Source organism: Ochotona curzoniae, unplaced genomic scaffold, assembly GCF_017591425.1.
Source record: "Ochotona curzoniae isolate NIBS_2020 unplaced genomic scaffold, NIBS_Ocur_1.0 contig_2294, whole genome shotgun sequence".
NCBI lineage: Eukaryota > Metazoa > Chordata > Mammalia > Lagomorpha > Ochotonidae > Ochotona > Ochotona curzoniae.
The window spans coordinates 375224-655566 of record NW_024465405.1 but is presented as its reverse complement, the minus strand read 5'-3'; the positions used below and the strand labels follow the sequence as shown (position 1 = coordinate 655566).

General features: G+C 51.0%; 5 protein-coding genes across 7 annotated transcripts; 1 reads left to right on the top strand and 4 right to left on the bottom strand.

Moving 5' to 3' along the window:
* Positions 1–12309: 12309 nt before the first annotated feature.
* On the bottom strand, positions 12310–15372 carry B3GNT7 (UDP-GlcNAc:betaGal beta-1,3-N-acetylglucosaminyltransferase 7). The gene is made up of 2 exons (XM_040972456.1): positions 15168–15372; positions 12310–13691 (listed from the first exon to the last, which is right to left on the bottom strand). The coding sequence occupies exons 1-2, from the start codon at positions 15176–15178 to the stop codon at positions 12497–12499; spliced, it is 1206 nt and encodes a 401-aa protein (XP_040828390.1). The 5' UTR covers positions 15179–15372; the 3' UTR covers positions 12310–12496.
* Positions 15373–57294: 41922 nt separating this feature from the next.
* Positions 57295–163541, bottom strand: ARMC9 (armadillo repeat containing 9). The gene is made up of 21 exons (XM_040972285.1): positions 163485–163541; positions 159628–159714; positions 157022–157144; positions 154880–155050; positions 152971–153126; positions 148729–148821; positions 144674–144698; positions 139376–139533; positions 132979–133077; positions 126504–126538; positions 123194–123305; positions 122583–122675; positions 117364–117454; positions 116459–116582; positions 111230–111369; positions 110989–111065; positions 107768–107842; positions 96227–96317; positions 94632–94687; positions 64739–64843; positions 57295–57466 (listed from the first exon to the last, which is right to left on the bottom strand). The coding sequence occupies exons 2-21, from the start codon at positions 159676–159678 to the stop codon at positions 57347–57349; spliced, it is 1995 nt and encodes a 664-aa protein (XP_040828219.1). The 5' UTR covers positions 159679–159714; positions 163485–163541; the 3' UTR covers positions 57295–57346.
* Positions 163542–177570: 14029 nt separating this feature from the next.
* On the bottom strand, positions 177571–253093 carry PSMD1 (proteasome 26S subunit, non-ATPase 1). Of its 2 annotated transcripts, none has more exons than XM_040972282.1 (25): positions 252962–253093; positions 247891–247934; positions 246270–246343; positions 245918–246087; positions 242652–242857; positions 240901–241044; positions 238221–238447; positions 236911–236971; positions 235042–235173; positions 234392–234480; positions 233669–233747; positions 233109–233282; positions 230250–230361; positions 228976–229172; positions 228077–228172; positions 227223–227287; positions 198728–198842; positions 197260–197376; positions 190530–190632; positions 188352–188521; positions 185997–186089; positions 183762–183848; positions 183063–183209; positions 179731–179885; positions 177571–177792 (listed from the first exon to the last, which is right to left on the bottom strand). In XM_040972282.1, exons 1-24 carry the CDS (start codon positions 252975–252977, stop codon positions 179739–179741), a joined length of 2865 nt encoding a protein of 954 aa, XP_040828216.1. In that variant the 5' UTR covers positions 252978–253093; the 3' UTR covers positions 177571–177792; positions 179731–179738. The 2 variants fall into 2 exon arrangements, with proteins under 2 accessions (XP_040828216.1, XP_040828217.1); XM_040972283.1 differs by having other exon boundaries at positions 235042–235170; positions 252962–253090.
* HTR2B (5-hydroxytryptamine receptor 2B) lies at positions 209470–223027 on the top strand. Its single transcript, XM_040972284.1, has 3 exons — positions 209470–209818; positions 217806–218006; positions 222058–223027. The coding sequence occupies exons 1-3, from the start codon at positions 209470–209472 to the stop codon at positions 222945–222947; spliced, it is 1440 nt and encodes a 479-aa protein (XP_040828218.1). The 3' UTR covers positions 222948–223027.
* Positions 253094–260437: 7344 nt separating the features above from the next.
* Positions 260438–268075, bottom strand: CUNH2orf72 (chromosome unknown C2orf72 homolog). 2 transcript variants are annotated; one of them, XM_040972455.1, is made up of 4 exons: positions 267484–268075; positions 265520–265522; positions 264771–264881; positions 260438–260984 (listed from the first exon to the last, which is right to left on the bottom strand). In XM_040972455.1, the coding sequence occupies exons 1-4, from the start codon at positions 268073–268075 to the stop codon at positions 260806–260808; spliced, it is 885 nt and encodes a 294-aa protein (XP_040828389.1). In that variant the 3' UTR covers positions 260438–260805. The 2 variants fall into 2 exon arrangements, with proteins under 2 accessions (XP_040828389.1, XP_040828388.1); XM_040972454.1 differs by lacking the exon at positions 265520–265522.
* Between the last annotated feature and the right edge of the window lie 12268 nt (positions 268076–280343).

Genomic DNA, 280343 nt, shown 5'->3' with positions numbered 1-280343 from the left:
AGTGTCACACTCAGAATTGGACCACTGGATATCCTCCCAGCTCAGAACACCTGCATCTCTGCCTCTTTTTTTAAAAAAAAAAAAATGTACTTATTTTTATTGGAAAGGCAGATTTACAGAGAGAGAAGGAAAGACAGAGAGAAAGGTCTTTCATCCTGAGTCACTCCCCAAATGGCTGCAACAGCCAGAGGTGAGCTAATCTGAAACCAGGGACCAGGAGTTTCTCTGGGTCTCCCATGTGACAGGTGCAGGGTCCCAAGGCTTTAGGCTACTTTCCCAGGTCACAGGCAGGGAGCTGGAAGGGAAGTGGAACAGCCGAGATACGAACTGGTGCCCTTATGGGACACCAACACTACAGGTGGAGGATTAGCTTGCTGCCACACTGAGCCAGCCTCTTTTTTTTTTTCTTTTTAAAGCAGGCATTGTGGCATAATAGGATGAGCCACCATCTTTAATGCCACCGGTGCAATAAGTTCCGGCTGTTCCATTTCTCATCCAGCTCCCTGTTAATGGTCTGGGAAAGCAGTGGAGGATGACTCACTTTTTTTTTTTTTTGTAACCTACTGCCTCCCAGAGGGTGTTTTAGCAGGAGGCAGTAGAGCCAGGTGCACAGGCAGGCACTTCAGCCTGTGTGACAAAAGCCCGGCCCTTCATCCGAGAGCTGTTTGTCACAAGAAAGTTGGGCAGGCCTGCAGGTGGTAAAGCTGCCCAGGGGTGGGGCACCCTGCATGGAGTTGGCGGGGGGCTCAGGCTGTGTGTGTGTGTGAGCATGTGTGGGGTTGTGTGTGCAACCCAACAGGAGCACACCCTGACAGCCAGCCAGCACCAGCAATCCCAGCGTGATCGGCTGGATGTTGGGAAGAGCTGGGGTGGGCAATAGCCTTGTGTGGAGCAGGAAGAGGGGCAGGGGTCTGGCCCTGCAGCCAAGGTGCCCCTGTCCCGCCTCAGGTCCACCTCTCTGCTCCTGACTTCAGCTTCCTGCCTGGGAGGCAGCCGAAGGTGGCTGAGTGATGGGGAACCCTGGGTGATGTCCCCCGCTCCTGACTTGAGCCCAGCCCCCACCGTGGAGGGTGTGTGAGAGATCTCTCCCTGACTCTGTCTCGTAGACAGAATCTGACTGGCAATGGGGGGGCAAAGGGTTGGCTGGGGTGTCCTGGCTCGTCCTCACACTCAGGGGGAGGGTATTTCTGAAGACAGGGTCTGGAGCAATGTTGGGGCTCTTCCCGCCCCCCCTCCCGACATTCCTTCCTTCCTGATCCAGGAGGTGCAGCGGAAGGAGCCCGACAACCGAGACACTGAAGCACCCCCGGCCAGATGAGGGCCGACAGCAGATGCCATTATGATGCGGCGCCTCATGGCCCCCGGCCTGCCGGAGGGAGACACTGCAGGGAGTGGGGTGACCCGCTGCGGCATGGTGGCCCAGCCCCACAGCCCTTCCTAGCAACATGGAGGGAGCCTGCTCCTGGCTCCCCACACAGCATCTTCTCCAGTGTCCCAAGTGGACTGCAGGGACGCAAGCACTTGGGCCACCTCTGCTGCTGTCCCAGGCGCATCACCAGGCAGCTGGAGTGGGAAGTGCCACCGAAGCAGCTGGGACTCGGTCTGGGACAGTGGTGTTGAGAGCAGCAGGCTTACCACACTGTACCTCCACACCAGACCCCACAAATGGGTCTGGACCTGAGACTCCACCCCTGCTAGCTTAGCTAACCGGGGTGTCAGCCTGAGACCAGACACATTTTGTCCAGTCACATTCAAAATGTCTGGATAGGGCCTAGTGTGGTAGCCTAGTGGCTAAATCCTTGCCTTGCAATTACAGGGATCCTGTACAAGTGCCGTTTTGTATCCTGGCAGCCCCACTTCCCATCCAGCTCCCTGCTTGTGGCCTGGGAAAGCAGTAGAAGATGGCCCAAAGCCATGGGACCCTGCACCCATGTGGGAGACCTGGAGGAAGCTCCTGGCTCCTGGCTTCAGATCAGCTCAGCTCTGGCCATTGTGGCCACTTGGGGAGTGAATTAGTGGATGGAAGATCTTCATCTATGCCTCTGTTTCTCTCTGTGTATCTGACTTGCCAATAAAAAATGAATAAATCTTAAAAAACAAACAAACAAAAAACAAAGAGCTGAAACCTCGTAGGCAGCAGGCAGCCTGCTGGGCTGGAATTCCTGGTTTGCCTCCCAGCCCCTCTCCTTCCCCTAGCCCCCTGCCAGCACACACCTGCCCATGGTTCCTGCGGAGACCCGGCCGGAGTTCCTGGCTTTCAGCTCCAGCCATGCCCAGCCCTGGCTCTTGCAAGCATTTGGGAGTAAACTAGGGGCTGGGAAATGCTTCTGTCTGCTTGCCTCTCAAAGAAGAGAACTTTGATTTTTACAGTTTTATATTTAATCTGCATTAATTATACCAGCTTAGTAACTGCACTTGCCTTTTCCCCATCTTACATTTGAAGATGTGTTTATTTACTTTTAAATTTTATTTATTCATTTTTTAATTATTTTTTAAAATTTTATCTTTGATAGTGTTAACACAGTTGAGGGCCACATGCCCACGTGGGCCTCTGATTGGGGTGGGGCCCTGCTTCTCCTGTGGCCGCGGGGCGGGAGGGGCGGCGCTCCTGTTGGCAAACTGTGTCAGCACTGGAGAAGAGCCCTTAGATGATGCTTAGGGACCTCTGTGTGCGCTGAGGGCTTCCCTAGACTCCTTTCCAGGCAGCCTGCAGCCCCTGTTCCCCGGGGGCCGGGATGGCACCCCCTCCCGCAGATCCCAGCCTTTCCTAAAGGCGGGGGAGTAACTGCCGGCACTCTGGTATAGTTAACACACATTTGGGATTAAGCAGGCCCTGAGTGCCTGCCAGCTCTTGGCTGCTTTTCTCCCAGCAGTGTAACACTTGCCTAGGTACCAGACAACCTAGGCAACACTGGGGTGGAGATTATCTATTTACTCTTCTAATTTTAGCGTATTCTAATCTTACTGGCCGAAGTGAGCACTGTATTTAGAGTGACACAGAGATGAAGAGAAAAGCCAGTGAGAGGAAGGAGATCTTCCATCCGCTTGTTCATCCGGGTCTCCCAGAGGAGCGGCAGGGGCCCAGTGACTTGAGTCATCTTCCACTGCTTTCCCAGACTCATCAGCAAAGAGCCAGAGCAGCTAGGACTCGGAGATGCCAGTGCTGCAGGGGCTGGATTCACCGGCTGCACTCAGCACTGCTCTCGTGTCTTCTGCTTGGCCTATATGTGTCAACCACCTTATGGGGCCCGGTGCAACGGCTCAGGAGTTAAATCCTCACCTTGCACAAACTGGGATCCCAAGTGCTCCACTTCGCACCCAGCTCCCTGCTTGTGGCCTGGGAAAGCAGTAGAGGATGACCCAAAGCTTTGGGACCCTGAACCCGCGTGGGAGACTCGAAACAAGCTCCTGGCTCCTGACTTTGAATCAGCTCAGCTCCGGTTGTTGCAGCTACTCAGGAAGTGAATCACTGTAAATCAGCTTTTAGATGTATTTATTAATTTTTTTAACATTTATTTTTATTGCAAAGTCAGAGATACAGAGAGGAGGAGAGACAGAGAGGAAGATCTTCCGTCCGATGATTCACTCCCCAAGTGACCACAATGGCCTGTGCTGCGCCTATCTGAAGCCAGGAACTTCCTCAAGGTCTCCCACATAGGTGCAGGGTCCCAAGGCTTTGGGCTGTCCTCGACTGCTTTCCCAGGCCACAAGCAGGGAGCTGGATGGGAAGTGGAGCTGCCGGGATTAGAACTGACGCCCATTCGGATCCTGGGGTGTTCAAGATGAGGACTTTAGCCACTAGGCAACAGCGCCGGGCCCTATTTATTAATTCTTGTGCTTTCAAATTCAGCTGTCCTCCTGCCACTCCTTTTCCTGGTTTGCTTTAGTCTGCTGGAAAGCTTTTTGGCCAAGGTGTTGGGCTGCGGTATCAGTTCCCTTATCTGTAGCTTGTTCTTACAATGGAGAACAGCAGAAGGCGGCCACACTTCACAGTGACGTCAATGGGCATTACCCCTTCAGTGTGATTATGAGGTGCCCCAGGGATGTGCGAACAATCAGCCATTATCATTTTTGTTTTCTCTCGGACTTAGGGCTTAGGGAAGAGAGCAGGCAGGATTGTTGTCCTGTTGTTGTTGGTTTACTTTTGTGGGCAGTTTCTGGCTCTCTGTGTCATGGGCATGGAGTTTGGGTTGCCCAATCTCTGCCCTGGAGACACGCGGTCTCTAAGGATCTTTCTTTCAAGAGTTGCTGGGGTAAACACGACCACTCATGCTGCGTGCGACACGGAGTCAGGCGCACAGCGGAGCCCGCTCACCACAGCAGCCTCAGGATGTTGCTGTCTTTATTTCTGCCAGTTCAATGTATCCCAGGGGGCAGGCTTATGGCATAGTGCATAAAACTGCTGCCTGTGGCACTGGCATTTCCTATGTGCTCTGGTTCAAATCCCGCTGCCCACATCAATCCAGCTCCCTGCTAATGAGGTTGGGAAAACAGCCCAAGGGCTTGGATCTTGCACGCACAGGAGAGACCTGGATGAAGCTCCTGACTCGGGTTCATCCTGGCCCAGCTTTGGCCACCGTGACCTTCTGGGGACTGAACCAGCAGATAGAAGATCTCTCTCTCTTTTTACAATTTATTTGCTTTTCTTGGAAAGTCAGATATATAGAGAGAAGGAGTGACAGAGAGGAAGATCTTCCATCCATTGATTCACTCCCCAAGTGGCAGCAATGGTTGGAGCTGAGCCGATCCGAAGCCAGGAGCTTCTTCCGGGTCTCCTGCATGGGTGCAGGGTCCCAAAGCTTTGGGCCTTCCTTGCAACTACTTTCCCAGGCAAGAAACAGGGAGCTGGGTGGGAAGTGGAGTAGCCGGGTTTAGAACCAGAACCCATAGGATCCCAGGACATGGAAGATGAGGACTTTAGCCACTAGGCTATCACGTCAGGCCCAGAATATCTCTTATTCTGTCTTTTTGTCTCTTCCCTCGCTCTTTCTACAACTGCACCTTTCAAGTTAGAAATTGTCTAGTGGTGGCACTGGCACCATGGCTCAACTAGCTAATTCTCTAACTGCAAGTGCCTGCATACCATATGGGCACTGGTTTGTGCCCTGGCTGCCCCACTTCCCATCCAGCTCCCTGCTTGTGGCCTGGGAAAGCAGCAGAGCATGGGACCCTGTATCCATGTGAGACCCGGAAGAAGATCCTGGCTCCTGGCTTTGTCAGCTCCTGCCATTGTGGTCCTTTGCGGAGTGATCCAGTGGATGGAAAATCTTTTTTTTATCTCCCCTTCTTTGTAAATCTGTCTTTCTAATAAAAATAATCCTCTCCTTGAGCATGATGGGATCCCATATAGACGCTACTTCATGTCTCAGCGGCCCCGCTTCCCATCCAGCTCCCCGCCTGTGGCCGAGAGCAGTGGAGGATTGTCCAAAGCTTTGGGACCCTGCACTAATGTGGGAGACCTGGAAGAGGCTCCTGGCTTCAGATCGGCTCAGCTCTAACTATTGTGGTTACTTGGGGCATGAAGATCTTTCTCTGTATTGCATTCTTTGCGTAAAACCTGCCTTTCTGATTAAAAAAAAAGAATCTCTAAACAAACAAATGAATGAAAATAATTCTTTTTAAAAAGTATTTATTTTTTTTATTGGAAATACAGATATACAGAGAGGAGGAGAAACAGAGAGGAGGATGGTTCACTCCCCAGGCGGCTGCAATGGCTGGAGCTGTGCTGATCTGAAACCAGGAGACAGGAACTTCTGGGTCTCCCATGCAGGTACAGGGTCTCAAGGCTTTGGGCCGTCCTCGCCTGCTTTCCCAGGCCACAAGCAGGGAGCTGGACGGGAAGTAGAGCTGCCGGTATTAGAATCAGTGCCCCCATATGGGATCCTTGCGCGTTCAAAGCGAGGGCTTTAGCCACTACACTATCACACCTGGCCCATAAAAATAATTCTTAAAAAAGGTTCTAGAAATGTCTAGTGTGGTATGGCTACATTGTGTGTGGCCAAGACTTCCACTCCTGTTTCTGGTGACATCTCCCTGTTTTTCTTCTAAGGTTCATATTTTAAGGGCAGGGAGATAGCGAAAAGAGGAAGACAGCGGAAAAGGGAGAGAGAGAGAGAAACTCTGATAGTTCACACCCCAAACACCCGCAAAGGCCGGAGCTGGGCCAGTTTGATAGCCAGAGCTGGGAACTCAACCCAGGCCCCAGAACCCCGAGTAGCTGAGCAGAGCCGCTGCCTCGGGGCTCATCAGGAGCCAGCAGAAGCAGCTCCTGGGTGGGGGTCGCTGGAGCCTGAGCGCCACACAGCGGCCTGTCCCCTACGGGTCTGCGATGCTCTTTCTTCTGCACCCACACCCTCAGGTCCGCACCTCTGCAGGCAGGGAGGCCGGTGCCAGGGCTGGGCAGGGTCTCGGCACCCACCTCCTCTCCAAGGCATCTGTCACAGGCAGGACTCAGAATCCAGTGCTCGCCAGCCGGGCAGCCCCTGGTGTGGCACTGGGTGGGCCAGAGGGTTTCTGGGTCCATTCTGGATCCCACCAGCCCTGAAGGCAGTTCTCCTGGGGATCCCATTCCCGGGAGATCAGCTGTTGCTCACTCCCAACCCCGGGAACCCCCACCTCGCGCTCAGCCACGTTGGTAGAGATGCCCGTGCCATCTGTCCACGGGAGGAGGCCGACGGCGGCCCACCTAGCAGGGCTCTCTGGGCGCACAGGTGGAGCCAGTCGCACACTGCCTAGAAGCTGCTCAGATCGGCGGCCTTCGGTGTCTCTGCTCCAGGCCGTCGGCGGGAGGCGCTCCTGGCCCGTCGCCGCAGCGATCCCCGGGCCGAGCCCTCCTCCAGCTCCGCGCAGGTCCGCCCCTCACCTCGGCTCCTCCCGCCTCTGCCCGCCGCCCAGAGCTCGGATCCGCGGTCTCCACGTCGCGACGTGACCCCACGAGCCCCTCTCTGCAGGCTCTGGTGGCCTCCCCCGCCCCGCGCCTGCACACACGGGACTCAGTCCCGGCCCAGGCCGGTGCCACCAGGGCTGGCGGAGGCGAGCAGGCCCCGGGCCGCTGCTTCCCCGGCTAGGGCCTCTTCGCTGCCCAGCATGGGCGGAGGCAGGGATTCCGGGCATTCCTGTTGGATCCGGTCTTTTTGGGGACAAGACAGTGCCAGGTGACCGGGGAGCGATCACCTGCGTGGCTGGGTGCCTGGTCTACTGGATGCGTCTCGGCTGGTTGGCATCCGCCTCCTCCCTCGCTGTTGCAGGTGTAACACGCGGGGTTGGTTCGGAACCCGCTATTCCCCTAGAGCTGTGGGCGGGGGGGGGGGGGGGGGAGGCGAACGTGGGCGCTAGGGAAGGGTGCTGAGCCCCCTCCCCGAAGGGCTGAGTTTCAGGTCCAAAAATGGAGCCTGGAATGAAAAAAAAAAAAAAAACAGTTTTGGTGCAATTATTTTATTGTTTCTATTTTTGCGGAATTTATATAGATTAGGGGAATGTTTTAAAAAGTTTGGGAAGGATGGAAAGCGCGGCAGAAACAGCGCGAATTTCAGCAACGTGCACCAAAAGCCAGCTCCTGGAAGTACCCTGTCTTGTATCCCAAGCTCTGCACAAGCAGTTGCTGAAAGGTGAACTGGGTGGGGGTGGGGGGTTACTGTGTTGCAGACGGAAGAATGACCCTGTTTGAGAGGCTTGGTCATGTCTCCCCAGGCTGAGGCAGCCGCCTTCTTGAGGAACCTTCTGGAAGCACCAGGTTATATGGCAGGCAGGAATTGAGTTGCGAATGGAGGCAAACTGGTTTTTCCACAGCCCAGAGGGGGAAGTCACCCTAAGCTGTTCCTGGCAACGTTTGGGATGACATGTCCCCCAAGTGAGGCCTCCCAAGATGTGTTTCAGGGGGACCCCCTTACTCCCAAGGTGATCCATGGGGTGGCTCTCAGGAGACCCTTCCCTTACAGCTAGCCTTAAACCCCAACAGTCACCCCCTACCTTCCCACCATCTAGAAACACTGGAGAAGGGGGCCACCCACACATACATACACCCCAGCCCTGCCGTGCTCCCAGAACAGGGCTCCCTGTGGTCCCTTGGTCTGACCCAGGCACCAGCAGCTCGGCCCAGTATGGTCAGCATGCCCCGCAAACCCCTCAGAGCCCCTTTCCAGTCCACGGCGGCAGCTGCCTGCCGGTGCCGCGGTCCGTGAAGGTGTCAGGCCCAAGCCCGAGTGTGCTGGAGGGGAACCGTGCTCTCAAGGCTTACTTTCATGCAGATGTGTTTTTGCAAATTTTCACTTTCTACACACGCAAAGGCTCGGAACTACTTAGTCACCTGTGACACTGCCAATGTCTTGGGGTGACCCCCACCAGATGCCACCCCAGGGGGACGGAAAGAGGGCGGCTCCTTGTCCAGAAAAGCCCTGATGCTCAGCTTAGGTTGTGTTGGGCGCTTCAGGATTCCCCCTGAGATAAAGGACCTGGTTTGGGGGTACCTCAAAAAAGTGGGGTCACTGAAGCCTAAAAATGGCCATGTCCCCGGGGACTGGTCAGCTGCCTTCCTAGGGGTGTGCTTTCCTGTGGGGATGGAAACTTCTGACGGTTTCTTCTATTTGACTTTGAAATTGATCTGGACCAAAGATTAGCTGTGAACATCACGTGAATTATTGGTCTTTTCCTCTTGGAAGTTGATGCTAATTACTTTTTGTCTTCAGTTTTTTTATGAATACTTTATTCATTACAAAGGTAGAGTGAGGGATCTTCCAGGCCTTGGTTTATTCCTCCTCGTAGCTGCCAATGGCCAGGTCTGCACTAGGCTGGAGCCAGGGACCTCACTGGTGTCTCCCACAGGGGCAGTAAGAGCCCATGACCTCAGCTGCTGGGCAGCCAGGACTGGAGCTAGAGGTCCAAGCTAGGCTGCTCAACCTTCTGGGCCAGCACACTGCCCCAGGTGAGCCGTTTTTTAATGTGTGATGAAATAAGGATTTCATAGATTTGTGGTACCTGTGGTGGGTGCAGTGGCACAGCCTGTTAAGACTCCATCTCCCACCAGCTTCCTGCTGACGCATCCTGGGGGTAACAGGTGGTTCAAGTGCCTGGGTTCCTGCCCACTTTGGAGACCAGGATGGAGTTGCTGGCTCCTGGCTTGGACCTGGCCCAGCCTCAGGCTGCTGCCATTTGAGGAGTGGACCAACAGACACATGACTTCTCTCTTGTTTGGTCTGGGACCTTTGATTTTGCCCACCCCTAAACAGCCCAAGGCAAACAGGACTCCAAGCGCCAGACAATGCATCGGGCCTGGCTGCGCTCGCACCGCTATGCAAGACGCATTTTGCTCACAATCCAAAATACCACATTGCCACTCACTCATTGGGCATCACAATGCTGTTTCTACTTGCCGGGGGTCTGGGAGCAAAGCCACAAACATGCATGGCCTTGTGAAGCCACTTCTCAGGAGGCAAGGACGTGGTGTTGCGTGTTGGGGGGAGGGGGTTAGGAGTTCAAATCCTGCCTTGTCACACAATAGCTGTGGGATCCTTCCCAGGGGACCTCCAGTCCTTTCTTTGCCAGCGCACTCCAGGGCACCCCCTCCCGTTTTCGCCTCGGCCTAGGTGCGCGGATCACCTAGCAACAGCCTTGCATTGTGGAGCCGGGGGTTCTTTGAGTGGTCTCCTTTAGTTATGCAAATGAAGCCGGGTAGGCGCCCACTGCCCTGGGGGCCGAGCGGTAAGTCGACTTTTCGGGGCCTGACAAAGGCTGTCCCTTCCCGGCGCGGCCTCTCGGAATGCCGAGCCGGTTTGCAAATGAAACTCGGCAGCCTTCGCCGAGGGATCCTTCCCCATCCCACGACCCCCTCCTCAAAGTCAGGCCCTGATAGAAATCTACTCTCACGGAGGCCCAGGGAAATGGCTGCAGTAGCACAGGAAGGCCTGGAGTGGCCTTGTGAGGTTCCCCCAGGTCATGGGGAACTGTGGGACCCAGCGGGGCCCTAGATGCGGCGGCGCTTTGGGGAGCACCCAGACACACCCTGGGGGCGTGAAACAGCGCCACTCTGTGGACAGCAGGGGAACAGTTACAGGTGTCAGATTTTCCTTAGCTGGGGGAACCCTCCCCCCCGCCCATTCCCCAAAGGTGAGCTGAATTTCCTGTAAGGAAAGGGGGCATCTGAGACACTTGAATGAATGAGTGATTTAAAAGATAACAGGTTCTGTGTCCTGGTTAAAAGTTGTGCCAATGATACATAGTCAAGTGCTGACCCCAGCACCAGGCAAATCCAACGCACTGCCACTGGGGCTGGGACTCAGAAAATACCACCTGCCGTGTGCCACTATGGGGTTGCCAGGGCTTGGAGCTCGCTCTCCTTCAAGCATCATAAAAACCAGAATCCCTCTCCCTCCAAGCCAACCACAAACCCTGCAAAGGTCACCCTCTCCTTTCTCCCCTTAGGGCCCTGACCCTCATTCCAGTGGGGTCCAGCCCTGCGCCCTGGGGAAACAATGTGACAGAGGCCAAGAATGTGGCCAGGCAGGCCTGGCCAGCTCCCCCTCAGAAGGTACCCTACGGGCCCCACCCCCATCCCGGCCTTGGGGTGTTATGCCGACTCTTCTCATCAAATAGACTTTTTATGCTTTTCTCTGTTAATCTCTGATGTTATTAGAGTGTGGCCCTGACCTTTAGCTCAACCCTTATGCCAACAAGACTAGGGATGTCCACATCTTCCAGAAGGTTCCTGTGTCTGCTTCCCTAAATGACAAGCAATCAACCTTGCAAAGGGCTGTCATTAGAGAGGGCCAGGGTGGGGCGGGGGTTGGGGACCCAGGTCACTGTCCAGCCAGGATCCTTCTGGGCTGTTGTACGTGGCCTCCACCACTGGCTAGTGCCCATCCTCCTGGGAGCTGCCACAGCCCTGCAGGACCAGGCTGGCGCCGTGGCACTGCCCCCATCTGCCCACTGTGAAGGCTGGCTTCTCATGCCTCCCTCAACCCAGGCCTGGGGCCCAGGGTAGCAGGCAAAGCCTCCACTTAGGACTCCCAGCTGCTGGGACATCCGGAGTGAACCTGAGGAGGCGGGGTCAGGGACCCCCTCCTGCTCCTAGGCCCTTGGCTTGCTAGATGGGCACTCCCTTCCTCAAGCCACCTGGCTAACGTCTCAGAACGAGGGTTCTGCCAATTGCAGAGGCAGTAGAAAGAAAAGGTGGAGGGCAGTGGAGCAAACAGCTTTCCTGGGCTCAGATCCAGGCCCCCGCATCCTGTGGAATGTCCTCCAATCTGGGCACAAGCTGCCACCTGTTTATTCCACCTGCTCCACAGCCCTTGGCAGATAGACACCTCCACCAGGAAGCCCACCAGCACCTGAAACACATACCTTGCCCTCCACCCACACCAGGGGCAGCGCAGTAGCTGCCCACGGGACACCTGCAATGGGCAGGTGCCACAGCCTGGCCCCACCCTCACCCCAGGGCTCTCCTCCTTGCTGTGCGCCCCCAGCTGCTCCCAGCAAAGAGGTAGCCTTGTCCTCACACCTGTCCGGCGAGCCTGGCACCAGGAAGTGCCGCCTTAGGAAGAAGCCAGTCTCATTTTATTGAGAAAATAGAGACGACCGATCCCTCCATCTCTACCAGGTGACTCCAACGTGAGGTAGGGGCCCCGTACCCTCGGTACCCACCCCAGAACCCAGTGCCTCTTTCCTGGGCCCTGGGGAAGCAGGGGTGCACCTGGGCTGAGAGGGGAGAGAGCAGGAAGGGGGATGAGGGTAGGAAAGGGGTCCACTGCCTCCTGAGGCCTGGAGCCTTCTCCCTCCATATTCTTCATAAATAAACTTCACAGTAGCAGAGAGCATCCACTTCCAGGGACCAAACCAGAGGGCTGAGACGGGGAGGGCGGGGAGATGGTGGGCAGGAGTCTGCTGGTCAGCCCAGGCTGGGGCTGCAGCTGACACCCAGAGTCGGTGCTGAGTGCTGAGGTAGTGAGAGCGGCGGACACGAGCCGACATGGGAGTGCAGGTCGTGGCCCTCCCCTATTCCCCCCTGCCCACTCCCCCCCCCCCCCCCAGGGAGCCCAGAGCCTTGGGCTGCAGGGGGCGGGGCCCTGTGAGCCTGCACAGGGTGGATATTCTCCAGCAGGGGCCATGTGGGGGCCCTGGGGGGGGGGGAGACTGAGGCACTGCAGAGACTGCTCCCCATGAAGACCCACCAGGGCGGGGCCTGGCCACACCCAGCTCCCTGAGCACGGGGCTTCCTTCAGAGGCCTCCAGGGCCACCTACCAGGTCCCCACCAGATCAGAGGCACCCCCCCACCCAGTCCCTCCAAGGGACTTCCAGTTCCAACGGCTCCAGCCGTTCCTGGAAAAGACAAACACAGCGGTCCCCTTCTTCCCACCGCAGCTACCTGCACCCCCTCCCCACCACCACCACACCCAGCAGCAGCACTTTCACCACCTCCCGGCAAGGGACTGAAGGCTACGCCGGGCACTGAACGGCAATCCTGGAGGCTTGGTGGCGGTGGCAGCGGGCTGGGGGCAGCATGGCTCAGAGAACCTGCAGCTTGCGGGAGCAGGTGAGGTTGCCGTGCACCAGCCCCCACATGGCCAGCAGCTCAGCGGGCAGCAGCTTGTGCACTACCAGCATGGAGCGGAAGAAGCACGGCTCCCTGTTCATGCGGCTGTTGCGGTTCCGGGAGATGCCGAAGGTCTTGAAGCCCTCGTGGGCCACAGGCTGCACGCCCAGCACCTCCAGGCACATGCCCAGGAAGACGTCGTCAATGGGGTAGAGGTCCAGGGTGTCGCAGGCGCGGTGCAGGCGCCGGGCCAGGCTGCCGGCCATGAGGAAGCCCCCTCCGCCGGCGTAGGGCGGGTAGCTGGGCTTGGGGTACAGCACCAAGGGGATGTAGTACTTGTTGTCCTTCCTGCGGATGGGCCGGGCGTGTTGCAGGACGTCCCCCACAAAGAGGTTCTCCTGCGGCCGCCGGTCAGCCAGGAACTCCAGCAGGTTGGTGGGGTTGACAAAGACGTCGTCGTCGCCCTTGAAGATGAAGGGCACGTGGGGGCAGTAGATGTCCAGCCACTTGAGGAAGTGGATCTCCTTAAGGGTCAGGTTGAAGAAGCTGTCGAGGAAGTCCCACTGCAGAATGTCGCCGTACAGGCGGTCCTCGTAGGCCAGCAGCTGCTGGTAGTGGGTGCGTTCCTCCTGTTTGGACGCTGTGCCCAGCAGGAAGAGGGTGCGCACGGCGCCCCGGCCCCCACCCACCGACTCCCGCTCCAGGCCCCAGGTCTGGCGGATGGCCTCGCGACGGTCATGCTGCGTGATGATGGACTTGACCACCACCAGCAGGTACACGTCACCCTGGCACTTCTCTGGGTGGTTCAGCAGGATAGGGAAGTAGCGGCAGTGTGAATAGGTCAGGAACTGCTGGAAGTGCGGCTCCAGGCCCTGGAACCAGGACTGGTGTGTCAGGTTGGTGTTGGCAGAGCAGTTGTTAGTGGTCACGTCCCAAGTCTGGGGTCCCCGAAAGGCTGCTGCCGTGGGGGCGGTTGCATCTTCTGGGCTCTTCCAGAAGCTGTTGGGGTTCACCAGGTTTTCGCTCACTTTCTGGACCTTCGGTGGCACTAGGGAGGGCAGGGGGTGCTCCTGGAGGAACTCGCTGGGTGCCAGGCTGCGTTGGAACACCGTCACGGCCACCAGCAGCGCCAGTGCCAGGCACACACTCCTGTACAGGGTTCTCTTCCTAAGAGACAGGTGCCAAGAGGAGGAGAGCGGATGAGCCTCCGGGACCCCTCCTGTGCCCTGGCCCCCAATGGACACATCTCCCAGAGCCCTGGTCCAGTGGGATGGGGTGGGGTGTCCTGCCTCCTCTGCCATGCTGACCTCCAGGCAAGCAGGCTCCCAGGGTTCCAGCAGCAGCAGACATATCCTCAGGGGATCGTGTCCCCTTAGGTGACGGTGGGGGCTCTGGAAGGCTTCCATCTATCTGCCCATGCAAGCCTAGGAGTGGTGGGCAGGGCATCATGCGGTCATTCTGTCCCTGGGTCCCCGGCAGGAGCAGAGGGGACCCCTGTCTGCAGCCCTGGAGCTCAGCAACTGCAGGTGTGTGGGCCCTTACTTGAGGCAAGAAGAATCCTTAACCCTTCGACCCAAGACAGTAGCCCTCAAAGTGGCCAGACCTGGAGACAGACTGGGTGACACCCACTATCCTCACATCTCCTCACTTCATCATCTCTGCTCCCCTAAACAGCCTCTCGGAGAATACGAGGTCCCCCAACCCTGCTACCCTGGGAAGGGATACAGCAAGCTCCCTGGGGACCAGGGGTTGCATGGTAGTGGTGCCCAGGTAACTGGGTTCCCCATACCCATTTCAGAAACATAAGTCTGGGCTGGGGAGGGCAGGTCACACCAAGCCGCAAGCCCCTGTCCCCAGGACCCTGCCTCCTGAGCCCCTGTCTTCCCTGTGTGGACTTGAAGAGTGGTGGGAAACAGCCAGCAGCAAGGTAGGCTGACACCAAGGGACAGGAAAGGCAAGTAGTGCGTGGGGATGCGTGGCGTGGCCCCAAGGTTGGCGGGCCGCAGGTCCAAGGGTACAGAAGGCTGGGGCCCGCAGGATGAATCTTCCCTCCAGGTTTCTTGGGCTTGGGGTGGGAGAAAGACCTGGGTCACCTAAGGTACGGGGCTGCGGTGGCTGGCCCGAGCCCGACTCTTCCGGATCCCGTCTACCAACCTTGGGGCAGAGAAGTCCCCAGTTGGTGGGGCCGGGACGGGAGGAGGGAAGGAGGCGCAGTGGAGAGAGGTGCGGGGAGACCCCTGCGCTCCCGGTGCGCCCCACCTGCAAAGCTCAAACCTCCGGCAGCAGGCAAGCCCAGGAGCCTGGCTCGGGAGGGGAGGCCAGGGACTGAGGGCGCCGGGGCGGACGCCAGGGCGCCAGGGGTGAGCGCCCTGCGGCAGGGTCGCGGGGTGGCCCGGACGCAGGAGCCCTGCGGGGTGGTGGGGGAAGATATCTGAGTCCGGACACTCAGTTGCCGGCAAGACTTCGAGTCCCAGGCGCTGGGGTCGAGCAAAGGGTGTCTGGGGCCCCGGAGTTGGGGAGCTGGGTGCGCGCCCCTCGCCACCCCTGCCGCCCACCCTCTAATCCAGGCACCGCTGCCCCGCCAGGACATCTCCCATCCCAGGTCTCCGGCGTCCCTACTTGTTCCCAGCACCCCCGACTCACCACAGAGACATGGCGGCCCGGCCGGGCGGCGGAGAGGGGCGCGCGGGTCGCAGCTCTGGGCGCCGCTGCTGGGACGGCGCGGCCGGGCAGCCAGGCAGGCGGGCTGGCGGGCTGGCGGGGGTGGAGACCGGGCCGCGCCCCCGCCGAGACTTTCCTCTTCCCGGCGGCGGGAGGAGGGGCCGCAGGGGCGGCGGCCCAGGTGCGTTAACCCCTTCGGCGCCCCCGGGTCCTCGCCACTGACCGCGAGTCGGGAGGCGCCGAGGCTCACCAGGGGGCCCCTGAAAAGCTGGCGGGGCACGGGGACCCGAGCAGGGGCGCGGGTCGGACCTGAGCGCGAACAAGAATCCCCCTTGCCCTGGATGCGCCGGGGTCGCTGCGCGCACGTACGCACGGGCGGGGCCCGGCCGGCCGACCGCCCTCCGCGCCCCCAGCGGTGCCCCAGGAGGGATCCTTCTCTCGCTATCCCGGTGCGGACTTTTTCTTGGGTTCTACTTCCTTCTACCCTGGGCCCCGGGACCTGTTATCCCGGGCTGGCCAGAGAGGAAGTGTTGGGCAAACCCTCTGCCACCGCTCATCCCTTCCCCCTCCCCAGCCCAGGGAAGGCGGCCGATTTGCTCGGTCCAGTCCCCCTCAGTTTCATCAGCTAAAACTTTCAGCTCTTGTTGGGGTGGGGGAACAGGCAAATCTGGGTGATGTGGGTGGCCCAGAGAGCTGACTTCCAGCGGCAGACGCCTCTGCTGGCGCTGGGGGACCGCTCTGGTTCCACATTAGGGCCCCATTGCTGAGCACAGCCTGTGGCATCGAGTGGACACAATATGTGCCGGCCTGTATGGGCGCCAAACTGCCATATACGAGGACGTAGATAACTGCGGCCCCATTTAAATCTTTCTCCTGCCATGCACAGGACGTGGACCATAGCCTGCAAGGGGTGCTGCCTGGCCCTGGGGCTAAGCCCTGGGCCCCAGGTTCAGGAGTGAAGGGAGGTGCTGGCTTGTCCAGGGCCATGCAGGGAGTCTGTGATCAAGCGTTTTCAAGGACCACCCCTGAAACCCTCACCCCACGCTACTGTCTGGGGAGGGGGAACAGAAACTGAGCCTGCTGCGAAATTTTCCGGACTGTTGTGAGCCCCAAGCAGGGAATGTGAAGGGCCTTCCAGGCACAATTCCAGAAGGAGCACCCTGGGGCCAGCACCCTTTGGAACAGAGTTGGGGGAGGCCTGCCTGCAGCCCAAACCCTACAGCTCCTGTCTCACCACCTCCCAGCTCTACTGGTCCCTGGGACTGCCCTGTCCCTGCATCCTAGCATGGTGCCACGCTGTCCGCCTGGCCTGGCCGCAGCACTGACCTCTCTCAGCCCAGTTCAGTACCTGAGATGTCCTCCTGGATGCCGGGATGCGACACAGCTGTCTAGCAGGAAGAGGTCGGGGTTGGGCCAGGGCAATGAACTTCCGGGCCCCTACTTGGGGCAGGTGCTTGGCCCCTGGAGACGTCGGTTTCCTGCGGCTGGTGGAGCAGGCCCTCTATCTCCACAACTGGCAGCTGTCAACAACATGGTGAATATTTGGCCCACCAGGCCTCCTCCCAGGAGCTCAGGGGTCAAACAGGTGGACATGACCAAGGTCAGTGGGACATTTGCTGGTGGGGCTGTCAGCTAGGAGGAGCTCTCATCATGGAATCATTTGACCTGCACATACGGGGACTCCCTGAGTAGGGATGTGCGTGATGGGTTAACACAGGAACCCCTGAGGGTGGGGTGCAGGTGGGCAGCTCTGGTTAGTTTCCAGGCACCCCTGCAGGCCCCTTGGCCCCTCCCTACCGGGAAACACAGGATCTTCCAGCCTTCACCCCGCCCCGCCTCCAGCCATCTAATCTGGCTAAAACAGCTTGCAAGTTCCACCCCTGAGGGTTCAGGCTGGCAGATTCCAGGGGACACACTGGGCCTGAGAAAGGGCCCTGGAGCCTTTGAGATAGGGACCAGGCACAGCATGACCTAGCAGTGCTGGAAGTGGGGGTAGGAGGGGGTGGGCTCCAGGCTGCTCCCTGGAAGGAAGGCTTAATAAGAACCCCAAGAAATGTCCCCTTTCCTCCCCCCCTCACTTCACTTGCTTGGAATCACACCCCTCCATCCCAGATAGCAGGTATGGGGGGTGCGGAGACAGGTGACCAGCCTGCAGGTACCCTGTGCCAGAAGCTTGGCTGACCACGTGGGGACCGGCTTGGGCAAGAGGGAACCCCCTAAGAGCCAACGAGAAGCTGGGGGCCGCTCTGACACAGCACGCTGCGGCTGTAGCCCTGGTTGGGTCTGAGAGCCCATGGATCCATCCACCTGACTCAGCATGGGAAACACTCTGACCCAGGTCTGTTCTCACAGCCAGCCCTTCCAGTGGGGCTGTCTCCACTGGCAGCACAGTCGGAAATCTCTAGAAGAACACATTGAGGTGCCTAGCAATCCTGTAGCCTCGAACTTTCTTGTCTCCCTGCTACAATGCTCTGACTGGGGATTAGCTGGTGTGGTCCCCATATTCTCGGATTCACCTTGAGGAAGCAAGCCTGCTCTGTGCTTTGGGCTGGAGATGTCCTGAGTCTGAGACCCAGCTCTCCTAAGACTGCACCTGATGACCAGGGATGGGGCCTCAGTGCCTTCCTGCCCTGGGGATGGCCAGGACCCACAGTGGAGGGGCCCCAGGGCTGCCGGGGGCTGCCGTACAAATTGGCATGGGGGACACCCACTAGCAAGTTCAGCCCCTGACTGACAGGCATCCCCATGGAGTAAGAAGAGGGGTGGGCGGAGGAGGAGGAGGAAGCCAGAAACTGGGTGGCAGTGGGGAGGGGGTGTGTAGCGCCTCCTGCTCCAGGGAAGCACTGGGCCACACGAAAGCCCAGATGGCAAATAGCTTGAGCTGCAAAGAGGAGGAAGTCCTGAAGCGGGGGCATCAGCTCATGTCAGCGTGCCTGGCTGGAGGCCCAGCTGCTTTGCTTCTGAGCCATCTTCCAGCGCATGCAGATAGTAAAGGATAGTAGCAGACCAGGCCCTTGGGGACCCGCAATGTGCCTGGCTCAGCATCGCTGTTGTAGGCTTTGAGGAACCAGCAGGTGGAAGATCCTTCTCCCTATCTGTCTCATCCTGTCTCCTTTCAAATAATAGCAACTGCAAATACCACCACAAGGGAAACATCTGGAGCCTAGAGGATGCCTGCTTCCAGGGTTCCCTGGAAGTGGTGGTGATGGGGAGGGAGGGGGAATGCCTGATTTTCTATCACCTTGGTCAGTTTTGGGTCAGGTCCAGATGCCAGGGCCCTTCCTGTGAGCCTGAGAGAGGAGGGCAGAATGGGGAAGCAGCTGAGAGGAAATTGAGGCCGAAGAGGGACGCGATGGGGAAGTGGAACCTCCAGACAAAGCAGGCAACAGCTGGAGAAGTGGACAGAGGGGGGACGGCAAGCACGGCTGAGTCTAGGCTGTGGCTCAGGGCAGCCATGACCCAGGGCTGGTACCTCTGGCCAAGACAGCATGGTCCCATATACCTATACTGGTTTTCCTAAGGCCCGCAGCTTCCTCCCACAAGGAGTGGTGCTGTGTATATGGGGGGGGGGGGTGGGGTGTAGACGTGCTGATGGTTCCAGGCACTTGTCACACCGTGGTCAGGACTCCAGTGGAAAGAGACTTTTTCCTCAGTCTCCACATGGAAGAATGTAGAATGTAGGGAGGAGTTTCGCTTGGTGCCCTGGGTCTTTGGCTGTGTGGGCAACCCCATGGGAGCATGCCTGGTGGGGAGGTGAAGGGGCAGGTCCCTTCAAGGCAAGTCCCATCCTGGAGAGTATTCAGGGGCCACAGAGAGATCCCCTGCTTCCTCCCCTGCACCTGATGCCAAGTCCTAAGGACTCAAGTCATTTTCCAAACCAAACCCCTCACCCCCAGGGGCCCGGGATCCAGGGAGAAGGAAGGGGTGGTGCCCCGAGAAAGTGACTCCCGGCTTCCCGGCAAAACTTTCTCTCGCTGGGGTGTGTGGTCACGGCTGCTTCCAGGGCTGGGTGGCCCAACTGGTCCCTTCCCTGTGCTGGGGACAGCCGCAGCCAACCCTAGTTTTGTGGGTGTGGAAGAATGTTAAGGAGAAAGGAACCAGGTAGCCAGAGAGGCCAAAATTCAAAGTGCCAGGACTTGACCATGGACAGGGATGCCGGGCAGCCTGAAAAGCCCAGAGGAGAGCTCCAGGGTGGGACAGCACCCATGTCCCCCGAGGGGTGCCCTGGATACTGCGGCCAGCACAAGTAGCAGGAGGTGCAACCACAGACACTGCACGCTCATACCCTCACACTGCACATACATGCATTCTATCCATACACACCCATCCAGACATGCATTGCACATAGCCTCTCACACACCTGCACATGTGTACATACATACACAGACACACACACACCACAGCCTCTCTCTGTTGGGAGCCTCCTTCCACCAGCTCATCCGCTATCAGGGAGGCCCTACGAGGCTGGCCCTGGGGAACAAGGAGAGGCTGAGGTCCCTTTGGGTGACCACCCTCTCTGCTGCACGCTCTGGGCACTGCCCCCTGGCCCTCAGCACTGCCACCTCTGTATGTTGCCCAGCCCTGGCCTGCTCGTACTTAAAGGACTTGCTCCGAGTCAGTCCTCTTCCAAATATGCCTCCAGGCCCGCTCTTTGCCTCTCCCTGTCCTTCCTCCACCTGCCTCCATGCTGGGAACCCCAGAGGTGGGGGCAGGGCCAAGTTTTCCTGCTGTCCTAGGGGGCTGCGAAGGACTGAGTGGCTAGCATAGGCAGGCTGAAGGAGCCTGGTAGAGGTGGGAGTGGGTCTTGTCACGACTGTCCACTCTAAGGTGACTCCATCCGACACAGCACATGCTTGCTGACTCCTGCTGGCAGCACTGGTACCCGGGTGGGAGCAGGGCCCTGGCCTTGGCCAGCTGAGCCCAGGCTGCCCGGCCCGCCCCACCCCAGGCCACCGTGAGTCACATCCCTGCCAGCCGGGCAGCAGGCCTGGGACACAGCTGCCTTTCAGGCCCTGGGCCTCGAACACTGGCTCCGTTTTCCCTGCCGGCGCCTCCCCCTCCCGCTCAGAGGCCGCTCATGGAGGCCTCCTTCCTCTTCCCAGCACAGGGCTCCCTGTCTCTCGTCACCCGGCTCCCATCCAAGCCAGCCTTGAATGGCTGTGTTCTCAGGGCTCCCAGACGGGCCAGGTGCATGCTGGGCGGCCCTGCTCCCATCGCGGCTGCTAGAGGCCCCGTGCCTGTGGCCCAGCCACCAGGTCTACGGAGGGACCCGTAAACCCACAGAAGCTCCCTGCCAGAGAAGGGCAGGAGGGCACCCAGGCCAATGGAGCCCCACATCCATTCTGGGTTTTGTTTTTAGAGATTTATATGTTTATTTGAAAGAATTAGAGCTCTAACTTCCAAGAAGTTTTCTTTCCAAGTGGCTACAATGGCCAGGGCTAAGCCAGGCCAAAGCCGGGAATTTCATCTGTTTCTCTTGTAGGTGCAGGGACCCAAGCACTTGGGCCAACTTCTACTGCTTTCCCAGGCACATCAGTAGGGAGCTGGATGGCAAGTGAAGCAGCCAGGACTTGAATCAGTGCCTTTATGGGATTCCAGAGTTACAAATGGCAGCTTTATTCACTATCCCACAGCGCTGACACCCACCTCTTCCTCATGGCACTGACGTCATTCCTCAGTGTAGGGTTGGCCTCGGGAGCAGGTTGGGCCAGGCACTTTGTAAAGCATCATGTCCCAGTAACATCTGACTTCTGAGCAAAGGGCCAATTCTTTCCTGGAGACTTTGAATGTGGGACTGGTCTGAGGTCTTTGGGCCTTGGGGGAGAATGACTGCAAATGCATTGGGGAGGGGTGGCCATGCACATCCCAGTGCCTTAAAGCAAGGTGGAAAGCCCAGCAGAGGGACTTGGCTTCTGAGCAGCCTCAATCCTGGCTCCTGCAGCCCTTGGCGGGGCGATGCCTCTGTTTCCAAGGGGATCTACCCTGCAGTGCCAGAACCCCAGCCCACTGCTGGGAGGACAGCATTGGCAACTGCAGTCACGTTCCCAGACCTTGAACTAGGGAGCTTGTGCTCTGACTGTCTCTGTCTGTTTTTGGAACATGGGCATCCACATGGGGTCCAGAGAGCCCACAGGGAGGCAGCAGGGGCCTGAGGTAACCCTGGCTGCTAGCAGCTCAGACCTGCAGCCCCAGGATGCCGGATCCTGTGAGCAGCCCCCTGAGCCCCAAAATGCCCTACCTGATCTCCAGGACAGGGCCCATCTGGCCGACAAATGGATATCTTAAAATATTTTTGTTCGCTTTCATTTTGTTCGAAAGGCAGAGAAAGAGTGAGCCACCAACTGTTGGTTTACTCGCTGGATACCTACAACAGCTGAGAGCAAGCCAGGCCAAGAACAAGACCCTGGGCCTCTATCCGGGCCTCCACATATGTGACAGGGATTCCGTGGTGTGTTAGCAGGAAGCTGGGATTGGATGCCGAGGAACTGAACTCATGCCCTGATGTGGGATGCAGGCAGCCCAAGCAGCATCTTAACTGCCGTAGTAAGTGTATACTGTTTAATTTACTTTTTAAAGCGTTTATTTATTTATTTATTTATTTATTTATTTTTGGAAATGCAGATTTACAGAGAGAAGGAAAGACAGAAAGATCTTCCATCTTCTGATATACTCCCCAAGTAGCTGCAATGGCTGGAGCTGAGCCAATCTGAAGCCAAGAGCCAGGAGCTTCTTTTGGGTCTCCTATGCAGGTGCAGGGAACCAAGACTTTGGGCCGTCCTCTGCTGCTTTCCCGGGCCACAAGCAGGGAGCTGGATGGGAAGTGGAACTGCCTGGATTCGAATCAGCCCCCATATGGGGTCCTGGCAGTTGCAAGGTGAGTATTAGGCTTCTGAGTCATCATGCTAATATTCTATAAAAGGCTCATTTACTTACTTGAAAGGCAGAGTTAGAGAACGCAGGGAGGGGCAGGAAGATCCAGACAGAGATCTTCCACTTGCTGGTTCACTTTCCAGATGGCTGCAATGGCCAGAGTTGGGCTGGTCTGAAGCCAGGAGCCAGAATCTTCTTCTGGATCTTCTACCAGGGAATTGGATTGGAAGTGGAGTAGCTGGAACACAAACTGGTGCCCATATGTGACCCCAGTGCTTGCAAGGTGAGGATTTAGCCATTGAGCCATAGCATGGATTCACAGCCCCCAGGTTTTTGTGACTAAAGATCCTTGGCAGATGCTGTGGTTATTCTCTTTCTCCTTCACTATCCCCCCCAAAATTGCCCACCTTTGCAGCTGCCCAGTGCCTTGGGAGCCATTTTCCCTGGTTACCACTGCCTAGGACTGTGGATGGTGGCAGCTCGGGTGGAAGGGGTGAAGGTGGGGTGTCAGGTCAGTGGGGGCTTAGAGCCTCCAATGGGCTGGGATTGAGTTTGTTCTTCCAGAGTGCTCAGCTCTGCCTTCTCTGTGGACTGGGTCCCTCGCTCCACCCTAACAAGTATGAGTTTACTAGGGACAGAGCCAGCAGCCTGGAAGCCGTGTTTGAGAACATTCTACTGTGGCTTGGCAAAGCTTGTCAAGGTTGGCAGGGTCAAAAGATGGAAGACTGGGGCGGGTGCTGGGTGTGGCCGTGCAGATGCGACTCGGACCGCAGCATCCCACACTGGAGTGCCTGGTCAGTGCCCTGGCTGTTTGACTTCCGATCCGACGCTGGCTAATGCACATCAGGAGGCAGCAAGTGGTGGCTTAATTAGTCTGGTCCCTGCTCCCGACAAGGGAGGCGTGGAATGAGGACCAGCCTCCTGACTTTGGCTGGGTGTTCAGGGGAGTGGGGCAGCAGATGGAGGATCTCTGCCTGTCTGTTTACCTCTGTCTATCTTTCAAACAAATGAGAAGAGGAAAGTCAAGACGGGAAAGAAATGTGGCATCAGCAGGGACTCCCCCTGCCACGCAGAAGAGGCAGGAAGTCCCCTGGGAGAAGTGAGTGAACCGTTCCCCAGAGCGCTGGCCGGCCGCTCACAGACAACGGAGAAGAAACCAGGAGTGAGTGGGGAGAGAAAAGAGGGATTTTTTCCCCCCATTGATGGCATCAATGACGGCACCCGGGCCCTTGCTGCCCCTCCCCACCCCAGACCTCCCCCTGCAACTCTCCCTGCTCCCCCTCACCCGTCCTGAGACCACAGGGCCACCTAGGACCCTTCGAAGCCTGCCGGAACCCCAGGTCTCAACATCTCTGGTCTCCCGCAGTCTAAGGTCAGAACTCCTGAGCCTGCTTTAACCTTCCTTGCCCTCGCTATGCTCTCACAGGGGAGGGTTGAGCAACAAGGGCACACAGGCCTGTGCCAGGTACCGGGAGGGAAGCAAATGTTTATGTCTCACCAAAGGCATGATTCATAAAAGTAAAAGCATGATAAAGTGGACTTCATCAAGAACTTCAGCTCTGAGGAAAGAACAGAACGATGAGCTTACACTGGGGTGCGAGACGGGGTGGGAAGAAATTCTTGGCAAAGCAGGTGGGTGTTATTAGAACCATGGATATGCCTATGTGAAGAGTTCCCAAATACAACAAGGAGAAAACACACCTGTGGCAAGCACAAGCCAGGTGGGCGCTGGGCACAACACCCAAGGCGCCATCAGAGGGCCGGGGTTCAAGCCCCAGGTCTGTTGCAGATTCTAGCTTCCTGCCAAGGTAGACAGAGGGAAGCTACTCAAGGATCTGAATTAAATAGACTCGGCCACACACCTTGGAGCGAGGTTTTGGCCAGTGACGGATTGCAAAGTGGCTCAGGCCTGGTGAGGTTGCTTTGCCCTGTAGGATCATGGCTGCCTTACTTTGTGAAGGTACAAGCTAAAATATTTGCCCAGCACAATCGTCCAATGAGCCACATCTCAGAGGGATCTCAGTGTGTCGACCTATGGGATGAATGTCTACTTGGCTGTACAAAGGATGTTGTGATGGGCTGAGCTCCCAGCAGATACAAAAGCACCTGTCAGGAGAGAACAACTGTCCGTCCGGAGGTGGAGTGGGCAGGAAAGAGGAGGCACCGGCTTCTGGGCGCCAAGGCGGGTGATGCGCCCCGTGCTTGTCGTGGGGCCGGCTCCGTGGCGTGCACACATCGCTCAAAGTTTACCACATTGTGCACTGGAAACACGTGGAGCTGATGGTGATCAGCCCTGTCCTGATAAAGCTGCTAAACAGAACAGCTGTGAATCCGCTGCTTGGGGCACCTGCATCGCACCTTGGAGTGGGTGTGGCTTGAGTCCCAGCTCCTCCCCTTCCCATCTAGTTTCCTGCTGATGCACACACGGGAGGAGCAGTCCTTGGGTCTTCTGTTACCCAGGTGGGAGATGTACATGGAGTTCCCAGCCCCTGTCTTTGGCCTGGTTCAGCCCTAACTGTTGTGGGCATTTAGGGAGTGAACCAACAGATGGTTCTCTGTCTTAATAAAAAACTAAACCAGCTGTGATAACAGCACCTCTCAGGGCGTCTGGCTTGGGCCTCTGCAGAGGCCGAAGGGAGGGGTGCGTAGGGGAGGTGGAGCCCGAGAACGTGGGCCCTGCTTTTTCTGGGGGCTAGCCGCCTCCCTGGCGTGCTTGGAGGCCCTGCCTGACTGTGGTCTGAGCCTTCAGCCCAGCTGCCCCTTCTGTTTCCAGTTGCTGGAGGCCTCGCTATGCTGCCTGATGCCACTTCAACACCTGCCCCTGGCATCGGACACGCTATTCGCTGTGGGGACAGCCATGAACACCAGCCATTAGGGTGGAAGACAGCAGGTAACCTGTGACAAGAGGTATGCAGGGAGCCGGGGCCGGGGATGGCTCTTAGCCACTGTGCTGATTTCATTGGCAGGTCACCTGTGTGGGTCAGCACCCGTAGGCCTCCTGGCTGCCCTCAGGGCCTTGGCTTAAGAGAACGGAAGTAAGGAAGCTTCCAGGCCAGCCCTTGAGCTAAGCTTGTTGTCACACTTAGCCGCACCCGATCAAGGGAACTCCCAACCAACAGAGGCTGGTAGCAGATGACAGCTCAGGTCCCTGTGTGCCTGCCATGAGCCTCCAGCTAACCTTACCCAGGGTGATTTCAGGAGCCAGGAGATGAACGCTAGGGGCAAGTTACTGACACAGGTGCTGAGCTGCCCTAAGGGACGCCTGCCTCTTGCGTCCCAGTGACTGGGCTGGAAGCCTGCCTCTGCTGCCTGCCTGGTAATGAGTGTGCTGGGACACAGCAGACGGGGGCAGGGCCAGTGCTGGGTCGCCTCTCTGTTTCTAGAGGTCGGACTGTAGGCGCCAGGAGGCCACACCTTCACTGCACACGCCTGCCTCCTTCTGCTAACCGGTGGGAGGAAGAAGGGTCCGAGGACAGAGCTCTTCCGATTGCAGCTTCCCCTCATGTTTCTCGAAGAATGTGGCCAATGAAGGAAGGTTTTTTGTTTTCTTTTTGGTATTCCTTTTTATTTATTTGAAAATCGGACAAAGAGAGACATAGCTCCCCTCTCATCTTTGTTTACTCCCTAAGTGCCTGCAGTAGGCAGCGCGGGGCTAGGCTGGAGCCAGGAGCTAGGATTCATTCTGTGCATCACCAGGGCTGGAACTGGCAGCAGACTCAGGACTTGAACCCTGTACTCCAGATCGGCCCAGCTCTGGCTGTTGTGGCCATCTGGGTGGTGAACCAGAGGACAGAAGATCTCTCTCTATGTCTCTTCTCTATAAACCTGCCTTTCAAATAAAACTAAATGAATCTTCACAAAAATAAAAGAAAAAAGAAATTGAGTCCTTAGACTGGGTGATTTAGGCACCCCTTGATACACCTGCACCTCACCCTGGAGTACAGGGTTCAAGTCCTGAGTCTGCTGCCAGTTCCACATGGATTCAGGTGTGCAAGGACATGGGCGTCCTCTGCTGCTTTCCAAGTGGAGCAGCCAGGACTCAAACCAGCGCTGGGATGCTGGTACTGCAGGCAGAGGCTTAACCTCTGTGTCTTCATTTGTTGTTGCCCCTGAGATCACATTGCAAGGCTAGCTTTAGGCTTATGACACAATATTCTGTTTTTTTTTTTAGGATTTATTTTTATTGGAAAGCGAGTTTCACAGAGAGGAGGAAAGTACTTCTAGCCACTGGTTCATCACTCAAGTGGCTGCAATGTCCAGAGCTGAGCTGATCCAAAGCCAGGAGCCAGGAGCTTCTTCCAGGTCTCCCACACGGGTGCAGGGTCCCAAGGCTTTGGGCCATCCTTGACTGCTTCCCTAGGCCACAAGCAGGGAGCTGGATGGGACATGAACCGGTGCCCATATGGGATCCCAGCGCATGGAAGGTGAGGACTTCAGCTGCTAGGCTACCATGCCAGGTCTAATTTTCTGATTTTGAAAGGTTGATTGATTGATCACAGAGAGAGGGTGAGCAGGAGACAGCTCTTGCATCATTTGGCTCATGCTCCCCTGGCTGTAACAGCTGGGGCTGGAGCAGGCTGATGCCAGGAGCCCAGAACTGTGTTTGAATCTCCCATGCAGGTAGCAGAGCCCAAGTACTTAGGTCACCATTCACTACCTTGCTAAGCACGATAGCAGGGAGCTGGATTAGAAATGAGGCAGTGGGGACTTGAACCAGCGCTCATATGGGATGCTAGCATTTGGAGGGGTAGCTTAATTCATCATGCCACAATGCCAACCCCACGACACCATTTTAGTTTTGAGAATTTATGCAGAGAGGGGAGCCAGAACGGGAGGAGGAGCTGAGGCCAGGAGGTTCCTCGTCCCCACTCGGCTTAGAGCCTCTGATCCTCAGCTGAGTCCCTGGTGTCCTCTTCTCCTGCTGCTGCATTAGGGCCAGTTGGAGCTGGAAGGTTAAGCATGTTGGGCATGCTTGAGGGGTGGGGTGGAGCATGCACAAGGGGTAGGGCTGAGACTGGGCCACTGTGGGGAAAGTTTCTAAGCCAGATGACCCAAGACTCAAGAGCGGGACCCAGGATCTGTCCTTAACATGGGAGCGTGACAGAGGTGTGGGGCGCCATCAGTCAGCTGTGGGACTGCTGCTATATTGGCAGAAGTCTCCTGTGGCAGGAAGGAGCTGGGACTTTCGGGGGCTGGCCTCACAAGACCAGATCGTAGAGCCTGCCATTGCCATCTCCAGGGTTCTGTAGCCTTGAGCTCTGTGGCTGTGGCTGCCTGGCTTCAGTGACCCTGCCTGGCTTCGATGTCTGACCCCCAGCGACCTCTGGGGTGAGGGTGAGGGCCAGACAGGAGTGTCCTGTGCAATGCTGCCTGCAGCTGCCAAACCTGGGATAGCGCAGGAGGCCACTGCCCCGTGGGGTGTCCCCACCGAGGCCCCCATGCATGGAGCCTTGCCTCTCTCAGTGAACACATTCAGTGGCCAAACCATACCATTTGGAGTGTCTGGTGACCAGTGCCATGCTGGGGCCAGGTTCTGTTTTTTGTTTTTTTTTTTTTAAGGTTTTGTTTTAAGCTTTTCAGACCGGCTGGTTTAGCCTTGTGCTGCTCAGGCTGGGGGACCCTCCCAGGGTGACACCAGGGCAGGGGCGGGGGACTTGTCCTTGGTCAGCTGTGTGACTTGTCCAAGGAGCTGTGACCTTGAGCTCTGTTGGTCCTGCCTGGGTCATGTCTCCACCTCTGCCCCACAGCGGGGATCCCCGGGCAGCAGGCCACATGCTTGCCTCTCCTACCTCGTCACAGTCTTGAGCTTGCACCAGCTGTGTATGGAACCCTGCACATTGTAAAGCACCAAGAAAGTGGAAACTTGGTTTAAGAATGAAGGATGAGCTTGGGGAGACTCGGTCATGCGAGGCGTGTTGACTGTGGGGAACCAGACCAGTCTCAGCTAAATGACCCATTGGTGGGCAGACCTCAGCTGGGGGGCGGGGCTGCACAGGGAGCACTGGGTTGAGAGCCAGAGGGGCGGCCCCAGCTTCAGGTGACTCTGAGAGAATGGTGGGGGCTAGGTTGTGCTCTTCAGCTGAGAACCCCCCTTTCCACCCTGCCATAGCTGGAGCTGCAAGGTCATGACTTGAATGACACCCAACTCAGTAATCATTAACAACAAGCACCGGGAAAAAATGTAGGTGATTCAAGACTCAGGATGCCGGACAGGATACAGTGGCTGGGTCCCATCTGTCATGTGTGTGCTCCTCCGGAAGGGCAGCCCCTGCTCTTCTTCAGAAGTGGACACGTGTCACGTCAACCTCGTCATCCAACATCTGGAAGGAAAGCTGGGTGTGGAGGGGGTGCAGTTCAAACTCTCCAGGGTGTGGCATGGGGTGGGGGAAGGGAGATGGACTCACACATGGTTACAGCCCAGCAGTACCCCATTTCTTTCTTTTTTAAGCATTTATTTATTTGAAAGGATTACAGAGAGAGAAAGAGAAGCACAGAGATCTTTGGTTCACTCTAAATTGCCACAGCAGTTAGGGCTGGGCCAGGCTGAAGCCAGGAGCCAAGAGCTTCTTCTGGGTCTCCTACATGAGTACCACTTGGGCCCCTCCACTGCTTTCCAGCACATGAGCCGGGAGCTGGATGAGAAGTGGAGCAGCCGGCACAGGAACCAGGGATGCTGGCACAGCAGTTGGAGGATGAGCCTACTGTCATGGTGCTGCTCTCCAGCACCAGCCCCAAATTCTGGCTGCCCAGGAACCCTAGGCACACATCAGAGGAGCCTCTTAGTTGGGGCTGGCTGAGCTCCAGGATGTGGGACAGCCTAGTTTTCAGGTGCGCTCCACTCCACCCCTTCTGTCCTGGCCTCCTCGCTTGGTTGCTGGTTCCCCTTGGTTGCTGGTCATAGCCCTGCAAGGCTCCACCCTGCCTCTCTGTTTTCCAGTGGCCTGGCTGCAGCTTCACCACCCTGCCCTTTCCAGGGGGTGCTCTGCCCTTTCCAGGCTCTACTGCATGGAGCCACTGGCCGAGGAGCTCTACCCTCCCTGCCTTGGGCCACTGCCTTGGGGAGGGACAGTGCGGCTCAGCCAGCCAGTTCTGTCCCCTACCTTGCATATGCATGCTCCTTCTGAGGAGTCCCAGAATCTCAGAATCGCTGGTTTGGCCGGAATCTGGCAGCTGACCACACCATGACCTGTGTGGACATGTTGTCTGGCCACTGCTGGAAGTCCCTGCAGCCCCCCAGCATCGCTGGGCCTTGGGTCAGCTCCCTGCTGGAGTCCCTGCTTGATATTCTCTCTGTCCCCATCTTGCTCCATCTACAGGGTCTGGACTGCTCCATGCAGGGAGGCTGGCTTTCCTCCTGTGTGCACATGCTGCTTCCCCAGCCACCCTGTCCTGCCCTGGGAGGACACGACTGGGCAAGTGGTCTGCCCTGTGGCCTGGCCAGCTTTCACCCACACCTCCACGCTTCTCCCCTGTGGCCCAGGCGCTTTCTCTTGCTCTGTCCCCAGCCTTCTGCTGATAAAGCCCAGGTCTCCTCATACACCCCCTGGGTCTGTGGACCCTCCCCCAGGTCTATGGACTCTCCCCTGGGTCTGTGGACCCTCCCCTGCCTTGTCCCTGAGGATGTTGCTGCCTGTGCTCAAGGTGCTGCTTCAGAGTGCTGCCTCATGTGGACCCCATCCTCCACTTCACCCCCGACCCGCCACCTTGGATCCAGACCATCCAGGCCCCGGAGCTCCACAGTGAACGCTCTTGTTTCCCAGGAAGTGGTGATTCATCAGTACTGATTGGCAACAAGCAGCAGCCCACACCCTGGAGCGATTGGGCAGGCACAGGGGACAGTGGGCATGTGAGCAGTGGCTGTGTGCCAGCAGGAAGGTGCCATGGGAACGCCCAAATCAACTAATCACATAATCCAGGGAGCAAAGCCCAAGGCTAGTCCAGAAGATGAGGTTCTGGAAGAGGACTGGTGCTGGGCCACCTGAGGTGCCAGGGAAGAAACGCAGGCAGGTGGTGCTGGCCACTGTGCAAGCCGCACCCCTTCCTGGCCATGCCATCCTCGGGGACATACACTGCCCTGTTCCTGACAGCTCCCCTCTACTGCGGGGTCCCTGGCCCTCCCTTCCTGCCCTACTTTGGCCAGAGGCGTGCTGGCAATCCCTAACCACTGTGCAGGGAGAACATTCTGGTCTGTAATGTTTGCCAGGTTCTTGGGTGTCAGTGCCGTGACGAGTTGCACGCAACCAAAACAGTGTCACTGATCACGGAGTTGGGACGGAAGCCAGCATTGCCACCATCCATCCGGATGTGACAGGTGCGAAGAGCTTCCAGCGCGGACCACAGCAAAGACACTGCAGAGCCAGACAGGGGACAGCCTGGTGTGTGTGCATTGTAGGTGTTACTGACTTGGGGTCTATGAGATCTAAGTTCCAGGTTTAAAATCAGCTTGTAGAATTGCCAAACAATGTAGCCGTCGGCTGCTGGCTGCTGCTCTAAACTGGTTCCCTCCCAGCTCCCTGCGAAGGCACAGTTCCCCAGTGTCTGGCCCGAGTTTGTGCCTTTAGCTTGCCTACTTCCTTCTCCCAACCTCTGACCATAATGTGCTCAGTGTCTAACCCTTGGTCTTGACCTGCGGTGGGCCACACTGACCTCTGGCTTACATGCTAAGGAAGCTGCCCTCCAGGGGAGCCTCGGGAGCTGCTCCTCTGCCAGAAGAGTGGTCCTCCTTGAAGAGCCCTGCCCCAGCCCCTCTGAGATGCACCTGCTCCCAGCGTTTTCTGGGCACTGTTGGGAGCTGACTCTAGATGGCTTTCTCTAAACAAGAACTTCTCCCACGCTCACACTCACCTGTCAGGATCAGCCCATCCCTTCATGCTCGGGGCTGGTGCTCTGGCCTGGACCACGGTCAATGGCAGAGGCCAGGAATTCTCCCTCAGAGGTGGCACATCAGCTTCCACCCCAACCCGCAGCAGTCCCGAAGCACAGTTGCTCATCCAGATCCCAACAGGGAGGGGCTGCCCCAGTGGGAAGCCCTGAGCAATTTTGTTCTGTAAAGTGAGGGAACTGGGGTGTGCCCAGCTTCCGATTGTTCCAGCGCTTCCAACAGGCCTGGCTGTGGTCACGTGATCCTGCTGTGGCCAGACAGAATTACAAGCCTGATGTTACAGATGAGAGCTAGAGATGCCAATAGCCTTTGGGCCTGGTCTCCTGGACCGAGTCGCCTTGCATGTGAACAGCCCACTCTGGCCTGTGGGAGGACATAACAGACCCAAGGCCCAAGCTGATAGCCCTCTCAGACAGGGCTGAGGCTGTGGGATGCACTCGGACCACAGGGACATCCCTGAGCCCAGCTCCGGCTGCTGTTCTCTGCTGGCACACTAATGAATGGTTCTAAGCTATACCATGTGCTATGTGTCAAAGCTAACCAGATCACTCCTTTGTATAGCTCACTGCCACAAGCCTGTGCTGTTGGGGATACTGGGAGGAACTAGGACGATGTCCCAGGTCCTGGGCCAGGATTAAGGTAAGAGGGAAAGTCATTTACTGTGGCCTCCCAGATTCAAAGGGACACCTTAGAACTCAGTAATCAAGTCAATTCCTATGTTTATGCAATATGTAAAGGACAGAGGTCAATGCTGGTATAGTGCATTAAGCTGCTGTCTACAGCGTCAGCATCAGATATGGGTACCTACATAGATCCGCTCCATTTCGGATCTGGCTCCTTGCTAATGCGCCTGGAAAAGCAGATAATATGGCCAAGCGCTTGGGTTCCTGGACCTACGTGGGAGACCTGGCTGAAGTTCCTGGCTCCTGGCTTCCACCTGGCCCAGCCACAGCCATTGTGGCCATTTGGGGAGTGAACCAGTAGATAGAAGATTCTCTGTGTCTCTCTCTACCATATCCCCCTCCCTGTAACTCTGCCTTTCAAATAAATAACATAAAGTTTACAAAATAAATATAAAGCAACAAGTTCAAACTGGCAAAGCAGGCCGAGTGCGGGCTGCTGCAGCAGACAATGTGTTCCTGGAAGGAAGGCAGATTACAGTTAGGCAAGCCAGCTAGGAGCCTGCAAGCACATTTTTTGTCTATTTATTTATTTTTTAAATTAAAGCATTTAAGTAAAAAGATTTATTTATTTTTATTGGCAAGGCAGATTTGCAGAGAGAAGGAGACACAAGGAGAAAGATCTTCCACCTACTGGTTCACTCCCCAAGTGGCTGCAATAGCTGGAGCTGAGCTGATTGAAAACCACGAGCCAGGAGCTTCTATGGGGTCTCCCACATGGGTGCAGGGGCTCAAGGCTTTGGACTGTCCTCCACTGCTTTCCCAGGCCACAAGCAGAGACCTGGATGGGAAGTGGAGCAACTGAGACACGAGCCACTGCCCATATGGGATGCTGATACTTGAAAGGGGAGAATTAGCCAGCTGAGCCATCGTACCAGGCCCGAAATGTTTGATATGGAAGTGGGCTTTTAGCCTGGCATTTACAGACACCTGAATCCCACACTGGAGAGCTGGGTTTGAATCCCAGCTGGCGGCTGATCCCTGCTGGCACACTAATGAATGGCTGTAAGCTCCGTGATTTGTTATGTGTCAGAGCTGAGTGGATCACTCCTCTGTATAAGTCACTGCAAACAGTATCTGGGTAGAAGGGATGGACAAGCAGGTTGGGTCACCCAGCCGGCGTAGACCTGGGGAAGGAGTGAGCACAGCTCATGTGGCTGGCTTCCTGCTTTGGCCTGGCCCAGCCCCAGCTGTCAGTGGGAGCAGACCAGAGGCACAGGAGCTGTCTCGGAAACTTTTCTTTAAAAAAGTTATTTTGTGTTGCATTTTTTAAAGGCACAGCTGCTCAGGCTGAGCCAGTGCTGGTGTGAGCTGGCGGCTGCCTGTGGTTCTCCGCCTCTTGCATCAAGATGGTCCCCCTGACCAGCCAGGGAGGTGTTCTCCTGGGCCAAGGCCCAGAGGCCTCGCTCAGGTTGCTTGAACACACAGCATGATGGAATCCAGATGTTGGCATCTCATTTTTCTTTTGCAAGAACTTTATTATTATTATTCAAGATTTATTTATTTTTATTGCAACATCAAATATAAAGAGGAGGAGAAGCAGAGACGAAGATCTTCCATCTACTGATTCACTCCCCAAGTGACCACAATGGCCAGGGCTAAGCCAATCCGAAGCTAGGAGCCAGGACCTTCTTCTAAGTCTCCTACACAGATGCAGGGTCCCGTGGCTTTGGGCTGTCCTCAACTGCTTTCCCAGGCCACAAGCAGGGAGCTGGATGGGAAGTGGAGCTGCTGGGATTAAAACCGGCACCTGTATGGGATCCTGGACGTTCAAGGTGAGGACTTTAGCCGCTAGGCTATTGTGCCAGGCCCTAAAAAAATTTTATTTTTTATTGGAAATTCAGATATACAGAGGGAATGAGAGACAGAGAGGATGATAATTCCCTCCCCAAGTGGCTGCAAGTGGCTGGAGCTGAGCCAACCTGAAGCCACGAGCCTGGGTCCCAAGGCCTTGGAGTGTCCTCAACTGCTTTCCCAGGCCACAAGCAGGGAGCTGGATGGGGAGCAGGGCTGTTAGGACACAAACCAGCACCCATATGGGATCCCAGTGCATGGAAGCAAGGACTTTAGCCACTAAGCTATCATGCCAGGTCAGCTTTTTTGATTTTTTAAAAGCAGAGTTCCAGAGACAGAGGGACAAACACAATCATCTTCTATCCGTTAATTCATTCCCTAGGCTGGACCAAGCTGAAGCCAGGAGTCTTGGTTTCATCAGGGTCTCTCACGTGAGTTCAGGTGCCCAAACTCTTCTGGCCACCTTCCATTGCTTTCCCATGTATATTAACAAGAAGTGGATTAGAAGTGGAACAGCTGGGACTCGAATTTCTGTGTCCTGACTGATTTGCATTGCTGAGGTTTTCTCCCCTGCAGATCTGCGTCCAGCCTCAGCAGGCTCTGGAGAACGTGTGAAGAGGCTGGGCCTGGGTGGGGAACCTCCTGGGGTGTGATGCCAAGGCCCTGGGCAGGCCAGCTGTATTTGTTTCCTCTCCTCTTCCTTCCCCCCACACCCCCAAGGAACCACCCAGGCCTCCCCTGGTGACCTCAGAGCCCTCTGACCCTGAGCTGGGCACTCCTCCTCCGACCGTGATGGCTGCCCCACCCTCTCTGCATAGCAAGCATGCTCCCATGCTCAGGCATGGGGAGGCCATGCCAACAGGTGGCACGTGAGGATGAGGCCAGGCTGTGAGCCCAGAAGGGGGCCTGGAGGTTGGCAGTCCCAGATGGCCACTTTTGTCCTCAAGAACAGGGAAGAGCTGTCATGTTTCCTGCAGATGGAGATGTGACTGGAACCTGGGGTCAGTAACCTCCTGGTGGCCCAACCTGGTGCTCACTTCCCTTGGGAGGCAGAGGGCTGACCCGCACGACCCAAGGCTGCGTCCACTCCCTGCTGGGAAGATGGAGTCAGGATATGGTAGAGGATTTTGGTTTTTTATATTTCTTCTACATGTGCATGCGTGCACACACACACATGTACACACTCACATGTGTGTACATCTGTGCAGACACACACTGGCACACACACATGCGTGTACATCTGTGCAGATGCACACGGACACACACACTCACATGCGTGTACATCTGTGCAGACGCACACTGGCACACACACTCACATGCGTGTACATCTGTGCAGACGCACACTGGCACACACACTCACTCACATACGTGTACATCTGTGCAGACGCACACTGGCACACACACTCACATGCGTGTACATCTGTGCAGATGCACACGGACACACATACTCACATACGTGTACATCTGTGCAGACACACACTGGCACACACACATGCGTGTACATCTGTGCAGACACACACTGGCACACACACTCACATGCGTGTACATCTGTGCAGACGCACACTGGCACACACACTCACATACGTGTACATCTGTGCAGACACACACTGGCACACACACTCACATACGTGTACATCTGTGCAGACACACACTCACATGCGTGTACATCTGTGCAGACACACACTGGCACACACACTCACATGCGTGTACATCTGTGCAGACACACACTGGCACACACACTCACATGCGTGTACATCTGTGCAGACACACACTGGCACACACACACTCACATACGTGTACATCTGTGCAGACGCACACTGGCACACACACATGTGTGTACATCTGTGCAGACACACACTGGCGCACACACACTCACATACGTGTACATCTGTGCAGACGCACATGGGCACACACACTCACATGCATGTATATCTGTGCAGACGCACACTGGCACACACACTCACATACGTGTACATCTGTGCAGACACACGCTGGCACACACACTCACATACGTGTACATCTGTGCAGACGCACATGGGCACACACACACTCACATGCATGTACATCTGTGCAGACACACACTGACACACACTCACATACGTGTACATCTGTGCAGACACACATGGGCACACACACACTCACATGCATGTACATCTGTGCAGACACACACTGACACACACTCACATACGTGTACATCTGTGCAGACACACGCTGGCACACACACTCACATACGTGTACATCTGTGCAGACGCACACTGGCACACACACCTGTCTGAACACTGGCTAGGTTTATGTTGTGTTACAGGTGGTTCACATGCACGTTGCCTGGGCCATGGGGACTTCTGGTGCCATACCCTCTGACCTCTGTCCTGACGGGGCCCCATGGCACACATACACACAACGCCAGTGCCAGGGCTGGTTGTCTTGCAGTGGAGCAGTTGGTCAGCATTCTTAGCCTTACCTGGCTGGCTTGGCCAGGTCTCTCCAAGTGTGCCTGGCACAAGGCTGCTGATTGCTGATCCTGCTGTCACGCAGGACAACACCTGACCTGCTGCCCCCCCAGCTCGGCAGGCCTTTGCTCACGGGAGAGTTACTGTCTTATGGAGGGAGAGGCTTGACCTCTGACCAGTGCAGCCTCACCTCGTGTTACCTACAGGAAGAGTTGGGGGAGGAGGGCCCCTCACCCCCTGCCCTGGACAACACAGCGCCCCGCCAGGAAGGGCGTGGATGTTGGGGGGCGCACTGCTGATCTCTTTTGTGCTGCCTGACATTCTTTCATCCCGACCTTTTGTTTGCCCGGAGGTTAGAAATGTCCAGCTCAGCGAGGGATGGGGGAGGGGCGGGCCGGCTGGTGACAGCTGGAGGGGACGGAGCCAAGTGTGGTCCTTACATCCTGGCCTGCCCCACGGCCCCTGCGCTCATCTGGCCAGAAGGCAGGGCTGGGCTCGCGGGCTGACACTGCAGCAGGGATATCTTGTGATGGGCTCTTGGGGACTGAGTCCTCTGCTGGTGATGGGGCAGGTGCCCCTGCACTCCCTGGTGAAGCACCACGGAGTTAATGTTTGACTTAGCAGAGCCCACTCCCCGGGTTCCTGTGTCTGTGGCAGGGGGTGGCTTGGTTGTCACTGTGGTTAACTTCTACCCTAAGTGGTGTAGCTTAGCGGCCGCCCTTCGCGGCAGGGACACTGGTGCTGGGTGCTGCAGCCTACGACCTGTGTGCAGCAGAGAGGAGCCCTCGGTGGCGGTGAGGCTCTGCTTGCTCACAGTCCTGGCTTTGTGCAGGGAGGGAGAGCTCCCCTTGTGTCTGGAATGTCGCTGAGTCATAATGTGGCTGCCCGGCATGTCCCCACAGCGGCTCCTGTGTCCCAGGACGACGCCAGAGGAAGCCATGGGCTCATCAGCCACTGCTGTGGTCATTTCCTTTTAAATTGGAAATGCAGATTTAAAGAGAAGGAGAGCACGACAAAGATCTTTCATCCACTGGTTCACTCCCCAAGTGGCCACAACAACTGGCGATGAGCTGATCAGAAGCCAGGAGCCAGGAGCCAGCAGCTTCTGCCTGGTCTCCCATGCGGGGTACAGGATCTCAAAACTTTGGGCCATCCTCCACTGCTTTCCCAGGCTACAAGCAGGAAGCTGATGGCAAGTAGAGCAGCCGGGAGACAAACCAGTGCCCATATGGGCTGCTGGTGCCACAGGGTAGAGGATTATATTGAGCCATGACACTGGTCCTATGCTGTGGTCATTTTCTCTGGGGAGAGGGGCGCAGGCATAGAAAACACCTGAGGTACGATTCCCCAGTGCGGGCAGCAGAGCGGGGCTGTGGGTTGGGCACCTGAGTCGCCCTCGCTCCCCAGGCCTCCTGGCCCTGAGTCTGTCATTTCTTGGAGCAGGACACCTCCCAGTGAGCCGCCCGTAGCCTTGGCCGATACATGTGAGAGAACAGCAGATGCGAGGACGCAGGTGAAACCCCTACGATGCCTTAGTCTACCTGTACGTCTCCACATCGCTGGGGATCAGCCACGTCTCAGGTGCCAGAATGTGATATTTTGGGGATTGAACCTCAATGTAAGCATTGGCTTGTTTATGCTTCTTGTACACCTAATGCACGTAGCTGAAAGGAAGATTTTTTTTAAAAACAGTTTTTTGCATGGGGCTAGCATTGTGGCATAGCAAGTTAAGTTTCTGTCTGTGACACTGGCATCCCATATGAGCACTAGTTTGAGTCCTGGCTGCTCTGCTTCTGATCCAGCTCTCTGCTTATGCAAGGAAAAGCAGCAGAGGACGGCCCAAGTACACCTCCCCTCCCTCCACATGGGAGACCTGGAAGAAGCTTCTGGCTTCTGGCTTCAGATCGGCCCAGTCTCAGTCACTGAAACTAGTTAGAAAGTGACTCAGCAGACTGAAGATCTCTCTCTCTCTCTCTGCCTGTCAAATGTATAAGTAAGTTTCAAAAATTAAAAGAAGAAGTGGAGGGACAAATGTTCCTCGCTGCAGCTCTACCCAAAGTTGCCCCTTCTCTTATTGTTCATGTCTCTATGCATCTACCGTGGGCCAGGTCAGGGAGTGGGGTGACAGCTGCCGTGCACGCGGACGGACACCCTGTGTCTGGGGAGCACGGCCTGAACCTAGGGCTCAGGCCGCAGGAAGGGGTCTTGGCTGAGTCGTGAACACGACGGGGTGGGGGGGATCAGGCCAGACTGGAAAAAACGAGAGGGGGGTGTGGGCAGAGAAAGTTCCAGGCAGCCTGGGGAGGAGGGCAGGGGTGTGGAGCCAGTCATCCCCTCTGCTCCTTTGCAGTCTCTTCCTCACTCAGGACCCTTGACCTTGAAAACAAGAGGCAAACGCAGCAGCCAACTCGGGGGTGAGCTGGTGCCGGAAGGCTTTGGGGCACACTGAGGGGCTGTTTCTGACAGGAGAGGTTTGGGGTCTTTCTTTTCTCTCTGTCTCTTAAGATTTATGTATTTTTAGTGAAAAGACAGATCAGATTTTCAGAGAGGGTTGACAGAAAGATCTTCCTTCTACTGGTTTGCTCCCCAAGTGGTCACAATGGCCGGAGATAAGCTGAGCCAGAGTTGGGGGCTTCTTCTAGGTCTTCTTCATGGGTGCAGCATCCCAAGGCTTTGGGCCGTCCTCTATTGCATTCCCAGGTCACTAGCAGGGAGCTGGAGGGGAAGTGGAGCAGCTGGGATATGAACTGGCACTGAGAAGGGATCTTAGCATGTACAAGGTGAGGATTTAGCTACTGAGCCATCGTGCTGGGCCCAAGTTGTTTCTCGGGGGGAGTATGAGGAATGAGTTCAGCGACGGAGTGGGGGGGCACTTGGCCTGGCCAAGCCATGGGAGAGGACCCCCTGACCAGTCCCACGGGGGAGAGAGTCCTCACCCTTGACGTCTCTCCTTCGGAGCACCCAGTTTGGGGAAGGGACTGAGAGTCAGGGAGCCCCTGAGCTGCAGACACGTGGTCCCACAGCCACCCTATGGAGCAGATGTCCGGGGTGTCAGCTGTCAGGTCAGGGAGGCCAGAGCCAGAGCCAGCCTTTTGCCCGGAGAGGGTTTCCTCACACCGGATGGCTGGGAAGGTTCTGTGAAAATCCTCCAGGGGCCAAGCCCTCCAAGGACCCCTGGACACCATCTGGGGGCTCCAATCTCCTCCAGCCCTCAAGGACATGATCCCCACTCTGCCCCTATCATGCACACCCCAGGACGTGTCCACCCAGCTTTTCCTGAACCAAGGTCCTGAGGCATGTTTGTGGTTGAATGGCCTTCCAATGCGGTGGTGACGGGACACCTGCAGCAGGCCAGCAGCTATAGGGAAGTGTCCATGGTTGGCTGGGTCCTTTGTGGGAGGCCCTTGCCATACAGAGCTGGATGCAAGGCGCCATGACACTCTCTAACCCAGTCTTGGGGTGCTTCTCTTGGCTGGCAGGGGAATCCTACGAGGCAGGTGCGGCTGTTTCTGATGTCCTGTGAGCAGTAGCCGTCCCTAGGCCTGGCGACCTCCATGGCTGCAGGAGCACAGCGCAGAGGGCCACAGGCCACCCTTGCTGGTCTACCACCTTGGCTCCCATCTGCCTCTTGGGAAAAGCAGACAGAACACAGCATCGTCTTCTTGGATCAGCACTCGGCACCTTTGCACTGGAACGTGGAGGTGCTGGTTTGCTCTGACACACAAACAGTAGCTGAGTGTCTTGGAGTTCAGTGGCTAAAGCAATCCAGTAGCTACAGAGGTGGGAACTCCCACAATGGACTGGGCAAACGGAGACTCTATGATGAACTATGTCAATCAGTGGATTCTTCAACAACCTCATCGTGCTTGGAGTGGCGAGACTGGCAGTGATTCATAACTGGTGAATTATCAAAACCACTTGAGCAAGTATCTCAGAGCATGCCCCACATGCGGGACCTGGGGTGGGTGGGAGACTGGCTGGGGCTTCTCCCTCAATATCCTCCTTTACCTCAGATACATGAAGGAAAAAATATGGAAATAATATTCTTAACCACTTTCCTCATATGTACCTTTTTACCCTAATTAACTATGTAAAGATTGTCAAAAATATAATAATAATAATAAAAAGGGAACTCCCACAATGGGTCATCTAGGAGTGGCTGATGTCTCCAGCCAAGGACATGGTCACCCAGACTACACAGGGCACTTCCATGAGGAAGCAGGTGGCAGGAGGAGATAGGTGGGTCAACAGGCAGTCAGGTAAGGTCCCTGCGAGTCTGGGAAACACCTGGCACTGGCGCTGTGGTGGTGTGAGTAAAGCTGCCATCAGCAGTGTCAGCATCTGGTACCACAACAGGGGACGGAGAACAGAATACATCGATCATCTATCCCAGCCATGTGTTGGCAGTGAAAAACTGGACAAACGGAGACTCTAAGGTGGACTATGTCAGCCAATGGATTCTGGAGAGATTTCATTGCGCTTTGAATGGCAACATTGGGAGCAATTCAGAACTGTTGAACTATGAAAACTTGAGCGGGACCCTTGGAGCATGCCCCACATCAGGGGCCTGTGTTTGCTAGGAGACTGGGTGGGGCTTCTCCCCTTTTCTCTCCCCTTACCCCAGATACAGAAAAACAACAACAACAACAAACCATGGAGGAACTGGCATGATAGCATAGCGGTTAAAGCTCTCGCCTTGAATGTGCCGGGATCCATATGGGCACTGGTTCTAACCCTGGTGGCCCTGCTTTCCATCCAGCTTCCTGCTTGTAGCCTGGGAAAGCAGTTAAGGACGGCCCAAAACTTTGGTACCCTGTACCCGTGGGGAGACCTGGAAGAGGCTCCTGGCTCCTGGCTTTGGATCAGCTCAGCTCCAGCCATTGCGGTTGCTTGGGGAGTAAACCAGCAGACAGAAGGTCTTCCTCTCTGTCTCTTCTCCTCTCTGTATATCTGCCTTTTCAATAGAAATAAATAAAAATCTTAAAAAATAATAATAATGTGGAAACAATGGTTTTATCCATTTTCCTATAAACCTTGACCCTTTGTGCTCTAATCAACAATGTAAAGATTATCAAAATAAAATAGTTACTGTACTGCCTCCAGCCTCCTGCAGGTGCAACCTGGATGACAGCAGGCTCAAGTGCCGGGGCCCTGTCACCCCATGGCAGACCCCCATGGACTTCGGTGCTCATACCTTTTGTTTTTTCAAAGATTTTATTGAACAGTCAGATGTACAGAGAGGATCTTCCATCTGTTGATTGATTGATTGATTGTTGTTGATTGATCCCCAAGTGGCTGCAACGACTGGAGCTGTGCCAATCTGAAGCTAGGAGCCTGGAACCTACATGGGTGCAGGGTCCCAAGACTTTGGGCCATCCTCAACCGCTTTCCCAGGACACAGGCAGGGAGCTGGATGGGAAGCAGGGCTGCTGAGATTAGAACTGGTGCCCATATGGTATCGCAGTGCGTTCAAGGCAAGGACTTTAGCCACTAGGCTACAGTGCTGGGCCCTGTACTCATACCTTAGACATGACTGCTCAGCCCTAGCTGTCACAGACACTGGCAGAGTGAATCAGCAGATCTAAGATCTTTGTCTCCCACTATTTGCTTTTCTCTGCCTCTTGGGTATATGAATGATTATTTTTAATTGAAAAACAGAGATAGAGAAAAATGCCACATAAACATAGCTCACCTGCTAGGCTCCAATTCGGGAAGTCACTTTGTTGTTTGATTCAGAATTATCTAGAAGTCAAAGCCTGTGGCTGTGAGTTTCAGGACACCTGCAGAGAAGGTTCTTTATAAGGTCTTACCAAGGTCACATTGCACAGATCTCAGAGATATTTTTAAAGTGCAGTACTGGGGCCACACTGTGCGGCAGCACCTTAAGCCTCTGCCTGCTGCGGCAGCATCCTGTATCAGCACCAATTCAAGTCCAGGCTCTTCCACTTCCCATCCAGCTCCCTGCTAATGTGCCTGGAAGAGCAACAGAGGATGGCCCAAGTTGTTGTGCCCCTGCACCCACGTGGGCGACTGGGAAAAGCTCCTGGCATCCACCTTGCCAAGTCCCAGCCATTGCTACCATCTGGGAAGTTTACCAGTAGATGAAACATCTCTCTCTCTCCTGTCTGTGTTCTGCAATTCAGATAAATAAATCTTTAAAAGTTCACCATGGTGGGCCCGGTGCGATAGCGTAGTGGTTAAAGTCCTCGCCTTGCATGCATCGGGATCCCATATGGGTGCCAGTTCTAATCCCGGCAGCCCTGCTTCCCATCCAGTTCCCTGCTTGTGGCCTGGGAAAGCAGTTGAGGACAGCCCAAAGCCTTGGGATCCTGCACCCATGTGGGAGACCTGGAAGAGCTCCTGGCTCCTGGCTTCAGATCAGCGTAGCTCTGACCATCGTGGCTGCTTGGGGAGTGAACCAGCAGATGGAAGATCGTCCTCTCTGTTCTCCTTCTCTCTGTATATCCGCCTTTCCAATAAGAGTAAATAAATCTTTAAAAAAAAAAGTGCACCATGGGGTCTGGCGCGGTGGTCTAGCGGTTAAAGTCCTTGCCTTGAACGTGCTGGGATCCTATATGGGTGCTGGATCTAATCCCCCAGCCCCACTGGGAAAGCAGTCAAGGATGGCCCAAAGCTTTGGGACTCTGCACCCGTGTGAGAGACAGAAGATCTTCCTCTCTGTTTCTCCTTCTTTCTCTATATCTGACTTTGCAATAAAAACAAAAAAATCTGTAAAAAAGTGCACCATGAACACTGTGCAAGATTGTGGAGCTGGTAATACCAGAGCAGACATCCTTAATGCCACTTTCCATGAACATACGGCAGTCCTCCTGGTTTGGGGGTGGTCCGGGGAGGGGCCTCTCCCACCGCTGGGCTGGGGGACTGCGGTCAGCAGTGTGTGCCTGTTCTTGTCCACCCGCACAGTGAGAGAAAACTCAGCAGTTTTCCGGAGTGCAGCCAGGGGAGCCTCTCCTTGTGGCAGCAGGTGGGAGATACCCAGGCTGCCTACCTGATTCTTTGACCACATGCAAAGATTGGTTTGTTCTCCGACTGGCTAGCATTGAAGATTGAAGTCGTGTCCCATCAGTGGGGCAGAAGCACACACTTTTGATTGGTCTATAAAGGGATGGGTGAACAACCAACCAGGGAGGCAGCTATTGAAATTATGTCCAATTGGGCAAGGAGCAAGTTATACTGCTGATGGCTGGGAGCGGAGTGGGGGCGATGGGGTTTATCTTCCACAGACCCCTGAGTCTTCATCTGTCTTTCATGATGAAGCCAGGTGCCGCGGAAGTACGCAGGAGATGTCTTCCTTTTATTTATTTGAAAGGCAGAGTTATAAAGAGGGGGGTTAATCTATCTGCTGAGTCACTGATTTCCTCTGCAGGAAGTACACTGAGCCCCCTTAGCCCTGAGAGCTGTGGGCTGTCACCCCTTCTCCTTCCCGTTTCCCACGTCTCAGGCTGCACTGAAGCCTTGGAGCTTCCCACCAGCTTTCTTTGAACAGGAGCTGAGAGGAGACAGGCGGTGAGGCGTGAGCACCTGTGTGCAGCTGCAGCCTCCTAGGGCATAGGGTTGCCTCTTACCTGTTGGTCTGCTCCAGATAGGGCTGGGCACTTTAGTTCCAGGGCCTGCTGGCCAGGCCTGTGACTTTGATATGCATGACAATCTTGTTTGATGGGAGAAATGAAAAGAAATTTCCTCAAGCCAAGATCTTGGCAACACGCTGAGGCACATTCTTGGTGTTTTCCTTTGGGAACTGGTTCCCCCTGGCCACATGGGGAAAAGCAAAGGCCCTGCTGGCCTTGCACTGGATGGGTTGCGTAGTCCCTGGCTCCCATGGGTACCTGGCCATGGGTATTCCATGGGGGCTGCCTAAGGAGGAGGGGCCTTGCTGAAGGGCTGTGTGTGCAGGTCCATGGTGTGGGGCTCTGAGGAGATCTCTGTTGGGATGTGGTTCCCAGCACGAGGCCAGCCTGAGTGGTGGGAGAGAAGACCTGTGGGGGCAGCTGGGGAGGTTGATGCGGGGTCGGGGGCAGGTTTGGAGAAGCGAGGCCGCTAGAGGGATGGCCCAGAGGATGCCAGCTTGGCTTCTGGGAGCAGGACAGTGAAAGCCAGTGTGGACCACCCGTGCCTACCGCTGCTTCTTGATGCCATGCGGGCGCCCTGGGTCTGTGGCTGGGCAAGGGTACAGAGCTGGGAGGCAATAACCTCCCTAAAGGCCCTGGCAAGTCTAGAAGAGGGCAGAAGGAAGATCTCTCAGCATTGAAGGCAACCCAGCCAGGGCTTCTCCAAAGGGAGACCCAGCAAAGCAAGAGGGTTTGCAAAGGGAGCCCAGGAGGTGCTGCTGGAGGCAGAGTGAGGGTCCCAGTCAGGCCGTGCAGAGAGGAGCAGGTGCAGGAAGTGCTGATGGGTGGGCAGCTGGAGGGGCCCTGCGACTGTGTGTGACCACTGAGGCTGTGTGCCCTGGTCTGCTGCTTTCAGCTGTCGTGCAAAATGACATAATATCAATACTGCCAGCAACAGCAGTAGCCAGTGCCACTGAGACATTTTCTTGCTCTCTCTTAAAGATTTATTTATTTTTATTGGAAAGGCAAATTTACAGAGAGAAAGAAAGACAGAGAGAAAGATCTTCCATCCGCTGGTTCACTCCCCAAATGGCTGCAAAGGCCAGAGCTGAGCCGATTAAAGGCAAGAGCCAGGAGTTTCTTCTGGGTCTCCCCTATGGATGCAGTGTCCCATGATTTTGGGCCATTTTTTATTGCTTTCCTGGGCCAGCTGCAAGTGGAGCAACCAGGACATGACTCACTGCTGATATGGGATCCGGGCACTTACAAGTGGAGGTTCAACCAGTTGAGCCATCGTTCTGGCACCAGCTGAGGCACGTTCAACTGAGACAACCTCAAAGGCCTTGGCTCCATAGGCAGTTCAGCAGTGTAAATCCTTCCAAAAGCCGTCGCCCCAGAACAGAGGGAATCCTGGCAGCTGGGTCGCTAAAGGCAGGGCGCTGTGGAAGCATGGTGTCCGGAAGGCACAGCAGGAGTCCAGGCCCAAAGCACTGGATGGCAATTGTAACTCAGAGGCGTGTGGTCAGGTCCGGAAGCGCTGTTAGAACTGGCCTAGACCCTCAGTAGAAATCGCAGCAGAAAATCTCCGTGTTGATCCCACAGCCAACGCATACACACGTGCATTCCCAGCTCTCAGATGACAAAAGCGCCACAGGCGGTGGTCGGTGGTTGAGGTGGGCGAAACCTCTGGAAGTGTTTGTAACCTAAGTGGCTGTCCCCCAGGTCCTGGCTGCTGGTGGCCCTGTGCTGAACCCTGGCTGGGCGGCATCCGACCCCAGCAGCCGGCAGATTCTACGGACACACAGATGTTTCTCATCCTGGGCTCTGACTCGATTCCTGTTGTTTTTCCTCCTGGAATGGAAATGAGAGTCTTATCCGGCCTTCTCCTAACCTTTTTCATTTCCTTTTGAAAATTAAAAAAGAAATCCTTTGCACATTTCAGATCCAAAGAATATATCTATTTTTTTGGGGGGGGCATCCAAAAATTCCTTCTGCCCTGTGCCCTCCTTCAGATGCCGCTGAGCTCGGCTGGATGCTTCCCTCCCAGTGTATTTGGAGCGGAGTTTGCTGTGGTCCTGGCTGCGCACCTGCTGACTCCTGGCTGCTAGGGATGTGAGGGGCCCAACCTCGGCCATGGCTTTGCGTGTGTCCCCATGAGGGGATCATCTGCCAGAAGCTTGGTCCCAATGGGGTCACTGGACAGGCCTTGGGCACTGCTACTTTGTCACCAGGTGGCACAGTCTTTGGCATTGATTCATGCGGTGCTCACAGAACCTGGTTAGTCTAGGGGTGTGTGGAATAGTTATGACAGTGTGATCTGCACCCCCAGCATGAGGCGTCCAATCTTGTTGGGTGATCCATCCTTGCACCCACTTATACCACCAGGCCAGCTGCTGGGCTGGGGGCTTTCAGTCTTCTGGCCTGAGCCAGCTGTCCCTCTTCTGCGACATGGTCTCCAGCCTCAGGGGATGTGTAATGGTGACCGAGAGTGGGTCTTCCTCTGAGTCCTCAGTGGCTAGCCTTCTGAGTGGAGGACCTGGAGGACAAGCCAGCACAGGGCCAGGTGTGTAGCTCACGCTATGACCCTCTTTGGCCTGGGGCTGGGGCTGCAGCTGGCTGGAACTACTGTCATTCCTGCCCTCGGGTTCTGGGACTGCACTGCACGCGCAGCATTTGTCCTGAAGAGGAGGCATGGCCCTTCCTGTGAGCGGCCCCACAGGGCCTGCAGACAGCCCCTTCTGCCTGGGGGCACAACACAGCAGCCAACCAGAGGTAGCCAGCCAGGGACTGGCAGACGGCCAGCTCCCATATAGCATCACCAGCAGGCAGTGGGAAGCTGGGCCTGGACTCCTCTGGCTCTGTGGGTGGTAGGTACTGGTGGAAACTGGGAGCTGACCCTGCCAGCCTGGGGGAGCGATAGCCAGCAAGAGTTCTGTGCGTCAATAGCCCCCTGGGTGTGTCTGGTGCTGGTGGGTAACCAGGACCCGCAGCATGCCAACCGGACAGTTGCAGGCACACTTCTTCTGGCTTCTCTTCGAGAATGGGGCACGTGAGTGGAGAGATGGATCCTATGCGATGTGTCATGGTGCCAACACCAGATCTTGGGCAAGAACAAAGATACTAACTAATGGTGCTCACAGAAGATTCCTTGGTGTTGGCAATGCTGGCTGCCAAGTTGCCAGATCCATTGATCCAGCAGACATGCATGGGGAGTCTCGCTGTGCCAGACCAGGGTTAGCCGGGAGAGGGCCATGTTGGGCAGGGTGGGAGAGGTGCAGGTGCCAGGGGTCACTGGGCAATGGGCTTCAAGCAAGGAGCACAAAGCCCTCCAACAAGGGACAGTAGCCACTTATGCGGTGCCAACCAGGAACCTGCCTCGCAGCAGGCTCTTATTTTACAATCGTTATTTGTGTGGCAGACACAAACACACATGCATGTAATTGTTATCCTCTGCTCACTCGCCAGATGTCCACACAGCTGGGGCTGGGCCAGGCCAAAGCCAGGGGTCTGGAATTCCATCCAATTCTGCCATGTGGAACTAGAACACTTGGGCCATCACCTCTTCCTTCTAGGATCACAGGAGCAGGGAGCTGGAGTCGGAGTCAGTACTTCAGCCTGGGACGTGGGTGTACCAGTCGGGGTCTAGTTCCTGAGCACAACCCCTGCACCCTCAGAAGGCAAGTCACTGGCACAGCTGGGATTCTGGGGCCTGAGGGTGCGGGCTTGCAGGAGGCCTGCAGAATGGCGCTGGTTGGGGTGTGCAGAACCTGGGGGTTCGAGCCCAGCTAGGCGGAGTGAGCCAGGGGGTTTTGCACGTGCTTGATTCAGGTGGGGAGGAGAGCCCAGCCCTAGGTTAGCATGCTGGCGTGGTGCGCTGGTGGGCCAGGCTTGGGGACCCATTTAAGAACTTGAGTTCCTAGTGGGCAAGCAGAGCTCCAGGCCAGGTGCTGCCCCGCTGGGAGACTTGGCTGGGAACCCATGCATTTCCAGGTGCAGCAACTATGGGGATATGTGGGCTGAGGACCACTGAAGGAGTATGTTGAGTTGAGCAATGACTTCTAGGGGACTTCCTCATGGACAAGGCCACTGAATTGTAGGTAAGCCAGGAGCTGAGACCAAGCAGTTTAGAGGAGGGAAGTTGGAGGACCTTTCTGGGTCAGACCCACTTATGTGTAAAACCTGAGCTGGATTAGTTAGCAATGATTACCACCACCTATCACCCACTGGTGCATACTAGAGTAGGGCTGGGGGCCCACTTGGCATGGCTAGATCACAAGTACCTGCAGTGAGTGTTGGAACAGGGTATCGATAGATAATGTTAGACTGAGCCATGACACTAACCAGCACATGAGAATACCAGGTCTGAGGACAGACTGTGGGGAATATGTTGGCTTACCCCTGCGGAACTGTAATATCCACTCATTTGCTCAAGAGGCGAGGGTAGTGAAGGGCTGAGCTAAGCACGACCATGCAACCCTCTAACACTCATGGCTACTGGAGCTGGGGGACAGGGCAGACTGGTCCAGGCTGCAGTATTCATAGGCACACCAAGAACAGGGAGTAGGGTGGGCTGGGCCACAATATCGACCAGCATACACAGGCTGAGACAGAGGGGGCAGACTATTCTGGGCAAGGTCCTAGCACATACTGGCACACGTGACATCTGTGTCTGGGAGTGGGCCTGGTAGGGGAACTTGGGAAACTCCCCTGGTAGGCTGTAACTCCTACTGGTGAGCACGTGATTCAGGCCTGGTGTTGTCAGGCTGGGCAAGGCAGCTTCACTTGTCAGTAAGTGTGTGTGTTGGTTCTGGGAGGGGTGGACCAGGTAGGGCCAGACCAAACCTTAGCAGACCACCGTGTGCAGGAGCCAGGATGGAGGGCGGGCTATTCCTGGCTAGACTATCACACCTACTGGATTGCATGAAAGCCAGGGAAGGGGGCAGTTTGTACAAGGCTAGGCACCTGCACTCACCAACAAAAGTTAGGACTGGGGGCAGACAGCACGAGGTCAGGCTGCAGCATCTGATGGCAAAGGATGGGCTAAAGGGGTGGGGTTCAGGTAAGTCTAAGGCTGTGGTTGTGGCTGGTGGTATCAGTGCCGGCCCAAGCTACCTGTTGGGGACTCGCTCTCAATCCACTGCTACTAGGCAGGGGGAGGGTCCTGGGCTTATTCCTCAGTCCTTGGTGACCATGCTGGGGACAAAGCTCCAATGGCTCTGGGCATGCTCCCCTTCCACTGTTGCTAGGCAGGGGGAGAGTCCTGGGCTTGTGGGTGGCCAGAGCACCAACCAGCACCAGGCTTCACCAGCTGGCCACCCGGTGGCGAGCTCCGGGGTCCTAGGGGTATAGAATTACTGCCCAGAGACATCCATGGATAAGGTCCTGGTGTAGGTGAGGAAAGAATCCTGAGGGACCCCCAAAAACAGGCCCACTGTATTTGTAGGTAAGCGAGGGGACTGAGACCCGGTGGTATGGAGGGGAGAGACCTGAAGATCTTTATTGTTGTGGGCTAAGGAGTTGATTAACACTCGTTAAGCTGAGCACTACAGGAAATGGGCCTGAGGCTAAAAGCACCTGGTCTAATCAGACTCATGGGCATCCTATTGTCCTGTTAAAGGACATGGGGGAAGGAGTATATAAGGAATAATAAAGGGAGGCTTCAGAGAGAGGCTTCCACCATCACTGGTCTCCTGTCTGCTTCATCCCCAGACCCTCGTGGTGTCCACGTTACTGGCTCTGCTGGCCGGAGCACTTTATGGGTCAGACTGATGCACCAGCACACATGGAAGTCCCAGGTAGGGCTTGTTAGCATGGAACATGGCTGGCCACCACAGGCCAGGACACACACAAGCTGTGGCTGGGGGCCTGTCTGACAGGGCTAGATCCCAGTACCTGACAATGAGTGTCAGATCAGGGGATGGGTCACCTTAGACTGGGCCATGATACCAACCAACACATAAGAGAATCAAGTTCGGGGTTAGAATCTGGGAGATATGTGGGCCCAACCCTATGAAACCACAAGTCCCACTGGTCACCTTGAGAGTTGGGATGGTGATAGGCTAAGCTAGGCATGACCATGGAACTCATAAATGTTCACCATTACAAGCGGGGCAAGTCCAGTTTGTAGCACCCGCATGAGCACTCTAAAACAGGGTGGGGGTGGGCCAGGCAGCACTAGCTCATACAAAGGCTGGGACGGATGGGGCAGGCCATGTTGGGTGGGGGCCAAACACCCGCTGGCATGCATGAAATCTGGATCTAGGAGTGGCCCAAGCAGGGGAACCTAGGAAACTCCCCTAGTGGGTCATAGCTCCTGCTGATGAGCACGTGGTCCAGGCCCAGGTGTTGGCAAGTGTGTGAATTGGTTTTGGAAGGGGGTAGACCAGGCAGGGCCAAGAAAACCATAGCCCACTGGCAAGTGCAGAAACCAGGAGGGAGTGCAGGTCATGCTGGGCTAGGTTGCCACACCTACTGGTTTACATGAGCCAGGGATGAGAGCAGACTGAAGAAGGCCAGGTTACAGTACCTGCCAGTATCTGTCAGTGAGAGTTGGGACTAGGGACTGGCTGCGTGAGGCCAGGCTGCAACTTCTGAAGGCAAAGGCCAAGATAGGGAAGGGGCTATGCCAAGCTGGGTCAGAGCAACCACTGGCATGCATAAGATTCGTGGCTAGGATCAGGCCTGCTTGGGGAGCTAAGGGGAACCCCAAGTTGGGTTGGGAGTCCCACTGGTGAGCACGGGGGCCAGAATAGGGGCTGTGATCTGGTCTGGACATGGATGCAGTCTCCCTTGGCATGCCTGTGGACTTGGTTTTGGGCTGTGCAAGACTGTGCTAGACTCCAGTACCCGATGGAGCTCGTGAGAATGGGGGTAGGATGGGTGTAGGATGGGCTGGGTTAGGTCTCTCTCTCTGCTAGCTATGCGTGAGCTGTATCTGGGTATGGATCAGGCTTGGCTGGGCTGTAGCATCCAACAGTAAGAACCAGAATGGGTGAGGGCATGTCATGAGGTCAGGAAAGGCCACTGTTCCTGCCAAGACAGGAGGTAGACTAGGCAGGTCTGGCCCATGGACCCACCAGTGTGTACGAGATCTGGCGTTGGGAGGGGTTCTGATGGAGGAGCTTGTCAACTCCTCTGTCGGGTCACAGTCCCTGCAGGTGAGTGTGAGAACCAAGAAAGGGAGCAGCCCAGCCCAGGTCAGGTTATGGTACCCATGGGCTTATCTTTGGCTCAGGTCTGGGGCAAGCCAGGCTGTGCCAGTTCATATCACCTGCTGGCAAATATGAGAGCCAGAATGGTGTGTGGGTCATGCTGGGTTGGGCAATACCAGCCAGTTCTCTTTAGGACCAGGAATGGCGACTGCCTGGGCTGGTTAGGCTCTAGACCCCACCAGCGTGAGCTGGAACTAGGGTGGACTGGGCTGGGCCACAGCACCCAACCAGCACATGTGAGACCTGAGGGAGAGCAGGAGAAACCAGTAGGGGGCTACAGGGAGCTGTCCTGGTGGTTCACCATTCCCACTGATGAGGGTGAGAGCTGGGACTGGGGTCAGTCCAGGCCCCGCAGGACTACAATACCTGTTGGCCTACATGTAAGCTGGATCAGGCTGAATGGACTGTACCTACTGGTACATGCATAAGCCAGAGGGGGTGAGAGTTAGTTGGGCTTTGCCACAACATCAGCTAACAGATGTTGGCACAGAGGGAAAAACCCTGTTGAGCTAAACTGCAGTACCACCTAGAGAGTGCAAGATCCAGGAGTGGGAATGAGCCCAGTAGGGAAACAGTGGGCACCTCCTCTTGGATTGCCACTCTGACTGGTGAGCATGAGAACCAGGATTGGGTTTGGCTGGGCTAAACTTAGTGGCACCCATTAGCCTATGTGTGTACTGGATAGTGGGGCTGGCTGGGTTGTTCTAGGCTTCAATGCCCATTGATATGGATAAGAGCTGAATGGGATGTGGGACAGACATATCTAGTGGGCTGTACATACTGACAAGCATGGGGACGGGACAGGAGGTAGGCCTGGTGGGGGTTATTGCAGGTCGCTCAGACTAGGCTTCATCTCCTACTGGTTTGCATGGGGTCTGAGTGTGCAGTGGGCAGGATTGGGCTGGAATGCAACACCCATTAGTTTGCACAGAAGACAGGGCTGGAGACAACAGACCCAGCAATTGCAACAGTGTGAGTGTAGGCCGATTTGGGCGATGGACTGTGCCTGACCCTGTACTGGCATGCACACAAGAATGGGGTCTGGGATCACCTTGGACGAAGTTTCTTTGGGAATCCCCCAACTGAACTGCTAGGCTCAGAGCTCCAATCATGAAAAGAATTGCAGGTTCCATGGTCTGACCGTGGAGTGCATGTGTCAGAGCTGGACTTCCTCAGTGGCTTAGACGGAGCAGTGGGCAGCATATCCAGGTGCACATGGAGGATATGGCAGTACACTGGAGCCTGCAGAGGATACTTGGTATCATAGCAGAGGATGGAGAACAGAACAAACTGATCAACTACCCCAGCAAAGAGTTGGCAGTGAATACCTGGGCAAACGGAGACTCTAAGGTGAGCTATGTCAGCCAGTGGAGTCTGAAGTGACTTCATTGTGATTGAAGTGGCAAGATTGGCAGCAATACAGAACTGTTGAACTATGCAAACCACTTGAGCAGGACCCTCAGAGCACGCCCCACATCGGGGAGCCTGGGATAGTTGGGAGGCTGGGTGTGGCTTCTCCCCTCATCTCTGCCCTGCCTCGAGATACAGGAAGGAAAGAAGGGAATGTGGAAACAATGGTCTCATCCCCCTTCCTCTAACCCTTGACCCCCTGCACCCTAATCTAATATGTAAAAATTATCAGAAATAAAATTTATGCAATTAAAAAATAAATGAATGGGCTATGCTGGGCTGGTAAGAGGTAGCCAATGTCATATACAAGATTTCTGGCTGGAGTGGCCTGGTTGGGGAGCTAAGGAGACTCCTCAGCTGGGTTGTGGTTCTCTCTGATGAGCATGGGAGCCAGAATGGGGGAAGCGAACCAGTCTGAATATTACTGCAGTGTCCCTTGGCATGGGTGTGTACTGGGTCTGGGCTGTGCAAGACTGGGCTAGCACCCACTGGTGCTCACAAGAACCAGGGTGGATGTAGGACAGGCTGGGCTAGGTCTCTGCACCTGCTGAACCACACAAGAGCTGGGTCTGGGGGTGGACCAGGCCTGGCTGGGCTGCAGCACCCAATAGTAAGAGCTGGAATGGGTGTGGGTCAGTTGGACAAGGTCACTGTTCCTGGCAGGACAGGATGTGGGCCAAGGGACCCACTGCTATGTGTGACATCTGAGTGGGAAGTGACCTGATAGAGGAGCTTTGGGAACTTTTCTGTCAGGATGTAGTCCTTGTAGGTGAGCACAAGAATCAGGGCTAGGAGCAGCCCAGTCCAGGCCAGGTTACATTATCTGCCACCTTATATGTGAGTCAGGTCTGGAGCAGGCCAGGCTGTGCCAGTTCATAGCATCCACTGGCAGATGTGAGAACTAGGTTGGGGTGCAGGACAAGCAGGGTTGGGCAGCAATACCAGCCAGTTCACATTAGGGCTGTGTGAGGCCGTAGACCCACCAGTATGAGCTGGAACTGGGGGCAGGCCAGGCCAGGCTATTACACCCACTGGCAAATGCTGAGGTGAGGCAGATCATGCCAGACCGGGCTGCGGTATCCACCAGCACATGTAATACTTGGGGGGTGAGCCCAGTAGGGGGGCAGCAGGGGATCCCCTGCTGGGCCACAACATCCCTTGGCTTGTATGTGAGCTGGGTTAGGGAGAGAGCCAGGCTGGGCTAAGCGGCTATATCCAATGGTACATACATGAGCCAGAGTAAGTGCAGGCTGGTCAGGCTTGGCTGCAGCATCAGCTGGCAAGTGAAGCGACTGGGGGCAAGTCCTGCCTAGCTAGACTGCAGAAACACCTGCAAAACGCAAGAGCCAGGGCTGGGAGTACGCCTAGTAGGTATGTTGTGGGCACCCCTATGATGAACTACAGTTCCCACTGGTGAGCATGAGAACCAGGGTTGGGAGTGGACCTGGCTGGTCAGGCAGGAGCACCCACCAGCATTAAGTGTGGGCTGGATAATGGGTCAGCTGGGCTTAGCTAGGTTGCAGCACCCACTGGTGTGTACAAAAGCCGAATGGGATGTGGGACAGGCTGGATTAGTGTGCTGCATATATCGGCATGCCCAGGAACTAGGATTACTGGGGGTTGCTCTGACTGGGTTGCAGTTTCCACTGGTGTGCCTGAGGGCTGAGTGTGAGGTGGGCAGGGTTGGGCTGGGCTGCAGCACCCACTGGTACGCATAATAATGGGGCTGGAGACAGAACTGACCCAACAACTGCAACCACCAGTATGAGTGTAGGCTGATATGGGTGATGGACTGAGCTGGACCCCACACTGGCTGGCACACACAGGAGTCAGGTCGGGGGTCACTCCTGGTGAGATTTCTTTGGGGACTTCCGAACTGAGCTGCTGGATTCAGAACTTCAACCACAGTGAAAAATCACAGGCTCTGTGGTCTGACCATGGAGTGCATGTGTCAGAACTGGGCCTCATTGGTTGCTGAAGCCTGTGCAGCAGATGGCATGCCCAGATGTACATGGGGGACATGACAGAACAGTGAGGCCTACGGAGGACATCTAGTACTATAGCAGAGGATGGAGGGCAGAACAAATTGGACAGTTCTCCCAGCCAAGCTTTGACAGAGTGCAGACTAAGGTGGACTGTATCAGCCAATGGACCTTGGAGCAATGAAATCAATAGCATCTCAGAATATCAAAACTATTTAGCAGGGCCTGGTGTGATAGCCTGGTGGCTGAATCCTCGCCTTGTACCTGCCAGGATATCACAAGGGCTGCTGGTTCATGTCCTGGCTGCTCCACTTCCCATTCAGGTCTCTGCTTATGGCCTGGGAAGTCAGGATGTTCCAATGCCTTGAAAACAAAGATAAAATAACATAATAAAATAAGAGCACTTGAGCAGAACCCTTTGAACATGCTCCACACCAGGGACCCTGAGATGACACCAAGTGGCCATACCCTATCCCCAGGCACTGATGCAGCTGGGCTTCCGTGAGTGGCCCTCTCCCCCTCTCTCCCCACTTTTCCCAGATACAGGAAGAAAAAAGGAGTTTGCAAACAGTTGTCTCATCCACTTTCCCTACTTCCTCAACTCTGTCCACCCTAATTAGTGATCCACATGGGTATACATCCTTCTGAACTATGTAAACACCATAAAAAATAAAATAAATTCATTACCAAAAATAAGGCAATTTATGAAAGTCATATCAATGCCATGACACGGACAAGGAGCGGCCCATGGACCACCCTGAGGGGGTGATGCCAGGTCCCGGTGCTCGCAGTGTCCAGGGAGTCGGAGCTCTCGGCGGTGGAGACCCTGAAAGAGGTCCCAAGCCAGACACGCCCACCCCCTGCGACAGGGTTGAGGGGGAGAGATTGAGGGGGAGGCGGTGTCCTGGAGAGCCCCGAGAGTCCCTGGAGGTGAAGGCAGGACCTCAGTTGTGATGCCCAAGGGAGATGCAGAGGTGAAGAGACGCCATCCATGCAGAAGGTGGGGGCACAGGCATTGGCAGGGGGAGGGGGTGGGACAGAGTCGCCCTTGGGGCTGTCCACACTGGGTCCGAGGCAGGGGGCTCAGAATGCAGCCATGGGGCTGCTGCAGAACCACAGTTGGCAAGGCTGGACTGGACCTGGGTGCCACGAGTGCAGGGGGAACCAGAGGACAAGTAGGGGCAGATTCCCATCCCCCACCCCCACGAGCTTCCAGAGCTGAGCACTTCAGGAGGGATGGGAAGGGGGCTGCTGCTGGCAACTGTCAGAGGAACAGGATGAGGCCAAGTCTCCTCGGGGGTCACAAGTTGCAAGAACATCTGTGACCCTGGCAGCGGGACCTTCTGGAAAACACTGTCAGCCCAGGTAGGGTAGTGAGTAGACAGGAAGAAGGGGTAGGGAGGGGCAGGAGGGGTGGCGGAAGCCACAGGTGCCAGCTGGGATGGAAAGGCCGAAGGGGAGGTGGAGGAGTGTGGTGGGCAGTGATGGTGGTGGAACGGACCTAGGGTCCATGCAGGGCTGGGTGGGGGCTGAGCCCGGCTTCTGATGACGATAGCAGCGTTGGCCAATGAGGCCAGCTTGTGGAAGGTTCAGAGTGACCTGCCCCTCCCCCATGGCCAGACACAGCCATGGGGGCATCTGGAATCTTTGCAACCATACATAAAAGCCAAACACACACTTACAAACCAGATCACTGCAAATGGCCAGCCCAGCTTCACTCTTGCCCTTCCAGAATTTGCATTTCCCCTTGGAATTGCTGTACGTGGTGAGGCTCTTTTCTTGTCACTAAATGTCCTTCAAAAATCTTCCTGATGCCATTTCGTGTGGGTCTGTTAGGATCTGGGTGATCAGCATCTTACTGCAGCTTAGTTTCAGTTCTGTAACTAACATTGCCACATGCAGCGTGTACTTGAGTCTGTGGGCATCTGATGAATTCGGAGTCAAATCCCTGAGTGGATTCACTGACCCCAAATGCTGTGCTCTACTGCCTGTACCAATATCTCACATACCTGCAGTACACAGGGTCTGCATCCCCCAAAGAGCCCTGAGCTTCTAGATTCATCTACAGCCTACAACACGGTGCGAGCGGTATGCATTGGTTAGGACAGGAGTTAGGGAACAGAGTATGCAAACTTTCTGGAGGCCAATTCAGGGGCTGGGCGTAGAACCAAAAGCTGAGGTTCAGCCTTCTGGGCTGGTCGGCCTGGCTGTCCTCCTTCTCAGTGCCATTCCATCTCGGGAACTTTTACTGCCCTGTGGTTAGCACAGTGTCCAGTGCAGAGGTGGTTTAAGTCCCAAGGAGGGGGCTGGTGAAGGCAGGTGCTTTGTCATGGAGGGAAGGGCCAGTGGCTCAGGGCAGTAAGTTTACCCCAGTCGTGGACCTCACATGGATGACCCAGCTTTGGGGAGAGCTGGCAGGAGAGGCGAGGGCTCTTTACTGTAACATGGGGTCTGCTCCTCTGTAGATCAAACATTGGTCATGGGTTTCAGAGAAAAGGGCTTGGGAAATGGTGCCGTCGAGCATCTGCCATGCTGGCAACCCATATGGGTGCTGGATGGAGTCCTGGCTGCTCTGCTTCTTATCCAGCTTCCTGCTAATGTGCATGGGAAGCAATGAAGGAAAACCCAGGTGCTTAGGCTCCCGCACCTACATGGGATACCTGGAAGTGGCTTTGAACTGGTCCAGTTCCAGCTGTTGCAGCCATTTAGGAAGTAAATCAGCAGATGGAAGCTATCTCTCGCCCTCTCTCACCTCTCTCCTGTACTTCTGCTTCTTCCAGGTCTCCCCATGAGTGCAGGGTCCCAAACACTTGGGCCATTTTCTACTATTTTCCCAGGTGCATTAGCAGGGAGCTGGATCAGAAGCAGAGAAGTGGAGACTTGAACTGGTGCCCATGTGAGATGCAGGCAGCAGCTTAACCTGCTATGTTACAATGCTGGCCCCTGTACGGCTGCTTTAAGAGTCACTTGAAGGCATCCAATATGGACTCTGAGGTCGTGAGGTGCCAGTTGTAAACAAGGGCCGGATGCTCCAGCGACAGCCCTTTCTGGGCAGGCTCCCTGCCCCTTCCAGACCTTTCCTTGCCATCACACGGGCCAGTAGCTGCCTCCTGACAGGCCCTGGGACCCCAACACTTTTCCCTGAGGGCAGAAGGTGGAAGAAGAGACCCTCTTACCCTCCAGAACCACCCCTCCACCCGCGCCACGGAGACACAGTATAGAGCCATTCGCTTTCAACAGCAGCGCTTTATTGTACAGTTTTCAATTGGTATATCCTACCACGCAGTTCATGGACTCGAGGCCTGAGGCGTGGACTCACGTGGGGCAGCCGCTCCTGTGGCCGCTGGGGGTGACGGGCCTGCGCAGGGGCTCGGCGCCACCCCACTGTCCGCCGGCTGGCCCCTTCCGCCGCACCTTGCCGGTGTGGGTCATGATCTGGTGGAGGGAGGGAGAGAGAAGAGGGGCTGAGGGACAGACTTGCGGGATCTGGCAGCCAGACAGAGGAATGTACTCCACTGGTCAACCAATCTATGGTGATAAGAGAATCTGCAAACACAGGAGGGCAGCTCCAGGCATCGATCATCCAGGCAGACGGGAATCTGGGGTGGGGGTGGGGGTGGAATGCTTGTGGGTTTACAAGTTGTACCACTCAGCAGTATGAACTAAAAAAAAAAACAAAATCAAGTCATGAGAAAAGGAAGAAAGAGTTGACTACAGTGACCTGTTACATCCCTGGAAAGACCTGGGCTTTTGAAGTTAAGAAGAGAAAGAGCCTATTTTCATCAAAAAACAAAAACAAACAAACAAAAAACCCCCAAAACCAAAAAAAAAAAAAACCCAAAAACCCAAATCCTGGATCATTTCCTTGTCTGGTGTATCGAACACCAGCCATATGACGGGCAGCCACCACCCAGGGAGGAAAAAGCAGCTGCAGCCCATGCAACAGAGGGAGGGAGAGATGTTCATGAGATATGGAACATTTCCACATCAGTTAAGCAGAAAACAAACAGGTAGCTGGGTGAAGAATGCAAACACTCGGGCTGTAAACCAGGACTTCTGATTAACAGAAGGAATACGTAACGCAGCCTTCGCTTCACTGGCGATCAGGAACCAGGGGCTGGTTCTTCAGCCACTCTGAGTGACCAAGAACTGCCCCGTCTACTGCTGGGTGAGACTGCTTACTTTTGAAAGCAAATTAAAAATACATCTCTAAAAAATTAATTTGGGAGGCAGAAATACAAAAAGAAAGGGACAGAGAGCGAGCGAGCGAGTGCCCATCCACCAGTTCGCTCCTCGAAGGTCCATGAACGGCTGGGACTGGTCCAGGGCAGTACTGGGAGCCAGGTGGGCTCTCCGGGTCTCCCGTGTGCGTGGCAGGAGCCGCTGTCACCTGCTGCTTTCCTGGGTCTGTGCTGGCTGGAGGCTGGAGCTGGGTAGTAAACCCAGGCCCTTTGGTGAAGATAACTCTTTTGGAAGGCAATGTGGGCATTTCAAGAGTCATAAAGATGTTCATGGAGTTGGTGCTGTGGCATGTAGGCAGAGCCTCTGCCTGCAGCATTGGCATCCCATATGGGCGCTGGTTCATATCCTGGCTGCTCCACTTCCCATCCAGCTTCCTGCTTATGGCCTGGGAAAGCAATAGAAGATGGTCCAAGGCTTTGGGACCCTGCACCCATGTAGGAGATGTGGAGGAAGCTCTGGGCTCCTGGCTTCAGATCGGTTTAGCTCTGGCCATTGTGGTCATTTGGGGAGTAAACAAGTGGATGGAAGATCTTTCTCTCTCTCTCTGTCTCTCCTACTCTTTCTGTAACTCTGAGTGAAATAAAAATAAAAATTTGGGCCCGGCGTGGTGGCGCAAGTGGTTAAGTCCTCGCCTTGCATGCCCGGGATCCCATATGGGTGCCGGTTCTAATCCCGGCAGCCCCGCTTCCCTTCCAGCTCCCTGCCTGTGGCCCAGGAAAGCAGTCGAGGACGACCCAAAGCTTTGGGACCCTGCACCCGCGTGGGAGACCCGGAAGAGTCTCCTGGCTTCGGATCGGCATAGCATCGGCCGTTGTGCTCACTTGGGGAGTGAATCATCGGACGGAAGATCTTCCTCTCTGTCTCTCCTGTCTGTATATCCGCCTTTCCAATAAAAAATAATAAAAATAAATCTTTAAAAAAAATAAAAATAAAAATTTAAAAAATGTTGACACCCTTGCAAGCAAATCTCAAAGAAGGCAAAATCCAGAAAAGGTTCAACACTCAATATTGTTGCTAACAAAATCATTACAGAGTCAAAGTGGAGCAAAACTCGTCTAGGAACAGACGAACCATGAAGTAAAACGCAGCATACACATTTCAGCAACACGTGGCCACTTACAAATAGGTTATGAAGAGAACTTCCCTGAAAACCTTAACCGTAAATCAGGCGATGACATTATGAACAATGCTTTGAATGATGCTAAATCTTCATTGGGAACCAGAAAGGAAATGAATGCTAAAATGCTTTTGGTGGTTTAACTTGCAGAACTAAGAATAATCCAGCTATTTCCCAAGCTTTCTATAGCATTATTTAATTAAGTTAATCAATCAAGGGGAAAAAAATAACCCCGCTTCCGGAAGGAGTCACAGGGTGGGGCTCCTGGGGCTGGAGCCTGCGGGCTGCCGACAGCCCCGTCTACTGAGTGACCTGCCAAGAGGGACCTTAACCCTAGACAGCTGGCTCCCAGCATCCAGTTCCCTGTGTCACGCTGCCCAGGCCCAGTGCCTGGCGTCTCAGCTTCCTGCCTGCCCTGCTCACTACAGGTGCTGCAAGTCCTCTGTCCATGGCTCCGCAGGGCCACTCCCGCCTCCCCATCCTCCCTGCCCTCCCACTGGACAGGACCCCATGCCTTCTGCAGCACTGAGCTTGGCGCACGGACAAAGGGACCCAGCTGTGCCCTCCCATGCCTTCCTGAGGAACAGTGAACACATCACTTCCATCAAAACCCCTGAGACCCTGGAAAACTGCCAGTTCTGCTTGCCCATGTGCCCCCCATCCCCGAAACCTGGGACCTGGAGACGGGGCCTTTCCCCTCCCCAGTAGATGTGGATGGGGTGGACGGGCCCAGGAGGCTGAGCCCGTCATCTAAAGGCAGACACCGGTGGCTGCCTGCCTCAAGTTGTGAGCAATGCTTCCGGGGGTGTGGACAGACAGGATACCTGGCGGCCACTGCTGCTCATCCAGGGAACGCAGCTTCCAGCTGGGCTCGAAGGAAGGGTCTGCCACCAGGGCACACGGCATGTTTAACTACACACACACACAAACACGCAGATACTGCAGCACATAACTCTGTATACAACTTGTCAATTTAAGCTAAAAAAAAAAAAGGAAGAAACTCTATCTCCCGTTTGAGTTCTGAGAATATGTGAATCACCAAGAAACTGTGACACGCTACGAGGTGGCACGGGTTTGTCTAACAGGGGTACAGTTGACTCATCTGTCCCTCTCTGGACACAGCGGCCATTAGCTGGAGGAGGCAGCAGCCATGGGAGGCTCTGTCCTCCAGCCCCTCTACCCTCTGAGCAGAACTGATTTTGTTGGCACAGCAGTGAGGTGGCTGAAATGCAGTCATCTTCCCAAACCCTGTGGCAGGGTGGGGCTGGGTGACTTGGCTCTGACCCGCCAGGTCATGAGGGAAAGCCAAGGACAGCACTGTAGGGGGTCAGGTCTGCCTACCCACACATTAGGACTTCTTCCTGCTTTCATCACAGATTTGTGCCAGGAGCTGCATCCATCATCATCATCATGTAATCATCTTCTTCAGTTTGAAAGGCAGACAGACATTCTCCATCTACTGGCTTATTTCTCAAATGCCAGCGGTGGCTACGCCTGAGCCAGATCCAAGCCAGGAGCCTGGAGCTCAGTCGGGTTCTCCCACGTGGGTGGCACGGACGCAGGTGTTTGGGCCATCATGTGCTGGCTCCCAGGGTGTGCTTTAACAGAAATGGGAAACACGCCTTGGGACTCGACTGAAGGCACCCCCAAAGGGAATACAGGCACCCCAGCTGGTGCTTCGTCATGGTCACCGTGCCGGATGCTGGCTCCTGCACCTGCCATCTTACAGCTGAGAGTCAAAGCATGGGAGGCACTTGCAGCCTTGCCCAAGGGCTGAGACTGAAGCTGCGGGCCGGGGAGGGCGGCAGCCCATGTATCTGCATGGCCGTATGTTCTGCTGAAGGCTGCAGAGCCTGGTGCTTTTACCTGCAGTCACTTCCTGCTGCTGTGTTCTCCTGGAACTTCCCTTGTGACCCCTTGTCTCGGGTCACTCAGTGCTGCTGTAATGGGGTGCAGTGGCTGATGGCTAGTACCTGCCTGACAGGTTGACACCAGACAGCACAGAAACGGAGTTTCAGCGCTGGCCCTACCCATCTCCTCTTGCACCATTCCAGTTAATTGAAGGCGGGAAACCAGCTTTGGCGGCTAGAGACTCCATGCGGTGCACCTGGTCCCTCCTGCCTCCTACTGGTTAATCAACTACAGAAAAACTTTGGGCTCTTGTAACTCCCTTCCTGCCTCCTGTAGAGGGAAATTTTGTACTGTGTGGCTCTCAGTCTGATTGGAGGATGAGAGCTTAAAAACCCTTGCTTTGGTGGCTTGGTGCAGCGGCTCCCGGAGTGTAGTGGAAGCTGCTGTCACCAAACGTGGCAATAAGGACTCCTAACATCCTACATTTGGGCCCAGTGTGATCTTTCTCGCACTCCACAACACTGCAAGGATACGAGGCAGTGAAGGCACTCCCAGGCTTAGTGGCAAAGTTTTTTTTTTTTAAAGACTTATTTATTTTTATTGGAAAGGTAGATACAGAGAGGAGAGGAGACAGAGAGGATCTTCCATCTGCTGGTTCACTCCCCAAACAGCCTCAACGGCCAGAGCTGAGCCAATCCGAAGCCAGGAGCCTCTTCCAGGTCTCCCACATGGGTGCAGGATCCCAAGGCTTTGGGCCGTCCTCGACTGCTTTCCCAGGACACAGACAGGGAGCTGGATAGGAAGCGGGGCCACTGGGCTAGAACCAGCGCCCATATGGGATCCCGGCACGTTTAAGGCGAGGACCCTAACCACTACGCCATCGCACTGGGCCCAATGGCAAAGTTTAACATGAGTCACTGGTCACACGGCACATAGCCAGAGGATCTGCTGGCTGTGCGGGAGAGAGGATTTCTATCCAGGTCTCCCACATGGGTGGTAAGGATCTTTGCACTGGAAGCATCACCCAGGCCTCCCTGGATGCATTAGCAGGAAGCTGGATTAGAGTGGAGGCACTGGCACCTGAGTTGGCCCTCTAACTTGGGATATACAGCAACTTGCTGCTGGTGACTTGGCAGGCCAGGCCTGTAGCTGTCGTTACAGGTAACTGCAACCCAGACACGATGCTGGGATCCCCTGGTTGTGCCTTGAGGATCTGGCCCTTCAGCACTGGAAAGGAGCTGTGCAACTCAGGGCATCACCTTGGAAGAGCTACGAAACCCAGCTACAAGCCTGGCACACATGGGTGAACAGAGGGAGGTCACCTGGCAGAAGGAAGGTCAACATCCATGGGCTCAGAGTGTGTCACGGGCATAGGTGACACATGGGGCATGACCAGTGCTGCTGCCTTCCACTCTGTCCGCAGCTTCCCCAGCTTTCTGTGGTGTTCAGACTTGTGCTAGCTTTGGTTCAGCTCAGCTCCAGTTGTTGTGGCCACTTGGGGAGTGAACCAGCAGATGGAAGGTCTTTCTCTCTAATTTCCTTCTCTCTTTAAATCTACTTTTTCCAATAAAAATTAATCTTAAAAAAAAAAAGCAGCCATGAGACATGGAGCAGTGGGCAGGGGTCACGGGGCAGACGGGACTGGAGAGCGAGTGTCCCTCTGGGATTCAGACTAGGGGAGGCAAGGTGCATAGTTCAATGGAGAGAGCAGAGCTGGCAGGCCAGGAGGGCGGCTCGGGGAGGGCCAGGAGCTGAGCACACAGCCTGTGCTCACACGGCGGGGCTTGTAAGGGGACGGGGGCAGGGGGTAGGGTCCAGTTTATCTCAGCCATGTCTCCTGCCCCTTCTCCGTCTTCTCTGCGATGGAGGGTTGGAGTTCAGTATCATTCCTCCCAAGGTTTTTGTCCTCGGTGCTAGCAGATGGGGCGCCTCCCAGGCTCCTTGCTGAGGCGTTTCCCCCAGGCTTTCTTCCTGGGAGAGCTGTGCAGGTTTTATAGTCCGATCTTATCAGAGTACCCAGTTTGGGGCTGAGCAGAGGTGAACTTTCCTTGGGGAGCAAGGAGGGCTGGGGCCACCATGAAGTGATCGGGCCTGGGGCCACCTTTGTGGTGTGAAGTCCTGGGCAGCTGCGGGCCTTCCCCTTCGGCAGGGGCTTTCCTGAGGCCCTTGGCACACACAGCTGGATTTCTCACTTCCTAACAGGAGGGGCCAGGGAAGTCTTCCCTTCTGAAGTCAGCTGTGCGGTGGGCATGTACAGCCCCAGGACACTTTGGACTTGACCTCTGCTCTCTAGGACCCCCAGGCAGCACAGGGTCTGCTATTGCAGACGGCACCCCATCGGTGGCTTTGTTCTATTGTAGCCATGGGGACAAACATGTTCACATCCGTGCTCCGTGGGAACTGACATCAAGCACGTGTGCACGTTAAGGAGTCAGAACTATGGATCACGGTGAAACGGCAGGACGCCATCAAGTCAAGGCCACCGACAGACCTCAGGCTTGGTTCGTTGTACCTCAACCACTGGCACTGCCCAGCTCTTGGAGGTGGAGCAGCCCTCACTCCAGCCTCGAGAACAGAACTGCTTGAACACTGTCAACTTCTGGGCCACAATCAAAATGCAGGTGTGGTTAAAAGAAAATCTTGTCCCAAAAGACCTTCAGCCAAGTTAGTGTGCAAGGTGCATATGAAACATATACAAGTGTTTAGACTTGTGTTTAGACTTGGCTTCCGCATACCTCATCAAATCCCAAACTTCTTCCCTGAGTTCTGACTGCAGGTGCTGAGACTGCCCTGGCCTCCCTTCTGGCTCCATCTGAGGGCATCTCAGAGTCCCCACCCTTGACCTAGTCTGTGCCCAGCTTCAGTGTGCCAGGAGCCCCCCTGAACGACCATGGCCGGTGTCCCTGTGTGCTCAGTGGCACATGGGGCTGCAGTGTGCCCCAGCACTCCTCCAGGGTCATGCCCCCTCCCCTCCAGAACCTTACACAGCAGTGCCGCCATTCATACACCAGCAGTCCCTGGCAGCTCGCAGCTGGGGGCCTCGACCCATCCTGTGCAATGCCCCTCTCTGTTCCTGCTAGCCTTGGGGTTTGACAGCATCTTCCCAGGAACCCTGCTTCCTGCCCCAGCTCCTGCCATCCTCTGCTCCCACCCACTTCGGTGGCCACCCCCGTCTGCTCCAGTGGCTTTAGCCACTACCATCTGGCTTCCTCGCCGGCAACCATCTTCCTGCTGGCAGATGAAGGGGCTGAAAGGATGAGATGCCCTATGCCCTCGGGGAGATAGGAAGAGGCCCTGGCACCTGCCTTTCTATCAGCAGCTCTTCTTGGACAGGTCGCTGGAACCACTGAGGGTCAAGGGAGCGACCCCAGACCTTGTCTCAATACGGTATGGGGGCTGTCCTCATGCTATGTGCCACATGAGTCCCTTGTTACAGGAGGTCTCCCGTGCCCACCTGCTGGTCCCCATGGCAGCATAACCCAGCCCATGGCACCTACCCCCAAGTACTCTGTGGTCAGCAGCTTCTCGCCTGAGAGTTCTCCAAGCTGGGGCTGGATCAGCTCGTCCTTGTCCAGGTCAGCTTCCATGGTGTCATGGTCCTCCTGTTGCGAAGGACACAGGAATGAAGGGCCTGGCCTACCCACCACCAGCCCTGGGCGGCTCTCCCCAGAGTGGCCACACGTCCTGGGGCCCGGCAGTCTGCCCAGCTCACCCTGGCAGGGCCAGCCGAGTCTCAGGAAGTCGGCTCTCCTGTGCCATCCCCATGAGGTGGCCAGATCCGAGAAGATGCCTGAAGATCCCTCTCGACCATGCTTGTCCAGCTGCTTCCTCTGGGGTCCAGGGACCATGTGGCTGGTCAAGCCTCCTAGTCAGCTGATAACTGTTTCATGCCTTCTCCACCTAGTCCTGGGGAATCCCTCACTGCCTGCGACACGCAGTGGCCCTTCCTGTCCCTGCTTCCCCTTCCCCCAGGTAGATGCCCACTGGATGGGCTGCCACTCATGAAACAAGCCTGAGGTGTTTCTAAGCACTGACGCAAGGTGGGTGGGCCAGGGGCCCCGGGGCCCAAGGAGCGGCAGGTGCTAACTTCCCAGACTCTCCACCCACTCTTACGCCTGGAGCTGAAGGAACTGGGCAAGTCAGTGGTGCATAGGAAGTTGCTCCCCTCCTCGGCTTGTCCCTCAAAGCTGGTGCTCCTGGCCAAAGAACCAGGGAAGGGGGAGCCCAGCACCATGGAAGAATTTTAGAAAAATCATCCACCTCCACAGAAGACACTGTGTCCCCACGCAGGAGCATGTCAGCCAGGGCCCGGGGAGCCTAACGCCCCCAGCTGGAAACCACAGAAGAGGCCAAGCAAGAAGCACTCACACGAAACCCCCATCCTCCCACTCACCTTCCCCCTGTTGGAGAGGTCACAGGAGGCCCACAGCTCACGGCCCGGAATTCCCTCTCCTGCCCTACAGCCACATGGACCTTCCCTGTTACCCTGGCCAGTCTGGTCTCAACGCTGCCCAGCCTGGGGCCGGATGTTTGCCCGCACCTGGCAGCAGTGAGAACGGATGAGATAGCTGAGACAGAAGGTTTGACAAGATAGAATCTCCTAATACCCCCAAATGTCCAGGCCTCAACAGAAATCAGTCATGACAAGAACCAGGGAGAGGTGAGACGGACAGTGAGAGACAGCCAACAGGTGCCAACGCCCACGCGAGAGAGATCGCACAGTGACCCGACGCAGGTGTTACGGCAGTCATCACAAAGCAATGCTTTGACAGCAACTGAAAAAACACAGGGTGTCGAAAGCACAGAGAAAAGAGGCAAACTGATCCCAAAGCAAACACAGAAATAATAAGGAGGAAAGCATAGTGAATGGGAAGGAAAACAACGGGGACGAGTGACTAAACAATACCCGGTTCTCTGTAACCGGAGGACTGAGACGGGCAGGGCCTCGGACAAAACCACAAAGAGAAGCTGCAAGTGACCAACCAGGCTTGGAACCGAGACAGGAGGCACTCCTACAGACCCCGCGGACAGCCCACAACTCGCAGGAAGAACTCCAGTCGCCACGGGCCTCTCCACGGGAAATCAAGCGGACACTCACTCCATCGTTCAAACACTCGCGTGAAGGACATGCCCAGGCCCACGGTTTCCCAGGAGAACTCCATCAAACTTTAACAAAAAGAAAATTAAACAAACGTCCAAAGTTGTTTTTTTTTTTTTTAAGATTTATTTTATTTTTATCGCAAAGTTAGATATACAGAGAGGAGGAAAGACAAAGAAGATCTTCATTCCGATGATTCACTCCCCAGGTAACTGTAATAGCCAGTACTGCTCCAATCTGAAGTCAGGAGCCAGGAACTTCCAGGTCTCCTGCACAGGTGCAGGGTCCCAAGGCTTTGGGCTGTCTTTGACTGCTTTCTGAGGCCACAAGCAGGGAGCTGGATGGGAAGTGGAGCTGCCGGGATTAGAACCGGTGCCCACATGGGATTCCAGTGCGTGCAAGGCGAGGACTTTAGCCACTAGACCACCGCGCCAGGCCCCAAATGTTCAAAGTTTAAAGAGGTTTACTTAATGACATGAGGAGAGTCCTCACCTGCTGGGCTGCTTCCCCGCAGATGCCCACACCATCCTTGGGCTGGGCCTGAGGTTGGAGCCAGGAGCTCCACCCGAGTCTCCCTACTAGGGGCAGGGGCCCACGTGCTGTCTCCGAGGCTCCTGTGTCAGTAGGGAGCTAGAGTCAAGGGCCGGCTGTGGCTGTTGGATCCTGGCCCGTGCACGTGGGATGCAGCAGCTTTACCCACTAGGCAAATGCTCACCATTTCCACCTGCCACTCAAACTTTTCAAGAAGTACATCAATCCAGAAAAGCAAAAAGGAAGGTTTCTGATTTGCTTTAGGACGCTGGCAGCACCCTGGTGCCAAAACCAGATGATGGTTCCAGAAAAACAAGAATTCGAAACATTCCTCAGGAACGTGGTGCCAGAGGCCTTAACGAACACAGCGATAAAGTAACAGAATTACAAGTCCCGAGGAAGCAGGACTTGCTTCAGTGAGATGTGACAGGCGCCAAATTCAAGTGCTGCTGCATTGGGTTTTTTTCCAACCCCCTTTTCCTATAAAATTGTGCAGGTTCTGAAGACCTCTGAGATTAGCAGCTTTCTGGAAAACTTGGCCGATTCTCAGCGCAGACCTAGGTCCATGTCGTCTGGGGTGCACTAAGAGGGCCCCTCAAGTTACACCACACAGGAGAGCGTGGTGAGGCCGACGCACCCACACCGCTCTGCAGGTCAACAAGGTGACCTCTGCTGACTTACTTCCACAGGGCGCATGGCTGGATCAGAGAGGGCTGTTGCTCATCGTGGTCCAGCAGCAGGAGCAGAGGACCGCTTAAAGACACAGCACAGCACTGGCTGCGGGTCGGTGGTCTGGGCACAAATGTGCTGCCAGCTGCAATGCAACAAAACCGCAGAGCTTGGGCCCCTGCACCCCCACGGGAGACCCCAAGGGAGCTGGGGTGTGAACCAGTAGATGAAAGATCTATTAACCTCTCCCCATCTCTCTTTCTGTAACTCTGTCTTTTAAATAAATAAATCAATACATTTTTTTAAAAATGAAGCTTATGAGAAAAAATAACATCAATACATCAATGTATAAAAAAGAAAGCATTTGGCAAAATGTAACACGTGTGGTGAGGAACTTTGTCAGTTTGACAGGAGTAGAGGGCTGCTTGATAGAGATCACCCACAAAAGCCGGACAGGTGGCACCCGACTCGAGGGACAGGCTGCCCACCGGGCACCAGATTAGGTTAAGGCAAGGATCTCCACTCCTGCTGCTCTGCGGAGGGACACACACACACACACACACACACACTCTCTCTCTCTCTCTCCTATCTATATACTCACTACTCACATATGGTACTGTGTACCCACAACAGCCAGGGCTGGGCCAGGCCAGGCCTGAAGTCCAGAGCTCCGCTCAAGCCCCTCATGGCTGTCCGGGACACAAGCACTGGGCTATCACCTGCTGCCTCCGGGGCACACACTGGCAGCAAGGCGCAGCGCCACGACCTGAGCCCAGGACCTTCCTCTGCCATGGGACGTAGTTGTGCCATGTGGGGCCTTAACCACGGTGCTGTGCATACAGGCCTGCCCTGAGCATGCGCTGTCAGCATAGGGGCGGAAGCGCTAATCCCATCAATGGGCAAAGAAGGAAACGCAAGGTACACAGACTAGGGAAGAAGAAACAGAATTGTCCTCATTTGTAATATATGATTGTCTATGTAAAAATCTCAAGGAATTAAAAAAAAAGTCAACCAAACTTTCTTAATCACTACTGAATGAGCTCAACAAGGCCAAAGGATAGAAGACAAACATGAAGATCAACTTCCACATCCCAGCAATGAACAGGTGCACTTGAAATTGAAAATTTCAAAAAAAAATTTAAAAAGAAAAATAGAAAAACCAAACAAACAAAAAAAGAAAGTATAACTGCCCAAAAAAGGGAAAGAAATACTTGGGTATAAATTTAACAAAATACATACAAGATCTGTATGCTGAGAAACGTTAAAATGTAAATCAACGGAGTATCATATCTTGTTCACAGACCGGAAGATCTAAGATGCAGGCCTCCCTCAGCTGATATGTGGATTTAATGCAATACCTATCAAAATCCCAGCACGGTTGTTTTGAAGCCATAAAGGATTGTTCTAAAATGTCTATAGGAACAACGTGGGAGGAGTCAGTCTACCTGATTTCAAGACTTACTATGCAACTGCAGTAACTTGGATTGCCATGCTACTGGCTGAGGAGCAGAAATAGGTCAGTGGAACAGAATAAAGAACTCTGGGGACTGGTGTGGTGGTGTAACAGGCTAATCCTCTGCCTGCAGAACTGGCATCCCACTGGTTCGAGTCTCGGGTGCTCCATTTCTTTTCTTCTTCTTTTTTAAAAAGATTTATTTCTTTTTTTTTTTGTATTGGAAAGGCAGATACACAGAGAGGAGGAGAGACAGAAAGATCTTCAGTCTGCTGGTTCCCTCCCCAAGCAGCTGCAATGCCTGGAGTTGAGCAGATCCAAAGCCAGGAGCCTCTTCCAGGTCTGCCACGCGGGTGCAGACTCCCAAGGCTTTGGGCCGTCCTCAACTGCTTTCCCAGGCCACAGGCAGGGAGCTGGATGGTAAGCAGGGCTGCTGGGATTAGAACCGGCACCCATATGGCATCTTGGAGCATTCAAGGCTAGGACTTTAGCCACTAGGCTACCATGCTGGACCCCAAGACTACTCAGTTTCAACAGAAGAAAATTTTTAGGACCCATGGCCAGGCAAAAAATTCTTTCGTTTCCTATAGATTTGTTCATTTACCTGAAAGGAAAGAGTGACATAGAGAAGGAGAGAACGATCCATCTTCCATCTTCTGGGCTACTCCCCACATGGCTGCCAAAGTGGGGGTTGGGCCAAGCCCAAGTTAAGAGCCTGGACCTCCATGAGGGTCTCCTATGTACATGGGCCATCTGCTGCTGCTTTCCCAGGTGTGTGAGCAGGGAGCAGGACTGGAGCTGGAGCACACCAGCCCTCGTGTGGGATGCCAGCATTACAAGTGGCAGCCTGACCTACGCCAGAGCACCCGGGTAAGGAGTCCCGGGAACTGCCGTCACGGCACGATCCATGAAGAGACCTGGGCGGGAGAGGGTGACAAGAGCTGTGCATACCCAGGGAGACAGTACCTGGAAGCCATACCACCTGCCTCGAATGAACACTCAAAGTCAACCTGGACCAACCTAAGCGGACACTGGGTGACAGACAGAAGAGACAGTTCCCCTAGGAGCGTCCACGCATAACAGCACTGAGAGGATGCCCCGCACTGCTGGCTGTTGGCGGGGGAGAGAAGCTAGCTCTCGCCTTGCGTCTCACACGCCTATCAAACGGCTGCAAGAAAGGCCAGGCACCCAATGCTGCTCAGAGCGGCTGGAGACACACAGCAAGGGATCTTCAAAGATTTCGCAGAAAAGGGATTGTGAAAAACCTGCACAGGGACTTCAAACCTTTTTCTTTCTTTTTTTGCGTTAAAACCAGATGCAGCTTTCACTTTGATTTTTCCCACGGGCAGGCACGCACTCTTGGAAGACAATTTGGTTGTGTTTTTACACTTGCTCTTTGCCAAAAGGCCGAGAAGCGATGGTTGTGTTTTTAAAAAAGCAAAATGGGCAGCCACAGGCAACCCAGCAATTACACTCCAGGGCAAATGTCCCAGGGCAATGAAGACCTATTGGCACACGATGTGCCGCCCATCGGATATTTATAGCAGCTTTATTCATGAAGGTCTCAAACAGAAAACAACAGGTGTCCCTTAGGAGGGAGTGTTAGGGGTGGCTGCTATCAGAGTGCTTGCGTTCACCACAGATGCCAACCTCCTGCTCATGTGCACCCCGGGAGGCAGAAAGGGCATGGCTCATGCAGCTGGATCCCTGAATTCCCACATGGGAGACTCGGGTTGGGTCCTCGGGTTGGAGCATCCTTGATCCAGAACCTTCTGTGTGGTGGTCGCCTGGCCCTTCCCTAGTGTTGCAGCTGCTTGGGGAGTGAACCAGTGGAGATGCAGCTTTTCTCTCTGGGGGGCAGGGTGGCCCATGGGGTTAAGCCACCACCCACAACATGGGCATCCCATAATGAGTGCTGGTTCATGTCCTGACTGACCCACTTCCAATCCAGTTCCCTGCTAATACGCTGGAGAAGGCAGCAGGGGAGCGTCTAAGTACTTGGGCCCCTCGAGATGAAGTTCCTGGCTTCTGGATCAGGACTGGCCCACCGTCAGCCACTGCAGCCACCTGGGGAGTGAATCAGCGGGTGCAAGATCTGTGTTTCTCCTTCTCTGTAACTTCTATCTCGCCAATAAACAATTAAATCTTAAACTTTTCCTTAGAAAAAAACACTAGTAAAACAGAAAATGGCTAAATTGTGGTGCAACTGTGCCACTGAATACTACTCCACAGTGAAAAGGAACAAGCCACTGATACACACGAATGGAGATGGTGAATCACGCTGTGAACAGAGCCAGGCCTCATGGCTCGTCATCTATGACCTCCATTCCTGAAATGAGTGGTTTCCGGGCGCAAAGGGGAAGTGAGCACGACATGAGGGATCTCTCTGATGAGAAAGAAGGTTCTGGATCAAGGATGCTCCAAAGCTAATGTGTGGCCTGAGATGGTACCCAGACTGTGGTTTTACAAGATGTTGGCACAGGATGGAACTGGGCAGAGGGTATACTGGCCTGTTTTTCTTTAAAAAGATTTTTTTTCGGACCCGACATGATAGCGTAGTGGCTTAAGTCATCACTTTGAAAGCGCCGGGATCCTCTATGGGCACCAGTTCTAAGGTTCTAATCCCGGCAGCCACGCTTCCCATCCAGCTCCCTGCCTGTGGGCTGGGAAGGCAGTCGAGTTGAGCCTTGGGATCCTGCACCCAAGTGCCACACCCGGAAGAGGCTCCTGGTTCCTGGCTTTGGATCGGGTCAGCTCCAGGTGTTGCAGCTGCTTGGGGAATGAACCATCGGACAGAAGATCTTCCTCTCTGACTCTCTTCCTCTCTATATATCTGCCTTTCCAACACAAATAAATAAATCTTACTTTTTTTCTTAATTTTTATTTGAAAGGCAGAGTGAGGGAAGGAGAGACATAGAAATCTTCTATCCACTAGCCCCACGCCCCCGTGGCTGCAATGACTCGGGTTGGGCCAGTCTGAAGTCAGAAGCCTGGAAGTTGATCTGGGTCTCCCATGCGAGTGTCAGGTGACAGCTTAACCAGCCGCACCACAATGCTGCCACTACAAGGGGATTTTCTGCCTTATTTTTAATAATCACATGTGAATGCACAAAAAGTTGTCTCTGGAAGTTTTCAACGAGAAAAACCCATGGGGTGGGCAGGTCTGAGGACCTTCTCCATCAAACGCCATGAAGTAGGCGTGGAAGGGAGACATAGCTGAGCCACGCACCTGTTCCCTAGATCTCCTGCCAGGACCTGTTGCGACCTAGTTCCATCTCTGCAGCTTTGGGGTGAGCAGGCGGGAGGGCCTGAGGGCAGGGGGCAGCGGCCAAGCGCTGCTGCAGTCTCCTGGGAGGAGCCCCAGGCCACGGGTCACCCTCTGAGATTGGTTTACCCATCCCTCCCCTGGGTTCATACCCACTTAATAGAGTGATGACTGTCATTTGCCACTCTGAACTTGCCAACAGGAAGCGAGGACTCTAATCTATATACATGAGCTTCTCGGCTGCATTTCCAACTATCTCGGGTCACTGTGGGCTTCCCGGGTGTTGGTGAGCTGGACTTAGCAGAGTCCATTTCTAGGGGAGACAAAGGCTCCAGCTCTGGCTCTGGCTTCGGCTTCAGCTCCTGGGGGATGGGAGCTGGGAGCAAAGAACCAGAAGGTAGGGGGGTGACCTCCGTGGAGGCTATGGTGAAGATGGGATTGGACTATCCTGCACGGTCTGCAGGGGCGGGAGTGAGCAGGTTCCTGCCGCACTCCGTAAGTGTGCGCTTGGTTCCTCCTTACACTGACCCGCAGGGGTCATATCCACCTCCGCAGCACTTCATGTCTTCACTCTCACCACAAGTTGGCATGGATTCCTTTGATCATACCCTTTCTCCTGGTGTGGAGACTGAGGCCGAGAAAAGTGACTCTCTATAGTGGGAGTCCAGCCTTGAGTGAGGCAGGCAGCCTGGCTTTTTAAGTTTGGGGGGGTGAGGAATACAGGCTCGTGCAGTGAAGCCCGTCTCTGAACCCGCAGGGACACACTGCCTTCCAAGGACTCGGGGTCCCTGGTGCATAGCGGCAGCTGAACTCAGCCGGGAAAGGGTTCATGTTTTTTCCTGGGGTTCCCCCGTTGCTGTCTGCTCACAGAGACTACAGGCTGATCCCATCCAGAACGCAGGCTTACGGTCACTGTCACTCTGCAGGCCCAGGGTGCATCTGTTCCCTGGCCACCCCACCCACACCGACTGACCATCCTGGATTCCAGGGATTTTTTCAAGGCCATACCCTGGGCCGACTCTGTCTGGCTGCCTGAGACTTCAACTGCTGCTCAGCTTCGGGTCAGGCTTCCCGGAATGTTCCTGTCTTGGGGATGACGCAGTATGTGTCCGCAGTGGGAGCGGTTCAGGAAGCGGACCACTTCTGAGGAGCCCAGGGCAGGGCGAGGGGCCTGGGCAGGCGGGCAGGCTCTGGTTTCACTTCTCCTACAGGGAGTGGTACCTGAGAGGCCTGGCTGGAGCGGGCAGGTGAATCACAGTTGGGGGGAAACTGGGTGACCAGTCACTCCCTTGTTGGAGGGGACATAAAATCCCCAGAAACAAAATCATCACATTCCAGCACGACCAGGAACAAGCGGTCCGTTGGTACCTGACCTCAGCCAACGCTAGCTATGGCGGGTGGTGCTAGACAATCAGGGTGGAGGTGTGACCCGCTCACATGACCACTGAGCTGTGCGGGAGTACAGCACGGAAGTGAGTTAGCGCAAGCACATATTGGCGCAAAAACAAACAAAAATCCCACAAACTCTGGAAATCCATATGTTTTTCATCATTATGCAATTTCCATGAACTTTACGAAAGCCCTGGCTCTAACAGTGCTGTCCAGGAGGCTCCGGGACGTGGGACACGGACACGGGTGAAAAGGTGCCGTGAGCACCACTGACAGCGGACAGCTCTTGGCTCGGGAAAGTTTCGTGTTCGGGCTGAGGTTCTCATTACTGCCTCAGTTTACACCTCTAGTAAGTGGGACCTCCTGGCTGCTGCTTCCCCTAGACTCACTCCTCACCAGCACAGGAAGCGTCAGACGTTCTCCGAGTTTGAAAAGCCCACATGCAAGGCGGACACATACAGGTCACTGTCAAGGTTTCTGAGACACAACTGGCTGCAGGGACAAAGATGCAGGGGTCTGGTAGGAGTCGGGAGATGTGAGGAGCCAGAGAAGCCAGCATGGAGGTTGGCACTGTGGCAGAGCGAGTCAAGTCTCTGCTTGCCGTGCTGGTATCCCAGATGGGCGTTGGTTCAAGTCCCAGCTGCTCCACTTCCTACCCGGCTGCCTATTTATGGCCTGAGAAAGCAGCAGGGGATGGAGTCAAGTCCTTGGGCCTCTGCACACACGTGAAAGATCCAGAAGAAGCCCCTGGCTCCTGGCCTCAGCCTTTGCCAATGCAGCTGCTTGGAGAGTGAATCAATAGATGCAAGATCTCTCCCTCTCTCTTTGTTTCTCTGTAACTCTGCTTGTCTAATGAATGAAAACTAAGAAACCAGCTCCTCACTGAGTGAGGCAGGAGGTGCAGGCAGAGCCCGCTGCAGACGCTGCCTGCTGACGGTGGGCACTTGCTCCCTGTTTCCAGTCTGTGACCAGTGGGTTAGAACAGCTCTGAGGACAGACACCAACTGCACGAACTGCGTGAGCCCGCAGGGGTGAGCCAGGAGCAACTCCAGGACATGGATGGCTCCGGTGCCTCCACTGGAGAACAGCAGTTAGGGTTCCACCCCTTTGAAGGCACGCAAGCAGGTTCCACGTCAAGGACACAGTATCTTGGAATCTAGTTTGTGCAGCAAGGTGGGAGGGAGGAGGTGAAGAACAAGTCAACTTGCCAAGAAGAAATGCCTCCTTAGGGTGGGTCTTAAGTGCCACTGTGGGAGGGATTTTACCCCCATCACTGGCCTTTACACATCAGGGTGGCATGCATCAGATTACCAGCCCTAGGGCTCCACAATAGCTAGCAGATTACTCCCAGGCACTGAGAAAGCCCCAGAAAAAAAATGTACCCCAGATGCCATGGATTGAATCATCCTGATCCACAGCATTGGGGTGGGGGTGGAGCAGGGAGGGGGGACACCGCTTGCCCCAGGCCCGAGATCCCTAATACTCCAAGCAAACTGGGTGTTGAGCAGCTGGCTTGAGAACAGGGCCATATGTGGAGGGGGACCCCTGATGGCACTGGGGACAGGGGTCCTGCCAGAGAGGAGGTGAGGTGAGTGGGGACAGCGGTGGCTTCATGTGGCAGAGCCTGGTAGGCCACAGTGACTGGGGCCCACAGCTCGACTTCCCAGGGGGCGGTGGGTAGGAGAGGCCTGCAGGCAGGGGCAGTTCTGACTCCTTGAGGGTTTGGGGGATGGGAGGAGGGGGTGATTTCCTCCTCCAGAACATATGTCAGGGTGGTAACCAGCCCGGTCAGTGAAATGGCATGTGTCTGAAACCAGGGATGATCTGGTACCCATGACTTCTCCAGAACTTTCTTTGGCTTGTCAACTGCTCAGCTGCATGTTCTGCTGGCTTCTGCTTTGTCTGAAGTCTAAGCAGAAACGGGGGGTGGGGTGGTGACGAAGTCACCCTGGGAAAAGCAGGGCTGATGGCTGCGTTTCCTACACATGTAGGGAGAGGATGGGAAACGAGAGAGCAGAAGTGCTGGGCCTGGAGCGAGGGCAGGAGGACACAGCAGTCCTTACAGGAGTGTATGAGGGCTCCCCCTCCACTCTGGCTCTGCAAGCCTGGCCACGTGACAGTGCTCAGGCGACAAAAGACCTAGAGACTGAGCTGGGGTGTTGCCTCTCCCCCAAGAACTGGGAAAATAGCAGGGACTTTCTTGCAGGGCAGTGACATCATCATGGAGCTGGAAAAGCCACACTCCTGATCAGCAGCTTGGCTGCATCCTGAAGCGAGCTTGAGGAACCTCACACGGCCCCGGGACTGTGCATGGCTCTGCTTGGCCCTCCACATCTGGCCCTGGCATTCTGGCCCTCCTTTTCCCCCTGGCGGAGCCTCAACTTCTCTCTCTTGTACCAGCTGTGCCCTGGCACCCCTACTCTGACCAGATCCAGCACCAGGAGCAAAGTTCGGTTTGCATGAAGCCTGCCCAGCCTCTGGGGCATCAGGCTACACTGAAAAGCAGAAGAAGTACAAGAACTGGGGTTCACCTCATTTACCTAATTCACCTGGGATACCCCCCACCAGGAGGCAAAGGCGCCAAGGTCCTCACTGGATAAAGGGGACCCTAAGGCCGGGACAGGTGGTGAGGGGGAGGTGGGATTCTGTCCTGGGATTCTGACTGCTGCTCCTTTTCCTGGGGGTTAGCGACAGCCACTCAGGGCCAGCACATGCACGCAGCAGGTGCAGGCCAGCCAAAGCTCCCTTTCTGAGGTCAGTTCCCTGTCACCTTGCACAGGGGACAAGCCATGGGGGCAGCATGCTCATCAGATGCACATGTGATCTGAGGCAAGAATTTGATCCACGAGCTCAGTGACAGCTGTTGGTCAGATGTCAGCCAGGGATGCAGAGGGCAGCCTGGCCTCACCTTCCTGGCTTTTCTAGATCAGCCCCGTTCCATGCGGCTCAGGAAGGATGCAGGGACGCTGTGTGGAAGGGCAGGGGACAGTCACTTGTGGTGTCCGTTATGGGCCGTGAGGCACATGGCATGACATCATGCTGGTTTCCCTCCAAAACTCAACGTGTGGGGTGCAGGGGGTTGATGCACACTTACATATTGAGGACACAGCACCATGATAGTCACAGAGAAGGGGAAGCCCATGGCACACAGTCCCACACTGGAGCAGGTACGGAGAGGCCAAATAGGGCAGGAGGCCCTGGTGTGATTGAATAAACCTTTAACGTGCTGAATGGGAGGGGTTGGCTGGTGAGCAATTCACATGACACGAAGCTGCTGGGTAAGATGCCAGACCATGAGCTATGGCCTTTGTCAATGCTTATGAGGCCACAGAGAGGCTGTGGTGGCATGGAAGCCCTGGGTGGTTCACATACCAACTCCAGGATGGCAGGGGTGCTGGGGAACGTGGGCCAGAGAGGAGGGGGGTCTAAGTAACTGTGTGCCTGAATGAGGCGAGCCTTGCTTCAGCAAGATGGTCTTCGTGTTGAGGAGGGTGAAGTCACTGCTTGTAACACCAACATCCTATTTCAGCTCACTGTTTTCAAGCCCAGTCTCCACACTCCCTATCCAGCCCCTTGGCGTGTGCCTGTAAATACAGCAGGGGATGGTCCAAGTGCCTGGGGCCCTGTCACCCACGTGGGAAACCTGGATGGAGCTCCTGGCTTTGGTCTAGCCCAAATCTTGCTTTCGTAGTCATTTGAGGGATTGAGCTGGATGACAGAATCAATCTCTCTCTCTCTCTCTCTCTCTCTCTCTCTCTCTCCTTTTCAAATCAACCAATCACAGAAGACAGCCTGACAGCCCAGACAGGCTGTGAAGGGAAGAGCCTGAAGGCTCAAAAGCAGGGCAGAGCAGGGAGATGAGGCTTATGTCAGGACAGGGGCCAGACAAGGAAATGAAGCCAGAACATGAGGGACTTTCAGATGCTGAGTCATGGGGTCTCGTGGCTGCCTGGAGGGCAGTGACAGCCAGAGGGAGTGAAGAACAGTCATAGGTCATGCAAGAAGGCCCAGGGGCACCCGGGAGGGATGGCCAGACCATGGATAAACCTCACTGTCTTGCTGTAGCCCATACCTGGTTCAGATGTACCTGCTGGACCCACACTGTGCAGAGGGGATGCCGGCTGGACTAGGCACTGGTATTTTGCAGTTGTTACCAACCAGCATGCTGAGGCAACCAAGGACTGCACACGGCAACCAGGTGCCCAGTGGCTGCCTCGGCCTGCAAGCTGCTGGCATCCCAGGAATGTCCACACCCGCAGTCTCACTTTCCACTGCCCATCAAGAGGGCAAATGCATGCCAACTTGATGTTACTGCCTGCCTGATCAGCCCTTCATGGCTTCACACCTTGCTCACGTCATTCCTGAGGCACTGGGCAACCTGAGGTCTTCTGCATGTCTGCCTCAGGGCCCGGACACACGTTCTTGCCTGCTCCTACCACGAGCCTTGCCCCTTGTGCCCTTCAGAGCAGCAGGCGCCATCTGCCGCGCCACGCTGCTGTTTGCTCACGCGTGTAGGGCCTTTCTCCCGATAGGATGTCTATTTGCTTACTGCCCTGGAGCCTGAGGCTTTCAGGGAATAATAACAGGTGGGGCAGGCTCTACCAGAATCAAATGGGAGACACGGTGCACACATCGGAAACCACAGTGCCAGGGCTCTGGGAGGTGACCACTGGCAGGCAACAGCCTGGGAAGGGTCCCTCATCACTGCACTGGGGAGCCACGTGGTGCTTCGGGCCTCCTTGTCTGCAGCTCCCACTTACTGAAGACACAACGGCCCAGCCCCACCTCAAGGTCAGCTCTGTGGCAAAGGGCTGCAGCAAGGTCCTTCCATTAACCCTGCAGAGATGCCAGAGACTGTACCTGCAGAGCAGGTGTCTGTCCGTGCAGCGCAGGTCGGGCCAGGCTGCTGCTTGCTGCCAGGAGTCAACCAGAGGCAGAGGCTGGGACCACTGTGGCCTAAAGTCTACATACTTTGGCTTTCAGCCGAAGGCAGGCACAGTGTAGGATCGTAAAGCATCTCTTCTCGGCAGGTTTCAATTGTGTACTAAGAGATGTGGGCATCCCGTGTGGGTGCTAGTGCCAGCTCTGGCATTAGCCTCCTTGCTAATGTGCCTGAGAAGACAGTGGACAATGGCCTCCACTCCTTGAGTCCCACTACCCACACAGGAGACTTGGAGGAAGCTCTAGGCACATGGCTTCTGCCTGGCCCAGCCCTGAATCAGCACGTTTTTCATGTAAATAAAATACATATTTATATATTTTTAAAGATTTATTTATTTTTATTGCAAAGTCAGAGCTACACAGGGAGGAGAGGCAGAGAAAAACCTTCCATCTACTGGTTTACTCTCAAAAGGCCACAACGGCTGGTTCTGCGCTGATCCAAAACCAGGAGCCAGGAGCTCTTCTGGGTCTCCCACGTGGGTGCAGGGTCCCAAGACTTTGGGCCGTCCTCGACTGCTTTCCTGGGCTACAAGCAGGGAGCTGGATGGGAAATGGAGCAGCTGGGATATGAACCAGTGCCCTCATGGGCTGCCGGTGCTACAGGTGGAGGCCCCATAAAATAAATCTTTAAACAAAAATAGTTGGTAAGGGCCTGGAGCCGTGGCCTAGCAGCTAAAGTCCTTGCCTTAAACATGCCGGGATCCCATGTGGGCTCTGGTGAGACCCGGGGAGGATCTGGGCTCCTGGCTTCAGATCAGTGCAGCATCGGCCGTTGCAGTCACTTGGGGAGTGAATCATTGGGCAAATGATCTTCCTCCCTATCTCTCCTCCTCTCTGTACATCTGACTTTGCAATAACAACAAAAATAATTGGTAAAAATAAAGATCTATTTATTTGTCTGAAAGACAGAGTGAGGTAGAAAGACACAGCCAGTAGGAATGAGGGCTTCCATTCACTGGTTCACTCCCCCAACGGCCACAAGAGTTGGGGCTGGGCCAGAACCTGCATCCGGGTTCTCGGATGACAAGAACTCAAGTACTAGAGATATTGTTTGCAGTCTCCCAGAATATACATTAACAAGCTGGACTGGACATGGAGTAGCCAGGACTCGAGTCTATGCTCTGATCATGGGACGCCAGTGTTCTGAGCAGCAACTTAACCTACATTGCACTACAGCGCCGACCTCTATGCACTTCAAAAAAAGGCCTGGTACGGTGGCTAAAGTTCTTGCCTTGAACGTGCCAGGATCCCATATGGGCACCAGTTCTAATCCTGGTGGCTCCACTTCCCATCCAGCAACCTGCTTGTGGCCTGGAAAGCAGTCGAGGACGGCCCAAAGCCTTGGGACCCTGCACCTGCATGGGAGACCTGGAGGAAGTTCCTGGCTCCTGGCTTTGGATCGGTGCAGCACTGGTCATTACAGTCACTCGAGGAGTGAATCACTGGATGAAAGATTTTCCTCTCTTCCTCTGTATATCTGACTTTCAATAAAATTAAATGAAATAAATCTTAAAAAGACAAAAAAAAAAAAAGAGAGAGAGCCTATTATTATCTACGTCAAAGGCAGGGAGGGAGAGAAAGAGCGATTGCAAGAGCCCTTCCGCCTGCACTAAGAACGCCATCCAGGTTTCCCGTGGGGTGACTGGCGGGGCTGGAGTATTGGAGCCATCACCTGCTATTTCCCAGGATGTGCAGTAGCAGGAAGCTGTACAGCAAGTGGAGCAGCGAGGATGCAAACCAGGCCCTCCCATAGGGATGCAGTGTTCCGAGCGGCAGCTTATCCTAAAACATCCATCTCTCACAAAGGTTGTGAAGACTTCTGGTAGGCATGGATTTCAAAATTCGTTACGACAAAATCATCCTATCTTTTAACTTAATTTCCCTATGAATTTTTCGACGTGCCCTAGTGGTTGGTTGTTAGTAAAAATTATAGCAATGATGATGTTGATAATGTTGTGGAAATTAGAAGCAGCACAGACCCCGGTAAGGCTAGCATGGACAAGAAGGGTTGGCTGGCCTTTTCCATCGGTTGGTAAGCTTCAGCATAAACACTCATTTTGATTGTCAGAAGTCTTCAACTTCAGGGCCAGTGGGTTCAAGCTGCTCTCGGCAAGATGGCATCCCACATGGGAACGCAGTAGGGTTCCAACCCAGTTCTCGGCTAACGTGCACCCTAGGAGGCAGCAGAGGACAGCCCAAGTTCTTGGGTCCCTGCCAGCCACATGGGGGAGACCTGGATGTCAGATTTCCCTGGACCTAGCCCTGGCTGTTGTAGATATTTGGAAAGTGAATCAAGATATCAAGATTCTTATTGCACAGTGTAGTGTCTGCATTTCCATTCCTGTTCTGTCACCAATGCCAGTCTCCTGCAGGTGCTCACCCCGGGGCGTCAACAGGTGATGGTGCAAGGACTTGGGCTCCCGTTGTCTTGTTGGCCTTGGATGGAGCTCCTGGCTCCTGGCCTGATCCTAGCCCTGGCTGTTGACAGCAACTACAGAGTGGACAAGTGGATGGGAACTCTGTTCTGTCTGTCTCTGTCTCCCAAACAGAAGGCTGTGTGGGCACGGCTGTGCCGAGGTGACCCTTGTGTGGCCCCCACTCTGCCCGTGTGGAGGTGATGTGTGCTGCCCCAATTCCTTTGAGTCTGCAGTGGCCACTTTGACCAGCAGTGCATAGCCCAAAGGAGGCCCTCGGGAGCCTTGGCCTTCAGGGGCCTGGAAGCTTCCCTCTTCGCCCTATGGGAACTGGAGAGGCCACGTGGAGGATACAGAAGCCCGTGGCCAGCCCAGCAGGGAGGCTGCCGTCCCGGGGAGACCGGCAGGGAGACTGAGCAACACAGAAGGGAGCAGGTACAGCTGCTGATGAAGCTACTGCACATTTCACAAATTTTATTCTCATTTGAAAAACAAGAGACAGAGAGGTGTAGACGGACTGACAGAGATCATTCTGCATTGTTTCACCCCCTAAGGATGTGCAACAGCCAGGACGGGGCCGGGCCAAAGTCAGGAGCCTAGAACTCAGTCTGGGTCTCCCACATGGTGGCAGGGACTCACTTGGGCTGTCCTCCACTGCCTCTCAGGGTGCGCATTAGCAGAAAGCCGGACTTGGAAGCAGAGGAGCCAGAACTCAAACAAGGCACTAAGAGCTGGCTTCATCTTTCTGCAAAAGACCCCACCCTCGGCCCTAAGCTGAGGGGGAGTGTGTTGGCCAGCAAAGGCTAACCAATACAGGCCTGAGCTGATGCGTGGGGCTGAGTCCATCACACTGATGCTTCCTCTGCAGATCCGTCAGGTACGTGGGTGGGGGAGGCTCCCCAACACAGCTGTGCTCCTTGGTGGGAGTTCCACAGGGCTTGCTCTGGGTGGGCACCTGGCCTCATCCTCTGCAGACAGAGGAACATATGCCCCACTCACAGGCTGAGAGGGAGCAGCCTGTGTGTGCCACAGGCTGCGTGGGTGATGGGACTTCTTGGGACCAACACTGCCACCACTGAACACCAACGCCTGAGACATAGAGCTGCCACCAGGAGGAACACAGGGCCACTGCCTTGGTAGTGGGAAGGAGACAGCATGCCGCGTGTTTTCCCAGTCATAGGCCCTGACCCGGATGGGAAGTGCTGCATGTCCCGACACCTGGTGATAGGAATTCAGTGGACAGACAGCCAATCTCTCCACTCGCTAAAAGCCGTCAGATGCGACGGGGCACAACCAACTTCAGTGCTTCGAAGTATTCGTCAAAGAACCACAAACGAGAAGCAGGCCTCACTTAGGATACGAACCTTGTTCGGAACACCTGTGTTGGTAGGCAAAAGCCACGCACTGCCCAGGTCCACGTTAGAGCCCACAGGTAAGAGAGTTTACCGTGCAGCTGGGGCTGACATGGGCACCCGTTGCCAGGGAGACGGGGCTTGGCCACACAGGGTTTGTGAATGCCTGGGAGGCCTGAGGTGTCTGTGGGCCGCCCCTTGTTTGGAGGCATCTGATGTCTATTTCCATGGCAACCGGAGTGGAAACCAGGGCAGCCGCCATGAGTCAGCCTCGCTGGGTCCGACACCCAGTGGCCAGGTTACAGGAGCACATGGACTCAGGAGCTGAGGAAGTATCAGGACAAAAAAAAAAAAAGCCCTAATTGGTAGACACTGGTTCCTTTATGGACTTGGCTGAGTAACGGAAAAGCCTGCAGTAACATGAACATCAGACAGACAGCTCTCTGATGCTGGGGCAAGAGGCGTGGAGAGTGGCCTGCCAGGCGAGCCAGCTGGCCAGGAGGTAGGCCGGCTGGCTGGGAGCGGGGCCGGCCAGCTGGGAAGGGGGCCGGCAGCCATGATCCATGGAGAGTGCCTGGTGTGGGCGCTCTGGACACACGCAGCCTGGGCAGGTTCAGGGGGTCTAGGAGTTTCGCAGGTAACATGTGGTGGTGACACGTCTCTGCTTGTGGCACCCACAGCTGCCCAGGGAGCCCCAGGCAGGAGCCTGTCGCTGTCAGCTGTGGCTATGGCCTCCCAAGCGCCTCCCCTCGTGACTGGTTTCAGCTCACACATGGGCTTGCCCCCAAGTGCCCAGCCAGTGGCAGGATCTCAGATCCCAGGTCTAAGATTGGCATCGCAGCCTCTCAGTTCCCACCTTCAGCCAGCTCTGACACTGCTGTGCCCCCTGAAGTTGGCAGTGGCCACAGACTCAGTCCCAACTGGCCTGGGCAACCCTCCCTGTCTCACCACTCGAGACCCTGGACAAGTTCCTTCTCCTCTGCTGCCTGGAAAACAATCCCAGCACTGCCCCATGCGCTGCCCCATGCGCTCATCTTCCTGCATCTCAGCATCTCCAGGGACACCCTCCACCTCTTCAGCAGGGAGGTGGGCTCCCCAGTGAGGCCCCTCTGCGGTGCCCATGCTCCCACCAGAGCAGAATGGGATGGGACGCAGGATGCTGACAATAAACCTGAGTGTCCAGGGGTGACACCTGTGTGTGGAGAGGGGTTGGCACACAAGGCCCATGTTTCTCAGGGAGCTGCAAATGCCCTGAGTGCTGAGCCAGGGACTTTGGCTACGACACAGCAGGTAGCACAGAGGCTACTGGCTCATTCCCGCTGCCTCAGCCTGGGACACTAACATTTACGCTCAGGGGGCCATGTGCTGATAAACTGGATCTGAAGAGAGAGCTGTGTTCTGTTGGAAAAATTAATAACATATTATTTCAAAGAAATAAGATCAGGGAGTCTGGCATTGTGGCCTAGTGGTTAAAGTCCTCGCTTTGCATGTGCTGGGATTCCATAAGGGCACCGGTTCATATCCTGGCTGCTCCACTTCCCATTCAGCTCCCTGCTTGTGGCCTGGGAAAGCAGTAGAGGATGGCCCAAGACCTTGGGACCCTGCACCCACATGGGAGACCGGAGAAAGCTCCTGGCTTCGGATTTGCTCAGCTCCAGCTGTTGCGGCCAGTTGAGCTGGGGAGTGAATCAGTAGATGAAAGATCTTCCTCTCTGTCTCTCCTTCTTCCTGTAAATCTGTCCAATAAATATAAATCTTAAAAAAAAAAAAAGGCAATAAGAGCAGTTGGGATGGATGTGGTGGCTCTACAGTGTAATCCTATACCTGCAAGTGCTGACGTCCCATATGGGCACTAGTTCATGTCCAGGTTGCTCCACTTTCCACACAGCTCTCTGCTTATGGCCTGGGAAAGTAGTAAAAGATGGCCCAAAGCCTTGGGCACCTGCACCAATGCAGCAAACCTAGATGAAGCTCCTGGCTCCTGGCTTTGGATTTGCTCAGCTCCAGCTCCATTTGGGGATTGGACCAGTGGATGGAAACTCTTTTTCTCTGTAAATTTATCTTTCCAATAAAATATATAAATATTAAAAAATTATATTCTTTTAAAGATGTACAGAGAGAAAGCGAGAAAGATCTCTCATCCAGCATCCCATATCAGAGTTCTGATAGCTCTGCTTCTGATGTAGTGCCGTGCCAGCGCCCTGGGAAAGCAGTGAGTGACGCCACATCCTCGAGCCCCTGCCACTCACCTGGGAGACCTGGGTAGAGTTCCTAGTTTTGACCTCGCCCAGCCCTGGCTGTTGCAGACATTTATTGAATGAACCAGTGGGTGAAAGATGTCTCTCTCTCCCTGTTAACCTGCCTTTCAAATAAATAATAAATCTGAAAAAATAAAATGAGTCTGGCCTGTGCAAGCCAACCACCTGAGACAGTTGCTAGGGGGTCAGTTCCCCTTCCAGTCTCTTCCTGGTCAGCTCCATTTCTGCAGCAGACTCACTGAGCATGTCAGCGGGTCCCAAGGAATGGCTGGGGGAGGTAGGAGGGCATTGTGGAGAAGTAAGGAGAGGAAAGAGAAAGACAGCCAGGCTGGTGTGCGGCAGGAGGGAGGTGCGGGAGAGCTGATGGCTGGGTCTGCTGCACAGATTCACGGGATGCAGTGGGGTAGGTTAGAGACAGCTAAGCTGGTGACGGAATGCAGTCCTTACACCAAGCCTGCCCCACGGGCCGCTGAATCTTCTGCCAAGCTAAGGTAGGCCAGGTGCGTGGGCGACTAGATGGAATGAGAGCCAGACAACACTTGAACGGCAGGTGCATCGGGCCTACAAGAACAAGACTCAGAGCAGGACCAGGGACAGGGCTGTGCCCAGGCAAGGGCAAAGGAGAGCAAGACCATCACCTGGCGCCCCAGCCCTTGACCACCCTCATTGGGCCAGGTGCCCCAAGCTCCACATTGGCTCTGGCCTGGAAGGAAAGCAGGGAACGGGATCAGAAAGGAAATAACTGGGATTCCAACCAATGCAGGATGTGGATGCCCCAAGTGGAGGCTTAATTTGCTATGCCACAATGCCTGCTCCCCTATCACTGTTCTTAAACAAAACAGATTGGAGAGGCACAGACTCACACATGGATTGAGAGAGAAAGAGAGAGGAGACAGGGGTGTTCTGCCCACCGGTTCACTCGCCGAATGGCCACCATGGCTGGGAATCTCACGGATGATCTGTCATAAACACTTGGCAACAAAGCCCAAGTGGAATATTCTATGGTGCCAGAGACCTTACTGATTTTTAGTTTACCATGGAAAGTCAAATCTGGGTCACTCCAGGTCTCCCATAGAGGTGACAAGGACCTAGCCATTGGTTCCACTGCCCAATTTCCCCTTGTCCCCACCAAGGGCCTGCCCGAGCAGAACGCTGGGCTCAGGAGGGAAGCCAAGACTCAGGTGCAGGCTCTGTGGGACATGGCATCCTCTGGGTCAGGTCAAGCACTCACTACTCCCAGTCACGGCTGGTGTCCCTTGGCCCGAGATCTTCACCCTCACTTGGAAGTCCTTGCCTTGCTCAGCCTCACCTTACCTAGGCCTCAGGCTCACAAGGCTCGGCCGTTTCCTAGCCTCCTGTCTAGTTCACCCTGACCTTATTCCTTCAGCTCTGCTCCGCTGTTGCACTGCAAGCCCACTGGCAGCCTAAACCCACCAGCAGCCATGGCTTCTTCCCGTCTCAGATTCTAAAAATGGTGTGAATTCTGCCGTTGCACACTTTCAACCCTCTGCTGAACGGTTTCTGCGAGTGACTCACATTGGGCTCCAGATAGATGGCTTTGGGTATGGAGCACAAGTAGCTGGCAGGGTCTTGAGTCGCATGTCACGGGACATTTAAAACAGACATAAAGCACTACCTGAAGCGACTCTGAAACAACAGACACGCGTTTGCAGCTGGAACAGAACATTGAGCCGTTTGGAAACCAACTCTGATCCTGCTGGCTTCTAGCCTTAATGCAGTCTTGCCCGAGATCCCAGCGTGTCCCGGAGCAGGCCAGGGGAGGAAGGGACGTGTCCTGCTTCACAGAATGAAGAACTGGTGCTGCAGAAGTTGGGTGGATTGCAAACAGAGAAATCGCCGATATGACAAAAGCTACCGTTCCCCTTTGTTTTATAGATACCAATAATCCACCTTATTGGCAACTTATGGCACATGTTATATTTGACTAGCGCAGTGGCCATTATCCTGCACTGTCGTTTTTCAGCTCAATCATTCACAGGCTTTGTACACCCAAACAGGATGTGATGAGCTAAAGTTAAAAGCCAGACCCTGAAAAACTCGTTGGCTGTAAACTTTCCACAATGGAAGCTGTGAAACCACTGGTGTTGTGTAATAGGGGTACATGGAGATCCTCCACACCACCCTTCCCTGTAAATCTATTGTGGGTCCCGCCCCCTGTACCCCCAAGGAACCCTGTGTGAGCACGTGGCCTTTCTAAGGGAAACTTGCACAGGAGTCTGGAGGGGCTGATGCAGGCGGTGGGCAAAAACAAACACCAGTGTGAGGCAGCAACAGCCTCGCCAAGCTACAGGGCGAGCTGCAGCTGGGAGTGCAGCATTAACAGAGCCTTGCCCACAGAACGAGGCCTGCGGCCCCAGCTTGCTCTCTGCCTGTATTCTCCCAGAACCAACAGTACCTAATCACCAATGATTTGTTCTGCAAATACCTGGCACCCAGCTCTCTGGCACCAACCCAACCACCTGTGTTGACCTTCGCGACTCATCCTGGAACAACCGGGCCGGCTGACATTTGCACAGACAGTACAAAGGCACTGAAGGGTAAACTCAATGTTGCCCTAGCACCAATTCGGGCTGTGTCACAGCCTCCAGCCGTCACTTATGCAGACGTGGAGACCCACACGGATGGACGGGGCGGAGTGGCAACTTGGGCTGTCCTCGCTGAAGCTGCAGGAATTTTTTTTTTAATCTCCCACTGGTGGCTCATCCTTTTGTAAATTATTTATTTGAAAGACAATGTAACAGAGAGAGAAGGAAGACACGGAGAGAGACAGAGAGAGCTATTCCATCCTCAGGTTTACTCTAAATGGCTGCAATGGCCAGGGCTAGCTGACACAAGAGGCCTGAAACACCACCCAGCTCTCCCACATGCCGGCACCTTGGCCCGTCCTCCACTGCTTTCCCAGGCACATTAGTAGGGAGCTGGACTACAAGTGGAGCAACTGGGACTCAAACCAGCACCCACATGGGGATCCTGGCACCACAGGAGGTGGTGGATTAAATTGTTGTGCCACAATGTACCATGTGACCCTTTTTTTTCTATTAGGAAAATGTTTGCTTAGTTGAAAGGCAGGACAGCATATAAATAAAAAAAACAAATAAAAGATCTTCCATCCACTGGCTCCCTTCCCAAATGGTTACAATAGCCAGGGCCAGGCCAGATGAAGCCAGGAGCCCAGAATTCTACCTGGTCTGCACGGGGGCAGTAAGGACCCAGGTCCTGGTCGGATGCAGAGGTGGGACTGGACCCCAACATGGATGTGGGGTCCCAAGCAGCAGTTCCATCTGTTGGAGTGCAAACCAGCCCCCACACTGTTTCTAAGGAACGCTATTTCTGCATGAAAGGACAACGGACAGGCTGACACCGCACGATGGAGCGCCTGTTCAAACCTCAGCTGCTCCTTCCGATCCAGAAGTACTTGATCCCAATGTACCTGGGAAGGCAGCGGAAGATGGCCCAGGTGCTGGGGCCCTGCCTGTGTGGGACACCTGGATGGACACCTGGCTTCAGCCTGGCCCTAGTCCCAGCTGCTGTGGCCATTTGGGGAATAAACCAGTGTATGAAAGAGCTTCCCCTCTTTCTCTCTCTCTCTCTGAAAGTCCGCGTTTCAAATAAATAAAAGTTGTTACGTGTGTGTGTGTTTTTAAAACAATTGACAAACTATGGTTATTCAGAGTTGGGTTTATGGCAGCAAACATTTTCTCAGAAGTTAATAAGGTAGGTCTGCTCCTTCAAGGAAAACAACCGATAGGATTTATTAGCAAGAAACTTTAACTTTTCAGAAAACAAAAAAAAGAGGGAAAACATGTGCTTGCCACAGGGAGCCTGCCAGGCCCTTCCGGGGTGAACCAGCCCGGCTGTTCCTGAGGTTAAGGAAGGAAACACGCCTTGCTTGGAATAACTGCAGAATTTGGTCAGCTAGCGTCTTCATGTCCTAGCTCATAATCACAGCAAATCACGTCCGGCTAAGAGGGCACACCGAAGCCCACAGGGGCAGGCTGCCTGCAGGGCCGGGGCTGTGACCCGCTCCTCCCCCAGAGCCAGGGGGATGCTGCTGAGGACGGGCTAAGTCTACCCTCTCGACTGGTTTTGCAATTTCAAGCTGCTTGGGGGATCAACCCAGGTCACGACAAACCAAGGAGTGTTTATGCAAGGAAAACGGCTTGAAAGAACAGAGGAGACGCAGCGTTTACACCTGCCCTTTTTCTTTACCCCCTGCACGCACCTGCAGGTGGGCAATTGCTAGAGGGAACAGAGCAGGTCCGGAGCACCCCAAGAGCAGCTGTTGGGGCTCACCCTGTCTGGTCACCCGCTGCAGGACCCCCAGCCCCACCCCTGGGCTGGAGTCTTGAGACAGGGCAGCTTGCTCAGGGTCAACAGCCTGCTTCCCGGGGCTTTGCCAATAGGTCAGAGACGCACACACAGACAGGCAGGGGTTTGGCACGGTGGTTGTGACTCCCCATTGCCCGGTGTCAGAGCCGGAGCATCTGATGCAAGTCCCTGTACCTCAGCTTCCAGCCCAGCCCCAGGGGGCTGTAGGGGTGACTCAGGCCCCTGCGCCCACATGGCAGACCTGGGTGGAGTTCCACGTTCCGGGCTGGCTCAGCCTCAGCTGTTACAGGCAGCCGGGCAGTTAACTGGTTGGAAGGGAGATCTCTGTTTTTCAAATAAAATGAAAATAACGTTTAAAAGCCCTATTTTTATTCTTATTTGAAAGGCAGAGTTACAGAGGGAAGGAGAGACAGATAGAGGTCTTCCATCCTCTGGTTCACTCCCCAAGTGACCGCAATGGCAGGAGCTGAGCCAATCTGAAGCCAGGAGCCTCTTCCAAGTCTCCCACTCGGGTGCAGGGTCCCAAGGCTTTGGGCTGTCCTCTGCTGCTTTCCCGGGCCACAGGCAGGGAGCTGGATGGGAAGCGGGGCCACTGGACTTGAACTGGCACCAACACAGGATGCTGGTGCTACGGGTGTAAGCTCAACCTATATACTACACCATGACACCAGCCCCAGAAAACAAATTTTTAGAGAAATCACGCCAAAAAATTAGGAAACAGTCTCAGACAAATGAAAGCACACATGACCAACATGTGCAGGCTGGGAAAAAGCAATCACAAACGTGTGAATTAGAAGAAAGGGGGCTGGCAGAATGGCGGAGTGGGCTAAGTGCTGCTTGGACTGCCCACATCCCATACTGGAGATCCGGTTCGAGTCCACCTTCATCTGCTTCTAATCTAGCTCCCTGCCGACGCGTCCCAGGAGCCAGTGGAGGGTGGCCTGAGTGCTTGGGCCCCTGCCACCCATGTGCGAGACTTAGTCGGGGTTCTAGGCCTTGGCCCTTAGCTCAGCTCAGCTCTTGTAGGCACTCTGCAGAATCAGTGCACGGAAGTTCTCTTTCTGCCACTCTGCTTTAAAATCAATTAATCTTACTTTAAAAAGAAGATTCTAAATCAATATAATACCTTAAGGAACCAGGGAAAGAGAAACATACTGAATCTAAAGGAAGCAGAAAGAAGGGTTAAGATAGAGATAAATGAAACAGGCCAGAAAAGCAACAGAGGAAAATCCAAGAAATTAAAAATCGGTTCTTTGAAAACACCAATAAAAATGACGATTCTTTAGGTGGACAGCCAAGAAAGAAAAAAGACTCAAATGACTAGAATCAGAATCAAAAGATGGGACATCACAACCTACACATTGTTCTAACACGTGTCTTCCAAGAATTTTCTGAAGAGCCCTTGGTGCTGTGCACAGTGCATTAAGCCACCATCTGCAGTGTCAGCATCCCCTATGGATGCTGGTCCAAGTCCTGGCTGCTCTCATTCCCAACCAGCTCCCTGCTCACATGCCTGGGAAAGCAGTAGGCCCCTGCACCCACGTGGGAGACTGGGAAGATGTTCCTGGGCTACTATGCCCGTGTGGAGAGTCTCCCCCATTTCTCCCTTCTTTGTAACTCTTTCAAATTCATAAATAATGTATCGCACTTGAACAAACTTTTAACTGGATTTTCTACCAACTTTTTCAAGTACTCTCATATGTGTGGTATTAACAGAGGCTGTGTTAGAAAGCCCATCTCGCAGGTGCTGTGTGAGCTGGCTGTCCCTACCCAGGCTCACGTGATGACCGTCTCCTTCCTCTGGAGGTCCATAGGGGCCTGGGCCCCCTCCCCGCTTGGTGAGCACCTCCGCGGCCTCATTTTGGGGCCTGGGTCTCTCCCATCACAGAACAGTCAACTGCAGTATTGCAGGCTCCCGTGAGTGGCGGTGCTGGAGGGTGCTCAGTTTGGGGGTTTGCATCCCTGTGCTGGGGGAGCCTGCAGCCTCGGAGCTCCCCCTAAGGCTCAGCCACACTTCCTCATTCCTCTTCCCCCGCTGAGGCGCTACTGTTAAGGGCGTAACTCTCCACACCTTTCTGGACACGCAGGCATGCCCGTAACTGACAGGCACGTGTTTATGTGCCTGCTGTGCCTCGGATACCGTGCGAGCTGGTTCCAGGTGGCCTATAAACGCGAGCCAGTGCTCCTAACTCTCTCCTTAAACAGTTTTTATTCTCACATATAAATGTTATGTTCAGACGAAAGCGGGTTTTACTGCGTTGGGTGAAGTCCTTACAGTTCTAGAAAAAAAGAGAAACGCAAAGACTTTGCATCCGGGAGTCCTGGGAGTGTTTCTTGGGGGGAGGCCTAGGATGCGGGAGAGCAGAGACCAGCTCCACAGGGCACAAGGCAGCTCACTGTCCCTGCCCCCTGGCCGCCAGTCCCACCTGCAAGGCCGCTGTGTCCCTGCAGCCACTTGGCAGCTGCCTCAAAACAGTGGCGTCAGCATCAGTGTTTAGGGTCTAAATATTAAATGAAAACTTTCACCTGCTAAGGGAGGTGAGGTGGGGCTCCCTCAGGGTCATCGCCTCGGGGGTGACAGCCCCACAGGCCTGGAGCCTTACTGCAGCCACAGTCCCCACTGCTTCCCTTGCCCTTCCAATTCTTAAGGGACTTTTATTTAGAGTCAACATTTGCAATTTTTTTTCTTTTTAAGATTTATTATTTATTTTACTTGAAAGTCAGAGTTACCAAGAGAGGGGGAGACAGAGAGATTTTCCATCTGCTAGTTACTTATCCAAATGGCCGCAATGGCTGGAACTGAGCTGATCTGAAGCCAGCTTCTTCTGGGTCTCTCATGTGGGTGTGGGGGTCCAAGGACTTGGGCCATCCTCAACTACCTTCCCAGGCATAAACATGGAGTTGGATGGGAAGTGGAGCAGGCGCTCACATGGGATGCTGGCATGGCAGGTGGAGGCTTAATGTGCTATGCCATCACACCAGGATCAGGATTTTTAATATATTTTATTTATTTAAAAGGCAGAGCTAGAGGAAGAGGAGGACACACACACACACAGAAAGAGAGAATTTTCCATTTGCTGGTGCACTTCCCAAATGGTCACAATGGCCAGATCTGGGCCACTCTGCAGCTGGGAGCCAGGAGCTTCTTCCAGGGACCTGAGGGACTTGGACCATCCTCTGCTGCTCTAGCAGGACATTAGCAGAGAGGTGGATCAGAAGTGGAGCAGCCAGGACTCCAACTGGCACCACATGGGATACTGGTGTAGCAGATGGAGGCTTAATGTGCTAGGCTACAACACTGGCCCCTTTCCCTTCCAATTTTAAAACAGTCATTCTGGCACTCTGCAGGGTCCTGGAGGAATCCTGGGAGGGGCTGGGGAGCCACCTGCCACCACCTGCTCAGCTGACCTCCTACGGGAGTCGCCGGGCAGCTCAGAGAACGGCCTGTCTGCTTTGGGAGCCTACAGGTTATCAGCAGTTACCCGCCATCGGCCTCCCAACCAGGAAGGTGCACGGGGCAGCAAGAAGCCCAGAATACAGAAGGCCTTTGCATTTGCTCTGTGGACCACAGAGCGAAGCATTTCCAAGGTGAAGTTCCCCACAATGGAGCCCCATCACTGCCCTCTCCCAGCCCAAATCTCAAAGGGCGAGTAGCAAAGGAGGGGACAAATTGAAGAACAAAAGGATGATCCTGAAAGAGGTAAGACTGTCCCTGCGAGGAATTCGGGGACATGGTGGCAGGTTACTGGCCTTAGTAATGACCACTGGTGTCCTGAGGGCAGGCCGCAGCCTCTGAGCGGCTCCTGCCCTGCTGGGGAGGGCGTGGGCTGTGTGTGTACGTGAGGGCAAGGGCTGGGGCCGAGTGCCTGTTTTGCGTGGCTTGTGACTTCAGAAGGATTTGTATGTCTTTAAATATGAGGGGGGAAAAACCCACAGCCCTGGTGACATGAAAATTGCATGTCCTTCACAATCTGAGTGTCCACAAATAGCTCTGTGGGTACGTGGCCGCGTCCAGCTGTCTGGGTGCCGTGGACAGCCACCCCGTGCGGGCAGGCCTGGGTGCGCCTTCTCCGCCCTGTTGGGGACAGTCGGCCGACCCCCGTTCTAAATTGAGCTATGCTGCCTTCCGCCAAAGGCGGCCTTTAGGCTGGCTCTTCCTAAAGGACCCATGCTTGCAGGTCAGGTTCCACACGCGACCGCAACAGACCACAACCACAGCCGCATGCAGGAGGTGCGAGCTGGAGTGCCCGCTACTGCCGCCTGCAGGTGAAGAAGAAAACGGCAGGCAAGGAGGCCCGGCAAGAACAGTCTGGGCCCTTCCCAGCGTGTTCCCTCCGTGGGCCTCGGAACACCTGTGCTCCCCGCCTGACACCATCACTGAGCAGCACACAGCCTTTCACCTCACTCAACAAGAGCCCTTCTTCCAGTGCCCCCTTCAGGGGTGGACGCTGCCCAGATGGCGCAGGCCAGAGCCGGGCAGAACAGGATAACCAGTGGCTGTTCTTCCGGGTCTTTCAAGGAAGAACGTGCAAGCGCTTTCACAGCATGGTCGTGGTCAGTCCTCAGCCTCTGCCATGCACCCCCTTCGCAGCTGCCCCCTGCACACGCACTGCCACACAGGTGAGCTGGGCTCTCGCAGTGGGGGAATGTACTCTAACAACGCACACAGTGGTGTGGCCAGCTTGGGCGTTGGCCAGGAGCCTGAATCACCACCATTTCCCTCCCAGAGCGACAGGGGCCAAACACCTGCCCTTGGCAGCAGCACTCCTGGTGGACACTGCCCCTACTGTCCAGGACGTCCAGCACCGTGCCGGCCCTCTGAGGTGTGGGCAGCCTGGCCCTCCTGTTAGGGTGGCTGGGCAGGCACTAGCCTGTGTGCATGAGGGCAGTGGACAACAAGAATTTGTTCAGATAATGCATCTCTGTGTGGTGGAATGGGGAAGCCAGCCCCGAGAGCGGAGCAGCCGTCACTGTTGCAGCCACGGCACCTGCCAGGCGATGCTGTAAGCTGAGTCCCAGCCCTGTCCTAGGGTCTCCCCTGCCGCCACCAAAAGGGCTACGAGGTCCAGTGACACTGTCCACATAAGGTTCCCACATCCAGACAGCCCCAGCCACAACTTCCCAGAGAGGGAGGAGGGGAGAAGAGACGGAGCCAGGCTTGTGTCCAAGAAAACCCCAGCCGGAAGCTGGAGTGCATCTCAGCCCTTTCCTGAGATGCCTGCCTGGCCGAGAAGGTGCGTGCTTGGCAGCATGCCTGCCGCTTGGCTTTCTTGTGCAAAGACAAGAAGCTCTGAGAAGCCGCCTCTATTCACGCCCCTGAGCCTGGCTTCGCCCCTCCACGCCGCTGGGCCACCCTGGCCATGACTCAGAGCGAGCTCCTAAGATTCCTGGAAGCCCTGGTGCCTCCCCTCTTGAGGCCTGGCCATGCAGACAGTGGTCCAAGTGAGACCAGTGGAGACTGAGGACTGGCCTGCACACGAGGGGAGGCCCGCAGGACCAGGGCACAGCAGCTGAATGCCCACCTTGGGGAGCAACGCTGCCCCCAGAACTTGAAGGGCAAACACAGAGAGAACCTATTCCCACTCCCTGCCCCTTCTTGCCTGATCCCTCTTGGCACAGTCTGGCAGGAGTGTCCCAAGAGGGGCCAGGAGCCAAGGGCCTCCCACTTACTTCATCATCTTCCTCTTCATCATCGTCAGATTCGAGAACGCCATCTGCCAGCTCTTCTGTAAAGAAATCAAAGAATTGGTGGTGTGCCACCAATGCAGCAGCGCCTGAACCCAGATGACCCTGAAGCCATGGAAGAGCCCTGGTCTGGGTGCAAGGGCTCAGCTAAGGAGGCGGGAACGGCCAGGCAGACAGGGTGCAGGGCAACGCCAGCCAGCATGGAAGCTCGTTTCATTTTCCTGTGATACCAGAGTGAAGCTTGCAGCCAGGCATGAAGCTGTTGTAGAAAATAAAGTTGCATTCCTCTCCCCCCTCTGAATGTGCTTTGTAAAAATGGAACAAAGGGTTGTTTGTATTTTTCCTGCCTACCAGCACATGAGATGCTCAAGCAAACCGTGGCCCGCCCAGCTGCTGCCTCTGACCAAGAGCCGTCGGCTAGCCTGGTTTGTGCATCCTGCATCCTGCGATGCTCCTCCTGGCTACAGGCTGTGATTGCCGTGGGCTTTAAAAGCTCCCCTCTTTCCAAGGCTCCAGTTTCACTTGTGCGTGGAGGGGGAGCACTGCCTGGAGGAGTTGTCCAGGCCAGGAGCCATGGGACCCCATGGGCTTCTGAGCCTGCTCTGTCGCTGGACTTTGGTCAAGCATTGTGATCTTCCATTCACATGCTGGACAGGGTGTTTGCCCTGGGACTTGGGGAGTGGACTGCAGGTATAAGAGCAGGCCACTCAGGGACCTTGGGCAGGTGGCCAAGACTTCCCTGCCAACCTCGTTCCATTGGAGGCTTCCCTGGCCTTCCTCTCCTGCTTAGTATGGGATGTGTTGCTAGGATACTGGGAGAAGGGAGACAGGAAAGGACCATAGTGTCTTCCCATGCCGCCAGTTGGCAACATGCATTTTGTGGGAGGATGATGTTTCTGCTACAGGGGTACTACAGAGACTGGCATCTGGTCCTGGGGCCATTGGGAGGGACAGGTTTTAGGAGAAATGACCATATGCCTACCATGGGACAGGCAATGGCCAGCCTCTGGCCCCCTGGCCTGACTTCCCTTGCAGTTCCCCTGCGGCTTCCCACCTCCCAAGGGACCTCCCAGGTGAGCTTCTGAGAGGTGGGAATTACATGGGAGACACCTGACTTCCTCTTCCTTTCACCTTCTTCCCCGGGGATTACTGCCAGGCTGTGAAGACAGCACATCCTGCTTGCCATCCCACACTAACCAGCAACAAAGCTCACCGCTCGCCTTGTGACCAACCCTCGTTCTGTCAACAGATGATGGCCTGAGAACTGCAGGGGTTAACCCCAGACAGGAATTCATGACCACCCGCACAAAGCAGCTAAGCTTCTTAAGGGGCTTTGATTCCCCCAGGCATGGCCCCAGACATTCTTCCCTAACCAAATCTCCATCCAAACGCACCTGTAGACTCTTGGGGCCTGTTCCCACCCCTCTCCACACTGGTCTCCTGAATAAACTTGCCCCTCACATCCGCTCTGCTCTTGCAGGTGTATGCATGGGGGGGGCGGGGCACGCCCTGGAAAAGCCCAGGGCTCTTTGCAAGAGGCTGACACAGAGACGAGGCCCAGGCTCTGGCAGGGAACTGACCGGAATTCAGCTGCTTGAGGATGAACTCCACCTGGCGGATCATCTCCGCGTGGCCCTCCTTGATGAAGCAGTGGAGGATGTCTTCCATGCCCTAGAAGGGTGACAGAGAGCGACAGGTGAACATCTCGGGGTTGGAGGGAGACCACTTCTCAATGTGAGTAGTTTTCACCTGACCTAAAAAATCATTTTCAATTGGCTAATCCTCTACCTACAGCACTGGCATCCCATATGGGTGCTGGTTCGTGTCTTGGCTGCTCCACTTCCCATCCAGCTCTCTGCCTGTGGCTTGGGAAACGAGTAGAGGGTGTCCCAAGTCCTTGGGACCATGTGGGAGACCCAGAGGAGGCTCCTGGCTTTGGATCAGCTCAGCCCTAGTACTGCAGCTGCTTGGGGAGTGAACCAGTGGATGGAAGGTCTTTCCCTCTATCTTTCCTTTTCTCTGTAAAATCTGCCTTTCCAATAAAAATAAGTCTTTCTTTCAAGGTAGGAGGGAGAAGATCTATACAGTAACAACACTGCTGTGGGCCAACAGCTGTTTCTTCAATCGAAGTGCTTACAATAAAACGGTAACAATGGGCTTAATTGTAATTACAGTGAAAACCTGCTTGTGAATTTTACTGTGTGGCATCACCTGTAGTTTTGGTAACATGCTGTGTTCTGGGAAGTGCTTTCTGTCCTAAGTTTGTACACTGTTTTCTGGCATCTGGCATCACATTGACAGTGCCTGAGCCCTTCCTGGGCCGCTTCAAGTGTGCCCTTTGAAACGTGAAACCATGTGTTTAAAAAGCAAAGAAATGAATAAAATAGAATCACCCTCAAAATAGGCTCTCTTCTATAATTTTACCAAAGGGATTATAAAGTTACTCCATCCTGCGTTATGCCCTTCATTTTCATACGTGATGCCAGAATGTTGACTGGTGGAATTCTAGGGGAACGGAGAGGTGAGACACGGTGGAGGCACAGGGTCTGCCAGCCCTTCGGCAGCCTCCCCAGCAGGATCAGAATGAGCTCGCATGGCTGTAACCGACCGGCCTTTTCTGCCTACGGAACAGTGAACCCAGGATGGAGGGAGCGGAGTCCAGAGGGGCTTCCAGAGGGAGGAAGGGAAGGGCGTGTGAGCTCGGATCACACTGACAGTGCCTGAGCCCTCCCTGGGCTGCTTCACATGTAGGTTGGTTTGTCATCACTGACTGTTCCAACTGCAGTGAAGCCGTGCCACGTGAAGCTGCAGATGTGCTGGGTGCCCATCACCCAAAGCAGATCTTGGGTGACACTGTCACTAGTGTTGGAAGTGGGCACTTCACCCAAGCTGCCTGATTCTCGCAGCCTGTTTGTTCACCTGTAAAAGGCAGGTGGCTGCCTGAGTCACTACGAGGTTTTTAAAAGACAAAGGGAGTGACTGGGTTTTGGCTCTGCAGATGCATTGCCTGGACATTGAACTGGGCATGTGAGACCTGTCCGTACCACTGTTTGCAAATGATACTTAATAAACCAGCACCAGGCCCAGTGCCCACAAGTTGGCAAAGACACTCAATGCAAGGCTAAGGCTGTGCTGTGACATAAGGCAGCAGCCTGTGGTCGGGCGCTTTGGTTGCCGGAACAAAGAGAGTGAACAAGGCTCCCAGGGACAGTGGCAAGAAGGGCAGAGGGTTCGGACCGAGCCTTGGGGGGTTGTTCACCTGGGGGCAGAGCGGGACAGCCCTGCAGAGGCTGGGCAGGGGTGTTGTGGGTGGGGGCAAGGCCTTGGACAGGTGTCCTTGGGTCAGGGGGTAGCGTCCAGGGCACGCACGGGCTCCCCTCGTGCGGGCTGGACACCAGGCTTGTCTCTATGAGTGCAGACTTTGATGCCTTTCTCAGAAACGTTTTTTTCCTGGGGTTTCCATCCCTAGCAGGGAATGCAGAGTGTCTGCAGGCCAAAGCAGAGTGACAAGGCTTGCAGCACTAGCGGGTCACAGGACACAGAATGCCAAGGTCTCGCGCGGTGTCACGTGCTCACTGGTGGAATGACGGGTGACTCGCTCTGGCTCTCCTCCACACCCTCTGCCCAGAGGGTGCCTTTGCAGGCAGGTGTCCGCACACACACCTGCACCTCTTTTCATTCTTACACACTTTCACCTGTTTCTAAGCCAGCTGTTACTTGTACAAAAATTTCCTCTTGGTAAGCAGAAGGACTATCTGCAGAAACCTTCTCACTAGAATATTCTCTGGTGAGAAACTCCACTTATTTTTTTAAAGCCACATATCTTTGGTATTATCTAATCCAAACCTCAGGTCTCTATAGCAAGTCATAAAACTGAAATAGTGTTTTTTTCTGAAAGTAGTATTTGTCACTTTGGGTATTTTTGGACAACTAAAAACAGGCGAATGGAAAGGACAGGACTGGCTCGGAGTGTGACAAAGAGAAACCAAGAGTATGCAAACAACAAGGAAATAAGGAACTGACACACTCCCACCAGCAGTTTCAATAAAACATTTGTCATAAAGACATGGGCTGAGTGTCCCTTCTCCAAAATGCCTGGGCTTCAGAAGACCGCCGGGATCAATGTAAGAGTTGCTTCACTGCTCGAATGAAACATATTACAAAGCTCCATCAGTTAAAACAGCACAGTACTGGCACGAAGATAGAGCCACAGACCAATGGGACAGAATTACAGACCCTCGAGTCTACACATCTACAAAGACGTGAAGAATGTGTGCTGAAGAAAGGACAACCTTTCCCATCAATGGCTCTGGGAAAACTGTGTCCACAAGGAGAATAAAACCAGACCCTCACCTTTCACTCTAGAAAAAAACAAAACTCAAGACGGGTTACGGAGCTAAATGTAAGGCCTGAAACACTGAAACTATCGAAAGATGACAGAGAAGACACTTCAGGACATTGGAACGGCAACAGTTTACTGAACTGGCCTCAAAAACACTGGAAGCAAAAACAAAAATGGACAGTTAGGATTTCAGGAAACATAAGAGCCTCCGAAGGGCCCATGCTGTGGCCTGGTGGGCAGACCCACCATCTGGGATGGCAGCATCCTGCAGAGGCACCGATTTAAGTTCCCGCTCCTCCACTTCCGACCCAGCTCCCTGCTATAGACCTAGGAAAGACAGTGGGAAGATGGCCCAAGTGCTTAGACCAGCCATTCACATGGGAGACCAGGACGAAGCTCTTGGCTTCTGATGCCAGCCTGGCACAGTGCGGCTGTTGCAGCCTTCTGGGTAATGAACCAGCAGATGGAAGTGCATTCTCTCTCACTCCCCCTCGCTTTTTCACTTTGGAACCTGGACATTCAAATAAATCAATCAATCTTGAGAGAGGGTGCTGAGCAAAAGGAAATAATAACAAGACACTACACAGAGTGGCACCTCTCGCAAGGGGTCAACACCCTGATTCTGTGAGCTCAGACCCAACAGCCACAAGCCCAGTCCTTAAAATCGGGCACTTCTGAAAGCAAGGGACACAATCGGCCCACGGATGCAGGAACAAAGGCTCAGCATTGCTGCTCATCGGGAAGATGTGAATCAGAACACCACAGTGGGACATGACCTCCCTCCAGCAGGGCTGATAACTGCTGCCAGGGAGACGAGAGGACAGGTGCTGGAGAGGAGGCAGAGAAAAGGGACCACTGGCACACCGCTGGCAGGCGTGCAGATCAGAACAGCCCCTGCAGAAAACCGTAGGGGGGCTCCTCAAAATACCAATCTCACACCACGTGATGCAGCAGGCCCACTCCTGCAAACAGACCCAAGGGAAATGAAATCCACCTGCCAACGAGACGTCTACCCTCGCATGTTTAATGTAGCACTCCTCATAGCACCCAGGACACAGAGCCAGCCTCGATGCCCACCCACTGAGATTAAACAGCACGGGCCATACATGCTGTGGAATGCTACTCGGCCCTGAAGAAGGATGGAATCTTCCTATTTGAAACAACAACGTGGAACTGGGGGTCATTGTGCCGAATGCGATAAGCCACGCACAGAAAGACACATGGCACATACTCTCACTCATAGGCAGGGCCTGCAAAAAAGGCACTGAAGCTAGACCTATAATGGTGGTTGTTCCAGGCTGCAGAGAGGGGGCGGGGAAGTGCGGGGGAACGAGTGATCAGCAGGGGCGGGGTCACAGTTGTGGGGTTCCACCGAACAGCGGGGTAACCACAGGAAAAAGAGACTAGGAGGCAGAGCTGTGGATGTTTTTACCACAAAAAAAAAAAAAAAAACACAATGTTAAATGCTTCAAGAGATAAATATATTCACACTGACTGGACACTGGCAGGCCCTGTGGTCCTGGGACAGACCCCGGCAGTGCTGGGATGCTCCTTGGGGTTGCGTGGCTTCCAAGTTCAGATCCTGCCCTAGCAAAGATTTGGGGGGCCACCCTGGCCCATCCTGCAGGGTTCACTGGGGTTGGGATGTCAGCTGGCGAGGGACCCAGGGCTGACAGGGTCTCCAGGCCTGGGCACAGGAGACTGACGGGCAGCAGCATGGCCTGTCCCCTCACTGCTGCTCCAGCCTGACCCTGGCAGTGTCGTAAAGCTCAAACAGGCTCCAGGGACCTCACTGCTTCCTCCCTCTTTTTTTAGGGGGATCCCACTGTAAGAGTACAATAACAGCACTTTGTAACAATTTTAATGTAAATTCCATCCCCCAAGCAAACGTTTTATACAGTTGCACAAACAGAATTCTCAGCCCTCAATACACACTGACATTTTCCACACTGCCCTCATGCCGTCTTTCCTAATCAGCATCTTCAGTGGCTATTACTATTTCGAGCAGAACAACCACAATATCATCAGCAAGCCCTATATGGGTATCAATTCATGTCCTGCTGCTCTGCTTCTCACCCAGCTCCCTGCTTGTGGCCTGGGAAACCAGTAGAGGACGGTCCAAAGCCTGGGGACCCTGCACCCGTGTGGGAGACCCAGAAGAAGCTCTGGGCTCCTGACTTCAGATTGGCTCAGCTGTGGCCTCTGTAGCTATTTGGAGAGTGAACCAGCAGATGAAGATTCTATCTCTATTTCTTTCTGTGACTCTGTCTTTAAAATAACAACAACAACAACAATAATAATAATGCCAAGCGCTCTTTCCTGCATCACCGACCACATTGAAACCAATGAGTTGAGCATGGCACAGTAGCCTAGTGGCTAAAGTCCTCACCTTGCACATGCCAGGATCCCATATGGACACCGGTTCTGATCCCGGCAGCCCCGCTTCCCATCCAGCTCCCTGCTTGTGGCCTGGGAAAGCAGTAGAGGGCAGCCCCAAAGCCTTGTGACCCTATACCTATGTGGGAGGCCTGAGAGAAGCTCCTGGCTCCTGGCTTCAGAGCAGCTCAGCTCCTGCTATTGTGGCCATTTGGTGAGTCAGCAGATGGAAGGTCTTTCTGTCTCTCCTTCTCTCTCAAAATAAATAAGCAAATAAATAAATCTTAAAAAAAAAAACGAACAAACAACAAGTCCCAGACAAGTACTGTCATGTTTTTTCAAGTATCTGGGAGCTGCTACCCACAGCACCAAGGCCAGGGGCATCCGAGGAGGTGATTGGCTCCTGTGCCCTGGCTTGGCACCTGAGCACATGTTAGGGTGCTGGGGCGAGGATGGATGAGGCGGCCAGGTCGCCTCACTTATTGTCTCACATCCCTAAAAGTAGCAGCACGTGACCCAGATTCTGCTAAGTGAGCTCTGTCAGCCTGCAAGGCTCCCTAACAACAGGTTTAGAGCAGCCTCCCTGTGCCACATCCCTCTGAAATCAGCTGGAGCTTCTTCCCAGGTCTCCCAAGCGGGTGCAGCGGCCTGAACATTGGGGCCATCTTCTGCTGCGTTCGCAGGCCATAGAAGGGAACTAGATGGGAAATTGAGCCACCTTGAACTGGCGACCACATGGGATGCCAGTGCTGCAGGTTGTGGCCCAACCCACCATGAAACAGCGCTGGCTCCCAGTTTAGGATTCCGATCCCTGCTAAATCCTCAGGGGTTTTAGCCCCATGGCTATTCTAAGCCAGGTTCCTCTTTGTTTTGCTTCTTATACCCATAGGTTACCTTGAAGGGTTTGGGAACCAGCCCCAAGGGGGCTCTGCTGACCCTGCGCCCATGTGCCAGCGAGTCAGTGCCAGAAACAGCCTGGAAATGAGGGATGTTACTTCACTGCACTTCCACCTGGCTCTTTCCTTCGGGAATCATGTGCTGGGAGTGGGGGGAGCCTGCAGCCATGCCAAGGAGTTCCTGTGCAGGGGCCCACACAGCAAGAAAAGGGCCCCAACTGGCAGCCACAACGGCCAGGACTTGTGGCTCTAGGCGTGTGTGTGAGCCCAGACAGCGCTCTCCAGGCATCCCTGACTGTGGTCCCACAGCAGGGCCCGAGCCATGGCTGCCCTACTGCATAGGGCTTGACTTGTCCGGCAGGACAGATAAACAGGCTAATTGTGCTGTTCATTTGTAAACGTGTGCAGGATTTCCAGACACTCCACTGCTTTGCTTGGTCTTCACAATGTATTCAGCCCTTTTTCAGCCCCATTCTCTTTCGTCTTCTTCCGGGGCTCCTCTGGCCTCCTGCGCCCTGCCCCTTCCACACGCCCTTGTCCCAGCCCAGATCATCTTGGTGGCCTTCATGGTCTCAGCTTGTGGTTGTGTCTGCTCACCGGACCTGCCCCCACCACGCCTCCAGCCTCTTGTCCTGAGGTCTCACTTCCTCGTTGCCTCCTTCACCTGCATGAACACTGGGCAGAATGTGAGCCCGTTGATTTTTTTCCTGATCTGGAAACATTTGTCCGGCTAAAATAAGGTACTAAGCACCTGAGTTTTTTTTTTTTTTTTACTTCTTCAGGAGTGAGGATTAATGTAAACATAGTAAATTAAGATATTCGGGCCCGGTGGTGTGGCCTAGAGGCGAAAGTCCTCGCCTTGAAAGCACGGGGATCCCATATAGGCCGGGTCTAATCCCAGCAGCTCCACTTCCCATCCAGCTCCCTGCTTGTGGCCTGGGAAAGCAGTTGAGGCTGGCCAAAGCCTTGGGAGTCTGCACCCGCGTGGGAGACCAGGAAGAGCACCTGGCTCCTGGCTTCGGATCGGCATAGCATCGGCTGTTGCCCTCACTTGGGGAGTGAATCACTGGACAAAGATCTTCCTCTCTATCTCTCCTCCTCTCTGTATATCTGACTTTGTAATGAAAATAAAAATAAAACTTAAAAAAAATGTAAGCTACTCACCAACCAAATTAAGTAATGGGCAGAGAGAGAATCTTCCACCCGTAGATTCATTCCCCAAATGCCTGTCCTAGCCAGTGCTGAGCCAGGACAAGGCACGGGGCTAGGAGTTGCATTGCAGCCTGCCACCATGTTGTGGCAAAGAGTGAAGGACTTGACCTCCCAGGTACTTCAGCAGGAAACCGGGTCAGAAGAAGGACAGCGAGGACTCAAACCAGCACTCATCTGCGGTGTTGATATCCCAAGTGGGAGCTTAACCTGCCACACCACAAGACCCCCATTCTGACATAATTTTATATGACCAAGGTAAGTCTGAGCAGCAGTGTGGGTGATTGGATCCAGCAGCAAATTGGATTCAGAAGTGCAGACTAATATAAGCATATTAAATTAAGCTACTCAGCAACCAACAGTGCCAATCCAGAACTCTTGCTGGGGATCCTAGCTCCCCATCCACTGCTGCTAGGCAGGGGGAGGCTCCTGGGCTTGTGGGTGAGCTCTGGGGTCTTTAGGGGTTAGAATTACTGCCTAGGAACATCCATGGATAAGGCCACTGTACATGAAGGTGAGGAATGAATCCTGAGGGACCCCCAACAACAGGCCCACTGTACTTGCAAGTAAGCAAGGGGACTGAGACCTGGTGGTTTGGAGGGGAGAGACCTGAAGATCTTTACAGGTCAGACTGATATACCAGCACACATGGAAGTCCTGGGTAGGGTTTGTTAGCATGGAACATGGCTGACCACCACAGGCCAGGACACACACAAGCTATGGCTAGGAGCCTGTCTGGCAGGGCTAGATCCCAGTACCTGACAGTGAGTGACAGATCAGGGCATTAGACTGGGCTATAACAGTAGCATGCAAGAGGACCAGGTCTGGGGTTGGATTCTGGGGGATATGTAGGTTCAACCCTATGAAACCACAAGTCCCACTGGTCACCTTGAGAGTTGGGATGGTGATAGGCTAAGCTAGGCATGACCATGGAACTCATAAATGTTCACCATTACAAGCGGGGCAAGTCCAGTTTGTAGCACCCGCATGAGCACTCTAAAACAGGGTGGGGGTGGGCCAGGCAGCACTAGCTCATACAAAGGCTGGGACGGATGGGGCAGGCCATGTTGGGTGGGGGCCAAACACCCGCTGGCATGCATGAAATCTGGATCTAGGAGTGGCCCGAGCAGGGGAACCTAGGAAACTCCCCTAGTGGGTCATAGCTCCTGCTGATGAGCACGTGGTCCAGGCCCAGGTGTTGGCAAGTGTGTGAATTGGTTTTGGAAGGGGGTAGACCAGGCAGGGCCAAGAAAACCATAGCCCACTGGCAAGTGCAGAAACCAGGAGGGAGTGCAGGTCATGCTGGGCTAGGTTGCCACACCTACTGGTTTACATGAGCCAGGGATGAGAGCAGACTGAAGAGGGCCAGATTACAGTACCTGCCAGCATCTGTCAGCATCTGTCAGTGAGAGTTGGGACTAGGGGCTGGCTGTGTGAGGCCAGGCTGCAACTTCTGAAGGCAAAGGCCAAGATAGGGAAGGGGCTATGCCAAGCTGGGTCAGAGCAACCACTGGCATGCATAAGATCCGTGGCTAGGATCAGGCCTGCTTGGGGAGCTAAGGGGAACCCCAAGTTGGGTTGGGAGTCCCACTGGTGAGCACGGGGGCCAGAATAGGGGCTGTGATCTGGTCTGGACATGGATGCAGTCTCCCTTGGCATGCCTGTGGACTTGGTTTTGGGCTGTGCAAGACTGTGCTAGACTCCAGTACCCGATGGAGCTCGTGAGAATGGGTGTAGGATGGGTGTAGGATGGGCTGGGTTAGGTCTCTCTCTCTGCTAGCTATGCGTGAGCTGTATCTGGGTATGGATCAGGCTTGGCTAGGCTGTAGCATCCAACAGTAAGAACCAGAATGGGTGAGGGCAGGTCAGGAAAGGCCACTGTTCCTGCCAAGACAGGAGGTAGACTAGGCAGGTCTGGCCCATGGACCCACCAGTGTGCACGAGATCTGGCATTGGGAGGGGTTCTGATGGAGGAGCTTGTCAACTCCTCTGTCGGGTCACAGTCCCTGCAGGTGAGTGTGAGAACCAAGAAAGGGAGCAGCCCAGTCCAGGTCAGGTTATGGTACCCATGGGCTTATCTTTGGCTCAGGTCTGGGGCAAGCCAGGCTGTGCCAGTTCATATCACCTGCTGGCAAATATGAAAGCCAGAATGGTGTGTGGGTCATGCTAGGTTGGGCAATACCAGCCAGTTCTCTTTAGGACCAGGAATGGCGACTGCCTGGGCTGGTTAGGCTCTAGACCTCACCAGCGTGAGCTGGAACTAGGGTGGGCTGGGCTGGGCCACAGCACCCAACCAGCACATGTGAGACCTGAGGGGAGAGCAGGAGAAACCAGTAGGGAGGCTACAGGGAGCTGTCCTGGTGGTTCACCATTCCCACTGATGAGGGTGAGAGCTGGGACTGGGGTCAGTCCAGGCCCCGCAGGACTACAATACCTGTTGGCCTACATGTAAGCTGGATCAGGCTGAATGGACTGTACCTACTGGTACATGCATAAGCCAGAGGGGTGAGAGTTGGTTGGGCTTTGCTACAACATCAGCTAACAGATGTTGGCACAGAGGGAAAAACCCTGTTGAGCTAAACTGCAGTACCACCTAGAGAGTGCAAGATCCAGGAGTGGGAATGAGCCCAGTAGGGAAACAGTGGGTACCTCCTCTTGGATTGCCACTCTGACTGGTGAGCATGAGAACCAGGATTGGGTTTGGCTGGGCTAAACTTAGTGGCACCCATCAGCCTATGTGTGTACTGGATAGTGGGGCTGGCTGGGTTGTTTTAGGCTTCAATGCCCATTGATATGGATAAGAGCTGAATGGGATGTGGGACAGACAGAACCAGTCTGCTGTATATACTGGTAAGCACGGGAACCAGGACAGCAGGCAGCACTGGTTTGCATGGGAGTTGAATGTGTGGTGGGCAGATTCCAGATGGGCTCCAGCACTCATTGATTTGCACAGAAGACAGGGCTGGAGATAGACCTGACCTAGCAATTACCAGTGTGTGCAACAGACTGTGCCTGACCCTGTGTTGGGAAGCACACACAAGAATCAAGTCTGGAATCACCTCAGATGATATTTTTGTGGGGACCCCCTCCATTGAACTGCTAGACTCAGAGCTCCAATCATGAAAAGAATTGCAGGTTCCATGGTCTGACCGTGGAGTGCATGTGTCAGAGCTGGACTTCCTCAGTGGCTTGGATGGAGCAGTGGGCAGCATATCTAGGTGCACATGGAGGATATGGCAGTACACTGGAGCCTGCAGAGGACACTTGGTACCATAACAGAGGATAGAGAACAGAACAAACTGATCAACTACCCCAGCATGGAATTGGCAGTGAAACTCTAGGCAAAGGGAGACTCTAAGGTGGACTATGTCAGCCAGTGGAGTCTGGAGAGATTTTATCGTGATTGGAGTGGCAAGACCAACATCAGTTCAGAACTGCTGAACTATGCAAACCACTTGAGCAGGACCATGCCCCACACTGGGGAGCCTGGGATGATTGGGTGGGTGGGTGTGGCTTCTCTCCTTATCTCTCCCCTCTCCCCTAGATATAGGACGGAAAGTAGATAATGCCAAAACAATGGTTTTACCCACTTTCCTCTAGCCCTGAACCTTTGTACCCTAATCAAATATGTAAAAATTATCAAAAATATAATTCATACAATTAAAAAATAATTTTAGATGACCAATTAGAAGACTTAGCAATTCTTTTAAGTATGCAAAAAACAATGAGAAGAATGTTCTCTGGGTGTCTGGCTTAGCCTTGTGTTTTGATGGTGGGGTGTGTCATTTAATCCTTTCACCATGGTATTTAATTCTCACACTGTTAATCTGGTTTCACAAGATGTAAAGAAAAAGATTATAATTCTAGGAGCTTGTGGATTTGTTCTAGAAACATTTGTTCTCCTATAATAAGATACAAAACACCTGAGTTTTCCTTTACTTCTTCAAGAGTGAAAGCTAATGTAAACATATTAAATTAAGCTGCTCACCAGCCACATTAAGAACCGCAGGTTTACAAATCTTCCTTAGCCATGTTGTAGCTACCAGAGTGCCCACAACTTTGCAAACAGCAACCTGCTGGGAACTTCTGAACACTGGGGTCCTTACCTGTTCAGGAGTTGGGTGCCCCTTAAGAATCTAATGGAAGGCAGAGGCTCTCTCCACACTAGAAACTACAAGCACATTATACTGTGCATAATTTCAGGGTGTTCATAACTCCGTGGATCCTTCATGGAGAACAGCCAAGACAGCCCCTGCCCTAACACTTCTAACACCCATTGCCCGGGCATACCGCCTTACCATTGCTCTCGCCTCCTCCCGGATGGAGGGAACAGACAGGATGCTGTACAGAGCTCCGTTCACATAGGGCTGGATCTGCAATGGGAGAGCAAATGACCGTTGACACAGCACTTCAGACAAGCTGGCCGGCAAGAGCGTGCACTGGAGCCTTGCAGGGTTCCAGCCAACGAACGTCCCCATGGAGAGGCTCTCATACACTTGCAGCTGAGAGTCCACGCCACCCCCAAGCTCACTCATGTTGCACCTCACTGCTTTCCCTTCCATGTCACGTCTCACTCTGCACCCAACCCCAGCCAACCCCAGAGGTTAGCAAATTTGATGTCACTGCTGCTTACTGTTACTCTTGACAGGAACCCCCCCCCCACACACACACACACACTTTTTTTAAGTATTTATTTATCTGAAAAGCAGAGATGCAAAGAGGCACGGGAAGGCCACAAGGGAGAACTTCTATGGGCTGGGCCATGCCAGACAGCAGCCCAGAATTCCATGCATGGATTTCCAGTCTCGGGATTTCTGAGAACCATCCCCTGCTCCTTCCCGGGGTGTGCATTCGCAGGAAGCTGGAACACAGCCCTGGGCAGTAGATATGGGATGCAGGTGTCTCCCGCAGGGCTGGCCACTGCTCACCAATCACCTGTCGCAGCCAGGAGCCCCTGAGGTCCCCTAAGAGGTGACACTGCGGAGAAGGTGTTGATGCTCTCTCCCTCTTTCTCTGTATCCCTTCCCTTTCCCTCCCATTTTCTTTTATTCATCACTACTGGCCTTGCTCAGACGCCAGAGCCTGCGGCCCAGCCTACATCCTACCTCCCAAGCTGGTCTTTCCGCGTTTGACTCAACCATGGCCAGATCCTCCCCCAGTACACACAGACCTCCTGAGCACAGCTGCAAAGCCCCAGCGCCTCGGCACAGTGTGCAGGACCCTTCACGCTCCCCCCGTGAAGCCTCTGCAGCACTGAGGGCCCCTGCCCCACCCGGCCCCGGTTCCTGCTGCGTGGCCTGGCTCACTGGGATCACCCACGTGGAGAGTGGCCTCAGCCTCTGGACCCTTCCAACCAAGACGCTCACTGCTGCTTCCTGCACAACCCTCTACCACGGCACGAGACACGGTGCCTTTGTACTTAGCTCATAAACTTCCTTCTTCGTTTGAAATGGGTGGGTGAAGGGACAGGGACAGATAGATCTCTCAGCCATTGGTTCCACAAATGCTATAACAGCCAGGGTTAGGGTAGAGCAAAGCCAGGAGTCAGAAACTTCATCGTAAAGATCTTGTTTGTTTGCTTCTTTGTTTATTTACCTGAAAAGCGGAGCCACAGAGAGGCCAACAAAGAGTGGGGAAATATTTCCTATCTGCTAGTTCATTCTTCCAAGTGACCACAGAGCTGGGGCTGGGCTATGCGAGCCAGGAGCTTCTTCTGGGTCTCCCACATGGAAGCAGGGCCCAAGTGTTTGGGCCGTACTGCCTTCCAAGACACATTAGCAGGGAGTAAGATGGAAAGAGGAGCAACCTGAACTTGAACTGGTGCCCAAAGAAGACAATAGAGTCACAGGTGGCAGCTTAACTTGCTATACCACAATGCAGGCCCTGGGAACCAAGAATTTAACCCGAGTCTCTCATGTGGGTGGTTGGAACCCAAGCCCTGAGCCATCACCTGCTGCCTCCCCAGGAGGCTAGACTTCGGCCAGCAATGCCCAGGCACTACGATATGAAGGCAGGTGTTGTCTTAGCCACAGCACCAACACTTCCGCCATGGTGACACCTCTGTGAGATCTCAGGGGACAGGAGTCACATCTTATCTACAGGGAACCTCGACAGCAAGCCAGGTGGCTCAGAGTGTGACAAGACCCCTTCTCGAGGACAGCATGCTGCACTGTCCACAGCAGTGGAGAGTAGCTCCCTGCCCATGCCCGTCTCCTTGTCCCAACACTAGACTTCATCATTTTAATGCCTGCCAGTTTGGGGACTGGTGCCATGGCTTAATGGGGTAATTCTCCCCTTCAAGCACTGGCATCTCAAATGGGCACCAGTTCACATCCAGCTACACCACTTCCCATCCAGCTCCCTGCTTGTGGCCTGAGGAAGGCAGAGAAGGATGGTCCAAGCCCTTGGGACCCTGTACTTATGTGGGGAACCTAGAGAGTGGTCCTGGCTTCTGGCTTCAGATGGGCTCAGCTCCAGCCACTGTGGCCATCTGGTGGAGAGTGAACTAGTGGATGGAAGATCTTCATCTCTTGTTCCTTCTAAATTCTGCCTATCCAATAAAAATAAATAAATCTTTAAAAATAAAATAAAACAAAACAAAATATGCCAAAATAATGGATTAAAAAAATGCAGTGCCCGGTATCTGTACTCCCTGGGCAGGTGCTGTGCTGCCCCCTGAGGACCACTAGTACAGTCGAGCTGGAGGCAACCCAAGTGTCCCCTTTGAGGGACAGGATGGGCGACATGGTGGGGTGTGACCCAGGGGATCTCCTGCAGGGGTGCAACTTCAGGAATGAGCAGGTGACATGGGGAGGTCGCGAACAGAGGGGGCTCTAGAGGGCAGCGGTATCCTGGCAACACACAGATATGGTGCCGAGTCTCGGAGGGAAACATGCTCACTCACAGACACTTCTGGGGAGCTCAGCAAGTTCACGGAAATGTAGAACAAACAGTGGGGTTATTTTAAAATGTGCTGGACTACATGCATTGTTTTCCCACAACATGCATTTTCTGTGAACTTTTATGAAAAAAACAAAACATGGATTTCAACTTTTTTTTTTTTGCACCAAAATAAACTTATGTCAGCCCAGGGCGATGGCTCAATTAATTGGCTAATTGTTTCCTTGCAAGCACCAGGATCCCATGTGGGTGCAAGTTCGTGTTCTGGCTGTTCCACTTCCCATCCAGCTCCCTGCTTGTGGTCTGGGAAGTTCAGTCGAGGATGGCCCAAAGCACATGCACGGGGGACTGAGAGCGGGATCCTATCTCCTGGCTTTGGATTGGTTCAGCTCCAGCTGTTGCAGCCATTTGGGGAGTGAACCAGTGGATGTACTATCTTTGTTTCTCCTTTTTGCTGTCCAGTAAAAAAAAAAAAAAAAAAAAAATCTTAGTATATGTGTTGCCGAAGCGAGCACAAAAAATAAATAAATCTTTACAAAACAAATGTAAATGAGGGACGAAGCAACAGCTCTCTGCTCACGAGCTCTGTGATAGTAAAAGCAACCAAAGACTTGAGTACCTCGTGGTTTTCATGGCCAAGCAGATCCGCGAGCACCTTCAGCACGACGCCTGCCACCTTGGCACACATGTTCTTCCCTAGGGACACACGCAGGATGTGACACGTCTAACTCAGGACCCACTGGGACAGAGCGGGGCTCCCCCATGGAGCTGCATGACCTCGAGCAAGGCTCCCGACCCAGCCGAGCCTCGCAGGAACCCCAGAACCGGCGGGCAGGCGGGGGTAGGCAGGGGTGTGAGACCTGCACTGCGCAGGCACAGGTTCATGAGCAGAGCCACCGAGTACTCGAGCGTGTAGTCAGACAGGCCGTCCGGCTCCTTCAGGATGTCAATCAGCCAGAAGATGAGGCCGTCGCGGATCATGGCCGTCTGCAGCCGGCGCCTAGGGCGACACCAGAGACCAGGGTGACAATCAACAAGGCCCTAGCCAGCTCGGAGTGCAGTCAGGGGTTGCCAACCGGCACACACACACATACACACACACGGGTGGAGGCCCCAGGCTGCAGCAAGTGTGTTATGGTTAAACTCACACAACCAAAACGACTCAAAGTCTGTCTTTCGGGGATGTTCTTGAGGGTTCGAACAACAACCAGAGAGGAGGCCTCCTTAGCAAGCTTCCTTCTTAGTATGTAAGAGGCAGAATCAGGGCTGACGTCACGGTGCAGTGAGTTTAGTCATCACTATACAACACAGCATCTTCTATGGGCCCTGCTTCAAGGCCCAGCTGCTCCACTTCTGCACCCATGCCTGCTAACGCTCCTGGGAAGGCAGCAGAGCACGGCCCAGGACAGACCTAGGTGGCATCGAGGCTCCTGGCTTCGGCCTGGTCCAGCCACCACCATTGCCGTCATGTGGGGAGTGAACCAGCAGATGGAAGCTCTGCCCTCCCTCTCAGTGACTGCATTTCAAATAATTAGACCAATCTTGAAAACAGAAACAAAAAAGCAGAGTTTCACCTCAGATATAAATAGGGCCATAGAAATATTTGACAGCCAGCACTAAACTTTACAAAAAGGCCTCTGGCACTTTGAGGTGTGAGGAAACAAAGAAAAACAGAGTGTGGAAACCAGGCACTACAGTGGGGAAGCTGCGCAGGATGGTTCAAGGCACTGGGTCACACACACAGCAAGAAATCTTTCACTTCCGACCCGCAGTGCCACTTTCAGGGCTTACAAAGTGCACAGTGCAGGCCAGCCTTGAGTGGTACACAGTGCGCCTATTGGCCAGCCCCCATGGTGAGGCCAGCAGGACCACCTGCAGGCGTGAGCACCAGGAGCCTGTAGTGCATGGGAGCGAAGGCCTGCTAGGGCTGTTCTCAGCCACTGCACCACGGACAGCCGGGAAACCAGCACCACAGGCAGCGCAGCATGGACCGTGGGCTCCCCGGAGGGAGAGCAGAAGAGCAGATGTGTGCCTTCCCAGGAAGGAGTGGCTTAGACCTGCTGCTCCATGATGGCTAACTGGATTTCTGAGCACTTCCCATGGATGGCCAGTCACAAGCCAGCTCATCACCAGGTGCCAGGGCTGGGGAACAGCCAGCCACAGGACAGGCCATGAAATCACCCAATGGCAGGCAGGACTCGAAATTCAATACATGCAGAGCAGGTTATGTTTCTAATTGATTGTTTGGTATGGCCCATGAACACAGGGCTCCTGGCAGACCCCTGCCGAAGGATGAGCATGGAATGTCAGCAGGATCTGAGCACGGCATCGTCCTGCGGACCCTGTCCAGTGCTTTGGAGTCCCACACTTCCAACAACTCACTACTGTGAGCTTCATCACATAACACATGATCTGAAAAAGCTGCTTAGATTTCGAAATATTTTTAGGGAGCTGCGCATTGACTCAACTGGCTAATCCTCCACCTTGCAGTGCTGGCATCTCATTTAGGCACCACTTTGCATCCTGGCTGTCCCACTTCCCATCCAGCTACTCTGCGGCAGGAACTTGGCCAACAGCAGCAGCAATACCCATTGCCATCCCTCCCTCTGCCTCTCCCCAGCCTCCCACCAGCATCATTCCGCTTGGCAGTGAGAGGGAGTCACATGATGGCCACAGCTGATGGGAGGAAAGCGTTTAGAAGAGGACTGGTGGGAAAAGGTGCAGGCTCAAGATAACACAATTCATTATTTCTTTAAATGACCTACTTATTCATTTGAAAGTCAGGATTATAGAGAGAGAGATGGAGAGACAGAGAGATCTTAAAGGTTTATTTACTTTTGTTGGTAAGCCAGATTTACAGAGAGCATGAGAGATAAAGATCTTCTGCCCACTGATTCACTCCCCAAGTGGCCGCAATGGCTGGAACTGAGGCAATCTGAAGCCAGGAGCCCAGAGCTTCTCTCAGGTCTCCCACTCTGGTGCAGAGTCCCAGGGCTTTGGACCATCCTCGACTGCTTTCCCAGGCCATAAACAGGGAGCTGCCTGGGAAGTGGAGCAGCTGGGACATACCCTGTTGGCCACAAGGGATCCTGGTGCACACAAGGTGAGGACTTTTGCAACTAGGCTACTGCACTGAGCCTAAGACAGAGATCTTACATTTGCTGGTTCAGTCCCCAGATAATAACAACAACCAGGACTGAGCCAGGGTAAAGTCAGGAGCTTCACTCAGTCTCCCATGTGGGTGGAGGAGACCTGGGGACTTGGGCCTCCCAGAAGCCCTGCCAGGGAGCTGAGGCAGAAGTGCAGAGTAGCAAGGGCTTAACCCAGTCCTGTGACAGGTGGCTTAACCAGCTGAGCCACAACATCCACTCCTAGGATACTTAATATGGTCAGGGTAACTGGGATGGCTAGGAGGGCACAAAGCTCCAGGAAAGTCACCTAGCAGAGGCACAGGCAGACAGTGCTTCCTGCAGGAGAAGGGACAAAATGTTTATGGGAAATGTGTATCATGAAAAAGCTGCATGGATTTCTAAATATTTTTTCCTTTTTATTTATTTATTTATTTTTAAAATTATTTTTATTGCAAAGTCAGATATACAGAGAGGAGGAGAAACACAGAGGAAGATCTTTCATCCAATGATTTGCTCCCCAAGTCACCACAACGGCCAGTGCTGTGCCTATCCGAAGCCAGGAGCCAGGAGCTTCTTCTGGGTCTCCCACATGGGTGCAGGGTCCCAAGGCTTTGGGCTGTCCTCAACTGCTTTCCCAGGCCACAAACAGGGAGCTGGGTGGAAAATGGAGCTGCTGGGATTAGAACTGGTGCCCATATGGGATCCCAGCACATTCAAGGTAAGGACTTTAGCCGCTAGGCAATTGCACTGGGCCCCTAAATATTTTTAGGGGCTGGTGTGTTGGGTCAACTGGCTAATTCTCCACTTTGCAGCACTGGAGTCCTAAATGAGCGCTGACTCAGGTCCCAGCTGCTCCACTTCCCATCCAGCTCCCTGCTTGTGGCCTGGGAAAACAGCAGAATAAAGCCCAAAGCCTTGGGACCCTGCACCCGCGTGGGAGAGACCTGGGGGAAACACCTGGCTCCTAGCTTCAGATCACTCTGCTCTGACCACTGCTCTGACCACTGCGGCCAGTAGATGGGAGATCCTTCTTTCTCTTTTGCTCTCTGTAAATCTGCCTTTCCAATAAAAATAAATATTTAAGAAGTATTTTTGCTCCAAAACAGCCTCTTTATATATATAAAAAACAAAACAAAACAAAACAAAAACAAACACCCCCAAAGAACCACATATTTAAGAGACATACACAGACCGAGCTTCCGTCTGCAGGCTCACTCCCTAAAGGCTGCGTTAGCCAGGGCGGGGTCAGGCTGCAGCCAGGAGCTGGCACCGCCAGTCATGGCTCCCACACGTGTGGGCCGGGACCCAACTGCCTGCCTCCCAGGGTCTGTGCAGGAATCTGGTGGCGCTCTGACATCCGACACAAGCCTCTTAGCCAGTGCCCGAGGCTGATGCTAGGGTATGGTAGATAAATCGGCTGCCTTTAGTACCAGGATCTCACATGAGTGCTATTTCAAGACTCAGCTGCTCTGCTTCTGATCCAACTGCCTGCAGATAAGCTTGGAAGTGTGGAGGATGGCCCAAGTGCTTGGTTCCCTGCACCTATGTGGAAGACGGAATATCCTGGCTCCTGGCTCTGAACTGGCCTAGCTCTGGTCACTGGGGCCACTTGGGAAATGAATCAGTACAGACAAGATCTTTCTGTTTCTTCCTCTCTCATTCTGTAACTCTGCCTTTCAAATAATAAAATATATCTTAAAAAATATATATATAGTGCCTTAACCCTAGGCCAAATTTACCTTTAATTCCATCTTCCAGGAACATTTCGAATGTCCACACAATGATTAAAGAAATAAGATTTATTCTACCGGAAACATACAGAAGGCAAGAAAGGTCTTCCATGCATTGCTTCACTTCCCAGATGGCTGCAACCGCCAGGGCTGGGCTCAGCTGAAGCCAGCAACCTCTTACACGTCTCCCACATGGGCGCAGGGGCGCAAGCACTTGGGCCATTCTTCTGCTGCTTTCCCATAGCAGGGAACTGGATGGGAAGTGAAGTAGCTGGGACTAGAACCAGTGCCCATTATAGGATGCCAGCATTGCCAGTGGAGGATTAATGTGCTACACCATGATGCAAGTGCTCACAGCAGTGTAACAGACAAAAAGTAAAAACACCCCAAGTGGCCATCAGCTGATGACTGTATGAACAAGATAGGGTTCATGTAGAACGGGGCACAGCCTAGCAACGAGCAGGTGCGAAGGACTGCCACACAACACCCCATGGAGGAACTCTGCAAGTGGAAGCAGCTGATCCCAGAAGCACACATGGTACAGGAAGCCACTTACACAAGACATTCTGTAGCAGTCAACCAGTGGCAGGGAGACCAGCCACTCCAGGGGACCAGGCTGGGAGAGGGCCAACTGCAAGCTGAGACAAGGTTTCGCTCCGTGGCAGTGGAAAGGTACCATGGTTGAATTTGATGATACATAAAACAAAACTGCTGATCAAGAAAGAAAGCTCTGGATATGGTGTAACTTTCAAGTTTCTGATCTGGCACTGCTGTGAGGCATCACCGTGACCTGGCTGAGAGCTCCGGCTAGCTCTGGGGTTGCTGGCTGGGTGGACAAAGAGCCAGGATGCCACAGCACCAGCTGCCTCAACCTCCTGTGTCTGCCCATTCAAGGGCCCAGTTCTCATGGGCGATGGTCAGAGAGTAGCGCTCGATCAGGCTTATTGCTGTGTGTGCCTCTAGCCCTCGTGTGTAGATGGAGACACGAGTCCTCGTGGCCGGCACTAAGCAACATGTGGTAGCGGGAGACTAAACCAGCTCCCCCTGACCTGCAGCCCCGAGCAGGATGCTGGTGGATCACAGGCAAGCTTTCCAGCTCCACCCTGCAAAGCCACGCCTCTCCCAAAGGGTTAGGCAAGAGGGGCCCCTGCCTCTTGGGTTGACACACAAATTTAAAACTCAACAGCTACACCCAGTCCTGCTACGTTCTCCGGGTGCTGGCCATCACCTGAGGCTGAACTTCTGCAGGGCTCCGAGCACATTCTCCCGAGCGATGACATCCTTGTCCTCCTCCTTCAGCCGCCCCTCCAGCAGCCACAGCACCTTCGTGTTCTGTGCCAAGTAGAGGCGACCTGAAGAGACAGCGAGAGACATGAGGACGCCTCGGCTCCGAGACTACACAAACTGCCGGGCATGGCTGAGAGCGGGGTCATCTCACGTTCCACAACACTTAGCAAAGCACAGCGTTCCTCTGAGCCGATCTTACCCTATCAACTATCTGCCGAATGGCAAGTCATTCCTCTTGTGGGCTGAATGTAATTCATTGCCACGTTCCTGCGGGGAGCCTGAGTCTGATGGCAAGATCCACAGGGAGGAAAGCGGGGTTCACTGGGGTTTTTGACATGCCCCACAACCGGGGTGGCCGGAGAGATGCTTCAGGCCCACAGCCCTTCCTCCCTCTGGACATAGCCAGGGCCTAGACAACAAGCAGGCACTCGCCTGCCATGCATGGGTTGGTGGCATTTTGCGAAATAATTTTGATTTCCCTTTAAGGTGGAAGTGTGTTATTTTTGGAATCTTCCAATCCTTTAAGAAGATACAGTCGGCCAGCAGCAGAGCTTTAACTGGCTCACTGCTTGTATTTCACCTTTGGCAGAAAGCTCCAGGCAATGCCTGACCCACCCATCCACCCGTAAGGTGCTGCGATAGACTTGGGACACCTCCGGAACAGAACCGGAACGCTTCCTCCTAAAACCACCCAGTGTGGTGGAGATGCAAATGTCACCACCGTGATCACAACTCATTTCCACGAAAGACTCTGGGTGAATGACAGGCAGAAGGAAACACGCGCCATCTCCAGGCAGCGTGCCACCCTGCGCTGGCGCCTCCCGGGGGGGCCGGCTGACGTCTCACCTTCGGCAAGTGACGCAAAGGCGTTGATGAGCCTGGCCATGTACTGGCGCACCGCCTCGCTCTTGGAGTTGAGCAGCTGCAGCACGCTCCTCTGGGGGAGGGGGACGGACATGGGGAGACATGGGGAAAGGGGGGGAGGGGAAGGGAGCACGGGGGTGAGAACAGTTGAAGAGGTTCAGATGCCCTGCAGCCCAGGCTCTGTTCATCTCTTCCTCTGCAAACTGGTGAAAGTCGAACGTTTCATCTGGAGGTCTCGATTTCCTGCTGATGCAGAATGAGACTCCTCCTGGATTAAGGGAGTTTATTCGGCAGAACCCTGAGGTCCATGGTGGGCACACAGAGGCAACACTGTTCGCTCTTGGTGTCCCAGGTATGTTTGTGGGTTCCAGGGGAGCAAATACCACACACCCACTTCTGCCCCATGTCCACCCCACCCCACGGCAAATCTACAGCAAGTGCATTTCTAAGGAAAAGCTATACTCATGGACTGAGAACGCCACTGGAAACCAGGGCTGGAGAGCAGGACAGGAGCACCAATTCCAGAATGCAGAATGCTGATGTGGTCCAAGCGTCCGAATGCCAAAGGCAGTCAAGCGCCCAGGCAGGACAGGGTGGAGCGGGGCTGGCCAGGTTCCCACCCAGTTCCCCCACAGGGTTCCAGACAAAGATAAAGGATGAAAGCAGCAGCTGGACACCCCGGATCCTCTCCCTGCACCTGCCCACATGCATGGGGCTGTGTGTTCTCTTGTCACACCAAGGGTCTCTGGGCTAGGGCATAGGTGAGCTGGGGTGTGCCCCAGCGTGGGAGGAGGCTGATGTCTAATGGCAAAAAGAGCCACCCTGGACCTCCCCTCCACACCTACCCCCTGGAACACCAGAAGCCCCAGACCTCTTGCCTTCTAGGCAAGCATTTCCCCAGTGGAAAATGACCAGGACTAGAGTCCATGAAGCCCATGGCTCCCGGCATGTGCTCTGTCTGCATCACCCTTGGTGGAGCTCTATGAGGACAGACCTAACTTTACACCCAAAACTCGAAGCGGCTTCTCAGCATGTCTCTAAAAAATCTTAATAGTAGGTGAGAATTTTCATTTCACATCAAAGAAAACAAGGCAGGACTCTGCCTGCTTTTGCTGGCAGGAGAAACAGGCCACAGCCAAAGATCAGTGACCAGAGCTGCTCCGGACTGCTCGCCAGCAAAAGCAGAACCTTAAAACAACAGGGCAATGTCTTCTACCAGTGGAAAGATAGCCATCTGCACCCCAGCATGTTACACCAAGAATGAAGACACTCAGGTCTCAAGCAGCCTCGCAGAGTGTGCACCTTGGGCAGCTATTGACAGGAGGATGTGCTCTGCCTGCTCAGAGGTGAAGCCAAGAAAGAAGGCAACATGGGATACTAGCAACAGAGACCCTGATGTAGGAGAGAGGTGAGAGTGATCAACGGGGCAGAGTCTCAACAGCAGCCAGGCCCCAGGTGGAGGGGGCTCACGAGGGTGACCAGTCAAAGGCTCTTGTCTCCCAGGCTCCTCCTGCCACAGCATCGTTTGTGTTTAGGTGAAGTTTGAAGCATAACATCCCCAGGGTGAAAAACCACACAGATCAGAAGTGCAAAGCTCGATGACTGCTTACAAAATGAATGTGGGGGTGGGCAGCAAACACAAGGTGGCTCCACAGCCCAGGGCCCTTCAGGGCCCCCCTTCAGAGGGGAACCCCCACTCTCGGCTTCTATCACCACAGATTAGTCCTCGCCTGCTTGGAGATTTTTTTTTTAAATAAATGACAGCATGCATTATATATTCTTTTATGCCTTTTTCAACCAACAGGCTTTTATGCCATGCTTGCAAGTTATCCATGTTCCATGCTGTGTGTTCTTTCTCATTGCTCAGTGTGTCCCATTTGATGAATTCGTGCTGCTGTGGACAGATCTCAGGTATAGTCCATGTTTCTGTTCTTTTTAAGATTTAGCTGTTTGAAAAGCAGACTACCAGAGACAGAAGGAGAGAGAGAGAGAGAGATCTTTCCCCTGTGGGTTTGCTCTCCAAACACCTGCAGCAGCCAGGGCTGGCTCAGGCTGAAGCCGGGCAGCTAGAACTCCACTTGGGCGGCAGGGACCCACACACTTGAGTCACCGCTACCTCTGGGGTGTACTGGCAGGAGGCTGGCTGGGAAGCAGAGGAACCAGGATTCAAACTAGAACTCCAGTAGGAAGTGTCGGCACCCCAAGTAGTGGCTCCACTTAGTATACCACAGTGCCTGTCCCCAGCATTTTTGCTCTTAGAAGCAGTGCTGCTGGGGACATTATGGTACATTTTGGCTTGTGGGGAACATATGGACATGTCCCCATTGGGCTTACACCTGGCAGTGGTTTTGCTAGGACACCAGGTGTCCAGCACTGGTAAAGCCCCCAGGATTCCAAGGCAGTGCATCAGGCAGCACCTCTGTAGCCACAGCACTAAGAACCTGACAGGCAGCTCACCGCTGACCTTGGCCATCTACATCACGGCTGGACACCTGCACCCTGGCTGACCTGTCGACCCTGGCTGATACCCTGTGCTCCTCAGGACCATCTGGGTCCCCAGAGCAAAGCACAAAGGGCCCAGGGACGCTGTGGCCTGACTCTAGGTCCTCTGTGAACTGTGCTGAAGCCACCTGCTCCCGGGAGCCTGCATCTCCTGTGGGGACAGCACTTCCCTGCAGGGCAAGGCCTGTGCTTGCTGCTCAGTGCACGCAAACTCCGACACTGAATTACGAGGGTACAAACATGCATGGGGAACTGGAAAGAGAAGGAACTAATGAACACAAAAGTTAGGACTTGCACATCCATTTCGGAGTATCACTATTCACCAAAGGGGGAAGTGACCCACAGGTCCACTGGTGGATAGAGACAAGCAAGGGGCCGGCACTGTGGTGACACCAAGCCACTGCCTGTGACACCAGTGTCCCATACGGGTGCTGGGTCCAGTCCTGGATATACTGTTGAATGGGTGCAGAGCTTCCATGCACGAGTCATTGATGGAGATGGATGGAAGTGTGCTGTGAATCACACACACACTCAGATGCTATGCTGTGTGTGGGGTTTTCTTTCTGGATCTGCAAGGTAGAGTGTCAGACAAAGAGCTTCCGTTGCCAACACACTGTCGTCTTGTTTCGTGTTCCCCACATGCCAACACCGGCTGGGACCGGTAGGGCTAGAAACGGGAGTCAATCCAGGGCTCCCAGTGGGCGGTGGGGGCCCGAAAAGCCATCACCACTGCCCTGGGGGTCTACACTAGCAGGAAGGCAGAGTCAGGAGCAGCAGCCAGAACTGAACCCCACCCCTCTGAAGTGGGCCGCGCGGCTGCGCAGCAAGCTTGCCCCTGTTCTAGTACAATTTAGAGGATAATGGTTACCTCTTGATGAAAGGAAAATGGGGAGGGTGATCTAGATGCTTCTAAAACACAACATTCCTATCTTTTAATCTGGTTGATGGAGAACCAGTATCTGCTGTATTACTCTTGAAGCTGCTTCCTACACTCCCACAGCTGCGTGATGTCTTACAATCGGAAACATGAGCCTAGGGAGCAAGATCGAATGCCTCTGCTCTAAAACTTGGGTCTCCCTGGAGACACAGGTATTAGGCTAGCCAGGCGGCACTGTCAGACATGGAAAACCTGACATTAGCACGCAGGGTGGCGTGAGATGCAGCCACGTAACACTGCAACCCTTCAGCTGAAAAGGGAATGCCGGGCCTGGTGGCATGGCCTAGTGGCTAAAGTACTCGCCTTGGACGCGCTGGGATCCCATATGAGCACTGGTTCTAATCCCAGCAGCTCCACTTCCCATTCAGCTCCCTGCTTGTGGCCTGGGAAAGTAGCCAAGGTCAGCCCAAAAGCTTTGGGACCCTGCACCTACATGGGAGACCCGGAAGAGGTTCCTGGTTCCTGGCTTCGGATCAGCATAGCACTGGTCGTTGCAGTCACTTGGGGAGTGAATCATCGGATGGAAGATCTTCCTCTCTGTCTCTCCTCCTGTCTAATAAATCTTCAAAAAGGGGGGGGGAATGCCAACCTGCTGCACACACTGTGACTGGGGTCACGGTGACCCCACCCAGAGCCAGCTCCCTGCAGTTCCCCACAGCCCCACTTCTGTCTCCGTGTGGACAACACAGAGCTAGTTGCTGGCCCTGTGACACCTGCAAAGTAGCTGGCCTTGCGGAGAACAGGGGGCAGTGGGTGACGTGGTGGTGGCCCAGTACCCATGGCGCACAGGGAGTCCTCCTGCTGCCCGGCAGCGCCTCCAACAGACTGAGAGCTCTGGCTCTCCCCTTCTACTAGAATCAACCACAGCCATCAAACACCAGATCTCGAGGAGGAATCACAGCTTTAAAGGTCTGCAGGGGTCGCCATGTGACAAAATATAACAAGCCCTAAGACACACTTCATTACAGGACACATCTTTTTTATATAATACAATTGAAAAACAGAAAAACCCCACTGCCCATGAACCTAGAGACACACCTCAATCACACCTATGTTAAGATGGGGAAAAGCAGCATGTCCCTGGCTGGGAGCAATGTGCTGGACACTCAGTACTGAACTGTTGTCCCCCTCAGCACAGGTCTTCCACAAGAGCAAAGACTATAGTGTGTTCAGAGCATGACCTGGCACCTGCTGCAGTGTGCACTGTGTGCTGTGTGCAGGTGTAGGGGGCCACGAGCCTCCTCCCTGCACACCTGTCCTTTAGCGTATCAGCAGCAATGCAGAGCTGTAATGGGTCTTCAACGGGCCAAGTTCAAGACCCTGACCTCATCGTGAAGAAAGGCGAGGAAGATCACCCCGTACTGAATCCTGGGCCTGGACTGTGGGGCTAAGAAGGCCCCCACCCCTACGAGGGAATGCTTCCCTTCTTACCCCGAGTCCCTGCACCTCTGCGGTCCACAGCTACAGAAAAATATCACATGGGAGACACATCCAGGTCAGGATGGGGGTATGGGGAAGCAGGCTGGATCTGTCCCTCTCGGGCGCCGAGTCATGCCGGGCAGTAGGGAGCAGGGACGGTTTGGGGTCTGGGGAGGAGAGCAGGCTGCAGAGAGGAACGACACAGGTCTAACACCTCGGACTCTGTGAGAAGTGGAGACAGGGCAGCGTCCGGCATGCACTCGCTGGCCTGCCAGCTCAGGGCTGACATGCGCAGGGGCACCTGCTGAGGTGGCGCCCCTGGCTTCGGCCGCGTCATACTGACCTGGCTGTGGCTGTGGCAGTCCAGGAGGTCGTTGCTGATGTAGGCTTGAAGCACTGTCTCCCTCTGCTCCCCGGCGTGGGATGTGGTCAGGCGCTGGAGGAGAAGCATAGGGAGTAACAGGATCCGAATGGAGACATGGAGACAAACCATCTGTGTCCAGGCAGGCTCCACCCGGCAGCCACTACACATTTAACCTGCCCAACGGACGGTACTCAGCTCATTCAGAAAACTAGCCAGTGAGCACGAGTGTGCGTGTGTGCATGTGTGTGCACTGGCCCTGCCACAGGATGGAAATGGGCAAGCGGCCTTGTTTGTCCAGGGCAATCCGACTTTCCAAATGCCCACAATGGTTAGTGTGCAGTTAGGGCCAAAAACTGAGGCCAGGTCACTCCTGTGAGGGGCAGGAGCCAACTATGAGCCAGGGCTAGGACTCGAACCCAGCATCGGGCTGTCTCAGGCATCAGGCTCTTAGATGCTTTGCACTTCAGTTCTTGGGGCCAGCAGGCAACAGGCAAGGAAGAATTCTAGTAGACAAATTGAAAGGCACAAGCAAGGCAGCCGGCCGAGACAGCGGGCCCGGGTGCTTTCAACCGGAAGGGCGATGTACCTACCCAGCGCAGGGCCTGCAGCAAGAAGGCTTTCAGGCGGTCACTCCCCCACACCAAGTCCTTCTTCAGCTTCTCATAATCCAGCGAGGGCAGCAAGGGCACATCCTTCAACTTCCTACTCAGCAGCCCGAGTTCAGAGAAAAGGAAAAGGGCAAGCGGGCAGGGGGCCCATGTGAGCAGCGGGCCATCTGATCCCGGGTAGCTGGCGCACGGCAGTGCCCAGCCCCGCTTTGAGCGCAGGGCCAGGTTTCCATGGCAGGAAACGGAGGACTTCCCTGTGCTACCGGGGCCGCGCAAGCAGCTGGGCCGCAGGTTCTGCTGCAGGGACTTGCGTTTCGTATTCCCCTTTCCCTCTGCTCCAACCGACCTGGAGAGCCCTGCAGGTGTGCGTTTACCCGAGGGCCCCTGGCAGGAGGGCACACATCGTCCCACACCCATGCTGCCCCCAGAATTCAGAGCAAAGCCCAAAGGTGCTTCCTGCTGGCAGATCTGAAACCTGAGGCCACTGTCCCCTGCCAAGCCAGTGAGGCAGAACTGAGGGGGGCGAGGAACAGAGCTGGAGTGGGAGGAGACGCTCACAGGGGCATAGACCAGAAGCAAGGGTCTGGGAAGACCCCGGATAGAGACTTTGGGGCAAGTGGGCTTTGACTGAACACGAGCACCCCCACCTTCCCAGGCAGTTCCGATTGCCCTGGCTGCTGCAGCGGGGCCTCTGGCTGCCAGGCACCCTCCAAGGAAATGGGTATCTTTGTGGTTTGCTTTGTTTTTCTGCTTGTTTATTTATTTTTAAATAAAAGGAGGTGAAGGCACAAGGAAAAGCTGATGAAAACAGAATGAGGCCTGCGGTGCATAGCAGCACTCTACCCAGGCCGGTTTCCTGTTTAGGATCACCTGACAGACACAGATGTCACATCCAGGGACAGGGAGACCTGATTTCCTGCAGGTCTATACGTAAAACAAGCAAACAAACAGAAAACCAAAACCTGAAAACTAAAACACAAAGGACTCCTCCAGGACAAAGGAGAAAAGGAAGCGCCTGTGGCAGGGACGGCATCACGGCCCAGCGCACGAAGCCTCAACTGTGACACTGCCATTCCACACAGGTGCCAGTCTGAGTCCTGCTGCTCTGCTTCTAATCCAGCCTCCTGCTCACGTGCCTAAGAGAGCAGCGGAGGATGCCCGTGCTTGGGCTCCCGCTGCCCACGGGGACAGCCAGATGGGGTTGTGGCCTTTCGAGGAGCGAAGCAGCGGATGAAAGCTCTCTCGGTCTCTTCCTCCCCGTAACTCTTCCTTCCATAAATACATTTTTTTTTTTAAAGTGGAGGAGAAAGGGTACTGCACGAGGCTGTGAACAGCTGGGTGAAAGACTAAGGACGCAGGTCTCATTTGTTAAGGATGGAGGGCAGCTCTGGGAGGGATCATTTCAGGTCATCTCAACTTCCTTTGTGTTTCTATAGCATGCAAATTTTCTATAACGAGCATATATTACATAGTAAGCAAAAAAATAGGTTTTTTTTTTCCCTAATTTTACTTTTTAAAAGACAGAATGAGATTCTCTTAGAGGGCCCAGAGAAAGGCCCAGAAGGGGCGTGGGAGGCGAGGTCTGGGCTTGCTCCTGGCTCCTGGGAAGCTGTGTCCTGTTTCCCACACCCCACGGAGCCCACAGGCTCAGCACGTGGCTGACGCTTGTCCCCTGCGGGTCTGGAGGTTTAAAATCTACTCTACCTGGACAATTTCACTTGCAAATAACTGGCCAGCGTTCTTCACCAGTGTCAAGGTGATAGACAGTCTGGCCATGAACAACAGCAATCAGGAGAGGGTGACAGCACTGGGCCTGGCCAGAGCACGATGACACGGGACAGGCAGTGGATGGGGGTGCAGGCTCGGTGCCTGTGCTCATGCTGGACCAGTGTTAACTTGCTGATTCTGCTGACTGTACTGGGCATGTGCAAACACTAATGCTGGGCAATCTAAGTGAAGGGCCTGTGGCAATTCTGTGCAACTTGTGCAGCTAGGAAATTATTTACCATGAAGAACTGTGCCAGACTCAGACAACCTCTTGCCCCACACAGAGCCGTGATGATGGCAAGTCCATGTCACGCCATCCTGCAGCCAGCTGCCTTCAGGCCCTGCGTGCTTGCCAGCGACGGCCACGCTAGCGGACAAGTGGTCAAACAGTCTGAATCTCATGGTCCAGCCTCATCCTCTTTTTTTTTTTTTTCTTAAGATTTATCCTTTATTTAGAAGGCAACTTTTACAGAACTCTTCCAACCACTGGTTCAGTCCCCAAAATGGCTATGGCTGCAATGGCCAGAGCTGAGCTGCTCCAAAGTCAGGAGCTTTCTCCCAGGTCTCCCGCGTGGGTGCAGGGTCTCAAGGCCTTGACCCACCCTCCACTGCTTTCCAGGCCACAAGCAGAGAGCGACATTGGAGACAGAGCAGCTAGGACATGAACTGGCACCCATATAGAATGCCAGTGCCAAAAGGGTGGAGGATTAGCCTATTCTGCCACCACACTGGCCCCACCTCTGCCTGCTTAACTTCTTGTTCAAACCCTGTTCCTGGTGTCGCTGTGAATAACATTAACAAACACCCAGAGGTTACTGTGGTCCCCAGCACTCGGTTCTCAGCTTCCAGACAATCTCATAACACAACCACCACTACCCTTCTTGTTTTACAGCTGGGGAGACTGAGGCACAGAGGAGCGGCCCCGGCAGTTCCCAACCCCAGGGTTGGGATTCCAGCTCCCCAGCTGTGTGCACCGTGTGACACCACTGTCCAAGGGCTGGAGAGGACAAGTCCAGACTCAGCAGGGGGACTGGTGTAACTGAGGAACTTCAGCACCTCGTCCCATCAAGGCCTGGCTGCCTGTGCAGGTCCAAGGTCGCCAACTGGTGTGCTGCTACACCCCACGGGTGACCTGACCCAGGGCACAGCCGTGGGCGGCAACCTAATTGACGTGGCTACAAATGCCCAGGCATACACGGAACTGCTGGGTGGCCCTGGGTCACAGCGCAGGCCAGCACGGGACAGGAAGTGTGGGCAAGGCTGCTGCACCGTGACGGTCAAACACATTCATTTCGGCAGGTCACCATGGGAACACAACAATTTTCTCCATTTGCTGCCACCTTATCAAAATAAATTGGATCGACTTTACAAGGTCACTCCTTCTCACTGCTGGAGCCTCCTGTACCATGGACGTGGGGTGCAGAGGCTGGCCCGAGGGGCGCCATTCTGCTGAGCATGCATTACAGAGTCCATGTATACCCAGGGCATGTCCCCCCAATAAAAGCTTCGGACAGAGGCTACTCACACGGGTGCCAAGGAGGCCCGCAGCATGGTGGACGCCTGAGATGGGACAGAAACAAACACACAATGTTAACAGCTGCGGCAGCACGTTCGGCCCCCGTCTCCACGTTCGGCCCCCGTCTCCACGTTCAGCCCCCGTCTCCACGTTCGGCCCCCGTCTCCACGTTCGGCCCCCGTCTCCGGCAGCACGTGCCTACTAACCCACTGGCGTTCACCGACCAGTCACACACGATGGCAAAGTGAGCCCAAGCCAAAGTGAAAGTGCTATGCAACTGATACATTTCACAAGCAAAAATATTTAAGAAAATCATAATCCATGCAAGTCTTTCAGACTATATTGTTTCCATGAAGTGTTTGCGGTGCCCTCATCCACACCGCCACCACAGGGTGCTTCAACTCTTTGGGACATTTGCCGAAACACTCGAGAAGCAATGTAACCAGACGATGCTTGTCCGGCCTGGCTCAAACTGACCATGAGAAGCTACTCCGAGGAAAATCTGAATGCAGACTGGATTGGTAGGATGGACACCAAGGAATGAGTATGAAGGGTTTGGGGAGGTGTGTGGTCTCACGTCTTTTTGCTTTATTAAGGTCCTTATGTGCTGCCGTGATGATATAATTATGTAGATGAACCCTAACCTGTTTAGAGCTGGCTTTAAAGAACTTTAGGAGGGGGCCCAGCATGGTAGCCTAGCAGCTAAATTCCTCACCTTGTATATGCCGGGCTCCCATGTGGGTGCAAGTTAAAATCCAGCAGCCCTGCTTTCCATCTAGCTCCCTGCTTATGGCCTGGAAAGGCAGCCCAAAGCCCAGGAAGAAGCTCCTGGCTCCTGGCTTCAGACTGGCACAGCTCCAGCTGTTATAGCCACTTGGGGAGTGAATCACCAGACGGAAAATCTTCCTTTCTGTCTCTCCTCTTCTCTGTAAATCTGCCCTTCCAATAAAAATAAATAAATCTTAAAAAAAAAAAAAAAAAAGGAAAAGCAAAGAAAGAAAGAAAGAAAGAAAAAGAGGCAGGGGAAAGGCACCACCTAGTGGACGAACCCGGGATGGACACAGGGAGCTGAGTCAAATGCTCTCTGCTACCGGGTGTTGAAAACTCTCTCAAGAATGAGACACTGTATATTGGTGCTGATGTTTTGTTGGGGCTTTTAACTGACAGGGACTTTACTCTGTTAGCTCTGCCCTCAGACCGGGGAGAGTCGCCCCAAGTGGCCACTGGGCTTGTCTGGACAATAGGATGCTGGACTCTATGCTGGGTATATGCTTGCAACGAAGGAATCTCAACTGAACTTGAACTGTGGTTACGCAGCAAGGTGGAGGAATCCACCATGGGGGGAGGGTTGTGGGAGGGGTGGGGGGAATCCCAGTACCTATAAAACTGTTTCACATAATACAATGTTACTAACAATAAATTAAAAAAAAAAAAAGAATGAGACAGGGCACTGGGGGGCTGATTCTGTCAAGTCTAACCACAGAACCACATGGAGAGTGCACAGTCTGGGAGTGGGAGAGACCTGGGAAGGGAAATAGAGGGCTCCTCCCTCCTGGGTTACCATTCCCATGGGAAGGAAAAAACTAGGACAGGGGCTGGGGTGGCTGGACGGAGAGGCACTCAGCAGCATCCGTGAGGGCTGGATAGTTGAGCTGGTTAGATGGAACTAAGCTTCAACGCCCATCGACATGTGTGAGAGCTGAATGGGATGTGGGACAGACTGGACTAGTCTGCTGCACACACTGGCAATCCAGGGTGGGGGGCGGGCCTGGTGGGGGTTATTGTGGGTCGCTCCAACTAGGCTGCAGCTCCCACTGGTTTATGTGAGGGCCGAGTATGTGCTGGGCAGAACCAGGCTCGACTGCAACACCCATTGGTTCCAGTGGAAGTCGGGGCTGAAAACAAAATCAGCCCAGCAATGGCAACCACCAGCTGGACAGAACAGGTCAATCCACCACCTCGGCTATATGTTGGCAGCAAAATGCTGGGCAAATGGAGACTCTATGATGGACTATGTCAATCACTGGATGCTTCAGCAACCTCATCGCGCCTGGAGTGGCGAGAACGGCAGCGATTTATAACTGGTGAACTTTCAAGGCCACTTGAGCAAGGATTTCGGGGCTTGCCCCACATCGGGGTCCTGGGAGGGGTGGGAGACTGGGAGGGGCTTCTCCCTCAATATTCCATTTACCTTAGATAAATGAATAAAATTGAAAAAATTAAAAACAAAAGCAAAAAGAATCAAAGTACAAAAAAAATTTTTTTAAACCATCATTTTAAAAAAAAAAAAAAAAGAATGAGACAGGGTAGGTCTTTGTGCAATGGCCTAGCAGCTAAAGTCTTCACTTTGAATGCAGCAGGATCCCATACGGGTGCCGGTTCTAACCCCAGCAGCTTCACTTCCCATCTAGCTCCCTGCTTGTGGCCTGGGAAAGCAGGAGAGGACGGCCCAAAGCCTTGGGACCCTGCATCCGGGGCCCTGCATCCGCGTGGGAGACCTGGAAGAAAGTTCTGGCTCCTGGCTTCGGATCAGCTCAGCTCTGGCTGTTGTGGCCACTTGGAAAGTGAACCGGTGAATGAAAAATCTTTGTCTCTCCTTTCTGTAAATCTGTCTTTCCAGTAAAAGAAAATACATAAATAAAACAATTTCAAAAATTTTGAAAGATAGTAATCCAAGCTAAGAAAGCTTTGGTTCATCTACTCCATGGAATACTACTCAGCCATTAAAAAAAAACAAAATGCAGTTCTTTGTGGCTAAATGGGCCCAACTGAAAACTATAATGCTAAGGGAAATGAGCGAATCCCAAAAGGTTAGATACCACATGTTTGCCTTAATCTAACCTGTAATTTTTCTTTGTTTGTTTGTTTGTCTGTTTCTTTTTGAACCTGTCATTGATACTGTCTCAACCCATGTGTTTTGAAAAATTGAAAAATTGAACTTTCATTATTTCTAACATATTGTCTACTCAATACTATGTCAATTAATTCCAATACATTGTATATTGTTGCTGATGTTCTGTTGGGGCTTTTAACTGACCGGAACTTTACTCTGTTAGCTCTACCTTCAGACCAGAGAAGGTCTCCCCAAGAAGCCATTGAACTTATCTGGACAATAAGATGCTGGACTCTATGCTGGGTATATGCTTGCAATGGAGGAATCTCAACTGAACTTGAACTGTGGTTATGCAGCAAGGTGGAGGAATCCACCATGGGGGGAGGGTTGTGGGAGGGGTGGGGGGAAATCCCAGTGCCTATAAAACTGTTTCACATAATACAATGTTATTAACAATAATAATAAAAAAGATAATAATCCAAGCCATGGCTCTGGCCCAGGAGCTTCAGCAGCAGCTTCCGGAGTGGGCAGCAGGTATCGGGTACTCAAAGGACATGAGCCCCAGTCTGCCAAGATGCCACTGGTGCCACAGGCCCAGCTGCCTTCACCTGTGCTCCCTTAAGAAGGAGCAAATACCGGCCTCGTGGTTTCTGGCAGCAGGTCCAGGTTCATGGACTAATTCCGAGACAGCATCAAACCCAAAAGCACGAGTGGGTTTATTTTTTTTTAATATATAAAGCAGGAAAACCCCAGACTTCCAAAAAAAGGAATGTCATGAGAATCAGAGCGGAAGCCGGGCTGGGAACGGTCGCAGCTTAAGCTGCCTGCCCCGGGTCAGAGCGCCGGGTTCAGGCCCACACGCTGTTCTCCATCCCAGCTTCCTGATGGTGTGTGAACACGGAAGGCCCAGGCCTCACGGGCCCCTGTCCCCACATGGGAGCCCACATGGAGCTCCGGCGTCCTGGCTACAGCCTGGCCCAGCACTGGTTGGTGCAGGCACTGAGTGAGTGAACTAGAGACTGGAGGAGATCTCGCTTGCTCTTTCTGTATCTTTCAAATAAATAAAACAAATTAAAAAAAATTTTTTTTAAGTTCATCTATTATTTTTTAAGATTTTAATTTTTATTGGAAAGACAGATATATAGACAGGAGGAGAGACAGAGAGGAAGACCTTCATCCAATGGTTGACTCCCCAAGCAGCCTCAACGCCTGGAGCTGAGCCAAACTGAAGCCAGGAACCAGGAGCCTTTTCCAGGTCTCCCATTTGGGTGCAGGGTCCCAAGACTCTGGGTCGTCCTCAACTGCTTCCCCAGGCCACAAGCATGGAGCTGGGTGGGAAGCAGGGCAGCTGGAATTAGAACCAGCGCCCATATGTGATCCTGGTGCATGTGAGGGAAGAACTTTAACCACTAGGCTATTGCACCAGGTCCAATATTTATTTATTTTCTTTTTACAGAGTAGAGGAGCGACAGAAAGAAAGATCTTCTGTCTGCTGGTTCACTCCCCAAGTGGCTGCAATGGCCAGAGCTGAGCCAATCAGAAGCCAGGAGCCTCTTCCAAGTCTCCCTTGCAGGTGCAGGGTTCCAAGGCTTTGGGCCATCTTTGGCTGCTTTCCTAGGCCACAAGCAGGGAGCTGGATGGGAATCGGGGCCGTTGAGACACCAACCAACACTATTATGGGATCCCGGTACATGCAAGGCGAGGACTTCAGCCAAAGTCTACTACGCCAGGCTCAATAAAATAGATGTTTACTTACTTGAAAGGCAAAGGTTAGAGAGAGAAAGAGAGAGAGAGAAATGGCCATATTCCACCTGCTGGTTTACCCCACAATTTCCTGGAGGTAGACTGACTCAAAGCCTGGGGCCAGGAGCTTCATCCAGGCCTCTTGTGCAGGTGCAGGGTCCTGACCACCTGAGTCATGTCAGCTACATTCCCAGCTGCATTAGCAGGGAGCCAGACCTGAAGTGGAGCAGCCAGGATTTGAACCGGTGCTCATACAGGATGCTGGCACTGCAGGTGGAAGCTTATCCCACTGTGCCACAGTGCCAGCCAGAATAATTGTTTTCAAACAACATGCATAAAGAGACTGAGAACAGGTTCAAGATTAAAGCAGGGTTAGGGGCTATGACAAGTCACGGAAGTCCCAGCCCCCAGACACCTGGAGCTAGGGACCTGCAGTAAGGGACCTCAGTGGCTTAGCAGAGGTGGAAAGCAGAGGAGAAGCAGTGGAGAGCAGAGGAGACGGCTGCAGTGACTGAATGTGTCCTGAAGTTAGTAACTGCACGGCTGTGTAAGGGAATACTCGGAATCCCAAGAACTGCACGTTGAAGTGCTAGGAACAAAGGGCTGCACTGTGCCCGGCCGGCCCTCCCACGGTGCCCGGCGTGGACGTGTGCTGTCTACAGACAGTGTGGAGAGCGTGAGCAAAGCAAGAGGTACGGAAGGGGCACAGTACGGTCCTCCGGTCACTTCCAAGTCTGCAACGAGTTCAGGTACAAGTTCAAGAGACGCAGCAGCACGGGCCTTAGCCCACACGACTTCCACCACGGCAGCTGCTCCAGGACAGAGCTGGTGGCACCTGCTGCAGGACAGCTGGGCTGGGATGACGAGCACCCGGCCCTCCCGTGAGCTGCGGGTGCAGCGCGCTAGGCCACGCCTACAGTGCTGGCATCCCATCAGCACCACTCGATTTGGCTGTTCCACATCCAGCTCGGTACCCTGAGGACCCATCTGGGAAGGCAGCAGATGGCGACCCGAGAACCTGGCCCCCTGAAGCCTCTGGGGGAGACCCAACGGAGCTGCAGGCTCCTGGCTGCAGCCTGAGCAATCTGCTTGTGGTAGGTATACGAGGAATGAACCAGTGGATGGAATATTTCTTTCTCTAGCAATCTGCCTTTCAAATACATACATACATAAAATCTTTTTATTTTATTATTTTTAAAAGATTTATTCATTTTTATTGCAAAATCAGATATACAGAGTGGAGAAGAGACAGAGAGGAAGATCATCTGTCTGATGATTCACACCCCAAGTGACCACAATGGCCAGTGCTGCACTGATCCAAAGCCAGGAGCCAGGAACTCTTCCAGGTCTCCCACATGGGTGCAGGATCCCAAGGCTTGGGCTGTCCTTGATTGTCCTCCCAAGCCACAAGCAGGGAGCTGGATGGGAAGCAGGGCTGCCGTGTTAGAACTGGTACGCATATGGGATCCTGGCATGTTCAAGGTGAAGACTTAAGCCACTAGGCTACCACACTGGGCTCATAAATATCTTTTTAAAAAAAGATGAATTCATTTAACTTAAAAGAGTTACAAAGAGAAGAAGAGACAGAGAGGGAAGGATTTCCATTTGATGGTTCATTCCCCAAATGGCTACAATGGCCAGGACTTTTCTCTAGGTCTCCCTCACGGGCGCAAGGGCTCAAGGACTGAACCATCCTCTGCTTCTTTTCCAGGACATTAGCAGGGAGCTGGATCAGAAGTGGTGCAGCCAGGACTCGAACCAATGTCCATATGGGATGCCAGCACTGCAGGTAGAGAATTAGCCTGCTATGTCCCCAATAAGTAAACTGTAAACAAACAACAACAAACAAACAAACAACAGTCCAGCTTCTGAACTGTTCTTCCTCACGTGCCCTCACTGCCCCCTCACCGTCCCGGGCCTCGTGAAGTCCATGCTGTGTGCCAGGCTCTGCCGCATCTGGTTACTGAAGAGGCGGACGCAGACGCTCTGCAGGTACTCGGGGGTGATCTGCAGGAAAGACAGGGGCAGGCTGCAGTGACCACGGCTGACTTCACCGTGACCTGACCAAGGTCTCCCGGCTGCTGCTGCTGCGGAAGGCAGCTCTGGGGAGACTTCACCACTGACCCACCAGGACAAACGGCTGCCCAGCCACCACATTTCAAATGACGCAGTCCCATCCCCTCTCCGTCCATCCAGACAGCAGCGGCCACACGTGGTAGGTAGGGCACCCAGTCTGGATCCTTAACGTGAACACGTGTTTCTTTGGCCCTGCAGTCAGCCCACGCAGCCCAGCCTCGGGGCGCTGCCAGTGGGGACCCTGGAGGGAGGCCTGCTCACAGCCCTGCCTTACGACCGGCAAACCTCCCCAGCCAAGTACGGGGCAGCTGAGGGCTCCTCTGCAAGCACCTGCCACACTGACCGGGTCACACCGGCCAGGCCCTCGGAGGCACACCCAGCCTGGAGGAAGCTTTCGGGTTTTGTTTTGTTAAGCTTGATTGATTTATTTATAAAGATTTATTTTTTATTACAAAGTCAGATATACAGAGAAGAAGAAAGAGGAAGATCTTCCATCTGTTGATTCACTCCCCAAGAGGCCGCATCAGCTGGAGCTGAGCCAATCCGAAGCCAGGAGTCAGGAGCCTCTTCCGGGTCTCCCACGTGAGTGCAGGTCCCAAGGCTTTGGGCTGTCCTTGACAGCTTTCCCAGGCCACAGGCAGGGAGCTGGATGGGAAGCAGGGTTGTCGGGATTAGAACCAGCACTCATATGGGATCCCGCTGTGTTCAAGGCAAGGATTTTAGCCGCTAGCCTACCCCAACAGGTCCTAGATTTATTTATTTTTATTGGAAAGTCAGATATACAGAGAGAAGGAGAAAAGCCAGGATCCAGGGACTTCTTCTGGGTCTCCCACGCGGGTGCAGGGTCCCAGGGATTTGGGTCGTCCTCTCCTGCTTTCCCAGGCCACAAGCAGGGAGCTGGATGGGAAGCGGGGCCGCCGGGACACAAACCAGTGACCATATGGGATCTCGGAGCAGGCAGGGAGAGGACTTCAGCTGCTAGGCTACTGCACCAGGTCCTTTTTTGTTTTGTTTTCACAGAGAGGAGAGATGGAGAGAAAGTTCTTTCATCTGCTTATTTACTCCCGTGGTGGCCACAATGGCCAGAGCTGGGTTGGTCTGAAACCAGGGGCTTAGAACTCCCTCTGGGTCTCCAATGCCAGCACAGGGTCCCAAGGACTTAGGCCATCTTCTGCTGGTTTCGCAGGTCACAAGCCGGCAGTTGAATTAGAAGTGGAGCAGCCAGGACTTGAACCAGTGCCTACATGAGATGCTGGCACCTCTGGCAGAGACTTCACCCACTTCACCCACAGCACTGGCCTGGGCAGCTATCTCTCCATAGAAGACAGTGTACACTCTCCACTTTCTCTTCAGTTTGAATTCTCTGACTTTATGCATGTTAGCTTCTTCTTTTGGTCAACAATTCCTTCCTGAGTTATTACTGTTTTATTTCTGGTACTTCTCTATATTAATAAAAGCGAACATACGCTATTTTTTTAAAATGGGCTGTTTTTAAGCCTCTGCTTTTGGTGGCAGCAGTTCCTGGGATGCCATTCAAGTCCCAGCTGCTCCCCTTCCCATCCAGCTCCCTGCCTGTGGCCTGGGAAAGCAGGAGAGGACGGCCCAGAGCCTTGGGACCCTGCACCCGTGTGGGAGACCTGGAAGAAGCTCCTGACTCCTGGCTTCAGATCGGCTCAGCTCCAGCCATTGCGAGCATTTAGGGAGTAAACCAGTGGATGGAATATCTCCCTCTCTCTGTCTCCTTATATCTCTCTGTAATTCTTTCAAGTAAAAAACAAATAAATCTAAAAAATAATAATTCCACCTTTTACAACCTGCATATTTCAAACTACGGGATGAAGCACAAATCCCTAGGCTTGGTCGGTCATGACCTTCACTCTGCAGCTGCCCTGTGGAGGCTCTCAACGCCCCGCCTGCACCCCATGCTCTGCCATGCTGCCCCACGAAGCGATGTCTTGCTGCTTCAAGAGTTGTGAGCTGCTTCCACAGGGGCAGAGAGGCCTGCAGCACTGCAGAAGTCATCAGCCAGTTCAGTGCCCAGCGGCGTGGCCTAGCGGCTAAAGTCCTCGCCTTGAACGCGCCGGGATCCCATATGGGCGCCGGTTCTAATCCCGGCAGCCCCACTTCCCATCCAGCTCCCTGCTTGTGGCCTGGGAAAGCAGTCGAGGACAGGCCAAAGCCTTGGGACCCTGCACCCACGTGGGAGACCTGGAATAAGTTCCTGGCTCCTGGCTTTGGATCGGCTCAGCCACCGGCTGTTGTGGCCATTTGGGAAGTGAACCAGAGGACAGAAGATCTTCCTCTCTGTCTCTACTCCACTCTGTATATCTGATTTTGCAATAAAAATAAATCTTAAAAAAAAAAAGCCAGTCCAGCTCATAGCAACACAGGGTTCAAAGTCAAGGTATAGCCAATATTTGGGGTGCCCAGGACGGACCCCACCTTGTCCAGATCCTGGCCAGCGCACCTGGGAGGCATGGACGACGGCTCAAGTCCTTGACCCTTGCCAGCCACGTGGGAGGCCTGGATGGGCTTGCTGGCCGCTGCCTTGGCCCTGACCCAGCCCCAGATGTTGGGGTCGTGTGGGCAGGGAACCAGCAGATGCAAAATCAATCTTGACTTCACCCTCTTCCCTTGTCTCTGTCCATCTACTTTTAAGTGAGTTTATTTGATGATACAATAAAGCTGACCCAATTTTGCCCGAGCATCCTCTATCAAGGCCTTCCAGCCTCAGGTGTGAGGACACCATCTGTCCAGCACCTCCGAGTCAGCCTCCACCCTCCCACCCTCCTCTCCTGGGTTCCAACCAGCAGGAGCTGCTGCAAGCTCCACCTGCCCCCTCCCACCAGCAGGTCTCCTACCATCACTGCAAAGTCTGCCCCGCCCCCCCTCCAGCTGCTCTCTGCAGGGTGCAGGTTGGCAGGACTGTCCTGGACAGAGCTGGCAGATGCTTCTACAATGCAGCTGTCGGACGTTGCACTTGACGGTGTCACCCTGCCGTGGCCTCAGTGCACAGCTCCAGCTTCCCGCAGCCCCAAGGAGGCACACTTGGCCTCACCCCGTCTCCTGCCCACACCAGCTCTGTACTGCTCCTTGTGTCCCCACACTGGGGATCCCATCCACATGGAGACCCCTGAAGGCGCTATGTCTTCTCTCTGACAACAGCATGCCCAGGTTCCTCCCTTCTCCCCACGGCCCAGGGACAGGCCTGCCCGTGGCTGCCCCCTGTCCAGACACACATGCATCCCAGACTGTGGCCCCTTCATCTGCCTTCACTTTGTAGTTGGACTCCGTACACCACAGGATTTACCTCCTCTGGTTACTGTTTGCAAATGTCAGCCTCTACTGGTTGGTATGGTCTGAATATCTGCTGTGTCCCAACCACTCAGACTAGCGCCTGGCATGTCGGGAACACCCAACCAAATTCTAATACTAGATGAATGAAAGAAGCACATAAAAATGTCCAGTGGTGCAGTGCGTTAATCTGCTGGCTCTAACGCTGGCATCCCATATTGGCACCGGTTCGAGTCCCTGCTGCTCCACTTCCCATCCAGCTCTCTGTTACTGTGCCTGGATGGAGCAGTGCTCACTCAAGTGCCTGCACTCACATGGGAAACCCAGAGGAAACTCCTGGCCTCAGACTGGCCTGGCAGTGCTGACTGCAGCCACCTGGGGAGTGAACCAGCAGGGGAAATCTCTCTCTCATAAATTAATATTTTTAAATGATAAAAAAAAAACAAGAAGAGATGCCCATGAGTGGCTCCGTGATGCAGTGGGTTAAGCCCACATCCCTAATCAGGGTGCCAGTTTGAGTCCCAGGTATTCCACTTCCAATCTAGATTCATGTTCAGTCACTCTGGGAGGCAGCGCATGATGGCTCAAGTACTTGGGTCCCTGATACCCACAGAGGAGACTCAGCTGGAATTTGCAGCTATTACACTCAGCCTGGCCCAATTCTGGCTGTTGGCAGGCATTCGGTGAGTGAATTAATAGAGGGAAGACCCAGCCTGCTCCTTCCCTCCTCGCCTCCCCTCGCCTCTCCTCAACTCTCCTCAACTCTCCTTGCCTCGCCTCTCCTCTCCTGTCCTCAACTCTCCTCTCCTCTCCTCTTCTCTCTTCCTCCCCTTCCCTCCCTTCTCCTCGCCTCTCCTCCGTCACTCTGCCTTTCAAGTAAATGAAAGTAAGTTTTAAAAAAATCCATAAAAGAGAAATGTCCAATTCCATGTAAGATGAATGGAAGATATACATAAATCACAAGATAATGAAAATGTGGAAATAGCATAAAGGTACAAGGACACGGAGCTGACACTAGGTAGGCATGGCAATGCCAAGCGATGGCAGGTCTGTAGCTGCTGCTTGCAGGACGCTCAGGGCAGTCAGAAGACAGCAGATGACATCAGCCCGGACCCGGCTAGGTACTGCACAGTGCGCACTGCTAATTGACACAATTACAGGGAACTTGAACATTTTAATTTTCACATTGGTCTGCATTTTTCAATTTTTCTATGTGTATTATTTTATAATCAGATTTAAGAGTTACTAAAAATTCCAATATACTAACTTACACCAGTGATAAAGGCAGTTAGCACTTAATACACACACACGAGTGTAAGCAGAACTTGCAGGAGTCTGAACAGCATCAGTAGATCATACCAACTACATCAGTGGCAGACCTGGTGGTGATACTTTATACCACCTTTTCGTTTGTTTTTTAGGTTTCTTCATTTTATTTGAAAGTCAGAAGTACTGAAAGAGAAGGGAAGAGAGCTCTTCCACTCACGGGTTCACTCCCCAGATGGCCACGATGGCCAGGACTGAGTTGGTCCAAAGCCAGAAGCCAGGAGTCTATTCCAGGTTTCCAACAAGGATGCAGGGGCCCAAGCACTAGGGGCCCAAGCATCCTCCACTGCTTTCTCAGGCCTTTCGCAGGGAGCTGGATCCAAAGTGGGGCAGCTGGGACAGCTTTAGAACCAGCACCCTTATGGGATGCTGACTCACACCACACTGCCCGTCATACTACAGGTTCAAAAAGTACTACCAACCGGGGGAACCAGGCAACCTGACAACGGGTCTCCATGCGTTATTCTTCACAGGCGCAGCGGGAACCCACAGCTACTTGTTTTTAAAATGTATGTAAAGGTTTATTTTTTAAGGATTCTATTTGCTTGAAAGGCCACAGAGACAGAGAACAAGAAGGCAGTCTGCTGGTTCGCTTCCCAAACGGCTCCAACTGCTGTGATGGGGCCAGGCTGAGGCCGGGAGCCAGGAGCTCCCTCGGGGTCTCCCACGTGCTCGGGCTGTCCGCACCCACTGCATTCCAGGCATGGCAGCCAAGCAGCTGGGATCGGAACTGCTGCTCTGAGACACCTGGGACGCACGTGTCCCAGCTGTGGCTTCATGTGCTGCACCATGGCACCCGCCCTGAAAAGATTTCCATCTCCACAGAGATGCCATGGTACTTCCTAATTATTTCTGAAGGGAAAAGCAAAAGTCACATGAAAAGTCAGGAATAAGACAGCGACGTTTGCGATCATAAGGTTTAGCAACGTCTACGGGCCTAGGCTAATGGATCGTGAAGAAAAAAACCACGTATGGTAAATGGACAAAAATTCTCACTACAAACATTGTAGTTTAAGGAAAATATGGCTGCCAATCTAGAATATGGGAGAATTAACCAAACCTTGGTGATTAACAGGCTTCAGCAAAGCAGCGAGACACAAAATCAGTATGTGGAAAGCGTGTCATTCCTGCTTCACAAGGGCTTCTTCCCCTTCTTCCCCCACAGCATGTTTTTTCTTCTTTTCTGATTCTTGGCTGACACGACGGATGTCTTGCACAGTGGCTCGGACACTGTGCCACCCAGAGGCCCCTACGCCATCTCAGGTCCAGCCCCGGCTCTGCTTCTAACTCGGGTTCCCCGCTCACGTTCATCAGGGAGGCAGCAGACCAACGACCAGGTTGCCGTGCTCCTGCCACTCACGTGGGCACCTGCACTGAGTTCCGGGCTTCACGCCCACTCCTGGCTGCTGCAGGCAGTTGGGGCATGAACCAGCAGGTGGAAGGTCTGGGTCTCTATCTGTCTCTGTGTCTTTTAATAAAAGTGAAAGAAAAGCCTTAGTGTTGAGAGAACCAGAGGAGCTGGAGTGCCCAGGAATCCGCTGTGAACACGGCCAGCCCCCACCGCTTTATCTCAGAGTGGACATGGACACAACTCGGGGGTTTTTCTTACCATCTTGCCACTGACGGTGGCCTCCAGGGAGTCCACCAGCTCTGCGGTGACACCGATGAGGTTGTGGTAGTCAGCTTGCATCTTGTTGTAGCGCTTCAGGTACGTCATGCAGCGGCGTTCCGCCTCCACCAGCTGCTGGTGCAGCTGCTGCAGCATTTCTAGGGCGACAATTTACAGAGAGTCAGCCCAAAAGGCAGCAGGCAGACCCGCACTCTGCCCCAACGCTCGCCACGTCTCGGCCTGAGCTTCTGCTGGCACAGGGAAGCAGATGCTATCCAGGTGTACACCTTGCTTCCGCCCCAGCCGCACTCGTGGACAAGGTGCTTGTGACTGACTGCAAATGAGCTGCTTCTTAAGCACTTCCAGACTGAAGCCCATGCTGTCACTTGCAGCTCTCCTCTCTAAGAACCAAAATGAACATTTTTCTTCTTCTTTTTTTTTTTTTTAATTTTACTTGAAAGGCAGAGTTACACAGAGAGGAGACATGGGGGTGAGGAGAGAGAATCATCCATCCACTGATTCATTTCACAAATGCCTGCAACAGACAGCCAGGCTAACAGCAGGAGCCAGGAACTCCACCCTGGTCTCCCATGTGGGCACGGGGGTCTAAGCCCGTGGGCCATCTTCTGCTGCTTTCCCAGGTGTATTAGCAGCAACCTGGATTGAAAGTGGAGCAGACAATATTCAAATTGGTGCCCATATGGGATGCTGGCACCACAGGCAGACACTGAACCTACTATGCCACATCACCAGCCCTCATTTATTTCTTTTTTTTTAAAGATTTATTAATTTTTTTTATTACAAAGTGAGATATACAGAGAGGAGGAGGAGAGACAGAGAGGAAGATCTTCTGTCTGATGAGCGCAATGACCAGTACTGTGCCGATCCGAAGCCAGGATCCAGGAACTTCTTTCAGGTATCCCACACAGGTGCAGGGTCCCAAGGCTTTGGGCCATCCTCGACTGCTTTCCCAAGCCACAAGCAGGGAGCTGGATGTGAAGCAGGGTCGTCGGGATTAGAACTGGCGCCCATATGGGATCCTGACATGTTCAAGGCGAGGACTTTAGGCCACGCCGCTGGGCCCCCTCATTTATTTCTAATCTCAGCTGCCAAAACAGTTCGGCCACACACACCCATCTCTTTTTCTGTTTCTGCACTGAGTTTGTCTACAGGGCAGTTCTTCACTTAAAATGGCATCAGGGCTATGTGACTAATGCTGGCAGATAAACAGGAGTCTAGAATATTCTGCCAGTTTGATAAAGCCCAAGTCCACTCCCACCAGGCCCGAACAAGCAGCATGGAGGGCTCTGGGCTCCTCTGTCAGCTCCCCGACAGATGGTCCTGCTGAGGCGGGGACTGGGCCACCACGGTCACAGCTACAAGAGACCAGTGCTTCTGGGCCTGCCTGACTTCTCCCTCTCTCGAGGGAGGCAGCACTGCCCCAAAGCCAGACTGACAACAGCGGTCTTCATTTTAGAGACCGGATGTCATAAATACTAGGAGAGATTTAATAAGTATACGCGCTAACCCCAGACTCCACCACTGCCTTCCTGGAGCCCTGCCGACAAAACCCTGAACTTCAAACAGGGACCGTGCTAACTGCCTCGCCGGGCTGCTGTGCCTGAGGCCTCCTGGAGTCCTTTCGGTGCAAGCAGACTTGGACACGCGGCAGGCAGGGCGCTCTGAAAGCTGAGGCATGTGAACTCCACCAGCACCAGAGACGCCTGGACCTCGCTCACCCAGTTGCACTCTGTCGGTATTGTAAGCACGCTGTCAACCTCCCTGTGTTAAGCTGTCGCCTGCGTCACTGGTTCGAGTCCTGGCTGCTCCACTGCCGACCCAGCTCCCCGCTAATGCGCCTGGGAAAGCAGCAGACGATGGTCTGTGTCCCTGGGCCCTGGCACTCACATGTGGATCCTGAAGAAGCTCCCGGATTCAGTCTAGCATAGCCCTGGCCATCATGGCCATTTGTGAGTGAGCCAGTAGATTGAAGGGCTCTCTCCTCACTCTTTAAATAAATCTTAAAAAAAAAAAAAAAAATTAGGCCCTGTACGGTAGCCTAGCGGCCAAAGTCCTCGCCTTGCACCAGTTCTAATCCCAGTGACCTTGCTTCCCATCCAGCTCCCTGCCTGTGGCCTGGGAAAGCAGTCGAGGACAGCCCAAAGCCTTGGGACCTGCACCTGGAAGAGGCTCCTGGCTCCTGGCTTCGGATTGGCTCAGCTCCAGCCATTGAGGCCACTTGGGGAGTAAATCACCAGACAGAAGATCTTCCTCTCTGTCTCTCTGTACATCTGATTTCCAACAGAAATAAAATCAATATTTTAAAAAATAATAAAAATTTAAAAATTTACACCCAGGACTGCAGGCTCTAGAGGATGCCCCTGGAAATGACTTATCAAGCTCGTTCTTCAACCCTATTAGCACACATTAAACGTGCACTATTACCAAAGTTGGCTATGAGTGTTAAATTCAGAATGAGAGAAACTGAAGTATCCAAAGATAATCCTACTCTGGGTAATAAATATTAAGAACATCTATGCTAACTTTTTCAGTATGAGGAATCTAACACAAAACCCCTTCCTTGGGCCAGATGACCTCACAGCATCGGTGTGACTGCCCCAGGCACCCTGGGGCTCTACCGGCTGCAGGGAGGAGCTCTTCCTGCAGAAGCTGGGTGATGTGGCTATAGCTTGAAGATCCCCCAAAGCCCCATGTGCTAAAGGCTAGGTCCCAGCCTCCTGCCAATGCACACCCAGGGGGCAACAGGGATAGCCACAATTGTCTTGTTCCTGCCGCCCGCCCTATGGCAATCCCAGTTCTGAGCATTAGCCTGGCACCAGGCCCAGGCCCTGCCCACAAGGGGCATGAACCAATGCATGGGAGCCATGTCTCATCAAGGAATGAGTGAACTTGTCTTTGGTCCCCAGGATGGGAGCTGGGGATTCTTCAGGAAGGCTGTGACAAGGTCTGAACTTGGCTACCCCCACCCTCTCCCTACCTTTAGGGCCTGTGCTGGCATCCTCCACAGGGACCAAGCCAATGGGGTCTCCACAGGTGAGAGCTGAACCTTCAAAACCATGACTGAATCTCTTCTCTGTATAATTTAGTTGTCTCAGGTATTTCATTATAGTAACAACAAGCTAACATAGTTCATTCTGCAATTTACCAAACATAATTACTCAATTTGTATTAATTCTGCTGTGGGAAAGGAGAGTTAGAATCTATGACATGTGGCACAGTGGCAGGACAAAGACACCACCTGCTCACAGCTTATAGGAGTGAGAGAAGGTGGCAAGCAGGCTGAAATGTTTCATGGTCATTTCCAAAGACCTCACTTAAGCAGATGGCCAGCTTTTGAAGACCTCACCTCGCTGGTATCCTGGGCAGCTACAAACAGGATTATTTTCTCTTTACTTTTTAACATTTTACTTATCTATTTAAAAGACTGTGACAGACACACATACAGAGAGAGAGAGAGAGAATTCTTCCATCCATTGGTTCACCTTTCTCATCCTACTCCGTAAGACCACAACAGATGGGTCTGGGCAAGTCTGAGACCAGGAGCCAAGAATTCCATCCCGGTCTCCCACATGGATGCAGGGACCAAGGACTTGGGCCATCATCTGCTGCCTTCCCAAGAGCATCAAGAGGGAGCTGGATCAGAAGTGCAGCAGCCAGGGCTAGACCCAACACTCCAATATGGGAGGCTGTGCCAGTGTCAGCACTAACCTTTCTTTTTAACTTCTCGACTCTGTCTATTGTTCTGTGTGCCATGCTAGCAGCTGCTGGTCTGCGATGACTACAGCTGGTGACACCTGATCAGCTAATTGGCAGACAGGTGCTACCACTGATTTCTGACTTCCATGACAATTCCCCCCCCCCCCAAAAAAAGCACACAGCAGGTGCACATGGCCAAGTGTGCCAGACCTACAGCCTAAGTCACAGATGTTCTGCTGGCCTGCCCCAGGGTAACACAGTGAAAACAGGTCCAAAAGAGGGCTCGCAAACTCCAGGCCCCATGCTGAAATCCCAAAGTAAAGATCCAGCTAGAACATCTAGAAGCATGGGCTCTTCCCTGCACTCCCCATCTTGTGCTGACTGTACCTGTAAACTGGCCCACTTAACCAGCTCCCAGTGGAAAGTTGTCTGCAGGGCCGGCACTGTGGCACAGCTAGAGAAACTGCTGTGATACCAGTATTCCTTCTGAGCACTGGTGCAAGTCCCAGCAGCTCTGTTTCTGACCCAGCTCCCCGCTAATGCACCTGGGAAAGCTTCAGATGACGACCCTGGGTGCCCGAGCCTCTGATACCCACAGGAATGACCTGGAAGGAGTTCTAGGCTCCTGGCTGGCCCAGCCCAGGCATTGCAGCTACTTGGGGAACGAACCAGTGAATGGAAGCTATCTCTTTCTGCCTGAGTACCCTCCCCTCCCGTCCCCTGCCCCACAAGTATCACTGTGAGCCTGAATTCCCAGTGCAAGGTGCTACAGGATGAGATCATGTGGGGCCTCCATGATGGGACCGAGGCAGGAGAGTCCTGCTGCCCATCATGGCTTACTGGTCAATGTGACAGGGGGTCCCATGCTAAAAGCCAACTCAGCCCTGCCATGGGATACCCCATGTTGCCACAGGACCCCACAGACCCTCACCAAATGTGGCCCCTTGACCTTGGACCTCAAGCACCTTAAGCCAATAAACCTTTACTCTTCAGACCCGTCTCGGTTGGTGGCATTCACATACAGCCACAGAAAATGCACTAAGACAGAGGGGTACCCCTTATCAACACTGTGGGAAAACCTCATTTGACAAGTTCAAGGTGGATGTTAAAGACACCATGCTACTGCAGGGGTTTCCCACGGCATGTGTATAGTGCCCGCCTCAGACTTTACCTGGATGAGCTATCTGATATGCAAGATGATCCTAACAGCAGCACCAGGGCGTGCCGCAAGCCCATGGGATGGAATCAGAAAATATGTATATTTAGATGCAATATTTTTTAAAAATCTGTGCATACAAGGACTTTTTTTTTCCCAAAAATGTCATGGAAAAATGTGTATTAGGAGAAAACTATGCATGAAACTCATTTTTTTTTAACGCAAAATAAGCTTATCTTTTAGTTCCATTTCCAGGAACCTAGAGGCACCGTTAGTGGCCACCCTGTAAAAGGGAGCTACAGGGAAGTAGAGTACACAGCATGGGGTAAGTACGCTGCCTTGAAACCCATGGCTCTCCCCACCCCATCCCCAAACTCAAGCTGGCAAAGCTGTTCTTACAAGACCTCTGACCCGGGGGCTGATACCTTTGTTACTCTGCCCATTCTCCTGCTGGGATGAGGACGAAAGTTCAGGAAAACAGGCATGCAGGCTTCTGGACCGGTCTGACCTCGTGTGGCCGGCTGCAGATGTACAACTTGGGCCTTGTCATCGGACAGAAGGCTTGGAGGCAGTGCAGGCCACTTCTGAATACTGCTCTCCATGGACAGCACCTGCTTTAGGTGGCCAAGCAGATCCTCTCACTTCTCAGAGTTAAGCCCAGGCTCAGCACCACTGCCAGGCTCCATGTGGCCTTCTGACCCCCTTCTAGGAGCAAAAGGTTCTAACAATGCGATTCTGGATCCCTCTTGTTATCCTAAGCAAGCAGACGGGATCACAACAGCCTGGTGCTGCAGCGGGGGAGGCACCCCTGGGCCAGGCTGCCTGGGTTCAGAGCTCACCCCTTCAGCCTCTTGAGCTTCTTTCACCCGGGAGCAGCTTCAGTCACGTGACACATGGCAAACATACATCCCAGTGGCGTTCAATGTACAGAGCCGTGCGACGCCACTCTCATCCATCCCATAACACCGCCCTCCTCCTCCCTGCGAGCGCTTACTCCACCTTCACTGGCCCTTCCTCTCTGCAGCCCCTGGCCTGGTTCTGTCTCTGCTCAGACAAACCAACGAGCTCTGCCTCTTCGGGGCCTTTCACCCAGATGGCACTGCACAGCGTGGTGCCTGGGCCTCTCCTGCAGCATACCGTGCGTGAAGTCCACGTTTGCTGAGCAGGAACAGGCCCGTCATGTCTCCGTGGCCGAGCCTCTATGGCACAGGAAGAGCACAGCTGGCACCTCCGTCGTTCCGGGCTAGGAAGAAGAGGACTGTACCCTCCCACGTGTGAGCTTGTGTCATTTCTCTTGGACAGGCGGCAAAGAGCAGAACTGCCAGGACACAAGGCGAGTGACCTTCTGAGACAACCTAACCCGTCTTTGAAGACTATGTGAGGATATATGAAAATGTTCTCTTGATAAATATTTTAAAATACACATTTGTGTGTATATGTGTGTGCTCATCTCACACGCTGCACATTTTGGGAGTAGTGTGTATAAACACAGACATTGTTTGCTTTCCAAATTTTCTAGAAGTTTCATCAACTTAGAGTCAGGAATAAAAGACTTTGCTGGGGAGAGGACAGGGGAAAGTAAATACAACCAGGTCCTTCTGCTTAAAATGCTCTCCAGGCTCCTCAGCTCTCCAGGGTCACCACATGGACCTTGACCCTGGCAACCTGCCTTGGCTTGCTCCAGGCTGATCCCTCAGCTCAGTGAGCCAATCCCATGCAGCGTGGCCCCGGCTTGCTCCAGGCTGATCCCTCAGCTCAGTGAGCCAATCCCATGCAGCGTGGCCCCGGCTTGCTCCAGGCTGATCCCTCAGCTCAGTGAGCCAATCCCATGCAGCGTGGCCCCGGCTTGCTCCAGGCTGATCCCTCAGCTCAGTGAGCCAATCCCATGCAGCGTGGCCCCGGCTTGCTCCAGGCTGATCCCTCAGCTCAGTGAGCCAATCCCATGCAGCGTGGCCCCGGCTTGCTCCAGGCTGATCCCTCAGCTCAGTGAGCCAATCCCATGCAGCGTGGCCCCGGCTTGCTCCAGGCTGATCCCTCAGCTCAGTGAGCCAATCCCATGCAGCGTGGCCCCGGCTTGCTCCAGGCTGATCCCTCAGCTCAGTGAGCCAATCCCATGCAGCGTGGCCCCGGCTTGCTCCAGGCTGATCCCTCAGCTCAGTGAGCCGATCCCATGCAGCGTGGCCCCGGCTTGCTCCAGGCTGATCCCTCAGCTCAGTGAGCCCGATCCCATGCAGCGTGGCCCCGGCTTGCTCCAGGCTGATCCCTCAGCTCAGTGAGCCAATCCCATGCAGCGTGGCCCCGGCTTGCTCCAGGCTGATCCCTCAGCTCAGTGAGCCCGATCCCATGCAGCGTGGCCCCGGCTTGCTCCAGGCTGATCCCTCAGCTCAGTGAGCCGATCCCATGCAGCTTGCCTCAGCACTGCCACAGCACCTTGCACAGGCTCCGCCCACCAGGAGTTCCCAGGCCGCATGCCGCCTGCCTCCTGCACCCCTAACCCGGCAAGACGGGGCCTGTCTGGGTCTTGGCTTGGCAACCCTGGTTCCCCACCACAGCATTTCAATCACAGAGAAGCTTAGTGTGGTGAACTGAACTGCAAATTCTGCCATGTAATGGAAGGCATTTAACGCTTACACTTAGTCACCGGCTAGATTTCAGATCAGCCTCAAAGTAGGACGAATGTGACCACAGGAGCCACAGACCTGAGGACTTTTAACATCAGCAGCTCACAGTTACCAACACTGGGAGTAAGTCTCAGGGATGTCTTGCTGCTCATGCCTGCCCCGAGTGGGTTCTATATTAACACACTAGTACATTACCAACTCACTAATACAACCCCAACAGATGAGCAGCTGTGAGTTTTTTTATTTTGTTTTGTTTTTAAGATTTATGTATTTGTATTGGAAAGGCAGATCAGACTTACAGAGAGGAGAGAGACAGAGAGAAAAATCTTTCATCTGCTGGTTCACTCCCCAAATGGCCGCATCGGCCAAAGTTGAGGCAATCTGAAGCCAGGAGTTAGGAGCTGCTTCCAGGCCTCCCATGCGGGTGCGGGGTCACCAGGCTTTCATTGCTTTCCCAGGCCACAGGCAGGGAACTGGACGGGAAGTGGAGAAGCTGGGACATGAACTGGAGCCTTTATGGGATCCCAGAGTTTACAAGGTAAGGATTTAGCCATTAAGCCGTTGTACCAGGTGCATGGACACCCATAAGTTTTAAGCATATTAGAGTATGAAACCAAGTTGGAAAGTTCAAATTTCACTAGAAACCACACAAAGGACAGACAGGGCCAATCTACAAAGGCTGTAAGTGTTGGGTACTGGGATGGATCTGACCAAAGGCTTCAGAACAGTACAGCACACAGAAGAGTTGTCTCGTATCTGACCTAGACAGTTCCTCGGCAGCCTAGGGGGGCTGACAGAGGACCCCACAGGCTGGGCAAGCAGAGGGAGGTGAGACAGAGGTCATAGGACCCCAGGGACAAGAGCCGGGCTAGGAACAGGGAGCCCCGGACTGTGGGGTTAGACAGGCAGCGGAAGGAGGAGCCTGCATGTTTCATTACACGAAGCAGGCACCAATGCCATGATTCTGAATGTCACATCATTGTTATGAAATAACCATGGACACAGCCTTGCTTCAGATAAAGAGACAAGTATCATGGGAGGACTACTGAGCTTCCGGTGGGTGGCTGGACCTGGCTCCCTAGGGACGGCTAGTCAGTGAGCCTGTTTACTAACAAATGTCCCAGCTGAGGCTTGCATCCTGGGGCTCACGTCCAGGCTGTTTCTGGGTCCAGCTACCTGCTCTCCCATACCGCTGGTGGCTCAAGTGGCCGGGTTCTCGGCATCCACATGGGAACCTGCCTGAGCTCCGAGCTCCTGGCGTGTGCGTGACCCACCCTCCACTGTGGGCACCCAGGGAGAGAGGCAGCAGACTGGGGTCTCCTTCCTCTCCCTCTCTCTGGTCCTTTCAAATAGATGTCAATACAGTTTTCTAGCCTGCCCTAATTTGAGCTGGATTATGGCAATGATTGTACAGCTCTGCACATGTGCTAAAAATGGTTGGATTAGACACCCCTGATGGGAAAATCTCATGGTGTGCGAATCAAGTAAAGTGGTTTCAAATTCAGTCACAACTCAAATGTCCAGTTAGATGGCTGCCAAGGCACCCAGCCTTGAAAGTAGGGGATGACCGCTCTATGACGACGCACTTCTCTTCCAGACTGCTTCCTGCCATCCTGTCAGCGTGCAGGCTACAGCGTCACAGCAAGGCCTGGCCGAGCCTAAGGACTCAGCGCCCTGGACACGGACCCCGGACAGGCCCTGGCTGAGCCTGAGGACTCAGCGCCCTGGACACGGACCCCGGACAGGCCCTGGCAAGCCCCCCCGCTAATGCTGCCTTCACCTGTACGGGGGAGGACAGGCTCCCCAGAAGACATCTGCCTCAACATCCCAAGGGCTCCCCAATTGCTTGTAAAGGATACATAGATGGTCACGAGCTTGGGCGTGCTGCTGGCTTTGAAAATCAATGCTAGAAACTTCTCCAATTTTACCTTCAACTCTGGAATCCAGGATTCCTGAAGGGAAAAAAGAAAAATTAAGAGATAGACAACAATAAGAACACCAGATAGCCGAGTGACGACAGAATTGCCAAGCTGCTGCTCTCAGGTTAATATCCCTGCAGGAATTACTGAAACCAAAAACTAGATTCACCAGTGATGTGAAACTGAAAAAAACAACAACACAAAAAAGCTTGAAGATTCAAATATCCATCCCGTAAAGGAAGAGAGGAGTTTGTAAGCAGGGAAAAAATAACCCCAGACATGATTTGAATATTTCATGGGCTTTAAACACACCCATAATAACCTTATTAGCTGAATACCAAAGAGTAAGCAGCACAGTTAGGCATGCGTGGCACCGCACGTGACACAAACAATTAGCACCACGTTACCCAGAGGTTCCCAAAGGGAAGGCCTGGTGCCGCAGGCCTCAGCTAGGGAACAGAAAGGCCAGCAACCACCCCGCCACAGACGGCCCAGCACACTGAGAACGGTCTCTTACACAGAAACCGTCTCAAATAGTGCTTATTAAGAAGGAAAAAAGTTACTTATACACAAGTATCTAACGATCTTTACGTAGGAAAGTCAAGCACAAACTTTGTCCAGAGAATTTGCCTTATACCTGTTTAAAAATTTATTTTTGAGCGCCTAACACGGTGGCTTAGCAGCTAAGGTCCTCGCCTTGAATGCACCAGGATTCCAAATGGGCGCCGGTTCTAATCCCGGCAGCCCCACTTCCCATCCAGCTCTCTGCTTATGGCCTGGGAAAGCAGTCGAGGACGGCCCAAAGCCTTGGGACCAGGACCCACATGAAAGACCTGGAGGAAGTTTCTGGCTCCTGGTTTTGGATCAGCACAGCACTGGCCATTGTGGCTACTTGGGGAGTGAATCATCGGACAGAAGATCTTCCTCTCTGTCTCTTCTCTTCTCTGTATATCTGACTTTGCAATAAAAATAAATTAATTAAAAAAAATTATTTTTGAGAGGCAAAGACACAGGGAGAGAGAAAGAGAGAAACTGGCCAGGGCTGGTCCAGGATCTGGGAAGCCGAGAGCCAGGAAGCCCACCAGGCTTTCCCACGCGTATAGCAGGCACTCAGTTATGGGTCTGTGTTAGCAGGGCACTGCAGTCAGGAGCTGCAGCTGGAAGTGAGTGCACACTCTGCAGCGAGGGACACCAAGGACTCGAGCTCCGCCCACAAATCCTTCTGGGCAGCCAGCCACCCAGCCACAGCAGCCCACACCAAGCATCCACCCCACGGTCTTCCTGGGCTGCCACGCCCCCACACCCACAGACCTCCCATCTCCCCAAGCTCTGTCTTCCTCTCCATTTTTGCCCCCACCCCAGGCCTCCACCATCTCCAATCATTCCATCCGGTCTGTCACCCAACTTTTTTTGGGAAAAATAATATACCATAACATAAGAAGAAAACTCCTTTTGGGTCACCAAAAGAGAAACAAACTGTACTTGAGTCACCAAAAAATCTCCTCAAGTTCCCAGTAAAATAAACTCATCTATCAAAGCAAAGAACAAAACAAACAAATAAAAAAACAAAACAAACAAAAAATAAGAAATAAGTCCCCAAGTGAGGCAGAAGCCAAACTCAGCAGGACCAAAAATCTAGCAAAAAAAAAAATCCTGCAACGAGCAGGCCACGAAGCCCAGGCTGGGTGAAGGCCAGGTGGGTGAGTGCAGGCCCTGCAGAAACCACCCAGCAGGCCTGAATAAAGACAAAAGGATTTGCATGAAAAAAAAAATGACAAATTCTATAGGAAGGCTGAAGGATAAATTAAACATGACAGAGTGGTGGATCGGAGAACTAGAAAACAGATATGAGTAAGTCACCCGGCATGTGGCCTGCCAGAGTCCCAGACAGGGGACATGGCACCAGTCAGCACTGGGCCTGGGGCGGCAGGCGCTCCCTGCTTTGCCTGGCTCCAGCTGACGTGGCATCTGGGGAGTGAACCAGCACACAGAACACATGTCTATCTCTCTCCTGCCTTTCCCCCCTCCTCTCACTCTCTTACTCTATCAATCTGCCTTTAAAATAAATAAAAGTTTACTTTAATAAAACACCTGCCCTTGGAGCACGCCCACATCAGGGACCGTGGGATGGCTGGGAGGCAGGGTGTGGCTTTTCCCCTTATCCTCCCCTTCCCCCAGAAAAAAGAGAATGTGAAAACAATGGTCTTATCCAACTTTCCTCTAGCCCTTGACCCTTCACACTCTAATCAAATATGTAAAAATTATCAAAAATACAATTTATATGATTAAAAATAAATTAAACACGTGGCGTGCATAGCTGTAGGAATACACTTCACAGTATTGAGCAGCACGCTGAACAACGGCACCAATGCAAAGCCTCATGTTCAATGCATTTTTGTCACAAACACAATCGGGGGAAAACAGTCCTGGAAGATGCAGTGGGAAGCGGAAGCACACTGCAGCAGGTGCCTGGAGGAGGTGTGAGAGAAGAGGGCCAAGGGGATACAGGTAGGAGGAGACGCAGTGAACTCCAGCAGCTCCCGGTGGGAACACACAGCTCTCCCCAGGACACAATGTAGAGAACCCAGAGAACAAAGCCAAGGCCTAAGGGGAAGGGCCCCGCATGGGTGGGCAGACAGCCTAAGCCAGCAGCCTGGAGCGGGGCTCCCCGTGAAACCAGCTTTGTCCGTAACTGCAGGATTCTCTCAATACTGAGACAGGACAAGCAGCGGGCCTTACTGGGGACAGGATGCTAAAATACCCACGGCAGTCTGCGTTCGCAGCACAGCCCACAGGATGGCATCGCAGGGCGTGAGAAAATCTGCTGAAGCTAATAATCGGAAAACATCAGCCAGGCTTAACTCCGTGCAGTCCACCAGGGGGTGAACCAGGTGCTGTACCCTCCGGGGTGGGCACTGCTTACACACATCAACACATATGCCAAAACTCCCAGACCCAAAAGTCATTTTTTGTCATGGAAACAGAAAATAACTTTGCCCCACAAGCAGGTAAAGAATCTTTGCCTTCTATAAAACTTTGTTTTGACATTGTTTCCATGACTGAGAGGGACGCAAGCCCACGTGGGCCTCGGATTATGGTGGTGGTGGTGGTGGTGGGAGGGTTCCCACCAGGAGGGTGGGTGGGATAGGGTTTCGGTTTGTTTTTTCCCCTTCAATGTCTGCAGGAGAGGAGGGGGCCACTCCTTTTGTTTTGTTTGCTTGGAGCTCTAACCCTAGGCACTATGACCTGTCTTCCCTTCTACCTGGCTTACTTCATACTGTCAGGGAGGGGGTGGGACATGGAGCCTTGGTGTAGCACATTGCACCTCTGCTTGAGGTGCCAAAGTGGCAGTATCCAATATGGGTGCTGGTTCAAGACTCAGATGCTCCACTTCCATCCACCTCCTTGTTAATGTGCAGGGAATAGCAGCAAAGGATGGCCCAGTGTTGGGGCCTCTGCACCCCTGTGGAAGACCTGGAAGAAGCTCCTGGCTTCAGACATTATGGCCATCTCGGAAAGAGCACCAGTGGATGGAAGACTGAACTCTCTCTCCATAACTGACTTTCAAATAAATAAATAAATCTCAAAAAGAAAAAGTCAGTCACTATGTGGCTAAGCTCCTACATTCTGACAGGCGTCGCAGTCCAGCACGGGAACATGAGACTATGAACACAACACAGTGGAACAGACTCAGCAGCCCGTCGCCGCGTGACTGGGCTGCTTCTGGGTTTTGTCTTTTGCTGTTATAAACAGTATCACTCTATGGGCATTACTGTGCCTTACCCAGGTCTACAGCTATGCACAAGAAACACGACAGATGGGGCCAGCGGCAGTGTGGTCTAGCGACTAAAGTCCTCGCCTTGCATGCCCGGGAGGTTATATGGGCGCCGGTTCTAATCCCAGCAGCTCCACTTCCCATCTAGCGCTCTGCTTGTAGCCTGGGAAAGCAGTTGAGGACAGCCCAAAGCTTCGGGACCCTGCACCTGTGTGGGAGACCTAGAGGAAGCTCCTGGCTCCTGGCTTCCGATCGGTATATGACAGCTAGTGTAGGATGGCTAATGGTGCAGACACGGACCACCCAGTCTCACTGGATGACTGTAGGTTTTAAAGCAATCATCTATGCAAATTGCAGCTTTGGAAGTTACCAGTCAGAAACCCGGAGTACTCGAGGCTGGCACTCACTTGGAAGAGCTCCTTAAATGATGGGTGGACCACGGGGTTGGGCACAAATGGCAGGGCGTAGAAGGGAAGGAACTCGGTGGTCTGGCTCAGCGCGGCCCCTCGGGTCTCCAGGTAGGTCTTGAAGTACGACATTCTGTCGTCCAGCTCCTGCTTGTCCTGGGGAAGGGGAGGGGGACATGCACCTGGGGCTCAGCCAGGTCACAGCCATCAGCCCTACCTGTCCAGGCAGATGCGCCTTCTCTACTCAACAAACATCATCTCAAATTCCCACCTGCCACCCCCTTAATGAAGTGCCAAGCATCCCATATGGGCGCGGGTCCAAGTCCTGGCTGCTCCTCCTCCAATCCAGTTCCCTGCTTGTCGCCTGGGAAAAGAGCAGAAGGTAGTCCAAGTCCTTGGGTCCCTGCAGCCATGTGGCAAACCTGGAATGAGCTCCTAGCTGCTGGCTTCAGCCTGGGCCCAGATCCCGTAGTTGTGACCATCTAGACAGTGAACCAGCTTTGACACGCACGTGGGAACCCAGACAAAGCCCCAAGCTCCTGGCACTGCCCTGGCCCAGCTCAGCTGTTGCAGCAATTTCGGGGAATGAACAAGCATAATAAACCTCTCTTTCTTTGCCTTTAAAATAAATCTTTAAAATATGAAAAAGAAGGGCCCGGCGCGGTGGCGCAAGTGGTTAAAGGTCCTCACCTAGCATGCCCGGGATCCCATATGGGCGCCGGTTCTAATCCCGGAAGCCCCGCTTCCCTTCCAGCTCCCTGCCTGTGGCCTGGGAAAGCAGTCGAGGACAGGCCAAAGCTTTGGGACCCTGCACCTGCGTGGGAGAGGCTCCTGGCTTCGGATCGGCATAGTATCGGCCGTTGCGCTCACTTGGGGAGTGAATCATCGGATGGAAGATCTTCCTCTCTGTCTCTCCTCCTCTCTGTATATCTGTCTTTCCAATAAAAACATAATAAAAATAAATCTTTAAAAAAAATATGAAAAAGAAAACACACATTTTTTTGAGTTAGAGATCTTCTTCTGACCAATGCACTTAAAAATTAAATTCCAGGGCCCAGCACGACAGCATAGCGGTTAAAGTTCTCGCCTTTGAATGTGCCAGGATCCCGTATGGACACTGGTTCTAATCCAGGCAGCTCCACTTCCCATCCAGCTCCCTGCTTGTGGCCTGGGAAAGCAGTTGAGGACGGCCCAAAGCCTTGGGACCCTGCACCCGTGTGGGAAACCCAGAAGAGCTTCTGGCTCCTGGCTTTGGATTGACTCAGCTCCAGCCGTTACAGCCGCTTGTGGAGTCAACCCTCAGACAGATTCCTCTGTCTCTCCTCCTCTCTGTATATCTGCCTTTTCAATAAAAATAACTCTTATAAAAAATAAATTCCCAAAACATGTTTATTAATTATTTTTAAATTAAAACCAAAAATTTTAAATGGGCATACAAATGGGCTGGCGCTGTGACACATTGGATACAGCTGCCATCCACAGCATCAGCATCCCACGTGGACACTTGTGTCCCTGCACACACAGGAACCCTGTCCATCTCTCCTCTCTTTAAATAAAAAAAAAGCCCATGTCGAATGACTATTATCTTCTCATTCATTCATCCCATGAACCTCCTGACGCCCTTTCATGTAAATATTAAGTAGCCAAGTAGTCTTAACAGCTTTAGGAAGACAACACGGTTTTAATTACAGAAATTCTTTAATCTTCCCGTAAGCTAAACAAGCAACTGCTGGCAAGGAGGTAGGAAGCCACACATCAGGACGCCACGTGCCTGCATCTTGCAAGCAACATGGTTATAAACACCAAGAAACTCGACCAGGGCTCCCCTGGGAAAACTAGCAGCCTCCCAAGTCCACTACTTCCCCTGCGCACCTCCCCCTGCTCGTGGATCCATCAACAGCAAACCTACCGGCCTCCCCGCACGGTGTCTCAGAAGGAAGATGGCGAAATGGATGTGCAGGTAGAATTGCAGCTTCTGGGCCGTGCAGTCGCCGTCTCGGACCGCGCTGGCCACGTGCTCCTCCCACAGGTGGAAGAATGTCTTCTGGTCGCCGCTGTCAAAGGCCACCAGGAGATCCTTCTGCCGAGAGGAAAACAGCCGGGACCTGAGTGGGGGTCAGGGTTCCTGCTGACACCCCAAATTCTCGCAGTGCCCCCAACACTGGAGATAGTCCTTGTCTTGTTGTTTAGGGGTCAGAGACCACTCAGGGCTTCAAGCTACTCAGGCAGACTGCTGGGACCTGCTGTAGGGACTCCTGTACCCACCCTCTGCAGGGTCAGGGCTGGACAGCGTGGCAAGCAGAAAACATGGACAGCCTTCGAAACAGAACCAAGGCTGGATGCCAGGGGGCCCACGGCCACGTAGATCAATACCCACAGCTGCCTTTGCACTTGCTGTTCCACAGCAGGCCACAGGGGCAGGCTTCACCACAGGACCCCTCCTATGTAGGGCAAGTGGGACAGGCCACTCAAGGCTCTGGGATGAGAACTCTGATCATCAACATGCCAAGGCCAGGGAGGTGGGCACTGCTATTGCCCTGTGGCTGGAAGCGTGTCTGGCCTCCACGGCAGTCACAGCCAACACCCACATGGCAGCAGGTGCAGCACCCCACAAGCACTGGCTAGCAGCAAAGGAAGGTGCAGGCTGCCTATCAAAAAATTAAACCCTTTTATTTTTTTAAAATGGTGAAGATGGGGCCCGGCACAGTAGCCTAGTAGCTAAAGTCCTCGCCTTGCACACACCAGGATCCCATGTGAGCACCAGTTCTAATCCCAGCAGCCCCACTTCACATCTGGCTCCCTGCTTGTGGCCTGCAAAGGTGGTTGGGGATGATCCAAAGCTTTGGGACCCTGCACCCATGAGGGAGACCCAGAAGAGCCTCCTGGCTTTGGATTGGTGCAGCTCCAGCCACTGCAGCTGCTTGGGGAGCGAATCAGCAGATAAAAGATCTTCTTCTGTCTCTCCTCTCTGTATATCTGATTTTCCAATAGACATAAGATAAATCTTTAAAAAATAAATAAAAATAAAATGGTGGAGATGGTAAATTTTATTTATTTATTTTTAAAATCACAACTACAGAAACAGTACCAAAGGAGACATGCAAGCATTTCAAACGGAGCTGGGCTGAAATGTGAAGGCAAACCAGTGATCAAGTGCCCAGCCACTCTGTCTGGACGAAGCCGACTTGGGACACACTGCAGGACTTGGGCTGCCTGTCTGTGTCCTCATTCCATCCCATAACCTGACACAAGTTCCGTGGGGCAGAGGGACTTGCTGTAGTCCCCACGCAGCTGTGTGCAGCTCCGAGGGGCTCATCTCTATGCAGAAGCAACTTGAGACACCAGGGTTGGGGAGCAAGGCGGCTTCCCTGAAGGATGCCCCACCAGCTAAGGCCCTGTCTGCACACAGTGAGCCTCCCTGGCTGGGCTGTCCCCATCCCACACTCAAGAGCCTGGATTCCTGTCCTGACTCGGCTCCCTGCTGGTGTGCAGGCTATGGGGAGGGGGTAGGAGATACGACCTGGGAGTGGGTGGGGGATACGACCCAGTAGGTGATGGCTCAAGTACCAGGGTCCTTGCCAGCCACACACAGGTCCATTATGACATCAGCCTGGGCCAGTGCTGGCTGTTTTGAGCACTTGAGGAGTGACCCAGCAGCTGGAATCTGTCTCTCTTTCTCCCTCTCCAGGTGCCACTCCCATCCCTGCCTTTCAAATAAATACCTACACTTTTATTCTTTTTAAGATGCATCTGTGTGCACTCTAGTAACGACTACTAGTTTCTAATTTTCATTCCAGCTCAGGCAGAGCTGGGGAAGTCACCACTAATCCAGCTTCCTGCTCATCATGCCCAGAGAAGTGAGGGGTGACAGCTCAAACCCAGGGCCCCTCGGGAGGGAGATGGGAGGAGCCCTGGACCCCCGTTTCAGCCTGGCCCAGCTCTGGTTGCCAAGGGTATTTGGGAAATAAACTGGTAAATGGAAGTTCTTCCTCTCTGCTTCTCAAATAATTTAAAAATGCTTTAAAAAGAGGAAAAATAAGGAAACTGTTACCTGAATTATCAATGATTTGGAGTCTCTTAAAGATCCACCCATTGATTTACATGGTTTTCCCTTGATTTTGCATTCCTTTGAAAACGTCTTCAGAGTCTCTTCAAATTCAGCAAAATCTAAATACTATAAAAGAGAACACACGAAAAGAAAAAAAGAGCAAGAGAATGCAATCAAACAACTCCACATCAACAAAATAAAGAGTCCAATTGAAAAACGGGCAAACGACCCAAGAAGACATTTTGTCAAAGACACGCAAAAGGTGACAGGGATGTGAAAAGGCACTCAACACCACTAATCACCCAGCCATGGCCAACGGAGATCACCTAGCACCTGCCGGGACAGCTGCTACCAAAAGGCCCACAACGGTCAGCAAAGATGCAGGGGGACAGGAGCCTCAGCCCCAGCTGCTGGGGGTGCAAACAGCAGTCAACTCGGAAAACTCCTGCAGAAAGCTCCTGCACAGCGCAACGACCCCACTGCAGCCCAGAGCAAGGAAAGTCAGTGCTCCAGGGGGCGCTCTGAACCCCCATGCTCATCATTGCCAAGCTATGGAACCCCTCTGAAAGCTGTCAACAGAACAACGAAGGAAAGCAGACTGAGTGCGTGAGTGCGTGTGTGCGTGGTGTGTATGAAGGCATTTCAAAAAATCCACAGAGTAGAGCCGGAAGGTCGCTCTGTGGTGCGTGTTCGGTGCGGCTGTTGAGCCACTGGGTGGTGCACGGCCGAGTCCCAGCCCGTGCTTCCAGTCCAGCTTCCTGTCACATGCACCCTGGCAGGCGGCACACGATGGCCCAAGTACTCAGTCCCTGCCACCTACATGGGAGAACCAGACTGTCTGACCTCTGGACTCCTGCCTGGCCTAGCGCTAGCTGCTGTAAGTATTCGGGGAATGAACCTGCTGGTGGAAAATCCGTTTGCCCAGTTAAGTGAGGTGATGGATGGAGAAGAGATGGACCGTCGTGATTATTTCATCTACCTATATCAAAACATCAAGTTCTACATCTTTTTTTTTTTTTTTAAAGATTTATTTTTATTATTTTTTCATTGGAAAGGCGGATATACAGAGAGGAGAGACAGAGAGGAAGATCTTCCGTCCGATGATTCACTCCCCAAGTGAGCGCAACGGGCCGATACTATGCCGATCCGAAGCCAGGAGCCTCTTCCGGGTCTCCCACGCGGGTGCAGGTTCCCAAAGCTTTGGGCTGTCCTCGACTGCTTTCCCAGGCCACAGGCAGGGAGCTGGAAGGGAAGCGGGGCTGCCGGGATTAGAACCGGCGCCCATATGGGATCCCGGGGGTGCAAGGCGAGGACCTTTAACCACTTGCGCCACCGCGCCGGGCCCAAGTTCTACATCTTAAATATATTTTTGCTCAGTTATAACTAAATAAAACTAGAAGCAGTGCATAAATACATGTATTCTTCTCTGCTTTAGCATCTACACATCCTGCCTCAGCTGTGACTATACCAGCTGAATAGTATCACCAGTAACGATCTTACGGGAACCCTGCCACCCATCCGGGAGAATCTGTTATCTTTGGAGGAGTAGTTAAGAATCCTGTTAAGAACTCACTAATCAGAGCCCACTGGGATGGTTCAGTGGCTAAATCCTTGCCTTAAATGTGCCTGGGATCCCAGGTGGCTACCAGTTCATGTCCCGGCTGCTCCACTTGCCTTCCTGCTCCCTGCTGGTGGCCCGGGAAAGCAGCACAGGATGGCCCAGCGCCTTGGGATCCTGCGCCAAAGTGGCAGACCTGGCTCCTGATCGCCTCAGCTCCAGCCAGCATAGGCATTTGGGGAGCGAACCAGCAAATGAAAGATTTTTTTGTCCCTCCTTCTCTTTGTAAATCTGACTTTCCAATATTAAAAATCAATACATCTTTTTTTTTAATGAAGATTAATAAAGCAAAGCCAGACACACACCAGGGTCCCTGTCACCAGTGATCTGGCAGCAGGGCCCTCACAGGCCCTCCGCTCTGTGCTCTATACACCGCCCCCTCAGCTCACGTTGACCCGGCTGCACCCCTTGGTCTCCCTCTGCTCTGGGCCATGTGCCCAGGCCTGGTCCCAGCCCTCTGCTGCGACAGCCTCGAGCATTTCCAAAGCAGGGGCCTCCTCCTGCTCTGCTGTCTCATCTCTGGAGGTCTGACAGACAGCTCAACCCTGCAGTAAGATGGAGACCGCTTCAGCTGTGTGTCCGACTCTAAAAGCTTTCAGTGGGGCCATGACACAGGAGATAAAGGTGCACCTGCAGCATCCCATAAGGACACCTGTTTGGTCCCAGCACCCAAATGTCTGCTAAGGCATCTGGGAAAGCAGTTGAAGACCCTGCACCCATGTGGGAAACCTGGAAGAAGCTCCTGGCTTTGGACAGGCCCAATTCTGGCCATTGTGGTCATTTGGAGGGTGAACCAAAGATCTCTTTCTCTTTTCCCTCTCTTTTTATTGTCTCTCCTCTCTGTAAATCTGCCTTTCAAATAAAAATAAATAAGTAAGTTTTAAAAAAATAAGATTCCAGCTCAGAAAATCAATCTATAAACACATGGAAAACAGAATGACGGTGTCGATGTGCCGACAGAAGAGCCACCCCACAGGGCACCCGTACTCACCTCTCTGACTATTCCCAGTAACTCCGACTCGTGAGCCAGAATGTCGCCCATAGTGAACCGCTGCCCGGAATGCTCACAGCAGAGTCTCTGCAAGGCAAACGCAGGAGAGCAAAGCTGCATTTCCCAACACATGGGAGTCACAGCCAGGCGGCAGGCCACACTGGGCAGCAGGACACCCCCGGCAAGGCCCATGCCCTGACCCTGGCACCTGTGAGCACCACAGCTGTTTCTCTGCTGACCCATCTGCCGGAGTCCAGCTCCAGCTGAGTTCGGAGCTCGAGAAGGGTGTGTGAAGTAGGCGTAGAAAGAAGAAAAAAGAGACGGATCACTACAATTCCAACATCATTGTGGACTACGCGAGAAAGCTGTCCGCTTTATTTATACAGAAGCAGTACACAGTCTTTTTTTAGGGCATTTTGACATAGCTTCAAGGGGGGCACAATTTACAACAGCTTGAGAGGTGAATGAGGGAGGACCCCACATTCTTTGCTTATCTCGGCTTGCCAGCCCCTACTTACTTCCCTCAAGTCTGGGTCCCATCCTTGGTGCCGCCTGTGGCAACCAGACCCCTACCTTGAATTACGCATGGGAAAAGGTCTGAGACCTTGGTTTATGGGGATTAGGGTATTGGCACCAAAGGTCATTAGGTCTGCAGGCCCACACAGTTTGTTAACTAAGCCAGAGTTACAACGATGGAAAGAACTGCAATTAGCAATGAGCCTTGTTTACTCCATTTAGGTTTCTGCTCTACAATGGGCAAGTAAATGTTTCCAAAGATAACTCTACAGATAGTTTCACCTTAAGACAGGGCATTATCCATTCTGATGTTGCAGCCAACATTTTCTCAGTAGACGACACATCTTATTCAGTAATACATTCCTACTACAATTCTTATTCTATAACTTATCCATCACTTAATGAGAGAAATACATCAAAAGAGAAAAAATATAAAAATCTAAGACAAAAGTTTTAAACATTAAATCCCTCTACAACTGCAGGCTCTACAACCTCATAAATGATCAAACAATAATCAAAAGTATACATGATGTTAGTAAAGTCACCCTATATTTCCTCTAGTTAAAAAATTATGAAGGCAGCCAAAGCAACTACATTTACTATGTTCTAAAGAGTTGAGAGTTGCAAGGACAGGCTAACCTTTAAGGTCACAGTAACTATATTTTTGTCATAGCAGGATAGCCTTTAGGGTCACAGTAATTAAAACAGGATAACCTTTAGGATCCCAGTAACAGGATAGCTTTTAGGGTCCCAGTAGCTATATTTTTTGTCATAGCAATTTCAACCCATACTCCCATCACTTCCATTAGTTTGTGAAACTCTTATCAGGCCATTTCCCAGAAAGCATGCTAAATATTTGGGCCAGATCTCAGAGCAATGGTTAGGCACACAATAAGGTGTCTGGAAACAGCATGGGCCTAATTGTATTCCTGTGCGCAGTTAAAGGCCCACTCACCAAGACATTATCAGTAACATTAACTTTTAAGCTCATGTTGGTTGTAAAAGCCATCTCACAGGGGCAAACTATGCCTAATAGATTGCAGAATTCTTAGTGGGGTGGTTGAGTGTCCATGCAAACAGGGGGTGAGACTGCATCAAGGTGGTCAGAGAGAAATCCACCGGGCCCTGCCAAACAGCTGGAAGCTCTCCAGGCCCTGCCAAGCAGGGGAGCAGTTCTCTTCACACGTTCCTGTCATTCACACCTACTGCACAGACACCAGCACCCATCCACGGGGGCGCTGGCCTGGATTATCCTTAGGGGCCCCGCTAATCCCAGCGGGATGGGAGGGAGACTGGACTCCAGCCCTCCGCACTGCTGCACATAGCCCCCGTGGATGGATCAGCCTTCCTAATGGCTGGTGCCAATGGTTCCACCTTCCTGCTCCCCTGGGCTCCCATCTCCCTGGGCAGTCCTTCAGAGTGGCTGGCCACAGCTGCCGAGGGGCCGAGACATGGGGCCTCTAACACTCAACACGCCGTCCTCCCGCACCTGAGCCAAGGCACTGGCACAGACAGCTCATCCTCATTTATGAAACAGGACGACAATCCTCCTCTCCCACCTCCACTGCCACGCCCTGTACACATGTTTCTGGGACCCCCAACCCCTCCTGGGGGCTCCACCTGCTTCCAGGCACCTGCAGCCCAATGCTCAGAGCCCTATACACCTGGACCTCTTCCATCTGCCATGTGCTCTGCATATGGAGCCCCACTCACCACCAAGGGTGGACACTGCTGGACCCCTAGAGCTCACTTCTGGTCTGGAGGAGCTGCCCCCACCCTGGCCCTTTCTGCCATCACCTCATCTCAATCAGGCCCTTGCTTAAAGTCCCCCACCTGGAGAGACTTGCCCAGGCCACCCTTCCTAATGGCTCAGCCTATCCCTCCAGTCCTGGGCTGCCCCACTCCAGCTGGTGTAAAGGTGCCCTCAGTCACGTGTCTGCCCCGCCCTAAGATGTGCCTCCACGTGAAGCCACGTTCCCTGAGCCTGTGCAGCTCTGCACCTGGGGTCTGGCACACAGCAGATGCTCAAACACACTCAGAGAGAACATCTCACATATAATGGACATAGCAAGCAGGGCTCAGCCAGTCGCTGCTTAAGGACCACTCACCTCGCCAGCCTTCCTCTGGACCAGTCACGGCCCAGACCAGCCCCTGCACCCTACCAGAAGGCCTCCCAAGGGTGATCTGCTGACCACCACCCCAGGCTCTCAGCCTACCTCCTCAGCAAACTTTGGCTCAGACCTGACCACCCTCAGGAAGTCTCCCATGAACCCCTCTCCTCTTCCTTCTTCTTCCCCCACTGGGGCAAGGTTGCCTCCTCCAGGACCAACTGTACCCACACCTACTTCCCCTGCCTGCTTACAAAGGCACAGCGTCATGCTCCCATTTTGTATCATCTGAACCTAACAGAGGGTCTGGTGAGTGGAGCAGGTGATAAAATGAACCCCAGATGAAGGGAACAGAACTTTCGAAGGCTCTGGAATACAAATTAAAAAAAAAAAAAAAAACAACAAAAAAAAAACGGTGCTGGTGTGATGGCATAACAGCCTAAACCTCAGTATATAGAGACAGCATCCCATATAGGCAGCAGGCTTGTGTCCCAGCTGCTCCACTTCCAGCCCCCTGCTAAAGTGCTTGAGAAAGCAGTAGAGAATGGCTCTTGTGGGAGACCCAGAAAGAAGATCTCCAGTCTACTGGTTCACTCCCCAAATGCCTCCAACCGCCAGAGCTGGGGAAGTCCAAAGTCAGGAGCCGTGAGCTTCTTCTGGGCCTTCAATGTGAGCGCAGGGTCCCAAGGTCTTGGTCCATTCTCCATGGCTTTCCCAGGCGCATTAGCAGCGAGTTGGATGGGAAGTGGAGCAGCTGGGGCTTGAACCAACGATGATGTGGGATGTCAGTGCCGCAGATGGAGGCTTAGTTTACTACACCACAGCACAGGGCTGAGCTTCTGCATTTCTTTAGGAAACAAGTTAAGGGCCTACAGCTAGCCGGGTGAGGGGAGGACTGAGGGATTTGCATAGCAGGCATTCTGCTGGTGCAGATTAGGGAGAAGCTTGGCCTGGGACCCTGGGTAGCTGAGCGGGTGGATCTCAAAGCTCCAGGCCCCCACCCAGCTGGACGACCTCCGGAGCCCCCTGCAAGCCTGGCCGTCTGTGGCAAAGATCAGGGACTGCATGCGAGGAGGAGCAGCGCGGCCTGTCCCCAGGACGTCCAGGCGGTCGCCTCGGGCCCTTGCCCACGACCGTCCACGACAAGAACTCCGCCCACCGAGGGGCCAGCGGAGTCGCGTGGACAGAGGCGACTCATCAGAGGCCCGAGGCGAGGGCGGGGGACGTGCTTACCTGCCGCTGGCCCCGCCGCCACCACGCTTAGCCCGCCAGCTGCCACCTCTCCCGCCGTCACCCGGGCAACCGCCGCCGCCAGCCGGCGTCACGTGCGGCGGCGCAGCCAATCGTGCTGCGCGTGGCAGGCGCAGAGCAGCCTGGGAGGAAAGTCAGAGGCGGAAGTGGGGGCTTGACACGCTGGTGTTCTCCGCTGGACCCTGCGACCATCCCTAGCTCATGTAAGCCAGTATGTGTGATACCCTTACCCGGAATGACCTGTGTTCCAGCCTGGTTTCTGTACTTGCCAGTGAGCTAAGGCTTGCTCGGCCCTGCCCAGTCCGCCCACTTCCAAAACCAACCCACACACTTGCCAAAGGATGGGGACTACCTTGCCCAGCTTGCCCCATCGCTGGGTCTGGACCACGTGCTTATCAGTGAACGCTATGGCCCGGTAGGGGAGTTTCCCCTGTTCTCCCACTCAGCCCACTCCCAGACCCAGATCTCACATGCTCTAGCAGGTTCTAGACCCTTGCCCAGCATAGCCTGCCCCTCCATCTTGGCATTTATATGAGCTGGAGGATGTTGTGGGTCGGCCCGCCCCACACCCTGTTTTAGGATGCACATGGAGGTGCGGCAGCTTGGACCCACCCAGCCTATTCTCAGCCCCAGTACCCGTGAGTATTGGTGAGTTCCATGTTCACACCTAGTTCAGCCCATCACCACTCCAACTCTTGAGCTAACCACCGGGACTTGTATTTCCACAAGGTTGGGGCCCACTTATCCCCCATGGAAAGTACCCCCTGACCTGGTTCTCTCATGTGTTGGTTAGTGTCATGGTCTTGCCTAATGTGACCTGTCCCCTGTTCCAACATTCAGTCAGGTACTGGGATCTCCCTGTGCTAGACAGGCCCCCAGCGTGTGGTGGTCAGCGATGCTCTGCGCTAACAAGCCCACCTCAGGACTCCCATGTGGGCTGGTGAGTCAGTCTGACCCATACAGACCTTCCAGTCTCCCCTGCAAACCACCAGGTCTCAGTCCCCTTGCTTACCTGCAAGTACAGTGGCCCTGTCGTTGAGGGTCCCTCAGGAGTCATTCCTCACCTATGGGTGCAGTGGCCTTATCCATGGGTGTCTCTAGGCAGTAAGTTGTCATTCCCCATTCCCCAGAGCTTGTCAGCGGGCATGACTGATGAAGCATGCCTGGCCCACCCCACTTTGCTTTTCAAATCAAAGGCAATAAAATAAAACCTTTAAAAAACAATCAAACAAACAAACACGAGGCACAGAGAGGTTAAGAAAGTTCTCGAAGTCCCCACAGCTGGAAATCCCAGGAGTAAACCCAGCCATGGTGTTCCTGATCAGCAAGGAAAACCCCTCTTGGTTGGCTTTGCTTGCTGCTGGGGTTGCGGGTCCCTGTGGTAGATCTGTGGCTGGCAGCTCAGCATCAGCCCCTCTCTTGTGATGCTAACACCTGCCATTCAGGGGTGGGCATGCATCTGACTCCATCTTCTGGCCACGGTGGTTGGTCCAGGATGGCTGTGTTATCCAGTCATAACCCCTGGGACTTTTCCGCATGTTTGTCATAGAGAGGAGACCCTGGAGTGGCCTGCAGCCATGCTGTCACCATGCAGACTATCCTGAGCAAACGATACGAAAGGAAATGTGCTGGGGTGCTCTGACTCTGGGCTCTGAGCCCCCCGGAACCACACTCACGCTTATGGCAACTCTGCCCATCCTGAGAGCCGCTGCTTCCCCCAGCCTCCTCCAGTCAGCCATCTATTTTACTTCAACTGGATCAAGCTGAGTTTGCTTCTGTCATTTACAACCCGAAGAAGCATGACTACTGCAGACATGTAAGGATATTTCACAGCAGTCATGGATATAAGACACAAGTTTATTTTGGTGTACTTAAAAAAAATTAATGCAGAAAGGAAGGTGTGCAAAATGTTCATAGAAAATGTATATCGTGCAACACTGCGTGGATTTCCAATGTTCTTGTACAGCAGATTGTGTCTAAGGTGGCTCGGAAGAGGAGCAGCCGAGACTCAAACTGGCATCCATATGGGATCCTGGCACAGAAACAGGCAGCTCCTTGGCCTGTCAGACCACAGTGCCAGTCACACTCATTTCTAAGCCCATCTACAAAGGGACATCGAGGATGTGGGCAGTGGTCAGGTGCTTGAGCAACCAGATCAATTGATTGGGTCTGGTGCTGTGCGGCAGTGGCTTAACCTCCTCCCGTGATGCCCACACCCTGTGTGCCAGTGCCAGTTCCCCTCCTGGCTGTTCCCCTCTGCTTCTGATCTAACCACCTGGCAGTATAAGCTGGCAGGCCAACGCCAGATGGTCCAAATGCTTGGGCCCCTCCCTGTCTCCCATGTGAGAGACCCGGATGGAGTCCCCAGGCTCCTGGCATCAGCCTGGTCCAGCCCCAGCCTGGGAGTAAACCAGCAGATAGATTTCTTTCTCTGTAACTCTGCCTTTCAAATAAATAAAAGATGAATCCCTGACTGGGGGTGTAGTTAAAGGCCCATCTAGAGGGAGTGGCCCTTGAACTGGCTGAGGGCCATTGTGGGATGCCCACTGCTTCCTACTGGGCCCAATGGCAAATGAAGCCTTTTATGGTGGGCTGGGGGCTGGGAAGGAGAGGAGGCAGTGGCAAGTCACAGTTTTCCCAGGCAGCAGCAGCAACACGAGCGTAGGCCCCATGCTGTCCCTGGAGGGAGGACAGGGCTGAGCTGTGCTTAGGTCTTGTCCTTGCTCCAGGCACTCCGGGATAGAGTGGCTCTCCAGGCCTCGCAGCCTGGCCACTGTGCTGTCTGTCCCCAGAGCAGGTACCACAGCATGGCGCTGAGCTGACAGATCTGGCAGCCAGGGCCCACCTGTCCTGTTGGTCTTCACTAAGTTGAAGGCTGAGGTCCCAGAAGTCAAAGCAGGTGGTGCCAGGGGGTAGCCCAACAATGATCTTCACGGCCCTGATTCTCTGGTGGCCAAAGGGCCAGACTCGGGATAGAGACTCAGGCAGTGAGTGGGGCAGCAGGAGGCAGGGTGAGCATGGCTCAGGTGCCTGTGGAGACCCAGCTTGGCCTGTCCTGACGTGATCTGGACCCTGGAGTCCACTCCCAGCAAAAGGGTGGGGTGGCACAGGATGACCTGGATGAATTCCCACCTTGCCCTGTGCCCCTCTCTGCCCTTGGCCTACCTACAATGGTTCCTCCCTGGTATAACATTGAAATAAACATAGTTGGTTCCAAGAACAACTGGGGCAGGAGGGGTGGAGCCAGCTCTGCCCAGCCTGCCCCCTGGAGCTAGTCGAGATATGCCAAAGGATTGAGGGGCCCTGTCCTCTGGGGACCTGCAAGGCCCTGGACCACTGCCGCCTTTGGGGCCGCGGACCCCGAGGCACACCAGGACGGCCTCACCCTCTCTCTCTACCTCCAAGCTTTGGACTGTGTCGCAGAGCCCTTCAGTCAGGCCTCCCGCCGACCCAGGCCAGCCTTTCTTCACCCAAAACACGGACTGGAGAAGCAGCCAAGACAAGGGAGGGGTTTCCCTCCCCAGGGTGTGTCCTGACTCACTGACTCACTTTTTCTAGAACCATCTACCCCATAGAAATGTTCATGCGTCAGGCTGGATGGAAGTCACAGGTGTCATGGCCTCAAAGTCTGGTTTGTCCTGGACCACACTTCAGCTGGCTTCCGGCTGGGGACTCCAAGGCCAGGGTGAGGTGGGGTGCAATGGCGACTTAGCTCCAGAAGGGATCTGGAGAGACGACATGGCCCTGTTCTCTGCAGCCCTCCACTCCAGGAGGCTGTGTGAGCTGCTGGCCAGGGTAGCCCATTTATCTTCTCCGCCTGCAGGGACTCCTGTGCCCTTGTAAGGCTCAGGCTGGGAGAGGGGCCAGGGGGCCGGGTCTGCTCGGGAAGAACAGGTCCCATGGAAAATATCCCTTCCCCACTCTCCCCTCAAGAACATGCCCTTTCCTATCCCCAAATGCCTTTCCCAGCTCGTGAAACCTATTTGCCCACGAGACTGAGAAATGACCATTAGGGCACAGGCATCTGGCACCAGTGTGTCCGTCTGCATCCATGTCCTGCAGCCCAGGGACCTGGGTTCATATTCCTGGTCCACTATTGATGCCAGCATGCAGCAGGTGGTGGGGGATGGGACAAGCATCTGGACACTGTCACTCACATTGGGTCACAGGCTAAGTTCCTGACTCCTGGCTTCTCCCTGGCCCAGATCTACCTGCTGCAAGCATGTGGGTGAGCCAGCGGATGGAAGATCTGTCTCTCCTGTCAAACTGGTACTTGCATACGGGATGCCAGCGTTGCAGCTGGAAGGTGTTGTTGTTTGACCTGTTGCATCACAGTCACAGTCCCTAAGTGCTAGAGACACTGTGGCGTCTTCCATTCAGCTGCTGCTTGTCCCTGTTAAAAACACAAACATCCCCAAGCCACAAAGTCCTTGTCAGGAAGTCTGACAGCTTGTTTTTCCCAAGAAGATGATTTCAATTGCAAATATATGTTGATCAAATTATTTGAAGAAAAATGAAATTCTTTTTGGCCTGGGTCTCTGCCACCGGCTCCAGCCTGTGCTTTGCCTGCTCCTGGGGACTTGGCCCTGCGTCTGGTCTGAGCCCAGAACATGACTCTGCAGACTTCCTTCTTGCTGCAGGCCCAGGTGTCACTGGGTGACTGGGCACCATTTGTCTTGGAACACTGAGGAGAGGAGGGGCCGAAGGGCCATGCCCAGGCCACCATGCCCAGAGCTGACTGCACGGCACCATTTGCCTTGGTAATTTTGATGCATTCAGACCTTTCTGCAAGCTACCGAGCCATAGACTGGGGTATTTCCCAAGGGTGCTTGTGGCTGCCCCTGCTGGTTCATGTGACCTCTTGGCTCCACTGTGCACCGGCTCCAGGAAGAAGATCCAGAAACATCTCCAAACCTGGGGGAGGGTGTAGTCCTGGTTAGTCTGCTTCCAGTCCAGCTTCCTGATGGTGGGCTGGGAAGGTAGAGGATGGTGGTCCAAGTGTTTGGGCCCTTGCTACCCACGTGGGAGACAAAGATGAAATTCCTCGCTCCTGATTGAGCCCAGTCCAAGTATGGATGTTATGGCCTTCTGGGAAGGAGTGAACCAGTGCATAGATCTTTTGTCTCCTCCCTTCTCCCACCTCTCTGTTGCTCTACCTGTCACATAAATGTCAATCTTATGAGGCTGGGGTGGTGGTGTAGATACCTAATCCTCCATCTGCAGTGCCAGCATCCTATAAGGTTATCAGTTCGAGTCCCGGCTGCTCCACTTTCAATCCCGCTCCCTGCTAATGTGGAGGAACCCTCTACCCAGGTGAGAGAGCCAGAAGAAGCTCTTGGCTCTTGGCTTCGGACTCTCTCCGCTCTGGTGGTTGAAGTCATTTGGGGAGCGAACCAGCAGATGGAAGATCTCATTCTCTTCTCTGTAACTGCTTTTCAAATAAAATAAATAAATCTTGAAACAATAAACAAAAGCAAAGAAACAGGTTTTGTGGTAAGAGCAGGGTTTGGAGTCCAAACCCATAACATCTATGTATCCTTAATACTTTTTTAAAGATGTATTTATTTTTACTGAAAAGGCAGATTTACAGAGAGGAGGAAAGACAAAGAGGAAGATCTTCAGTACACTGATTCACTCCTCAAGTGACCACAATGGCCAGAGCTCAACCAGTGCAAAGCCTGGAGCCTCTTCCGGGTCTCCCACATGGGTACAGGGTCCAAGGCTTTGGCCTGTCCTTGACTGCTTTCCCAGGCCACAAGCAGGGAGATGGATGGGAAGCAGGGCAGCCAGGATTAGAACTGGCGCCCATATGGGATCCCAGCATGTGCAAGATGAGGACTTTTTAGCCACTAGGCTAGCATACCAGGCCCTATCCCTAACATTTCTACATTTCTAAGCCTTTCTCTCTCCCCTCTCTCTGTTTTGCTTTGTTTTTTTAATTGGAAAGGCAGAGTTACACAGTGAGGCAAGACAGAAACATAGAGGTCTTATTTACTGATTCACCCTCCAAATGGCAATGATGGTTAGGACCAGGCCAGGCTGAAGCCAGAAGTCAGGGGCTTCATTCATTCATGCCTGCCAGTGAGTAGCAGGGGCCCAAGGACTTCAGCCATCCTCCCACTGTCTTCTCAGGTGCATTGGCAAGCTCCCAAGTGGAGTAGCCGGGACTCCAATCAGTATTCTTTTGGGATGCTGGTTTAACCTGCAGTGGTTTAACCCTCTACCCCTTTGCTGGCCTCAGACTCACTCATCTTGTTCTTGCTGACTTGATCACATTATCTTGTCTCATGCTTGATTTAATCTCGCATTGGTTTGTTCTTCACGCCTCAGAACATAGAGAGCTCACCGTGGGGCTGCAGCCCTGGGCATGTGGTGGGTGCTACTCTGAAGGTCGTGTGAACACACTGCAGGGTGCTTCCTGTTAGGAGCTTACTTATGGCTTGGTGGGGAAATCATCAGAAGATAGTTAAATGTCTGGCAATGTCCACATGGCCCAGACGAGGTCACCAGGGGGACGGTGAGGCGGGAGGGAATCCCCTTGGCACTTGCCTGGGCCATGGCTTGCAGCTCCTGCCCTGGTGTCACCCAGGTCATTCCTGGGCCATCCCTGGGAATGTCTCAGGGCTACTGCACACAGGACTGGCACACAGGACTCAGAGGCTGCTGGTTTGCACCAGGTCATTGGGAGGATGCCATGGCAAATGCCGGATCCCTGGCCGGCTGCTCACTGATCCCCAAGGCCTTTCATGGTGATTAGTTCCCGGATGCAACTACACTGCAGATCCGTGACCCAGGGCTTAGGAAAACGCTGAGTGTGTGCGCCCGTGTGTGTGCACAGGTCCCTGCCCACAGCTGATGGGGGGCGCTCATCTCCTGAGGGCCCCCTTGTCAGGGATGAAGCAGGCAGGGGACCGTGTCATCGCTGAGAAGGGCATCCAAGCATGTCTGTTTCTGGCTCTGTCAGATAGCAATGCTGGAGAACTTTGGGGTCAGGGGCTGGGCTAGTCACAGGCGAACTGGATCCTCAGCAAGACACTGGCTCTGGGTGGCCTCCTGTGAGAGGTTAGACTGCCCTGTTCTGTTCCACCCCAGTTTCTTCCACATCAAGGGCCTCTGCATAACAGCATCTGCCTGTTAGGGCAGTGGGACCCAGGAGGAACACCACCTGTGGCTACCAGCGGACAGCACTTTTTCATGTCACTCTTTCATCCCCTCAGCATTCCAGAAACCACAACGGGCAGAATCAGGATGTGAGGCTGAGGTCCAAGTCCATGACTGTCCCATTGCGTGCTTTGCCCTGCAAGGGCCCCTGTAGCTTGAACTGGAAAGAATAGGCATAGAGAAGGAACCTAAAACCAGCAAAAAGCACTTGCTAAGGAATTTTCTTCAAAATAGAAGTGTTGGGGACAGTGTGTGACCCAGTGGGTAAAATTCATCTCATATGGGCACCCATTCCTGTCCCCGCGGCTCCACTTCCGATCCACTCCCTGTTAACGGCCTGGAAGATGCTTCCGATTTCAATCTGGCCTACCCTGGGCGTTGTGGCCATCTGAGGAGTGGAACAGCGGACGGAAGGTCTCTCTGTTTTCATTTACGAGATACAAGAAGGTGCTCACTTCCCACGCCAGATTCCACAATGCAAAGCATAGTCAGCTTCTTCATGAGAAAAAAAAATATTGTCAGAGTTCTCTGGGGGAGCATTTAGTGATGGCAGAAAGAGATGCGACAGGTAGGCTCCAGAAGGTGGTGTCCGTAAGGATGGATTGGTCACCTGCCACAGCGCCCAAGGACGCCCTGCAGGCCACCTCATTAGTGTGCAGTGCTGGCCCCATCTCCACTCAGGCACACAGCTGGACAGTGCCCAGGGTGAGCAGGTACACCAGGAGATAGAGTCCCAGGAGAGGACAGTAGGGGGCGATATTGGGTTCTGAGGAAGCAGAGAAGAACTTGGTCCAGCATGGTGGAAATAACCAGGTAGGACTTCTTGGAAGAAAAGCTGAGCTTAGTTGTTACGAGGGGTCCCTGACTTACATGATCAATCAGTCGTGTTAGGGTTTTTTTTTTTTCTGAGTTTTCAAGGGGCTTAAAGTGACATGCACTGAGTTAAAACCTGGGCAATGAGAGCCCTCTTTCTCGCTTGAGGCTGGGCAGTGGTGGCTACAGTGCTGTTGTTGCCTGGGCTCCAAGATGCTGGACTGCTAACCTGTGATATTTTGGGGTGAAGGAGAGCCGATGGAGAGTTTCATCTTGCGCTATTTGTTGGGAGGCAACCTCACCGTTAGTCAAGAAGCACCTGCAGATTTCCTGGCTTCTGACTGGGAAAGAGGCAGAGGGGGCACTTCATGCGGAGACAACAGGGACCCTGGGGGTCTATGGCAGTGAGGGCAGCTGCGCGTGTGAAGCGAGAAGAGTGAAGGCCTTGGGCAGTCAAGAATATACACTGGAGAATTTGGGTTTTATTCAGCAAGGACGCATTGGAGGCTTTTAAGCGGGCCGTCTGAAGGCAGAGATGGGTTAAGTGTTTTGAGGTGGGGGAGGAGGGTGATGGGTGGAGAAGGGGTGAGCTGGAGAGAATGTGAGATCACCATCGCTCGGCTTGGCCTTGCTTTAGGCCAGAGGCTGTGGGGGCGGGCAGGAAGCGTCCCTCAGGGCAACCAGCACAGACTGGCCGCACTGAGTGGCTGCGCACGTGCCAGGGGCTCAGACGAAAGGCAGAGATTTGGAGGGTTTTTCCCTTTTTAAAGATTTATGAATTTTTTTTATGGGAAAGGCAGATGAGATTTATGGAGAGAAGGAGAGACAGGGAGAGAGATTGTTTATCTGCTGGTTCGCTCCCCAAATGCCACAATGGCCAGAACTAAGGTGATCCAAAGCCAGGATCCAGGAACTTCCTCAAGGTCTCCCACACAGGTGCAGGGCCCAAGGCTTTGCGCCGTCCTCGACTGCTTTCCCAGGCCACCAGCAGGGAGCTGGATGGGAAGTGGAGCAGCCAGGACATGAACCAGCATCCATATGGGATCCCAGTGCTTGCAAGGTGAGGATTTAGCCATTGAGCACCAGGCCCTAGAATTTGGAATTTTTAAGCACAAAGCTGGTGAGCACAGGCATGGTACAGATGAGGTTACCTAAAGGAAAAGCGGATTCCACAGTAAGAGAAGCTCACATACTCAATTTGTCCAACGGAGGGGAGGCCAAGGCAGAAGGCAAGCTAACACAGGTCATGGAGGCTGCCTCAAGAAGGCGCAGGCTGGCAGCAGCATCTGGATCCCAGGAGTCAGGCCCAAGCTCAGAACCGAGCGGGCCCTCCCTGCTGCTCACCCCACCTGCCTTCACCGTGGGATGTGCCCTGCCGGGTCAGCCCCAGGACCAGGTGCTGCCCTTCCCCACGCTCTTCTATTCCGTCCTGATGTCCTTGCTCCTTGGTTATTTCTCAGTATGAGGCTGATTTCTAGGAAATCTTCTGGGAGAAATAGGGCCAGGATCTGAATCAAGCGGTGTCTGATTTTCGAGCTCACACTGCTTGCAGTTGTAAGCTCCCCAGGATTAAAATTCTGACCAGCACCACCTAATGCACTGACCGGACCACTGACCCGCACTGCCAAGTGCACTGACTGGACTGCAAACCTGCACCGCCTAACGCACTGACCAGACCGCTGACCCGCACCACCTAACGCACTGACCAGACCGCTGACCCGCACCGCCTAACGCACTGACCGGTCTGCTGACCCTCACCGCCTAACGCACTGACCGGTCTGCTGACCCGCACCACCTAACGCACTGACCAGACCGCTGACCCTCACCGCCTAACGCACTGACCAGACCGCTGACCCGCACCGCCTAACGCACTGACCAGACCGCTGACCCGCACCGCCTAACGCACTGACCAGACCGCTGACCCGCACCGCCTAACGCACTGACCAGACCGCTGACCCGCACCACCTAACGCACTGACCAGACCGCTGACCCGCACCGCCTAACGCACTGACTGGTCTGCTGACCCTCACCGCCTAACGCACTGACCAGACCGCTGACCCTCACTGCCTAACACACTGACCAGACCGCTGACCCGCACCGCCTAACACACTGACCGGTCTGCTGACCCTCACCGCCTAACGCACTGACCGGTCTGCTGACCCGCACCACCTAACGCACTGACCAGACCGCTGACCCGCACCGCCTAACGCACTGACCGGACCGCTGACCTGCACCGCCTAACACACTGACCAGACCGCTGACCCACACCACCTAACGCACTGACCGGACCGCTGACCCTCACCGCCTAACGCACTGACCGGTCTGCTGACCTGCACCGCCTAACACACTGACTAGACCACTGACCCTCACCGCCTAACGCACTGACCAGACCGCTGACCCGCACCGCCTAACGCACTGACCAGACCGCTGACCCGCACCGCCTAACGCACTGACCGGACCGCTGACCCTCACCGCCTAACGCACTGACCGGACCGCTGACCCGCACCGCCTAACGCACTGACCGGACCGCTGACCCGCACCGCCTAACGCACTGACCAGACCGCTGACCCGCACCGCCTAACGCACTGACCAGACCGCTGACCCGCACCACCTAACGCACTGACCAGACCGCTGACCCGCACCGCCTAACGCACTGACCGGTCTGCTGACCTGCACCGCCTAACGCACTGACTAGACCACTGACCCTCACCGCCTAACGCACTGACCAGACCGCTGACCCTCACCGCCTAATGCACTGACCGGTCTGCTGACCTGCACTGCCTAACACACTGACCAGACCGCTGACCTGCACCGCCTAACACACTGACCAGACCGCTGACCCTCACCGCCTAACGCACTGATCGGACAGCTGACCCACACTGCCTAACACACTGACCGGACCTCAGCCTGAAGTTCATCGTCCCTTTTGGAGCGGATGCAGTCCATCTGGCAGATGGCCAGGGAAGAGACCCCTTCTCCCCCAGGCCTGCTCAGTTTTGGGCACTGACATCAGTGAGACGTCTATGTTTTAAACATTCCATCTGTAAGGGAAATGTAAGAGATTAACCATCTCAAATACAGGGAGTGTTATGAGCTTGAACAGGAAGGACATAGCTAATGAGAGGCTAGGAAATGAGATAATCGCTTTTACAGAATCATCTGATATTGAGGAAACAAGGGATTTACAGTGGAGAGGAGGTACAATGAAATTAACCAGTGAGTGGAGCCATCCTTTGAGATCTGCAAACTTCAGACCGGGGCCTAACATGGCTGTGGTTAATGAAGGTATTAGGACTGATCTGCGTGGATATTGGTTTGCCAGACACAGAGGCTACATTCTAAATTTAGAAGTGAAAACAATCAAGGTAGCATAGAGTACAGCCATGTTTGAAAGCGACCGACTTTTCTTACACGCTTGGAGACCAAAACCACGACACAAAGCCTTGAGATGAGCTTTGACTCATTTTACATCATCCTAGTCAATCGGACTCAGTTCATCTGGCAGGACAAACAAGGATGGAAGCGTTGGCAGGCTCACAACCCAACTTGTTCTCTAAGCACAGATCTAGGAACCAACAGAGAATTTCACGGTCAAAATATTTCTGTCAATGGGGGCAGCGTTGTGGTGTGGTGAATTAAGTCACTGCCTGCGATGACGGAATCCCATATGGGCACAGGTTCAAGTCCTGGCTGTTCCATTTTGCCTGGGAGAGCAGGTGGTCCAGGTGCTTGGCTTCCTGTGCCCATGTGTACTGGTGTCCATGCAGTGGGTGTGGATGACACAAAGGTGTGAAGAGAACAGCTCCCCTTATTTGGCAAGGCCCAGAGGAGCTTCCAGCTGTTTGGCAAGGCCCAGTGGATGTCTCTCCGAACACCTTGACGCAGTCTCACCCCCTTTTGCATGGACACTCAACCACCTCACTAAGAATTTTGTAATCTATTGAGGCATTGTTGTTTGTCCGCGTGGAATGGTTTTTGCAACCGATGTGAGCTTGGCAGTTAATGTCGCCGATGGCTTGGTGAGTGGCCTTTAACAATTTACACACAGGAGCACAAGTAAGCCCATGACATTTCTAGACACCTTATTGTGTGCCTAACCTTCGCCTCAGAATCTGGCCCAGACATGTAGCACACCTTCCAGGAAGGGCTTGATAAATATCCTAAATATTAATGAAAGTGATGGGAGCGAGAGCTGAAACTGCTATGGTGATAGTTACTGTGACCTTAAAGACTAGCCTGTCTTTGCAATCTCTTCTGAGCACAGGAAATGTAGCTGTTTTAGCTGCTTTTATAATTTTTGGCTAGAGGAATTAGGGATGTTTTCATTGAAGAAATACGCTTTTGGGTCCCGTGCCATGGCCTAGTGGCTAAAGTCCTGTCCTTGAACACGCCGGGATCCCATATGGGTGCAGGTTCTAATCTCGGCTGCTCTACTTCCCATCCAGCTTCCTGTTTATGGCCTGGGAAAGCAGTGGAAGACGAGCCAAAGCCTTGGGACCTTGCACCCGCAGGGGGAGACCTGGAGGAAGTTCCTGGCTCCTGGCTTCGGATTGGTGTAGCACTGGCCATTGTGGTCACTTGGGGAGTGAATCACCGGATGAAGATCTTCCTCTCTGTCTCTCCTCCTCTATGTATGTCTGCCTTTTCAATAAAAATTAAATAAATCTTTAAAAGAAAAGGAAATATGCTTTTAATTATTGTTTGTAGAGCTGTAGAGCTTATAGTTGTAGGGGGATTTAATATTTAAAACTTTTCTCTTTTTTTCCTTGTGACATATTTTTCCCACTAAATGATGGGTAAATTGTAGAAATAGAAATGTGGTAGGAATGTAATACTGACTAGCAGCTAATCGCATGTGCCTTGGCCTTGGAGTCCTGGCTGTCGCTCCATTGCTACTACTAAAGAATGAACAACGGCTTGCTTTGAATAGGAATACAGTATTTTGCAGACTTATCTTTAGGGTCACCTGCTTAGCCTTGAAGTGCAGACGGAGTGACCAAATGTCTGTACATGCCCCCTTAGTCTTGAAGTAAAAATGGAACAATTAATTGTTTGTGCAGAAGCTTGTGATGTGGCTGGGTAAATAAAGACAGCTTCTTGAGCCGTTGCGAGAGGGCACCAAGGAACAGTGTCCGTGCCTTTCCTCATCGCTGACTCCATACACCATTCCCGAGCTCCGAACTCGGCACACGTGGGAGACTCAGATGAATGTCCTGGCCCTGCTGCGGCATTGTGGCCATTTGGGAGCTGAATCAGTGGATCTCGTTCTCTCTGTAGCTCTGCCTTCCAAATAAATAAATCTTAAATTTTTTTTTCTACTGCCAAAGTACATCAATATACTTTAAAGTTTTGTATTTCCCTATTTTTAAATGACCTTTCTTTAGAGGGAGAAAGAGAGAGAAAGTGCTCGCTTCCTTCAGTTGTCTTGCTCCTCAGTGCCCACAGGGCCCTATGGCTGAGGCCCATGCCAGGAGCTGTGAGTGGAATCCAGCTGTCCCTCCTACCCCAGTGGGTGGCAGGAACCCCAAGGGCTTGGGTGTCCCCGGTGCCTCTGGGGGGCCCCGTTACAGGAAGCTGCAAGCAGAAGCTGGAGCTGGGAAGGGGTGCCAGTGTCCTGACCCGTGAGGCCACCATCTGACCAGAGTCAACTGCCCCTACACTCTTAACTTTCTAAAAACTACCGAAAGGTGGATGAAGAGAAAGTGGAGTTCCTGTGACTAAATGAAATGGAGCAATTTCTATTCTTTATGTTTAACAAGGTCAAAGGCAGGCAACAACAGGTCAAGGTGGTCAAATGCTTCTGAGCTGTCTGATCAGACCGTTTCCTTGGGTCCCAAAGGGTTTCCTCTCGTGAGCGATGGTACCTCTCTTTGGTCGAGTTAAAAACACTGCAGACAACTCCTCAGTGACGAGCAAGGCTTGATTGCATCTCATTATTTTTAGGGGGTCTACAGTTTAAGCAAAGCTTTACTTATCCACCAACATGAAAGTCACACATTTGCAGCAACTAAAGGATTTAGCTCTTTAGATTGAGGCATCTCATGGTGTGGGAATTAAATCTACTTATTAAAAATGCAGGCCAAAAAACAAGGTCTTGTCCATCTGAAGATTTTAATATATTTATTTGAAAATTGAGTTCTGTGAAAGAGCACACTAAATACTTGTATATCTTCTTTCCAAACAAAGTTGTGGGGCCGGGTGCTTCGGGGCGGCGCGAGGCAGCGGTACATGCATTGGGCAGCGGGCTTCGCACGAACTCCTCGGAGGTGCGTCCCACGGGACCTGAACGACCTTCCATGGGTGAGCGCATGAGATCCTGGGAAGGGAAGGGCCATGGGGGACGTGAGGGTCATTCTTTGAATTAAAGACATTTTTACGACTAGCTACTAGAACTCCAAACAAGCCCCAGACTCTACCCCTGCGGTCTAACAGGCTAGCTCATGCCAAGACAATCTTACCCACTATCCCACCGCACGCCTCTAAGGCACTTTGCAGGCCACAGTCCTGAAGGACAGAGCTGGAGGCTTCCAGTCACTCTGAGAAAGGCTGTGAAGGGCCAATGAGAATCGATTTGGCTCTGCGACCGCGTGTTCATGAGCACTTGGTTTAACATGCTTAGGAGACCTTAAAGGCTCAAAGAATGTTCAGAGCTCAGGTTAAACGGCAGGGAAGCCAGCCTGTCTTCCTCTCTCCAAAGGCCCAATCCTACAGTCTCCCTGAGGCAGGAATACACTTTCCCAGTAATGGTTAAGGTTGGCACATTGGTGCAACTGGCTAATCCACCTCCAGGCACCAGAATCCCATATGTGTGCTGGTTCCGTGTTCCGGCTGCTCCACTTCTCATTCAGCTTCCTGCCTGTGGCCTGGGAAGCAATAGAGGATGGCTCAAAGCCTTGGGACCCTGTACCTACATGGGAGACTCAGCCTGCCTTCAGATCAGCTCAGCTCTGGCCATTGCGGCCATCTGGGGAGTGAACCAACAAATGGAAGAACTTTCTCTCTGTCTTCCCTTCTCTCTGTAAATCTGCCTTCCTGTCCAAGAAAAATAAACACATTTTCAAAAAAAGACTTTGGCCTCAACATTCTTTTAAGATATCTATGCAGTTCTTACTGAATGCTAACCAGTGTGTAATAGCACGCTGGATTTGCAATGAGATCTTTAATGTAAAAAGGCACTACTGTCCTAATTTCCTTAGAAAGTAATTAGCATCTGTTTAAAAATGTTTATGATGGAGTAGCGAATCCTGATTAGACAGTTCATACACATATCTTCAAATACACGCTGCCAGTCAACAGAATTCAGACTTTTCTATCCAGTGTAATTCTATTATTCCAGTGTTTTCCATCTAAAAGCATGCTTTGACAGTGCACAAAGACTGGTGTAACCACCATTTCTGACTGGGCAAAGCTTTGTGCAAGAGTCTAATTGACCCCAAAACCCTTATGAGCACCCTATCTTAAACACACCAAGTGCTCTGTCCAACAATTCCGTTGTGGTACTTGAAATTTGAAAAAAGGAGAAGAGGGAGCTTCTGGGAGAAATCTAAACTGCTCTGAAAGTAAGGATGGACTGGCGCCGAGCTCCACAGTGGGCTGCTCCACTGCACGGGGAGCAAACTGAACTCAGCAGGCTTTTCTGCAGTTATTTTGAGAGGCAGGACAGTAAGACAAAGAGCGCTCTGTTGCTTTAGCCCCCAATCGCCCACAACAGCCATTGCTGGGCTACGGCCAAAGCTGCGAGTCTAGACCCCCAGCCAGGCCTCCCAGCTGTACCTGCAGGAGGCTGCAGGTAGGAGCCGGAGCCGGAGCCAGGCACTGAACCAAGGCATGCCAATGGCAGCCGTGGGCATCTTAACCAACTGGTCTAACTCCTTGCCCCTCGCCAGTGTGTGTAAGACTTTCTCAGTGAAGGCAGTACTGAGTAGATCTACATTCTGCAGTAAGCTCCATCTCCCTGGGGGCTTGTGAAAACAGTCTCGGGCCACCCAGTCAGAACAGCATTGTAGTAGAGGAATTCAATGTGATGGAGAAAGAAAGAAAGATGAGCAAATGGGGGACGTTTTAACACCGTACAGATACGCAAGGAGACTTGAAAAAGTTCATGCAAATGCATACGATCATGATTCTATTTGTCCACATCCCCTGTGTGAGGATTAGGCACAAGAAGAAGGGGAAAGATGAGCCAAGGTCCTCTCAGAAAGCAGCTGTGACAGCCGGACAGAGCTCCCCTTAGGCAACTGTGCTGCCCACACACCTCAGGTCTTAGTCATCGATATACTCAAATGGTTCTGGGGGTTCTGGTTCTTGCTCTTCCTCCTCGATCTTTGGGCCGTGCGCTGCGACAGGTTCCACCAGCTCCTCAGTGTCCTCACTGGTGTCCTTCAGGATGATGATGCCTCCGATGGAGAGCTGCAAACACCAAGGCAGAGGTGTAACTCTACTGCACTGCACACTTACATGGCAAAACTCCATGAAGCAAAAAACGGAGGCCCAAAGATACAGATGCTGCACCAGTAGAAAGATAACTGTGATCTGAGAGGGGCAGCTGCAAATGGACCAGCAGCTGTGGCTGGAGTAACGCGATGCTGCCCTATTTAGATGATAATCTCATCTTAAAAAAAGATGTTTAAGGCCCGGCGCTGTGGCCTAGCGGCTTAAGTCCTTGCCTCGAACGTACCAGGATCCCATAGGGGCGCCGGTTCTAGTCCCGGCAGCTCCACTTCCTATCCAGCTCCCTGTTTGTGGCCTGGGGAAGCAGTCGAGGATAGACCAAGGCTTTGGGACCCTGCACCCACGTGGGAGACCTGGAAGAGGTTCCTCGTTCCCAGCTTCGGATCGGTGCAGCACCGATCATTGTGGTCACTAGGGGAGTGAATTATCGGACAGAAGATCTTCCTCTCTATCTCTTCTCTTCTCTGTATATCCAACTTTGTAATAAAAATAAATCTTAAAAAAAAAAACATGTTTATCTTCATTCACTTGCCACACACACACACAAACACACACACACATCCTCCATCCATTGGTTCACTCCCTAGATGTCTCCTGACAGCCAGGGCTGGGCCTGAGCCATCACCAGCTGACTCACAGGGAGTACTGGCACTAAGCAGGATTGAGAGTGGAACTGCCAGACTCTACCAGGAAATGTGGCCATCTCCAGCAGCTCAGCCTCTCTGGCACCAAGTGAGCCCTGACTAGCTTGATTTAAGGATATGACTTCCCAGCCATGGTGGTGACTCACAGCCTCAGTGTGACTGTGGGGAGAACATGGCTATTCTATGCTTATTCCTGAGCTAGGAGCATAAGCTAGGAGATAAACTTGGGCGCTAGCTACAAATGCGGAAAACAGGACAGGCACTTGGCTTAGTGGCCATGTCACTGTGTGGGACCCCTGCATCCATCCCATGGTGCATCGGCTGACTTGAGCCCCCACTTCTCCACTTCGGATCCAATTTTCTGCTAATGCAAGTCTAGAAGGTAGCAGGTGGGGATTCGAGTATTTGAGTGTCTGCCACCCTGTGGGAGGCAAAATGGAGCTCCTGGCCCTGGCTGGAGGGCTGACCTTTCCCTGGTTGAGGGCATATTGGTTGAATCAGAGGCTGGAGGGTCTTTAAATCTCTTTTTTTCCCCCAAATAGAATGAAAATAAATTTAAAAGAAACTAAATATTTGTGAGATGACCATCATTAGGAGTCATTAGAATCTTCAAATAAAAGCCATTTTTTTTCTAGAGCAATCTTAGAACAATGCAGAGAATAACTTAAAATATCACAAAGATCAAAGTGTTTTCACTTTAATTGAAAAATACTTATGAGTTAAACCAATGAAAAAACAGACGATAAACAAAATGAGAACAAACGGCATCAACAATCCCATTATGCTCTCTCTCAAACATGTCAGCAGAGGGCAAACTCAAAGCCCGGGCTATTCGCCTGTCTCTGCAGCGCTAACCTCATTCTCTGTGCTTGCGTGTCAAAGGAAACAGAAAGCAGCCCTTGCTAATCCAATCAGCCAGCAGAGGCGGCGCACGTCTGCAGAAAGCCAATTTCTCCCAAAGCCCATTACTGGGGAGGGCAGAGCCCGGCCATCAGTCAGATGGCTTACACACGTACACGCCTCTGCAGTTCGACCTAATGCGATTTCTCCCCCTTGGACCGTGCCTGCCAACTCTAACCCTGGTGTGTGTTCGCCGACTTCTGAACCACTTCCCTTCTCCCAACACATACACATCCATACACAGTTACCCCAATTCTCCCTCTTAAAAAATCCGCTTTTCTCAAAGATACATTTTATGAACAGACTCTACCTTTACAATTAATTTACTTATTCCAAGAACAATCAAAGTAGATGACATTTGTACTAACTCTAATTCTCCACGGCCCTTGAAGTTTACTTGACTCCAAGTGGAGACGGCTTTTCTACCAAACAGAAGACAATGTCCTTTTTGGAAACATGTAGCTCCAGGTTATGGCCAACAGTTAAGTATAACATGCTAAACTGGAGTAGAGGAAATCTAGCTTGAATCTTGCAATGTGACCAGTGGAAGGAGCTGCTTACAGCTCGATAAAGCTCCACTGCAGTGACAGTTTATGTCTGAGAAAGTTGAGTAGAAAGCTCTAATGGGGTCCGCACCACCTCATTAGAGCACTGGTTTGAACCCCAGGGGCTCCACTTGCAATTCAGCAAGCTGCTTGTGCAGTGCGAGGGCAATGGATCATGGCCCAAGCACCAGGGTCCCTGTCCACCCATGTGTGCAACCAGGAGGAAGTTCCTGGCTCCCAGCTTTGGTCCGACCCAGCCCCAGCTCTTGAGGCCATGAAGTATGCTACCCTGAAATAAGATCCTTCCTGCTTTTAAAATTCATTTCTTAGAGCAGTGCTAATTATGACGACGACAATCACTTATCGAGTGCTGTCAGGTCCTCTCAGTGCGTGTACAGGGACTTATTTATCTGTGCCACATCTCTGAGTTAGGGATAATTTCTATTTCACAGGAGAAGAAACTGAGGCAGGGAGAGGTTTAGTACCTGGCTTAAGGTCACAGGATCTCTATTTTCTTCTCTGTAACTCTGACTTAAAGTAAATAGATAAATCTTAAAGAAGAAGAAAAAAAGCTCCTCCAAATCTACATGAAAAATTAGGTGACAAAGTTCTCTAATGTAGGCCTCTCTAATGTAGGTGCAGTAGCCTAGTGGCTAAAGTTCTTGTCTTGCACATGCCAGAATCCCATATGGGTGCCGATTCTAATCCCGGCAGCCCCACTTCCCATCCAGCTCTCTGTGGCCCAGGAAAGCCTTGGGATCCTGCACCTGTGTGGGAGACCCAGAAAAGGTTCCTGGCTTCAGATCAGCACAGCTCCAGCCGTTGCGGCCACTTGGGGAGTGAATCAGCGGATGAAAGATCTTCCACTCTGTCTCGCCTCCTCTCTGTATATCTGCCTTTCCAAGAAAAAAAAAAATCTTAAAAAAAAAAAATCTCTAAGTTGCTAACAGATTCAGCACCAGCAAGTCTGACCCCCAGCTTCTGGGGATTTCCCATTCTCCACTGATATTCCATTGCCCTCCAGCCAAGAGCCACTGGTCGCTTACTGGTTTGAAGGGCTGGTAGCGGCAGGTCTCTGGCATGGTGAGGACCTTAAGCTGGGCAGGCATAACCCGGGCTGGGTTATCCAAGAGCTGGAAGTTTGGTTCAGGTTCTTTTTTCTTTTCTTTTTCTTCCTTTTTCTCTGCCTCATCCTAGAAAATTAAAAAAGGAGAGAAAACAAAGTTCAACAAGGGTACATTTCTGTTCCAAAACCTAGAATTAATATTTGGTAAGTGCACTTAGTAACCATTATGTGCGAAAGGAAAACAGTAGGCAGAGGGGAGGTACAGCTCAGAGGAGGGACAGAGTACTGCTTGGCGGCTGGGAGCTGACTTGGATTTAAAGGATCAGAAAGTTTCTCTACCAGCAGAGGTCAGAAGACAGATTCTGTTGGAATGTTTTCGCTGGAAAGGCCTTTCTCTCTCCCATCTTTCCCCTCTCTGCAGAAAACCTGACTCCTCCTCAAGGTCAATTTAGCTGGAGTATGCTCTAGGAACTCATGCTTAGTGTGTTATCTTTTATTCTTCCCACAAAGGGATGCAGCTTCTAGAGTTTCTTTCAAGTAAAGTGATATGTATCTACATGCTGGAAACAGGACAATTATTTGAAGGAAGGCAACTGCAAGGCATGATAATAATTAAGGGACAATTTGGACCATGAAACGCAGCTCTTATCAACCCATGTAACGACCAAGTTACACCTACCACTTCCATTTTTTCCTCCTCCTTTTTTTCTTTTTCTTTTTCTTTCTTCTTAGCCTTGGCAGTAATCGATAACACAGCAGTAGAAACCTAGAGGAAGTGAACAAGGTTGTTATAATCCCTTACCAACACATGGATGCAAAAGCCTAAAGAGAATGCAGTCCCATGATAATCTTCAATGTGTGGCAATAAGCATTACAGACAAAAGAAATACATCACAAATGGCAAAAGGTAGCAGGGCATTTGTTTACAGAATTTACTATCATCATCAGGACAATCTTCAGCTTCCGGAGCCCTGTGTCCAATAGAATTTGAGGTTTTTTTTTTTTAATCTGTAGCCTACCCTGGGTAGAAATTTGCTATTATCTGCTTTTTAAAAGTTAGAAACATTGTTTGAGAAGCAGAGCTATAGGGAAGCAATGACAGAGGGACAAAGAGCGCATTCACCCACGGCTTCGTTCCCAAGATGCCAGTACTGACTGTGGCGAGAACTCAGGCAAGTGGCTGGAACCTAATTATTTGAGCCATTGATACTGCCTCGAAAAACCTGCATTTCCAGGTGGCTGGGATTAAGAGCCACAGCTGAGTACCAAACCCAGGTAGTGCAATGTGGGATGCAGGTGTTGTAACTGCCGGGTCGATGGCATATTCTTTATCATGCACTCTGAGCGTACAGTATTGGTTGTCTTCTAGGGAAAGCACCAGGGCACACAACCGTCCCTCCAGTGCTCCTGGATATGCTCTCATGGGTGGGTGGTGGTGGTGGTGTGTGTGTGTGTGTGTGTGTGTGCGCGCGCACATGCGCGCGCCCTGCAGGCACTACACATGAAGGCTGAGTGGTTAGCCCAGCTACAGCTTCTGCAGTGCCTCTCAGGGACACCAAAGCTGCAGCAAGGACAGAAAAACCAGGCAATACTGTCATACAGGCTGAGCTTGTTTTTAATCCAAAAGGGAGGTCCCAAAGCACAGCTGAGGAAACAAGATGTTTTTGGCAAGATGTTCATCAAATCTGATTAATTGTATAATTATCACTTCTTACACAGAAACTTAAGAGCAAGTAACCAATAACTTGAAAATATAAAACATTATCCTAAGAGAACTATTTTCCTTTTTAAAGAAAGATGTATTTCCGGTCTTCCGTATGGGTGCAGGGGACCGGGCATTCTCTGCTGCTTTCCTAGGCATGGTAGGGAGCTGGATCAGAAATGAGTAGCAGCTAGGACTTGAACCGGTATCCACACGGGATGCTGGTATTGCAGGTGGCAGCTCAACTCGCTCCGCAACAATGCTGGTTCCACCTCTTTCTTACACATAAGTTGCCATGAAATGATAACCTACTGAGTAAGGTGTGACTCGCCAGCAAGTGTAGCTCTGTAATGTGTTAGCCTTTGATTTATCTCCTATCAACGAGCTCTGTGTTAACTATCAATTAGTGGAACTATCAATCAGTTATATATATTCTGAAAGGCAAATTAATACCTATGAAAATAATGGGTATTACTTTTAAAACTTATTTATTTGAGAGGCAGTGAGAGAAAGAGAGAATGAGAGTAAGAGCCACTGGGAGCTACCACATTCTGGCTCATTCTCCACCTACTGGCAACAGGGTAGGCTGGGACAGGCAAGAGCCAGAAAAAGCCAGAAACTGGGAATTCAAGTATGGTGTCCCATACGGGTGGCAGGGACCCAAAGATTTCAGTCATCACCGCCTGCCTCCCAGGGTGTGCAACAGCGGGAACCTGGAACGGGGAGTAGAGCTGGGACTCGATCGAGGCACCCTGAAATGGGATGTGGCTTAAGTGCTGGGCTAAACAGGCACTCCTGGGCATTCCTCATCATCCAGGCCCTTCATATCTGAAAGCTCGACCTTCAGGCAGGTTCACACAAGGCTCTCATTCTGGAATTGACAAGTCAGAAATAGCTTTAAATAGAAAGCAAACGAAGAACTGATAATAAGCCGAAAACAACAAGATGCAGGGCAGCATGTGGAAAACAGTTCCACCAGCAGCACACATAGACTAAAGCGCACGAAGACAGCCTGCAGATGAACAAGATGTGAGTTTTGGGACATGGAACTTGGATGATCAAGAGAGAAAAAGGGGTTTTACTTAACATTATTGTTACATTTGTCCTCTTGCTTAATGCTGCGTTTCATCCTGACAAGCGTTACTGGAACCCTTCCAAGGAAAAGCCGGAGTAGCTCCTGCATGCAGGTGTAACTGCGGCTCGAGAACTCACCTTCTCCTTCTCTTTTTCCTTTGGGACTTCCAGAGGAGCAGGATACGCAAACGTAGACGGCTTACAGTTGGATTTGTACTGAACTTTGGGCATCTGGAGAAATCAATTTTATGCTTTCATTAAGAGAACCAACATGAATATTTTAATATATGCTCTCAACAAGCACACACACAGACGGGGAAGCTGGAAGTTTTCCGCAGGCTAGACGTTTAGTCACAGATCCACTCAGTATGGTCACTGAAAGGCACTGCCTTCTACTTTACTAGTTTTTGGGTGCTTTACAAAGAGCTACTTGCTGTCGTCTATGCTTTCCTGAAGTTCTGTGTCTTTGAAAAGGCCTTATTTTACTCCCCCGACCCCTTTTTAAAGATGTAGTATTATTTATTTGTAAGGCACAGCTACAGAGAGGCAAAGACAGAGGGAGAGATGGACTTCCCATCCTCTGGCTCACTTCTCAACTGGCTGTAATGGTCAGCGCAGGGCCAGGCTGCAGCCAGAGCCAGGTGCTTCTTCTGGATTCCCTATTTGAGTGCAGGAGCTCACAGGCTTTGGCCATCTTTCCCTGCTTTCCCTGGCCACTAGCAGGGAGCTGGATCAAAAGTGGAGCAGCTGGGACTCAAACTGTGGCAGATTAACCTGTTAGGTCACAATGGCAACACCCTCCCACAATGTTTTTTTTTTTTTTTTTTTTTTTAATAATTTATCTGAAAGAATTACAGAGAGGGAGAACGAGATCTTCTACCCACTGTTGAGGTTCCCAGATGGATGCAATGACTAGGCTTAAGTACAGAACCAAGAGTTTTTTCTTGGCCTTCCATGTGGCTGGCAGAGGACCTAACACTTGACTTTCTTCTGCCACTTTTCCCATTAGTAGGGAGCCAGGCTGGAAGTGAGGAACCAGCACATAACCTGGCGCCTGCTTGGGCTACTGGCGTCACCAGGCGGCAGCTGACCTGGCTGGGCCACATACTCACTTTCTTTTAATATTCTTTCCTGATAATCCAACCTGCTACAATGATTTAAGTCCTACGTGTGACATGGGAATCAGATCAACTGACACTATTTTTTCTGCACATCAAACTTCCATGTCTTCTCCAGTTGCACACTAACAACTTACATAAATCCACAGACAATTTCTACATCATCTGATAATGTCCTATAGGAGAACCATGAGCCCAACGGGGGGTCAGCTTCACATTACTCACTGGCCAGTTTAAACTTTCCTGTTGAACCCATCTGCCTCAATGGGAGATGGTTTAAGAGTTATTGAGAGGTCAGGCCTTCTGAACTTCAAAACACAAGATGATGAAAAACCAGGCCACAGGACTGAGAAGACTTCAACACAAACTTGATTAGAGCAAGCAACAATTAACAGTGTGATGTTAGGTCATTCACCACAGTAAGGCTGTGGCCGACAAGACCCGCTTTGCTCTGTCCTGTTTTCTCACTGCTGGCTTTACGGGTCACCTCTACCAATGGGTAACAATTCACTCCGACACGAGCCACTTTAGCACCCTAGAGCTCTGAAACATGCATCTCCCCCAAACCTTCATCTGATCTTTTCTTCACTAGCCAAATGGACTCAATGGCCAAAGCTGGTCCAAGGCTAGAGCCAGGAATCAGGAGCTTCCTCCAGGCCTCACACATGTGCACAAGGGCCCAAGTGTTTGGACCATCTCCTGCTGCTGGATTAATTTTTATTGAACAGTCAGATATACAGAGAGGAGGAGAGACACAGGAAAACCTTCCGTCTGTTGATTCACTCCCCAGGTGGCTGCAATGACTGAAGCTGAGCCAATCTGAAGCCAGGAGCCGGGAGTCCAGAGCCTCTTCCAGATCACCCACGTGGATGCAGGGTTCAAAGGACTTGCGCCATCCTTGACCGTGTTCCCAGGCCACAATCAGGAAGCTGATGGGAAGCAGGGCCACCAGCACTAGAACCGGTGCTGATATGGGATCCTGGTGTGTGTGAGGTGAGGACTCCAGCTGCTAGGCTACCTCACCAGGCCCTGCTACTTTCTAAAATGTAAATCTCATGTCATACATCTGTTTGAAGTCCTTAAAGAGTCCCTACAGCCTCTAATTTTAGATACAACTCAATGGAATGGTCCATGAAGTTTCTTCCTTCTTTTATCAAATTCCCTCTGAACTGACTTGCCCACATCAAACAGCTAACTAAGGGACTTGATTTTCAGTTCTCCCACTGACACACTCCTCAAGGTGATGATTCACCCGGAAAGGAAAAATACGCTATTGATGAGATACTAATTTATCTCTGAAATTTCCAACAGATTCTTTGAGTGAATGGTGAATATAAAGAGGACAGACAAGAAAACGGAAGTCTCATCAACATACCTTTAAGTCCTTATTAAGGCCGATGACACAGGTAGGGGTATAAGCCAGTGACAGGAAATGTGACAGAGGAAACCAGAACCAGAACTGGGTGAAGACCAGGACGCCAACCACAGAAGGCATGTGAGTGTGCCCAGTCCTGGACTGTAAGGAGATGGTGACGTTGTGACCACCTACAGGGAAACAGACAATAAATGGCAGTTCAGCAAGGGAAAGGCTCCTAGGGGCCAGCATTGTGGTGCAGTAGGTTAAGCCACTATCTGCAAACTGGCATTCTGTAAGCACTGACCAGCAGTTTGAGTCCTGGCATCTCCACTTCCAATCCTGCTAACGCTCCTGGGGCAGCAGCACGAGATGACCCCAGTGCTTGGGCCCCTGGCACTCACAAGACAGATACATACGGAGTTCCTGGCTCAGGCATTGCAGCTTTCTGGGGGGTAAACAAGTGATGACAGCTTTCTGTCTTCAAGCAAGCAAATAAATCTAAAACAAGCAAACAAAAAACAAACCCTCCCCTCCGCCAAAAAAAAAAAAAAAGAAAGAAAAAAACTAGGGAAGCATGTGTCGACTATTTAAAGGTCATAGCTTATACAATCTAATGTGGAGTTATTGGAATTAGTCAGTGAGCAATCTAAGGTTGCCAGCATTCAAAGTGCTGCACTGTTATTTCCGGGTCAGGTGAAAGCCTGGCCTCATTGTGAAGTACCGAGGCATTTCCTGCCATCTTCCCAGGTGCAGCAGCAGAAACTGGATCGACGTGAGGGTAGCTGCGACCTGAACTGGTACTCTGACACAGGATACCTAGGTTGCAACTATTGGCTTAGCCTGCTATGCTACACTGGCTGTAAATAAGTTAATAAAAAGAACAATATATATCATATTTGCAAGCACACAGTCAGGCTTAGTTTTATTTTCCAGTTTAATCATGCTGTCTGAACGCAGGAAGATACTCACGCATTTGTTAAAATACACAAGAATGTTTCCTGATTCTTTTTTAGACAATAAACAATATAAAAATTATTAAAATTATGAGAAAAATACAACAGAAAGTATAAAGAACTTTGTTCAACTATAGAGAAGTGGAACGAAGCACTGACATTGCCCTGGGATTTGTGAATCACAACAACGGGCAGGTGGCAGTTCTGAATTTAGTGAGCTATGGGACGCCTGGAAATTCACCTTACCTAAAAAGCTCTCTCTTCCTGTTGGCAAATGACGGTTTGAATCTGAGCACAAGATGCTATAAAGGACACTGTTTTAGCTTTTGCAACAGGTCACGGTGTAATGGAAAAGACGCAGACAGTAGAGTGCGTTACCCTCTGCCTCTAGGGCGAGGAGCATTACAGACACACAGAAAGCAGTTACAATATGCCTGTCACTCGGTCAAGTGGTCAGGAAGGGGGCCTACCCGGCCCTTGAATTTTCTTAGTATTTTGAGTTCACACATAGTAATTTCTTTTCCTTTTTAAAAAAGATTTATTTATCTTTATTGAAAAGGCAGATTTACACAGATTCTACACCTGTGAGAGAAACATCTTCCATCTGCTGATTCATTCCCCAAGTAGCTGCAATGGCTGGAGCTGAGCCGATCTGAAGCCAGGAGTCAGAAGCTTCTTCTGGGTCTCCCATGTGGGAGCAGGGTCCCAAGGTTTTGGGCCAGGGAAGGGAAGGGAAGTGGGGCAGCTGGAACACAAACCGATGCTAAAATGGAATCCTGGCACATGCAAGGTGAGGACTTTAGCCATTAGGCTACTGTACTAAACCCTCTTTCCTTTTCTAAAAAGATTTATTTGAAAGGTAGAGGGTGAGACAGAGGGCAGCAACATCTATCTACTGGTTCACTGGGACACCCTCTGCTGCTTTCCCAGGCACACTAGCTGGGAGATAGATCAGAAGTGGAGCAGCCTGGACTCAAAACTGGTGCCCTTTGGGATGCTGATGCCCTCAACTGCCATGCTGAGGTGTTGGCCCCTCCATGATGTTCTGAAACACCTGTTAGCGATTGGCACTGTAAGGGGACTGACATCCAAAGCTTGAAAAATTCTACTAAAAACCACCTCTAGGATCTGCAGCCTCCATATATGCTCATATGCTCCACTATGGCACCATTAGTGCACTGCAGTAACTATTTGATTCGGTTCAGTTTAAATAAACCCCTATGCCTGATGGGAAAACAGTTACCTGCATCCAGAATGCCCTGGGCCAGAATGGCGCCAAACTTGGCCATAACATCATCATGCTTATCATTGATGACTTTGGAGTACAGCTGTCTGAACTGATTCACCTGGAAGAGGAAGACAAAGAGTTACACTCTGATCCAGTTGTGCCATTTTAGAGCAGTAGATACAGACAGACTGTCAAACACTGAGTGACTCAGTTCTTCATTCACAAAGCCACACTTGAAAGCAGGACTGCTTCGTGGTTGAAATCATGGGTGTTAAGACTCTCATGGTGTGGGGTACCAGTTCTGTTTTCCATTCTCGTTCCAGCAGATGACTCAGGCTCAAGGGAATGCTGGACGTGACTACACATCGCTCCACTGTTAGTCCAGCAGAACTAACAGTCCATGCGAACACTAAGTCTTTTGTTGTACTATGAATCACAGCCATGCTGCTTAGCAACAACCTTGCAGATTTCCTAACAAGCATAATCCTTCATTTCCATGTTAAAGTAAACTATCCTTCACCAAAGCTCCATGAGACACACTTTGGATTAAGTATATTCTCATACGGAGATTTTTCATGTTCTACACAGATCAAATTTCCAAGGACTGATCCAAAATTGAGAATGTATTGACTCATATAGGGTGGGATGGCTTGTAATTTTGGTTTGCCATATCCTTTTTTTTTTTTTTAAGATTTATTTTTATTGCAAAGTCAGATATATAGAGAGCAGGAGAGACAAGGAGGAAGATCCTCCGTCCGAAGATTCACCCCAAGTGATTGCAACAGCCGCAGCTGAGTTGATCTGAAGCCAGGAGCCAGGAACCAGGAATTTCCTCTAGGTCTCCCACGCGGGTGCAGGGTCCCAAGGCTTTGGGCCATCCTCTATTATTTTCCCAGGCCACATGCAGGGAGCTGGATGGGAAGCAGGGCTGCCAGGATTAGAATCGGCGCCCATATGGAATCCCAGCGTGAGAAACAAATGAACTAACTCTGCAACTACAAGGCACATGACAATTTTTAAGTCACTCACCTCTCCAGGTCTTAATTTAAGCATAAAACAGAGTGTGATTAAATTACAACGATAGGTCTCTGCTAGCTTAGAATATCTTAAGGTCTGATGCTTTCTTTTACTTTGGGTTCAACAGGTTAAATTCTTTTGATTCTGAACTTATTTTAGATGACCACTTACTTTACCTTATATAGGATGGAAGTTTCACGTGCTTAAGACTTACAACACTGGACAAAGCAAGCAGCATAGAGAAAAATTTAAATATAAAATTATACCTAATCTTCCTAATCTAAATGCTGGACTCAGAATCCTAATGAAGAAAAGAGAGAAGACAGAACAGGTCAGCCAACCATCTCAGCTATGGTGGACTATGTCAATCAGTGGATTTTTCAAAGACCGCATAGTGCTTAGAGTGGCAAGATTGACAGCAATTCATAACAGTTGCAATATCAAAACCACTTGAGCAAGAACCTCAGAGCATGCCCTACATCCGGGACCTGGGGAGGGTGGGAAATTGGGTGGGCCTTCTCCCTTAATACCCCCCTTTAAACATGAAGGTAACAATATGGAAAACATACTAGTATTATCCACTTTCCTGTAGCCCTTGAACCTTCTTACCCTAATTAACTATGTAAAGAATGTCAAAATAAAAATTTATATAGATAAAAAATTATACCTAAGACAGACAATAGGAATGCATTCAGTAAAACTGAACAATATATTTTAAAAATTAACGCAAAAATATGACATGAACTACATAATGCTCCCAGTGGGGTGTGGGGCAAGTCCCTATAATCACACAGACTAATATATTGAATCAGCAAAATACACGAGTATTTTTTTCAAGTTTTCTAATTACAAGTTTTGGAGTTTTGTAATTTCAAGAGATTGTGGATTGCTTTCTTTTTTTTTTTTTTTTGAAGATCTATTTTATTATTTTTTATTGGAAAGGCAGATATACAGAAAGAAGGATAGACAGAGAGAAACAGCCTCCATCCACTGATTCACTCCGCAAGTGGCTGCTATGGCAGGAGCTGAACCCATCTAAAGCCAGGAGCCAAGAGCCTCCGCGGGGTCTCCTACACAGGTGCAAGGCTTTGGGCCATCCTCAGCTGCCTTCCCAGGCCACAAGCAGGGAGCTGGATAGAAACTGAAACAGCTGCGTTATGAACCTTACTCATATGGGATTCTGTTGGTTGCAAGGCGTGGATTTAGCCGGGCCCAATGAATTGCTATAATTCTCTATGGCTAGCTCCAAATCTCACTGCCCAGCTATGCGCATGTGTGGGAAGTTGGACTGGAGGCAGAGCAGTCAGTAATGATTCCAGGAATTCTCAGAAGGGAGGCAGGCTTCCCAAGCTACAACTGAGGCCACTGTACCGAACATATTGCTGTTGTCATTATTTCCTTGTAAGATGATGGCCTCATTTTATTCCTCAAGACTATTAGCATTATTTTGTTTCTGGCAATTTCTTGCAGTTTTTTTAATTTTTCTCACCCCTGGCACTATTAAGATCTCAAGTTCCTATTTTTAAGGCCACAGTATGGTTAAAAAATGTGCTAGGCTATAAGAATACAATACAAAATTCTATGTTTATAATTTCATTTTATAAAATTTACACTTCCCTACAGAAATATTTCTAGGTAATCACAATGGTCGACCAAAAAAAATGTCTAACAACCTAACCCAAACTGTGAGTTATTACGGATTGCAGAAGCTGACCTAAATTGGTTAAGCAAGATATTACTGGTATAGGTACTTGGCACAGCAATTAAAGATGCCACCTGGGTCCCTCACCCATACCCAAGTGTCTTGGGCTGAGTCTGGCTTCCTGCTGAAGCACACGCTGGGAGGCAGCAGGTGACGGCCTTGCTCTCCAAAACAGACTAGACTGAGTTCCTGATTCCTGGTTTAGGCCAGACTAGCCCCAACCTTAGACACTGCAGGCATACAGGGAATGACTCAACTGAGAAAAACTCACGTGTGACACTACAAAGTATATCTATGATCTACAAAGAAGGTGATGCCACTTCACATTTTTTTATGGGAGAGATTCTTTGTACCCATGCTTTAGGTTGTAAAATATTTGACAAAGAAAGCATTCACACCCCCTCCTTTTTTTTTTTTTTTAATTGTTCATTTATTTGAAAGGCAAAGCTGAGTCCAGTGGTTAAAGTCCTAGCCTTGAACGTACTGGGATCCCATATGGACACCGGTTCTAATCCTGGAAGCCCATCCTGCTTCCCATCCAGTTTCCTGTTTGTGGCCTGGGAAAATAGTGGAGGATGGCTCAAAGCCTTGGGACCCTGCAAGAGACCCTGTGGGAGATCCGGAAGAGCTCCTGGTTCCTGGCTTCAGATCAGTGTAGTTCTGGCCATTGTTGTCACTTGGGGAGTGATACATTGGATGGAAGACCTTCCTCTCTGTCTCTCCTCCCCTCTCTATATATCTGACTTTGCAATAAAAATAAATAAATCTTTTTTTTTTAAAAGGCAAAGCTACGGAGAGGCAGTAGGGGGGAAACGAGAAGTCTTTTACCTGCTGAATCACTCCCCACATAGCCACCAGAGTCAGGGCTGAAGCCAGAAGCCAGGAGTTTCTTCTGGGTCTCCCACATGGGTGCATTAGCAGGAATCAAAAGTAGAGCAGAAGGCTCTAAAACTGGCACCTATATGGGTGCTGGTTTGTGACCTAGCTGCTCCACTTCCCATCTACCATCCTGATTATGGCCTGGGAAAGCAGTGGTCTCCCATTTGGGTACAGGGGCCCAAGGCCTTGGGAGTATTTTCTGCTGTCCTTCCAAGTCATAAGCAAGGAGTGGAATTAGAAGTGGAGCAGCCGGGACTATAACTGGCACCCATATGTGATGTTGGCACTATGGGGTGGAGGCTTAGCTTGCTATGCCACACTGCTGACCTCAATTGTTGACTCCCCAGACGGCTGCAATGGCCACTGCTGGGCCAGGATGAAGTCAAGCAGGAGCTCCATCCAGTTCTTTCACATAGGTGGAAGAAACCCACGTACTTCAGACAACTGCTGCAGCTTTCCCCAGGCCATTGGCAAGGAACTGGATAGGAAATGGAGCAGCTGCGATATGAACAGAATACCAGCATTGTGGGTGGTGGCTTTACTACACTACAATGCTGGCTTCAACAACTATTTTTTTTTTTAAAGATTCATTTTTTTTTTTTATCGGAAAGGCAGATATACAGAGAGGAGGAGGAAGGAAGAGAGAGAGAAGAGGAGGAGAGAGAGAGAGGAAGATCTTCCATCTGATGATTCATTTCCCAAGTGACCAGAACGGTCGCTGCTGAGCGAATCCGAAGCCAGGATCCAGGAACTTCCTGCAGGTCTCCCATGTGGGTGCAGGGTCCCAAGGCTTTGGGCCGTCCTCAACTGCTTTCCCAAGCCACAAGTAGGGAGCTGGATGGGAAGTGGGGCTGCCGGGATTAGAACTGGTGCCCATATGGGATCCTGGCGTGTTCAAGATGAGGACTTTAACCACTACACTATCGCACTGGGCCCATTTTTTTTTTTTAAGATCTATTTATTTTTATTAGAAAGTCAGACTTACAGAGAGAAGGAGAGACAGAAAGAGTAGTAGCTGGGTCACGAACTGGCACTCATATGGGATCCCGGTGCTTGCAAGGTGAGGACTTTAGCTACTGAGCCATCATGCCAGGCCCCTAACAGCTATTATTTTTAAACACTAACAGAAATGAGGTCTGGGGTTGGAAATTATGTTTATGATCTAGAGGATATAGTATAATAATGTATGACAACAACAAGCTGGAAAGTGAATCTATCTTCACAGTTTTTGCTAAGTCTTAAAAATGATTTTGGGGGCCAATGTGGTGGCATAATATGCTAATCCTTTCTGTGATGATGCCATCCCATATGGGCACTTGTTTGTGCCCAAGCTATTCCACTTCTGATATGGCTTTTATCTATGGCCCAGGAAATTAGTGGAGGACGGCATAGGTCCTTGGGTCCTGTATCCACACGGAAGACCTGAAGCTTCAGATGAGCTCAACTCTGGCTGTTGCAGCCATTTGGGAAGTGAATCAGCATAAAGAAGGCCTGCTCTCTATGCCTTCTCTCTGTAAATCTGCCTTTCAAATAAAAATCAATTAATATTTAGAAAAAAAAAGAGAAAATGATTCTGATAAAGGTACATTAAATCGGAATAAATGAAAAATGATAGTAACGGGTCAACGTGGTAGCATAATACACTAATTCTCCTTCCCATGGTGTTGGCATCCATACAGGGGCCAATTCATGTACTGTCTGCTCCATTTCCCTTCAAGCTCCTTGCTTGTGGCCTGGGAAAACAGAGGATGGCTCAAGTCCTTGGGACCCTGAGCCCATTTGGGAGACCTGGAAGAAGCTCCTGGCTTCTGATTGGCTTAGCTCTAGGCACTGTGGCCACTTGGGTAGTGAACCAGTGGAAGGAAGATCTTTCTCTCTGTCTCTCCTTCTCTCTGTGAATTTGCCTTTCCAAAAAATAAACAAGTCTTAAAAATATGTCCTTTCTACCTCTCCAAAAATATACTTTCCTACAAGTGAGTGTTCTAGGGCCAGTGTTGTTGGCGTAACAAGGACAGTTACTTCCTACAATGCCAGCTTCCCATATGGACGGATGCTGGTCCATGTCTGTTGCTCACTTCCAGTTCATTTCCCTGCTAATGGCCTGGGAGAAGCAGCAGCAGGAGACTGCTCAACTGTTTGGACCTTGTGGAAGATATGGATGAAGCTCTTGGTTGTTGCCATTTGGGGTGTGAACCAGTGAGTAAAAGTACCCTTTTTCTTTCTGTGTAACTCTTTCAAATAAATTTCAAAAAAACAAAACAAAACAAAAAAAACAAAAGAAAAGTGTTACATAGTCAGCTTCATTTTCCTGTATGAGTAGAGGGAATACCAGCCTACTAAATGCCCTACCTTCAAGGCAGCAGTTAGGACATCTGGCATCAGTGCCGGAACTACCCATGTCACGTAACAACTGCGGCAGTTTCAGTAAATGTGTATAATATATGTGCTTTTCTGCTTCCTGTAAGAATCAGAAACTCTGTCTGAAGTGTGAAGACACACTGAATATCAAAACTACATGAGTTTGTGAGATTGTCACAGGAAAGCTTTACATCAGGAGCCTGAAGAGTCCATCAGGGATCCTTCCTGGAGTGCCTGGTGGAGAATGTGGGGACGACCTCCGCAAGCCCCTGGCTGTGGCCTTGTTCCCTCCCCAAAGCCAGGTGGCTGTGAGGGACCATCTGGAGCACTCTGGGTGCTCTGGTCACTGGGTGCTGACATCAAAATAAGTGACTGCACTGGCTATTGGCAGAGGCAACCGTACGGAAAGGACACTCCCATCCACAAGATGGATAAGATAGGAAAGTCTGCTTCTGTGGAACAGAAGTGGGGAAATGGGGAAGAAAGCCATGCTAGAGTAAAAGGGAAGCCTGGTTTGGAAGATCACCAGGAGGCCACGGCACCAAGAATGTGGACGCGCTGAATCCTACCCGAGGCTCCAGGTAGCACACCAAGTGCTGGAAAACCCTCTATTTTCAGAAGGATGAATTCAAAGTCATGGATTTCCCAAGTATACTTCCTCCATCAAAGGAGCACGTTATCCCACTGAATAAACTGTTAGAGGTCAATAGGAGGCACAAAAGTTTGGGTAGGTAACTCCATGGACTGGATCCTTGGGCTCAACCATGCACTTAAACAAGCACTGCTCACCTTTGGACAAGTGATCTCAGTCTGCTGGATCATGATGAGTGCCGAGGCGATGAGTGCTCCTTGCCTCACGTAGTTCACAGGGTCATTGGTCATGGGTTCCAACAAGTTAATTGCCTCCTGGAAGTCATGGGGGGAAAAGTTTGAAATAAATAACACTGACATGGCTGGATTTTCAAATTACTTACTGTCTACTTTAAGTCAGCATTTTCATATACCAGTGTAATGACATGTTAATTTGACTGCTTCATACAATATTTCAGAACTGAGTTTGTTCTACTTAAGCTACAATCTAGTTGATGTAAAGTGAGAAAGTTTAGAATTCGAGCACTCTTCTGAGATAAAAGATGTTGTAAGCAAATTATCAGAGAAAACATGATGAATTGAGATAAAAATAATCAAAGCATAAAATCTCAGATCACAAAAATTTTCTAGAAACTAAACAGACTCTTTTTTAGTAGGAATAATAAGAATTTTTAAGTTAACTTGTCAGGTACTTTATTTTAAAGAACATTTGTTCCTAGACTTCATGGTATGTTCAGAATATTCTAGATATATATAAAAAAAGGTAATTTACGTGTAACTTATAAGGCTGGACATTAACATCAACTTAAGTTATGAGGGGGAAAATATTTAATAATGCATCCAACTACATTTTTCTTTGTTTACAGAACAAGTATGTCCTAAGGAAAAATAAAAGTCAATTTCTATAATTTACATCTTCCACACTTAATAAAGACATTTTCATGTAAGAAATTCTACAATGATGAAAAAGTGATTAATTTCTCTATAAAAACATAAGCAATATTCTTTGCATGCTCGTTTGTGTATTCTGTTCAAGGAAAGGTCCACCTGTGGCGAACAGCCACGGTGTGCGTGTGCACGCTGTGACAGTCAGAGTGACGGTCACGTCACAGCTGGAATCCAGAAAACCTGTGATGGAAGCAACAGTGTGCTTCACAGTGAATCTCATGATAAATTATAATTCCAAATCACCTTGCCTAACCCAGCTCTTCATTTTGTAATTTTTGAGGACTGAACATAACCAGGATAAGTATAAGATTACAGATGATTTGCTTAAAGCAGAAACATTTCAAGTCGGAGTAGTTTCCGGTGGCTTGAGGTGACAGCTTTGATTTCTCTAATATTAATTATACAAACTGCACGTGTAGAAAGACCAGAGCAAGCCTTTCAAACAGAAGTCACTCCTTTCTTCCCCCAAGCACTCAAAGATTCAATTAGAAACCCAGGAGCAGTGCTCAGAGACATTACAGCTACCCATGTCATGGACGCACTGTTCAGCTCTGGCCTGTGCAGCACTGGAAAGCAGAGAGCCCGGGGAAGCTGTGAGGCAAGCTCAGCCATACAGATCCCATTATTCTTGCACTTTTACAGTGCTTACATAAACCTTCCTGTGCGGGAAAACAGTCTGGCGCCAGGAAAGAAGCAAGCCTGCTGGCATGGGCTTTACCTTGTTTCCTGTGCCCGCGCAGCAGATCCCCAAGGCCAGGGCGGCTCCATAGCGCACATGAGGGTTGTAACTCTCTGACAACAAAGAGACAACACTGGGGCACTGCTCTGGGGTCCTGAGAAGAAACAGAGAGAATCAACAGTGTTAATGGTAACATCTTTTAAATCAAGATGTAAGAATTTTACTCAACTTGCCATTTGAAGTCCTGACAAGAGAAATGCATCTTCAACATTCAGGGTAAACGGAAGAAGAGTCCTGTCCCAGTGACCCCACGCCAGCGTGCTGACCATGGCGTTCCCTAGGGCCTCCTCCAGTGCAGGGGAGGGCAGGCAGTCATGCTGGGGGAGCACACAGTGTGTGACCATGGCGTTCCCTAGGGCCTCCTCCACAGGGGAGGCAGTCATGCTGGGGGAGCACTCGGCTCAACATCCATTTTACCACTTCCTGCTCATTGCAATTTATTCAGAAAACAAAGATCACGTATAGAGACCAATGGACGGTCCAAGCTGCATAAAATATTTAAGGGCCCAGTGTTACTCTACTTGACTATTAAACCAGTAAACTTCATAATCAAGATATAGTATACTTTCATAAACAATTTGAGGTACATACCAAACTTCAATAAAACACATTTTTTAAAAAAGATTTATTTTTATTATTTTTTCATTGGAAAGGCGGATGTACAGAGAGGAGAGACAGAGAGGAAGATCTTCCATCCGATGATTCACTCCCCAAGTGAGCGCAACGGGCCGATACTATGCCGATCCGAAGCCAGGAGCCTCTTCCGGGTCTCCCACGCGGGTGCAGGTTCCCAAAGCTTTGGGCCGTCCTCGACTGCCTTCCCGGGCCACAGGCAGGGAGCTGGAAGGGAAGCGGGGCTGCCGGGATTAGAACTGGCGCCCATATGGGATCCCGGGCGTGCAAGGCGAGGACCTTTAACCACTTGCGCCACCGCGCCGGGCCCAATAAAACACATTTTTTAAAAAAGAAGACTATGTCGTGATTGAAAGTTGTTATTATTGCAAATAGTTCAAGTTTATACTTCTAAGAACTGTCCTCCATTTTCAAATTCTAACGGCAAATTCAAATTTCAAATGTGAAGGAGACAAATATATGAAGCTTCTCTCTATTAAAATTAATTTCTACATCTTATTCGGGCACCAACTCAAATCTCAACTGCCCCACTTCCAATCTAGCTCTTTGCCAAGGTTCCTGGGAAGGCAGCAGAAAATGGCCCAAGTGCTTGGGCCTTACCAATTCAAACATTTTGTCATGTTATAATAAAACAACGAAGACTGCAACTGTTTCAACATAGAAGGGTTGAGATAATGTCTTTATTTTTAAAAAATTCTTTAATAAATTATTAGCACAACGACAACACCAGGTACTATAGCTAATATCCTTATTACTTGGTAGGGGATAGAGGAGTCAAACTAACTTTATAAATTTAGTAAGCATTTTCTGCTTCACTAAATCTCATAGGTGAAGTATCCAGGGCTACTTAACATACTTGTGACTATTACTTCAGAATGCTAACTGAATGTCTTTTAATCTTATTTAAAAGCACTTAAGTTTGGAGTTCAAGCACCACATACAAGGAATGCTTCAGAAGTGAGCTCTGACCTGGGACTTAAGGATGCCCACGACTCATAGCAGGACAGTTTGCTGTTTTGTTCGGTAAAGGATCCCAACGCTTTGGGCCATTCTTCATTGCTTCCCCAGGCCACAAGTAGAGACCAGTTGGGAAGTGGAATAGCCGGGACATGAACCAACGCCCACGTAGGATCCTGGCGCATGCAAGGCAAGGATTTAACCAGTTGAACTATTGCGCCAAGTCCAGGACAGAGTTTTGTGCAAAGGAATGAACCCTACCATACAGCAGCAAACTTGTGGAAAAGCTGGTAGAGGAATAATGAGACAATCCTGGCACATCTGCTCATTTTCCAGTAATGTCGTTCACCCTTCTTTCCATCTTCTCTTTGCCAAACTAAGCTTCCAATCTAGTCAGTGTGCCAGTCACCTTTCCCCCTCTTCCTTCCTATTTCCTGCTTTTGATCACAGGATAATCTCTGCTTATTCTTATTCCTACGTCTAGGACATTCAAATCCCATCCATTCAAGAACCTGACTCAAATGATGCAGAGGTGTGCTTAATGCGTTTATCTATCTTGTCAGGTTAGTTTTCTTTTTAAATTAATTTCCTTCTTAATACTGTTTATACAGTTGAGAGGGACACACATTCATGTGGGCCTCTAATTAGGGTGTGGAGGGTCAGGAATGGAGGAAGGTGGGTGGGACAAATGTCTCCATTTTTTTTTTCCCCTCTGTGACCACAGAGAAAGGGGAGGCGGCAGCTCCCCATGCTCCCAAACCACAGGGATGTCAAACCCAAGGATGGCGGATGGTCATTCGATGTGGCCTTAGAGGCCCTGATAAGGGGAAGAGTGTTCTGGGGTGTGACCCAAGTGGTCTTGAAGAGGCCTAGTCCTGATACATGCAATCCAAGGTTGGACCACACATCCGTTATTTCCCCTGTGGTCAGGCTTTGAGTCCAGTGTAACTGGGGAGTCCCCCAAGAAATCCTGCCTGGGGTGATTTCAGACATGACTCTTGTATGTGTCAGCCAGTGCAGTCAGGCTTTGTCCATCACTGCACCAGCTAACGCACATACTGGTGCAAGCAGCTGCCTGGTCAGTTCAGTTTAACTCCCTTTCTCACACCAAGCAAAAGGTGCTATTGCTCAGCTGAGTCAGCCCACCACAGACCCAAGCCCAACACAAACTGTCGTGTGCTGTGGGCTAGTGGGGGTGACCTCAATAGCCCCCACCAGGCCTGCTCCCAGCCTAAATCCCATCTGGCTCTTGGTCTTGTGCACATCCATGGATGCCGCAGCCTTTTACAGCCCAACCCACCAGCATTCCAACTGGTGCTGCTGCCTTACCTAGCCTGGCCCACATCAGCCTTGGTTCTAGTGATCACCAGTGGGAGCAGCAACATAGCTCTCCTGCCAGGCATGCAACCATAGATCTTGCATCTGCCAGGAGGTACTGTGGGTGTGGCAACCTAGGCCAGCCTGACCCTGCCCCAGGCTCAGCTCTCATCTCATCAATGGCCCAGCAGGAACATCCCAGAGGTTCCCTTACTAGGCTGGCTCCCAGTCTTGGGTCTTATGTATGACAGCAGGTTCTGCGGCCCAGTTTGGCCCACTCCCAACCCCACCACTCATGTGAACTAGGAGGTGTTGCAGCACAGCTTGGTCTTGCCAGTAACCCATCCTGTTCCCACTTGTGCCAGTGTGTGCTGTAGACTGACCTTTCCTGTCTTGTCCTCAGACCTGGCCCACACATATTACGTTAGTTGTTCAGATGACCACTGAGGTCATTTGGGGAGAGAATCCACAAAAGGAAGGAGGATCTCTCCATCTCTTCCCTGTTCTGTGTTAGACACTGAAACATTGTGAGAGCTATCAACTCAAAAGCATTAGAAAACAATGTCAGCTCCTCAGTCCAATCACAGTTCCAACTTCTGACATATTTTTCAGAAAAACAAGTGTTATGATAAGGAATGACAAATAGTTCAGTAAATTAGCTTAGACATTAAATCTCTCTGAGAGCAAAGTAAGGCCGTAATATTCCCCTATGTTTACTTCAGTGTTTCAGCAGACACCTCTAAAAGGACAGAGAAATCCTAAGCAATGGCTGGAATGCAAACATTCACTGAAATCCAAGCTTAATGTGTATTAATCTTTAGATACACATTGACATGATACATGTATATATAAAGATTATGGAAATAGTTAATAAATGAATGATAAAAATTATATCACTATTTTTTAAACATGTGATAAAGTAATGACTCAGCAGGATTGATGATGACTGCTCTTCCCAACAGGAAGAGCAAAACCTCATGTGTTCTTCCAGCTCTACTCATCCAAGCAACACACAGAAACAACACAACCTGGCCCTGAATGTGACCAAGCCTGAAGATCCAACTGTCAGCTTACAGGAAGTGCAGGCACACTGCACACTGAACTATGTGCAAAGAATACAATTATAAGACCAGAGTGTGGGAGATAAAACAGGAGTTACAGCTCGGTCTCCTCAGCAAATGAACTGAGGTGGAAAAAGGGAAGAAAAAAGACACAGAAACTACAGATTTTTAAAAAATCTGTAAATCTCCAACAACAGCTTGTTACTTTTGCTCCCGTTATTTCAAATAATCCTGTTATTCCCTAAATGTTCATCCTTCTACAGAAACACTGGCCTCTTAGGTAACACCACAAAATAATTCCTCTAGTATCTTTTAATAATACCTTTGGATCAGAATTTACAATAAAACATTCAAATGATTAATCCTTGATTAATAAGAAAAGCTCACCCTCTAATTTCCATGAGCATATTTAGAAAAATAAGTGTCTAGAAATGGCGAAGCCACTGGAAAACTAGTGTCACTAACGGTGAAGAGAAAGGAGACCAGTATCCTGGAAATGATTTTATAAGCACAATGTTTTTTTATGATTTGCCCTTCTTGCATACACATTGTTATGCTGAATATAAAGGTACATTTACTCATAAATATACCAGCTACACGTTTTCAATAATGGAACCACATGTTGCGAGAACTTCAGTAATTTTTCTTATTTTCTGGCTGGTATATAAAGTTTATAAAAGGAAAAAGAAAAAAATAGTTACAGGTAAGGAAAGGAGGGGCAGATACCTGTTTCATTAATTCACTAATGAATTTTCTATTTGTTACAATATGAAGGCGATGTAAAAAGTATTCATTTTCAAGAAAATAACTGAGAAAATAATTTCCCATCCCATATACACTTCTTTCTCACACAGCTCCAGATTCTAAATTATTGCTTAGTTTTAAATTATTACTTAGTTTTTTACTTTATTAGCATTTACTGAATGTGTACCACAAATAAAGGACCACTATATGGCAAAAAATACAAAAACTAAAACCATACAGATCATACCATAAACAAATTTACAAGTTTAGCACTACCTTATCAGTTTGTCAGACTTTACAAAACTACAAATTAGCATAATTTGAGCAAGTTTTTAATATATTTGCAAGAAGATTAAGTTCTTTTCAGTGTTGCTGAAATGAAGGGGGAGATCTGCAGGAGGTCAGAAAGAGCAGATTTGCAGCTTTATATGAAAAGTTGCTGAGCTGGGCGCCAGGCACAGTGTGTTGGAGGTCTGAACCCCGGGTCAGAGTGCCTGGTTCGAATCCTGGCTCCCCAGCTTTCTGCTAATGTGCATCTGGGAAGGAAATAGAGGACAGGTTAAGTACTTTGGGTCTCCGCTGCCTGTCAGGAGACTGAATGCAGTTCTGAGCTACCAGCTTCCACCTGACCCAGACCTGGCTGTTACAGGCAGCTGGGGAATATAACAAGGAATGGAAAATATTTCTCTTTCAAATAAAAGGAAATTAGATTAATTAATTAATTAAGTTGTTAGCTGTCAGCTCACCATAATAAAAAACACAGTTCTTTAAAGACACAGATTATATTCCTAGGCTCGGAGAAATCTGTACTGCCAGCAAGTTCGGAGCAGGCATCCACCCAGCAGTCGAGATGTGGTGCGAATGCCTACACTTCATACCGGAGTGTCTGGGATGACACTCAGCTGCATTTTTGCCTCCAGCTGCGTGCTAACATAGAAGCCGGGAGATGGGTGGGAATGGTGATGGTTTAGCTGTGTTCCTGCCGTCCACATGGAGAACTGGACTAAGTTCCCAGTTCTCAGCTGCGGCTCCAACCCAATACTGGCTGTTGAGGACAGCTGAGAATGTGTTAATGAATTAAAGCTCTCTCTCTCAAATAAATAAAAATGGAGAAAAAGGAGAAAATTATAGCACAACCAATATAATTTTTCATTTGACATCTGAATACAAAAGCCTGGCAGTCTAAGAGGGCTGTCACAATCTTACTGAAGCTTATGAAATATTTCATTCTCATTAATTTCATAATAATGAGCAAATACACTTTAATTTTTCATAAAGTCTAATCATTTCTGATATTTCAATAAGTCATTCTCTTATAAATTATTATTGCTTAATATATACATATATTTTAAAATTTATTTTAAAGTCAGAATTACAAAGAAGAACAGAATTCCATCTGCTTGTTCACTCCCTGGCTGGGTCAGAAAAGGACAGCTGGGACGCAAACCAAAGCCCGTTACGAGACACCTCCGGCATCCCAGTGACTTCACCCATTATGACCTGCCCATACATGCTTTTCACTTTTATACAATTATATTAATTTTATTTAAAAGAGAGAGAGGAAAAAACTAATTTGGTTCACTTTCCAAATGCCTCAAACAGCCAGTGTTGGGCCGGGTGAAAGGTGGAGTTGTGAAATTTGACCTCCCATTTGATTGGTAGGGAGCCAAATCAGAAGTGGAATAGTCAGGATTTAAACTGGTATATTCTGATATGAGGTGCCAGGATCACAGGCAGAGGTTTAATCCACTGCACCACCACAGCCCTGTAACAGTTGGGAATTGGGCTTTTTATTGTCATAAAATACAATTTCAAATGTTAGAATTCTTTTTATTAAGGGCCAGTATTGTGGCACCGCCAGTTGAGCCACTGCTTTCCAGTTAAGCCACTGCTACCAGCAGTTTGAGTCTTGTCTGTCCTCGCTAACATATCTAGGGAAGGAAGCAGAGGATGGCCCCTAAATAAACTGAGAAGGCCACTGGGAGGAAAATCCTTATCCTAGAACAAATGTACTGATTAGGTTTTTTTTTATTATGGTTAGACTAGAAGTTGGGACTGCACTGTAGTATAGTGGGTAAAGCCGTCACCTGCAATGTTAGCATATGGGTGACCATTTCAATCTCGGCTACTCCACTTCTGATTCAGCTTCCTGTTAATGGCCTGAGAAAAAGCAGCAAAAGATGGCTCAACCACCCACGTGGAAGATGGGATGACACTCTTGGCTCCTGACTTGTGGCCATTTGGGGAATGAATCAGCAGAAAGATCTCTGTCTCGTCTTCTTTCTCTTTCAAGTGAATAAACAAATCTTCCCCTGCCCCCTCCAAAAGATTATTTAAGATAGAGTCAGGGACAGAGAAAGATCTTCTATGTACTGGCTCACTCCCCAGATGACCACAATGGTTAGAGTTAGGCTGATCCAAAGCCAGGAGCCCGGAGGTTCTTCTGTGTCTCCCACATGGATGCAGGGGCTGGTCAGTCGGCTCATTTTCTGCTGATTTTCTAGGCTGTAAGAAGTGAGCTGGATCAGAAGTACTACAGCCAGGAACTGAACCCCTGCCGATGGCGGATGCCATTACTGCAGGTGGGCTTTACCTGCTAAACCTGACAGCTATGGATAAACCACCGCCACAAAGAAAACCAGACTGAGTTTGGTTGCTAACTAAGAATAAAATTATTTTTTAAAGAAAGATCTACTTATTTTTATTGGAAAGGCAGAACAGATTTACAGAGAGGAGAGACGTTATCCTCTGCAGCAGCTAGAGCTGAGTTGATCTGAAGCCAGGAGCCAGAAGCGTCTTCCAAGTCACCCCATGCAGGTGCAGGGTCCCAAATCTTTGGGCCCTCCTCTACTGCTGCCCCAGGCCATAAGCAGGGAGCCAGATGGGAAGCAGAGCAGCTGGAACACGAACCAGTGCCCATATGGCAACCCGGTGCCTGTAAGGTGAGGATTTACCCATTGGGCTATCGTACTGGGCCTAGACTTAAATGATCTTAAATTTTTTGGGAAATGAGGAATTTTACGTAAGTTAAATTTTCAGGCATCTAAAATCTGATTCTACAGTAAGAATGACATTTGTGGGCCTGGTGCAGTAGCCCAGTGGCTAAAGTCCTTGCTTGCATACACTGGGATCCCATGTAGGTGCTGGTTCTAATCCCGGCAGCCCCACTTCCCATCCAGCTCTCTGCTTGTGGTCTGGGAAAGCAGTTGAGGATGGCTCAAAGCCTTGGGACCCTGTACCTGTGCGGGAGACCCAGAAGAGGTTCCTGGCTCCTGGCTTCGGATCAGCTCAGCTCCAGTCATTTCAGCTAGTTGGGAAATGAATCAACGGATGGAAGATCTTTCTATCTCTCCTCCTCTCTGTATTATCTGACTTTCCAATTTAAAAATTGATATGATGCTTCCTGGCACCTGAAATACAGTTGAAAGAATATAATTCAGCCTTTTAAAAAGAATGTGTGGAAGTCGTCATTATGCTACCAATGATGACGCCATTTAACACTGTGGTGGACTGAATCGGGAAGCTACAAGCCTCCGCTCGGGTAGACCACCCGGGTCGTCCTCTCCGTCCTTGGCCCTGCCTTGCAATGGACCCGGTCTGCCACTGTTAGCGTGCTTGCCCAGTTTTCAATTTGTTACTCTGGAGAAGGCAGGGTGCAGGAGTTCTTTCACACAAGTCTTCTCACTGTATACATACTACATATAATTCTGCTTTCAATTGAACATTGTTTTGTAGATCTGATCTATATAACCACAGGTGCCAAACTATGACTCAGAACAAAATGTAAATATTACTAAATGTATTTTACAGATAAGATAAATAATTTGTGATCTAGAATACTTACCAAGCATTTATTCTAAAATGCTGGACTTTAAGAGGTAGCAAAATACTAAAATCTGAAGTGCTCAGAACTGAAGTATTGTCCAACAACATTCAACACAAGCTAAGGAATATAAATTTGAAACCAAAAAAGGGCATGACTTGGAAGCAATTAAAATTTTTAAAAATTAAAGATTTAATTCTTTTTAAAAACAAATCTTGAGACTGCTGACGTTCTAATACTAAACTGGACTTGCAGTTTAAAGAAAAGTTAAGTGGTGTTACTGTTAAGATCTATGCCCCAAGATTTTGAAAGAAGGCAGAAATATAACATCACTGCATACTTATGCTTTTCCCAACGTAAAAATGCATGCACAGAAGCTGCCAACGCATCCTTGCCACCCCAAGAGGCCATCTGTCAAAAACAGACAGGGCAGCGCTTTCTGCCGAGACCTGTGTGCACACACAGGATTCAGATCTCTCTGTGCTCTTCTATATAAGGCTGCACCCAGACTAAATTAATTGTATTCCACGGTAAAGGCATAAACCTGGGTATTAAACTACATTACAACTGTGGAAACCACTGTAAAGCTAACAGGGCAGAATTCTCACAAAATGAAAGCTTTACAATTTCTATATTGTATTTACTTTTTTCTCAAACGGGAAAAAAAAAACAGCCTAAGCTTAATCCCAGATAAGACTATCCTAAGCTAAAAAGAATTTATTACAGTTCCCTCAAATTATCAAAACATGCTCTTAAGGCTAACTTGAATAAAGGTCATGAACTGGCCACAACACACTTCGTTAGTGGTTTTATGAATTACAACGAATGCTGCTACTCTAAAAATGAACGTATCAACGAGGAAATAACCTGTTTGGCATGCTTACAACCATACAACACATCTATTTCACTGCTTGCAAGCGTCACTGTTGGAGACGGAGAATACTGAGAAGCGATTCAGTCCCAGCAGCAGCCGGTCCCCTGAACAGATAGGACAACATGCTGGGAAAAGCCCCGAGATGAGCAGGTGAGTAACAGATCATCTTCAGCTAATCCAGAGGCTATGCTAACCTTCAACAACTCCACTACCATAATTTATTTTTATTCAGTGGCTTAAAAGCGAAAATGAAAAATTTGCTAGTCATAAAAGGGGATATGATAAATATGAGATTTGTGAATTTTAGGAAAAAACAGCCTAATCTTCCTCCTCATTCCCCCTCTTTATTGAGGAAACTAGTAAGGATAAAGAAAAAAAATTATGAAGCAAACAAAAAGATCTGGCTGAAATCTGATAAGTTTTTTAACTTTTTAAGAAGTGATTAAATTTAGTGTTCTCTGCAGAAACATGTTACAAAAAACGAATTACTAAAGACAATTATTTATAGCCTAGTAATTTGTTTCCCATCTCTCAAACTACAGGAATTTCCAGATGCATTATAAAGTGGCATTTATATCAGTTCTAAGGTAAATCTGATTGGATAAAGCCATTAATATGTAAGGTTTCCTAGCTGACAAGTCATTTCTTTGGACCTTAGTTAGGCTTGGAGGCTTCCTAAACGGGAGGCCAATGTGTCCTGACAGTTACAACTACTTAGTGCCCTGCTTGGGCACGTGTTCCACAATACAAGCAGAAAAGGGTAAAACAAACAAACTAAACAAAACAAATAAAATCCCCACAAAACATCAGCTTTGTACAAAGTACTGAAATATCAGGAATCCTGCATTTTTGTGGGAAGTGGGTGAATTACTATAAATGCACTAAAGACTTCTTGAGAAGAGGCTGCTAGGGTTAACAGTTCTTACTGCAGTTTGGGAATAAATAGCACAATACAATCTATGCATTTTCTAGAGGGAACTCCGGCATAGTTTCAAATCCAAAATGACTGCAATTATGGCAATCAAGGAGGAAAGTCATAAATAGCCTCTATTTTCCACAGCTATTGGTTTCTTTCACGGAGTCTTCCAAATCTAAGCCTCCAGAAAATACTAAACGTTTGGAGTGTCACCCACAAAAGAACAGACGTGCGTATGCTGTCATTTTACAGAACTTCAATTATTTTTAAAAGCATCAACTTTGCCTTCCAGAGTGTGGTGTGGTCCAAGGGCCTTCAAAGCAGCAGATGACCAGCTTAGCTACGGACCATGCTGACCACTGCCCAGAACTGGATGGAACCACAGAGAAACGGCGAATGGCTCTCTCATACAGAATGTCAGAACAAAGCACAATCCCTGAGCACGTTTTGCAGGGCACATTTGATCGCTTCCTCTCTCCTAACCAGTCTGGATTACAGGCATACTCAGAACCGGAGGAAATGAAACAGGCCATCGAGGGCCAGGGGAGCAAGCCGCACTGGGCGGCTCTGCTGATTCTCCTGGTGATCGTACCCACCGTCGGCGGCAACCTGCTCGTCATTCTGGCCGTCTCGCTGGAGAAGAAGCTGCAGTACGCTACCAATTACTTTCTCATGTCTCTGGCAGTGGCCGACTTACTGGTTGGATTGTTTGTGATGCCGGTCGCCCTCCTGACAATAATGTTTGGTAAGTAGTTTGCTTTGCTTCTGCCGTCAAACCAAAGAACTAAGATATACTATAAGAGAACTGGACATTCCTTTAATCTTTATTTTCCGTGAAATAAAAGATGGACTTGAACTACTTAAAGATACAGTAAGTAAACAGGCCCTCATTTTCACCACGTTCTATGGTTGATAATTAGCTTGAAAGAGCAAAACCTAATTTTTTTGAAAACAATTTAACCTCTTCCCCAGTTATCTAATAAAATCTTCTGTCATTCAAATGACTACTATGTATTATTCTGCATATATTACCCCAAAATTACAGTGAACAGCCCTATTCTAAAACATTTGTATCATCAGACCTTTTATTGTAAAACTAAAATTTGGACAAAGCATAAAAAATGGATAGTTCTGAGCTATGTATGTGCTGGGTCAATAATGAGATCTTTGAATCACTAAATCAATTTAAAATGCTAAGCTAAAACATAAGAATTAGAATTGTTTTAAATACTCTTATTATAGCTCCTTGTAGCTAATATGCTTTGAACTTCAACACAATTCTTACAAGTGTCATAGTAACAAAGCAGTGTTCCGCTGTGAGGGAAACACTCTCCCAAGAGATGATCCCTCTATTTCTTTGTGATACCTAACCATCTGCATTCTTGACTAACCTCTAAGCTGATAAAATAAGTGCATCAAACACGAGTTATCTGCACAAAATGTAATTTTGGGTATTTATTAAAAATGTAATTTTTGGTATTTAAATCTTTGCTATGTAAAAAGAATCATATTGAACAGACACAATCACTCTCTGGTCTACATCTGCCACTGAGTTGTACAAGCCGAGCACACAGACACAGACGATCCCGCTGCTGGCTGAGGGCTGTGGGACCCTGGGCGGTGCCGAGAGCAGCCCCTTCACCTGGCCGGCGCTGCACAGGAACTGACAGACTTAGAAGGCACTTAAGAAAATCTGTCATTCCCAACAGCCATGGCTTCTAAGAATTATATGCTGAGAAAAAAACATCTAAAGTTAGAGAAGTAAAATTCATTAAATAGAATGTGTACCAGAATGTGGAGAAAAATTGCTATTCCACCTATTTTACCTAGGGTTTAAAAAATTATATTTGTAATGACTACAAGATATCCAATCTAAAAAGAAAGGATCTTCTCCCCCTGCAAAGCTACGCAGATGAGAAGAGGTTTAAACATCCCACCCTAAATCAGCATTTACCCAGGCTTTAAAGTCAACTGAGAAAATTCTACTGTGAGACAAGAAGTAATGAATACAGTTCTATTGCTTTAGCCACAATGTCTAATAATATTGTCTATTTTATTCCCTATTATAAATAATCTTTTCAATAATCCAATGCTACACATAACCATGGGAAATAATTTTAAAAATATCACTCTAATTAATGGAGAACATAGATAATGTTAATTCTGAATAAATTTAAAATAAATCAATAAGGATTATATAGGTATATGGACACTTGGTAAAAATTGTACATGTCTATGATTTAAGTTTTCATCTCTATATACACAGCGTTTCAAGGGTAAAGTTATATCCTTCAAGCTGCTCGTTAGGCGTACAGAAAATGCCTACCTCACACTACCATAAAATTTAATTTGGATTTTATACTGGATAAAATAATCTGAGTGCATTATGCCAATGTGAACTACAATGTTAAAATCCTTGAGTCCACAAACATCAAACATCTGCAGTATGCAAAGTACTGTGGCAGATAAGGAATCTTAAAAGGAAAATTCTACAGCAGTAAAACTGAGCTGACAAGCAAAACAAAACCAACCAAAAAACTGGTTAACAGAAATAATTTCACGGATTCTACAGAAAAACAGTTAAATATTCAGTGATTGGAAAAGTTGATATTGAAAACTTTGGTGCCTATGATATTCTTAGCAACAAAAGCAGAAAACCATATATATTTTAACATAAAATATATGAAATATCTTTACAGGTTAAATAACTGTGACAAACATTTAAACAGCATTTTGTTCTTTTCAATGTTAATTGTGAATTACAAAATAGAATCTTTTATAGCAGCAAACACTACTATTTTCAGTAATCAAGTTGCATATAAGCAGTTAGTCGAGTTCTAGAAAATGAACTAATCTGGAAAGCCTAATCACTACATAAATCTGTTGCATTCATTATTTAAAACATTGATTTTATTTATATGAAGAACTGCACACCGTCTTCTAAAAATCTTCAAAGGATAAAGTCATTTAATTGGTAACTGTACTTATTACAAACACGGTTTGATTTCAAATACACAGAAGTTTTAATAGCCTTTCACACATTAATTTATACTTTCTAAACTACTGCATTTATGAGAACTTCAGAAAATTTTAAAAGACAAAAGTAGACTTTGTATATTTTTCTCTGATTATATGGATAATCTTTAGGACCTCTGGAGTTCATAAAACAAAATTTTCCTGCGTATTGTAATCATAAAGGATTAACTACCATCATGAGCAAATCTAGCTGTCTCAATCAAAGTAACACAAACACCAACTAGTTAGTATTCTAACACTTTTAAGTGAACTAAGACATATGGATCTTTTACCTTAATACTGTGGGACTGTTCATCCGACCACTGAATTGCTCACATTGAGTTACACCTTATTTGGATTTGTTTTACCATGATCATGACTAGCTTCACATTAGCTGAGCAAGGGCAAACTTCCTGCCACCTCTTCGTCTCTGGGAACAGTGGACTCTCTGAAATTCTGTGTTTTATAGTCTTGTTCATAATTTCTAAAATTCATGACCACAAATCAGTGGTTTACAACACAGAACTTGAAAGTGTCTACAGCAGAAATGCTTTCAAAGGAGGTAAACAGAACATCCTACACTGACATGAAAAAAGATGGGTGGTCACATTTAAGGACTCTAAACTTTTTCTTCTTTTATTTAATAAATGACTTAAAAGAGAAAACTCAGAGGGAAAAATACAGTATTTGGTCATCCAGTCAGTGATTGGTACTAGTTTACAAATTTTTAAATCTACGCCTCATGATTCCTACACTTCAACAGTCTTTGTGATATACCTGAAAGAGTCTGATGTAAAATGGTTTAAAACAAAACAAAACCCCAGGTTTTTTAAGTAAGGTATGCTGGTTCCCTTGATTCACTTAATAAATTAAATCGCCTCTGTAAAACAAGCATGCTAAATCTTTACAAAGTCATGGGAACGGCCCTCTTAGAATGGCTTTTAAAACTTCAGTCCTCAACAAGAAATATTCTATAACCTATATGTAAAATAAAGGTCAATGCTGATTACTTAGTGAACAAAGGACATAGTGACTTTCCAAACTAAAAATGTGCCCCAAGGGTAAGCAGATTTAGGAATAACAGGAGTTTGTCCCTATCTCATCAAGACAAGAGTTTCTGGTTTAAATTGTTTTTACAGTAGTTAAGCAGAAACAACAACAACCTAAAACCCTAGAACCCCCAAAACCCAAGTATGGCCAGGTTGCAATGCATATGGGTCATTTACATTTCTGTGAGACACATACATAATTATATATATATGATGGCAGTTAAAATTTAACTTCAGTAACACACACTTTCACGATAAATTTAATTCAAAGTTAAAATAGAATTAAACATGCTCTCATGCCATCTCTACTTCCCCAGCTCATTAGGTTGAAGAGAGAATGCATGTACCCTGACTACTACAGAAAGAAAAAACAAAAATCTAATGTGATTTATCTTAAGTAGGTGTGTGTGTTAGCTGGCTGGTTTCTGTCAAGCAGCAGTAATACCCACCACTTACTGAGAGCTTTTTCTATGTCACATACTATTCTAAACATTTCACAATGCATAATTAGAGTCCTCAACTCCACAAAACAGATATTGTCATCCTCATTTCACAGACATCCCAGGGACAGAGGTAGAAGTCATTTGTCCACGATCACCAATTATGTGGCAGACAGGCTAAGGGCCCAGGAGGACTACCCCAGCACTCATTCTTCCCCTACAGCTCTGATTCTTGAACACAAACAAGAAATCCTACTAACAAATGGTCAGAATTTGAACACCAGACCAACAATCACATCTTAACTCCATGTAGCAAGAGAGCCATAAAAATATTTTTCTAGGGACTGGGCAGAAAATCAGCATTTTTTTTTTTTTTTATCAGTTAGACCAAAGGAGGTCTCAACAGTACTGTTCAAATCACTGAGACAACTAACGGCCAGATTTCTTTTCTGGAGAATGGTGCTAGACCTACACCCACATCTATCAGGTTGTTGAACCATGTCTGGAACACAGAAACTTACATAACTGAATGATAATTCTCTCACCCCTTATGAATGGTGGTATTTAAAGTAGTTTTCATTTTAAACAACAAAACAATTGTGCTATTATTAGTTAGATAATTAAATGACTGTTTATATAATTCATGCTCATTCTAAGCCTTATTTTGTCTGTTAATATTTGCTCCTTCAATAATAATTATTCAAGCAACCACAGAAATGGCATTATCCAACCCTTACCGAAATGAATTCCTCTGAGCTGAACTTGTAAGCAGGTCAGGGAAAGAGGTGGATAACATACTTTGCTTTTCAGAGAAACTTTGAATGCTCTTCTTGTGGAGCAACAAAACATTCAGAATGCTCTCTCTTTTCCTGTGCAAGTTCTTATGAAGTTTTCAAATTTACAGCTCCAGAACAGCAGCAAATAATGCAGTTCAAATATCCAATAATTTATTTCCCTTAAAATGATGGTTAGCTTCACTGCTTTCTTTTTACTTGAATCAGTAACTATTTTGCTCTGTATTACACATTTTAAAAATGTCTCAAATTGTTATGGAAATATATTGGATGCAATACATTATGACAAATAAATGTAATTAGAAATCATTAAACCCAAACTCCAAGTAAAAACAACAGAAGTTTTGGAATAAATTATACCACCATATCAATCTTTATCCAGTTATTTTATTTAGACAAAAACTTTCTAACCTTAAGCCTACCAAATTAACTGAAAGACAATTTTAGAATGAAAGTAACTGGACTAGGGAATATTTCTTTGGAAACTAAGAATGTCTGAAATTGTTTTGACAATTTTAGGAGTGCACAGATCAGACGGTCAAATGCCAAGTTCTATGCTTTTTGTGTCAGAGTTCTCTTGAGGCTTCCTTTTCATGGTTACTAGATTTATGACTAGAATTTTCCATACTTTAATTTTCAAAAGCATAATCAACGATCAGAAAAGCCAAGTAAATTAGTAGCAAAAGATTTCTTAAAATGATACAGAGAAAGCATACACTCAAGGGAAGCCTAAACTACAACATAAAAGCGATCTGCCTTTCATGCTTCCCTCTGAGCAGTGAGTGACTGAGGGGATAGCTCTAGATTTAATCCAGGGCCTTCCAGATACTTTCCACTGCAAAATCCTCCTCATCATATGCAGTTCTTTCCACTCCTATACTGTTAGTTTATTTTTAAGCTTAGTCCAAAGAATGCATTGCTGCCTCTGTCCAAGGTCCTTTTCCACTAATTCACAGAAAATCTGAATGCAATGGGGAAGGCAGAAAATCCAATTAAGCGATTCATTCTAAACAAGCGTCTCTGCTGTGCTCTACGCCTTGGTTCACAGCGCCCTTCTGTGGCAGTCTCAGTCCCCATCCTTCACCAGCACACCGAGGAGCATCTGGGAGGACTCAGGGGTCACCTTTTCAAAGTCCTGCAAAGCAGTGCCTTTCAAACATGAATTTGCATAAGGTCTTCTGGGGCTCTTGCAAAGTGTGAGAGTGGGTCCAGAACGAGACCCTAAAGTTCGCAATTCTACTAAATTCTTAGGAGATGGCATCATAGCTCCCTGAAAGTGCATACATTGAGTATTAAGATTTAAATTCTAAATTTAAATCTTGTTCCCATCTTCAGACTTAACTGTATCTGGTTCTAGTCATCTGCTACATCAGCCATACCTCACAGGTCCCTCCCAGATTCCAGGAAGTGAGAATCTGCCACCTCCATTCACCAAGTGTGATGAAAGGTAACAAGCATCCCCATCTAATGCTTTCATTTCTTAAAGCTGCTGACCATGGACCAGTTGATCATTCACCTTTTCCGAGTAAAAGTGTTCACTGCCTGATATTTTGTCCCTCATATTTAATACCCATATTTTAATATTCCAATTAAGAATGCCACATACAAATTCTGATAACTGAAGGTACCAAAGGTACCAACAAGAGGATCCAGCAACTTTGCTGTCCTTTTTTTTTTTTTTTTTTGGTGAAGTGTCCAAATATTTTTAAATGAAATCCTTCTGGACTCTGGAAAATACCATATAAAGGTCCATCTAAAACTCTTCCCCTAAATTATGGTCATCTTCAGGTCTGGGATTCTAACCTCTCTCACCCTGGGGCTCCTAGAATTTAAGTAGTTCACAGCTGAAGGGTTTCTTGGTGCCCTGAAACCTTGAGATGGTAATTATCTTGGTCTTTTCCAATTACCTCAACTACCTGTCCAAGTCAGATATACTTGCTTTAAACAGCAGTTAAAAAAAACTTTGTATTTTATCAGTGAACAATCAACCCATAAAAGGCCATTGGACAATATCATATGCATGATACGTGTTACCAGCAGCAATTACCTGCTTTTATGATAAGATCTAAAATCTTTAAATATGTATATACATGTTTTTGCAGAAATATTCTAATGAGAACCCTGAAATATTTTAGTTTTCGAAATTGTAAACTTGAATACAGTGGGTGCATATATAATGTACAACGTAGTACATCTACACACAAGTATATAGACACACCAGGCTTAAGTAATTAAAACTGCAAATATTCAGTATAACATCGAGACTTGAAACATTTGTAAAAACTATTTCTAAAATGCTTACGACTTACAGGAAGCACACAGCGAGTTTCCTAAGAGTTTGTTACATGGAGTGCTATGCCTGACTCTGAGAAACTCTTGAAGCCACGTCTGCCTGGCTGATTCACTCTCCAGTGCTCAGAATGATGGAATACGGAAGGAAAGAGAACAATCCAGTATTCTTATCTGAAGTCATTCCTTTTATGCTCTTTATTCAAGAACTATTTCTGCCAAAGGGGAAAAAAATCATCTGTATCGGTTTTATCAAATGTGTTTATGATAAACTAGGCTCACAATACAAGATACTGCTAGTCAAAAGGCAGGTCTCGGGCCCGGCACCATGGCCTAGTGGCTAAAGTCCTCACCTTAAAAGTGCAGGGATCCCATATGGGCACCGGTTCTAATCCCAGCAGCTCCACTTCCTATCCAGATCCCTGCTGGTGGCCTGGGAAAGAGTCGAAGACAGCCCAAAGCCTTGGGACTCTGTACCCATGTGGGAGACCTGGAGGAGGTTCCTGGTTCCTGGCTCTGGATCGGCACAGCACCGGCCGTTGTGCTCACTTGGGGAGTGAATCATCAGGCAGGAGATATTTCTGTCTCTCCTCCTCTCTGTATATATCTGATTTTGCAATAAATTTAAAAATCTTAAAAAAAAAAGCAGGTCTCACAGAGCCTCCCATCCCACTAGGCTTTTTGACATAAGGGTACTGGTAAGAGCATGGATTACAAATCTGCTTGCATCAAAATGCAAAACTCTTTTAAGTCCATTTCCATGAGGTTTTGAGGTGTCCTATATTGCTTCCTCTGCACAGTAAAATATTTTCTCTCGATACAACTCAAAAACAATTTTTCATTTGAATAAAAAGTTTAAGGTCTAGTCGTAACACTGTACAAAACTTAAAACCTACTTCTAACTTAGAAAAACTGTTGTAATTGTTACACAACATTGAAAATGGTATTCAGAGGGTACTACTATCTACAGAAATATTTTAATATTATCACTGTTGTCTCCATTACACTAAAGCTAAAGATCACCTTGTAAAGGTGTGGTCAAAATTTCAGATAGATAACAAGAAATGTTTAAGAGAAAAAAAAAATCCCTCAAAATTACCACAAGCTAAAGTCTGACGCGCAGAAAATGTCTTTCTCTCTTACAGAGGCCACCTGGCCCCTCCCACTAGTCCTGTGTCCTGCCTGGCTATTTCTTGATGTTCTCTTTTCAACTGCATCCATCATGCACCTGTGTGCCATCTCAGTGGACCGTTACATAGCCATCAAAAAGCCCATCCAGGCCAGTCAGTGTAACTCCCGAGCTACCGCATTCATCAAGATAACAGTGGTGTGGTTGATTTCCATAGGTATGTGGGGAATGCCGCGGTGTGGACGGTGCATGTGCAGCCGGGTTCCTGAGGCAAAGCGAACACCAGGCCTGGTAACCGGCCTACAGGCCAAGGGAGCCTACCGATGTCCCAACACAGCTCCTGACGTCATCACACTCAGCACACAGCCTCTAAAGCAGTCTTTGCAGAGTGTGAAGCAGCAGCAGCATTCAGGTCCTCTGAGAGAAAAAACTTCACAGCTCAAATGTACTGATATATTTCCACTTTAATCTCATGTCTGACAACAGGTCACTAAGGCCTACTAAGCATTGGGAATTCTGCAACTACATTAAAGTAACAGAAACGAAGTGCACCTTCAGGCATTTCTAGGACAAACAGGAAAAAACCACTTTAAACATTTTATAAGCATGTATCAAAGATCATAAACTCATTTTGGAAGCCAATACTTTAATATGTATACTGAGTGTTTAATTGAAAGATTTAACATGGGCAGAAAGAAAACATGTTAAATTACTACTCAGAAATGATTCATAGAGAAAAAAGAACCCACATTACTTCTAAGCTACTGTATGCTTTGTGCTCCAGGACAGCTGTCACGACGCCATGAAGCACAGGGCACACACAAAGCTCTTCCACAGCAGCATCGGCTATGATGACCGACCAGCAGACGCATGTCTGCCCAGCTCAAAAGAACTCAAAGGGAAAAAAACTGAGACTTTGGAACACTACAACAAGAAAAAAGATGTTACTTCTCTAATCACAGTAAGGTCACGAGCAAAAAAGCAAGACACTGAAACTGACCTTTATAATCCTATAATCACAATACTAGAACCAACTACTTTTTAGTACGTACGTTTACAATACTAGCAAGACGTGCTAATGCTCTGGTTTGGAAACAAAGTTAGGACCAAGGAAAAGCCTGTGCAGAATGGAGAGCTTTGTAGGCAGCCAGAAAGTGAGAAAAGGTTTTGGGGGACAGCAATTAAGAGAGGGGCATAGACTCTTCTCAAAAAAGTCTAGAGAAAGGGACAATGGTTGGCAGTCAACAAATGTGAAGCAGAAAGGAGGAAAATGGAAGTAATCCATTGTGAATGGTCCACCTCTTTTTGCTAAGCTCACTGTACTAGGGCAGGAGTGGGAGGTGTGTGCACATGTGGTCGGGGGCTTTAGCGCAGGGGTAGGGGACTTCATCCTGACCACGAGTTAAACATCTGCAGCTGTGAAATATGATCATACCAATAAAGTAAAAAGCTTTTGGAAGAAGGGATACCCAGGATGTTAACACAAATCTGTAAATGAATTGTTTTTTAGGTATCTAAGCTAGGTACTAAGACTACATAGACGAGTAAGAACAAGAATCCTTGCACTCCAAGGAAGGCAGATACATATAAATAAAATACACTAACACAAAATGTATGCAGGAGAAAAAATAAAAGATGATGCTAGATTTAAAGACTTGGATGGAACCTTAAAATTCTGCTCCTTCCATTTATGGATGAGAAAAATACTTGGTTGAAGGACTCATTTTAAAGCATGTCAGCACCAAGCCCAGGATTAATGCTCTTTTCTCTTCATTGTACTGTCTTGTAAAAACAATCAAAATTTAGTAACTGAAAAAAGAATACAGATGATAGGGCAAGTTCAGTTTTGGACTTTGACAAAGTGCTGGAGAGAGCTAATTTCCTCCCTTTAGATTGCTAGTTACCCTAGCACCATGCCTTGAACGTGTCTCCCAAGGTTCATGTAGCAGAGACCTGACCCTCAAGGCCGCAGTGCTGGGGGGTCCTTCAGCAGGGTAATGGACTGAAGCGGTCACAGGGGCGAGCAGTTCACTGTGGATCGGGCTGGCCTGTCCCTTGATCGGGGCCTTTTCAGTCTCCGGAATCAAATACATTCTGAGCCAAAGACATTTCTGTTTACTTGAAATCACCTTGCGGAATGTCTCTCGCTGCTTAAAACTACCATACCTAGGTAACACCTGGCACTAAGAGGTATGAAAAATAAGAGGGTGAGGTATAAAAAGGACCAGTGAAACAAAGCTGTGACCAGGTTTGAGAGGCTCATGTTTTTACACCTTTAAGTGTGAAAACAGAAGAACAGATAAACAAAGTCAAGAGAACAGTAAATAACAGCTCACCATTAGTGAAGAGTAGCAAGGCAAGGAAAGGAAGGATTAAGCATTCATGTATTTAGATGTGTAACTATTCTAAGTGGATTTGTGGATGACCCAAATATAAACAATAAGGTAGAGTTGGGGAATTCAAGACTTAAAAAACATTAAGGTATTGGGCAGAGTCCTCACTAGGTTGAAGTCGGGGAGCAAAGGCCAAAGCAGGTCAAGGTGCTGGTCCCACTGAGCGTGACAGGTGACCAGGAGAATGGTAGGGACCCCGGGGAGGCAAGAACAGTATAAGCCGGCTCAACAGATGTCAAAAGGCAGTATTCTGGCAGAGAAAGAACAGTGGAATGAGGCCTTGGAAATCAGAAGGTAAAGCAAGTATTTTAGCTCTGCAGGTGTTAGCTAGTTTCTGCCACAGCTCCCCAGTCCCCGCCGTAGGCCAAAAGAGGCAGCCCAAGATCGGGCACTGCCAAGCAGGTGTGGCTATGTTCCAATGGAACCTTCAGAACAGCACAGAATGGGAGCCAGACCGGAGCCTCGAGCTGCAGTATGGCAACCCCTGGTGTACAGCAAGTGCACAGAATCCTCTTCCCAGTGACCAACAGGAGAAAAAGCAGTTCGCTCCTCCATCACAAAGCTTTCAGGAAAATGCTCTTATCAAGGGCCCCTTTCGCCATCATAAAAGGCTGTACAGAAGACACAGTGCATTGTGAATTCATAAAACAACCTGAGGATTCTTCTAAAGTTCAATTAAACAATTCAAACAAAAAAAAAATCTGCTATTTGAAAGCAAAAAGATTCAGGCTAATCCTGTTTTTCATTTCTCTAAGAAGCTATTTCAACTAGGCAACATCATTTATTTATATTTTAGTTTCCTTTTTGGTTTTCAAAACATTTGTTTCTTTATTTTAAAGGTGGTGGGAGAGAAAATGGTTTTCCATGCACAGGTTACCCCCAAATGCTCCCAACAGCAAGGTCGGGGCAAGACGGATGCCAGCCACAGCAACTCCACTCTGGGATTTACAGGGGTGTCAGGGGCTCAGATATTTGGGGTATTACCTGCTGCCTGCCAGGTGCCTTAGCAAAAATCTAGCTGGAAGCAGCACGAGAACTAATTCCAGACAGTCCAAGCTGAGCTTAAATGTCACAAGCAGCAACTCCCCTGTTGGGCTGCCTTGTTCACAAGCTCCCAGGTTCCGGTTCTGAGTGGGAAGGCTCTACAATAAACAATAAACATTCTCCCCAGACAGACTGAAGCTACTAGTCAGGTCCACAGCTAAGAAACCATAATCAGTCCATGCCACCAACTTCAGGTGGAAATACTCCATGGCATCAGAAAATTAGCATGGGGTACATTTCTTTCATGTCAATTAGAGGCATATTAAAGCTTAAAAATGAATCCCACAATTTACATACACTCAAATAAGTAGAATCTTAAAAATATGAATTCCTTCATTTTCCCTAAGAAGTTGGAAGGATTAAAACATTTTAAAAACTTGTTAAATAAAATCATGTCCCTTCAGTGACAGTAAATAGATAACGCTGAGTCTCGCCAGAGACAATGAGACAATGTATTGAGACAATGGCAGCTTCTCTCCCGAATTCCCTTTTCTTTACCTAGTCTAGATCTATGAACAGAGTAAGAGAAATATGGAGCAAAAGAAAATACCCCCTTATTTATCAAGAACATGTTATAGTTTTAGGGAGAGCTTTCTGTATAACCCTGACATCACGAATCCCCAGGTTTAAAAACATTAGATCTGCTGACTTGAGTTCTATTTGTCAGAGCTTCCATTAATGAAAACCTCAACAGACTCTGCACTGTGGGTTCTAGCAGTTACAATCAAGTAACCATCAGAAGGTCAATAGGATAAAATCAGAAAAGACCTGATCTAAGAGTTACAGATCTATCTAAAACTGACTCCATGTACCTTGCTGCCTCTTCCTTAGGCATTGCCATTACAGTCCCTATTAAAGGGATAGAGACCGACGCGGAGAGCCCCAGCAACATGACCTGCGAGCTGACAAAGCAGCGTTTTGGTGACTTCATGCTCTTCGGCTCACTGGCTGCCTTCTTTACGCCCCTGGGCATCATGATTGTTACCTATTTTCTCACCATCCACGCGCTGCAGAAGAAAGCTTACTTGGTCAGAAACAAGCCACCTCAACGTCTGACGTGGCTGACTGTGTCCACAGTTTTCCAGAAGGATGGGACACCTTGCTCATCGCCGGAAAAGGTGGCGATGCTGGATGGAGCTCGCGGGCACAAAACTCCATCCACCTTAGGTGATGAGATGCCCATGCGCAGAATGTCCACCATGGGGAAGAAGTCCATGCAGACCCTTTCCAACGAGCAGAGGGCCTCAAAGGTCCTAGGAATTGTGTTTTTCCTCTTTTTGGTAATGTGGTGCCCCTTTTTCATTACAAATGTGACTTTAGTCCTGTGTGACTCTTGCAACCAGACTACACTCAAAAGGCTCCTGCAGGCGTTCGTGTGGATAGGCTACATCTCCTCCGGGGTGAACCCTCTGGTCTACACCCTCTTCAACAAGACATTTCGGGACGCGTTTGGCCGCTACATCACCTGCAATTACCAGGCCACAAAGTCAGGAAAAACACTGAGAAAATGCTCTAGTAAGATCCACTTCCAGAATCCGATGGTAGAGAATTCTGGGCTTTTCATCAAACATGGAATTAGAACTGGGATTAATCCTGCCATGTACCAGAGCCCAATGAAGCTCCGAGCTTCAAACATTCAGTCTTCATCAATAATTCTATTAGACACACTCCTGCTCACGAAAAATGAAGGGGGTAAAACTGAGCAAGTCAGTTACGTATAGCAGGACTGGTGGTTTTCATCTAGCAAATATAATGAAGAGTAATATGCTGATGAGACACAGGTGTGTCAAGAATGATATAAAGAAGTATGGTCATGTTACGCCATCTAAGAAGTCAGTCCTAAGAACATCTAACTTTCCTTATTTGGACAAAACTATTACTATACCAAAAATTCAGTAGTTTCAAATGAAAACAACCCAACACTCTGCTTAAATGTTACAGCACTCAAATGATACAAAAGTTAATAAATTTTAAGCTTAATAGATGAATATCATAAAACTTACTTTAGTTTCTAATCATATGCAAGGCTGTGCTATGAATAAAATAAATGAGCACTAACCCTGTCATCACACGGTAAAGGCATAAGGCACACACAGAACTGTACGACAGGGACAGAGCTAAAAGTGTGTGCGTGTAACAATCACATCTAGGCATGAATTAGGTTTGCCATTTACAGCCTGGGCTAGTTACATGTGGCTGTGATCTTCCTTTGGTAAGGAAACTATCTTGATGAAAGGGCTCGGAGAGACAGCAGCTGAGTTTCATAAAATAACAGAGCTCAGAATTAGAGCTGTTTGCTAAATGGCTGGGTTAACGGCATTATCCCAGGAGGGTCTCTTGGAGAAATGAAAGCAAATGAAACCATTCATGTTATCTGAACTGTACTATGTTTCTTAAAGCTATTAACGAACATAAACAACTGAGAGCATGGGACAGCAACCTGGGGATGTAAACTTGAAGCAACTTCATAAACTTAGATTATGACGGCTTGTCCTGGCTCAAGGACTAAGGGAAACAATCCTGACATTTTTTAATTGAGTCTCATTATTCTGTGTTTTTGTTCCCTGTTAAATCTGGTAATGAGCACAATCTGCCATTCCCTGGAAAGCTGATTTTTAAAACACTTAAAAATTACTGGTCTACTATGGATCTGTTAGATTCTCAGCTTTTCTATTCAACCCAGTAACAATGAAACGTGTACCAATCATTTTGGAATTTGACCTCCTTATCTTTAAAAAATGATAGTACTAGTTTACTTATGTATTTCTTACGTATTTTTACTTGAAAGGCAGATTTACAGAAATAAGACAAAGATCTTCTGCAACGGCCAGAGCTCAGCAGATCTGGAACCAGGAGCTAGGAGCCAGAGCTTCTTCTGGGTTTCTCATGTGGGTACAGGGTCCCAAGGCTTTGAGCCACTTTCTGCTGCTTTCCCAGGCCACAGCAGGGAGCTGCAAGGGAAGTGGAGCAGCGGGGACACAAACTGGCACCCATATGGGAGATCTGGAAGAAGTTCCAGGCTCTTGGCTTCAGACTGACCCAGCTCTGGCCATTGAGGCTCCTTGAGAAGTGAACCAGTGGAAGCAAGATTCTCTTTCTCTATAATTTCACCTTTTCAAATATAATTAAATAGCTAAAAATCATATAAATTCTCACTCAAGAGAAATGTCACTAAATTAAAATTTAGAAAACCTGCTTTTAAGTTATATTTAATCTTTTCTTTATCTGTAACTAAGAATGTCTCTATATCTTTTCCAGTTGCTACATTTTTAAGATTTATTTATTCTTTTTTGGAAAGTCAGATATACAGAGAGGAGGAGAGACAGAGAGGAAAATCTTCTGTCTGTTGACTCAATCCCAAGCAGCCACAACAGCAGGAGCTGTGCTGATACAAAGCCAGGAGCCCAGAGCTTCCTCCTGGTCTCCCATGTGGGTGCAGGGTAACAAAACTTTGGGCCGACCTCGATTGCTTTTCCAGGCCACAACCAGGGAGCTGAATGGGAAGCAGCGCCATTGAGATTAGAAATGGTGCCCATATGGAATCCCGGCATATGCAAGGTGAGGACTTTAGCTCCGAGGCTACCATGCCAGGCCCAGTTGCTACTTCTTAAAGAATATTATGTAAAGAAAACTCAGAATGTACCTTTAAAATCAGGAAGCACTTAAAGCCTGGTACTGTGGCTCAGTGGGTTAAAGAGTTCCTTAATGAGGTCAGTGAGCTCAGAACTAAATTATTTCAGCAAAAGAAATCAAATTTATGGAGGTTTTTGTGGAACCACTATTAATGAATTTTGGAGAATGAACAGAACATGGCAAAGGTATGAAAAACAGTGGCTAAACATTCCAGTGGTTTTACTAGAAAAAACTGGGGAAATGATCCAAGAAATCCTAAGTGTGGGGTCTATTACAGATCTAAAAAACACTAATGTTTAATATTGGTTTTGTCAGATCTCATTATCACAAGAGAAACTGGTCAAACCTAAGAAATTGCACCTTCGGTTTCAGAAGAATCAGAGTAGTAGATTAGAATAAATACTATGTCATTAAGATTAGTGAAGGATTTCAGGTGTCTTTGTGAATAAACTGAACAAATGAAGGTTAGAAGATAATACAATGAAGGTATTAGCATTTTGATCAATAATCTCATTCAAGCAAAGCAATGTAAGGAGAAATTATTAGCGCACTGTAAGGAGCTGTGCTCTGTATTACTCAATGTTTTTTTCCGCGCTAGGAAGAAAATGTTTTATAGTTGGCAGTAAATGGATGAATTCCTATCTAGGATTGTAACGGAGATGATGCTGTAATTAGTTCACAGAGGTTATTCAAGAAGAAATACCTGTTATATTACATTACAATCTTTACAACAGAGATCTGCTTCCAGGGAACCTAGAGTAGAAAATCTCTTCTAGGGAGTAAAAGGATGTTAAGACATTTGACTCACCCTCCACGTACCTTGGGAACTCACTGTGCAACTGCATCACAAGTAAGCTAAGACAAGCAATGTCCAAATAGTGCAAAACAAGACCTTCTACTCTGCATTCTTTATATATGCTTAATGCCAGCATTGTAGTGTAGTGCATTAATCTGCCACCTGTGATGCCAACACATCAATCAGAAAACCTGCTTAAGACCTGCTCTGCTTTGGACCCAGCTGTCTGTTAATGTGCCTGGAAAAGCAGCAGAAAATGGCCCAAGTACATGGACTACCATGACTCAAGTGGGAGACCCTGATGGGGTTCCCAGGCCCTAATGTTATAAACATTTAGGGAGTGAATCAGCAAATAAAATAAATCTTAAAAGAGGAAACTATTTGGGTTCAATGAACATGGATGTTTGAGACTGGGGCTGGACCGACAGCAATGACAACTGCAGGATGAAGCACTACCTTCCCCTCTACCAGGACAACCACAACTACAGTTACTAACACACCACTTATTAGTGTCACACACTGCTCTAACAGTACAAAGGATGCTCATTCATTTCACTGTCCAAAAAAACAATCTCAGGGGCTGGTGTGAAGGCTTAGCATGCTATCCTCCACCTGCAACACTGGCATCCCACATGGATGCTGGTCTGAGTCCTAGCTGCTGCACTTCTCATCCAGCTCCCTCATGGTAACCCGGGAGGACAGCAGAGAGTGGTTTAAGTCCTTGGGCCCCTGCACCCATGTGGGAAATCTGAACGAAGCTCTTGGCTCCCAGATCTAGATGTTGGGACCCTTTGGGGTATAAACCAGTACAGGGAAAATCTATTTTTCTTTCTATACTCCCTTCCCTTCCTCTGACTTTCAAGTAAAATAAATAAATCAAAAAACAAACAAAAAACCCTACCACAGTTCACACAGCTAATAACATAAGGCTGAGCTGCATGTCAACCCAGGAAACACTGGCTTAGAGTGTCAAAGGCATCTCCATATCCACCATTCTGGCTGTAAACAAGGCTTTTTGTTGTTGTTGTTATTTATTTATTTTTGTTGGAAAGGCAGATTTAGAGAAGAGAGATCTTCCGACCGCTGGTTCACTTCCCAAGTGGAAGCAATAGCTGGAGCTGTGCTATCAAAAGCCAGGAGCCAGGAGCTTCTTCCGGGTCTCCCCGCAGGTGCAGGGTCCCACTCTTTGGGGCCATCTGCCACTGCTTTCCCAGGCCACAAGCAGGGATCTGGATGGGAAGTGCAGCAGCTGAGACACAAACTGGTGCCCATATGAGATCCCAGTTGATGCAAGGCAAGGATTAGCCAGCAGGTCATTGCACCAGCTCTTTATCAAGGTTCACCTTTTATTCTTGATCTTTTAATCTTATCAAAGAGAGTCAAGAATTATACAACTAAATTACCAAAATACACAAAGAGGATACTGGAAGTATTATTTTGACTTAAGTAGGTACTTAGAATCCCATGATGTAATTCTTGTTGTTTAATGGTTCTCATGCCAACCCAAAATACACTCAATAGTTTCCCTTCGATGAGTATAAAAATGAAACAGAATATAAATTGTTACCTGAATAAAATGAACCCAAGTGATTCTACTGCTGCTCTCCTGACGTCGTCATTGACATCACTTACCTGGGGGAAAAGTTAGGGATGATTATTTTACGTCATACACTACTAAACTGATATGAGAGGCCACTGTTCAAATGTAGCCAGGCCTCATTAACAGTCATTATTAGAATGACCTTCCACTAACCCTATGTGTGTGCATAAAAAATTATAACACACCTTATTATATAAAATAATGAAATCATGAAAAGTAAAAGCACACTAAATACTGTGGGATGGGAGTATCTCTGGGAAGGAGTTAGTCATCGCTCTAGCCCGTTCTGCACACAGTGACCTTGGGTTCACCCTCTCCCTGGACCATGCTTCACCACATGCGAAATTAAGACATACGTGGAATATCCACTCTGCAAGAAGGCAACTTCATTTACTGCCGATAATCTCCATCTCAACTGTTAGCACAAGAGGTGGAGGAAGTTGACAGCAACACATGGGCACTGGCTTTCCTGTGCCTAAGTCCCTGAGGAGTTCCTTGAAGCTAATGCCACAGGCAGGAAAAACACATGGTTCCTGTCATTGAGAACAGAGCCACATCCTCACATGGTCTCATCCTTTACAAGTGAGGGTGCCCCTGCTGTGGGCTTTCAGAAGTTATATCTGACTGGCTTTAACAATTCTGATTCACACTAATGCACGTTATTCTGTCCTGTATGCTTTCAAACAGCTGAGTGAACCTAGGGTCATGTCTGAACCGCTGGACCTGCTGACAGAATGTGAACCTGAGCGTACTACCCCTGGTTACCGTGGGCACCTGCTGCCTTCCCTTCCACACTGTCTTCCAGCAAGCCAGGCACTTACAGCAACATGCAGCAGGCGGCGAATAGCTTTGTTGTTACCAGAGCCACAGTAAGCCATAGCCACAGTATACATCCCAGAACGTCGAAGAATCGGGTCCTAGGAAAGAATGACTCCGCATCAACAATCAACTTTTAAACTCAAGACAATTTCTTTTGTGATTGGTAATTTCCTAAATGAGTAGGGAAATAAATTCTACCACAGGAGAGATCAACTGCTTTTAGTTTCCAATATTCAATACAAGAGGTCTTTGTGTCCTGACTCACACTTTGTAGGAAGCAGCATCTCAGGTTCCTACCAACAGCCCTACCCGACTGAAGCCAACTTGCATTCATCAAACAAGCAACAAGGAAGCGGGCTTCTAAGTCTACATCTAAACTTATTTTTACCTTATTATTTAATTGAGGGCAGCAAATTTTAGGGCAAAAAGATAAAACAGATAACTGAATAAATTTTTTATCAATCAGCTAGTATTTCTTTTTAGCAGACTACAGAAGGCAGCATTACCACTTACTACCGCCCAAATATAATACCCCAGTCAGAACAAAAGGCGACAGGGAAAAAAATTCAAGTAGGTATAGAGATGGGCATTGTTTTCTGATGAAGGATAATACAACTAACACCCTGAAAATAAACAAAGGTATAAAGTGCTGGACCTGCTCATCTGCATACTACTGATCTGAAGACGTGGCAACATTTAAAATCCTAAAGTACTTCATGCACCCTTTTCAATGTCTTCCTTTCTTCGATTCGGTTGTATTTCTTGTGAGGAGTTTTACGGACAAATATACTGAAGTATTCTGATGAAAACAGAATTGAGGCTGCAGCTAAAGTGTTTTTCACATGCTGGAGGTGACCAGAAAGTGACCAGTGCAGGGGAGCAGCAGTCACACGGCGCTCACCTTGTCACGACAGAGAGACTCGATGAGCGCATCCGCTTCTTCCATCCGCCCATACATCACCAACGCAATGCCCACCGCGAGACCCCGCAGGATCTTCTCATGCTGAGTTTCCTGGGCATAGCCCACCATGTCCTCAATAGCCTGGGCATTCTTCGAGCCCAACATGACCAAACCCAAGGCCAAGCCAGCTGCCTCTCCTAGCAATTAAAGGACAAAACCTTAATGAATAAATGAACCCAATAAACCAGCATTTCTGATAGCATTTTCCTTCAAACCACCTGATAAAAAGACAAATATCTCACATTTAAATCTTGACAGAATGTGCAAACTCTACTGTGACTATAAAGGAGATGTTATGACAACCCTTTCAACATTATCAGCAAATAAACAGAACAGGCAAATGACAGAAGTAGGTCACTAATAAATAAATTGTCATTTGCAAGTCAGTCATCAAGGAGACACGCAAGGTGTGTATAATTTTAAAGTTTGGGTGCTCGCTTCGGCAGCAAATATACTAAAATTGGAATGAATTTTAAAGCTTGTGTATCACAAAACACGTTTTGTAAGACAGCCTGACAAAAGCGGCAAAGTTCACTCCATCTTCAAGTAAAAATTCCTTGATTAGAAAACCCAATGGAGCTTTAGGAGGCTAGAAACAGTTTGTTCTCCATATTCACAGCTTATACAACTGGGGATCTAATCAATCATGAGTATATATTTGGGGAAAGAATTGCATCTGAGGACCCGGTGCCGTGGTCTAGCGGTTAAAGTCCTCGCCTTGAACACACCAGGATCCCATATGGTCACCGGTTCGAATCCCGGCAGCTCCACTTCCCATCCTGATCCCTGCTTGTGGCCTGGGAAAGCAGTCGAGGATGGCCCAAGGCTTTGGGACCCTGCACCTATGTGGGAGACCTGGAAGAAGTTCCTGGATCCTGGCTTCGGATAGGCATAGCATCGGCTGTTGCGCTCACTTGGGGAGTGAATCATCGAACGAAAGATCTTCCTCTCTATCTCTCTTCCTCTCTGTATATCTGACTTTGTAATAAAAACAAAATAAATCTTAATGGAAGTATAAACTTCTGGTCTTCATTCCTCAAACACCAGAGTACAAGTATCTATGTGGCATTTATGAGTGCAGATCACCTGCAATTTAAGACGTGAGCACCCTTCAGTTTTGGTAACAGTAGGACAATCTTAGAAACATTCTTTCTCAGATACCAGGAAACAACTATATTAAAAGGTGTATAAATTAATCCTAGTTTGTGGCTTACCTGTTACCGCATCATCCTGATAAAGGTTTGTTTTTAGCAAATCATACACATCCTGGCGTGCGGTTCCCATGGCAGCCAAACCAAGGCCCAGACTGCCACCATGTCGTACGATCTGGGGAAAGGCAATGATTCAACAGATTGGTACCCTATACTTGCAGATGGAGCCTTTATCTTAATTTAAAAATACATTTGAATTTTAAACATGTAGAGATTGGATCAGGGAGAATACGTAAAGGATTTGATAAACAGGCTAGTGGTAAACTTAGCAATTTCAGTTTCCAAATAATGATGCTTGCTAATATAAACCAGGGAATTGGCAAGTTAATCACAGAAAATAAAGTAGATACAGAGTACAATTCTCTTTCAAAAAATGTGGCAATGTGGCATAGCATGATAGACTACCATTGGAGTCACCAGTGTTCTATATCAGAGGATGTGGCTCAAGCCCCAGCTACTCCATTTATGATCTGGCTACCTGCCAATGTGCCTGGAAAAGCAGCTGAAGATGGCACAAATGTGTGGGTCCCTGCATCTCAATGGGAGTAGATGAAGTTCCAGGCTCCTGGCTTTAGCTCTGTTCCAGTCCCAGCCAGTATGGGGATCTGGAATGTCCTATCTCTGCCACTCTGCCTTTCCAACAAATACATAAATCTTCAAAAAAAAAAGTAGGGCTGACAGTGTGGCATGGCAGGAAAAGCTGCTCCCATGAGGCCTGCAATCCCATATGGCACTGGTTCAAGTCCTGGCTGCGCCACTTCTGATCCAGCTCCCTGCTGAAGGTTTGGGAAAGCAGAAGATGGCACAAGTTCTTGGGCTCCTGCATCCACGTGAGAAACACCGATGAGGGTGATGAGGGTCCTGTTTCCTGGCCTCAGTCTGGATTTTGTGCTCATTTAGGTTTGAACCAGCAGATGGAAGTTCTATATCTTTTCTTTCTCTGCAACCCTTTTCTAATAAACAGAAATAAATCATAAAAAAATAAAGCTACTCCCAATAAATTCTGCATTTTGAGCTGTCAGAGAGCTGTCAACTGTTGCTTTTTTTTTTTAAACCTACATACCATGTCAATTAAGAAAATGTTTACCAGGCGCCAGCATTGTGGTATATGTGGTAAACCTCCCAGTGCAAGGCTAAAACCCCATATGAATGCCAGTTTGTGTCCCACTTTTAATTCAGCTCCCTGCAAATGACTGGGAAAAGCCATCAGAGATGGCTGAAGTGCTTGGGCCTCGGTCACCCATGCAGGAAGCTAAAAGACTGAGACTCCTGGCTTTGGCCTGGCCCAGCCTTAGCCACTGTAGCTACCTGGGTAGTGACTAGTGAATGAAAGATCTCTCTGTCAAGGCTCGGCATAGCGGCTAAATTGTTGAACTCAATTACCGAGATCCCATGTGGGCACCACTCGCCATCTAGCTCCCTGCTTGTGGCCTGGGAATGCAATAAAGGATGCCCAAAGCCTTGGGACCTGCACCTGCGTCGGAGACCTGAAAAAAGCTCCTGGCTCCTGGCTTCAGATCAGCTCAGCTCCTGACATGACAGACACTTGGGGAGTGAACCAGCAGATGGAAGAGCTTTCTCCCCATCTCTCCTTCTCTCTACAAATCTGCCTTTCCAATAAAAATAAATAAATATTCTTTTAAAAATGAAAATATTTTTCTAAGACCAGAAGGAATAAAAATGTATACCCATGTACACAGGATGAGTGGTGGCCTGTTAGCTGGGATAGATTATCTAACTGTTCTCCATCTTTCCACGAAGTATGAAGGTACGGTTTTTTAGCCATTCAATTACTCTCCTGTTAGCCTTCTAAAAGCATACTCTAGCATAGAAGTTAGAGTCTAAAATCCCATTTAAGGCTCCTTAAAGTTAAGAACAAGGATGCAGGGCTAGCACTGTGGCACAGCAAGGACAGCTGTTGCCTGCAATAATGGCATCCCATAGGGGCACTGGTTCGTGTCCCAGCTGCTGCAGTTCTGATCTAGCTCCTTGCTACTGGTCTGGGAAAGAGTGGAATGATTCAAGTGTTGGGCATCTGCCACCCACAAGAGCAACCAGAAAGAAGCTCCTTACTCTTTGGCCTGGCTTAGTCCTGGACATTGTGTCCACGTGAAGAGTGAACCGATGGAGGGAAAATCTCAATCTCCTATTCTTTCAAATAAATAAATTTTAAAAGAAAAGAAAAACAAACCAGCAAACAACAAAACAAAACTAAGTTGCTTCATAAACTTTTCTAAGAGTTATATTAAAAAAAATATTTCTGGGTGGGTGCTTCACCTAGCAGTCGAGGCATTGTTTAGGAGCCTGCCTGTCACACAGGGGCACCTGGGCTTGACTGGCAGCTGGACCCCTGGCCTCCAGCCTCCTACCAGCACAGGCCTGAGGCAGCACCAGTGGCTCCAGGGATTCACTCCCTGCTACTCAAGTGGGAGACCTGGATTGCATTCCAGGTCCCTTCTTAGGCTAACATCCAAATCCTATCATTTCTGAGGAGTGAATCGGGATGGGAGCTTGCACTGCTCTTCTCAGAAATTTCAGAAAAAATTCAGAAAAACCAAAAATTATTATTTCTAAGAGAGTGTGTGTAATTTGGGGGCTCATTTTCAGTGAAATGATAGGGTTGGACTAGATGACAACTGAGGCCACTTATGTTTATAACACCCCAAGACTTCTGCTCATCATACATCATACTCACAAATCTCAGCTTAGAGAGGTGAAAAAAAATTACTCATCTTAAAAAGCAAGTTTTATGAGAACAATACTGTTTTGCTTATTCTGAAGTCCCATGAAATCCCATGATTTGGTAATGAGAAGTAATTACTTCTAAGTAATGAGAATTTAGTTTTCCATTTCAATACTTACATCATTGCTGGCATTCTTAAGCTGATTAAGCAGATAGTCAATTATATCACCACCGTGATTGGCATGAATGAGACCCAATGCATAGAGACCACCCCCTTCCTGATAGGCTGATCCAGGAGACGTGTCCTTGGGAAGGTACGTTGCCATTAACTGCAATGCCTCCTTTTCATGACCCTGAAAATGTAAACCACAAAGATGTCAACAAAAAGTGAGAGAAAAAAAGATAAAAATTTTACACGGTTTCTGCCTCTGCCATGTCAGGAGGAAGCAGCTCATTCGTGGAGGGGAGAGGAGAGCTTTGAAGAGACCAGCCACCTCCTCAGTAGAAACCATTATGTGTAGCAGGTAAAGCTGCTGTCTGTAACCCAGACATCCCACAGGGGTGCTGGCTTCTAGCTCAACTGCCTTACTTCTGATCCAGCAACCTGCAAAGTCTAAGAAAAGCAGAAGCTGGCCCAACCGTGTGGGTAGTTGGAGACCCTGATGGAGCTCCTGGCTCCAGCCTGGCTTGGCCCTGCTGCTGCAGCTATCTGGGCAGGAGGTGGGGGCGGGTGTTTTACCTTATGAATTACACCCAAACTGGCTGTCGCAGTAAATTTGGCCCAGTTGGTGGCCCTGGCCAACCATTCTAAGTTATCTCTGAAAGAAAAAAAGAAATGCAGTGATACTATTAAAACAGATACATCACATAAGACTTTTAAACACTGAGGTTAAAAACAACCATGCTGGTATCACACACAGCCACTGTTTCACATCCTGGCTGCCCTATTTCTGAATGGCTTTGTTGTAGTCTCTAAAGGAGTGAGCCAGTGAGCCAGGGTGCCTCTCCTCCCTGTAACTTTGGTTTTTAAATAAATAAGTAAATCCATCTTTCTGAAAATCCCAAAACAAAAAACTCAAAATACTATGTTGAGCCATTTCAAATCATTTCACTTGTGAATCTCAGGTTATTGTTGATTCTATTTTATCTCCTAAGTTATTCTTAATACTGAGGATTTTAAAAAATGAATATAAAATTCTACTATGATCAAAATCAAAACTATTCTAAAATTTTCAGAGCTAAAAAAAGTATTTCCTTCAAATGCCTACAGTCAAGCCAATTAATCAAGGAAAATTAATGTTGGCTTAAAACAAGCAGATACATGTGACTAATAAATATGTAAAACAGTAACATTACAATTTAAGCCTGGTCAACAAGAAAAACTTTCTGCAAGCAAATAACACATAGATAGTCTATTTAAAGATGACTTTAAACATAAGGGGGACACTCCAAGCATACTTACCTAAGGAACTGGTCACTGGTCGTCCCACAATGCATAAAGGAGTTTGCTATGACAGTTGCTGTGTGACATACAGAATTTCGTACTGCATCCTACAGAAACAATATTTTTTTTTTTACCATACATGCATACAGTTACACTACAGCTCAGCAGTCAATAGGAAACTGATACAGAAATTCCATCAGTAATCTGAAAGTTTTATCCACTTACCTGATACATGTATATGTGAAAATACGCATGTTTAAACTAAACAAAATGTACTAAGCTTCAACACAAAATAAATATAAGCAAAACAAAACAAGACAAAACAGCTTTATAGGGGGAGGTATGATGGTGTAACACGCTCACCCTCAGCCTTAGCACCACCATCCCATGTGAGCACTGGTTCATGTCCTGGCTGCTCCACTCTGATCTAGCTCCCTGCTTCTGCCTGGGAATGTAGTGGATGGCTCAAGTCTTGAAGCCTGCACCCACTTGGGGAATCCAGAAGTACCAAGGATCGACTCAGTTCTAGCCATTGCAAACAGTTGGGAAGTGAACTAGTGGATAGAAGATCTCTTTCTGTCTCTTCTCTCTGTAAACTGCCTTTCAAATAAAAAAAAAAAAATCTTTAAAAAAGCAACAAAGACTTCCATTATAAGTAAGTTTCCTACCTTTGTATTTTTTAGAATCATGAGGTCTGTGTTATTGTTTCGTATTAAGAACTGCAGATGTAATTCAATAGCCATTTCACCACTTAAAATTTTAATCATTTTCAAAGTCTGGTCCTTTGGTTCTGGACTCTGCTAAAACAAACAAGAATGAGTGAAAATCCATGTATTACTGAAATTCACTAAGCCAAATTTATCGCAAATATCAGTAAAGTTCAAATAATCATATATGCAACAAAACTCACATTTTAAAAGATCCAAGATTCAATTATCATTTAGTTGAAAGAGAATGATTTCCAGTGCAGGAAAATTACATCATAGACAACTTAGTAAACTCGGTAAGAAATCCATACTTGAAACAGAGAGCATGGACTGTCCGACATTGTCTGTACCAGCAACGCTGGGGACACTAAAATAGCACACTGGTGGAACTGCAACTCCTTATGAAGAGTTGTGATATTATGGGAAAAATCAGTTGGGGGTGGAAATTTGGGGGAGGGGAATCCAAGACTATACAGAATTATATAATACATTTCAAAAACAAAAATCAAAAAGAAGAGAGAGAGCTACAAGTATCTTTAATGATGTGATCTCACGAATTACCAACCCACCAACACAAGCTTCCCATTCAACTTCAAGCTGAAGTTTACATACCTGACCTCTTAAAGCACAAGTCCTAACAGGATATCACTCACATTCAGCAAACTAGCGTGCTAACTCTGACCCCAGGCTTTGCTACACCACACGCCTGGCAAACCAGAGTCACAAACCTGCCCCTACCATATGACTTCGTCCTCACCTTGTGAGAAGAAATTCTGAAGTTACTAGAAACAGAGTCTGGTAAAGACCTATAAAAATCTGGTTTCTTCTAAATGCTTTTCTGGACCCACTTTTTTTTCCTTAAAGATTTACTTATGTATTTGAAAGGCAGAGATAAGAGATCTCTCCCAAAATGGCCATGGCTGAAGCTGGGAGCCTAGAAATCCATTCTGGTATCCCACAGGGTGGCACGAGCCCAAAGACTTGGGTTATCTTCTGTTTCCTTCCCAGGTACAATTGCAGGGAACTGGATTGGAAGCAAGCAGCTGGCTCTTCAATTGGTATTGGTATCCTGGCATCAGCTTAATCCCCATGTCACAATGCTGGCCCCAAGGACCTATCCTTGGAGCTTTGCTTTACCAGGGGCTGGCAGTATGGTGTAATGGGTTAAGGTGCCACCTGTAGTGTCATTGGCATTCCACATGGGTGCTCATTCAAGTTCTGGCTCCATCACTGTGCCTGAGAAAGCAGCAGGAGATAGGCCAGGTACTTGGTCCCTACATCAGTCTGGGACCCAGAAGAAGGTCCTGGTTCCTAGCTTTGGCCTGGTTCAGGTCCAGCCATGGAGGCCATTTGGGTAGTGCATGGAAGATGTCTCCGTCTTTTGCTGTAAACTGGCCTTTCAGATAAATAAATTTAATAAAAATAAAGTTTTACTTTTTCAGAAAATGTTTTTATAAAATTACTTGGGTAATTTTAGTAAAAAAAAAAGAATACTTTGGGAAAAAGGAATTTACAATACACTGTGAAATACATGTTAGACAGCATTATTGGGGCTGGTGTTGCATTACAGTGGGTAAGCAGTTTATTGCGATACTGGCACTCTAATATGGAGAGTCATTCTGAGTCCTGATGACTCTGCTTATGGTCCAGCTTCTTGCTGACGTGCATGGGAAGGAAGTGCAAGTGGGAGATCAAAATAGATGCCCTGGCTCCTTGCTTTGGCCCAGCCCAGCTGGAGCTGTGGTGGCCACTCGCAGAGGAAGAAGCAGACGGAAGACAACTCTCTTTCTCTTTCCTGGTCCTGTCACTCTCCAAGCAGAGCACGCTTACCGCTTCTGGAGTTCTTGCTGCAGGGGTACTGCCTGCCTTCTCTTCTGTTTCCATCGAGTCACTGAAACAAAGAGAACCCGCCATTAATAACCAAGTAAATCTTTTCCGGATACGATGGGAGGCAGTTTACTAACACAGACCTGAAACAAGTATAAACTAAATATTCTGTAAGAAAATATTGTGTCCCTCGTAAATATTACTGAAAGGAAAATAAGAAAGCATTTTAGGTATCTGTTAAGATTCAAGCAGCTCAGTCACTGAATTTTTTTCACAGTAAATTTACAAAAACACGCAAAGCAACTGACTAGCAAATATTTGAACAAATACAATAGAAACAGATAAAGGGTGTTTCTCCTACTTTCAAGACACAATCAAGTGGAGGCAGACTATTACCAGCTGGAAAACCAGTTTGAGGTGAAGAGCTGAGGCCCAAACAACTCTCAAAGCTCACTAGCCAGCAGCCTCTCACTGGAGGATCTTCTCACCACAGTGAAGAGAAATTAAGGGAAGGGATGAAGAAAAACGTAAAGGTAGAAAACAGTTGCTTTTGAATATAAGTCTCTATTTCAAATAGCACAAACTCAACAGAAGATGCTCTAGACTACAGTGAGGCTAAGCAAACTATCCTAAACAAGCCTCCCTTACAGAAGTTTAAGAAAACTAATTTCACAGGACTGGTGCCAACACACAGCATACCAAACCTCTGCCTGCAATGACAGCATCCCAGATGGGTACCGGTTCAAGTCCTAACTGCTCCACTTCCAATCCAGCTCCCTACTAATGACTTGGGAAAGCAGTGGAGAATGACCCAAGTGCTTGGGCCCCTGCACGCATGTGGGAGACCTAGAAGAGGCTCCCAACTTGATTGGTTGGTCAAACAATTTCGGGAATGAACCAGCAGAGGGAAGCACTTTCTCTTTGTAACTCTGCCTTTCAAATAAAGACAAATAATTTTTTTTTTAAAGTTAAGGCCTGGAGCTGTAGCCTAGCGGTTAAGGTCCTCACCTTGAACACGCCGGTTCATGTCCTGGGAGCCTCACTTCCTATCCAGCTCCCATCTTGTAGCCTGGGAAAGTAGTTAAAGACGGCCCAAAGGCTGGGGACCCTGCACCCATATGGGAGACAAGGGGAGGGGGGAGGCGGGGGAGCTCCCGGCTCTTGCTTTTGGATTGGCTCTAGCAACTGCAGCCACTTGGGGGAATAAATCAGCGGACGGAAGATATTTCTCTGTCTCTCCTCCTCTCTCTATATGTGACTTTCTAATAAAAATTAATCTTAAAAAAATTAGAAAAAGAAAATGATACTTGTACCTGTCCTTCTCTGGTCCTGGAACGGTGCCCGTATTGGTGGACCCAGGCACAGAAGCAATAGGGGTGCCAACAGTCCGAAGATTCTGGATTACTGAGGATAAAAACTGCTGGCTAGCGCTTTCATACAAATCAAAACAAATCTGATAAGCCATCAGGAGGTTGTCTTCCTTGACCAGTTTTTCTAAGATATCACTCACGGCTTGAGGATCATCTAAGAAGATTAAGCACTGAAACGGAGACAGAGAATAATTAAATCATCACTGAAAACATCATTGACCAGAGGGCAGCAGGCAGCAGAAGGAATCTGAAAATACCAAGAGGAAATCTTCAAGTCAAGCGCTCTATTTTCCACCTAGCACTAGAAGAAGTTCTCTTGAAAATAGCATCTGTTTGCCATAAAAAAGCCCTGCAAATGAGCTCCTAACAGCGGTGATTTGGCATCGACTTCTTTAAATATCCATGTGCTACCTGACTTAGGCTTTTCTCAGTCCCCACGCTCCTGTGGTTAGCACACATTACACTGTGCTAGCTGGCAGAGGCAAGAAAGTCGCCAGGCTAATGCATCTCTCCTTCTGCTCGCGTAATCTAACATATGCTTTAACAATTACCTAACAATTTAGGATTTTTTCCAAGAACTCAATTTAGTTTTGTATTTTCTGCTTCCCTATGTAACAAGTAATTCAACTTCAAAGTAAACAGACTCATCAAAATTACTAAATTAAAAACAGAGGAGGAAGAAACAGCACATAGAAACGTACATACACTGAACGAGCACTGCACAATCAAGAGAGTGAAGACTCATGGGAAATGCTGGACGGAGGGCTGTGCACAACTGACAGTGCAGCCCTGGGAAGGAGCCCTGGCAGGCAGCAGGACAGCTGAGAGACTTACCACGCTCATTTACAGCCCTTTCTGAATGTTAACTGCACAGTACTTGTTCATAACATATTTTCTCATGCACATGGCTGGGACAGCATTTGGTATGCCAGTTAAAATGCTGTCTGAACTGAATATATCCCACAATAGGGCGCCGGTATTTAAAGCAGAGGTGCACTCTGGAGGAACACATGATGGTTCCTGCCACCTAGGCAGAAGACAGGCTGAGCTCCTGTGTCTGGACTGCAGGCTGGTTCAGCCCGGGATGTCAGGGGCAAGTGAGGAGTAAGCCATAAGTTAGAGATCTTTCTCGGCTTCTTTCCCTCTAACTTTCAAACAAACAAGTTTGAAAAATGTTCAACTGGAGCTGGCACAACGGCTCAACTGGCTGATGGTCTCCCTGCAAGTGCTGTCATCCCATATAGGTAATAGTTCATGTCCCAGCTGCTCCACTTCCCTTCCAGCTCCCTGTCTGAGACCTGGGAAAGCAGTGGAGACCTTGAAAAAGCCTTGGGACCCTGAATCCATGCAGGAGATCCAGAAGATGATCTGGGCTCCTGGCTTCAGGCCAGCTCAGTTCTGACTGTTGCGGCCACTTGGGGAGTGAACCAGCAGACGGAAGAACTTCCCATCTTTCTGACTTTCCTTCTCTCTGTAAATCTGCCTTTACTATAAAAATAAATAAATCCAAAGAAAAAGGTTCATTACATGTTTCTAATAATCACAACAAGACCATTAAAAACAAAATTGCCTCTAATGAAACTGTATAGAGAAGGCAGAGAACTACTATTTTTCATATGTATTTTCAAAATTTATCTTAAGATACTAATAAAAAATAATTAGAAGCAAACAAAACACCAAAAACCCATGCAGAAAAAGCTAGAAGGAAATATACAATATCACTTTGGCGCCTAAACTGCTGCCTGCGACACTGGCATCCTGTACCATAGTGTCAGTTCAAGTCCTGGCTATTTTACTTGTAATTCTGATTAGTTTCCTGCTAACATACATAGAAGAAAGTGGAAGATGGCCCATGTGGGAGACATGGAAACAGTTGTAGTCCAGGCTTCTCCTGGCTTCAGCTTGGTCCAGCCAATCCGAGAAGTGAGCCAGCAATGGGCCATCTTCCTTTGTCTTTCCCGATCTCTGTCATCATGTAAGTCATTTCCTTGTTTCTTCCAGCATTTTTGTTTCAAATTTGCTTTAAAAAGCATTTTTTAAAAAGTATTTAAAGCTAATTTTAAAAAATGGTAAAGAATAAAAGCACACAAGAACACGTATAAAACCCTATTGTCAAAGTAGAATACAAAAATACGTAACATGAAAAAGCAAAGCAATGTACATCTCTAGTTCATGAACACAGCACAGTGCAATAGAAAATGTGTATATATCACCTCAGAGAAAATTAGACAAAGGAACAGATTTTGCACTTTATATCTTTTACCCATCATCTGAATTTGGTTTTAAATGTAAAAAATTACCCTGGGAGATAAAATTGTACCACAAGGTTTGGCTGTGTGAGCAATAAAATCACAGATAATTTTTGTACTCTGAATTATTTTTAGAATGGCAGAACACAGTGTAGACTGTGCTTGCACTTTTCTTTCCCCTCGCTCGCAGAACTTTCTCAGATTATTTTCTAAACGAGAAACATGTACAGAGAATGGGTTCTGTGTTGTGAGTTCCAGCTTAAGATCCACATGCCTTCTCTCCCAGGGCTTTGTAAGAAGCCACCAGTGGGACATAACAAAAAGCAATAGGATTCACTGCGACGTGAAGGAGCCCAGCACAGTAATACAATTACCTGACAAACATTGATGAAATCAGGCTTCTCCAAGTTCATGTAGATTTTAACTAGAACTCTCAGCACTTTATTCCGAAACTGCTTGTTCTGCATTAGAGACATACACAGCTTCAGGCTGTAAGCTAACATTCCCGGGACATCATTCTGAAAGAGAGAAGTGCAGGACACATTTTATCTGATTATGATAGAAGTTGAATTAATCCACTTTCTAAAATTATACCAGGCAACGAACGATTTAAACCTCTTAAACAACAAAACTTTCAGTTGTTAAGCATTTTGGATGAAAATTCTAAAGGAAATACATATTCTTAGCTCTTCACAAGAAAGACTGACTGAAAAAAATGTTCAGCAACGCCCAGGATCACCACTAAAGAAGCATGGGACGCCATGATAGAGTGATGTTTATTGCCAACCAGGAACACGTGACCAGGCACTGGCTCTGATGCAAAGGTGTCTGCTGAAGGCTCACTGCTCCTGGCCTGCCGTCCGTATCCTCTCATCAGCCAGGGACACGAAGGGGGCACCTGAGTCCTGACAACCTGCACACCAAGTGCAGCCACACCTGTGTGGTCTCCTTCCTAAGAGGAAACCCAAACAGTATGTGTTTGCTGACCTGCCGTCCTCCAGAGCACCCTAATGCTGGTGATGGCACCCTATCAACACAAGAGCTCCAGAGCAGTTTCTCGAAAAAAGTGAGCTATGACTCGCCAACATGTGACAGAATCTGCCTATCATGGAACGGATACAAGTTTTACAAAAAATAAACACGATTTAATAATATCAGTTACATCACAAGTAATGACACAGGTAGTTTTATATTTTAAGTTAGATGCATACACGCTCTGGGATGCAAAATAACACATTTCCTATTCAACCTTAAACGAAAAAGCAACTTTTCTCCACCCTTTCCTCATCTGTCTGACTGCCTGCTTTTCTGCCAGATTGTCCCAGTGGACTGTCTGATTGGGGATTTGTTTCTAAATCTTTCTTCAATGCCTAGAAAAATGTAAGGCACATAGTAGGCATTCAAAATATATTTGTTGAATGAATGACAACAATATGTTCATCATATTCACATGGTGACAGGGAAGGCTACTGCTGCACAAAGATGAAACTGAGGATGAAGGAAGGACCATTCTATCACAACAGGACACTTCCGCTTTCGCTCATTTAGACTGTCCCCATTCCTGTTGCTAATCTCTCATTTAGACTTTGGGAACACAGTGCTGACAAAGGCAGAAAGTACCTCTCCTGACAGAGTTTATAATCTACCCCCAAATACAAGTAATTTATAAACGATAATGACTATGAAATAGCAAATGAGATCCACAAAAGAACCAGACCTCTTGGCAATACGGGTCCAAGGGGGTCTGGGTGCTAGGGCCTTCTGGAAATTTCTAAAGTGGAAATTGACCTGATCTTTGAATCATGAACAAGAAAAAAGCAGATAAAGAAAGGAAAAAAGTGTTTTTGGTGGAGGTGAATAGGGTAGGGTTCATGTAGATGAGAAAAGACCTCATCCTGCATCTTTTTCACATTAGACGGTGATCTGCAACTGTCCAAATTACTGGAAAACACTCCAAACCAGCAATCCAGTGTAGAGTTTAACCATAATAGATATATGAAAGTAGGAGTTTGCAGTTTAGCCTTCTTACTTCACAAGACTTCAAAGGAACCAAGAAAGGTGACATGAACACAAAGCACAACTAAGGTTTTAACACAGATAAGACACTGGACATTCATCCACCTACCGACTCCAGGATGGTCTTCTCAAAGACGTCCAGTCTCCGCGTCTCCAGAGCAATGCCGATCGCCTGCTTGTACTTGTGATCGTCCAGACAGCGCTGGAACATTTTGTTCACAATGCCTTCCAGTCTCTGGTCGATCGGCTTCTTTTCTCCTTCAGGCAGATCTGCATTTTCTACACACTGTTTAGTATAATGATCAATGCATTTTGCTGTATGAAAATAAAACCACTGTGATTACCTTGTGAATCAGACCAACTTCCCCAAAACACAATGTTTACATTTATAATCATACATACTTAAGAGATAATTATAAAGGAACAAAAAGAAAACTTCAAAATCTAAAACACATGTTCAAATTAATACTGTTGTTTATATAAAGAATAGACTAGAGGATCATACACCAATTCTAATTAGACTGACGTTATTCAAATTGTTCCTCTCTTTCTTCTTTTAAACAGTTGGGATGCCAATTGATTGTTTTTTATTGGAAAGGCAGATTTACAGAGGAAAAACAGAGAAAGATCTTCCATCTGCTAACTCATTCCCCAAATGGCTACAATGGCCAGAAATGAGCTGATCCAAAGCCAGGAGCTTCTTCCAGGTTTCCCATGTGGGTGCAGGTCCCAAGATTTTGAGCCACCTCCACTGCTTTCCCAGGCCACAGGCATGGAGCTGGAAGGGAAATGGAGCAGCTGGGACAAGAGTCGGCACCCCTATGGATGCCAATGTTTGCAGGCAGAATAGCCAGCTCAACCCTCCTGCTTCTTCTGATTGAGGTTACATTATGTTCCTTATTTAAAACCTTGGCTACAAATAACTGCTATTCCTTTTTGAAACAGAAACACTTTCCATAACTGAAGATATTTTAAAAAGGCCGGTTACAGTAACGATTACATTAGAAATACATTACCTTCAGAATAAAATGTGTTATAATCGTCACTGTATAATACGTAATGAGGGGCCAGCACAGCGGTACAGCAAGCTAATCCTGTACCTGTGGCGCCAGCATCCCATATAGGTACTGGTTCAAGTCCCAGCTGTTCCACTTCCAGTCCAGCTCCCTGCTTATGGCCTGGGAAAGCAGCAGAGCATGGTCCAAGGCCTAGGGCCCGTACAGCCTTCTGGGAGACTTGGAAGAACCTCCCAGCACTTAGCTTAGGTAAAGGTCAGCTCTGGCCATTGCACTCATTTGGGGATAGAACCAGTGGATAGAAGACCTCTCTTCCCCTTTCTCTCTCTTTATAATTCTGATTTTCCAATAAAAAATAAATAATAAATCTTTAAGGTAAGTAAGGTTGAAATGTGTTACAATTTTAAAAGGCAATTATAAAGGTTTCCAAAAAACCCTTCCACCAATCAAATAAAACAAAATAAATCAAATCAAATCAAATAGTGTCCACAAATTGAATAAAACAGTGTCTTAATGTGAGGTGTGTGGAACATACACCCCCTGGAGGAGGGCTGGAATTTTTTTTTAAGATTTATTTATTTTTATGGCAAAGTCAGATATACAGAGAGGAGAGACAGAGAGGAAGATCTTCCGTCCAATGATTCACTCCCCAAGTGACGGCAAAGTGATCCAAAGCCAAGAGCCAGGAACCTCCTCCAGGTCTCCCACACGGGTGCAGGGTCCCAAGGCCTTGGAATATCCTCCACTGCTGTCCCAGGCCACAAGCAGGGATCAGGATGGGGAGTGGAGCTGCTGGGATTAGAACCAGTGCCCATATGGGATTCCAACGCATTTAAGGTGAGGACTTTAGCCACTAGGCCATGGTGCCGGGCCCTGGAAATTCTTGCAACAATGTGTGGGCACAATGCAGTTTCAGTGGCTCCCAGTGCTTGGGGCACCTGACCCAACAGTTTGCTCAGAGACAGGGAGCAAAGGCACCCTGCGCTCAGCCCTCACCAGGAGTGCTTTACATAGATGGCACCTGGAAGCCCTTGTTTTGGAGAAACATTATCAACATAATCAACAGTCACCCCCAAGCAAGCCCAGCAACTATTACAACAGTGACAATTACATTTAGTTTCCAACAGCTAACTTAATAAAGTCATCAGGTCTCAAAAAATTCATCACCAGAGGATTCACGGACAGAAAAAAAAAACGCAAACACAAAATCCTAGTCAGAATTTCAGGAGCATCTGGAGGTGCTCTTCATACCCTCCGGTGCAGCACCTCCCCATTTCTGATGGAGAACATGCCCCAGCCCCTTACCAGCTCACTGTGCACTCTGGGCACAGGACACGCCCGTGAGGGCCCACTCACCTGGAGCCAGAGCCCACAGTCATCAGCCCAGGCCGGAAGGGGACGGACTGCTTCTCTACTGAGTCAGGCACTTCCGGTTCTTAAAGCCACACGCTCTGAACAAAATGCTACACTGCTGTCACTCTACAGAAATACAGAAGCCCAGGGCCTGGCCTGTGTATTACTCCTAACGCCAAGAATACACAAATGAGGGGCTTGCACTGTGGCACAGCGGGTCAAGCCACACCGGTGATGTCACCCGCCCATGTAGGAATGTTGGGACTGAATTCAAGCTCCCTGTTAATGTGCCTGGGAAAACAACAGAAGATGGCTCAAGTGCCAGGGACTCTGTCACCCCGCAGTAGACCGCATGGGGTCTCTGTCACCCCGCAGTAGACCGCATGGGGTTCCTGAGCACTTGACTTCAGTCCCTGCTGATGGGGAGACTTGAGGAGTAAGTTAGTGGATGGAAGATCTTCTCTGTCTCTCCCTTTGTAATAAAGAAATCTTGGTAGAAAAAAAAAAAAAAGAGAAAACAGCAGTTATAAGTAGAAACAAAACGGGTTTTGAAGCATGTCAGGATTAAAATTTTGACCTTGCTATTTAATTGCCTCTTGTCTTTATTATCTCAAAACTACAGTTGCTCATCTGTAAGTCAGGGTTAGTTCCTTCCACATAGGCAGCTGTAGGAACTGTGATGTGTGCAGTTACAAGCATCCGGGCCCATCACCCCGGAGGAGGGCTATAGACACCATAGTGACCTCACGAACTAGAACGGATGTAACTTCCATTTCATTAGTTTTCATCCCAACAGTACGCTCATTGGACAAGAAAACTACAATCACGGAAACATTTAGCACTTAGTTGGAGCTCACATCAAAAGACAGGCTACAGAGAAAACTATTAGAGGAATATTCTGACTTTCCAATTGAAATGAAATTTGGCAACATCAAATTAAACACAAGACTCTGAATGTGAGCATGAAGCTGACCCGGCAAAGCCTTGCCAGGAGGAAGGGAATTACCTATGATAGTCTCCACGTATTCAGAGTTGTCGTTGACATTGAAGAGGTCACCTGCTCCAAGGGCATAATTCAGAGACTCCTCAAAAGCACCCAGGTGGTAAAATACTTTCGATGCCACCAATGCTGCAAACTGCCTGCTCCGGAAGCCTTCATCTTCGTACAACACTTCTCTGAAAGAAAGGAGGAAAGATGGGCTGAGTTCAGACTGTGTGTTCCATAAAAATACCAAATCTAACTATCCAATCCATATATCAGCAACAAATTTCTAAATGATTAATAAGCCACAAGCCCCACATCCACAGACCAAGGTGGCCTATGAACTCCAGTTGATATAAATCAAGTAATTTCTTACATTTTGTCTACTGACTCAGAAATTTCTGCCCAGAAGTCATTGACGACTGCATTCAATTTGTGTAGTGCAAATTCCTGTAGGAGATAAAACCAAAATTCTATTTTGAGACAGACATAGCACTAGAGCGTCTTTCAGAGTTCCTAGCAGGGGCTGGCATCACGGTGCAGGTTAACTCACTGCCTTGGGCACCAGCACTCCGCATGAACCCAGCAAGTCCTGGCTGCTCTGCTTCCAATTCAGCTCTCTGCCAATGTGCCTAGGAAAGCCAAAGAGCGCCCAAGCACTTGGCCCTGGTCACGCACACGGGCACCTAGATGGAGTTCTAGCTTCCTGGCTTTGGCTTGTTCAGCTCCAACCACTGTGGCTACTGAGGGAGCAATCAGTGGATTCAAGATCTCTTTCTGTCTTCCTCTCTAGGTTAGTTCTTCCTTCCAAATAAATGCATAAATCTAAACCAAAAAAGGTTTCAAGTAAATCCACAGCCAGATCTCAGTAATATCCACTGAAACTTTTAATTTATGAAAGAGAAATTTACCAACTGACAAACTTTCTTTGGGTACATTTCCTGCTGTCTGTCATAAGACAACAGAGTAACCACATTGTGACAGTTCTCACAATGAACCACCTTCACCTGCCTGATTGCCAGCTCACATGTACATGAATCCAGGATCCACAGACAATGGAAGTCCAAAATTCCATCAAACAAAAATTTTCTTTTATTATTTTTCTAAAGATTTTATTTTTATTGCAAAGTCAGATATACAGAGAGGAGGAGAGACAGAGAGGAAGATCTTCCATCCAATGATTCACTTCCCAAGTGACCACCATGGCCGGTGCTGTGCCGATCCAAAGCCAGAAGCCAGGAACTTCCTCCAGGTCTCCCACATGGGTGCAGGGTCCCAAGGCTTTGGGCCATCCTTGACTGCTTTCCCAGGCCACAAGCAGGGAGCTGGATGGGAAGTGGGGCTGCTGGGATTAGAACCGGCACCCATATGGGATCCCAGTGCTTTCAAGGCGAAGACTTTAGGTGCTGGGCTACCGCGCCAGGTCCAAATGAAAATTTTAAATGTGTTATATATGGAACCAGTCTTGCAGCATAGTCCACAAAGCCACTGCCTGCAAATGCCAGCATCTCATTTGGGTGCTGTTCTCCTGGCTGCTCTACTTCCAATCCAATGGTCTAGGAAAAGCAGTGGAAGATGTTCCAAATGTCTGGGACCCTGTTATCCATGTGGGAGACCTAAAAGCAGATCCTAGCTCCTGGCTCCAGCCTGGCCTAGTCCTGGCCACTGTGACCATGTGTGGAATGAACCAGTGGATGGAAGATCTTTCCACTTTCCTTTGTAATTCTTTCAAATAAATAAATAACATCTTAACAACAATGGCAAAAAAAACACAAAAGTGTTACATAAGCATGTTTTGTGCTTTCTGTTCATAAAGAAATTGCAGGGATTATTCAAGTGCTATATTGGCATTGATTTGCTTTAGCTTTGTCAAACTCAAGGCAAGTCGGTGGCTACTACCAAAATACTGCCTTCTCTGGCGACACTAGACGACCAGCTACAGGCTGCACAGGGCAACAACAGTGATGGACCATGTCCGCTGCTCCTCTGACTCATACCTTCAGCTGTGGTTCTTCTTCGTCCAGAAGGGAAATGATTCCAGCTGCAAAAGAAAAAGCATGTCATGAGTACGAAACAGACTAAGGTGGGAATCAATACTCGGTCAAAGATACACAATGGCTGGAAAAAAACCTTTTATGAGAAGCAACTTCACTGAAGCAATAATGCTTTTTTCTTTAGAACTATAAAGGTTTGTAGTTCAAAGTTTGAAAATGGACTGTTCTGGGCCCGGTGCAGTAGCCTAGTGGCTAAAGTTCTCGCCTTGAGCTCACCAGGATCTCATATGAGCGCGAGTTCGTGTCCTGATTGTTCCATTTCCCATCCAGCTCCCTGCTTGTGGCCTGGGAGGGCAGTCAAATACGGCCCAAAGCCTTGGAACCCTGCACCTGCGTGGGAGGCCTGGAAGGCACTCTAGGCTTCTGGCTTCAGATCAGCTCAGCACTGGCCATTATGGCTTCTTGGGGAGTGAACCAGCAGACGGAGGATCTTGCTCTCTGTAAATCTGCCCTTCCAATAAAAATTAATAAATCATGACACCACACATACAACAGGATTTGCCCAATCTGGTGGTTTTCAAGGGGCCACCAGGTAACAGGTTAGACATAATCAGCTCCACTTCAGAAATGGCACGCTGGCCCACTGCAGTTCAAAACCCACCGGCCTGACTTAATGACCAAGACAGGAGACTTTCACACACAATTTCAGAACAATTATTCACACAAAATTAACCAACAATTTAATTTTTTACTGTAAAAAGATGTTTTTAATTGTGAATTTATCACAGTAAATTATTTTAACTACTTCAAGGTGCCTATACTAAGGTACCTTCTTCCTATCACAAGTAACCTAGAAGCTGCTATTAAACAATGAGGACTCAGGGCGGCTCTGTGGCATAGTAAACTCAGTTTCCACCTGCAGTGCTAGCATCTCATGTGCCTGGGTTTGAGTCCCGGCTGCTCTACTTCTGACTACAGATCTGGTCTGTGAAGGCAGCAGAAGAGGATGGCTCAGGGCCTTAGGCTCCTGCACCCACACGGGAGACTCAGAAGAAGTGCTGGCTCTGGACTGACTAAACACTGGGTTCCCCGTGCCTTAGCTTAGCCTTAAGCAACCAGCACTTACAAAGAAAAGGCGTAATTGTGCTCACCAAAACAAAGTGTGGAAATGAAATACACTCAGAGATCAAAAGGGTTTTTTTTTTAAAAAAAAAGATTTACTTATTTATTGGAAAGTCAGATATACAGAGAGGAGAAGAGACAGAGAGGAAGATCTTCCATCCAATGATTCGCTCCCCAAGTGACCGCAATGGCCGATGCTGTGCCGATCTGAAGCCAGAATCCAGGAACTTCTTCCAGGTCTCCCACATAGGTGCAGGGTCCCAAAGCTTTTGGCCATCCTCCACTGCTTTCCCAGGCCACAGGCAGGGAGCTGGATGGGACGTGGAGCTGCCGAGATTAGAACCAGCAACCATATGGGATCCTGGGATGTTCAAGGCGAGGACTTTAGCCGCTAGGCCACGGCACCGGGCCCCAAGAGGGTTTTTAGAGAAAAGATATTAAGATCTTATCTTTTCTTAGAGAAAGATAAAAATTATTGTTCTTACAACACAAAGGAAATCAAACTGTCTGTCAAATGCGTTTTCCATTTAGTCTCAAAAGTATGCCAGGGGCCCGGCGGTGTGGCCTAGTGGCTAAAGTCCTTGCCTTGAAGGCACCAGGATCCCATATGGGCACCGGTTCTAATCCCAGCAGCTCCACGTCCCATCCAGCTCCCTGCCTGTGGCCTGGGAAAGCAGTCGAGGATGGCCAAAAGCTTTGGGACCCTGCACCTATGTGGGAGACCTGGAAGAAGTTCCTGGATTCTGGCTTCAGATCTGCGCAGCGCTGGCAATGGTGGTCACTTGGGGAGTGAATCATTGGATGGAAGATCTTCCTCTCTGTCTCTCCTCCTCTCTGTATATCTGACTTTGTAATAAGAATAAATAAATCTTTAAAGAAAAAAAGTATGCTGGAAAACTAAGCTGACACTGACTTGATTACAAAGGTGCAAAGCCACCTGCAGTTAGGAGAGGCAGCCGTTTCTAATGGCAAGGGGAGGTTTGTCAAGCAGGTTCAGAAGCCTCCTGAGCCATTTAGAAAAGGATACAAAACCAGCCTACACCGCTAGTTCAAAAAGCATAAAAGCAGACAAAGACAACCTCGTGGAGCTCTAGGCTACGGGGACAAATCCAGACAGGGATGCTGAGTCAGCAGTATAAAGAGGAAATAAATTCTAAAATGCAATGAAAAATAAAAGTGATGCAGATTAAATAACAGGCTAGGATGCTTCCAGCGTAGAACACATCACAAATACTAAAAATGCTACTTACTGGTCACTTAGTAGCATTAACCATGTCTGAAGAGCTTCTGACCACCTTGGCCTGGTTTTATACAGTCAGCCCTTGGCCACGGGAAGAAACTAAATACTTCACTTTCCACACATCCTACCTTTGCAATAGAAACAGAGAGAACTCTCCTCTGGGTGCAGGAAAGGGAGAGAACCAAGTGAGCTAAAACGTTCTCAGGTCAACACAGGAACGCAGTACTGACACTGTGTGCAGTTGCTGAATCGAGCTGCAGCATTAGTTGGGTATTATTTATAAAGTTCAGTTCCAAAAAACCACAACTCACAAATGTGAGTGGTTGTCCTGGCAACAGTAGGGGAGTGGAAGACTACTGTTTTAAAACTTTTCTAGCCTGATTTCCTTTGTGCTTAAAACCAAACAGGTGGCCCGCAGTCGGGGGTCCAGCTCTGGGCCACCATCCCCTACGCGCAGGCCCGGCTGCTCCACCGCTCACCCAGTTCTCTGCTAACGTGGATGACGGGCGAGGACCCCGCCAACCACGTGGGAGAGCCAGGGAGGATCCAGGTTCCTGGCCTCAGACTGGCCAGCCTCGGGTCACTGCAGCCATCTGGGGGTGTGAAGCAGTGAACGGAAGATCTGTCTCATCTTCTTTCTCTGTAACTCTACCTTTCAAATAAAAACAAATGTTAAAGTCCAATCCACTCATCTCCTTCCGGTGGCGCCTGTCTCTCTCCACCCTCTCCCTCCCACAGTCACAGCTCTGCCCTGTGACTGCCAATCTCAATCACTCGCCCTCAGTAGATGACGAACAGCCCGACTGCTCCAGAACGGGAACCCTGGGCGTCTCGCACGGGGAGACCCCGAGCTGGCGTGAACTGCAGGGTGGGCAACAGAGAAGGCTGGAGCAGAAACTGACAGGGAATGGAGAAATCCGACAATGACAGTAATAAATGCGTATTATACTACCACCACAGAATCTCAGGGTCTGACCTCAAAAATCACTCCTCACGCCCCCCAGAAAGGCTCGCATTCTCCCATTTCCTGACCAAACGCCCCTTCAGCCTCTCACTGTACAACTGCACCAGCTGAGAGCCGCACCAATCCCACGGGTGGCCGGTTTCTTTTATTCCTGCCATTCTTCACAGCAGAACTTCCACGTGAGCTCCACGGTGTTCTAAGAACTGTGTGAACAAGCATCTTGCCCAAAATTCTACCAGGGAGACAAAGACTGGGAGCAGCAGTGAACACACAGGGCAGTCACACACCTGGGACACAGTGGGGGTAGCTGGGGGCCGAGAGGGCCGCCATGTCGTGGCAGAGGGGCCAGGAAAAACCCACATTTGCATGTAGACTTAAGGCTGAGAAGCTTGGAGAGGCAGTGGAGTAGCAAGCTAAGCTTCAGCCTCTGGTGTGGGCAGCCCACCTGGCTGCCGGTCCAAGTCCCAACTATTCCACTTCCCATCCAGCTCCCTGCCTGTGGCCCGGGAAAGCAGTGGAGGACCAGCCAAAGCTTTGGGACCCTGCACCTGTGTGGGAGACCCGGAAGAGGCTCCTGGCTCCTGGCTTCCCAACCACTGCAGTCCTATGAGGAGTGAACCCACAGGTGGAAGATCTCTCTTCCTCTGTCTTTCCTTTCTACCTTGTAATTCTACCTTTCAAAAAAAAAACACAAAAAACAAACAAATCCTTACAGACTGACAAACTCACGGAAATTCAGAGGAAGTCTACAGAGGGAACCCTGAAGGCAGAAGAGAAAGTAACATATTTGGGGGGGGAAAAAAAGCCAGTGTGGTTAGCACGGTGGGAGAGGAGGAGAGCGCCTAGCAGGAAAGGGCCAGATCCCGCAAGTCTGCATTTTATTCTAAACACACGGAGCAGTCTGGAAGTTCAAGGAAGGTGTAACCAGAGTTTTCAGAAGGGATAGTCTATCTTCGAGAAAAAGAACGGGACTGTACACAGGTGATGATTTAAAAAGAAAAAAAAAAAGTCTCTTGAGGTTGCCATGGTAACCCAGGCACCTCATCAAGATGACGGGGGGAGTGGGGAGCAGGGAGGCTAAGGGGAGGGTCAGAGTGCTGCTTCTGGCCGGGAAGAAGCCCACCTCCCAACCGTGGGGAACAAAAGTCTAACTCCCGGGAGCAGGAGCTCCTGAACTACAGTTCAGAGCTGAGCAGCCCGAAGCCTGCCTTCCGACAGGTGGGACCCCAGGGCCGTGGAGACATTCAGAACAGTCTAAGCAACACACGCGTGCACCCACCGCCCACCTGCGACGGGTCCACCCACGGTTAGCTGCCCTGGCCAGGCCCAAGGACGCCGGGGGGGCAGGCAGGTGCACCGGAGCACGCGAGTGCACGGAGCGAGCCGGGGGACCCCGCGCAGGCAGCCTGCAGAGGGGAGCCGGGCGCCCGGCGGGAAGCTCCCACGGCCCGGCAGAAGGCCCCCGGGACCGGGACCGGAGCCGGGGCCGGGGCCGGCGCGGGGGTGTGGCCGGGCACGGACGCCGGAGCGGAGCCCCCACCCCCAGCTCGGCCCCTCCGAGCCCCCGGCCCGGCCGCCCGTGAGGAGGGAGCCAGGGGGCGCCGCGCGTCCTCCCGGGCCTCGGGGAAGGAGCCAGGGGCGGCGTGCAGGCCGGCGATCGGGCCCGAGATGCCCCCGGTCAGCCGCTCTGACTCAGCTAAAAGCCGCCGCGGTCCCTCCCGGCGGGCGCCGGCCTCGGGCGCACTCACCCGCTGAGGTAATCATGGCTGCTCGCAGCACCCGCGCGCCGGCTCGCTCGCCGTCCCGATCGCGCCGAGTTTTCTGTCAGATCCGAGCCCCCCGAGCCCCGCCGGCGCCTCCTTGCCTCCCGGTGCGCGACTCAGTCAGCCGCCTCCTCAGGCCGCCGGCTCGCCGCTCCCCAGGACCCCGCCCGCCCCGGGGCTGCCCGCCGCCTCCGCCTCCGCCCGGCGCGCCTTCTCCTCCAGCTCGTGCCTTCTCGGCGCCGCCAGCCCGCGAGCAGAAGCATACGGGGGATCCCTGACACCTTCCCGGTGTCAGAACTCGGCAGCGTCGGGGACACAGGTTTTCACTTGCTAACAGGCATCAGAATGGCCACCCCTGCGCAGACAGGACCCCACCATCGCCCGCCATCGTGGAGGGAAAGGGTACCAGAAGACGTGCGAGCGGCGCGCGCATTGTCGCCACCTGTTGCCTGGGAGGTCTCTCTGCAGCAGGGCCAAAACTCGAGATGGAAAAAGAGACTTTTTGGTTTGTTTTAAACGAAGCCTGTCTTCAAAGAAATCCTTACGGACGTGCTTCATTTTCATAAAGAATCAACAGGTAGTCATAGATTAATTATAAAATTGAACCGTGAATGTTTTAACTATTTCTTTGGGGAGAGTTAATACTATATATTCATGTTTCTCAAAACGAAAAATATACAGGCCTTCTTGCCTTGCTCCTCTTCCTCTTATTTTGAAATTTAAATATTTGTTTTGTTTATTTGAAAGGCAGAGTGATGAGAGAGGGGTAAGTCTTCCATCTGCTGGTTTGCTTCCCACATGGAACCTGGAGCTCCATCCTGGCCTCCCACGTGGGTGCCAGGGCCCACACGCTTGGGGCATCTTCTGCTACTTTCCCAGGGGAAATAGGGAGGGTTTGGGTTGGAGGCAGGACAGCCAGGACTCAAATTGTTGCTCCCGGGTGAAATGCTAGTGTCCCGGGCGGTGGCTTAATCAGGTAAACCACAATACCTGCTCCTCTCCAGCTAATTTTTAACTCAAGCTTATTTCAGTGGCCTTCCTAAAAGCCATTGAACGTGGTGGGACAGGCCAATGTTTTGGGTTGCCAGAGAGTGAAATGCGGTTTAGCATACGTGCAAGTTTTGTTTAAAAAAAAAAAATCATTGTCTTAAACTGTGGTTGTTAAAAGCGTATTAAGTCATTATACGCTTTGCCAGCACCTGTGGCCCAAGTCGGAATGTTCTGGCGAAGGACTTGTGCATGTAAGATGAAGATGGGCCGTGTGGGGTTCGTTCCACAGAGGGGCTCCCCCAGTCCTTCACACACTCGCACGCTCCAGACCGCAAAGGCCAACCTGTCATACGATGAGTGAACTATATACCAGGAGAAGAAAAATGGTGCATGGCAACCCACCGTGGCAGAGGGGGCCATAGCAGACCGTGGGGATTGTGCCCCAATACCGTGAACACCCCATCTAAAGAGAGACGCGGGTGTCCCGTCCTGGCTGTGCTGCTGTGCAAGGATGCAGGAACACGCCTGCGGGTGAGTGTTGGAGACAAGCCGGAGTGCTCCGGGTGACAGTGCGTGGAAGCACAAAGACGGCCTGTTTGTCAGTCGGGCTCTGTGGGGAGAAGCCTTCCGCACAGGGAGACGCTGAGTCTCCCGTCACGGCCTTTGCTGCTCTGAGACTCCCATGGGCCTGTGCTGCAGGCAGGCGGCCTGGCAGGTGACAGCCACAACACGGCGCCTGCACGTGCTGACCCCATGACTCTCCCACGCCTGCACATTGGAGAAGAGCCCTGGAGCAGAAGCCTGGAGGCGCCAGAGACCCTCCTCTTCCTAAGATGCCTGCCACACTCCAGCTACCCTGAGCTCCTGTGGCCCTGCAGCTGGCCCTGGTCTCTCCCCTCTCCCTGGACCCCATTCACCTGCAGTTCCGGCCTCCTTGCCATGTCCCATTTGCATGCAGACGGCTCAAGTTCAAGGCCCGGGTCTCATGCCTGTTGTTGTTGCTATGGTAACCAGCACACTACGGGTTGGGGGAGGGGGCACCTAGCAGGTGCTCAGGGAGTCCTTCCTGGAGGATGTACAGACTCTGAGACCCCCTGCCCTCTCCGAGATGGTAAAATGGAGTGCAGCTCAGTGTGTGGAACACAGCGACCTCACAGGAAGGATTCCTGCTCATCAGCAAGGATCACCCTGCAAATTGAGGAGTGGCCCCTAAAAGTCTCCAAGCCCAGCTCAGGGCAGCCACGGCCTCGCACAGGTGTGGGCAGGGCAGGGGTCTCATGGGAGTGAAGGCCTGACTGCTTCCCCCACTGCGCCCACCTCCTGCTGAGCTGCCCAGCCACCATCCTGAGTGTCTCCTGCTGGTGGCAGCACATCCCAGCAGATGAACTCAGAAAGGCGAGCAGCCCTGGGGCCACCCAGCTCCTCCCACCCCCACCAGCCTACAGGCTTTAAACCTGCTGGCTGTCCCATTTCCAACCCAGCTCCCTGCCAGTGCACCTGAGAAGACAGTGGAGAGTGGCCCAAGGGCCTGAGCCTCTGACACCCACAGGAGACCCAGATGGGGTTCCTGACTCCGAGCTTTGCTTGGCCGAGCCCCAGCTTTGAGGCCATATGGGGAGTAAACTAGCAGATGGAAGATATTCTCTCTTTTCATTCTCTCTCTATAATTCTGCCTTTTGAGGAAATAGAAGAAATCTTTAAACAATTCCCACTAGGGTCCCAATCTGGTCACTTCTGGAGGATGAGGCCAGCCTAAGAGTGGGGGCCCCAGGAATGCAATCAGGCAGAGCTGTGACCCTGGGTGTCACAGGAGCCATCCTAGCCAGGCCTGCAACGCTGAGAGCAGGGCAGGAGGGCTACCCTGGCCAGGGCCTGGAGGGCACAGAGCCATGCTCGACGCTGGGAGGAGCCAGCCCCAAGCAGGGCTGCTTCAGATCCAACCTGCTACTTGTATGCCTCCTCTTTGTAGAATCCCGGGAGAGGAGGATGCAGGCCCCTGTGAGTGGGTGGGTCTCGAGCAGACACAGGCATTGCCTGTGTGTCATGGGAGCTGAGGAAAACATGCATTTTTTTAAAAGATTTATTCATTTTTTTCTTGGAAAGGCAGATACATATAGAGGAGGAGAGACAGAGAGGAAGATCCTCCATCCGATGATTCACTCCCCAAGTGAGCGCAACTGCCGGCGCTGCGCTGATCCAAAGCCAGGAGCCAGGAACCTCCTTCTGGGTCTCCCATGCGGGTGCAGGGTCCCAAGGTTTTGGGCCATCTTCCACTGCTTTCCCAGGCCATTAACAGGAGCTGGATGGGAAATGGAGCAGCCAGGATACAAAACAGAACCCATATGGGATGCTGGTGCACGCTAGGTGAGCATTTAGCTATTATTACACCAGGCCCAACAATGAAGGTTTTGTGTGGTGTAGGCAGTGGTCTTGGAAGCAGACCAGCATTGGTGTGATGGAGAATGTGGTTTAAGTTCTGTGGGCTCCAGCCCTTGTGTGAGGGTATGGCTGGGGGTGTGGGGCGGTAGGAGTGCTGTGTGTGTTTGTGGGAGTGTAGTGTATGTGGGGGGGATTGTGGTGTAGTGTGTGTAGTGTGTGTTGGAGTGTGTGTGTAATGTGGTGTGTGTGGTGGGAATGTATGTGTGGAGTGTGGTGTGAGAGTCTGGTGTGTGTGGAAGTTGTATGTGGTGTGTGTGGCAGTGTGGTGTGTGTGTGGCAGTGTGGTGTGTATGTGGGAGTGTGTGGTTGTGTATGGTGTGTGTGGAGTGTGGTGTGTGTGGAGTGTGGTGTGTGTGGAGTGTGGTGTGTGTGGTGGGAGTGTGTATATGGAGTGTGGTGCGAGAGTTTGGTGTGTGGGGGAGTTGTATGTGGTGTGTGTGGGAGGGTGGTGTGTGTGTGTGTGGGAGTGTGGTGTGGGAATCTGGCGTGTGTGTGAGTGTGGTATGTGTGTGGCATGTGGCGTGTGAGGAGTGTTTGGGGGAGTGTGGCGTGTGTGGAGTGTTTGGGGGAGTGTGGGAGTGTGGCGTGTGTGGAGTGTGTATCGGGGAGTGTGGGAGTGTGGCGTGTGTGAGTGAGGTGTGGTGAGTGCAGTGTGTCTGGGACGTGAACAGCACACCCACAGGCCTGGGCACTGCCGTCTGAAGGCAGGCTGGCCGAGCTGCTTGCCTGCTCCGTCACGTGCGCTCGTTGCTTCCCACACGGCTGGCACACCCCCGTTCCTGTTTCCCTTGCGACAGAAAATTTCTGATCCATCCGTCATTCCCAGGGACAACACCACAGCTGGAATTGGTGTGTGCCAACAGAGGCACAAACAACTGGTGAATTGATGGCACGAACTAGGTACTCTGCCCCCTCAGGATGCTGCCCAGCGCAGGGAAGCAGACCCTCCAGGAACCGACTGCCAGAGGGGGCAGAGTAGAGGGTGTCCGGGATGGGCAGCCAGCTCTGGGTAAGCTGAGGACCACACTGGCATCTCCAGTGCATGCCCAGTGCTGTCCAAGGTGGGAGCCACCAGCCACGGTGCGCTGTCCTGAGCTTCACCCCAGCCGTCGAGAAGCTGAATTTGCGCTTGTATTTCACTTCAAGTGATTCACATTTAGAGCAAAATACCCAGGTCAGTTGCTGGGAGAATAGTTGGAGTATATCTAGAACAATTCCAGGACGTGAAATTTTGACAACTGGCGTTATAAAGGTGTCTGGATGGGGATCAGTGCGTGTGATGGAAGCAGAGCCTGCAAACTGGAGTGTGAAGCTCAGGGGATGCAGACTTGGCTCACATAACGGGCCACAAGTCAATACAGATGAGCTGACAGTTCAGATAGATGAGGCGCCCTGAGAAATGCCAGGTGACACCGCTGGCAGACAACATGGGCCGTTCCACGTCTGGCCCACTGTGTGCACACACACACACACACACACACACACACACACACACACTCTCTCTCTCTCTCTCACACACACACACACACTCTCTCTCACACACACATGCCAGAGGGCATTGCAGTGCTTGAGTATAAACAGCCAGCTTGCTGCACTCACACAGAGCAAAGTCCAGGCCCCGAGCGCCACTGGGCCTCCCCGCCCACATCGGCACGTGGGTCCCTGCCAGCGCCAGAGGGGCTCCCTTAGTCCCAGGAGTCTGCACTCTTGGCCGCTTTGCAGAAGCACCGGAAGCACTGGGATTGACAGTGAGCGGCTCCTCCAGGCAGTGGGTCTTGCAGAGGCATGTTTTGAAGGGACAGGCACTATGACACAGGTATCGCCGTGGGTTCCGGACCGTTGCAGCTCCGGTTAATCATGTGCACGCACACACACGTTACTGAGTGCTGACCGTGACTGTTAAAGTCTTTAAATATTTGCTATGTGTGGGTGTGGGGTGCACTGGGCTGAGCTGCTTCCCGGGACACCTGTATGCGCATCAGTGCTGCGAGTTCCCGCTACTCGGCTTTTGCTCCAGCTTTCTGCTACTGCCCCTGGGAAAAAGCAGACAACAGCTCCATTCCTTGGGCTTCTGCCAGCCCTGTGGGAGACCCAGGTGGAGTTCCTGGCTCCTGGCTTCAGCCCAGTCCAGACCTGGCTGTAGCAGCCATTTGGAGGAGTGAGCCAGCAGACAGAATTCCTCTTTGCCTGACTTTTAACTGAAACTCAAAGGAAAAAAAGTGAAACAAAATGAGGGAGGAAATCTACTTTGTGTTTTGATAAGACACTAGTGAGGTACTGTGTGGTTTTATTAAAGAATTGACCATTCAAGCCGGAAGTGGCAAGATCATTGCTGTATTACAAGGATTAATACCCAAGAGCTTAGCCTGTGGCCTGGCTACAGGTCCTCCGATGGCTCCTAGGGACCACTGACCTGCCCTCTCTCAGGCCCACCCCAGGGTCATGTCCACAGCACCTGACTCTTCTACCAGAAAACTGCCATGAGACATCCTTCCGGCGAGGGAGCCTGTAGTGGCAGAGGGCCTCCCAGTCCTGCTGTCCCCCATGGTCAGCAGGCAGAACCCCAATCCAGCAGGCCGTGCCCGTCAGCTGGACCCAGGAGACACCACAGACCATGAGAAACTCCCAAGCACACTGTCTGTACACCAAGACTGCTAACCCAATGCCCACCAGGGCCAGGGGCAGGCAGGGGCGCTGTGCCAGCGAGGAGCAGCGGGCAGGGCGTGGATGAGAAAGCTGTGAGAGGTTCAGAGGGAAGCAGGCATGAGCTGCGGCAAACAAGACAGCCCAGCCTCCACCTAGAACACTAGGCTGTTTTTGGTGCATTCTCCCAAATATTGGCAACAAATATAGAAGATTTAAAAAAGAATCCTGTAACTCCTCCATAGATAAATTTCTAATAAAACTCCAATGGAATACTATCCAGAAATTAACTGCAAAATGGAAAGATACAGCAACTTCAAAAATCCAAAAAATACCAGTCTCTGTTTTGAAAGAAAATCAGTAGAACCCAGGCAACAGAATCACTTGGTGTCTGTCTCGAGCAGGAGGAAGTCAGCTGGGCCCGTGTGTTGGTGACAGCTCTGCATTGTGGAAACACCTGCTCCCAACCCACTGATTCCAAAGATAACCTGGCTTTTCTTCCTCCCGCCATCCCCAGGGTTGGGACCCCAGTTATGAAGAAATCGAGGCACAGAGTCCCTTCTAAACAGCCCAGGGTCCCTTAGCCAAGGGGGCTCCCACATTCCATAATTTGGCACCATCTTAGAGAGAGCTGGAATAACTAAAGTTAGGCACGCCTGTGGCACTAGGCAAAGAGTAGGCACCAATGTGTGTCTGCTGAGAGCATCACGCGTGCGTGCATGAATGAATGCATCTCGCCACTTTGCTCAGATAGTGCCTCCCAGTAGGGAAAATCAGGAGCTGTCCCTGCCACCCCAAAGACTGGATGCTTCCGGGGTCAGCCCAGCAAGCGCAGGAGCTAATCCTCTGTGGACGAAGAAATGGTGTCTCTGGCTCCAGAGGAAGGATGGCCCAGACACAGAGATGAGGTGCCAGCTGTGACCTTAGCTAAGACCTGAGACCCAGAGCTAGTGAGAGGCCCTAGCAGCCCATGCCTCTGGCTTCCCCTCTGTTGGGTACCACGACGAGCTCCCAGCATTCTTAGCCTCAGAGAACTTGGACACAGCAAAGTCAAGGTCAACCTGAGAAAGGGAGGCCCTATCTTCTCACTGGCATGAACAGCTGATTCTGTCCTGGCCCTATTAACACACAGATGGCTCTTGACACTGGCCTGTCAGCCCCCATCAGGAAGGCTGGCCCTTTGTTCTAGGAGATTCTAACTGGAATTTGAAGGGAGAAGTGATCAGCTCATCCAGTCTCTCAGAGGTGTCACCACTGGCATTGTGCATGGACCAATTTTGATGCTGTGGAGACTGCATTGTGGGATGTCTGCTAAACACCAGGCGTGCCCAGACACAGGGACACCCCCAGCATGCAGCGGCCTGAAAGGATGCTGGCTCCGGGATGAAGCGCTGGCAGCTCCCTCATGCACTGGGAACCGGAAGCCACAGAGGGAGTGACAGTCTGGCCGGGGTCACAGCCCAGATCCGAAGACTTGCAGCCCAGAGTCCCTGCCAGCTGTACTCTTGCACACCAGCCCAGGGCACTGCAAACACTGCAAACACACCCAAGGGTGCCACAGCACAGCAGAGCCCCGTGCACAGCCAGCTGTCTTGCTGGCCGAGAGAAATGGAGGCACAGACAGACACAGCCACCTTGTGATCACAAAGGAAGCGGACGCTAAGTGGGGAGTAGGTTGTCCTCGGCTTGTTTTAGTTCCGCCGCTAACTGGGAATGGTGGATGTGGCAGTCCCCGGTAGCAGGTGTCCATGTCGTAGTCAGCAGCTGGGGTCAATCCTGAGACGTGGGCTCCAGGAGAGGAAGCAGTCTGTGGCGGGCTCTGCAGGAGTGTGCATGACTCCATCACAGGTCTTTGATCCACTTGCAAGGTCCTCACAGGCCCCGATGGGAGACACAGCTGTCAGGGCCAGCTCCTCCTCGCAGTCCCGGCTGTGATCTGGAACAGCAAAAAGAATCACCAACTGGAACTGCAAGCTGAGGTGTCTGAGCTCAGAGAAGCCTGGGACTGAAGGGAGGAACGTGGCCCCGCTGCACTCAACAGGCCAATCCTCCAGCTTCAAATGCCAGCCTCCCGTATGGGTGCCAGTTTGTGTCCTGTCCTGGCTACTCCACTTCCCATCCAGCTCCCTGCTTGTGGCCTAGGGAAGCAGCTGAGGACTGCCCAAAGCTTTGGGAGCCTGCAACCACGTGGAAAACCTGGAAGAAGCTCCTGGCTCCTGGCTTTGGATCGGCTCAGCTCTGGCTGTTGTGGTCATTTAAGGAGTGTACCAGTAGATGGAAGATCTCTCTCTCTATAGATCTGCCTTCCAAATAAAACTAAAAAAATCTTAAATTTTTTAACATTAAAAGTAAGATTTAAAAACAAAATATGTATTAAAACCTCAAAGATGTACATACCACCTAACCCAGCAATTCCACTTCTAGGATTTTATCCTAAGAAAATTATTGGGAGTAATTAATGGAACTGCCACGGCCAGCTAAGGATGAAAGAGTCGCAGAGCAGCCACAGGCTAAGCAAGCCATCAGCGCTGAGGATGGTCCAGCAGAGAGAAGCAAAGGGGATCCCTCAGCTCCGAAGCCGAGGCCACTGCTGGGGCAGGAGGAAACCCCGTGACTGCTTCTGCTGTTCCCCAGCTCTCTGCAGCGACAGCATCCTAACTGTCCCAGGCTGAGTGGACAGGAGTGTGCGCGGACACACATACGTGGGCGCTAGAAAGGAGGTCGCATATGATTCCCTGTGAGCACACACACACGCACACACACACACGCACACACACGCACACACACGCGCACACACACACACGCACACACACACACACACACCAAGGGGCAGAAACCTGGGTCAGAGCCGAGGGTGGTGCCAATGAACACCAGCGTCCTGCTGAGCTACTTACTGTACTATGGTTTTGCCAAGTGTTGCCGTTGCGGAAACCAGGCAAACTAGCCACAGCTCGCTCTCTACTCTCACAACCGCGCGACAGTCTACAACTACCTCAAGAATAAGCAAAAGATACTGCTGCTGTGTGCTTATTGCCAAGAAAAGGTGACTGGTGGAGAAAGCAGATTCCCAAGCGCCAGGACTAAGTGGATGGTGTACAATAAATGTAATAGCCTATGTTTATGACAATAAAAGTATATCACATAGTATATCTCCTATCATATCCGGGGTTTACTACATGGCACTATAAATGCGTACCCAGTTGACCCTTGTATCTGTAGGGGTTCTCAAGAACCCCCGTCTCCACAGAAACCAAAATCCCCACACGCCGAAGTCCCTGATAGTGACCACTGCATCTCACCCCGCACGTCCTCCCGCACACTTGCTCTCTAACGGTAGATGCCATGTGCACAGCTGTTAGTTGTTCATGCTGGACTGGTTGGGCAATAAATGCAAGAAAATGGCAGGCCGTGTTCGGTACACACGCAAACTTTCCTTCCCCCAAATCGCTTTGGCCCACGGTTGGTTGGAACCACAGATGTGGAGGGTTGACTGTATGTGGTCCGTAAATGCTATTTGCATTTGAATACACTCCCTTCTACATGGCATTGGCATGGAGACGGTCTCCCAGCTGCTACTTTGTTCCCCAGAGGCTGGGTCAGGCTAGGACAGGGAGTCAGGAATTCACTGTGGGTCTCCCGGAGGGCACAAGGCCCCATCTACTTGGTCTGTGCCCTGCTGCCTCTCAGGGTGCCTCAGCAGGAAGCTGACTCAGAAGCAGAGCTGGGCTGGGACCCAGGCTCTCCGATGTGGAAGTCCCAGGGAGCACTTCAGCTGCCAGGCCAAATGCCTGCATCCCTTTTAAGATATATATTTTAAAAAGATTTAATATGCTACTTGAAAGAAAAAGTTACAACAGAGAGAAAAGGAGAAGCAAAGAGAGAGAACGAGAGAGGGGGGACAGATTTTCCACCCTCTGGCTCACTCCCTGAATGGCCACAACTGCCAGAGCTAGGCCAGTCAGAAGCCAGGAGTCTCTTCCGTGTGTCCCGCGTGGGTACAAGGGCTCAAGCATTTGGGCCATCCTCCACTGCTTTCCCAGGGCATTAGCATGGAACTGGATTGGAAATGGAGCAGCTGGGACTTGAACCAGCACTCATGTGAAATGCTGGTGCTGCAGACAGTAAGCTTACATAATAGACCATGGTGCTGGCCCTATGCTTAAATATTGTTAAATACATACAGCATATGCAGATTATATAGGTATCATACACATATGTATGAACTTACTAAAATGTATACAGTGCAAGGAGAGCAAGAGAGGGAGACAGATAACTGGAATGGTCTATTCCAAAGCATTGCTTATAGTTACCCCTGAGTGATGGCATTATGTGAATGATTTTTATAACTTACTTCCTCTGTGCGTGTGTGTGTATGTATGTTGAGGTACCACCTGGGAAAGGCACAATTGTCAGGCAGTGCCCGAGACCTGGCCCCTGGGAGGTGGGTACCGTGCTGAGTTGGGGGTCTCCCATGATGAAGGAGAGGACCAGAGCACTCGTGCGAGCCCTTGCTTCTGTGACCACGCGTGTTAATGCATCTCTCCAAGGTCATTGATGGCAGAGCAAGTCTCGTGCTGCCGCTGGGAGCAGCGGAGTGGCTGCCGGGAGGAGCCTGTGCGAGGGAGGGCCTGGTGCTGCTGGCACGTCTGGGAGTGAGCCCAGCTGGCAGCCGGCGGGAAGTCAGGATCCGCATGTGTCAATGCATATTGTTGCGAGCCGCTAAGTCTGCGGCTGCTGGTTACACAGCAACAGGGCGCTGACGTACTGACTGATGCTTGCTTCTACAAACAAGGGACACAGTTTCTGTTAAACCTCTGCCCTTTGCTCTACTTCCAGCGTCCTTTGGTGGTGGGGAGGAGGATATGAGCTCATTAGTCATCCTTAGCATCCATGGGGCACTGGCTCCAGGACCCCCTGTGGAGATCAAGCCCATGCAGACAAAGGTGATAGAACTGCCATCACCTGGCCTCTCCTCCTGCACATGTCAAACCCTCCCTGGATTATCAGCAACCCCTAACATGATGTACTGCCAGGGGATGATGGCAAGGCAGGTGTCTGTGCCTGTCTAGTGCAGACGTGGCCCGTGGCCCACAGCAGCTGTCCGTTTCCCCAGCAGCAGCCTCAGTGCACCTAGGCCTGCCTTCTCCAGCATCTTCCGGCTCACCTCTGGGCATTGGCCTGATGAGTCCACCCTCTCCATGGCTCCTGAGTCCTCCCCTCAGTTGGGTCTGCCCTGCCCACAGTTCCCTGGGGACAGCCGCAGCCCCCACCCCCTAGCTGCAGCCAGGCTCCTCTCCCACTACATTGTGGTCTTAGAATCACCAGGGCCCTCCGCTGCTGAAGGCCGTCCAGGGCTCACATTCTCCTCTTCAGCCTTGGCTTCCATTTCCTCTGCCTGCCACCCCCCACTCCAGGGCCCTGGAGAACAGCATCCTTGGTGAGTGCTTGTACAGGGTTCCCCCTCTTCCAATTTTCAATTTACCATTTATGGAAATCCTGGCTCAAACATCACTTGCTCCACCATATTCCTTAAAGAAGTCTTGGATTGCACTGGGCCTCGGATGCCCCACCATACATGTGGCAAAACCTGCATCATCGCTCCACCCACCTCCTTGGGTAGGCCGGTTCATGGCAGGTGTCCCATGGACACTGGTCCACTCTGTCCCTAATGTCCTGTGTGCGTGCACCCAACCCTTGGGCTTCAAGAAGCCGAAGCACTCACCCTGGGCAGGGCCTCTGGAGGAGGTGGCATCTCGGTCCTTCCTCTGGCTCCAGGGACCCCAGGAGAAGCAGGCCAGTAACCCTGGCAGACCTGGTCTCTCCACAGCTCCTTCTGCAAGAAAGAACACATGGAGACAAATGGCCAGGCAGTTTGTACTGTAGAAGATTCCAGTTTTCTGTACAGCAACACCAGAGCCTCAATGGCCTACATTCCTAGTATCAGCAGCCTGGTTATCTCACTTCATCCTCCCAAACACGCTCCGATGGCGGGGCCGTAGTGGGAAACCATGGCAAAAGAAGGGGCATGCAATTAATTATAAGCACCCGGCACTCAAGAAGAGCCACACAGGGCAAATCCTCTGCCTGATGTTTGGTTCTAACTGCATCTTAATAACAATTCTCATTTCCTTATTAAGATCACAGTAGCCTTTCAGTTACCTGGAGATCACCCGAGAGCCACAACTATCTGGAATAGAGCCAACAGGAACCACATTCTTTAAAAAAGGATTTATCTGTTTACTCGAAAGGTGGAGTTACATAAAGCCATTCGTTCACCCTCCCAAATGGCCAGAATGGTCGGGGCTGAGTCATGCCAAAGCAAGGGGCCAGCAGTTTCATCAGGGACTCCCACGTAGGTGCAGGGATCCAAGCACTTGGGCCATCTTCCACTGCTTTCCCAGGAGCATTAGCAGGGAGCTGGATTGGAAGTGGAGTAGTTGGGACTTAAACCAGCATCCCTAAGGGATGAACCCACTGTGCCACATGCCAGCTCCCAAGAAATGCATTTATGCATTTTTAAAAAAACATTTATTTATTTTCATTGCAAAGTCAGACATACAGTGAGAATGAGAGACAGGAATATCTTCCGTACGACGATTCACTCCCCAAGCGACTGCAACGGCTGGAGCTGAGCCAATCCAAAGCCAGGAGCCAGGGACTTCCTCCAGTCTCCCCCGCGGGGCCAGTGGGATTAGAACCATCACCCATATGGGATCCCGGCACGTGCAAGGTGAGGACTTTAGCCACTAGGCTATTGCGTGGGGCTCATAAATATCGTCTTTAAATGTAAAAAAAAAAAAAAAAAAAAAAAAGGATGTGGTGCAGCAGCAAAGTCGCCCTAAATGTGAAAGTGCCTGGGTTCGAGTCCGAGCTGCTCTGCTTCCAAACCAGCCTCCTGGTAATGGCAGGCACAAGTCCACGGGCCCCTGCCATCCGCCTGGAAGACCAGGACTGGATCCTGAGCTCCAGGCTTGGCCTAGTCCTGGACCACGCGAGCAAAAGGAAGTGCTTTCTCTGTCAATTTCCCTTTCAAATAAAACAAACACATAAACGTAAAAACAAAGACTTTCTGGCAAAAAAAAAAAAAGTCTTGTTTATAGTCGTTATTCTGAGCCTGTCCACTTTTACTGGCACTCAATGCTAACAAAACTGGATCTTGAGTTCTCCGACCCAGAGCGGCTGGATGGGACGGTACAAACAAGGTGGAAGGGCATTGCTGAAAGGCAAGCAACTTGGGAAAATAAAAGTCATCATTAGGCGGTGATGAAACAGATCAGCAAACGTTAACAGGGCCACATCGCAGCTGGGAACACCTCAGCCGCGTGGACCTCATTGGCACCACGGTCACGGTGCCTCCTCAGCCAGGAACTCCAAGGGTGCTAGGTTCTGACCACTCCCCCATTCTCCCTCCCTAGGAAAGGTGTTCCGTGTGAACATAGTTGAGAAGGGCGCATGGAGCCACCAGTAGCCTGCAGCAAGTGCCACAGGCAGCCGGCCAAGCCCACACAAAGGGGTGTGTGCCCAGGGGGAGGAAGTTTGAGGCAGATCCCGCAGCTAGGAGCAGGGCGGGGTGGGGGTGTGGGTGCAAAGACCACAGTTGGCCGGCTAGGCTGGCCTTGGGACATGTGTAAAGTCACAGGTACCACCAGGTCTTCTCGTTGTCCCCACACTTCCCCCATTCAGCTCCAGCATGACCCAGTTGGAAGCCAAGACCCAGTGACTTACACGCACAGGCTGACTGTGCGTCACGCTTAGGCTGCGGGTGCAGGGCAAGCTGCGCCAGCCGGGTGGGGAGCGGGAAGCCAGGAGCGCTCCGGTTCCGCCTGACCACGCGATCCTTCACGTCCCTCTTTGAACTCCAGCAAGCTGCAGAGTTCCTGTGAAACCCGGTGTCTCAGGATGGTGGACAATTTGACCCTTCCGCCCAAGGTAGCAACAGCCACAGAGCTAGGAAATCCTCCTAGCCCTGGGGGAGGGCGCGTGGAGGGCGGCGCACCTGCGGGCAGGCTGGAAGCTACACGGGGATGTCTGCACACCCGCGGTGCACGACCAGGAGGCGCTGGAGAATGCCTCGCACCCAGAGCCACGCCGTGCTGGACACGCCCTCCGCGGCCCCCCGGACCCCCATAAAACTCCGCACCGCGAGGCTTTCCCACCTCCGAGGTCGTGCGCTTCTCTTAGCCACTCCCCGCCTTCCGCGGCTCCCCTGGCTTCCCTAGGCCCAGCGCGTCCCAGCACCGTGGCACCTTTATGTCAGACTCGACCCCTCTCCCAGGGCAGGCTTCCTGCTCGCCGGGGGATCCCGGTGTCTGCTTACCTCAGTGTGCAACGAGGTGTGTGTGGGGGGGTCAGCCTAAAGGGGTTCAGCCTGTGGGAGATGCTTTCCCCCTGCAACCTTTCCCTCCCGCGCTCCGCCGCTCGCCGCACAGCCTCACCTGGTCGCCCGGGTCCGGCGGCTTGCAGGGCTCTGCAGGCGGCTGCTTGCACGGCCAGGCTGGAGGCCGGGCGGCCCGGGCAGTAGGCAGCCACCTGCACCGGGCCCCCGGTCTGGCGGCCGAACACTGTGCGCAGCAGCGCCTCCAGCAGTCGCAGCCCGGGTGCCGCGGCGTCCTCGGGCCCGGCCTCGGCCACCAGCACGCCGACCAGCGCCGCGCCGGCCCGCCTCCGGCCTCGCACGTCCCGCAGCATCTCCCGCAGGCGGCGGCGGGGCTCCCGGGCGGCCAGCGACGAGGCGCGGCACAGCACGAAGACGAGCGGCGAGCGGATGGCGCGCGCTGCCGCAGGAGCCCTCGGCGCCCCGCGCGCCTCCCCGGAGCCCGCGCTCTCGGCCGCAGCCGCGGGGCAGCCGGCCTTGGCCGTGGCCGGCTCAGCTGGGAACACGGCCTGGGCGAAGTCCCGCAGCAGCGCGCGGCTCGGTTCGCGCTCCCACAGCTCGCCCACCAGCAACACCTGCCCGCGGCCGCCCGCCGCCTCCACCAGCGCCTGGAAGGGCGGCTCGGCGGGCAGTGCTTCCAGCTCGCGCTCCATGCTCGTCCCCGCGCGGCCCTGCTCCCCAACCCGCCTCTCGGCGCCTGGGCCGGCAGGACACGCCCCCCTCCCGGGGCCCGGGTGGCTGGACCCCCGGCCGGGTGGCCGAGCCGGTCGGAGGCGGGGTGGGAGGGCGGGGAGGGCACTGTCCTGGTGGCTTCTTCCGCAGTCCCTGGGGCTGACACCGGGAAGCAGGGCCTCCTTCCTTCCTTCCTTTTTCAATCCTGCCAGCCTGCAAATGCTCGGCACCTGCTAGGCGAGGGCGCTGGGTGTCCCGAGAGCACGTGCACCCTCACAGGGGATATATCCCCTGTCTTAAGTTACTGATGCCAAGCAGGTGGAAATTAGTCTGATGACCGAGCATTAGAGACACGATTAGATTGGATTAGGGTCTTAGTGTGGTAGTGTGGTGCCCCTAAGGTTGAGGGGACGCGGAGCGATGGGACCACATTCACTCCTGAGCTCTGGTGGTACTCTGCACACTTGTAAGTCGCCATTTGCTAGGAGGCCCCCTCCCCCATACCTGGAGCTTCCAGAGCCCTGAGCCTACACACCTCTTTTTCCATGTAGAGCGAGGCTGTCTTGCTCGAATCCTTCTTTCCAGTAAGACGAAGCTGATGCACACACCAGGTTAAGATGGTTTTGTGATGGGTGTTTCTCGGAGGTCCTACATGGTTTGGGGGCAGGATCTGCCTTAGCTGTGCCCACTCCCAACATATAGGGAAAGGGCACAGAGAAAGGGGTGGCAAGACGTGGGGAATAGGATACTTCTGTTCCCTCTCTGCTTACCAAAAAGGGGTGGTGGTGGTGGTGGGGGGGGACATTGATGGTGCTGGGTGCCCTTCAGGCTGAGATCAGCACATGCGCTGTCAGCAGTCCCCGTCAGAAGCAGCATGCCTTTCGTTGTGAGTTGGCTTAGTCCAACAGAACATATTCTGTAGGAAGGCCAACATTTGTCCAGGCTCTGTGGAGCCCAATGCAGTAGCTGCCAGCCGCGTGTGGCTATCGCTGAGACCGTGCCGTTTGGCTCCTGCCGCTGAGGAGTTGAGTTTTTGAATGCATTTAATTTCCGATGGTAGCTGCACACGGCTGGTGGCTGTGACACTGGGCAGGGCTGGCAGAGGCACGTTCCCCTGTGTGTTACTCAGCGGTAGCTCAGAGGGACAAGAACAGGGAAGACTGGTGTGTGTGTCAGGGGGAGGGTATTGCTGGCATTGTGGCACAGTGAGCTAAGCTGTCACCTGCAATACAATTAGGCTGGAATCAGATTCAGCCATCCAGTCATCCACGCGCCGTATTCACTGAATATTTCGGGTCCCTCCTTGGGGAGAGAGCTGGGAGCAGGGAGGGTCATGCCCTGCCTGTGCTGGTGTGGAGAGAGAGAACGCACAAACACACATATGACTACAGCTTCCCACTGCAGTGGGCTCTCTGGGGTCGACAAGATGGCAGAGTCCTACAGGAACCAGCCCTTTCTGTAGTTTCTGCCCCACCTGAGGACTCCACGGAAGAGGCCCAAGTCTGTCAAGTCTAAGAAACATCTGGAAGCTGAGACAGGTCCCCATGCTGCCTCCCCTGGGGACTAGAGGAGGGGGTGCCCTGAAGGGGGATCCCCTGTACACTTCTGCCCACACTGGTTTCTATAGCTCCCTGCCCAGCCTGTGCCTGCCCCTCCACTGCCATGGTACTGGGAGGCGGCAAATACCTGTGCTGGCACACAGCACCAGGTGGGCTCACAGCCTAGAGCAGCCAGGCCTGCCAGTGCCAGTCCCTGCTCCCCACTGCACAGACCAGGCTTCTGAACAAGTGCCTGAACAAGCTAGCAGCAGAGCAGTGGCTGGCAGGCCCTGTTCATGTGGCAAGGGAAGCAGCTTTCTCGGCTTTCTGCTTCCGTGAGATCCCAGGAGGGGCGCAAGATAGACTCCAGGCCTTCTCTACTTTGTTTGGTGTTTTAAAATTACGTATTTTGCTTTAAAGAGAGAGAGACGTAAGAGATGTCTTTCACCTGCTGATTTACTCCCCAAATGCCTGTAATTGGTAGTAACCGGGGAAGGGACTGCAGCCAGGAATTCATGAGCACTCACTCCCATGGGAGTGACAGGGACCCAGTGGTTGGGTTACTGCTGCCACCCAGGGTGCAGTCAGGAGCCGGAACCGAACCTGGGCACTCCAGCGAGGGGTGAGGGTGTCCCCACCATGCAACCAAAGGTCTGTGCGGAGGCTTAGGTTGCGAGTCCTCCGGGCGTGTGCACTACACCCAAGGCAGCACAGATGTCAGAGACTTCCGGAAAACACCAAAGTAGATAGTGCAGATGTAAATTAGGATTTGTTTTAGTATGAATACTATAGATTCCAAGTTACAGTGGTGTACACGCACACAAGGATAGGTTAGTTTTCTCTCTTGCCGAAGTTTTGGGGTGGAGAATTTAGGTTCACTAACTTTGTTTCACTAGATCCTGGGGGGACTCAGGTCCCACTCCAGGTCACTACTCATGGAGATGTCATGCATCTTCACGAGCCAAGTCAGCGGCTAAAGCTCAGGTCATTACACCTGTATCCCAAATGGCTAGGAGGTAGAAGGAACAAAAATCAGAGTGATTTCAGATTTCTTAAGAGCTAACACTGCATAGTAGAAAAAGCTGAATGGCAGTTTTAAAGGATCTATAAAAAAATAGCTTAGAACATAGGTTTGGATTTGTAGATAAACAAAGATATGAAGAACCAGAAGGTTTGTCACAGACAGCCCCTCTCAGAAACCAGAGTGCTCACCCACAGCCAGGACTGTCAGTCCAGACTCAGTCGCTGTGCCATTCGGGCATAGCTCCTGGCACTCTCCCCCACTGCCCACCACTGCTCTTCCAGGAGCTATGTCTGCGCTTGCTCAGAAACCTGGCCCGTGCAGTGGGAACAAAGGGCTGGCACTGGTAGTTCTAGCTATGACAGGTGTCTGCTGCCTCCCAGCACCATGGCAGTGGGAGGATTGGCACAGTGGGGCAGGGAGCTATGGAGGCCAATGTGGGCAGAGAAATTGTGCAGGGGGCCCCATCTGAGCCTATCCCCCGTCCCTTCGTGCCATGGGGGGAGAGGCATATGGGGACCTGTCCCAGCTTTCATCCTCGGTTCTCAGAGACTTGATGAATGTCCCCCTGTCTTCTGTGGAGTCCTTGGGGCGGGGCGGGAGCTGGGAGGATGCAATGCCAGGAAAGCAGAGGAAAGCTGGCAACTGGGTGCAGGGAGGGCCGTGCTGCGGTGGCCTGCACTCGGCCACCAGGACTATTTACTGCCAGGCAGCACATTCCAGAGTCCGGGGTGCAGGGTCAGGCAGGGGTTGGAGTCCAGGGCCAGGGATTAGCCTTCTGCGTGGTATTTACACAGCAAAGGCCCTGGTATTCATTGAACAGGAGGGAGGCAGATGCCAGGAGGGTCCCTTCCTGCTCTCCTTCCATGTCCTGGGAAGACATCTTCAGACAAGCCGCTGCTTCTCACTGTCTCCTGTTTTGTGGAAGCGTGGAGGGAGCTGGGATTTGGGGATGAATTTGTCTCTCGTTGCTCCTGGAGCAGAAGTTACTGGAAGCCAGTGCTGTGTCAGAGTACAAGGTCTCAGTGGCTCGCCTGGTACCTCCACTCTCCCGCTCTCCTCCTTCCCTTCCTCTGCACCTGCAGCTTTCTTTTTTCCCATCACTCTTCCTTCTCTGTCCTCCTCTCTCCTCACCCACTACTTCCCTAAGCCTGTTGTTTTGGGGGGCTCTAAGGAAGGCGGGGCCTGGGCAGTGGAAATCAGGAAAGCCCAAGCCCCACAGAAGAATGAGGTGGAGGTGGGAAGTGGGATTTTATTTATTTTAGTTTTGTTTGAAAGGGAGAGTTACAGAGAGGCGAGAGAGAGAGATTTTCTGTGGGCTGATGGTCGCAATGTCTAGAGCTGGGCTGGTCTGAAGCCAGGAGCTGGGACACAAACTAGTGCCCATGTGGGAAACTGGCACTGCAGGCAGAGGATTAACTTACTATCCCACGGTGCTGGATCTGGGGGTGGTGTTATGGTATAGTGGGTTAAGTTGTTGTCTCTGACAGGAGTACATGTTTGAGCTACTCTGCCTCAGATCCAGCTCTCTGACAACGTGCCTGAGAAAGCGGTAGAAGCTGGCCCAAGTCCCTGGAGCACCTGCATGGGAGATCTGGAAGAAACTCCTTGCTCTGGCTTGGCCCAACCCTGGCCATTGTGGCCATTTGGGGAATGAATCAGCGGATGGAAGATCCCTCTCTGCCTCTTTCTCTTGGTATGTAGCTGCCTTTCAAATAAAACAAAACAAACAAACCAAAAACAACAGCTGGATCTGACAACAGGCCACGTTGCAGGTCCACCGGGCACTGGTGGCCAGTGTGGGCACTCAGGTGCGAAACATTGTATCTTCACTGGGCATGCAGGGCTCTGTGCCAGTGGGAACTTTTGGGACCTGAGTGATACTGGATAGGTGGGGAGCTGGGTGAGGGCCATGAACTGGAAGCCACACCTCCCCTCCCTAGTCAAATAACCCCCTTCCCAGGCTATTTCTCCTATCACGTGGGACCTGGGGAAGGTACCAAGCAACCACTCCCCTGCCAACCCCCTAAGGATCCAGCAACTGTTACAGATCTCTCTCCCCAGACAGGGACCGATGGGGTAGGGGCCTCAGGCTCTGTCTCTCTACTCCTCTCCCACATCCTTTTTCCTTCCCGGCCCACTCTCTTGCTGAACTGTGCCCTCCCGTCCCCCTTCCCGTGTGTGTGTGTGTGTGTGTGTGTGTGTGTGTGACCTTTTAAATCAACATCCCCACTCTGTGTGCCGTATTTGTGCCTGTCCTTGAAATGCTTTTCAAGGTAAAAGGCAATGACCTGGGACAGGAATCCAAACCCTACCCCTTGCTCAGAGCGTGAGGAATATGTGTTGGGGCGGCCAGAGGCATGGGCCAGTTACAGTGGTGTCAGAAGGAACGTGAGCAGTTTCTCTGGGAGATACCTGTGCGGCTGAGGCACGGGACAAGTGTATCGCAGCACTCACTGGAGGAGGAGGCCTGCACCTGCTGCCCTGCGGACCTCCACATGACTTCTCTGGACCCTTCCAGCATCTTAGGCCAAGGCAGAGCTGATGTGCGGATGACAAAGGCCATGTAGGGCTTTAAGGCTTTGTCACTTGAGCCTGCTTTAAAATCTACCCAGCCAGATCATTTTGTAGCTGGACTGTAAGTGTGCTAAAGACCCAGCACCCCTGGGACAAGCAATGTGACCTAGCTGTAGTGTCTCGGAACTGAATGGGAGCCTGGCTGACCCTTTGTCCTCCCTGGTTATAAGTGACGCAAGCTTCCACTGAGCTGGGGGCTGTGGAGCCCCTGAAATGTGGCCTGTCGCGTGCACAGCTGCACGTGAGGCCTGATTTAATTTCAAACAATCGACGTTCAATTTAAATGACTGCCTGGGGCTGGTGGCTACCACACTGGGCAGCACAGGTCACACAGATGATGTGGCCTTGTTGTTCTCCTTCAAGGATAGTGTCCCTGGCCACACTGACAACATGGTTTAAGTTGCTTTTCCGCTTTAGGTGGCACCAGATTGGGACACTTGCTGCCACAGTTGCTATTGGCTTCCAGTCTTGGTGCTTAAAGAGCCCTAATCTTATGGGAGTGATGACGCAGTCTCATGGATCCAATCAAGTATCCCTGAGGCCACTTGTGACATGCCTGTTCTTTCTGTTGCCTGGGAATGGCCCTGGGGTGGGTGTGTGGTTCAGTCCCAGTCAATCCAAGCATGTTCCCTAGAGAGACTTCTAGGACTAAGTTCGTTCACTGACTAAGGAATCTGAACGGCCCATAGCAGCCCATCATCTGGACTCCTTAGAATAGTGTGTGGAGCCTGGATATTCAGATTGTTGACAATGTTTGGGAAAGTTACTTGGTTCCTGCAAGACAGTGCGGAGCTCAGGGTTGCATTCCTAGCTCATGTTTCGGACTTTGGCCTTGTCCCTGCTGTTGGAGTGGTTTAGGGAGTGTCTGCCTCTGCCTCTGTCTCAGTCTCTCTCCTTTCTGTCTCTCAAATGAGTGGAAAGCAGTAAATCTTTGGAGCTGTTGGTTTACTATAGTTAAAATAGCAGAAGGATCTTATTTTGCTACGTGAGAATAACAACTCAAAGGATCTAGAATAGAACTGTTGGAAGCGCACGTTATTTATACAGATGTACCCAGATGGTAAACAGTTTGTGGGCTGGCCTGCTAATTCATGCACACCTCTTAATCCAATACAAAGTTTACATTAAACATGTAGGAGCCTTGGGCGGGCATTGTGGCTCAGCTTGTAAAGCCGCTGCCTGAGATGTCCCATATGGGTGTCAGTTTGAGCCTTAGCTGCTTCACTTTCCATCCAGCTGCCTGTTAATGAGCCTGGGAAAGCAGCAGAGGATGGCCCGAGTGCCTGGATCCCCTGCACCCACATGGGAGACCCGGAAGAAGTTCCTGGCTCCTGGTCCAGTCATGGCTGTTGGGGCCACCGGGGCAGTGAACCAGAAAGCAGGTTGAAAATGTTTCTGGGGCCCGGTACAATAGCGTAATGGTTAAAGTCCTTGCCTTGAATGTGCCGGGATCCCATATGGGCACTGGTTCTAATCCTGGCAGCCCTGCTTCCCATCCAGGTCCCTGTTTGTGGCCTGGGAAAACAGTTGAGGATGGCCCAAAGCCTTGGGATCTTGCTATACCCACTTGGGAGACCTGGAGGAAGTTCCTGGCTCCTGGCTTCAGGTCGACATAGCGCCGGCTGTTGTAGTCACTTGGGGAGTGAATCATCAGAAGGAAGATCTTCCTCTCTGTCTCTCCTCCTCTCTGTATATCTGCCTTTCCAATAAAAATAATATATAAATCTTTTTTAAAAAGAAAAAAAGTTTCTGTTTGTTTCTCTCTCTCCTTTTCTGTAACTCTTTGAAACAAATAAATAAACCCTAAAAAAAAAAAAAAAAAGAAAGAAAGCAATTTCCTGTATGGAGTGGGAGTTGAGAGTTAAAAGGAAGAACAGGACATTTTGTGTTCAGCAAAAAACCTGTTCTATTTGCCTTTTTTTTTTTTAAGATGTATTTATTTTTATTTGAAAGCCAGAATCACACACAGAGAGGGTGAGGGAGCTGGTGTGTGGAATAGTGGGTAAAGCTGCCACCTGTGGTGCCGATGACCCATGGGATCACTGGTTGGGAAAAGCAGACCCGGATGAAGCTCCTGACTTCTTTCTGGCTCAGCCCTGGTCATTGCAGCCATCCGAGGAGTGAACCAGTGGTTGCAAGACCTCACTGTTTCTCATCCCCAACTCTTTTAAATAAAATACATCTTCAAGAAGAGAGGTAGACACACATGGAGAATTCTTTCATCTACTGGTTCATTCCCCCACATGGCAGGGGCTGGGCCAGGCTGAAGCCAGGAGCGTGGAGCTTTTGCCACTCTCCTACATGGGTCCTGGGGCCCAAGCACCTGGGCCATCTACCACTGCTTTCTCCGGTGTATTAGCAGAAAGCTGGGTTAGAAGTGGAGCAGCTGGGACTGCCACTAGTGCCCATATGGGACGCCGGCACTGCAGGCAGTGTTACCCACTGAGTCACATTGCCCAGCCCCAGAGTGTTGCTTTTGAGAACAACTGTCCAGTGGCAAGGATGTGATGCAGGGGTTGAGTCATGGCTGGCAATGCCTTCGTCCCATATTAAAGTATCTGGTTTGAATCCTGGCTTCTCTGCTTCCAAGCCTGCTTCCCGCAAAGGCACTGAGAAGCAGCAGACAAGGGTCCAAGTCCTTGAGTCTCAGCCACCGGGGTGGGAGACGTGGATGGAACTCTGAGCTCCTGGCTTTGGCCTGGCCCAGCCTCAGCTACTGTGGGTGTTTGGGCAGTGAACCAGTGGATGAAAGATCTCTCTGTCCTTTTGTTTCTATTGTATCTTTGCCTTTCTAATAAAAAAGTATTTTTAAAAATTTATTTATTTGTTTATTTATTTATTTTAAAGGGATACCAGGGAGCAACCGAATGCAGACACAGCAGGAGAGAGCTAGAAGAACCCCACAGCAGGAAGGCTGTGGAGGTGCCCGGGTGCCCAGGGCTCTCTAAAGCCCTCCGTCTGGGGTCTTCTTGGAGCCCCTGCTCTTCCACGCTAGTGTCTCCTCCTTCCCCACAGGTGGGACTTGTAGTTAAAGACATAACAACTCCTAAGACTCGGTCCCCAGAGTCTTGTGGGTGCCATGCTAGGGATGTGCAATGATGACATGACATAGGGTGTGCTCTGCCCCCAGTCACATGTGTCGTAGGCTCTTCACTCCTCGGTCTTTCCTTTGGGATGGAGACTGCGTCCGGGACAGCGGCATGCCCTCCACCAGGAAAGGACTGCTTCGTTCACACCCACACTGGTCCTGTGCTGACTTTCGCAGGAGAGGCCTACTGTTTTATTAGCTGTAAGGGTGTGTGTGTGTGTTTAAAAGATTTATTTATTTTTATTTGAAAGGCCTTCCACCTGGTGATTCATTCCCCAAGTGCTTGCAATGGCCAGGGTTGAGCTGGCCCAAAGCAAAATCATGAGTTTTTTCTGGGTCTCCCACGAGGGAGACTTGGACCATCCTCTGCTGTTTTCTCAGGCCGTGAGAGGAGAGCTTGATGGGAAGTGGAGCAGTTAGGGCATAAATCAAGGTCCATACGGAATGCCAGCATTGCAGGTACAAGCTTAGCCTAAGAAGCCACGGTGCCATCCCCTGTAAGGAAGTTTTAAGCCCTGTTTGCTGTATGACACAAGTGCTTTGGATGAAAGTGATGAAAGGAACTCCTTTCTGGTCTCAGCGTTTTCTTCTGAACATCTGATTTGCTTTATCTAATGAATGTTTGTCAGTAATACAGCTGCTCCTGTCTTTGCATGGATGAAGGAAGCTCAGAGTCATACATGTGGCCTGTACTTAGCAAGCACGCTGGGCTTCCATGGCAAGCACTTTGTGAATTAATGACACCCATGGGTTCACTTTATTTCTCCTTTCCTCATTTTACTTTCCTCGTCTTGTCATCTGTAACTTCTTCAAAAAGTCTGTTGTGAGTAAGCTTAAATGTATTTTCTTTGGTCTGGCGAGGTAGCCTAGCAGCTAAAGTCCTCGCCTTGAACGTGCCGGGATCTCATATGGGCACCAGTTCTAATCCCAGCAGCCCTGCTTCCCATCCAGCTCCCTGCTTGTGGCCTGGGAAAGCAGTTGAGGATGGCCCAAAGCCTTGGGACCCTGCACCTGCGTGGGAGACATGGAGGAGGCTCCGTGCTCCTGGCTTTGGATTGGTGCAGCCGCAGCCATTGCAGTCGCTTGGGGAGTGAATCATCGTATGGAAGATCTTCCTCTCTGTCTCTCCTTCTCTGTGTATATCTGCCTTTCCAATAAAAAATAAATAAATCTTAAAAATGTATTTTCTTTACTTGTTACTCAGGATGAGATAAAAATATGGATGCCTACAAAATATCCCACATGTTATATTTTCACCTGGAGTCTGGGAGTGAACTCTGGGATCTCCTTCAGTCTGGGAAGCTTAGGAATTTTTTCCAGGTTACAAGTTTTCCTTGCAGTCTTTGGGAATAATCCTTTGGTCGAGTTTTGTTCTTTTAATAGTTGTTGTGGTTTGGCCAGTTAAGTTACTGTCAGTGACACTGGTACCCCTTAGCAGAGCACCTGTTTGAGTCTCAGCTGCTTTTCCTCCCATGCAGCTCCCTGCTGATGCATCTGGGAAGGCAGTGGTGGGGACTGAGTGCTTGGGCCCCTGCCACCCACAGGTGGCACAGCTCTGACTGCCAGAGTGAACAAGTGGATGAAAAATCTGTCTTTCAAATGAGTGAATGAATGAATAAATGCATAAATATTTAAAAGTGCTACTCTATCTGGTGTTGACCTGACACAATGATTATGAATTTATCTTTATTCTCTGGGCAACGGAATGCAATTCATAACTTTTATAATCCGGCCATATAATCCTCTAAGAATTCTAAGAATTTTGAGATTCACAGCATTTGTTTTTCTTTTGGGTGTGGGTCTAGCACAAACCAACATCAAGAAGTTGATTAGTTTAGAGGCATGCACCAGAGCAGGAAGTTCATCCCTGTCACCTGTGGTCTTTTGGTGACAGAGGTCATGCTGGGTGATTGTGCGGTACCCAGCTGGTCTGGACCCATGCAGGTCTCCTGACCAGGGCTGCTCGGGGACCAACTGGAGAGACGGTCTGCTTCCCACCACTGTCTCCAGCGACAGCTGTTCTCATGGCTGAGAGTGACTGAAGTCACTCTTAGCTGTCTCCTTGCTACTCACACCCTGCCCTCTCTTTGATGCGTGCCTACAGGGGCAGGTCCAGCTCTGGAGCGATGGTGTGTGGGTTCAGATAGTGTCCAACTGTCAGACAGGGGTGCACATGGGAGGCAGCACCCCTGTGCATTGGGCATTGGCAGGCAGGTTTGAATTTGATAGCGTGGAGAAGTTTAAGATCTGTGTTTCACTTTCCAGAAATGATAACAAGAAACTAGCTAAAGAGAGATAATATAGGGGGCCAGTGTGATGGCTCTTCCATCTGTTGGTTCATTCCCCAAATGGCCACAACGACCAGAGTTGAGGTGGTTCAAAGCCAGGAGCCAGGAGTTTTTCTGGATCTCCCATAGGGGTGCAGGGGCCCAAGGACTTGGGATGTCTCCCACTTTCCCAGGCACATTAGTAGGGAGCTGGATTGGAAAAGAAGCAGCCAGGACGCAAACTGACATCTACATAGGACATTAGCACAGCAGGTGAAGGCTTAGCCTACTATGTCATGGCAATGGCCCTTTTATTATTTTTTAAAAGTGGAATATCAACTGAATCCAGTTGATTTGCTGTTTCTTCTTTTGTATTTCAAAATATCTCATTTTCCATTTGGGTATTCTGCCTTCCTTCATGCAGCTTAGTAGCTTCAAGAGAAGATAGTTGCAACTCAACTTCCAGCTGGTCCACTCCCAATCATCAAGTGGACTCAGAGGCAATTGCAGGACTGTGGTGTGGTATGCTGGGAAGTGACCAGGCTCTGGGCACTCTCTGGCTGTGGCCAGAGACTCATCCATCACCACCTTTTGTCTGGTCGCACTGCCTTGTGGCTGCCCATTCTTCCTCCTACCCAAGCATTCCCTCTGGAAGGCTACTGGTCATGTCCAACGGTGACAGAGTAAGTCTTCTCTGCTCTTTCCTGTTCACCTGTTCTGTGTTATAGGGGTACTGGCGGTGCCTGTTCTCATGGATGAGGAAAGGTACCACACCTCTTTGCCAGAATCTCGCCTGACCAAGTCTGAGTCTTAGGAGAGAAGATGGCACAGCTGTGAAAAATGAGGTGTTGCACCAGAAGCTAGTGAGTGGAAAGTGGGAAGAGCTAGTGAGAAACAGGCAGTGTGCTGCTATCCTACAGAATCAGGGACAGGAAATCCATTGTGACTGGGTGGTCTCCTGGTGGGGCTTAGGGGAGGCAGGGAGGGCAGAGGAGGAGCCTAGTAATAGCAGGTAACTCAGCTTAAATTCAATGGGATACATGGGTAGGGTAGGGGTCCCCCTCTTCCAGGAACAGCCTCTTGGGTTGGGAGAAGGGACACCCCAGGAGACCTGGCTGGAGGTATCGTCTGGGACAGAGAGAGAGGGCACAGTGAGAAAGTGCCCAGTACAACAGGCACCCCTGTGGGCTCCATGCCTCTTGTACCATGGATGAAGACAGCACAAACCCCGGGGTGGGAGTGAGAGTGGGGAACTGGCTTGCCCCAGCTTACTGGAGCTGAGCTTCTGCAGGGCGCAAAGCTGTCTTGTTGAGTGCCCAGTCACCCAGTACTAGTGTGGGCACCCAGAGGGCAGCACTGACTGAGAGGATGAAGGGGCAGGGCTCAGAGGAGGGGGCTCCACACAGGAATTCCCTCAGAGGACTCTCACATTCATGGTCTAGCCTGACTCCCCAGCTGGAAATTCCGCTGCCTTCTGGCACCAAGATCATTTTTAGGGAGGGGGCTTCCTGCCCAGAGAAATCAGCCTCACCGTTCTCAGTGGGAATTGGCAACTTGAAGCATTTAAATAGGCAGCTCTACTTGTGAGAAATCTGCATTTTCCAAAAGCTTTCAATGGTTTTTTTTGTGCTTGCCTCTGAGGACAGTCCAGGAGGAAGCAGAGAAAGAAGGCACACTGCGCCCCCTCTCCCACCCTCACCCCCCCCCAGCAGCTGCTGCCCCTGCCAAGAGCGCCAGGGGGTGCTGGGATGAGTGTGC

What these genes read in the sequence shown, in the direction of transcription:
- HTR2B (XM_040972284.1), top strand. Translation starts at nt 209,470, where the DNA reads ATGGCTCTCTCATACAGAATGTCAGAACAAAGCACAATCCCTGAGCAC. An exon ending in CCTCCTGACAATAATGTTTG is followed by an intron (nt 209,819 to 217,805) that starts GTAAGTAGTTTG and finishes TCTCTCTTACAG; the next exon opens with AGGCCACCTGGCCCCTCCCA. An exon ending in GGTGTGGTTGATTTCCATAG is followed by an intron (nt 218,007 to 222,057) that starts GTATGTGGGGAA and finishes CCTCTTCCTTAG; the next exon opens with GCATTGCCATTACAGTCCCT.
- CUNH2orf72 (XM_040972455.1), bottom strand. Translation starts at nt 268,075, where the DNA reads ATGGAGCGCGAGCTGGAAGCACTGCCCGCCGAGCCGCCCTTCCAGGCG. An exon ending in CTCCAGAGGCCCTGCCCAGG is followed by an intron (nt 260,985 to 264,770) that starts GTGAGTGCTTCG and finishes TTGCTGTTCCAG; the next exon opens with ATCACAGCCGGGACTGCGAG.
- ARMC9 (XM_040972285.1), bottom strand. Translation starts at nt 159,678, where the DNA reads ATGGGCGACATTCTGGCTCACGAGTCGGAGTTACTGGGAATAGTCAGA. An exon ending in TACTGGGAATAGTCAGAGAG is followed by an intron (nt 157,145 to 159,627) that starts GTGAGTACGGGT and finishes TCTCTTTTATAG; the next exon opens with TATTTAGATTTTGCTGAATT. An exon ending in CTGCAGAAGTTCAGCCTCAG is followed by an intron (nt 111,370 to 116,458) that starts GTGATGGCCAGC and finishes GTGTCGCCCTAG; the next exon opens with GCGCCGGCTGCAGACGGCCA.
- PSMD1 (XM_040972282.1), bottom strand. An exon ending in AGGAAAAAGAGAAGGAGAAG is followed by an intron (nt 183,849 to 185,996) that starts GTGAGTTCTCGA and finishes CACTTCCTCTAG; the next exon opens with GTTTCTACTGCTGTGTTATC. An exon ending in GCTACCAGCCCTTCAAACCA is followed by an intron (nt 179,886 to 183,062) that starts GTAAGCGACCAG and finishes TGGTGTTTGCAG; the next exon opens with CTCTCCATCGGAGGCATCAT.